The following is a 288358-nucleotide window of genomic DNA, read 5'->3' on the forward strand; positions in this document are numbered from 1 at the left end:
GTGAAGTCTTGGAGGGATACTTAATATAAAATCTGCAAGAATCAAACAAAGTGAGATACATAGGCAACGTCCTAAGAAAAAAGAAAGAAAGGAGAGCATTTTAGGCACAGGAGCACTATTTGCAAAAGCAGAGTCTAGAGAATGTATAGAGAAAGGGCTGACCATGTCTAGAGAATGGTGAGAAGTTCAGTGAAGGAGGAGGAGTCAAGGTTGACATCTAGGTTTCTGGATTAGGAAAACATTTGGTTGGTAAGTGCATTTACTGAGAATAGAAACAAAGGGGGAGGAGCTGTTCCAATATTTTGGGGTTGGAGATGGATGTTGATAAATTCAATTTTGGTTATGTTGAATTGGAGTAGCCTGAAAGATGTTCAAGTGGAGAAATCTAATAGTTTAGAAGGGAAGTCTGGATTGAGGATGAAGTTTGTGGTATATTAACATACAGGAATAAGATCACATGAAGAAGAGAGGGTAAAATGAGAAAAGTTAAGGGCTTAGAGTAGGACATTAAAAAAGACCAATGTTTAAGGGACTTTTGAAGGAAGTAGAGTTCCCACCAAAAAAGACTATGAAGAAGTAGCTAGGAGGAAAAGCGAGATAGTGTCTTTTTTTTTTAACACCTTTATTGGAGTAAAATTGCTTTACAATCGTGTGTTAGTTTCTGCTTTATATCAAAGTGAATCAGTTATACATATACATATGTCCCCATATCTCTTCCCTCTTGCATCTCCCTCCCTACCACCCTCCTTAACCCACCCCTCTAGGTGGTCACAAAGCACCGAGCTGATTTCCCTGTGCTATGTTGTTGCTCCCCACTAGCTATTTTACATCTGGTAGGGTATATATGTCCATGCCACTCTCTAACTTTGTCACAGCTTACACTTCCCCCTCTCCATATCCTCAAGTCCATTCTCTAGTAGGTCTGTGTCTTTATTCCCATCTTGCTCCTAGTTTCTTCATGACATTTTTTCTTTTTTTTCTTAGATTCCATATATAGATAGATATAGATATAGATATAGATATAGATATTTTTTATTAGTCTCTGCTTTACAACAAAGTGAATCAGTCACACATATACATCTGTTCCCACATCCCCTCCCTCCTGCGTCTCCCTCCCTCCCACCCTCCCCATCCCACCCCTCCAAGCAGCCACAAAGCACCGAGCCGATCCCCCCGTGCCACGCAGCCACCCCCCACCATCCATCCACCCCATGCCCGGCAGTGTATACACGTCCATGCCTCTCTCCCGCCCAGTCACAGCCCCCCCCCATATCCCCAAGCCCACCCCCAGTAGGTCTGTGTCTCTATTCCTATTTTACCCCTAAGTTCTTCATGACATTTTTTTTCTTAAATTCCATATATATGTGTTAGCATATGGCATTTGTTTTTCTCTTTCTGACTTACTTCACTCTGTATGACAGACTCTACGTCGATCCACCTCACTACAAATAACTCAATTTCATTTCTTTTTATGGCTGAGTAATATTCCAGTGTATATATGTACCACATCTTCTTTATCCATTCATCAAGCGATGGACACTTAGATTGCTTCCATGTCCTGAATATTGTAAATACAGCTGCAATGAACACTGTGGTACATAATTCCTTTTGAATTATGGTTTTCTCAGGGTATATGCCCAGTAGGGGGATTGCTGGGTCATATGGTAGTTCTAGTTTTGGTTTTTTAAGGAGCCTCCATACTGTTCTCCATAGTGGCTGTATCAATTTACATTCCCACCAGCAGTGCAAGAGTGTTCCCTTTTCTCCACATCCTCTCCAGAATTTATTGTTTGTAGATTTTTGAAGACGGCCATTCTGTACCAGTGTGAGATGGTATATCATTGTAGTTTTGATTTGCATTTCTCTAATGATTAATGATGTTGAGCATTCTTTCATGTGTTTGTTGGCAATCTGTATATCTTCTTGGAAGAAATGTCTATTTATGTCTTCTGCCCATTTTTGGATTGGGTTGTTTGTTTTTTTAAATTTTGAGTTGCATGAGCTGCTTGTAAATTTTGGAGACGAATCCTTTGTCAGTTGCTTCATTTGCAAATATTTTCTCCCATTTTGAGGGTTGTCTTTTCGTCTTGTTTATGGTTTCCTTTGCTGTGCAAAAGCTTTTAAGTTTCATTAGGTCCCATTTGTTTATTTTTGTTTTTATTTCCATTTCTCTAGGAGTTGTGTCAAAAAGGATCTTGCTGTGTTTTATGTCACAGTGTTCTTCCTATGTTTTCCTCTAAGAGTTTGATAGTGTCTGGCCTTACATTTAGTTCTTTAATCCATTTTGAGTTTAATTTTGTGTGTGGTGTTAGGGAGTGTTCTAATTTCATTCTTTTACATGTAGCTATCCAATTTTCCAAGCACCACTTATTGAAGAGGCTGTCTTTTCTCCACTGTATATTATTGCCTCCTTTATCAAAAATAAGTTGACCATATGTGTGTAAGGTTTATCTCTAGGCTTTCTATCCTGTTCCATTGATCTATATTTCTGTTTTTGTGCCAGTACCATACTTTCTTGGTTACTGTAGTTTTGTAGTATAGTCTGAAGTCAGGGAGCCTGATTCCTCCAGCTCCATTTTTCTTTCTCAAGATTGCTTTGGCTATTTGGGGTCTTTTGTGCTTCCATACAAAACTACAGGCCAATATCACTGATGAACATAGATGCTAAAATCCTCAACAAAATACTAGCAAACAGAATCCAACAGCACACTAAAAGGATCATACACCATGATCACGTGGGGTTTATCCCAGGAATGCAAGGATTCTTCAGTATACACAAATCAATCAATGTGATACACCATATTAACAAATTGAAGGAGAAAAAACATATGATCATCTCAGTAGATGCACAGAATGCTTTTGACAAAATTCAACACTGATTTATGATAAAAACCTTCCAGGAAGTAGGCATAGAGGGAACTTTCCTCAACATAATAAAGCCCATGTATTACAAACCCACAGCCAACATCATCCTCAATGGTGAAAAACTGAAACCGTTTCCACTAAGATCAGGAACAAGACAAGGTTGCCCACTCTCACCACTATTATTCAACATAGTTTTGGAAGCTTTAGCCACAGCAATCAGAGGATAAAAAGAAATAAAAGGAATCCAATTTGGAAAAGAAGTAAAGCTGTCACTGTTTGCAGATGGCATGATACTATATATAGAGAATCCTAAAGATGCACCAGAAAACTACTTGAGCTAATGAATGAATTTGGTAAAGTAGCAGGATACAAAATTAATGCACAGAAATCTCTTGCATTCCTATACACTAATGATGAAAAATCTGAAAATGAAATTAAGAAAACACTCCCATTTACCATTGAAACAAAAAGAATAAAATATCTAGGACTAAACCTACCTAAGGAGACAGAAGACCTGTATACAGACAATTATAAGACACTGATGAAGGAAATTAAAGATGATACAAATAGATGGAGAGATATACCATGTTCTTGGATTGGAAGAATCAACATTGTTAAAATGACTGTACTACCCAAAGCATTCTACACATTCAATGCAATCCCTATCAAACTACCCCTGGAATTTTTCACAGAACTAGAACAAGATAGTGTCTTAGAAACCAAAAGGCAATGAGGCATTTTGGTAAAAGAAAGAGGTCAATATAACCATTGGATTTAGTAATAAATTCATCATTGTAGACTGTGGAAATTCCAATGGATCAGAGGAGTGGAAACAGTATTATAGTAAGTTGCAGAGTAAATAAGAGGTGTGGACATTGAAACAGTGAGTGTAGACAACTCTTTAAAGGAACTTGGCTATTATGCAGAAGCAGTAATATTTCAGTAACTAGAACGGGACATCAGATCAAAAGGAGTCATGTTTGTTTGCTTGTTTGTTTTTTGAAATTGAGACTTAAGCATGGTTCAGTGCTGTTGGGAGCTAGCAGAGAGGGAAATATTAATGATATAGGAGAGAAAAAGTGTGAGTTTCGGATGGGGGGCTTGATAGAGTGGCAACCCTGAGATATCAGGAAGCAGTAAGATTAAGAACATATGTTATGTGGCAGAAGTGGATCATCTGGAGAGACTGAGAGCTGAGCCGGTATGTTTATAATTAGTATGGCAGTAAATTTGAGGTGTTCTCATATGATGGTGTTTAATTTCTCTACAATCAGGAGGTTGAGATTGTCTAAAGAGACTACGGGGCAGAGGGATGGTGGTGGTAGGAGAGATGAGAAAATTTGGAATAGCTGCTAAAAGAGAGGGAGATAGGAGGATAACTGGGTAACATTGAAAGCAAGTCGAGAGTAGAGATAAAGAATTGCATTAGGCCAATTTGCAATTTTCTCCAACAACATTCATGAGTTCAATACAGTAGGGCTAGAGACGTGGACATTTGGGTTGATATATATTTTGGAATTTACTGTGTGGATGCTACATTAGGACAGTGAATATGAAAGGTGAGGACACTGGCATACTGAAGTGAGAGATAATGGGATCTAGGCTGGATAGGGCAGGTAACATAAGAATGGTCTCTTGATTAGTATACTTTTCCCCTGATTGTGTTTCCAAGGTGTATGTAGTCCAAGAAAGCAGGTAGACAGTGGAATTACAGTTTCTGGGTTCTTAATTATGTCAAAACATTAGTAATCTTTATTGCCTAGCAGGGCTACTCGATATGTTGTATAGTCTTATCAGAAGAGCAAAGATAAAAATTGAGTCTTGGAAGGGAATAAGTGTTAAATATAAAATACCAATCCTTGTTACTAAGATTTTAGAGGAGAGGCTTGGCAGAGGGAAGTGGTCAATGTATAGTGATTTGGGATAACAGGGTAAGTAGTACAGTGAAAGAATAGGATTTGGATTTAGTGAGATTCTGGAGGCACAATGCAAAATGCTGGTAGTAGCTTTGTATGTCACTCCAGCTGTGGCTTGGGCAGGTGTGTCCAATTGACCTAAAGGCATAAGAACAGTGGGAAAGGAAGAATTTGATAGGAGTTGGTGATTGACGTGATAAAATGGGTAAGGTGATGAATTGTAGATGGAAGAATGTTATGAGAGAGAGAGAGAGAGAGAGAGAGAGAGAGAGAGAGAGAGAGAGAGAGAGAAGGTGGGAGACAGGAAAGGGACATTTATGAGGAAAATATGATGAGTTCTGTTTTGGACTTGAAGAATCTATAGTAATGATTATTAGCCACGTAAACATTTTTAGTAAGATGTGTGAGACTGGATATAGCCCAAAGATCTAGCTTTAGCTGTCATCAACACAGATGTGATAGAATCCATGAAAATGAACAAAATTTCTAAGGTAATGAGTGAAAAAAAAATGGCAGGGACATTAAAAACTAAGTCCACAGAAACATGTAGAAGTAAGAATAACCAGTGAAGTAAATAAAAAATAAATATGTGGGGAGAAAGGAAAAGAATCAGGATAGATACTGTTATGGAGGTCAGAGGAAGAAAGAGTTTCAAGATAGAGGTGATGGGTAACAATGTGCTGTGAAGAGAGAATGTGGATTTTGTTTTTATTTATTTATTTATTTTTGGCTGTGTTGGGTCTTCGTTGCTGTGCATGGGCTTTCTCTAGTTGCAGTCAACAGGGGTTACTTTTCGTTGCAGTGCACAGGCATCTCATTGTGGTGGCTTCTCTTGTTGTGGAGCACGGGCTCTAGGCGCATGAGCTTCAGTAGTTGTGGCACGTGAGCTCAGTAGTTGTGGCTCACGGACTTAGCTGCTCCACGGCATGTAGGATCTTCCTGGACCAGGGCTTGAACCCGTGTCCCCTGATATGGCAGGCGGATTCTTAACCACTCTGACACAAGGGAAGTCCCAGAATGTGGATTTTTTAAGAAAGAGGTTAGTGGTGAACTCTGAGAAAGCAGTTGTCCTAGTGAGGTGGGGCAAAGTAAAAATTGAAGTACTATGTATACGGAGGTTACATAGAAAAAGGAGAAAGTTTATGTACACCATTTGAAAACTTTGACCATGAAAGAAATAAAAAAAGGTAGTAGCTAGAGAGAGCAATAGGATATCATAATAGTTGTTTTCAAGGTTGGGTATACCTATGCTTCCAAAAAGTTGTTAAATATTAAAATATTAAATTATTACATGCATGTTCTGGTTATAAAATCTTCTAGCTATTCTTCAGATCCATCAAGCTGTCATCCAATGTACAGAGCCAATAAAGACCTTTAGTTGATTGCACATTGGTGCTAAAATATTAATGCTACAGTCATGTCAGCTCATGTTTAATCATGTATAATATACCCTGACAATGTTTTCCTTTAATCTGATCTTTGGAATAGAGTCTCAAGAGTTTATGTGTCAGTATAAATGATTAGATTATAAACACAGGCTAAATTTGAAGGCTTGGAATATTAGTGGCATTTAATGCTTAGTAATAACAGTTCTAAGGTTTAATCCTTAGGATTCATTTTTCTGTTCTTTATTTCTAAATCCAGGAAAGAAAACTCTGCATCCATTTTTATAAACATAATTTATTTAGAAATAGTTCAACTCTGTAAAAATATTTTGGAACTGAATAGAGAAGCTATATTGTTTTGTTTTTTTGTTCAGTCAAAATAGAAGATTAGTCGGGAAAAGAATGAGTGGCCACTCTATTGGAAATTAGTTTCTGTTTTTGTGCCTCATTCTTCATTATGTTCTCCCTTTACCAGAGTGGTGAAAGATGGAAAAGGCACAGGCTTTGGGCTCAGGTTTCAATTCCAGTGTGAACTATGCCACTATTTAGCTGTGGGCACTTAACCTCTCTGAACTTTAGTTTTCTTACCTGCAAAATGGGGATATTATCTATTTTAGGATTTTGAGGATTTAAATTGTGTGAAGAATCTAGCTGATTGTCTAGCCAAGATTTTTTTCGTTTCTTCTTGCTTTTTCTTCTTCATATCAACTACAAGGCTTATAGCCAACTATTAATTCAATCCAGGGTCATTAACAGTCATGAATTTGGTGGCCTTGGTAATGGATTCTAACAAATGTGAAGAAATGTTTTCAAAGAGTAATTCTGATGAATGAGGAAAAAGACAATGTCATATAGAAGTCATATCTACCTCTAATGAGGTGAACTCTTTTTTTTTTTAATCACATTGTGTTATTGGAGAGAGTTGAAAAGGAGGGAGATAGGGACACATTAGTTTGATGGAGAAAAATGTTCTATCACCCATCCATTCTTTAGAATAAAGATCTGCTCTTGCAACAATACATTTTGTAATCCTCATCATCACTAAATACTCCCATAAAAAGGATACAGCAATTTCTCAACCTAGTTATTTGGGGATATTTAAGTAAAAATAGAAATGGTGCAAATATACAGAATATTTTTTAAATATTTGAATGAAATACTTCAATAGTAATTGATGATAGCACATCTCCAATTCAATGTCAGCTGCTGCCTCTAATCCTTTTTAGAAGTACGTATAGTATAAGTTATAAATAAATAAAATAAAAATTCAATGTCTGTCAGGCTCCAGCTGTCCTCTGTCCCACATAAATCCAAGTGCTTAAAACTGCAAATTAACTTTACCTACATCTATACTAGGGAAACTGAAATGCCAAGTATCTTTTCAATTAGTACATACTTCAGTCTCCCCAAACGCTTAATACTTCATATTATCTATTTTAAGTTTCAGCACAAACTTACATTGACATAATAATACACTGGTTTATTGTAACTTAATATATATTAAATGTGAATGGCACAGTAGATGCTGTCGATCAGGTTCACAGTCCAAATTAATTACTCATGATGATATTTGTAACATCTAAATGCTGTATAATTAGTGATAATCTAATTATTGATAGAAGAGACATGCCCGTTGGCTGGAGGCCCAAAAGGTCTGAGCTGAGGTGGAAGGGTATATTTATGCCAGGAACTGCCCAGGGATAGAGAAAGTTCTGACATGGGAATGCCGGGAATTTAAGTGAGAAAGAGTAAGTGAAGATCCCAGGAGAAAATAGATGAAAAGGGAATAATTCAGCCTATTTTCTCCTTCCGTGCCTGAGGAATATGTAAAACCCAGGCTTTATGGAGGGCGAAGTCTCATTCAATTTTTCTCCTGCCTTCTCTTCCCCTTGTCAAAGAGAGAGAGTTAACCTAAAGAGTTGCATTATTATTATTATTGTTACAGCAAGCATAAAACTTTCTGCATCCCCAGAGAGTAAGGGTTAAGGTAAGATCACCTATTCTGGAAACTTCTTCCCCCACTCCATCTCCTCTCCCTTCCCATTCATTGAATTGGTGTGTTTTCCAGCTCCACCACTGTTCTCCATCCCAGTCACATGTTTTTTTTTTTTTTTTTTTTTTTTTTTCAGGCTGTACTCCAGGGGGAACACACTTATAGATAGTATCCACTTTGAGGCACAATGAGTTCTAGAAGGACACATCATAGAGTGTCTGGCAATAGGTCCAACTCCAATTTAAGCCTGTGCTGTTTCCTTCCATTCTTCAAACATCTTTGGAGACCTGAGAATCAGGTAAGAACATCTAGAAACAGGGCTTTGGGTTGTGTTTTGTTTTGTTTTGTTTTTAAATAATGCTTTAGCCATCTCTGCTTTTATTTGTATTTTTTATTTATTTGGCTGTGTTGGGTCTTTGTGGCATGTAGGATCTTTCGTTGTGACAAGTGGGCTCTTCGTTGCGGTGCACAGGCTTCTCTCTAGTTTGTGCTGTGCAGGCTCTAAAGCACGCAGGCTCACTAGTTGCAGCATACGGGCTTAGTTGCCCTGCAGCATGCGGGAACTTAGTTCCCTGGCCAGGGATCGAACACACATCCCCGGCATTGGAAGGCAGGTTTGTAACCACTGGACCACCAGGGAACTCCCAAGGCTTTGGGTTTTATTAGGCTGTGACTAAGGGGCAAAATTTTGGGAAATGTTGAGTGTCTTAGTGTCATGACTGTGCAGATCTGCTAAATAGGTTTATCATGCTTGAGAGTTTCTCTAAGGAACTCATACAAGTCCAAAGAATTCTGCCTTTGTGGGTGGGTGTGGGGGATTGAGGAGGTGGGATAAGATTGGGATTCCAAACAATTTTGACAAGCTGAAGTGGGTAAAAAATAAACAAAACAAAGTCTATTAAAGGCAGACTCACTTAGGGAGGAATACCAGATTACAGAAATGAGTACAAGATGGTTCTGGATTGGTTATGTATAAGTATAGGAAATAATTGCCTTAGGACTGTGGGAGTCATGAGTCAAAACGTCAGTAATAAAATGCCATATGGCTGAAAATGGTGAACATTATCTCCTATATAGATATAGAGATAAATTAATAGCATGAAAGGGCTGAGATGTAATGTTCTTTTTGTATTCTGTGTTAGTTAGGTTTTTATCATGTCTTCTATATGACAATATATTTTATAGATAATATATATTCTATAATATATTGCTTAAGTATCTATGGCTTAAATGACATGTGGGGTATTTAAAGAAGGACCAGGGTAAGCTAGCCAAAGTGATTCCTTTGAAAGATTTAGAAAATTTTCTCTGTAAAATAAGCCTAAGAGAACTGAAGGATTAGCTTAACCACGTCTTCAAATAGTTGGAAAGATATCATATGAGGAGTGGAAGGGGTGGATCAGGCAACTGTTCAACTTATCCACTCAAGTCACACCAGAGGAGATAAGCTTTAATTATAGTGGGGCAATCAGAAGTCTGTTTTTATGTAATAACACTTCTCACTCTACAGGAAGGAAAAAGTAGACTTCTTTAATAGTAAAGATAGATTTAAACAATTTCCCTTTTGAGATTTCTTTGAATAGAGCAAACAGCTAACTGTATGAAATGACTTTATTGCAGATTAGCCATATGGCAAAGTGAATCTATTAGTAGATTTTTGGAAAGCCTTTTAAATAATAGAAGTCTGTGAAATAAGGTTCATTTGCGTTGGCATCAACAGTTCAAAGGAGAAAATTGGATTCTTAAACATCTATTTTTTTCTCATTATAATTTTGATAGCATTTGCCCTCAAGGGTGTTGTTAAACAGTTTCATAGACTATAAGATTTCCCAGACCTCTTTTACATTTGTAAATATTTAACAATGACCTTTTTTCTTTTTCAGTTCTTAATGTGCCTACATACTTGTAATTTGTTTATCCTAGGCTGTGTTCCAACAACATAAACATGATATATGTGAAATATTTCTATTTAATCATCACATTTCTGGTTTATCAGATTATTCTAGTTCTTACTTAGTTTTCTCCCTCTAGAATTTTTCTCCAAGTCCAAAGTAGATATTTGTGGCAATTGCTAAAATAAAGTGAGCTACTAAACTGCCCCTCAACTCATTTTTTATTCTGTACTGACATAAATTCTCATAATATAAACTTATTTCAAGAGATAAAATGAGCAATTGAAGAAAAGTAAGAATTTTTAATGTTCTAACTCACTGAATATATATGATTGAGCACTGTGGTAGTTATGCTGAAGGGATGCTTATTTTTCTTTATTCCAATTTCACCACATCTATATCTAAATGCACTAAGGCTGGATAACCAAACAACTGGTAATTTCAGGCAATTAGCAACTTGTTTGGGCTTAAAGATACTCAACACTGGTTTGTGACTATTTTTTTCTTCACTGAAATTTTCAGTGGAAATTTCACTCAATTAGTTGTTTCACTCAAAGTGAAGTGAAGAATTGGAGCAATTATCCACATGATTTAAACAAAAAATGACCTGTTTGACCTCAATTATAGTACCTGAATATTTTAAGCAAAATGTGAGTTTCACTTGAAAACTGGAAAGAATGTTGGTGTTAAACATTTACAAATGTAAAATTTGTTGAGAAACTGCCTAAATCCTCAAATTATTTGTAGGTGTATGTGTGTCTGAACATTAACTAAAATAATGCTAATTAATGTGATGCATAGTATACTTATTCCTGATAAGAAAGACATTGTTTGAAGACAAATAACATTTCTAAACTATCCTTGTGAAAACAAGCTTAGTTAAAAAGGAGAAAAGATAACAGAGATTCTAAGCTGTCTATAGTTACTGGTGTGGTATTGTACCAAAAATGTGTAATAAGGAAAAATAGCCTCTAAAATTAACATTTGAAATGACAGCAAGTCAGATAATACACAGCATACTAACAAGTGGCAACAAACAGTGGTGGCTGAGTAATTGGAGGGTTTTTTTATCTGCTACAAACATGCATCGTAATTTCAGTGAGCTGAAATAGGGCAACAATAGTCATTTATTGCTGAACAGAGCTTTAAAACAATAGAAAATGCAATATAATTAATTTATAATCATTACTTAGCAAATCAAGAAAACAGGAAAGCAAATCAGCCCAGATAACATGATTAAGGAATAAGTTGTAGGGTAAGTGAATTTAGAATTTTGAAATTGAGGGTGTTTGTATAACTACAGAAAAACAGACAACACAATTATATAAATTTTGGCCTAGTGTGATCAATATAAATTAGTAACAGAATGGGCATACATTTGCAATAATTAACCGTTACAATGGCACCTTCCATCCCCAGCTCCCCCTCCTTCCAATTGTTAGTAGACATTTCCATATATTATCTTTTATAATTCTCACAACTGCTCTACAAGATAGCTTCAGTTACATAAATATAAAAATTGAGGAATTGGAAGTTAAGAGAGCTTAAGTAAATTTCCCAATATCACATAGCCAACATGTGGTACAAGCCATAATTTAAATCCAAGTCTGTCAGAAGCTACATCACACTGCTACTTGTTGATAACAGAAAGTCTATATAGAGAAGTAGCCATTAAAACAATTGTTAGTGAATAGATGCCACTGTTTATGAATACATTTATTATGTTACAAGGTTTATTTGGAAGCCAATTTGTAATATTTACTAGCTGTGTGACTTTGGGAAAATCTTTTAATCTGGGCCCAATTTTCCTCATTTATAGAAAAAAAACATGCAAATGTATAAAGCCTTTTCTTGGCACTTATATCTATATCATGTATGTAATTTCATCAAAACCTCTCTGCTTTCAAGATAGTAGAATAATCATGTACACAGGTAAGTGCAATAAGAGAGATATGTACAAAGTAAAGAAGTGACACAAAGGATCAATATTTATTCATCCAAAAATTGTTTATTGAGCATTTACTATGTGCTAGGTGCTGTGCTGGATGATGGAAATATGCAGTGGTGAGAAAAAGCAGATATTGCCTTGCCATCTTATAGTTTACATTTTAGTGGAAGACTCAGACAATAATAAAATGATATCATAATACTTGTATGTATACAGACTATATGTGCTCTGATGGAAAGGTATGTGCTGTTATCAGAACAAAAAGGAGAGGAATTTGACATGATATGTTGAGTTAAGAAGGCTTCAGAGAGGAAGGGTTCCTTGAACTAGGCTACAACAGAAATTTAGGAGTCATTTAAGTAGGTAAGGAGGGGAAGGGAGAAGTACAGAAATGGCTTATACAAAGACACATAAACTTAAGCAACATGACATAGTTAAGGAAATACAAGATGTAAATGGAGAATTGTCAGAAGATGAGGCTGGAGAGGTGTATAGGTACCAGTTCATAGAGGGTCTTATATGCTACTGAGTTTAAATTTAATTCTGAATGCGATGGGCAGTCGGTGAAGGCTTTTTAAGCCAGGAGGTGATGTGATCAGATATATATGTTAGGAAGATCATCTTACCCTTCCTTCAAAGTCCAACTTAAATCTTAAATTCTAAAAAGCCTTCTATTATTTTCTCATCTTGTAAGAATAAATCTTTTCTTTTTCCATAATGACAACATACAATCTGCTTTCTATCAATATTACTGATGTATGAGTCTGTCTCCCACATTAGATTGTAAACTTCTGAAGGTTGGGACATATCTTGATCTCCTACCATATCTTCAGGGGAAAGATGCATGTGAGAAGCCAGAGAGATAAAAAGAAGAGTCTCAGAGGCTTCACAAGTTAGACTCCCAGTTTAGGTGCAGAAAGCAAGTTAAGGAGACTATTTGGAGGCTCTTGAAATAGTCTAGCTGAAAAATGAAGGTGAGGAACAGTAAAAGGAGGAAAGAAGAGGAGAGGACAGATCTAAGAAATTCATTTATACATGCATTTAATTTTTTCACAAGGATTTATTGAGCCCCTTATATGTGTCAAGAACTAACTTGGCTGTTGAAGATACATCATCAAACAAGACAAATATAGTTCTTGTCCCAGTGAAGTTGGATGAAGTACAACATGGTAGTTCAGAGCACTGGCTCTGAAACAGCTGGGAATTGAACCTAGGTTCTCTCAGTTAGTTGTGTGACCTAGGACAAGTTATTTAACCTTTCAAATCCTCCTCATCTATTAAATAGAGATATAAAAATCACCTGTCCTATAGTAAGTTTTCAATAGATATTAGTAAAATTATTATTAATAAGTGATACAAAAGTAAAATAGAGTGGCTTGAAAGTGTTTGGCAGGAGATTCTAATCTAGTGGAAGGGGTGGAGCCAGAAAAAGCTTTCCTAAGGAAAGGAAGGGGGAGGTACATTGGGCACCCATGGACGAGTAGGAGTTAGCTAAGCAAAATCTGAGGTGTGGGGAAGAAGGTGGGGAAAGGGTCAGTGTGACTGGAATTTAGTAGTAAAATTAGGCTGGAGAGATACACAGAGCCTAATAGGCCATTGAAAGGAGTTTGAATTTTATTTTAGGCATATTGAAGATCTGGTGAATGTTTTCAGAAAAAGAGATAGGATGGTTTCATTTGTGGAGAACTGAGTGAAATTGTCAACTGGATGTGGGAAATGAGGAAGGCAGAGAAGTGAAAGATAATTACAATGTTTCTAACATAAATGGTTGTGTGCAAGGTGATAGGGAGAAATAATGAATTTGGTTGGTTACACATTGAATTTTAAATGACTGAGGGATTTCATGTAAAGGTGTTTAGCAGGTGTTCAAAGATTACATTCAGAGTCAGGGAGAGGGTCTGACTGAAGATATTGATTTAGGAGTTATCAGTGTATAATGGTATAATGGGCTGGTTGAAGCTATAGGAGTAGATGATGGATTGGATATGAGAGAGAGAGAGAATGAGAGAGAGAGAGAGAGAGAGAGAGAGAGAGAGAGAAATAAAAGAAAAAGAAAGTCTATATTTTAGAGGTGCTCAGAGAAAGAGGAGTCATCATAGAAGACTGAGGAAAGGTCAGAAACTTATGAGAGAAATTGAAAGATACATCGAGAGAGAAGCTAAAATGAAATATAGTGAAGCCCGAACATATTTTATAATCTTTCAGACACAATCTGAAATGGATCATCCTGTTGAGTGTTTGGTATGAGCACTCTGGCATAAACTTTTATAATATATTGTTCCCTGATGAAATCTGTAATCCCCAGTTGTCTGGAATCTATCAAAAGTCAGTCAAACCCACCTTGCATTAGTTCTATTCTGGGAAATGACCATTCATCGTTGAGGAAATAATATATCTCAGTTGAGTGCTAAATATTGCTAATTTCCATCATTTAACTACTTGGATAATCATATGTAGATGAAATAACAGGGAAAGGTAGAACAAGTGATGTACCAAAAGAAAATGGTCAAATTTCCAGAGTAAATACAATGGACACGAACAGAAGTGACTGCATTGTAAATCCATACTTTTCAGAAACATTATGTATCATGCATGCCAAAACACACATACACATATAAACACAAACTCACATTTTGCTCCAACATAAAGAAATTATATTCAGTCCCCCCAAAGCAACAGGCTTTCTCATGCTTCAGGACTTTTGTATATGCTGTTTCCTTTTGCCTAGAATATCTCTACTAATCTTCCCCTTTCCCTGCTCTCCCTCCTTCCATCTTCAGGACAGACGCAAGCAAATCTCCATTTTCCCTTAAAGACTAATCTCTTGGAAACTCTCCAAACATCTCTCTCACTCAGGCTGTCCCAAATTGCCATAACACTGAGTACTGTCACCTTTCCTGTACTCCTAAATCACATTATACCTATAATTATAAAATTTATCACACAGATATACTTTTATTTATCCATTCTCCAGTATTCTTCTCCCACTAGACCATTTCATTTGTAATAAACTTTTTACTCTAAAACTGTTTTAGATTTACAGAAAAGTTGTGAAGATAGTACAAACAGTTTCCATATATCCCACACCAATTTCCTCTATTGTTAACATTTTACATTAATAGGTACATTTGTCACAACTGATATTGATACATAATTACTAACTAAAGTCCATACTTTATTCAGATTTTCTAAGTTTTTATTTAATGTTATTTTTTTTGTTGTTCTGGGTTTCCATCCAGGATATCACATTACATTTTCTAGACTGTTTATCGACATAAGCTACCATGTTTTGTTCATTTCTCTATCACCACTACCTAGTAGAGTGCCTGTAGATGCTTGGGAAATATTTGTTGGATTAATAGAAGGATGAATGAATACAGAAATTGGTGAATAATATTTTGCAAAATATCATCAGGTATAGAGTGATATTCTCTGTATATATATATATATATATATATATACATATATATATGTATATATATATATACACACATACATATATGTGTATTTATATGTATATAATTGTAGAGAATTTAGAGAAGAGTCAAGAGGTAATATACTCTCTACCAAGGGCAACTTTTATCTCTCCTGACAGTGTTATGATTAGAGAATAGATTTGTGACTTTAACTACACCAAGATAAAAAATACATATTGCAGATTTCATGTTACACTACATATTATTAAATCTCCAATTACAAAATAAGATACTACAAATGACTATGAAAGTCAACTGGAAAAATGATCCATTGAAACAGAAAATTAAATAATTAAACGGCATAATTTCTTGTATTTCTCTAATATTTTATTTGCAGAGCTCTTACACATGTATTATTTTACTTGAGCTTCATAACAATGCTGTGTAGATACCTTAATACTAAACATTTTTAAATGCCATCGCTAAGAACTTTGCTGTGGTGACACAGATTTAATAAAATTTACAACTGTCAGACTAGCACAGCATGACCCAGTAGGAGCTAATGAGTATCAATTATGCTGCCAAGGCTCAGGTGAACAGAGCAGAATCAAGATGGAACTGTTGAGGATTCCTCTACTTATGCAGACTTAGAACATTATGAAAGGAATATATCATAAATTATGTAGCCAAAACAAGGCTTTTGGCAGCTGATTTCTATTTCTGCACAGAATAACTGTGGATGAGACAATCTTGTACCCAGGATGAGGGCTAGGATCTTCCCTTGGAGTTGGTCCTAGGCTGGATCAAGAAAGAGGAGAATGTAAATGAATAATCAAAAGTAGTAGGTTAAACAGAGATTAGGTCTGATAGAGATAGGTCTGGAGGGAACAAATAGTAAAGGAATCTTCTGTAGCAATAAGGTATTATCTGAAGAAATGGGCTGGAATTGAAAGTAAAGGAATGGAGGGTGGGGTTTGGCAGAGATATCCTCTACTGAAGATTTTGCAGAAAGAGTAGCTCATCCTGGACCAAATGCTACAATGGGGGGATTTCCAAATGGATTCGTTGTGCTGAAAAATGTTTGTAGCCAAATATTTCTGTCAACACCGTGGTTACAGCCTTTTCTTGACATACTATGCACAGAGTGAGCTTTTCTGGCTTTAAAGACTCCCAGCCCTTGGGGACAAAAGTCTATGCTTTCTTTAGACTAGGAGTTCCTACCTCCCCCTTGCCCACTGAAAAAATCCGTTTTAGAAAAAAGGCATTCTACACTAGAAGGGAGTTGAAGAAATTGTCACTCTCTGATTTTTCCTTTGGGGTCAAGCCAGCCTCCTTGCAGCCTTGTATTTGACCATGATACTGACAACTCAGGCTCGATGGGGAGAAGTCCTGCAATGTAAAACAAGTTTTATATTGTGATATTTTACTTGTATTTTGTTTTCTATAATTTATCCTTACTTATTTTATTCATTTAGTTCTAGGACAAACTAAAGCAGGGAACAATAATAAATATTTTAGCTATAAAAAGTTTTTCCAATGATTGAAAAAGAAGACCTGCCAGAACATATGTCAGGGATGATACACAGTTCATTTCTATAATGGTTATAAGGTAAGGTTCATTAAATATTTTTGGGCAGCTTGATTTTTATCTCTGAAAACAAGATAGGATTATTTATCATAATGAATAAATATTTCTAAATCAGGATCTTTATTCAAGTAAATGTGACTTACCGTATATAATTGATCTAACTCTAATTTATCCATTAGGCATGTAAATCAAAATGCAGATTATTTTTAGAAGTATAAGTAGAAAAGTGAAAGTAATTTGCTTTAAAATTGCAAGTATATTAGCTTCTATGCTAGGTGGAGGTGATCTAATCTAAGCAGAGCCCTGTGCTTCTGATAAAGGTTTTAGTGCTGGTTCTAATCAAGTTGAGATCAATAGTGCATTGTTCTCTTTCTATAATTCAGATGAAACAAATGGGTTACATTAATTCAGGCCTCAGTAGATGGATAGCCATATCAGAGTAAGACAATTAAGACTGAAAAGTATCCTTAATTGAAGAGCTAACATGGATGCAAGGACTGAATAAATTCTAAAGGCTCCACTCTTCTGTCTAGTCATTCATGTAGAGTTTACCAAAGTAGCAACTGCCTGAAATCTCTGTAGTAGGAGGGAGATTCAGTATGCTAGGAAGAAAAGCATACTATGGGTGGGTAAATGGACTAAGAATGTCCTTTGCCAGTAGCAGATGGTAGCCATGGGTGGGCCATTATGAAGGCCTAATAGTGTGATGACTCCTCCTTACTTGCTGATGTCAGGCTGAAAATTTTTCTGACTACATGTACTATACTGACTCTTTCAGGTAACTGGAGCTCAGTATTGCAAGACAAGTGATTTAATAGAGATTTTATGATAGTCACTACATTTTCAGGAATTTGAAGAGAGTATGGCCCCAAGTTGGAGTTTCTTTTATTAAGACAATTTTTTAAGAGAAGTTTTAGGTTTATAACAATATTGAGAAGGAGGTACGGATTCCCATATATCCCCTGCTCCTACACATGCGTAGCCTTCTCCATTATCAACATCACTCACCAGAATGGTACTTTTTTTTTTTTAACCATGGATAAACCTACAATGACACATCATAATCACCCACAGCCCATAGTTTACTGTAGAGTTCACTCTTAGTGCTGTACATTCCATAGGTTTGGGAAAATGTATAATAACATGTATCCATCATTATAATTCCATACAGATTACTTTTCTCTGCCTGAAAAATCCTCTGTGCCCAAAGTTCTTTCTCCTTTTGCATAAATTATCGATCATCTCTTTTTCACAGCTTACCTACTACCAGTTCTCCACCCCAATGACTAAAGGAGAAATGTATATAGACTTCACAAGTTATCTTTTTAAAAATTTTTATTTATTTATTTATTTATTTATTTATTTATTAAATTTTGGCTGTGTTGGGTCTGCTGCTGTGTGCGGGCTTTCTCTAGTTGTGGTGAGCCGTGGCTACTCTTCATTGCAGTGCACGGGCTTCTCATTGTGGTGGCTTCTCTTGTTCCGGAGCACGGGCTCTAAGTACACGGGCTCAGTAGTTGTGGCACATGGGCTTAGTCGCTCCCTGGCATGTGGGATCTTTCCGGACCAGGGCTTGAACCCATGTCCCCTGCATTGGCAGGCAGATTCTTAACCACTGTACTACCAGGGAAGTCCCACAATGCTATCTTATCCAGGCAATATAAATCATTATCATAGAACATGAGTAGAATTGGAAGGTTTCCATATGCAACTTGATATTACACGTATCACTTCTGTATTGATATCAAGTCTTTTCAAGAGATGTGATACATTTTTTTCAAATTCCTTGTATTAAAAGCCTGCTTGTTGGTCAGCAAGGGAATATTATTTCTACCACCTTAATAAAATTGGAAATTGGATTATGTAACATACAATATGTTCTAAATAATTCTTTACCCATTTTATTAAACATACTCAGATGTTCTAGCATCCATGTTTATATTATATTCTGTTGTAAGAAGAATAGCAATCAGAACATATGATCACCACTGTTTATGTCAGAATGGGAACTCAGAGGAAAGCATGATAGACCATATGCCATGAGAGGCGAGTAACTGGAGTCTAACACGCCCAGTGGGATGGCCACTTTGGAATAAATTTAGTTGCAGATAATAAAAAGACACACTGAAAGGCAGGTGGGAGCATTTAGAAGGCATAGTGGCAGCTAAGAGTTGGTAATCAAAGTAGTAATAGGGAGGTAGTAAATGAGTGTCCCCAAATCAGATGAGGGCCTAAGAGGAGAAGGGAGGGAGGGCAGGAGATCAGGGCAGACATAAGGAATAAGTGTGAAGGTGGCAAAAGTTTAGGGGACTGGGCCTGATGAGAAGGAAATGAGGGAGTAAGGAGAGAATGCAAAGGAGAGAGAAAGGGTGAGTTCTTTTTTTTTTTTTTTTTTTGTGGTATGCGGGCCTCTCACTGTTGTGGCCTCTCCCATTGCAGAGCACAGGCTCCGGACGCGCAGGCTCAGCAGCCACAGCTCACGGGCCTAGCAGCTCCGCAGCATGTGGGATTTTCCCAGACCGGGGCACGAACCCGCGTCCCCTGCATCGGCAGGCGGACTCTCAACCACTGCACCACCAGGGAAGCCCAAGGGTGAGTTCTTGAGGGAAGAACCATGGAACAAGGACGTGGAGAGAGTGCAAAGGGGCTCAGGAAGCCTGAACATGGAATAGGGAGAGAAGCAAGTGGGAAGGCAGAAGCAGGAGGGGGTTGGGAAGGGAGGTTGAAGGAGATGAGGTATTGTGGAGGCAATCAGCTTGTTATTACAGATTTTATGTTTTGCAAGCAAAGAGGATGGATGACATCTACGGATAATTTAATTTCTATTAATTTGAGTCACTTATTTAATTCCTATTTCTTTGCTCCAGTGAGTTTGAACAATGTGGCTCCTCAAATTGTTTTGGGGCATAGGCAGAGTCAATAAATTATATATGTAAACAAAGTATTAATAAATAATGCAACTCTTTCACTACTAATCTACCTTCTAAAAAAGAGGTACAGTTAAGATTAAGCAGTGGGATAATTAACAATGGCATGTAGCCACCTGTTTGGAAGAGATGTTAGTTACTGAGAAGACTGGTATTATAGCTACCTTTTCTTTTCAAAGAAGTTTAAAGTGTTGCTTCTTTTTCCTGAAATACTTCCATCTTGAATTTGTGATACTGTGAGAATGTGCACAAGTTTAAATGGTCATAGAAACTACAAAAGGCAGTGTGCAAGAAGTAGTGTTAGCTTTTACTTTAAGAAAATATTTGCAATATCAGTGTTTATTAAATCTGTACATACAGCATATTCATTTCTCTGATATTGAATATGAATGTTACATTTTAAAGATATTGTCTTTCCCATACATACATTCTTAACTATACATATTTCAAACACTTTCTAAAGGAAATTAAGATCATTCAAATAATGATTTTTATTCCTCTTGTAAAATATGTTAAAAGGTAAGTCATTTCTCTGCCATTTAATAAAGCAATTTATGCTCTACTGTGGCCTCATTTAAAGAAGCATATATAAAATTTAAAATATCTAAATTTGAATGTGCTCCTTTCTGGGGATATCCAACAAAATTTTTTTAGGTAGAACAGTTGATGCTAGGGTGTAGCATATCAGAGCTTTCCCTCTGGGCCTCCCATTTTAGGATGTTGTGCACTATTGTAGGGAATGTGTTGCTCACACTGCACAAATACTCTGGAAGGACAGTGACTCAGTATGTTAGTGGGAGGGAAAAATCAGGTGACAGAACAGGCTATTGCTAAAAAGGATTTGAGGTATTCTTATATAATTAGCACATAAACACCCACACCCATAACCAAGGTAACAAGGCTAGTTTGGTCACAAGGTTTCCTGCCCTTTAAATACTTTCCTTGGGCCTCAAAATGCCCTTTTGCAAAATCCACTCTTTGTATTTCCTTACACACTCCTCAACTCTCTACATTACCCTCTATTATTGTTCACATTTTGTGTGTGTGTGTGTATTTCCTTTATTTTGGTCTGTTTGATGCCTTTTTAAAAGTCAGGTTTATTGAAGAATACTTTTTATACAATAAAACACTATTTTTAGGGTATAGTTCTATGTTTTGATAAACACATAAAGACATACAATCAAAAGTACAGAACTTTTTGGTCACCCACCAAAACATCTGCCTCTTTGAACAAAACCCTTCCTTTCTCCTCCAGCCCCTGGCAACCACTAATCTGTTTACTGCCCCTACAGTTTGCCTTTTCCAAGTTGTTACACAAAAGGTATAAGAGAGTATGAAGCTTTTTGAGGGTATGTTTTTTTTTTACTTAAAATAATGTATTTACAATTCATTCATGTGTTGCAGGTACCAGTGGTTCCTTCATTTTTATTGCTGACTAATATTCCTTTCAATATACCACAGTTTATTTATCCATTTTCCAGTTGAAAGGCGTTTTGGTGGTTTCCAGTTTTTGGAGATTAGGATTAAAGCTGCTATAAACATTCACATGCAAGTTATTATGTGAAAATATATTTTAATTTCCTTGGATAAATCTAGGAGTAAGGTGCTAGGTTATTTGATAATTATATGTTTAACATTACAGGAAACAGCCAAACTGTTTTCCTAAGTGGCTGTAAAATTTTGCATTCCAATTAGCAATCAAAGAGTGTTCCAGTTGCTGTGTGTTCTCTTTAGCTTTTGGTATTGTCAGGTTTTTCTTGTTTGTTTTTTTAGTCATTCTATTAGGTATTGTCTTAGTCCATTTGGGCTGCTACAACAAAATACCATAGATTGAGAGGCTTAAACAACGAGCATTTATTTTTCACATTTCTTGAGGCTGGGAAGTCCAAAACTAAGGTGCTGGCAGATCTGGTGTCTGGAGAGGACCCACCTCCTGGTTCTTAGATGGCTCTCTTCTCATTACATCCTCACACGGCAGAAAAAGGACAAGAGAGCTCTCTTGAGTCCCTTTTATAAGGGCACTAATCCCATTTATGAGGGCTCCACCCTCATGACCCAATTACTTCCCAAAGGCCCCATCTTCTAATACCATCACTTTCGTGTTATTGTTTCAAAATATGAATTTTGGTAGAAAACAAACATTCAGTCCCTAATAGGTGCTCAGTGGCATCATATGGTGGTTTTATGTGGATTTCCCTAATGACTAATTGTGTTTAGCATTTTCTCATATGCTTTTTCTTCATCAGTATATCTTTTTGGTGAGTTGTCTGTTCAAACAATTTGCACTTTAAAAAATTATTTTTCTTTTTATTATTGGGTTTTGAGAGTTCCTTATGTATTCTGGATACAAATCCTTTGTCAGATATATGATTTGCAAACATTTTCTCCTACCCTGTGGCTTGTCTCTTCATTCTCTTAATTATGTCTTACAAGAGCAGACATTTTAAATTTTGATAAGTCCAATTTTTTTCTTTTATGGATAATGCTTTTAGTGCTAAATCTAAGAAACATTTGCCTTAAAAAAGTCACAAGATTTTTCTTCCTTTTTACATTCTTTCTTCTAGGAACTTTATGGTTTTAGGTTTTACATTCATGTTTATGATCCATATTGAGTTACTCTTTGTATATGCTATAAGGAGTGAATCAAAGGTCATTTTTTTCCACAGGGATACCCAATTTTTACAACACCTGTTGTTGAAAAGTCTATTCTTTCTCCACTGAATTGCTTTTCCAACTTTGTAAACAGTTGACTATGCATGTATGGCTCTATTTCTAAGTCTATATTGTGTTCCATTGATCTATATTTAATAATACACTCTCTAGATTACTGTATTTTTATAATAAGTCTTGAAGTCTGATACTGAACATTTTTTAACTCTTGTTTTTGAGTTGTTTTGGCTATTCTAGGTCTTTTGCCTTTCTATATCAATTGTAGAATCAGCTTACAAATTTCTATAAAATTCGTGCTGGGATTCTCATTTGAATTGCATTGAATCAATAGAGCATATTGGAGAAAATTATGTTAATAATATTGAGATTTTGAATCTGAATCCAAATGCAGTCCATCTCTCCATTTACAGAGGTTTTCTTTGATTTCTTTCATCAGTGCTTTGTAGTTTCATCACACAAAGTCTGAAAATATTTTGTTAGGTTTATATCTAAGTGTTCCACATTCTTTTATGCTATTATAAATGGTACAGTTTATTTAATATTACTTTCTAATTCTTTGTTGCTAGCATTTAGACATAAAAATGTTTTTTATATTGATCTTGTAACCTTTGACCTTGATAAACTCACTTACTAGTTCTAGTAGATTTTTAATATATATTTTTGTTTTTTCTATGTAGATACTCATGTTTTCTATGAATAAGGAGTTTTATTTTTTCCTTTCCAATCTATATGCCTTTTAATTATTTTTCATCTCATATTGCATTGGCTGGAAGTACCAGTGTAATGTCAAATAGCAGTGGTGAGAATGGACATTCTTACCTTTCTTCTCCCTGACCTTTTTTTTTTTTAATTTAAGGTAACATTGGTTTATAACATTATATATGTTTCAAGTGTACAACATTATATTTCTACTTCTGTATACACTGCATAGTGCTCACACACACAAAATTTTAGTTTCCGTCCATAACCATCTGGTTGACCACCTTTATGCATTTCACCCTCTTCCCCACCCCTTTCTCTCTGGTAACCACTACTCTGTTTTCAGTATTAACATGTTTGTTTTTGTTTGGCTTCATTTGTTCATTTATTTTGTTTTAATTTTCTGTTGATTTGTTTTTTTCTTACATTCCACATACAAGTGAAATCATATGATATTTGTCTTTCCCCATGTGACTTATTTCACTTAACATAATACCCTCATGTTTCATCCATGTTGTCACAAATGGCAAGATTTCATCTTTATGCCTGAGTAGCATTCCATTGTGTGTGTGTGTGTTTGTGTGTGTCTGTGTGTGTGTATCTTACATCTTCTTTATCCATTCGTCCATTGATGGGCACTTAGGTTGGTTCCATGTATTGGCTATTATAAATAATGCTGATGATCTTGGTCATGATCTTAGGGGGAAAGCATTCGGTATTTTATCATTGAGTATGAAGTTAGCTTTATGTTTTTCATAGATGTCCTTATTCAGGTTGAGGAAGTTTCTTTCTGTTCTTAATTTTCTGAGAGTTTTTATCATGAATGGATGTCAGATTTTGTCAAATGCTTTTTCTGCATCATTGAAATAATGTGATTTTTTTCCTTCAGTCTCTTAATTTGTTGAAGTACACTGATTGTGTTTCCAATATTGGACTAATCTTTCATTCTCATGAGAAATATCTTGTGGCCATAATGACTTTTTTTAATTTATTTGTGGACTCTGCTCATATTTTGGAGAAGATATTTGCTTCTATGTTCCTGAAGTATACTGTATTTTTATTTTCTTGTAATTTCTCTCTGTTTTGGTATCAGGTTAATACTGGAATTAAAAATAACTTGGAAAGTGTTTCCTCCTTTTATTTTCTGGAAGAGCTTGTGTAGAACTGGTATTATTTATTAACTAAATATGTGTTAGAACTCACCTGTTGAGCTATCTGGGCTTAAATTTTCTTTGTTGGAATGTTTTTAACTATGAATTCAATTACTATAATAGATACAGGATTATATCCATGATATCTATTTATTTTTATTGATATATAATTCACATACTATAAAATTCACCCTTTTGAAGTGTAGAATTCAGTATATATATGAGATTGTATCACTGACAGCACTCCATAATTCCAGCACATTTTCATCTCCCCCAAAAGAAACCCACTACCCATTAGTAGTCACTCCTCATTTCCCCCTCCCCCCAGCCCCTGGAAACTAATAATCTACTTTCTATCTTTATGAACTTGCCTATTTTGGACATTTATATAAATGGAATCATAGGGGACTTCCCTGGTGGCACAGTGATTAAGAATCTGCCTGCCAATGCAAGGGACACTGGTTCAATCCCTGGTCTGGGAATATCCCACATGCTGCAGAGCAGCTAAGCCCATGACCACAACTACTGAGCCTGTGCTCTAGAGCCCATGAGCCACAACAAGAGAAGCCACCACAATGAGAAGCCCACACTATGCAACGAAGAGTAGCCCCCTCTCTCCACAACTGGAGAAAAGTCCACACACAGCCAAAAATTTAAAATAAATAAATAAATAAATTGAATCATACAATATGTGGTCCTTTGTGTCTAGCTTCTTTCATTTAGCATAATGTTTTCAAGGTTCATCCATGTTGTAGCATGTTTCAATATTTCATTCCTTTTATAGCTGAATAATATTCCACTGAATCTTGAGTGAGCTTTTGTTGTTTGCTTCTTTCAAGTAACTGGTCATAACTAACACAACATTATAAATCAACTATAAAAAGAAAGAAACTGGTCACTTTTATCTATTGGATTTATTGGCATAAAGTTGTTTTTAGTATATTTTATTATACTTTTCATACATGTAGAATTTTTAGTGATATTTCTTACTTCATTCTTGATATCTGTAGTTTGTGCCTTCTACCTTTTTTCTTGATTGGTGAAGACAGTGGCTTATAAATTTGATTCATCTTTTCAAGAAGTATAAGATTTTAGTTCTATTGATTTTCTATATTATTTTCTGTCTTCAGTTTCATTGATTTTCAGTCTTATTTTTAATATTTCCTTCTTTCTGCTTGCTTTGAGCTCAATTTATTCTTCATTTACTACTTTATTAAGGTAGAACTTTAGGTTATTTATTTGAGAAGTTTCTTCTTTTCTAATATAAACATTTAATACTATTGATTCTAAGTACTAATGTAATATTAGGGGGACAAAAACATTCATACCATAGCAATGTTGAATATTTTATGTTTTAAAAAAATAGACAGTTTAAAGAGCAATTTTAGGTTCACAGCAAAATTGGGAGGAAAATACAGAGATTTCTCATATACTCCCTGCCTGTATATATGAACAGCCTCTCCCACTATCAACATGTCACACCAGATGCATTTGTTAAAATTGATGGACCTACACTGAAACATCATTATCACTAAAGTCCATAGTTTACTTTAGTGTTCACTCTTGGTGTTGTACATTCCATGGGTTTTGACTAATATGTAATGGACTGTATCTACTATTATAGTATCGTACAGAATAGTTTCACTGCCCTAAAAATGCTCTTTGCTCCACCTATTTATCCCTTCCTCCTCACTGACTCCTGATAACCATTGTTCTTTTTATGGTCTCCATAGATTTGCCTTTTCCAGAATGTCATATAATTGAAATCATAACATTTTCAGATTGACTTCTTTCACTTAGTAATATGCATTTAAGGTTCTTCCATATATTTTAATGGCTTGATAGCTTATTTCTTTTTAGCACTGAATAATATATTGTCTGGATATACCACAGTTTATGTATCCACTCACCTACTGAAGGACATCTTGATTGATTCCAGGTTTTGGCAATTATTAATAAACATCCATGTGCAGGGTTTTGTGTAGACATTAGTTCTCAGTTCCTTTGGGTAAATAGCAAGAAGCACAATACCTGGATCATATGTTAAGATCATGTTCAGTTTTTTAAGAAGTTAGCAAACTGTCTTCCAGAGTAGCTTGTACCATTCTCCATTTCCATTAGCAATGAATGGGAGTTCCTGTTGTTCTACATCCTTGCCAGCATTTGATGTTGTCAGTGTCAAATATCTTTTCATGTGCTTATTGGCACATATGTTCTGTCTGGTGGAGTGTTTGTTCCAGTATTTTTCCTATTTTTATATTCGATTTTTTTGGTATTTTTTTTCCTTTTGAGTTTACAGAATTCTTTATATATTCTGGATCAAGGCTTTTGTCAGATATGTAATTTGCAAACTTTTCCCCCAGTCTGTGGCTTATGTTTTCATACTTTTAATAGGATCTTTTGCAGAAAAAAAATAATTAGATGAAGTCTAATTTATCAATTTGTTCTTCTATGGATCATAGCTTTGATGTCATATTTAAGAACTCTTCATCTATGACTTGTGACCCTAAGTCACAAAGATTTTTCTTATGTTTTCTTCTAAAAGTTTTATAATTTTAAATTTTACAATATGATCCATATTAAATTAATTTGCTGTTGCTTTTTATTTGGTACATGCTAGCATAGTGGTAGGACAAGGGGATTTCTCTGTTGTCCCAGTGTAGCCTCAGTCTTAGACAGACTTTGTGTCCCTTGGTTTACCAGAGTGGAGTTTTCTCAGCCGTACTGCCTCTCCTCTGCATGCCAGCTAAATATTGCTGTATATCTCTGGTGGGCCTTTGAAGGAAAGTTTTCTGCCCCTTATCATTGCTAGGAAGCCTCTAACTGTCTGCGTCTGGGACAGCTTTCTGCCCCTCTCCTAAGGAACAGAGGGATTTTTTTTCCTTTTATCCTTCTTTGGAAGCAGTGGGTGTTCACACATTTCCTGAGGGGCAACAGTGTGTGCTGCCACACCTCCCCTTACCAGCCAGTAGTATTTGTGCAGAATTTTTGCCTTTTCTGTAGCAATGGCTTCCCCCCTCTTCCAGACCTGCAATATTCAGAGACGTTTTACCTGGTGTTCTGCCCTGACACCCATCTTTCTCATGATCACCAGGTGTAAATCTGTGGAGAACAGCCTGAGAGTGGATGTAAACTTCCCTGGTCTTTGCAGTTCCAAGTTTTATAATATCATGGTACTCCACATTTGGACTTTAGAAAAATCATTTTAAAATTTAACTCAATTCTCCTTACTGCTTTATGGCATCATATATCTTTTACTCCTGTGTTGTGCTACAGGTGAACCAGTACTAGCATTCCATCTCTCCTTGGAAGGCTTGTCTTTGGATTTTAGGCTACTCTGTTGCCCTGTAACCTCAGCCTTCTGATGGGCTCAAGAAAAGTTATTACTTTGTTGTTTATTTGCCTTTTTTGTTGTTAAGATAGAAATGATGCAGTTTCCATCTTTTCTACATCCTAAGCAGAAGTGTAATTCTGGGTGATATCTTTTAAAAAGTCAATTTGTTTAAATAATGTTTAGGGAGAGGTCATATAGGAGTTTCCTTTGGCACTGTATGTCCTTGTGTATAAGCCTAGTCATCTATTTTAGTTCTAAGATGTATTGCAATGTTAATATTTTATTATTTTTAAAAGGAGGTCAAATCTTCCTTGAGTTAAGGTATAGTATTTATGTTTTTAATGAGATTTTTCTCATTTAAATTCCATTTGATAAACAACAAAGGGTTTCTAAGGTATGAAATTAGATTCATTTTGAATAGCTATTAATTTAAGTAAGGTTTTAACTTAAATTCTTTTCTTGAAAGGGATTAAAATCCAAAAGATAAGAAATGCTATTTCAGGACCTCTGATTAAGGGTCAATTTTACTAAAAATTGAATTACCATATGAACCAGTAATCCCTCTTCAGGGTATATACCCAAAGGAAATGAAATTAGTACTTCAAAGAGATGTCTTGACTCCCATATTCATTTCGTCATTAGTCACAGTAGTCAAGATATGGAAATGACCTAAGTGTCTACTGATGGAAGAGTGGATTAAGAAAATGTGATATATGAAATATTATTCAATCTTAAAAAATAAGGAAATCCTGCCATTTGTAACAATATGGATGAATCTGAAGGACATTATGCCAAGTGAAATAAGTCAGACACAAAAACAAAGTACTGCGTGGTCTCACTTATACGTAAAATCTAAAAAAGTTGAATACATGGAAACTGAGAGGAGAATGGTAGTTACCAAGGGCAAAGAGGTAAAGGAAATGGGGAAATATTGTTCAAAGGGTACAAAGTTGCAGTTATGTAGGATGAATAGGTCTAGAGATTATCTAAAACATGATGACTCTAGTTAATAATACTGTATTGAATCTTGGAAATTTGCTAAGAGAATAGATTACAGGTGCTCTCATCAGACATCAAAAATAGTAAATGTGAGAATATATGTTAATTAGCTTGACTGTAGTAAACCTTTCACTATGTATATCAAATAGTCATACTGAACACCTTAAGCATGTACAATTTTTATTTTAAAAATAGTCCAATTAAATATACTAGATCATACTCAAAGATGTAGAAAGCACAGAAGTTAGGTAGAAACTGTGTTGACTGTAAGAACTTTTCCTGATTATATAGGCTGTATTTTCTAAGAGTGTGCTAAAGAGTTACAAGATTATTTTCTATAACATTCACTTAGAAAATCTCTTGAAACTAGAATTTAGGTCAATTAAATAAATAATTTAGGAGCTAAATGACCTCTGAATCACTAAATGCAGAAATAATATAATAAAAATAATTCTCAGTTTTAGGAAGGAAAGCCAATTATTGCTATTTTTAACATCTTTATTGGAGTATAATTGCTTTACAATGGTGTGTTAGTTTCCGTTTATAACAAAGTGAAACAGTTATACATATACATATGTTCCCAGATCTTTTCCCTCTTGCGTCTCCCTACCTCCCACCCTCACGATCCCACCCCTCTAGGTGGTCACAAACCACCTAGCTGATCTCCCTGTGGTATGTGGCTACTTCCCACTAGCTATCTATTTTATGTTTGGTAGTGTATATATGTCCAGGACACTCTCTCACTTTCTCACAGCTTACCCTTCCCCCTCCCAATATCCTCAAGACCATGCTCTACTAGGTCTGTGTCTTTATTCCCGTCTTACCCTTAGGTTCTTCATGACTTTTTTTTCTTAGATTCCATATATATATATATATATATATATATGTGTGTGTGTGTTAGCATAAGGTATATTTTTTTCTCTTTCTGACTTCCATTATATATATATATAGATATAGATATAGATATAGATAGATATAGATATATGCCACATCTTCTTTATCCATTTATCTGTTGATGGACACTTGGGTTTCTTCCATGTCCTGGCTATTGTAAATAGAGCTGCAATGAACATTTTGGTACATGACTATTTTTGAATTATGGTTTTCTCAAGGTATATGCCCAGTAGTAGGATTGCTTGGTCGTATGGTAGTTCTGTTTGTAGTTACTTAAGGAACCTCCATTCTGTTCTCCATAGTGGCTGTATCAATTTACATTCCCACCAACAGAGCAAGAGTGTTCCCTTTTCTCCACACCCTCTCCAGCACCTATAGTTTCTAGATTTTTTGAAAATGACCATTCTGACTGCTGTGAGATGATACCTCATCGTAGTTTTGATTAGCATTTCTCTAATGATTAATGATGTTGAGCATTCTTTCATATATTTGTTGGCAATCTGTATATCTTCCTTGGAGAAATGTCTAGTTAGGTCTTCTGACCATTATTGGATGAGGTTGTTTGTTTTTTTGTTATTGATTTTGGAAATTTTAGAATATAATATTCCAAAATGTAAATTTTGGAAATTAATCCTTTGTCAGTTGCTTTATTTGCAAATAGTATCTCCCTTTCTGAGGGTTGTCTTTTGGTCTTGTTTATGGTTTCCTTTGCTCTGCAAAAGCTTTTAAGTTTCATTAGGTCCCATTTGTTTACCTTTGTTTTCATTTCCCTTTCTCTAGGAGGTGGGTCAAAAAGGATCTTGCAGGGCTTCCCTGGTGGTGCAGTGGTTGAGAGTCCACCTGCCAATGCAGGGGACACGTGTTCCTGCCCCGGTTCAGGAGGATCCCACGTGCCGCGGAACAGCTGGGCCCATAAGCCAAGACCAATGAGCTTGTGCATCCGGAGCCTGCGCTTCTGGAGCCTGTGCTCCGCAATGGGAGAGGCCACAGCAGTGAGAGGCCCATGTACTGCAAAAAAAAAAGTAATAATAAGTAAAATAAAACAAAAAGTATCTGGCTGTGATTTATGTCATAGAGTGTTCTGCCTATGTTTTCCTCTCACAGTTTGATAGTGTCTGGACTTACATTTAGGTCTTTAATCCAATTTGAGTTTATTTTTGTGTATGGTGTTAAGAAGTGCTCTAATCTCATACTTTTACATGTACCTGTCCAGTTTTCCCAGCACCAATTATTGAAGAGGCTGCCTTTTCTTGAGTGTATATTCTTGCCTCCTTTATCAAAGATAAGGTGACCATATGTGAGTGGGTTTATTTCTGGGCTTTCTATCCTATTCCATTGATCTATATTTCTGTTTTTGTGCCAGTACCATACTGTCGTGATTACTGTAGCTTTGTAGTATAGTCTGAAATCAGGGAGCCTGATTCCTCCAGCTCCATTATGCATTCTCAAGATTGCTTTGGCTATTTGGGGTCTTTTGTGTTTCCATACAAATTGGGAAATGTTTGTTCTAGTTCTGTGAAAAATGCCAGTGGTAGTTTGATAGGGATTGCATTGCATCTGTAAATTGCTTTGGGTAGTAGAGTCATTTTCACAATGTTGATTCTTCCAATCCAAGAACATGGTATATCTGTCCATCTATTTGTATCACTTTTAATTTCTTTATCAGTGTCTTATAATTTTCTGCATACATGTATTTTTTCTCCTTAGGTAAGTTTATTCCTATGTATTTTATTATTTTTGTTGCAATGGTAAATGGGAGTGTTTTCTTAATTTCACTTTCAGATTTTTCATCACTAGTGTATAAGAATGAAAGAGATTTCTGTGCATTAATTTTGTATCCTGCTCCTTTACCAAATTCATTGATTAGCTCTAGTAGTTTTCCGGGAGCATCTTTAGGATTCTCTGTATATAGTATCATTTCATCTGCAAACAGTGACAGCTTTACTTCTTTTCCAATTTGGATTCCTTTATTTCTTATTCTTCTCTGATTGCTGTGGTTAAAATTTCCAAAACTATTTTGAATAAGAGTCGTAAGAGTGGGCAACCATATCGTATTCCTGATCTTAGTGGGAAAGCTTTCAGTTTTTCACCAGTGAGGACGATGTTGGCTGTGGCTCTGTCATATATGGTCTTTATTATGTTGAGGAAAATTCCCTCTATTCCTACTTTCTGCAGGGTTTTTATCATAAATGGGTGATGAATGTTGTCGAAAGCTTTCTCTGCATCTATTGAGATGATCATATGGTTTTTCTCCTTCAGTTTGTTAGTATGGTGTATTATATTGATTGATTTGCATATATTGAAGAATCCTTGCATTCCTGGAATAAACCCAACTTGATCATGGTGTATGATCCTTTTAATGTGCTGTTGGATTCTGTTAGCTAGTATTTTGTTGAGGATTTTTGCATCTATGTTCATCAGTGATATTGGCCTCCAGTCTTCTTTCTTTGTGACCTCTTTGTCTGGTTTTGGTATCAGGGTGATGGTGGCATCGAAGAATGACTTTGGGAGTGTTCCTTGCTCTGCTATATATTGGAAGAATTTGAGAAGGATAGGTGTTAGCTGTTCTCTAAGTATTTGATAGAATTCGCCTGTGAAGCCATCTGGTCCTGGGCTTTTGTTTGTTGGAAGATTTTTAATCACAGTTTCAATTTCAGTGCTTGGTCTGTTCATATTTTCTATTTCTTCCTTGTTCAGTCTCGGCAGGTTGTGCATTTCTAAGAATTTGTCCATTTCTTCCAGGTTGTCCATTTTATTGCCATAGTGTTGCATGTAGTAATCTCTCATGATCCTTTGTATTTCTGCGGTGTCAGTTGTTACTTTTCCTTTTTCATTTCTAATTCTGTTGATTTGAGTCTTCTCCCTTTTGTTATTGATGAGTCTGCCTAATGTTTATCAATTTTGTTTATCTTCTCAAAGAACTAGCTTTTAGTTTTATTGAGCTTTGCTCTCGTTTCCTTCATTTCTTTGTCATTTATTTCTGCTCTGATCTTTATGATTTCTTCTGCTAACTTTGGAGGTTTTTTTTTTTTTTTTCTTCTTTCTCTAATTGCTTTAGGTGCAAGTTTAGGTTGTTTTTTTGAGATGTTTCCTGTTTCTTAAGGTAGGATTGTATTGCTATAAATCTCCCTCTTAGAACTTCTTTTGCTGCATCCCATAGGTTTTGGGTCGTCGTGCCTCCATTGTCATTTGTTTCTAGGTATTTTTTTGATTTCTTCTTTGATTTCTTCAGTGATCACTTCGTTATTAAGTAGTGTATTGTTTAGCCTCCATATGTTTGTATTTTTTACTGATCTTTCCTGTAATTGATATCTAGTTTCATAACGTTGTGGTCAGAAAAGATACCTGATACAATTTCAGTTTTCTTAAATTTACCAAGGCTAGATTTGTGACCCAAGATATGATCTATCCTGGAGAATATTCCATGAGCACTTGAGAAAAATTTGTATTTTGTTATTTTTGGATGGATCATCTTATAAATATCAATTAAGTCCATCTTGTTTAATGTATCATTTAAAGCTTGTGTTTCCTTATTTTTTTTTACTTTGGATGATCTCTCCATTGGTGAGAGTGGGGTGTTAAAGTCTCCTACTATGAATGTGTAACTGTCAATTTCCCTTTTTATGGCTCTTAGTATTTGCCTTATGTATTGAGGTGCTCCTATATTGGATGCATAAATATTTCAACTGTTATAATTTCTTCTTGTATTGATCCCTTGATCATTATGTAGTGTCCTTCTTTTTCTCTTGTAATAGACTTCATTTTAAAGTCTATTTTGTCTGATATGAGAATTGCTAGTCCACCTTTCTTCTGATTTCCTTATGCATGGAATATCTTTTTCCATCCCCCCACTTTCAGTCTGTATGTTTCCCTAGGTCTGAAGTGGGTCTCTTGTAGATAGCATATATACACATCTTGGTTTTTTTTTGTTGTTGTTGTTGTTGTTGTTGCGCCACGTGGGCCTCTCACTGTTTTGGCCTCTCCCATTGTGGAGCACAGGCTTTGGATGCGCAGGCTCAGCAGCCATGTCTCACGGGCCCAGGTGCTCTGCTGCATGTGGGATCTTCCCTGTTCGGGGCACACACTTGTGTCCCCTGCATTGCCAGGCGGACACTCTACCACTGTGCCACCAGGGAAGCCCTGGATCTTGTTTTTTGTATCCATTCAGCCAGTCTCTGTCTTTTGGTGGGAGCATTTTATCCATTTACATTTAAGGTAATTATCGATATGTATGTGCCTATTCCCATTTTCTTAATTGTTTTGGGTTTGCTATTGTAGGTATTTTCCTTCTCTTGTGTTTGTTGCCTAGAGACGTTTCTTTAGCATTTATTGTAAAGTTGGTTTGGTGGTGCTGAACTCTCTCAGCTTTTGCTTTTCCTTAAAGTTTTTAATTTCTCCATCCAATCTGAATGCGATCCTTCCTGGGTAGAGTGATCTTGGTTGTAGGTTTCTTTCCATCATCACTTTAAATATGACCTGCCACTCCCTTCTGGCTTGCAGAGTTTCTGCTGAAAGATCAGCTGTTAACCTTATGGGGATTCCCTTCTGTGTTATTTGTTGTTTTTCCTTTGCTGCTTTTAATATGTTTTCTTTGTATTTAATTTTTGACTGTTTGATTAATATGTGTCTTGGCATGTTTCTCCTTGCATTTATCCTGTATGGAACTCTCTGTGCTTCCTGGAGTTGATTAACTATTTCCTTTCCCATATTAGGGAAGTTTTCAACTATAATCTCTTCAAGTATTTTCTCAGTCCGTTTCTTTTCCTCTTCTTCTTCTGGGACACCTTTAATTCGAATGTTGGTGCATTTAGTGTTTTCCCAGGGGTCTCTGAGACTGTCCTCAGTTCTTTTCATTATTTTTTCTTTATTCTGCTTTGCAGTAGATATTTCCACTATTTTATGTTCCATTTCACTTATCCATTCGTCTGCCTCAGTTATTCTGCTATCGATCCCTTCTAGAGTTCTTTAAATTTCATTTTTTGTGTTGTTTATCATTGCTTGTTTTCTCTTTAGTTCTTCCAGGTCCTCGTTAAATGTTTCTTGCATTTTGTCTATTCTATTTTCAAGATTTTGGATCATCTTTACTATCATTATTCTGAATTTTTTTCAGGTAGACTGCTTATTTCCTCTTCATTTGTTAGGCCTGGTGGGTTTTTACCTTGCTCCTTCATCTGCTGTGTGTTTTTCAGTCTTTTCATTTTGCTTATCTTACTGTGTTTGGGGTCTACTTTTCACAGGCTGCACATTCGTAGTTCCTGTTGTTTTTGGCGTCTGTCAGCAGTGGCTAAGGTTTGTTTAGTTGGTTGTGTAGGTTTCCTTGTGGAGGGGACTAGTGCCTGTGTTCTTGTGGATGAGGCTGTATCTTGATTTTCTGGTGGGCAGGTCAACATCTTTTGCTGTTTTTTGTGGGTGTCTGTGGACTTATTATGACTTTAGGCAGAGTCTCTGCAAATGGATGGGACTGTGTTCCTGTCTTGCTAGATGTTTGGCATAGGGTGTCCAGCACTATAGCTTGATGGTCTTTGAGTGAAGCTTGGTGTTGGTGTTGAGATGGAGATCTCTGAGAAATTTTTGCCGTTTGATTTTACGTGGACCTGGGAGGTCTCTTCTGGACCAGTGTTCTGAAATTGTCTCTCCCACCTCAGTGGCACAGCCCTGTCGCCTGGCTGGAGCACCAAGAGACTGTCCTCCACATGGCTCAAAATAAAATGGAGAGAAAATGAAAGAAAGAAAGAAAGAAAGAAAGAAAGGAAGGAAGAAAGGGGATAAAATAAAATGAAGGAAGATAAAATAATATAAATTTATTAAAATAAAAAGTAAAAAATAATTACTAAGAAAAAAAATTTATTTTCTTTTTATACATTTTTTAACATTTTTATTGGAGTATAATTGCTTTACAATGGTGTGTTAAATTCTGCTTTATAACAAAGTGAATCAGTTATACACATGTTCCCATATCTCTTCCCTCTTGCATCGCCCTCCCTCCCACCCTCCCTATCCCACCCCTCTAAGTGTTCAAAAAGCACCAAGCTGATCTCCCTGTGCCATGCGGCTGCTTCCCACTAGGTATCTGTTTTACATTTGGTAGTGTATATATGTCCAAGCCACTCTCTCACTTTGTCACATCTTACTCTTCCCCCTCCCCATATCCTGAAGTCCATTCTATAGTAGGTCTGTGTCTTTATTCCCTTCTTACCCCTAGCTTCTTCATGACCTCTTTTTTTTCTTAGATTCCATATATATGTGTTAGCATAAGGTATTTGTTTTTCTCTTTCTGACTTACTTCACTCTGTATGACAGACTCAAGTTCCATCCACCTCACTACAAATAACTCAATTTCGTTTCGTTTTATGGCTGAGTAATATTCCATTCTATATATGTGCCACATCTTCTTTATCCATTCATCTGTCGATGGACACTTTTGTTGCTTCCATCTCCTGGCTATTGTAAATAGAGCTGCAGTGAACATTTTGGTACATGACTCTTTTTGAATTATGGTTTTCTCAGGGTATATGCCCAGTAGTGGGATTGCTGGGTTGTATGGTAGTTCTATTTGTAGTTTTTTAAGGAACCTCCATACTGTTTTCCATAGTGGCTGTATCAATTTACATTCCCACCAGCAGTGCAAGAGTGTTCCCTTTTCTCCACACCCTCTCCATCATTTGCTGTTTCTAGATTTTTTGATGATGGCCATTCTGACTGGTGTGAGATGATATCTCATTGTAGTTTTGATTTGCATTTCTCTAATGATTAATGATGTTGAGCATTCTTTCATCTATTTGTTGGAAATCTGTATATCTTTTTTGGAGAAATGTCTATTTAGGTCTTCTGCCTGTTTTTGGATTGGGTTTTTTTTTTGTTGTTGTTGTTATTGAGCTGCATGAGCTGCTTGTAAATTTTGTAAATTAATCCTTTGTCAGTTGCTTCATTTGAAAATATTTCCTCCCATTCTGAGGATTGTTGTTTGGTCTTGTTTATGCTTTCCTTTGCTGTGCAAAAGCTTTTAAGTTTCATTAGGTCCCATTTGTTTGTTTTTGTTTTTATTTCCATTTCTCTAGGAGGTGGATCAAAAAAAAAAAGTAAAAAGTAAAAAACAAAACAAAAAACAAAACAAAATAAAATGGACAGACAGAAACCTAGGACAAGTGTTGGAAGAAAAGCAATACAGACAAAATCTCACACAGAAGCATACACATACACACTCACAAGAAGAGGAAAAGGGGGAAAAATAATCTATCTTGTTCCCAAAGTCCACCTCCTCAATTTGGGATGATTCCTTGTCTATTCAGGTATTCCTCAAATGCAGGGTACATCATGTTGATTGTGGAGCTTTAATCCGGTGCTTCTGACCCTGCTGGGAGAGATTTCCCTTTCTCTTGCTTGTTCACCGAGCTCCGGGGTTTCAGCTTTTGATTTGGCCCCGCCTCTGCATTTCGGTCGCCTGAGGGCGTCTTGTATTCGCTCAGACAGGACGGGGTTAAATCAGACGCTGATTCAGGGGCTCTGGCTAACTCAGGACCGGGGGAGGGACGAGTCCGTATGCAGGGCGAGCCTGAGGCGGCAGAGGCGCCGTGCGTTCTCCGGTGAAGTTGTCCCTGGATCACGGGAACCTGGCAGTGGCGGGCTGCACAGGCTCCCGGGAGGGGAGGTGGGGATAGTGACCTGTGCTCGCACACAGGCTTCTTGGTGGCAGCAGCAGCAGCAGCGGCCTTAGCGTCTCATGCCCGTCTCTGGGGTCATGGCTGATAGCCGCGGATCGCGCCCGTCTCTGGAGCTCTTTAAGCAGCGCTCTTACTCCCCTTTCCTCATGCACCAGGAAACAAAGAGGCAAGAAAAAGTCTCTTGTCTCTTTGGCAGCTCCAGACTTTTCCCGGGTTCCCTCCCAGCTAGCCATGGCGCACTAACCCCTTCAGGCTGTGTTCATGCCGCCAAACCCTGTCCTCTCCCTGGTATCTAAGCTCGGAAGCCTGAGCCTCAGCTCCCAGACCCCACCTGTCCTGGCGGGTGAGCAGACAAGCCTCTCAGGCTGGTGAGTGCCGGTCGGCACCGATCCTCTGTGCGGGAATTCTCCACTTTGCCCTCCGCACCCCTGTTGCTGTGCTCTCCTCTGTAGCTCTGAAGCTCCCCTCCTCTGCCACCCGCCATCTCCACCCATGAAGGGGCTTCTAGTGTGTGGAAACCTTTCCTCCTTCACAGCTCCCTCCCACAGGTGCAGGTCCCGTCCCTATTCTTTGTTTCTGTTTTTTCTTTTTTCTTTTGCCTTACCCAGGTATGTGGTGGAGTTTCTTGCCTTTTGGGAGGTCTGCGGTCTTCTGCCAGCATTCAGTGGGTGTTCTATAGGAGCAGTTCCACGTGTAGATGTACTTCTGTGTATCTTTGGGGAGGAAGGTGACCTCCGAGTCCTACTCTTCCACCATCTTCTGCTGTCTCCAATTATTGGTTTTAAATGTCTTGTTTTGTCTAAATATGTCAGGACCCTGACATAGGCCTACTTGGGATTCTAGATGTCTCCAATTGGGGCTCTGAATGTTACTTGGGAAATTAAAATAATCCTCTGCCCCCTAGTATCCAGGGGCTCCACTTTACATAAATGTGTGGGCTCCTTGAACATTCATAATTCTAACAAGGAGTGAGGTTCTAAATAGAAAATAAAAAGTCTTAGGTGAGGCCAGTCTTAAACTCAAAGCAAATTCTCCTCTAGGGAGCTATCCAGGGTACTACACTACGTTTACCTGAAGTTGTCCTGATCCCCTGGCAAGAGCCCTCTGCCCATATCAATGTCTATGTATCTTCCTAATTTCAACTTGCTTATCTCTGACTTGTTGACCATAAGTAACCTAGAAGCTTTGTCACCTGTCCCGGTCTGTGCCCAATCTGAATCTGAATCTGAATATATACATATATACATACATACATACATACATATATATATATATATATGTATATATATATATATATATATATATAACTTTTTCTTCTGTAGCCACCTCCAAATTTGCCTATTTTCCCAGTTGAACTCCTAATATAGGGCATCAGGAAAAAGGCACTTTTATTACCTTCAACTATATATACTAATAATAAGTTGTTAGCTTGTCAACTGTTTTTATATAAGGAGGTCTTAAAGGGCTTCAGTGGAGTTTGTACCTTTTATAAGGTTTCCTTTGTAGATTTTTTGCAGTTTAAATTCACATTTACTTTTCAATCCCTATAATGTTCGATATGAGTTTAAAAATCTGAAATTTAGGGCCTCCCTGGTGGCGCAGTGGTTGAGAGTCCGCCTGCCGATGCAGGGGATACGGGTTCGTGCCCCGGTCTGGGAGGATCCCATATGCCGCGGAGCGGCTGGGCCCGTGAGCCATGGCCGCTGGGCCTGCGCATCCGGAGCCTGTGCTCCGCAACGGGAGAGGCCACAACAGTGAGAGGCCCGCATACCGCAAAAAGAAAAAAAAAAAAAAAAAAATCTGAAATTTGAATGAATCATATAGGCTTTTTGAACAAAATTACTCTCTAAAATATCTGTCTCTTATTTTGGCTTATTCTAACTTAAAACAGTGGTTCTCAAAGTTTGACTCTAAGACCATCAGCATCAGTAACACCTGGGAAATTGGTAAGAATGCAAACAGTCAGTCCCCAGTCCAGATTTAATGAATCAGAAACACTGGGGCTCAGCAACCTGTGTTTTGACAAAGCCCTGAAGGTGATTCTGATGTGCGCGAATCTTACCAACGACTTAGAGTACAATGTTAATAAGACCATGACCATAAGTCTGAAATTATCTGGTTCAGTTTAACATAATTCCTATTTAGAAACTTTAAATACCAGGGGGAACTAGTAAACATGTATGGTTGGGCCCAGGGAAATCTTTTATCATTACCTCAGTCATGGGAACTCTAATCACATGTTTTATTGTAGGTGACAAGAGTCTTGCAAATTATATGCAAAAGACAGTCTGACACTAGGTAAATTGGTGGATGCACAAATTTACATTTTTTATTGCTTTACAGATTTATGAGTTATGTTTGAAGTCTTAGTAGGGTAACATGGTTACTCTCATATCCTTAATCAAAGAATGGTCCACTTTTATCTCAGAAAGAACACTCCTCAAAAACGTTCTAAGATTTGCAAGGGACCCAATTGAAAAATTGTGAGCTAGGGAAGAGACATTATATAACCAGTCAAATTAATTGGCTCTACTTTGGTTAATAATGCTGTGAAGGATGTGGGCAACCAGATTACCTTCATATCTGGTGCTATTGCTTGGGCTTATAAAAATGTATCTGTTTTGTCAACTATGGCTGGTTATTACATTTATGTATGTCATCCTCGGAATTCATTTCCTGTTTAGTAGATTCAACATTGTAACATTTTGGCAAACCCACTCTTAAGATCAGCTGTCTCTTTTTTTTTTCCAGAAAATGTCATTATAACCAAATATGTTGGCTGGATTTAAAGATATTTAGAAATAAAAAGAAAATAAAATTTTACTTTTTGATAATTTGCTTGTGTATTATACAGAATAAATCCTTTGTAACCTGTGCCATTGTTAAAATGAAATGAGTTGGAGTTCTAGCTAAATCGTAAAATGTAAGTATCTTTCATAAAAATCTTAGGAGTTAGACTACAAACAATGGTTACTACTTTTCCCCCTCTCTAGTATAATTAAGGGATTTTACTCTCTGTGTACTATAAACTTTACTCTCCAAAGAGGAATAACTACTAAACTATGGTCATATCTATTGTCTATTTACTGTTTAATCTCATTCATCTCAACAAAAAGTGAAAACATATTTCACAAGTATGTGTGAAACATATTTCACAAGTATGTGTGACTTGCTCCCCCTTTTGAAGTAGATTTGTAGAGGCACCAAAGTTACTTAGCATTTTTAGAGGACAAAAGTTATCTGACAATCCTAAGGAATGATTTAAATATATGTATTTGCTAAAACAAACATTTCCTGTTTCTGTACATAGATCTCATTTTTATATTTTTCAATCAGAGTATCTCCAAGGTAAAATATTTGAATATTTTTCTAATAGTGCTTTTATGCTCTGTGTTGGCTCATCACTTTCCAGCTATTTGGATTATAAACTTCGGGGAACTAGGCAGAGATCACTGAGCGATTGTGTGGCTCTTTCTATAACTATACCCTAAATATGAATTATTTTGTATATGTCACAATCTTGGAATCAGAACCACAGTGTAGGATATGTGGGTGTTATGTGATCTTCTGATCAACTGTCCTTGGTTCATATTTCACACCCCCTTAGTGGAGCCAAGATGGGTTGTTTTTTATCTCCATATGGGTCAGTTAACTTTTTTCAGCTAAATTGCATGACCACCCACTTTCACACCTGACCCTGATCATCCAGTGTGTGCCATTTGTCACAGGCTAAAGAAGTCAGTGTGGAGCTTTGTGTACCCTTTCCGTAGTCCTGGAAATACTCAGAAAACATGTTCTAATGATGGTAGAGTCCATCTTATCTTTTTTTTTTTTTAGTTTTTGTAGCTGAGCATTATATTCTTAATTTTTTAAATGTATTTTATATTGGAGTATAGTTATTATGAATAATATATTATTTAGAAATTAGTTATAGTACATACCAGTTCCAGAACCACCAAAATATTGCCAAATATTTTGTAAACTTTTAATGCTATGCTACAATAATTGGAAATCCAGAGATACATAGGCATATAGAAAAATTGAGACAAAAATATCCTGAAGACTGAAGGGAAAGCAACAAACTCTGCTGTGTATACTTTGTAGAAGATTTAGAAATTCCAGTCTTCCTTAGTACATGCCTTTGTACTTAAGTAAAGTCATCATATTTTTCACCAACAATTCAAGGGTCTTCTCGGCTAGTAGAAATTAAATCTAATAGTCCCTGGTTACTAATAACTTAAAATCAGATAATACATCTTTTATACAGGGAGGCAACACAGAACAAATGGGCATTAAACTTTGCAGAGTTAAGTACTGTCATACATTTTTATATCAAATCACAGCTTTAATACAGTGTCTGGCTAAAGTAGAGAAGTGTTGTTTGTCCATCCAACATATTTATTGAGCACCAGCCATATGCTGTGAATGCAGAGCTTAATAGGTTAATACAGTAACATAAAACAGCTCAAAGTTCTCTGGTAAAGAATGATAAAGAAGTGCTGGAATTAGTATATGGAAAAGATATTATGGAAGTACAGAGGAATGGGTGACTAATTTATCCCTGGGATGAGTGGAAGGAAGGAATGAAGAGGGGAAATAAAGCTCAGAGAGGTTTCACAGAGCACCAGAGTGGAGTAGAAGGTTTGACACCAGGCAGACCTAGTTTTAATTCTAGATTTTTCATTTAATATCTGTGAGGTCTTGGGGAAATCACTGAACCTTAGGCTCAGGTTCCTCGTCTGTAAAATATAGATAATATAAATTTTCACAAGTTGTTATGTGGGTTAAATGAATTCATGAAGAGCATATGCCTGGAGCATAGTCAGCTCTGAGTAAGTAGTAGTTAATGTTGATTGCTATTAAGAGAAAGTTGTCTATGAATACTAGGATAGGGAGGAGACAATAACATATGCATAAATTTACTGGAATATGAACTGGTAGATGAAGCTAGGAAGATAGTCAGAGACCAGATGGGGAAAACATTTAAACATGTGCATTGAGAGCTAAGGAGATTGGATATTTTACTGGAGATGATAGAAGAATCATTGGAGAATTTTGATCAATGGGCTGCCAAGTGAGAAGGATGGATTGGGGAGACAGTATAAATTTAGAGTCAGAGAGATCAGTTAAGAGGAATCATTGTTATCATAGGTTCAAGTAAATATTTTACAAGGTGAACTGAGTCAATGGCAGTGGGATAGAGCAGACATTGAAAAAAATATTTGAGATAGAAGAAAAAAGACTTGTTAACTGATGGAAGGATTTGAAAAATGGGAGTCTGTTAAAACCACTGAGTTGAGGAAGGGATTTTAATTAATTTTTTTAATGAGAGAGACATATGTATGTTTATATGCTAAGGGGAATGTTGAATGAATGAACATATATGAAGGTTAAATTGTATATAGAAGCAGAGTGATACATTCATAGTAAGGAAGCTTCTTAATATAGTTGATGTGGTGTATTTATCAAATGCATAAAACAAGAGCAAAGGACAAATTCATTCATTCAGAAAATATTTACAGAGCCTCATTATGTTCCAGGCATTATGCTAGGTGCTGGAGGGAATAAATAAATAAATAAATAATATGCCACATGTTGATTGGTGTTATGAAGAAAAGTCAGGGTGAGGCTAGATAGTTATGGGATGGTGTTTTAGAATGGATGGCCATAGAAAGACTCTGAGGTGACATTTGAGCAAAAAACTAGTGGATGGTGGAGGTCATTAATTATTCTGAAGAAGACTATTTGAGGAGCAGGTTGGTTAGGGTCGAATCAAGAATTCAGTTTGAATGGGTTGTTTGAGATCCCTACCAGGTATCCAAATAGAATAGGCAGTTGTATGTACAAGTCTTGATTTCAAGAAAGAGTTTATGATTGGAGGTAAAATTTGAGAGTCCTCAGCATACACATGGGATTTAAAGCCATGGGACAGGATGGGATATGGAATTGCCTAGAATGTTGGGGAAGGTAGAGGTCAAGGACTGAGCCCTGAAGTTCCAACTTTTAGAGATTAGGAAGACAAAGGATGATCCGGCAAAGGACACTGAGAAGAAATGGCCAATGATGGAGGAGGAAAATGAACAATGTTTTGTTCTGGGGGTCAAGTGAAGAAAATGTTTAAAGAGTCATGAACTGCATCAAATGCTAATGAGTGGTCTAGCAAGTTGAAGTCAGTAACAGCATGTTTTTGGTTGATGGGCAATGCCCAGTAGAGGGAGGAAAATAGATGATGTGAAAGGGGCGGGGGATTGCAGAACAAAACCTTTGAGTAGGCAAGAAAAGATGATATCCAAATCTCAAAAGCGTTGGCCTAAGACCTTTGTCAGTTCAGCCAAAGGGGAGTTTATGTGCATGTGCGCACACACTCACATATTTTCACTGTTTATAGCCCCATGCCTCCACTACTTTCAAAACTTTCATTTTCACAGAATCATATTCATAAAGCTCACTTTCTCCCTGGGATTTTAAGCAGAGTAGGTGGGAGTGACCTCCTAGTGATCTTTGTTTGTGATTCAGTGACAATCTCTGTGGTCCCCTTTACTTTGCTAATGCTGGACACTAGATGGTGAAATAAATAGAGGACACAGTTCAACGTTTTCCGTGAGCACAGTACCACAGCCCTAGATGTAGTAGGTGGGAGGGGGTGCTTTATGTCTACCATTAGAAACCTCTCCAAGGTACTGAGCTGGCTTAGTCGCTGTTACAGTTGCTCTTTTAAGTTCTTTGAAGTGTCAAATATGGAATAACTTTTTAACTTTAAGTTCTGAAGTATTTCCGTGAGCAGGATCTTGATCATCTCCCATGTATGAGGCTGTACTTTATCTCAGTTAAATCGCTAGCGCCTAGTACAGCGTGTGGCTTAGAGTAGCAAAGCAGTAAATGTTTGATTTGGAGAAGAGAGAAAAATGATAATTTCTGTCACTATAGGTCCAGTATCCTCAGAGCGGGGTGGAGGTGAGGTTAGCTTCATACATTCTGCCTTTACTGACACAAGTAGAGTCCGATAAGTGGTGGTGTATGGGAATACTGGAAACATTGTGTGTCATCAATAGTATGAAGACAACCAGCGTAAACATCAACACCGTGAGCGGAACAAGTGGGGGGCCGGGAGTTAGGGAGCGCAGGTGTATTGATTTATTTTAAACGGATTTTATTCCTGTCTCCAGCTTCTAGGAGGATAATGTAAAATGGACTAACCGCCCCCCCCGCCCTAGTATTTGTCACTAAGTACCAAAACGGGCGTGGTTCGGTGTATAGGGCACCTGCTTTTGCGAGCCCGGCAAGCAGATATTCCTGGAGTCCTCCCCTGACACTGACCCCTCCAACGCTCAGGAGGGTCCCCGGTTCCCCCAACCTTGTTGGGAATCCTCCCGCCGGCAAGACTGCTCGGTGGACTTGAGAAGGCCTGCTGAGCATGTGTGAACAGCGTCGCGCATGCTCCGTGGAGAGCGCAGGTTTACCGAGGAGCTAGCAGAGGATTTTACTACTCCTCTCCCGCCTCCCCCGCCCAGCACGTCCCCCTCCCCTCTTTCCCACCCCCCCACCACGCGGTCTCCCGCACCCACCCCCGCCCCTCTTTCCCACCCCCCCTTCACCCCAGGCTGGGGAATCTCCATTGACGTTCGGGTGACGCTGCTGTGCCGCCGCGGTGGGGGGTTCCAGGCGCCGCACAGGTAAAGCCGCCGCTGCCGCCATATTGACAGAACTGGGAGCTGGGAGGGGGCCCGAGGAAGCGGGGTGGGCGGGGGGGGGGAGTCACCGCTGAGCGACTGTCGCGGCGGCTGCAGCGGCGGCAGTGGTGAGCACGAGCCGAGCGGCAGCTCTTGGAGAGGCAGCACAGAGTTGTCTTCTCTATGGGGAGCAGCAGCCTGCGGCGGCGGCGACCCCTCGCTCCGAGTCTCTGAGGCACCCCACGGCGAGGGCAGCTGTCGCAGAAGGCAAGGCTGGGGATCCCGGCGGCGGCAGCGGCGGCAGCAGTGGCAGGCAAGCTCCAAAGACGGGATGCGCGGCCGCGCGGGCGGTTGGCAGCTCCTGTTCGAGTGCTCCTGAAGGGGCGATGCTACCGTTCGCTCCTCAAGACGAGCTCTGGGACCAAGAAATGGAGCTGTTCGGAGGCAGCGCAAGCAGCTGCGAGGTTAGTGCGGTGGCCAAGAGGGGCTGGAGCTGCCACCCTCCTCCTCTCAGGACCATTGCCGGGGGCCCGAGAGAGAAGGGGCGTGGGGCTGGCAAGCGAGGTGCCCAGGCCAGCCTCCTTGAGGCTGCGGGGCGGCGGAGCACGCTCTGCCCAAACCGCGCTTTCTCCTGGGAGCCGGCGGGGACTGGGCGGCGGGCTCTCGAGTTGGGAGTGAGTGCAGCCCGGGCCCGGGGTCGGCCTCGGGCGGAGTGACTGCCTCGTGGGCCACACCAGAGTTGCGACTAAGTTTCTTCACTTTGCGACCTGAAGTGGAACTGGGGGATGCTCCAGGTGCCTCGTCTGGCTCCGCGTGTCCCTCTTTCTACGCTGCGCCAAGTTTGCTAGTTGGGAACATTTTGGGGGACAGCTGCTGACTGCAGCTCTCTATTGAACCCCGGGTGCTTTAGGAACCCAGCGCAACAGAAACACAGCAAGGTGACAAACTCTGGGGAGATTTGCACATAGGGATGAGTGCTCCTGACTTTTCTCATTTCTTTGTGGCTTATTGTGGTTCTTTGTAACAACCTAAGTGGAAGTTAACTGGAGGCGAGGTTTCTTTATCTATATTCAGGTGATGTTCTGCAGTCCCCTTTGTGGTCCCCTGAATTCTACTGCCCTCTTCCTCCCTCCCCTTCTCCCTTGCCCAACTGTTGTCCCCGCCCCATTGGTCAGTAAAAGAACACACAAAGTAAACCCCAGCCCTTATGAGACCAATCTTTGGTAAGACAGCGAGGTTCAACCGAAGTATTTTGGTTCGCCTCTCTTCCCGCTCTTCTTACTTTGAAACTATTCTGGTTGGGCTTTGGTCAGCTGTGCAGTGAGAACTTAGATGTGCACAGGTACTTTGCTTTTATTATTGCTGCTTTGTTGTTTTTGTTGTTCTTGTTATTAAAGCAAGAGGCATTTAAACACAAAAACGAGACTTTGGGGATAGAAAGTCAGATCTTTTTCTGATAACCTAATTGTTGACAGCCTAGTAGTACAGTAGAGACCATCACAATCACAGACCTAAAAATATTGAATGCCAAGTTGATTCACAGTAGGATATTTTGATGTAGGACTCGCAAGCCTCCACATCTCTAGGTGCAAATTTGTCTTGAAGTACTTGCTTCATCCTTAAAAATACACGTTGGACTGCTGTCTAACTTGTTCTTTTTTCTTTTCAAATTTCCAACTGAACTGGGTTTAAAGCTACATGCCAGAATAACATTTAACAAGAAATGTAGTGGAAATATGGAAGGAGTCTAAAGTTGAACCCTCTCTACTTATAGGAAATATTTTACTAGTACACTAAGGAATTCCTAAGTACATTTTAATATTCTACATCTCTTAAGAACAGGATAAATGAAGAGGGGTTTATTTATTCTTGGAATGTTTCATAGTTGCAATAATTTTCTAGAAGACTATTCAAGGGGAGAGGAATTTTGTTTTATTTATGTATGTAATCTATTGACTTGTAGTTCCAGGCATCTGGTTTATAAAAACAGTTAAATGCTTGGATATAAGGTTGGGATGGGGTGGGGGGTGGGCTTTCGCATGCTACTCATTATTTTTGTTAACTTTGAATGTAGAAATGTTTTAAATTGTAATTACTGCATATGGTTTTTTTTATTGTTTGCAGTATGTTTTAGGTATTATAGAGATTTAACAATGGGTCTCTCTACCTCAGCAATTTGGAAAAATACTGGAGTGGAAATTGTTAATCCCTATGAAGTAAAACGAAAGGTGAAGGTAATGTGGTAAAGATAGTATGTCTGCCTTCTTTGTCTAAAACAGTTATGATTGGTTAGATTTAACCCTGCAAGTGACTTAATTAAAAATATTCTTGGTGAAAACTAAATGCTACATCTGAATCTGCTTAGACCTGCTTAGTACTTAGAAGAGGGTTTTGTTGTTGTTGTTGTTGTTGTTATTGATGTTTGTTTATAATGGTATTCTTTTGATAAGAAGAAAACAATTTTACTTCCCAGAATTTATATTTATTTTAATTACATGTTTGTTGATGTTGGCTTTAGAAATGTTAACCTTGAGCATGAGCTTTGCAGCCCTCAGTCGTGATAGTTTTTAGGACTAAGGGTGCTTTCATTGTAGAACATATTTTTTTTGAAAATGTGTTGGAGTCCTTAAAGAAAATGTAAGTAAGAATCTGTTAACTTTAATGTCAAAGGAAACTTTAATGTCTATTTCTGTGTGTGTTAAATCTTGGTAAAATTAAAGATTATATACACTATCATATATTGTGGAGTGTTTTTCAAAATGTTTTACCTGTCTTGTTTCATGGGCAGCTGTTAACCTTTGAATTATCATTCAGAAGTGTGAGAGTTGGTTGTTTAGACTCTTAACATGTTTTTTTCACAGGAAAAGATTATTAAGGATAGTTACATTTTTAGACCAGTGCACAATAGCGAGGTATAGTGATGAAGAGTCTAATCATTGTTTGTAAAGTTGTCCTATGGGAAAATGTGTCAGAGGTTTCAAACAAGAATTAGGTTGGCTCCAGTGAGAGGTGAAGAATGGGCCTGAAAAAGGGAAATATGGACTCTATTGACTCCTGAGAAGAGGGTTCTTGGGAGAGGGGAAATAGGATAAGCAAGAAGCTTTGGTTGTGAGAACTCTTACAGGGACTGTCTCAATTAGGTCTACTGGGAATAGGGACTTCAAAGGATATCAACCCTCAGGCAGCCATATTTTACCTGTTGCCTGGATTCTATCAGGATCAGGGAAGAGGTATAATGATGAAGAGCCTAATCACTGTTTGTAAAATTGTCCTGTGGGAAAATGTTTCAGAGGTTTCAAACAAGAATTAGGAGGTGTGATAGGTATTGGTCATTCCTGGACAAGGGTCATTAAGAATAGCCTGTTTTAGTAAAGTGGACTTTTCATGAGGTAGTACCATGTACATGGTTTGTGTGTTTTGTGTTTTGGTGAGGGAGTGCTTGGTTCCTGATGGAGTTTACTATAGAGTTTTCAAATTGTATATTATATCATATCATCATATTATATTAAATTTTAATTGGTACTTATTTCTTTAGCAATACTGCTTTTGTTTAAGGAAGTTAGCTTTGAAAGTAATACACTTCACTGCTAAAAACAGTTTGGAGCTAAAGCCACAGACTCTAAAAAATTAACTAGGATGTCAAATATATGGCAGATTGGGAAAAACTGCTAGTTTTAATTAACTTCATGAGACCCTGTAGTAATAGGGGAAAGAATATGTGCTTTGGAGGCCAGTTTAATTTGGGTTCCAATATCACCTCCAACGTATACTAGCTGTGTGGCCCAATGCAAGTTACCTAACCTCTCTGAGCCTCAATTTCTTCATCTGTAAATGGGAGAAGAACCATCTTCAAGAGTTGTTATGTAAAAACTGAATACTGTACTGTGTTTAATTCACTTGGCAAGGTGCTTTGCACATAGTAGGTCTCCAGTTCCTTCTCTTTCCCCACAGTCATCATCATGCCCCTTGCTGTGCCCCTAAACTCCGAATTATTGTCAACTATATTAAAACCTTGGGATTTAGATAGCCATGGTCATAGCTCCAGCTTTCCCTTTTATGAGCAGTTTTTCTTAAGACCTCCTTCGTAGATCTGATTATTTCATTTAAGTATGGTGAACACATTTGTAATCACAGGATGATTGAGGATGAAATATTAAGTCATATTTAGGACTACTTTGGGGGATAAAGAGAGACAAATAATTTAATTGGTTATAACTGGCCAGTGAGGTGTTTCACTGACATTTATTTTTTCCTATTCTGAACTTTTGTCATGGTAGGAATTGTTTCAATTCGTGAAGTGTTTATTGGGTACAAGGCAGTGCAATACATAGCATTATAATGTGAAGTGTCTAAAGATATACCATCCTGAATCCCATCCCAGCCCCATGGGTTTACATTCACGTGGGCTAGATAGACATGCACAGAAACTGCTATTATACACATCACAAGACCATCAACAATGGGGTGGTTGTGGTGGTGGTTTAGGGATGGATCTAGTAAGGCCTTGTGAAAGAGGTGGAATTCGAGCAGGGCATTGGAGAGTGGATTATATTTTCACAGACAGATTAAAGGAACATATTTCTGGTGGATGGGGACAATATGAGCAAAGGCATGGAGAAGTTCTTGGAGGAAGGAGGAATCTGATATTGCTAGGATATAAGTCTGTGATGTGAGAATGGGGATATAGTGTGAGGTGAGGTATTCATCTAAAGGTAGGCAAGGCCCAGATTGTATGGGGCTTTTAAAGCTAGTTTAAGGGTTTTCAGTGTTGTTCTGTAAATGGGAGCCACTGAAGTTTTTTGAGTTCATGAATGACATGACCAGATCTGTGCTGGCAATAACGGATGCAGTGTATGGGATGGATTGGAGTTGGGGAGAGACTGAGGGTAGGGAATATTAATCAGTGGAAGTAGTAGTGAGATTTTTGAAACTAGGACAGAAGGGGTAAAAGGAGAAGACTGATGGGAGATACCTTGAAGACTTAAAATAGTTTGGCAACTGATTAGATGTTGGGGAGTAAGAGAAATTAGGAGTGTTGTGGTAGGACTTAATTCAACATAACAGATATTTAATGCTTGTCTGCCAATAAAAGGGTCTATGCTAGCCACTGGACTAATATAAATAGATATTTGCAGCATAGGGAGATAGAAAGCTAAAATGACCCCCCCACACACCATAGTGTCTTGACCAAGAACAAGCCACTCTAAAGATTTCTGGTTATGCTTGGCATGCTTAAAATCTTTACTACTAATGGTGAATGCACTTACTACTAGCTAAAATGTTTTTCAGTGCTTTTAAAATGGTGCTCAGGCCTGTAATTTTTGCTTTATCAATATTCATCTTAAAAGCAGCCCCCAGTGCAGAGGGCTGTGCTGAAAATAGTGACTGGTGCTTCTTTCTAGAATGTGGAAAAGAGAACAGGGACATCTGTATTTCTTATATACTTTCACCAGGTTTATTTGGACTATAAAGGGGGCAGTGGCCAACAGGGCCCTGACCCCTCACCACCACTGGTGCCTTCCCAGTTTCTCCAAGACTGTCTTCCTTTGAACCAGTCTGGTCTGGAAATATTCAGGTCAGTTCCTTCAGAGCAGGGCCTCTATATTTCCCTACCTTGATTATTTCTTTGAAAGGTAATCATTACCTCACCATTCCAAAATAAGGCCTGACTTGGTGCCGTTGCTTTCTCAGGCCATATTGTTGTTTCAGTACCACCCCTCTCAGTCTCACTCATCTATAATTTTGAGAGGGAAATATAAGATTTTTTCCCTTCTTGTTATTTCTCTCTTGGTGGATGCTGTCATTATCTTTAGCAGCAGTTCTCAGGATCTGGTAAGTACTTCGAATCTTGAGGTCTTACATTTTAGTACTTTGTCAGAATTTGCTGTATAATATTTACACATTTATGTTATTTCTAAAGATTATTTACTGTTCTTCATGATAGTAGTTTTTTTTTCTTTGTCTGTATTGTTTTCTTTTGTTTGTTTTTAGGTGGGAAGGGAGTTGAATGGGAGAGAGATTTAGAGCTAAGCTTAAACTGGCTTTTATAGGTAATAGAGATGTTTTCTGAATTGCCCTGGAGGCATTCTATGCAACTGATTTTGCTGCTTGATTTTAACTTGTATCTGTACATTTGAAGTAGGTCCTACTGTGTGTGTGTGTGAGTGAGAGAGAGAGAGAGAGAGGGAGTGTGTTTTGCTTATTCCTTGCTTCGTTTCACAAAGTATTTGAGATAGTTTATAGGAAATAAAATCCAATAAAAATAATTTTGATATTCAGGATACAGGAAAACATAAAGTAGAAGGTATATGGAAAGGATGGAGGATGGAGTTGGAGTGTGAATTAGAACACAGGTAAGCAGGTTCTAGAGGTTTGCTACACATTTAAAATATAGTTGAATTGCAAATTTGGCCTCAGGTTTCCTTGGGCTGGTAGTTCTCAGTTCTGACTATAGATCAGATATACCTGGGAATTAAAAATTTTTTTCCATGCTAGTGCCTAACACAGAGATTCATATTTAACTATCTGTTGGGTGCCTGGGCATCATTTCCCAGATGATTATGATGTATAGCCAAGGATAAAGAAACATAGCTCTAGGCCAAAGTAAAAAGAGAAATAGTCATATAGTTCTCATTATTCAACAGGAGAAAAACATATCAGTTCCTAAGCTAGCAATTAGCTCTAACATAAATTTTCTGTGAATTGTAATGTTTTTCTGTATGTTTTATTCTGTTGTTGTTCTAAGATATGACTGGGGCAAAGGAAGTATTTGAACTGTCTTGTATGCTCTTGCTGTGTAGTTTTGAGGAATTTGCTTTTTCATAAGAGAAAAAAAAATATAGTGTCCCAGCTGATTTTTGATACAGTTTATCCTTATAATTTGGAAGCTAAATAATCTGCACACCTTATTCCTGGCTAAGTAAGGGGATAGTGATTCCGTTGTGAATAAAATATCCTATAACATCTCTAACAAAAATTTCAAATGCGACGCATAATTATTCTTACTATAGGACCTGTCTGTCTCTCCTGTAAAGTGGTTGGGGGCAGACTTTAAGAGGAAATAGTAATTTTAATACCCAATGTAAATTTTTTTACCCAAAAAGACATTGGACTCCATTCCATCTTAAATGTATCTCTTAACTTAAGGGAGAAATAAATGATGTTTATTGAGCATGTATTATCTTTTCAGTTTTATTCACTCTTCAAAACAGTTTGGTGAGAAAAGGTGTATCTTTTTGATACATCTCATCTTTTTGACAGATGAGAAAGACATATAAATCAGTGGAAGGCAGAGCTGGAATTTGAACGTAGATCATTTTAAATTCATGCTTTTTCCTCTATACATTGTTGTATCCCTCATAAGGACGATATTGAAGATAAGGAGAAGATACAGACAAGTTGTTGACAACCATGTCAGATCAGTAAATCAGAGCTGCTGATTCAATAGCTATTTTTACTCAAAATGAAGGTCAGTAAAATCCAACAAGGTTTTATGTAGACATAGACAAGTATATTCTAAATTTGATATGTAAAAATACAGGACCTCGAATATCTATAACAATTTTGAAAAAGAAGACTAAAGTGCAAGAAATCACTCTATATGGGATGGTAATGCAGTAACAAGTAATTAAGGCAGTGTGGTATTGGAAGAATAGACACATAGATCAATGGAACAGAATAGGGAACCCAGAAATAGATACACACAAATAGGCTCAACTGATTTCTGAGAAAAGTACAGAAGCAGAGTAAAGGTCTTCAGTTTCCTCATATATAAAATGGAAATTAATGTGTTTATCTCTGATTATTTTAAGAAGTAAATAAAATGTTCTTTATGTATAATATTTGACAAGAATAATAAATTTCTTGTTTTCAACCAAATAACTCTAAGATTTAGGTGTCCTAGACAAAGTGCTTCTTTTAGCCAGATAAATAACTCAATGGACAATTTAAACTTATTTCACATTCCCCAAGGTTATATTTTAATGAAATTTCATGGACCTCATATCTCTAAGAAGTTACTACAGTGAGAAGAATTACTGCTAAAGAATGCTATGTGTGTACACATGTCATGTATATATGTGCATTCATCTGTACTACACACAATACATGTATCCTTTGAAAGTAAAATTTCCAAAGCATATGTTGTAGTTCATATGAGACTGGCCAGATGGCCAGTGCCTTAGCATGGGGAACATTTTGGAGCTATTTAGAACCATTAAAGTCATTAGCTCTGATTTCAACCACACAGAGTAAACATATTCCTGTCTGAACAGTAACCAGGGAAGCTGCTTTACTGTCACTGGACCAAAGTTTTAAAATGTTCCACAGATACCTTCTAATGTATATATAATATTGATATGCTTAGCTCAACTCATAGTAACCTATCATTTGCACAACTACCAGTCCTTATAAAAGCATGATGATACTTAGATTGGTTTTAATTGGTTCTAAATATTATTTTGCATGCATTAATTAAGCAAATGATCATTAAATGCCTACCTGTGTAAGTTATTGTGTTAGTTACTAGATAGGATTCATTTGGTTATTGCTCCAGGTTTCTACTGTGATAATTGAAAACCGATTAACTGTATATCCATCTGTTCTTCATAGTCACAAGGAAATGTCTGAAAGGACAGTATATTATGTCACAAAGACCAACAAATTTAGGCTGACAGAAAACTTTTTAAAATTTTAATTTTTCTGGGGTATTAATGTCTTAATTCCATACTCCCGTGAAATTACTCACAGTTTCACTGATAACCCCTTCCAACTCCTTTGCTTTTTAAAAATATTGATAGTTTTAAAAAATATTAATAGATTTCCTCCTATTCAAATCAGCTATCAAGAGTGGAGCCTCAGTATGTACGGCAATTCTATTTGTCTTATTTTTGCTTTATGTACCTCCACTCCTGGCAGTAGATTATGGCAGTTGAGGAAGATTATTATTTGGGGGCATGTGTCCCTTTTGCTTTTATTTAGTGCTCTTCTACAGTCATTTTTGCTACATGGGAAAGGAAATATATTTTCCTAATGAATTGTCTTTGAATTTGGGTCTCTTAGTTATTGATATAGAAATAATGAAGAGTCTACATGTTGGTTTTCTGAGTTAGCAAGTTACCCTTCAAGTTGCTAGTGATGGTTGTGTTTGATTTTGTATATTTCACCTCCAAGTTTCTGAGGTGTATGCTAAAATATGGCAGAGAACATAAATGGCTATTGTAGCAGTAGTAGTAAAATTTTGAAATCAGGTTTATCCTCATTGTATTCATAATGAGATTATTCAGAAGCTGGGTAGCAAGATAAATAATAGCATATGTGACCAATTTTAACAGATACATGTAAGCAGTCACTGGGAAACATGGGCTTGGCTAGATAACATAGGACTGCCTTAGGCCCTTTTATTTAAACTTTTGGGCTCTGTGTTGCAGAGTTATTATTAAGAGGGCCATGGCATGACTCTTTTTCTAGAAATAACGTCTCTGAAGATACAGAGTGATCCGGAATTAGGGTATTATTTTGAAGACTCATCCCAATTGAATAAATTTAGTAACTTTAGAGTCATTGTCTGTTTTTAATTCGAGAGAAACAGAAATGTCATCATCATTATTTCAGTTTTTACATTTTTAGATTCTTTGTTTTTAAAAAGCAGTGTACTTGACTCTGTTTGTTTTAAATCCTTGTAACACTTAGTATGGCACAATGAAATACTGAAAATGATTTGACTGAATTATGCCAGTTCCAAAAAGTGAACTAAATATTCATTAGTCTCTTATTAAGGTTAACAACTTCTAAAAATCTAACATACTCTTCTTCCTGCCTTAAGGGAGGTGATTGTCACAAGTTTCTGTCAATAAAGTTATTGGTTTCAAAAAGCATGGAAAATAAGAATCCATTCTGCTGGCCTTTTTGTTTTTTTAATTTACAGGTTACAAGGGACATTGGAGTAAAAGTAAATTGAAAATACAGGTTGAGTGGTATGAAACTATGAATATAATCTGGATGAAGCAATATTTGTGTGTACTACAGCAATTATAATCCCATAGAGTAGATAATTTTAGTTTGTTATTTGCTAGGCCAACTTGGTACACTTTTGTGCATTTTTACAAGTAAATTCTTCTAATTACTAAAAAAAATTTATAGTTTAGACCAAGGAGTGGTAAACTTTTTCTGTTAAGAGTCAGATAAATATTTTAGAGTTTGTTTGCCTTTTATAATCTCTATTGCATATGTTTTAAACAATCCTTTAAAAATAAAATAATATAAAAAAATAGCCTATGGGGCCCAATTTAGACAAATGGCTTTAAAATGTGGTTTGCAAAGTTAAGTTTGTACTAATCTGCTGACAAAATTTAGGGTTAGGAACCTTACTGAAAAAAATATGAACCTTTGAAATAACTTCCATGCAATATATGAATTATCAAGAATTTATCCTTTTTTTGAAAAAAAAATATCTTATGAGTGACCAAAGCTATGTGTTTTTAAAATGATTTTGAAGAAGTTCAATTTCTGTTGGCTCTTAGATTTTAAAATTGAGTCAGAAATGATAAGGAAAATGACTACTGGAAATACTTCATGAAATTAAGTTTCAAAGTTGATTTTAAATGTTTCAAGTAAGAAAATTAATAAAAACTAAGGAAAACCTATAGCAGTTACTTATTACTGAAGTTATTTTTACATTTAATTCATTCAGATTACAAATTCAGTCATTCCATTCCACAAATATTTTTCCAGGATCGATTATATTCTAGATAATATGCTAGATATTGGGGTTACAAAGAGTCATAAGGCATGGTCCTTTCCTCAGGGAACTTACAGTGTGATAGAGGAATGGAACAGATACCTAAGTAAGACAGTGTTTATAGATAGAAGTCTGTGTGTGGTAAGGTGGAAGGAAAAAAGAGAAGATGTGACACTGAGTCTTGATAAAGGTGAGTTAACATTCAAAAGCACAGATATTTTGGAGATTAATCCTTTGTTAGTTGCTTTGTTTGCAAATATTTTCTCCCATCCTTAGGGTTGTCTTTTTGTCTTATATATGGTTTCCTTTGCTGTGCAAAAGCTTTTAAATTTAATAGGTCCCATTTGTTTATTTTCGTTTTTATTTTCATTACTCTAGGAGGAGGGTCAAAAAAGACCTTGCTGCAATTTATGTCAAAGAGTGTTGTGCCTATATTTTCCTCTAAGAGTTTTAGAGTGTCTGGCCTTACATTTAGGTCTTTAATCCATTTTGAGTTTATTTTATTTTACTCTTTTTATGATGTTATCTATAGGTTTTTTTAACATCTTTATTGGAGTATAATTGCCTTACAACACTGTGTTAGTTTCTGCTTTATAACAAAGTGAACCAGTTATACATATACATATGTTCCCATATCTCTTCCCTCTTGCGTCTCCATCGCTCCCACCCTCCATATCCCACCCCGCTCGGTGGTCACAAAGCACCAAGCTGATCTCCCTGTGCTATGTGGCTGCTTCCCACTAGCTATCTATTTTATATTTGATAGTGTATATATGTCCATGCCACTCTCTCACTTTTTCACAGCTTACCCTTCCCCCTCCCCATATCCTCAAGTCCATTCTCTAGTAGGACTGTGTTTTTATTCCTTTCTTACCCCTAGGTTCTTCATGACATTTTTTTCTCTTAGATTCCATATATGTGTGTTAGCATACGGTATTTGTCTTTCTCTTTCTGACTTCACTCTGTATGACAGATTCTAGGTCCATCCACCTCACTACAAATAACTCAATTCCGTTTCTTTTTTATGGCTGAGTAATATTCCATTGTATAAATGGGCCACATCTTCTTTATCCATTCATCCAATGATGGACACTTAGATTGCTTCCATCTCCTGGCTATTGTAAATAGAGCTGCAATGAACATTTTGGTACATGACTCTTTTTGAATTATGTGCCCCTCCCTCACCCTGGCCTGAGTGAGCCAGAGCCACTGAATCAGCTGCATCTTTTTTTTTTTTTTTTTTTTTTTTTGCAGGCCTCTCACTGTTCTGGCCTCTCCCATTGCGGAGCACAGGCTCTGGATGCACAGGCTCAGTGGCCATGGCTCACCTGCCCAGCCGCTCCGTAGCATGTGGGATCTTCCTAGACCGGGGCACGAACCCACATCCGCTGCATCGGCAGACGGACCCTCAACCACTGTGCCACTAGGGAAGCCCTCAGCTGCTCCTTTAAGCCCGTCCTTTCTGAGCGAAGAACAGACGCCCTCCCATGACCTACACACTGAGGCGGGGCCAAATCCAAAGCTGAGCCCCGGGAGCTGTGCGAACAAAGAAGAGAAAGGGAAATTACTCCCAGTAACCTCAGGAGCAGCAGATTAAATCTCCACAATCAACTTGATGTACCCTGCATCTGTGGAATACCTGAATAGACAATGAAACATCCCAAATTGTGGAGGTGGACTTTGAGAGCAAGATTTATTATTTTTTCCACTTTTCCTCTTTTTGTGGTGTGTATGTGTATGCTTCTTTCTGAGATTTTGTCTATATAGCTTTGCTTTCACCATTTGTCCTAGGATTCTGTCCATCTGTATTTTTGTTTTTGGTTTTTACTTTTTACTTTTTTTTTCTTCATAATTATTTTTTATTTTTTATCTCAATAAATTTATTTTATTTTATCTTACTTTATTTTATTTCATTTTATCCTTTCTTTCTTCCTTTCTCTCTCTCTTTCCTTCTTTTACTAATTCTTTCTTTCTACTTTTTCTCCATTTTATTCTGAGCTGTGTGGATGAAAGGCTCTTGTTGCTGCAGCCAGGAGTCAGTGCTGTGCCTCTGAGGTGGGAGAGCCAACTTCAGGACATTGGTCCACAAGAGACCTCCCAGCTCCATGTAATATCAAAAGGCAAAAATCTCCCAGAGATCATATCAACACCAGCACCCAGCTTCACTCAACGACCAGCAAGCTACAGTGCTGGACACCCTATGCCAAACAACTAGCAAGACAGGAACACAACCCCACCCATTAGCAGAGAGGCTGCCTAAAATCATAATAAGTCCACAGGCACCCCAAAACACACCCACAGACGTGGACCTGCCCACCAGAAAGACAAGATCCAGCCTCATCCACCAGAACACAGGCACTAGTCCCCTACCCCAGGAAGCTTACACAACCCACTGAACCAACTTTAGTCACTGGTGGCAGACACCAAAAACAACGGGAGCTACAAACCTAGAGCCTGCAAAAAGGAGACCCCAAACACAGTAAGATAAGCAAAATGAGAAGACAGAAAAACACAAAGCAGATGAAGGAGCAAGATAAAAACCCACCAGACCTAACAAATGAAGAGGAAATAGGCAGTCTACCTGAAAAAGAATTCAGAATAATGATAGTAAAGATGATCCAAAATCTTGGAAATAGAATAGAGAAAATGCAAGAAACATTTAACAAGGACCTAGAAGAACTAAAGAGGAAACAAGGAATGGTGAACAACACAATAAATGAAATTAAAAATACTCTAGAAGGGATCAGTTGCAGAATAACTGAGGCAGAAGAATGGATAAGTGACCTGGAAGATAAAATAGTGGAAATAACTACTGCAGAGCAGAATAAAGAAAAAAAGAATGAAAAGAACAGAGGACAGTCTCAGAGACCTCTGGTACAACATTAAATGCACCAACATTCGAATTTTAGGGGTCCCAGAAAAAGAAGAGAAAAAGAAAGGGACTGAGAAAATATTGAAAGAGATTATAGTTGAAAACTTCCCTAATATGTTAAAGGAAACAATTAGTGAAGTCCAGGAAGCACAGAGAGTCCCATACAGGATAAATCCAAGGATAAACATGCCAAGACACATATTAATCAAACTGTCAAAAAACTAAATACAAAGAAAACATAAGAGGGCTTCCCTGGTGGCGCAGTGGTTTAGAGTCCGCCTGCCGATGCAGGGGACACGGGTTCGTGCCCCTATCCCGGAAGATCCCACATGCCGCGGAGCGGCTGGGCCCGCGACCCATGGCCGCAGAGCCTGTGTGTCCGGAGCCTGTGCTCCGCAACGGGAGAGGCCACAGCAGTGAGAGGCCCGCGTACAGCAAAAAAAAAAAAAAAAAAAAAAAAAAAAAAAAAGAAAACATAAGAGCAGCAAGGGAAAAACAACAAATAATACACAAGGGAATCCCCATAAGGTTAACAGCTGATCTTTCAGCAGAAACTCTGCAAGCCAGAAGGGACTGGCAGGACATATTTAAAGTGATGAAGGAGCAAAACCTACAACCAAGATTACTCTACCCAGCAAGGATCTCATTCAGATTTGATGGAGAAATTAAAACCTTTACAGAAAAGCAAAAGCTGAGAGAGTTCAGCACCACCAAACCAGCTTTACAACAAATGGTAAAGGAACTTCTCTAGGCAAGAAACCCAAGAGAAGGGAAATACCTACAATAATAAATCCAAAACAATTAAAAAAATGGGAATAGGAACATTTTGAGTTTATTTTTGTGTATGGTGTTAGGGAGTGTTCTAATTTCATTCTACATTTAGCTGTCCAGTTTTCTCAGCACCACCTAATAAAGAGGCTGTCTTTTCTCCATTGTATTGGGTTGGCCAACAGTTTTGTTCAGTTTTTTCTGTAAGATGGCTCTAGTAGTGCTTAGTTGTCGTTAACTTCATTCGAAACAGTTTTATTAGATTGTATTGTGACAGCTGTCATAGCGTGCATTTAAAAAAATCAAAATTGGTGAATTTTTGTGTAGCCATTTTAATATTGAAGATTAAAGGAAAAAAGCAACATTTTTGGTGTATTATGCTTTATTATTTCAATAAAGGTAAAAGTGCAACTGAAATGCAAAAACAGATTTTTGCTGTGATTGATCAAACATGTCAAAATTGGTTTGCAAAGTTTTGTGCTGGAGATTTCTTGCTGGACGATGCTCCACAGTCTGGTAGACCAGTTGAAGTTGATAGCGATCAAATTGAGACATTAATTGAGAACAATCAACGTTATACCACGCGGGAGATATCCGACATACTCAAAATATCCAAATCAAGTGCTGAAAATCATTCGCACCAGCTTGGTTATGTGAATCACTTTGATGTTTGCGTTCCACGTATGTTAAGCAAAAAAAACCTTCTTGACCGTATTTCCACATGTGATTCTCTACTGAAATGTAACAAAAATGTTCTGTTTTTAAAATAAATTGTGATGGGCCATGGAAAGTTGATACTGTACAATAATGTGGAATGGAAGAGATTGTGGGGCAAGTGAAATGCACCACCACCAACCACACTAAAGGCCAGTCTTCATCCAAAGAAGGTGATGTTGTGTGTATGTTGGGATTGGAAGGGAGTCTTCTATTATGAGCTCCTTCTGGAAAACCAAATCATTAATTCCAACAAATGATGCTCCCAATTAGACCAACTGAAACCAACACTCGACCACAAATGTCCAGAATTAGTCAACAGAAAATGCGTAAACTTCCATTAGAATAACGCAAGACTGCATGTTTCTTTGATGACCAGGCAAAATCTGTTACAGCTTGGCTGGGAAGTTCTGATTCATCTGTCATATTCATCAGACATTGCACCTTCAGATTTCCATTTATTTCAGTCTTTACAAAATCCTCTTAATGGAAAAATATTCAATTCCTTGGAAGACTGTAAAAGGCACCTGGAAGAGTTCTTTGCTCAAAAAGATAAAAAAGTTTTGAGAAGATGGAATTATGAAATTGCCTGAAAAAATGGTAGAAGGTAGTGGAGGAAAATGGTGAATATGTTGTTCAATAAAGTTATTGGTGAAAATGAAAAATGTGTCTTTTATTTTTCCTTTAAAACTGAAGGAACTTTTTGGCCAGCCCAATATATTTTTGCCTCCTTTGTCATAGATAAGGGGACCATAGGTGTGTGAATTTATCTCTGGGCTTTCTATCATGTTCCATTGATCTATATTTCTGTTTGTGTGACAGTACTATGCTGTCTTGATTACTGTAGGTTTGTAGTATACTCTGAAGTCAGGGAGCCTGATTCCTCTGGCTCCATTTTTCTTCCTCAAGATTGCTTTGGCTATTCGGGGTATTTTGTGTTTCCATACAAATGGTAATTTTTTTTCTAGTTCTGTGAAAAATGCCATTGGTAATTTTATAGGGATTGCCTTGAATCTCCAAAATATACAAGCAGCTCATGCAGCTCAATAACAAAAAAACAAACAACTCAATCAAAAAATGGGTAGAAGACCCAAATAGACATTTCTCCAAATAAGACATATAGATGGCCAGCAAACATATGAAAACCTGCTCAACATCACTAATGATTAGAGAAATGCCAATAAAAACTACAGTGAGGTATTACCTCACACTGGTCAGAATGGCCATCATCAAAATCTGCAAACAGTAAATGCTGGAGAGGGTGTGGAGAAAAGAGAACCCTCTTAAACTGTTTGTGGGAATGTAAATTGATACAGCCACTATGGAAAACAGTATGGAGGTTCCTTAAAATACTAAAAATAAAACTACTGTATGACTCAGTAATCCCACTACTGGGCATATACCCTGAGAAAATCATAATTCAAAAAGAGTCGTGTACCCCAATGTTCCTTGCAGCTCTATTTTCAATAGCCAGGACATGGAAGCAACCTAAGTGTCCATTGACAGATGAATGAATAAAGAAGATGTGGCACATATATACAATGGAATATTACTCAGCCATAAAAAGAAACGAAATTGAGTTATTTGTAGTGAGGTGGATGGACCTAGGGACTGTCATACAGAGTGAAGTAAGTCAGAAAGAGAAAAACAAATACTGTATGCTAACACATATATATGGAATCTAAAAAAAGTGATTCTGAAGAACCTAGGGGCAGGACAGGAATAAAGACAGATGTAGAGAATGGACTTGAGGACACGGGGAGGGGGAAGGGTAAGCTGGGATGAAGTGAGCGAATGACATGGACATATATACACTACCAAATGTAAAATAGATAGCTAGTGAGAAGCAGCCACATAGCACAGGGAGATCAGCTCGGTTCTTTTTGTCCACCTAGAGGGGTGGGATAAGGAGTGTGGGAGGGAGATGCAAGAGGGAGGAAATATGGAGATATATGTATATGTATAGCTGATTCACTTTGTTATACAGCAGAAACTAACACACCATTGTAAAGCAATTATACTCTAATAAAGATGTTAAAGAAAAAAAAAGACACATGCACCCCAATGTTCATAGCAACACTATTTACAATAGCCAGGATATGGAAGCAACCTAAATGTCCATCAACAGGGGAATGGATAAATAATATGTGGTACATATATGCAGTGGAATATTACTCAACCATTAAAAGGAACGAAACTGGGTCATTTGTAGAGATGTGGATGGACCTAGAGACTGTCATACAGAGTGAAGTAAGTCAGAAAGAAAAAACAAAAAAACAAATATTGTATATTAACACATATATGTGGAATCTAGACTCAGGTAAAGATGACCTTATTTGCCAGGCAGAAATAGGGACACAGAGGATAAATGCATGGATAGCAAGGGGGAAAGGGATGGAGTGAGAAGAATTGGGATATTGGGATTGACACATATACACTATTGGTACTATATATAAAATAGACAACTGATGGGAACATACTGTATAGCACAGGGAACTCTACTTAATGAACTGTGGTGTCCTAAATGGGAGGGAAATCTAGAAAGGAGGGGATATATGTATATCTATGGCTGATTCATTTTGCTGTGCAGTAGAAATTAACACAACATTGTAAAGCAACTATACTCCAATAAAAATTAATTTAAAAAAACGTTATTGTCAACAATACGCAAGAAAAAAACACAGGTAACCTGAAATGGTAAATACTTCAATGATCCTTCATATTTAAATTTGGACTCTGTTTTTATGCTTTGATTTGAACATGCATGTGTTTTATCAGCTAATTTACTTTATAGCAGAGTCTCATATTTGTTTTTAAATACCTGACTAACAGAATAGCTCAGAGGCGGTTCTCTCTTTCCCAACCCGAGACTCTCTTTTTTTTTTTTTTTTTTTTTTCTTTTTGCGGTATGCGGGCCTCTCACTGTTGTGGCCTCTCCCATTGCGGAGCACAGGCTCCGGATGCGCAGGCCCAGCGGCCATGGCTCACAGGCCCAGCCGCTCCGCGGCATATGGGATTCTCCCAGACCGGGGCACGAACCCGTATCCCCTGCATCGGCAGGCGGACTCTCAACCACTGCGCCACCAGGGAGGCCCCCGAGACTCTCTTTTAAAAAGATAACTTTTTCAGGGGAATTCCTGTGCTGTCCAGTGTGTGACCACCTAGAGTGGTGGGATAGGGAGGGTGGGAGGGAGGGAGATGCAAGAGGGGAGAGATATGGGAACATATGTATATGTATAACTGATTCACTTTGTTATAAAACAGAAACTAACACACCATTGTAAAGTAATTATACTCCAATAAAGATGTTAAAAAAATAGAGTCTGCTCTTGTGGTATAGACATATATACACTACCAAATGTGAAATAGATAGCTAGTAGGAAGCAGCCACATAGCACAGGGAGATCAGCTCGGTGTTTTGTGACCACCTAGAGGGGTGGGATAGGGAGGGTTGGAGGGAGACACAAGAGGGAGGGAATATGGCGATATATGTATACTTATAGCTGATTCGCTTTCTTGTACAGTAGAAACTAACACACCATTGTAAAGCAATTATACTCCAATAAAGATGTTAAAATAAATAAATAAATAAATAAAAAGACTCCACCTTTCTATCCCTGGTCGGGGAACTAAGGTCTCACAAGCCATGTGTTGCAGGCAAAAAACTTCCCCCAAATAATAACTCTTTCAGATTGATTTGAAACACAGTTGCCCTTTCTTAAATCTTCCCTGAAGCAGTGACAGTGGTTAGTTGGGTATGTTTGAAAGGACTAACCTATTGGGGTAAAAACAATAGGAATATTGTATAATTAGAAAGCCATAAAGATCAAATCATTTTAATGAATATTGCAAGTGCTATCAAATTATCTATAAGTAGTCTGTTGACTGTAGAATTCAATCTAAAAGATTAAAAATATAAAAAGTCTACTGGGGAAATGGCCATAATTATTAATAAACCTTTGAAAATATTTAGTAGTTTAAAACTCAGGATGCAAATTAAACCTTCTATGTGGAAAGCAAAACAAAAATACTTATTTTTGGAAATGCCCAACTAAAAGACTGTTAGTGAAATTGATAAAGTGTGTTATGGTAAAAATATACAAAGATACTTTTCACTTCTCTCCAATTTGTGATTCTTAAAGTAAGGCATCTATGCATGAATGTATGTGCCTTTATGGGTTGATTTGGAAGATTGTTTTCAAGTTGACCAAAAATGATTCTATCATTATTTAAGAGTAATGTTCCCACGATAGTATGTCGAAATTAAATCTATTAAATCAGTAGCATATGATGATGTAGCAGTAATTTTTGACTCACAGATATATTATTTTGCACACAGGTAGCATTATGCACCTTTGGTGAATTATTAACTAAAATGTTTCATATACTTTTTTCCTGTATTTTCTTTTTGGCAGGAAAACATTCACACATCAGGTATTTATTGAACACATGTCAGACACTGTGCCAACTGCTTTAAGAACATTATATTAATCCTGAAAACCAAATGGGGGTTATCATGATAATATGTTTTGTTGTTGCACAGTGAGGTAAATGTGGGTGTTTGGAAGCTGGATCTGACATTTTCAGGTAACCTCAGGATTCCCTTGGAACAAATGTTCCTAAGGAACTGTTGGGCATTTGGTCTAGTTCTGTTGACCAAACAGGGAAAGGGAACTGTGGATTTAAGTAGATGGACACAATATGCTAGGGGAATAGATGAATTCTAAACAAGACATGGTGGGGTGATACCAGTAAGGTTGGAGGTAGCTAAGGTAAGGGGATCTCAGTATTCAGTGAGTAGCCTGGGGCACTGATGATACATCCAACAGTCTGTTTGATTTCCTGCAGTGGCTAGACTTTGGGAAATGTGGACTAAGGGATTATTTTCCCAGGCGTAAGGGGTCTGTATGGATATTAAGAGAGACATTATAACAACATAACTCTAGTGAAAGAACGATCCCAAGAAAAGTCAGCTATTTTAATATAAAGGGGAGTAAGGGTGGCTCATTGGCCTTGGTTACTGAAAGAATCCCAAGCTGAACAGATTAATCAGATGGCCAAGAATTGGGGCCAGAGGCTTATTCCCATCAGAGTTAAAGCAAGATCTATGGTTTTCATAGAATTACCACCAACAGAGGATGCCCACTGTATGTAGTAGGGCACAGAACATTAAGAAACCTGTACCCACAAGGAAGAGTCCCAAAAGTTCAGTTCTATAGTCCTTCAAAACTAGGGGACCAAAGGGCCAGGGTCACTTTTTCTGAACTGTCATTCTAGGTGTAAACCCATTCATGAAAATTTTCACTCTTTGAAAATGTGTCTAATATAAGAAGGAGTATAAGGAGAGTGGTAGGTTGATGCATCACCAGATATTACATAATGAAGGAGATATCACAACTCTATGGTGACCACAATTAGAACAAGGGTAATGAGAGAAATTTCATTGCTGGGGATCATGGAGAGTACTGGCCTGGTCCAGAGTCTTGGAAGAGCCATCTATATCAGGTGTCATCTGTTTCACCTCTGGGTCCATTTCAGCTTTAGGTCTCCAACTGTTTCAGAGGCCCACTCAGGAGGAAACACCTTTTTAAAATGTGAAAATTTAATCCAAGATAAAATGTGAAAAATTAATCCAAGAAGCAGTGCTTTTTTTTTTTTTTTTTTTTTTTGTGGTAGGCGGGCCTCTCACTGTTGTGGCCTCTCCCGTTGCAGAGCACAGGCTCTGGATGCGCAGGCTCAGCAGCCATGGCTCACGGGCCCAGCCGCTCCACGGCATGTGGGATCTTCCCAGACCAGGGCACGAACCCGTGTCCCCTGCCTCGGCAGGCGGACTCTCAACCACTGCGCCACCAGGGAAGCTCCAAGAATCAGTGCTTTTAAGTTAGCAGCACAGGGGTTGGTTAAAAATATTATGATAGGGTCCCTTCCACTTGGGCTGTAAGGAGTCCTTTAAAAGATGTATTTTCCGATAAACATAGTCCCCTGGTTATAAATTGTGGTGGTCTATACCTTTGTCCCCTGGGAGCACAGTGTGAAAATATTTTTCAACCAGGTGCTCATTTTTCTTTAGAGCTTTAATGAGACTTTGACAATAATGTAAAAGGTCTCCCTTGACTAGAAGTGGCTCATACAGTCCTGAGTCATGAATCATGGGTCTTCCAGTGATTATTTCAAATGGTGACAGTTTCTGTTTTCCAAAGGTTATAGATCTTCAGTTTAATAGAGCTATGGGTAGCAATTTAAGCCAACGAAGGCTGAAGGCCTTAGAGTGTTTTGCCAGTTGAGTTTTGATAATGCCCTTGGTCTTTCCACTAGACCAGAAGATTGAAGTTGACAGGCACAGTGGAAATGTAATACAGGCCAGATCACAAACAGCATTTAGAATTTGTCCAGTGAAGTGGGCACCTTTATTACTATGTAACTCCAAGGGCATTCTCCAAGTAGGAATGATCCTTTCCAACAGTATTTTGTCTACTGCAAGGGCAGTTGCTCGTTTGTAAGGAAATGCTTCTAACCAATGGGAATACATGCAAACCATCACCAGAACATACCTGTATCTTTGAGAGTGAGGCAGCTGGATAGAATCCAGTTGCCAGACAGCAAAGGAACCAGGAGACAAAGGAAAGTGGCCTTGAGAAGTATGAGTAGGTTTTTCTGCATTGTACTTAGGACAGATCTGACACCTCTGACATATTTCGGTTGCTACTGTGGGCAAAGGTTTCGAAAAGTATTGTTTTCCCCAGGCTTTCATTTTATCAGTTCCCCAATGAGTCATTTCATATGTTAATCTTAACATGGTTTCTTGAGTGACTTCATAAAGAGCAGGGCAACAATTTGGCCCATACCAAAGCCCAGTATGTTGGTCAAATGTGCATCCTTCAGAAATCCTTAGCTGTAGCATGCAATTGCCCATCTCTGATAATGCCCTTTCAATCTTGGTGTCCTTCCAAGTAGTAGGTAACACAGTGTAAATAGAATGACCAACAGGAGGAGGTTCCTTTATGGACCCTGAATCTTGTAATGCTGCCACCTTAGTGGCTCTATCTGCACTATTTGCTCATTAGTCCCCTTTCCTTCCTCATTGTTGTCTTTGGAACATGCTAGGACCATTATTATTGTCATTTGTTGTGAGCAAGATTGCATCCTGTAAGGCCTTAACAAAGGGGCCACTTTAAATTTCATTCCCCCCTGAGGTCAGGAGACCTCTGTGTTTCTAAAGCATTCCAAAGTCATGAGCTACTCCAAAAGCATACCTGCTATCTGTGTAAATGTTAGCATGTTTGCCAGAGCCCAGAGTGCAGGCATGAATGAGTGCTTATAGTTCAGCTTGTTGGGCTGAAGAAGTAAAGGGCCAAGCATTGGATTCTATTAAAGTGAAGGGAATAGTGATAGCATACCCAGTTTTCAGATGCCCATCATCATTTTGTAAGTAGGGGTCATCGGAAAACTAAGAAGCATCGGAGTTGTCTAAAGGTGTTTCTTGTAAATCTGGATGTGGACTAGTCAAAAGATCAGTTGTGGTTATGCAGTCATGTGGGGTCCCATCTGTTGGTGATGGTAAGAGAATAGCAGTATTTAGGGAGTTACAATGAGACAAAGTGACATTTGGAGAGGAAAGCAATAAGATTTCATAAGATGTAAGTCAGCTAGCAGATTGTGTTGTGTATAGTGTGAGTTCCTGAGCGCCTCAACAGAGTGAGAGACAAACACTTGTAAAGAAGACCCTATAACTGTCTGTTCTGTAGTCTGCAGAAGGGCAGCAGTGGCTGCTATTTCTCAAAGGCAAGGTGGAAGTCCTTGAGTTACAGGTTCCAACTGTTGGCTATAATAGCAGATAGGCATGCTTTTGTCTCTGTGCGGCTGAACGAGCACTCCAAGGGTATTTCCATTAACTTCATAGTAGAAAGGGAAGAGAATAATTAGGATTTCCGAAAGCAGGGGCTGTGGCCAACTGAGTTTTTAAAGTTTAAAAAGCTGACTCAGCCTCATGATTCTAAACAAGAGGATGTGTCTCTTGTCCTTTAAAAGGGAATAAAAGGTTTTGCATAAAAGGAGAAATTGGGAACCCCACTCCTATAATAGCCTACTAGCCCGGGAAAGCCTCTCAACTGGCATTTGGTGACAGGAAGGGGAAACTGTGATATGCCTTGGATGTGTGTAGTATCCAGCATTAGCCCTTGAGGAGTAAACAAATGACTCAAGCATCCTACCTTGGTTTTGTTGACTTAAAGAAAAGCACACAACATAAGAGCTGTGAGTTGAAGTTTTATTCAAGGACCTTAATGAACACCTTTTTATATGCGCAGGAGACAGTCTCTCCATAGTTCTGAGGGAACTGCTCCACAGAGGTAGGGAAGAAGCCAGTATATATATGATTTTTTAGCTGGAGAATACGTGCAGGCAAGCATAATGCATCTTCCTAAAAGATTTCTGCTAGTCATGAAGAACAGATATCTCAAGTTATGATTTTAGTGCTTTTCTATGTATGGGAAGATGCAAGAATCTGGGTTCATTAAAATTCTTCCTGAGATATATATCTAACTATGTAAGGGGACTGCTTGTCCAAAGCACAGAGCATCCTGTTATTGTCTTAATTTCCTCTCAGACCGTGCTGTTGGTCAGTGACTGCAGTGGGTTGTGACTTAATCCTTGTAGAACTGGGTGGTGAGCAGAAACACTCTTTGCCCTTCTTTGTTTATATCTTGAACAAATTGGAACTTAGCCCTTGAGACCTTATGTTCTTTATGTGCTAGCTGAGTGAGGAGCTGTAGGCTATCCTTGAGGCTTGCTTTCTCAATGGGGGAGCATAACGAAAGGTCATCACCATATTGCAGTAAAGTAGAGCCTTGGGCAAAATATAAATTGGCCAAGTCTTGTCTCATGATCTGTGAAAAATAAGTAGGGCTTTCTGTGTATCTCTGAGGCATAACGGTCCAAGTAAATTGATGTCCTTCCCACATAAAGGCAAACAGGCACTGGCTATCTGGGTGAACAGGAATGCTGAAGAAAGCACTACATAAATCTCTGACTGTAAAGAACAGTGTGTTTAGAGGGATTAACGAGAATGGTATGAGTGTTGGGGACCACAGGGTGACATGGTATGACTGTATTGTTTATAGCTTGAAGATCTTGAACAAAATGCCAACCTTGACCATGAGGCTTGCATATGGGAGGAATTGGTGTGTTGCAGGGACTGGGGCATGGGCTCATTAGGCCCTTCTGGAGGTGTGCCTCTACAGTGAGATAAATTCCTTCCAGGGCCTCAAGCCTGAGAGGGTATCATCTGAGGTGAGGCAAAGGTTTATTAGGGTCTACCTGGATCTTAATTGGTAGTGCTGAATGAATGCATCCTATGTTATTTAAAGAGGTGGACCATAGATAGGAAGAACAGAATTTAGCAAATCCTTGTGATTGGGAGTTGACAAGACAGGAGCAAGGAGGGGATCTCAATATTAGGACTAGAGTTAGAAGTAGACCTGGAGGAGTCAAGGATTTGTAAGTGTATTTCCCCTTTGGGGGAAGAGGAAATACTAGGTTGTAATTTTTCCAGGAGGTCTCAGCCCAAAAGGTGTACAGAAGGAGCAAGAAGGAACTGGTGAGTTCCCTAAATAGAGCTTATCTTGAAAGACAAGAGGGCCACCATTTGTACTTTTTCTGTACTCTGAAGAAGGGGGGCCTTGAGGCTGGTGGGGTTCAAGACAGACAAAGTTGCTCCTGTGTCCATAAGAACAGTAATAGCCTTGGCTCCTAAAAAAGGTCCAGTTCTCCCAATGGGAGTACTGGGAAGACCCTGAAACTTTCCTCAGAGCATCCCTATTCATGAGTGTACAAAAATGAGGCACTTCTCAAATTTCTCAGAAAGTTCATGAAAAAAGTCAGATCAAGGGGTCTCAGGCTGCTAATAAGACCTTCTTTTTAACTTTAGGCAATTCTTCCAGTGGCCAGTCTACTTACAATAGTGGTAGGCACTTGGCTTCTGGAAGGGGCCCTTATGGGAACTCTGGTCTTTCCATTGAGGTGGCCACTGAGCAGCAGCAGCCAGTTGATGCAGTTGCAAATTCATGATTTTAGTGGTCTTACAGTTTTTTGTACATTTGATTGTTAGATAGCTGATTAGCCAAATTGACTAGATCAGGAGAGACCACTGTTTCCCAATTTGATTGTACCCATTTCATCAGCAGTCCAAGTTCCTCATCTAGTCCCCAACAAAAATTGAATTAAAAAGGGTTGAATATTGTTTACCCCAGCATGTAGTCTAGAGTTTTCCCAGAATACTAACTTTAGGTATGAATGATAATCATGGACAGTTTTATCAGGTTTTTGTGTAGTAGACTGAATTTTCCCCAGTCAGTGGGGTGCAGAAAAGCCTAAGGAATTGCTTCATGAAGGGCTCGGGCCACCTGAGAAGCTGGTGCCATCACACTGATGTTCTTTCTGTGGATATCATCTAAAGGGTAAAGCCAGCTGGCAGTAGTTTGCAGTGTCTGGCTTGATTTTCTCCAACTAAGATTCCTTTTAGTTGATACAAGTCAGAGAAGCCTGGATCATAGGTTTATATCACAAGGTTAAATTCTGCAAAGTGGAGGGTGTCCTCAGTGGCCTTGGAAAATTCCTTGGCTATGGCCCGTAATTCTGCAGGGGATGAAGGCCTGTAGTCTACCAGATAGCAAACGTCATCAGTGTTCAAAGTAGTGACAAAGGGAAAGGTTTTTATGGGAGGGCTAGGAGGTGGAGGTAAGGATTTTGGAGGAGGAATAGGAGAATCAGAAAGATAGAATGGCAGCTCAGCAAATTTAGGATGCGTAGGAGCCAAAGGAGAAAGAGGGGAGGAAGAGGGTTCTTGAGCCTTTTCTGGAGTATTTAGATGAGAGCATAGATCTTTATTTGCAGTGGTGAGTTTGGAAACAGTATCCTGAAGTGAAGCAGTTTTAGATTTGCAAACCTTTTGGGTTTCATGAGCTCACTGAGAGGCTTCAATGTACTAATTGAAATAGGCTTCCCATTCTATTTGTTTAGTTTTAAACCCTTTAGCTTCTAATTGTGCACATAAAAAGACCAATTTTTGAAATTTCAGAAGTTCCCCATTGTAGCCAGATGTTATCTCTGGTATACCGTTGCCATTCATCTAGCTATGCACAAGAGGCAGCACCATACTTTTTGTACAGGAACCCAGCTGGAGTCCCAGATGGGCAAGAATCCTCCCCCCAAACAGTCTTAGACTGTGAACATACCATTATAGTGCACTCACCAAAAGGGAGCAAGCCCTTAAGCAATTGACCAAACAAAAGACACCCAGAATATGGGCCTGATTCTCAACCTAGGAGGGAGGTTTGGGGTTGAGAGGACTAATTACCCAGACCCAATGCCACTGGGGAGGCGACAGAGCACAAGGGGCTCATGTAAGTATCTTGCTCGAATCCACGGTGGCTTTGGAGATGGGAGGAAGACTGCTTTGGATCCCAATTCTGACACCAAAAATGTCAACCAAAAGGACCATGAACTGTAAAGAGGCAAAAAGACAGTTTATTTGGGGTCTTAGAATTGCAATTCGGGGATCACAGATTCTGGAGGAACCCAGAATAGTGTCCCACTGGAAGAAAATGACAGGGTTTTTTATAGGAAAAAGAGGGCAGTTAACATAGGCTTTCATAGGTTGTTTACCAAGAATTGTTCTTTATATACAATTGGGTTTTGAAATGCATCTCATTCATTACTATGGAAAGGTATGTTTTCTTTAGTCTAGAACAAATCCAGTTCTCAGCATTATTCTTTCCTTTTAGCAACACAGGAACTATTCAGCTGTTTTAACTTAGAGCATTCAGAAAAAGTCCAGCATGAACAGCAAACATGGAGGTCCTCAGGTCACATGTTATTCATTCCTGACATACTTCTTCTCACAATTCATACCAACTTTCCCAAAGTAACCTGGATGATATTTGTAAAAGTTGATCCTGTGTTGATGCACGCCACCAGCATTACCCTGGCCTCCTGGGTACTTCTGGTGTTTGCCAGTGCAGTCATGGCTATGGCTCATGTGGCCCTTAAGTGTTTGGGTCTTCCTTAGTCTGGATGGCATGTTGGCAGCCAAGATCTGTGATCAGTGATCTTTGATGTTACAGCTACAATTCACTGAAGGCTCAGATGATGGTTAGAAGTTTTTAGCAATAAACTACTTTTAAATTAAGGTACGTACATTGTTTTTTAAGACACAATGCTATTGTGCACTTAATAGACTACAGTATAGTGTAAACATAACTTTTATATGCATTGGGAAACCAACACATTTGTGTGACTTGCGTTATTGCAATAATCTCTTTATTGTGGTGGTCTGGAACTGAACTTGCAATATTTCTGAGGTATGCCTATATACAGACAAAGACCTTTGTTTTAGGCAGATGTGGACCTACCTCCAAATTTAGATCTGATTTGCTGTAGCTATTTAAATGAAGTGAAAATAATTAAAGAACTCTTGTTTCTAAATCTGTCAGCAGCTAACCTGTAAACATGAAGCTTATTTGAGAGAGAAAATTTTCTTTATGTGTGAACTTCTTAAACATTTTTAACATTAGGTACTATATAAATATAGGACTTTTGTCTACTGGGTGGAATTTGGGGATCCTGGAGACTACTTGAAAGGTTATAATACTATCAAATTTGTTGTGAATACTGGTGTCCTATGTATGTTTTGTTAATAATTTACATCACCCATACTTCTCACTTACCTTGTACCTTGTTCTTCCTTGCTCGTTTATCTCTCTACTTCTTTCTTCAGTATATCTGTCAACACCAAGTCATGAGCTTCCTGAGTTTGACACTGACAAACAGATGTATGCTTAATAGTGTTAGCATGGCCAGATAGCAGTCTTTTTACAAAACTCTGTGCACTTATGTGTGCATTTCCCACACCACCTCCAATTCTAAGGATCTGAAGGGAAAATATTTTTTCTCAGTTTAATTTTCCATGATGAGCTGCTTTTGTCATTAGCAGTAAGAAAATGATAGTTTTGGGGTGACCTATTTGATTTTCTGGGATCAGGTACTTTGACTCAGTTTAGTATTTCTATTTGTCCAGAGTCTTTTAAAGTGATCTATTTAATTATTTTCTGAGAGGATGAAAATAATTTAAAATAATTCTCCACTAGGCTCTGATATGAGAGGGTGTTCACTTGGGTTTGAGTATTTGAGTAAATTATTACTGTCTTTATAATTGTTGATAAGCTTTTCAGAATCTTATGTAGGAAATTTTTTCTTCCCTATTTGGCACTTAATTGGGGGAAACAGCCTATCTGCTTGTTTATTCAAATTATAAATTTTATTTTTGAAATAAAGGCTTATCATCCCAGAGAATTCTGAAAATGTTTTTGTTTTCATGCAGGTAAAAATGACTTAATTTATAGTAAATATCACTGAATACTTAGGTCCTTTATAGGAATGGATATTCTTATGCTTCATGCTAAATTAATCATAAGATGGTATGAATTGGAAGTAACCAGTAACTGAGGTAACAGAGGAAAGCAGTATTACCTTTTTCTATGGATAGTCCTGAGAGCCATTTTGTAGTAAAATTTCAATTATCAGTATTCTGTCTTAATATTGGTTTGTGGACTCTCTTGCTGAATGTGCCTTTTCCTATATGCTAGTGATGAATTCATTACCGTGTGTTTTTTTTTTTCATCCCCCATAGTCTATATGTGCTTTTGAGTTAAGATGATAAATAATGGTGCTGTTTATTGAAATTGGGAACCCTGGAGGAAAGCAGATTTATGTGTGTGTGTGGGGGGGGGAGATCACTAATTTGTTTTTGTATTGGTTATTTTTGAGACATGTGAGATGAGCAAGTGGAAATGTCAAATAGGCAGTTCGTTATATGGATCAGGAGCTCAGAAGAGTAGTGTCTGAGTAAATGTGAGTCATGTCAGTAAATTAGCTATCTGGGGAAAGAATGAGGAGCGAGATGAGAAGGTGAGCCAAGTCCATTTCCTGAGGATCTACAAGGATCTTCAAGGATACTGAAAAGAGCAAAGAAATTGGAGTAAAATAAAATTAAAGTATGGTATCACAAAAACACAAATAGAAGAGAGTGGTTGGTCAACTGTGACATGCTACAGCAAGGTCAAGTAAGATAAGGACATCATTGGTGATGAACCATCATTTATTTGGTTCTTGTTGAGATTTTAGAAGAAAGGTGCTAGTCAAGTAAATAATGCAGGGTAAATTACTCTTTAATAAGTTAATTTTAAAATTTACCTACAGTAAAATTCACTCTTTTTCATGTAAGGTTCTGAGCTTGGACAAATACATAGAGTTGTGTAACCACCACCACAATCAAGGTATAGATTAGTCCCATCATTCCCCCCCACCAACCCCCTCAATTCCCATTGGTGCCTACTCCTGGACCTAACCTCTGACAACTGCTAATCCCTTCTTCATGCCTTATAGTTTTAGCTTTTCCAGAATGTTCTATAAATGGAATCATACAGTATGTAGCCTTTAGAGGCTGTTTTTTCCCATTTACTATATAATGTATTTGAGATTCACCCATGTTGTTGAATATATCAATAGATCATTCCTTTTCATTGCTGGATAGTATTCTCCCTTCCTCTCTCCCATTCCCCTGGAAACTAGTGATATGAATTATTTCCCTATAGCATTTTTCAGTGTCATATACATGTAATCATACAATATTTAGCCTTTTGGGTTTGGCTTCTTTGTCAGCACAATGCATTTAAAATTTATCCATGTTGTTACAAGTATCAATAGTCTTTTCCTTTTTATTGAGTAGTATTCTATTCTTTCTCCACGTTGAAGGACATCTGGAATGTTTCCAAAAACGTTATGAACAAAGCTGCTATACACATTCATGTATAGAGATTTTTTATGTTAACATAAATTTCCATTTATCTCAGGTAAATATTTTCCTACTGGTTTCTGACCTCCATGATTTCTCATAAGAAGTCTGCAGTTATTTAAGTTGATGTCTATGTAATGTGATTTTCTCTCATTACTTTAAAAACTTCTTCCTTTTTTTTCTTTTGATTTAGAGTAGTTTAATTCAGGTATGTCTTGAGGTGGCTTTCTTTAATTTTATACATTTTGGGTTTCACTGAGCTTCTTAAAACTGTAAATTTATAGTTTTCACCAAATTTGGGAAATTCTCAGCCTTTTAAAAAATAGCTTTATTGAAACATAATTCACATACGACATAATTCACCCATTTAAAATGGACAACTTTGTGTATACTTAGTATACAGTATTCACAAATATGTACAACTATCACCACAGTCAATTTTAGAACTTCTTTGTCACATCAAATAGAAAGCTTTTACTATAGTTTTAGCTATCACCCCCATCTCCCCATCCCCCAGCCCTAAGGAGACACTGACTTACCTTCTGTCTCTACAGACTTTCCTCTTAACATTTTATGTGAATTGAATTGCCATTATTTATTTTTTTTTCTGTATTACTGTTTTCTTTTTCTGTGATGATAATGATATAGATTTTAGATCTTCTGATATTGTTCCACATGTCTCTAAGTCTCTGTTCATTTGCTTTTAATAATTTTTACTCTCTTCTTCTTATTGGTTAATTTCTATTGATCTGTCTTCATTTATTATTTCCTCTGCCATCTCCATTCCTTTATTGAGCCCATCCAGTATTTTAAAAATATTTCATACATTGTAATTTTTAGTTTTAAAGTTATTTACATTTGATTTTTTTAATAATTTCTTTTTCTCTGCCTATAACTTTTAATCTTCCCATTCAAGTGTGTATATTTTCACTCCAAAGAGCATAGTTATAATAGCTGCTTAAAGTCCTTGTTAGCTGTTTCAACATTGGAGTTGTCCTGGAATTGATACCTGCTGATTTTGATTGTTTCAGCAGACAGTCTGTGTGGTTAGGTTCAGACTCCCAAGTTTTATCTCTCCCTCTCTGGATGATGGTTCCAATGTGAAATATGTTTTCAGAGTGTTTGGGTCAGCACCCTGCATTTGCCACTTAGTGCCTGTGCTAAGTCAGTGGTTTAGTCTGAGACTTGAGCAGTGATTGATATTGCAGTTGTATTTTCAAAGCCTTTTTTAGACTTCTTTGGTTCTATTCCACACATGTGCAGTTTGCTGTTGAGGCCAGGACTGTGTCTGTTCATACACAGAATTAGGGAATATCCTTTTCCCATTTGATCTCCTCCATTATTTCCTCTACGGATTCTCCAGTTGACATGGACCTTTTATTCTTGTTCCTCTGACCAGAAATTTGAATTTCTCGCATAGTCTTAGCCTTTCATGCTGTTATGTAGCTTTGCACTGTTGGGGCTGCCTGTTGAGGTGAAGTGAAGGGGAGAGTGAAAAAAAACAACAACAGGGATTACCCCCATACTATTCTTATATGAGCCTCTTTTTCTGGTTCCTCTGACCAGAGAGAGAGGTTTTCTCATAAATGAGGCTTGCCTTGGAGCAGGAATGACAGTCAAAAAAGGGAAAAAAAGTGGGAAAGAAAGAAAAATGAGGGTTCTCCTTATGCTCACCAGCTCAAAAGTGTGTCTTTTTCTGGTCCTCTGTTTAGAAAGTGGGATTTCTCTTGGAAATTTTGTTCATACAGGCGTTCCATGACTCAGTCTCTCCTTGGTTCAAAATCAAGAGATAAAGGTGAAAAGTAAACCCAAGAAACTCACCAAAGTAATAGTTACTATTCAAAGTTTGATTTCCCTTCCTAATCTGTTTGCTATTATTTAGTTTTCAGAGTCCTCAGGTAGTTGCTTTTTGTGTTTTGTCCAACATTTTTAGTTAATAAACAGAGGAGAGATAGTCTTATTCCATCTTGGCTGTCGCCAGAAGCTCTATTTAATTTACTTTTTTCTTCTCTCTTTCTTTTTTAATATTTTAAATTTTTCTCTGGACTCATAAACAGACAGTGGTAAAATTTATTTTTAGACCATCTTGCTGTTGCTTAATTTTCAAACATCTTAGATCAGTGGTTGGCAGACTTTTTCTGTAAAGGGCCAGACAGTAAATATTTTAGGCTTTGCAGGCATAGGTTCTCTGTCAACTGTTCAACTCTGCTGTTGAAGTGAGAAAGCAGCCATAGATAACATGGAAACAAATGGATGTGTCTGTGTTCCAGTAAAATATTATTTATAAAAACAGTGGGCCAGATTTGGCTCATGGGCTACAGCTTGCAGACCCTTGATCTAAGTTCTCTATGCTTAGTCCTTCCTGAAGTATTGCTTGAAGAGTATTATTACACACTAAGCTTTGTATTTTGAAATAATTTTGTTTCCATGGCCATTTATATTTTTCTCCTATAGTTTATTATTTCTTCTGTAGAGTAACTCAAATTTTAATTGAACTGATAGAAAGGAAAGGAATTCACAACAGTGCAATTATATGAAACTCTTACCATCCTAATTTGCTTTGAATATATCCTCACAATAAATTTCCTCTGTGGTATTTTTCCTGTCTCATATATATTTGGTTTGGGACAGTCTAGTGAATGTATACAGGTCATATATTTAGTGTATGTTTATTCACCAGAGCAAAGCTCTAAACAATATGAAATGAAATATACAGCTCTGAAATTCAAGGATTTTCAAAGACAATCTGGAAATCATATTAATAATGTTCCTTTTTTAAGTACCTTCTATGTGTCCTTTGTCCTTTTGTGTTTCAGTAAGTGTGGATCTTGTTAAATTGTGAAGCACAGTGCCTAGGGTTATATTTTTCTTAGTTACTACTCTTGTTCTATTACTCTTGAACTTCAGTTTTTGAACAATATTTTTCAGGTGAATGGTCTTAAAATGGTTGATGAGCCAATGGAAGAGGGAGAAGCAGATTCTTGCCAAGTAAGTACTCATGTTAACTTATTAAGCTACATTTTTAGACTATAAGGAAAGATAATAATATGAAAGGAGAAAATCTTCTGTCAATTAAGGAAATGTATTTAGGTATGTTAATAAGCAAATCCAATTATTAATAAAATGGCAACAGTTCAAAATATAGGCCAGATTTTCTTGCCAGAAATTCTTATCCATAAAGGTTTTTTTTTAACAACTTTATTGGGGCATAATTTGCATGCCATGAAATTTACCCATTTTAAGTGTAATGGATGAAATTTTTATTACCAGTATATGAGTAACTGGATTATTTAAATATAGAATCCACTGAATTAAATAAGACTGTATTCAACTTTAGGGTAGAAAGGAGATCTAACGAGAAAATATTTAACAAAAAGGATAAACTGAGGTCATTTAAAATCTATTTCCTGTCTTTCAAAAAGGATTGCATGTAAATTATTTCAGAGATTTCTAACTAGTCTAAAGGACTGCTTAGCTTTTAGGCCATTTTATGCAAGGCCTGTAATCCTAGTCTCTCGTTTTACAAGATCTAGTTATACAGAAGAGAGTTCTTAAGATTTTAGGGAGGGTCTGACTAAAGTAGACATCCCCATCGATGTTGTTATTTTGATTATCATTTCTATAGATATTTTCATAGAATTGTAGATTTTGTTTAAACCTGGAAGAAGCCTCAGAGATAGTATTCTATAATACCTTCATTGTATAGATAAGTCTACTGAGACCTGTAGAGGTTATTATGATTTATACTAGGCCATAAAGCTAACAAGTAGCAGAATCGAGGCTTAATGACCCAGTGTGCCTCATGTTAGGTCAGTTGTGTATTGTGTAGATACAAAGAAGTGGAAAATAAGGAAAGCACTGTTCTTTTCTTATTTAGTTGTGGATAAAATCATCCTTCATGTCTTTATTTTCCCCCTGAAACCGGTTAAAGTGAATTTTTCTCAGATAGGAACCAGCAGAGAGATTAAAATTGGGTTTGTCCAAGACTCTCCTTTGAAATGTCCTATGTAAAAATCAACTTTCTCTGCAGATACTGACGTTGTAACAATAATCTAAGTTCTGATTAACAAGATGGGAGATAAAATGTTGTCATTTTAGCTTTTGTAATTTACATAATAACTTTTATGTTAATTTTGAATGTAATTAAATGTAAACTTCTATCAAAATCATCTAGAGCTTTATCTGCAGATCATATGTGCTAAGGCATAGTGATATTTATGTTGCTAGTTTATAAATGATAGAGTGTAAGGAAATACAAAGGCAATGGGGAAGTGTGTATTTCAGTATTAATAAATTAACAGGGAAATACCATGCCCCACAACACAGGAGGAAAAAAAATGTGTGTGTGTATGTGTACATGTGTAGCCAATGTAAACATATAGACATATACATAGGGTTATTGCTAAATATTTACCTTTCTAACTTTAATAAAACAAATGATGGTACAAATGAACTTATTTACAAAACAGAGTCACAGATGTAGAAAACAAACTTATGTTTACCAAAGGGGAAGGGGGGAGGGATAAATTGGGAGTTTGGGATTGACATATACACACTACTATATATAAAATAGATAACTAATGAGAACCTACTGTATAGCACAGGGAAGTCTACTCAATACTCTGTAATGGCCTATATGGGAAAAGAATCTAAAAAGTAGTACATGTGTGTATATGTATAACTGATTCACTTTGCTGTACAGCAGAAACTAACACAGCATTGTAAATCAACTATATTCCAATAAAAATTAGTCTTAAAAAATGAGCCAAGAAGTACAGTTTTAATGGAAAGACAGTAAAAATATAGTGCTTGATGTTAATGTGATTTTCATTAGGCAGTCAACTTCAGTGGCTAGAAAGGGGAATCTAAAGTTTTTCAGAATAAGGAACCTAGAATCACTTCCAAGGATTTGATTTAATTTGTGGCCTGAGTTATTGGGACTTAAAACATTATGTATTTCTGCTGTGTGAGAGTTCAGATATTCATTGTGTGTCAATTAAATGATATGGGTGATAAGAAACACTAACCATATAAATTTTATTTTTTAAAAAAGTATTTTGCCTTGCCTCGCCTAGATCCTGAGTCTAGCCCGTAACTGATCACAGGGCCATGGGAATACTTGGTGCTGCGTGAAATGGATTTGACAAAAATTCTGGGTAGAGAACAGGGGAAAAGTGGGTTCCCAAAGGAAATTCTGGGAGCTGTTTTACCAGATGAGTGATGCTCCCTACTCTCTCTGAGGGAGGCAACACGGAGAGAGCACTGGATTGAGAGGAGGCCTGGGTTCCCATTCTGGTTCTGCTGTGGACTCACTGTGTGACCTTGAGCAAGTTACTTATTATCTTCTCTGGACCTGGCTGTAAAATGAGGGGGTGAGGTGGGATGCTCTCTAAGGGACCTTCCAGCATCAACAAGCTTACCACTCGGGGGCCTTTCCCATCTGTTTAGTCCATCTGTTTTCCTGTGCCTCTAAATTCTAGTAGTAAGAATCCTTAGAGAACCCGGTGGGTTTTTTGTAGGGAAAGTTTCGGGGAGTAGGGCTAAGTTTGGGAACTGTAGCAGAGCTAGAGAGCTTTAATTTTCCACATGAAGGACTGGGTTCATGGGAGAATTTGGGGCCTGAGCAAATGACCAGGGACTACTAAGATTTAGGGCTTGTTTGCCACTGGGGTTAAACCTCACCCTGTGCCAGGTGTTAGGGCTTAGTGTGTGGTCAGAGTTGGGGTCATTGTGAGCGTTGGGGTCATTTTTTTTCGAATTTTACTTTATTTTTTTATACAGCAGGTCCTTATTACACATCAATTTTATACACGTCAGTGTATACATGTGAATCCCCATTGCCCAATTCATCACATGCCCACACCCACCCCCCTGCCGCTTTCCCCCCTTAGTGTCCATACGTTTGTTCTCTATATCTGTGTCTCAATTTCTGCCTGGAAACAGGTTCATCTGTACCATTTCTCTAGGTTCCACATATATGTGTTAATATACGATATTTGTATTTCTCTTTCTGACTTACTTCACTCTGTATGGCAGTCTCTAGATCCATCCACTTCTCAACAAATCACCGAATTTCGTTCTTTTTTTGGCTGTGTAATGTTCCATTGTATATATGTACCACATCTTCTTTATCCATTTGTCTGTCAGTGGGCATTTAGGTTGCTTCCATGACCTGGCTATTGTAAATAGTGCTGCAATGAACATTGGAGTGCATGTGTCTTTTTGAATTATGGTTTTCTCTGGGTATATGCCCAGTAGTGGGATTGCTGGATCACATGGTAATTCTATTTTTAATTTTTTAAGGAACATCCATACTGTTCTCCATAGTGGCTGTATCAATTTACATTCCCACCAACAGGGCAAGAGAGTTCCCTTTTCTCCACACCCTTTCCAGCATTTACTGTTTGTAGATTTTGATGATGGCCAATCTGACCAGTGTGAGGTGATACCTCATTGTAGTTTTGATTTGCATTTCTCTAATAATCAGTGATGTTGAGCAGCTTTTTCATGTGCTTCTTGGCCATCTATATGTCTTCTTGGGAGAAATATATATTTAGGTCTTCTGCCCATTTTTGGATTGGGTTTTTGTTTTTTTTAATATTGAGCTGCATGAGCTGTTTATATATTTTGGAGATTAACCCTTTGTCCATTCATTCATTTGCAAATATTTTCTCCCATTCTGAGGGTTGTCTTTTCATATTATTTATGGTTTCCTTTTCTGTGCAAAATTTTTGAGGTTCCATTAGGTCTCATTTGTTTATTTTTGTTTTTATTTCCATTACTGTAGGAGGTGGATCAAAAATATCTTGCTGTGATTTATGTCAGAGAGTGTTCTTCCTATGTTTTCCTCTAAGAGTTTTAGAGTGTCTGGTCTTACATTTAGGTCTCTAATCCATTTTGAGTATATTTTTGTGTATGGTGTTAGGGATTGTTCTAATTTCATTCTTTTACATGCAGCTGTCCAGTTTTACCAGCACCACTTACTGAAGAGACTGTCTTTTCTCCATTGTATATCCTTGCCACCTTTGTCATAGATTAATTGACCATAGGTGCGTGAGTTTATCTCTGGGCTTTCTATCTTTTTCCATTGATCTATGTTTATGTTTTTGTGCCAGTACCATCTTGTCTTGATTACTGTAGCTCTGTTGTATAGTCTGAAGTCAGGGAGCCTGACTCCTCCAGCCCCGTTTTTTCCCTCAAGACTGTTTTGGCTATTCGGGGTCTTCTGTGTCTCCATACAAATTTTAAGATATTTTATAATAGTTCCATTAAAAAAATTGTAATTTGGTAGGGATTGCATTGAATCTGTAGTTTGCTTTGGGTAATATAGTCATTATCACAATATTGATTTGTCCAATCCAAGAACGTGGTATATCTCTCAATTTGTTGGTATCATCTTTTATTTCTTTTATCAGTGTCTTATAGTTTCCTGCATACAGGTCTTTTGTCTCCCTAGGTAGGTTTATTCCAAGGTATTTTATTATTTTTGTTGCTATGGTAAATGGGAGGGTTTCCTTAAATTATCTTTCAGATTTTTCATCATTAATATATTGGAATGCAAGAGATTTCTGAGCATTAATTTTGTATTCTGCAACTTTACCAAATTCATTGATTAGCTGTAGTAGTTTCTGGCGTCATCTTTAGGACTCCCTGTGCATAGTATCATGTCATGTGCAAACAGTGACAGTTTTACTTCTTATTTTCCAAATTGTGTTCCTTTTATTTCTTTTTCTTCTCCATTGCCGTGGCTAGGACTTCCAAAACTATGTTGAATAACAGTGGCGAGAGTGGACATCCTTGTCTTGTTCCTGATCTTAGAGGAAATGCTTTCAGTTTTTCACCATTGAGAATGATGTTTGCTGTGGGTTTGTTGTATATGGCCTTTATTATGTTGAGTTAGGTTCCCTCTATGCCACTTTCTGGAGAGTTTTTATCATAAACGTGTGTTGAATTTTGTCAACAGCTTTTTCTGCATCTATTGAGATGATCATATGGTCTTTGTTCTTCAATTTGTTAATATGGTTTATCACCTTGATTGATTTACATATATTGAAAAATCCTTGCATCCCTGGAATGAATCCCACTTGAACATGGTGTATGATCCTTTAATGTGTTGTTGGAATCTGTCTGCTAGTATTTTGTTGAGGATTTTTGCATCTATATTCTTCAGTGATATTGGTCTGTAATTTTCTTTTTTTGTAGTGTCTTTGTCTGGTTTTGGTATCAGGGTGGTGGTGGGCTCATAGAATGAGTATGGGAGTGTTCCTTATTCTGCAATGTTTCGGAAGAGTTTGAGAAGGATGGCTGTTAGCTCTTGTCTAAATGTTTAATAGAATTCACCTTTGAAGCCATCTGGTCCTGGACTTTTGTTTGTTGGAAGATTTTTAATCACAGTTTCAATTTCACTACTTGTGATTCATCTGTTCCTATTTTCTATTTCTTCCTGGTTCAGTCTTGGAAGGTTACACCTTTCTAAGAATTTGTCTGTTTCTTCCAGGTTGTCCATTTTATTGGCATAGAGTTGTTTATAGTAGTCTCTTAGGATGCTTTGTATTTCTGCGGTGTCTGTTGTAACTTCTCCTTTTTCATTTCAAATTTTATTGATTTGAGTCCTCTCCCTCTTTTTCTTGATGAGTCTGGCTAATGGTTTATCAATTTGGTTTAGTTTCTCAAAGAGCAAGCTTTTAGGTTTATTGATCTTTTCTATTATTTTATTTGTTTCCATTTCATTTATTTCTGCTCTGATCTCTATGATTTCTTTCTTTCTGCTAACTTTGGGTTTTGTTTGCTCTTCTTTCTCTAGTTCCTTTAGGTGAAAGTTTAGATTGTTTATTTGAGATTTTTCTTGTTTCTTGGGATAGGCTTGTGTAGCTATAAACTTTCCTCTTAGAACTGCTTTTGCTGCATTCCATAGGTTTTGGATCGTCATGTTTTCATTGTCATTTGTCTCTAGGTGTCTTTTGATTTCCTCTTTGATTTCTTCAGTGAGCTCTTTGTTTTTCAGTAATGTATTGTTTAGCCTCCATATGTTTGTGTTTGTTACGTTTTTTTTCCCTGTAATTGATTTCTAATCTCATAACATTGTGGTCAGAAAAGATGCTTGATATGATTTTAATTTTCTTAACTTTACTGAGGCTTGATTTGTGACCCAAGATGTGATCTATCCTGGAGAATGTTCTGTGCAAACTTGAGAAGAAAGTGTATGTAACCTTCTGTTTTTGGATGGAATGTCCTATAGATATCAATTAAATCTATCTCATCTATTGTGTCATTTAAAGCTTCTGTTTCCTTTTTTATTTTCATTTTGGATGATCTGTCCATTGGTGTAAGGGAGGTGTTAAAGTCCCCCACTATTATTTTGTTACTGACAATTTCCTCTGTATTGCTCTTAGCAGTTGCCTTATGTATTGAGGTGCTCCTATGTTGGTTGCATATATATTTATAATTGTTACATCCTCTTCTTGGATTAATTCCTTGATCATTAGGTAGTGTCCTTCCTTGTCTCTTGTAACGTTCATTTTTAAAAGTCTATTTTATCTTATATGAGTGTTGCTACTCCAGCTTTCCTGTGATTTCCATTTGCATGGAATATCTTTTTCCATCCCCTCCCTTTTAGTCTGTATGTATCTCTAGATCTGGAGTGGGTCTCTTGTAGATAGCATATAGATGGTTCTTGTTTTTCTATCCATTCATCCAGGCTGTGTCTTTTGGTTGGAGAATTTAATCCATTCATATTTAAGGTAATTATTGATATGTATATTCCTATGACAATTTTCTTAATTGTTGCAGGTTTGTTTTTGTAAGTCCTTTTCTTCTCTTGTGTTTCTCACTTAGAGAAGTTCCTTTAGCATTTGTTGTAGAGCTGGTTTGGTGGTGCTGAATTCTCTTAGCTTTTGCTTGTCTGTAAAGGTTTTGATTTCTCCATTGAATCTGAATGAGATGCTTGCCAGGTATAGTAATCTTGGCTGTAGGTTCTTCCCTTTCATCACTTTAAGTATATCATGCCACTCCCCTCTGGCTTGTCTAGTTTCTGCTGAAAAATCAGCTGTTAACATTATGGGAGTTACCTTGTAAGTTATTTGTTGTTTTTCTCCTGCTGCTTTCAATAATTTTTCTTTGTCTTTAATATTTGCCAATTTAAATACTATGTGTCTTGTTGTGTTTCTCCTTGGGTTTATCCCGTATGGGACTCTCTGTGTTGCCTGCACTTCGGTAACTATTTCCTTTCCCATGTTAGGGAAATTTTTGACTATAATCTCTTCAAATATTTTCTCTGGTCCTTTCTGTCTCTCTTCTCCTTCTGGGACCCCTATAATGTGAATGTTGTGTATAATTTTGTCACAGAGGTCTCTTAGGCTGTCTTCATTTCTTTTCATTCATTTTTCTTTATTCTGTTCCACAGCAGTGAATTCCACCCTTCTGTCTTCCAGGTCACTTATCTGTTCTTCTGTCTCAGTAATTCTGCTATTGCTTCCTTCTAGTGTAGTTTTCATTTCAGTTATTGTATTGTTCATCTCTGTTTGTTCTTTAATTCTTCTAAGTCTTTTTTAAACATTTCTTGCATCTTCTCGATCTTTGCCTCCATTGTTTTTCTGAGGTCCTGGATCATCTTCACTATCATTATTCTGAAATCGTTTTCTGGGAGGTTGCCTATCTCTACTTCCTTTAATTGTTTTTCTGGGGTTTTATCTTGTTCCTTCATCTGGTATATAGACCTCTGCCTTTTCATCTTGTCTATCTTTCTTTGAATGCAGTTTTTGTTCCACATGCTGCAAGATTGTAGTTCTTCTTGTTTCTGCTGTCTGCCCTCTGGTGGATGAGGCTATCTAAAAGCCTTGTGAAAATTGCCTGATGGGAGGGACTGGTGGTGGGTAGAGCTGACTGCTGTTCTTGTGGGCAGAGCTCAGTAAACTTTAATCTGCTTGACTGCTGATGTGTGGGTTTGGGTTCCCTCCCTGTTGGTTGTTTGGCCTGAGGCAACCCAGCACTGAAGCCTCCCTGGGCTCTTTGTTGGGACTAATGGCTGACTCTGGGAGGGCTCACACCAAGGAATATTTCCCAGAGCTTCTGCTGCCATTGTCCTTGTCCCCACGGTGAGCCACAACCACCCCCCGCCTCTGCAGGAGACCCTCCATCACTAGCTGTTTGGTGTGCTTCACTGTCCCATGGGATCACTGCTCCTTCCCCTGGGTCCCAATGTGCACACTACTTTGTGTGTGCCTTCCAAGAGTTGAGTCTCTGTTTCCCCCAGTCCTGTCGAAGTCCTGCAGTCAAATCCCAGTAGGCTTCAAAGTCTGATTCTCTACAAATTCCTCCTCCTGTTGCTGGACCTACAGGTTGGGAAGCCTGACATGGGGCTCAGATCATTCAGTCCAGTGGGTGGACTTTTGTGGTATAAGTGTTCTCCATTCTGTGAGTCAGCCACCCACCAGTTATGGGATTTGATTTTACTGTGATTGTGCCCCTCCTACCATCTCATTCTGGCTTCTCCTTTGTCTTTGGATGCGGGGTATCTTTTTTGGTGAGTTCCAGTGTCTTCATGTTGATGATTGTCCAGCAGCTTGTTGTGATTCTTGTGTTTTCACATGAGGGAGTGAGAACACGTTCCTTTACTCTACCATCTTGGTTTCTAATCCCAAGAGTTTCTGAGCCATATAAATTTATCTTCCCCCTTTTTAATGTTTTCATATATAGGATTTGTTTTTATTTATTTATTTCTTGTTGTTGTTGTTGTGGTTGCCTATTCCAATGTGTTGCTGGCAGCTGTGTGGTTTTTTTTGGGTGGCTTTGTTTTTATTTTATTTTTTTACATAATGGTGGATTGTAGAGACTGCTGTATGATGCACAGATTCTTTAAAACAGTATCCTTTAAATTTGAAGTTTACATATTGCCTATCCTGACCTGATGCTGCTTTGTGATTGATTGTTTTAGATAACCAGTCTGCTCCATTGAAATTATTGTCACTTTAGACTTTCATGGCCATTAGTTTTCTTCAATTAAAACAAGCAAAATTAAATAAAATGCTTCCTACAGTCCATATATATAGTGTATGATTAGCAAAGTTGAATTATAGTTAATATGATTTTAATATGTCTAGATTTCTTACGAGGAATTTGTCCATCTCCCTGAAGGCTGAAGACAGCCTTCACATTTGGTAAGCATTCAGTAATAGGTCACTGATAAAACATACCTGATATCATATTTCACCACTTGGTACCATAATTCTCCAAACACTGTCCAGGTTAGAAAAAATAGGTTATGAGTCTTCTCTAGTAGATGACTGAAATGAGTTAATTTTTTTATGTTGTCAGAATAAGAATAAATATCATATTTGGTAGCTTATGACCCATTTATATTTAATTGTGTGTGTGTGTGTGTGTGTGTGTTGCAAAGAGTGGCTATATCTATTTTTTAACAACTTTATTGCAGTATAATTGCTTTACAATGGTGGGTTAGTTTCTGCTTTATAACAAAGTGAATCAGCTGTACATATACATATATCCCCATGTCTCCTCCCTCTTGCATCTCCCTCCCACCCTCACTATCCCAGCCTTCTAGGTGGTCACAAAGCACTGAGCTGATCTCCCTGTGCTATGTAGCTGCTTCCCACTAGCTATCTAGTTTACATTTGATAGTATGTATATATATATATATATATATATATATATATATATATATATATATATCCATGCCACTCTCTCACTTCGTCCCAGCTTACCCTTCCCCCTCCCCATGTCCTCAAGTACATTCACTACATCTGTGTCTTTATTTCTGTCCTGGCTCTAAGTTTTTCAGAACCATTTTTTTTCTTTTTTAGATTCCATATATATGTGTAAACATAAGGTATTTTTTTTTCTCTCTCTGACTTCACTCTTTATGACAGACTCTAGGTCCATCCACCTCACTACAAATGACTCAATTTCATTTCTTTATATGGCTGAGTAATATTCTATTGTATATATGTGCCACATCTTCTTAATCCATTCATCTGTTGATGGACACTTAGGATGCTACCGTGTCCTGGCTATTGTAAATAGAGCTGCAATGAACACTGTGATACATGACTCTTTGAATTATGATTTTCTCAGGGTATATGCCCAGTAGTGGGATTGCTGGGCGTATGGTAGTTCTATTTTTAGTTTTTAAAGGAACTTCCATACTGTTCTCCATAGTGGTTGTATCAATTTACATTCTCACCAACAGTGCCAGATGGTTCCCTTTGCTCCACATCCTCTCCAGCATTTATTATTTGTAGAGTTTTTGATGATGGACATACTGACTGGGCTGAGGTGATACCTCATTGTAGTTTTGATTTGCATTTCTCTACTGATTAGTGATGTAGAGTATCCGTTCATGTGTTTGTTGACAATCTGCATATCTTCTTTAGAGAAATATCTATTTAGGTCTTAATCAGTTTTTGGATTGGGTTGTTTGTTTTCTTGATATTGAGCTACATGTGCTGCTTGTAAATTTTGGAGATTACTCCTTTGTCAGTTGCTTCATTGGCAAATATTTTCTCCCATTCTGGGGGTTGACTTTTTGTCTTGTTTATGATTTCCTTTGCTGTGCAAAGGCTTTTAAGTTTCATTAAGTCCCATTTGTTTACTTTTGTTTTTATTTCCATTTCTCTAACAGTTGGGTCAAAAAGGATCATGGTGTGATTTATGTCATTGTGTGTTCCGCCTGTTTTCCTCTAAGAGTTTTATAGTGTCTGGTCTTACATTTAGATCTTTAATCCATTTTGAGTTTATTTTTGTGTATGGTGTTAGGGAGTGTTCTAATTTCATTCTTTTATATGTATCTGTCCAGTTTTCCGAGCACCACTTATTGAAGAGGCTGTCTATTCTTCATTGGGTATTCTTGCTTTCTTTATCAAAGATAAGGTGACCATTTGTGCGTGGGTTTATCTCTGGGCTTTCTATCCTGTTCCATTGATCTATATTTCTGTTTTTGTGCCAGTAACATACTGTCTTGATTACTGTAGCTTTGTATTATAGTCTGAAGTCTGGGAGCCTGATTCCTCTAGTTCCATTTTTCTTTCTCAAGATTGCTTTGGCTATTTGGGGATTTTTGTGTTTGCATACAAATTGTGTATTTTTTTGTTCTACTTCTGTGAAAAATGCCATTGGTAGTTTGATAGGGATTGCATTGAATCTGTAGATTGCTTTCAGTAGTACAGTCATTTTCACAATATTGATTCTCCTAATCCAAGAACATGGTATATCTCTCCATCTGTTTGTGTCATCTTTAAGTTGTTTCATCAGTGTTTTATAGTTTTCTATATAGAGGTATTTTGTCTCCTTACATACGTTTATTCCTAGCTATTTTTTTCTTTTAGTTGCAATGGTAAATGGGAGTGATTCCTTAATTTCTCTTTCAGGTTTTTCATCATGAATGTATAGGAATTCAAGAGATTTCTGTGCATTAATTTTGTATTCTGCTACTTTACCAAATGCATTGATTAGGCCTAGTAGGTTTCTGGAGCACCTTTAGGATTCTCTATGTATAGTATCATGTCATCTGCAAACAGTGACAGTTTTACTTCTGCTTTTCCGATTTGGATTCCTTTTATTTCTTTTTCTTTTCTGATCACTGTGGCTAAAACTTCCAAAACTTTGTTGATTAATAGTGGTGATAGCGGGCAACCTTGACTTTTTCCTGATCTTAGAGGAAACGGTTTCAGTTTTTGACCATTGAGAATGATGTTGGCTGTGGGTTTGTCATATATGGCCTTTATTATGTTGAGTTAAGTTCCCTCTATGCCTACTTTCTGCAGGGTTCTTATCATAAATGGGTGTTGAATTTTGTCCAAAGCTTTTTTTCCCATCTATTGAGATGATCATATGTTTTTTCTCCTTGAATTTGTTAATATGTTGTATCACATTGATTGATATGAATATGTTGTAGAATCCTTGCATTCCTGGGATACACGCCACTTGATCATGGTGTAGGATCCTTTTAATGTGCTGGTGATTCTGTTTGCTAGTATTTTGCTGAGGATTTTTGCATCTATGTTCATCAGTGTTATTGGCCTGTAGTTTTCTTTCTTTGTGACATATTTTTCTGGTTTTGTTATTAGGGTGATATTGACCTCCTAGAATGTGTTTGGGAGTGTTCCTCCCTCTGGTATATTTTGGAAGATTTTGAGAAGGATAGGTGCTAGCTCTTGTCTAAATGTTTGATAGAATTTGCCTGTGAAGCCATCTGGTCCTGGGTTTTTGTTTGTTGGAAGGTTTTTAATAACACTCTCAATTTCAGTGCTTGTGATTTGTCTGTTCATGTTTTCTATTTCTTCCTGGTTCAGTCTCAGAAGGTTGTGCTTTATAAAAATTTGTCCATTTCTTCCAGGTTGTCCATTTTATTGGCATAGAGTTGCCTGTAGTAATCTCTCATGATCCTTTGTATTTCTGCCATGTCAGTTGTTACTTCTCATTTTTCATTTCTAATTGTATTGATTTGAGTCTTCTCCCTTTTTTTTCTTGATGAGTCTGGCTAATGGTTTATCAATTTTGTTTATCTTCTCAAATAACCAGCATTTAGTTTTATTGATCTTTGCTATTGTTTCCTTCATTTCTTTTTCATTTATTTCTGATCTGATATTTATGATTTCTTTCCTTCTGCTAACTTTTTTTTCTCCTTTCTCTAGTTGCTTTAGTTGTAAGGTTTTGTTGTTTATTTGAGATGTTTCTTGTTTCTTGAGATAGGATTGTATTGCTATAAACTTCCCTCTTAAAACTACTTTTGGTGAATCCCATAGGTTTTGGGTCATTGTGTTTTCATTGTCAGTTGTTTCTAGGTATTTTTTTTTCCACTTTGATTTCTTCAGTGATCACTTCGTTATTTAGTAGTGGATTGTTTGGCCTCCACGCATTTGTAGTTTTTACAGTATTTTTTTTTCCTGCAATTGATCCTAGTCTCATAGTGTTATGGTTGGAAAAAAATACTTGGTAGAAATTCATTTTTTTTAAATTTACCAAGGCTTGATTTGTGACCCAAGATATGATCTGTCTCTGAGAATGTTCCATGAGTATTTGAGAAGAAAGTATATTCTGTTGTTTTTGGATGGAATGTCTTATATATATATCAATTAAGTCCATCTTGTATACTGTATAATTCAAAGCTTGTGTTTCCTTATTTTTTTCATTTTGGATGATTTCTCCATTGGTGAAAGTGTGGTGTTAAAATTCCCTACTATGCTTGTGTTATTTACAATTTCCCCTTTTAAGGCTCTTAGCATTTTTCTTATGTATTGAGGTGCTCCTATGTTGGGTGCATAAATATTTACAATCGTTATATTTTCTTCTTGGATTGATCCCTTGATCATTAGGTAGTGTCCTTCTTTGTGTCTTGTAATAGTCTTTATTTTAAAGTACAGTTTTTCTGATATAAGAATTGCTACCTTAGCTTTCTTTTGGTTTCCATTTGCATGGAATAACTTTTTCCATCCCCTCACTTTTAGTCTGTATATGTCCCTAGATCTAAAGTGGGTCTCTTGTAGACAGCATACATATGGGTCTTGTTTTTTTATCCACTTGTCCAGTTTATGTCTTTTAGTTGGAGCATTTAATCCATTTACGTTTACGGTAGTTATCTATATGTATGTTCCTATTACCATTTTCTTAATTGTTTCAGTTTGTTATTGTCGTTTTTTTTTTTTTTCTTCTGTTGTGTTTCCTGCCTAGAGCAGTTCCTTTAGCAATTGTTGTAAAGCTTTTTTGGTGCTGCTGAATTCTCTTAGCTTTCTGCTGGAAGGTCAGTTGCTAACCTTATGGGGATTCCCTTGTATGATACTTTTTGTTTTTTCTTTGCTGCTTTTAATATTTTTTCTTTTTATTTAATTTTTGATAGTTTGTTTAATATGTGTGTTGGCGTGTTTCTCCTTAGATTTATCCTGTATGGGACTCTCTGCCCTTCTTGGACTTGATTGACTATTTCCTTTCCCATATTAGGGAAGTTTTCAACTATAATCTCTTCAAATATTTTCTCAGTCCCTTTCTTTTTCTCTTCTTCTTCTGGGACCCCTATAATTAGAATGTTGGTGTGTATAATATTGTCCCAGAGGTTTCTGAGACTGTCCTCTATTATTTTTATACTTTTTTTTCTTTTTCTGCTCTGTGGTAGTTACTTCCACTCTTTTATCTTCCAGGTCACTTATCCGTTCTTCTGCCTCAGTTACTCTGCTATCAATTTCTTCTAGAGAATTTTAAATTTCATTTATTGTGTTGCTCATCATTGTTTGTTTGCTCTTTAGTTCTTCTCGGTACTTTTTAAATATTTCTTGTAGCTTCTCCATTCTATTTCTAAGATTTTGGATCATCTTTTCTATCATTACTCACAGTTTTTTTTTTTTTCAGGTAGACTGTCTATTTGCTCTTCATTTGTTTGGTCTGGTGGGTTTTTACGTTGCTCATTCATCTGCTGTGTATTTCTGTGTCTTCTCATCTTGCTTACCTTACTGTGTTTGGGGTCTCCTTTTTGCAGGCTGCAGGTTTGTAGATCCCTTTGTTTTTGGTGTCTGCTCCTAGTGGTTAAGGTTGGTTCAGTGGGTTGTGTAGGCTTCCTGGTGGAGGGGACTGGTGCCTGTGTTACGCTGCATGAGGATGGATCTTGTCTTTCTGATGGGAAAGACCACATTCGGTGGGGTTTTTTTGGGGGTGTCTGTAACCTTATTTTGATTTTAGACAGCCTCTCTGCTAATGGATGTGGTTTTGTTCCTGTCTTGCTAATTGTTTTGTGTAGCTTGTCCAGCACTGTAGCTTGCTGGTCATTGAGTAGAACTGGGTCTTAACGTTGAGATGGAGATCTCTGGGAGAGCTTTTGCCATTTGATATTGCATAGACCTGGGAAGTTTCTGGTGGACCAATGTCCTGCACTCGGCTCTCCACCTCAGACTCACAGGTCTGACACCCGGGTGGATCACCAAGACCCTGTCAGCAACATGGCTCAGAAGAAAATGGAGAAAAAAGAAGGAAAGAAAAATCTACAATACAATACAATACAATACAATAAAGTTATTAAAATAAAAAAATAAAAATTATTAAAATTAAAAGAAAATTAAAACATAATAAAAAAATGGACAGACAGAACCCTTGGACAAATACTTAAAACAAAGGTGTACAGAGAAAATCACACAAAGAAGCATACACATACACCATCACAAAAAGGGAAAAAGGAAAAAATATATATATATATAATTAAAAAGGAAGAGAGAACCAAATCAATAACCAAATCTACCAATGATAATAAACTCTAAATACTAAACTAAGATAAACATAAAACCAAAACCAAATTAGATTCAGAAAGCAAACCCCAAGTCTACAGTTGCTCCCAAAGTCCACTGCCTCAATTTTACGATGATTTGTTGTCTATTCAGGTATATCAAAGATGCAGCGTACATCAAGTTGATTGTGGAGATTTAATCTGCTGCTCCTGAGGCTGCTGGGAGAAATTTCCCTTTCTCTTCTTTGTTCACACAGCTCCTGGGGTTCAGCTTTGGATTTGGCCCTGCCTCTGTGTGTAGGTCCACTGAGGGCGTCTGTTCTTTGCTCAGACAGGACGGGGTTAAAGTACCAGCTGATTAAGGGCTCTGGCTCACACAGGTCGGGGGAAGGGAGGGGTGTGGAATGCGGGGTGAGCCTGTGGCGGCACAGGCTGGAGTAATGTTGCAACAGCCTGAGGTGCGCCGTGTGTTCTCCTGGGGAAGTTTTTCCTGTCTCATGGGATCCTGGCAGTGATGGGCTGCACATGCTCCTGGGAGGTGAGGTGTGGATAGTGACCTGTGCTTGCCCACAGGCTTCTTGGTGGCTGCAGCAGCAGCCTTAGTGTCTCATGCCTGTCTCTGGTGTCCGCGCTGATAGCCATGGCTCACGCCCATCTCTGGAGATTGTTTAGGCAGTACTCTGAATCCCCTCTTCTCTCGCACCCCGAAACAATGGTCTCTTGCCTCTTAGGCAGTTCCAGACATTTTCCCGGTCTCCCTCCTGGCGAGCTGTGGCACAGTAGCCACTTCAGGCTGTGTTCACGCAGCCAACCACAGTCGTCTCCCTGGGATCTGAACTCGGAAGCTGGAGCCTCAGCTCCAAGCCCCCACCCGTCCTGGCAGGTGAGCAGAGAAGCCTCTCAGGCTGGTGAGTACTGGTCGGCACTGATCCTCTGTGCAGGAATCTGTCCACTTTGCCCTCTGCACCCCTGTTGCTACGCTCTCTGCCGTGGCTCTGAAGCTTCACCCAAGTCAACCCCTGTCTCTGCCAGTGAAGGAGCTCCCTATTGTGTGGAAACATTTCCTCCTTCACAGCTCCCTCCCAGAGGTGCAGGTCCTGTCCCTATTCTTTTGTCTCTGTTTTTTTCTTTTGCTCTTCCCAGGTATGTGGGGAGTTTCTTGCCTTTTGGGAAGTCTGAGGTCTTCTGCCAGTGTTCAGTAGGTGTTCTGTAGGAGTTGTTCCACGTGTAGATGTATTTCTGATGTATCTGTGGGGAGGAAGGTAATCTCCACGTCTTACTCCTCCACCATCTTGAAGGTCTCCCCTATATTTACTTTTAAAGTTTTTATGGAATGGTTATTATTCCCTGAAATAAAATACATATTTTTAATGCTACCAGTGTTTTAGAAATTTTAAAAGAAGATTTTGTAGATTTTATTAGCACAAGGTCAGCAATATTTTTAGTCTCTAATTTGATTTATATTTTTACTACCCAGAAATATAAATGTTACTTTTTACTGAAAATATATATTCAAAAAATAAAACTGATTTCCTGACATTTTTAAGCCATGAGTTTCGAATTTTAGAAACCATTCTTGACGTGTATCTCTCATAAGAATCTTTTAAAAAATACTGTCTCACAATGGTGTTTTACTTAAACTTTTGTGTAGCCTTAAGTAGGGAGTATTTTAAATTGGAGGGTCTGCTCCCTATATGGTGTGTTTTTCATTCCACTATTTGTCTTTCCGTTTTGATGGACATTTAGACTTTCTCTGCTTCAGTATTTTTCTTCCCTTTCAAAGTTGATGCTTGCTTCTGCTTTTTATTCACTCACCCTGTTTAGAAAATAATTGGGGAAATTCCCTGGTGGCACAGTGGTTAAGAACACGCCTGCCAATGCAGGAGACATGGGTTCGATCTCTGGTCCAGGAAGATCCCACATACCGTGGAGCATCTAAGCCCGTGTGCCACAACTACTGAATCTACGCTCTAGAGCCTGTAAGCCACAACTACTGAGCCCGTGTGCCACAACTACTGAAGCCCACGCACCTAGATCCCATGATCCTCAACAAGAGAAGCCACCACAATGAGAAGCCTGCGCACCACAACAAAGAGTTGTCCCCGCTCACCACAACTAGAGAAAGCCTGCATGCCGCAATGAAAACCCAATGCAACAATAAATAAATAAATAAATAAATAAATAAATAAATAAATAAATAAATAAATGATTCTTAAAAAATAATAATAATTGGAACCCTTCTACTACAGATTTGCAAAACAATTATTCAATTAAATGTTGTTGGACAGCCACTATAAGGTGGAGTTGTATGCTGCACCACAAGTGATGCAAAGTTAATAGTACAAATAAGTTTAATAGCTTTAATTTTTATAGGTGTTTTGTGGTTTTCAGAATTCTCAGTTGACTCTTATAACCGAGATCTGAAATGCATTGGGTATGTTTTATTCCCATTTTATATATGAGGGAACTAAGGAGCTGACTCTTGTAAGTATTGAATAGAATAAACCAACCACAGTGGGAACTAGTTTGTCACCCTTTTTTGTTTTTCAGACATCACTGCAAATTGATACAATTTTGCAAACCTAAGTATCCTGCAATTACTTTCCAGTGTGTACATCATTTGATGTGTTTAGTTCACTCTAGTGGTGTTTTGACATGTAAATTATTATTACTATTAGCCTTCTTTCAAAGTATGCTGACACTTGGCTTGGTTTTCAATGACCCTGGATTATTCACTGCATGAAAACGGTATGTCAAGATGCTTTTCCAGAACTCTGCATGTATCTTCTAATAAATCTGTAGTTTTAATGCTTCTTGGAATTTCAGAGTGATCAAACTGACCTGTCTCAACACAAATAAAGCAAATGTTTGAACAGGTAGGTGGATGTTGCATTATTACATAAAAAACAAAAATTTAGGCTTTAAAAATTCCTCTTCTTTTATTGTGTTTTCTGTGGGTATCTATGCTGAGTTCCACAGTCCTATGAAACTGTTGTAATAGAGTTATGTAGTATGGCTTCCTAATAGATTGTCATCACAGTATGTTTCTCCAGTGTTATAGCATTGTTGGCTTCCTGAATTTAAAAAGATGATCGCAGATTTTAGAGGTCAGAGCACATTATTTTGGTTGTTGTTGAGCCTTCATAGTTTTTCTGTTTATCAACAATTACTATGAAGTTAAAAAAAATCTAACTCATAGTGATCCTTGCCTCAAATTTGTCATTTGATGTTGGAAAGAATAGTAGTCCCTATTTCAAAGTCATTAAATCTTAATTTTATAGTACCAACTTTTTTTACACAGATAACTATGCTTTGGTATACTGAGTATAAGTTTTCTAGGGCTGCCATAACTAAGTACCACATACTAGGTGACTTAAATAACAAATTTGTTTTCTCACAATTCTAGAGGCTAAAAGTTCAAGATCAATGTGTTGGCAGGGTTTGTTTCTTCTGAGGCTTCTCTGCTTTGCTTGTAGATGGTTGTCTTCTCCTTATGCCTTCACATGCTTTTTCCTCTGTGTGTATCTGTGCCTAATCTCTTCTTCTTATAAGAACACCAGTCATATTGGATTAGAGCCCACCCTATTGACCTAATTTTACCTTAATTGCCTCTTTAAAGGTACTATCTCCAAATACTGTCACATTCTGAGGTACTGTGGGTTAGGACTTCAGCATATGCATTTGAGGGCACATGTTTCATCCCATAACGTATTGTATACCTTTTTGTTTTATTAAGGGACATGATATTTCTGACATTTGCTCTCCTCAAGTCCACATTTTATCTCTGTATCCCCAGTGTGTAGTATAGTGCCTAATACCTAGCATGTGCTTCATGAATGTTGTTGATTTTTTGAGTGAGTGAATATAGAGAAAAGAGTGTATTATGAGAAGAGAAGGTGATATATCATCACAACTTTATTATACCAGGATAGGAAGATTTTTTTGGAAGATGATTCACTCTCAGGAAAACCAAATGGATCACTGATAAGTACATTACTACCTTATTTTGAGCTAGATTGCTGCCACTCTTAAGCTTTCAGAATGGTGCAGAACCAGAAGAAAGCAAGGTGGAGGAAGGAAAGAGGATTGCAGATGAGAAAAAAAAGAATATTTTAATAGTAAGCATCAATAAATATAACCTCAGGAAAGCTGAGAATTTTTAGGCAATAGACAAGAATGGGGCAGGGAGCAGATGAAATAAGAAAGACCAGTATTGGAAGTGATGGAACAGGAGGGTACCAGATAATTTGGCACTACAAAAGAGCTAGTGGCATACAAATACAACAGCACTTCTGTAATAAGTAGCCATTTGTGTGTGTGTGTGTGTATATGTGTGTATATATTTGTGTGCACATCTATCAATCTAACTATATAACTTAGAAGCACCTAAATAGCGCTCCCCAATTCTGACCATTTATTAGAATCGTCTGGGAACATTTTAAAAAATACATATGCCTGAGCCCCTTCATAGTTCCTTTTTTTTTTTTTTGGAGTATAGCCTCTTTACACTGCTGTATCAGTTGATGCTGTACAGCAAAGTGAATCAGCCATACATATACATAATATATCCCCTCTTCTTTGGATTTCCTTCCCATTTAGGTCACCACAGAGCACCAAGTAGAGTTCCCTGTGGTATACAGTAGGTTCTCATTAGTTATCTATTTTATACATAGTAGTGTATATATGTCAAACCCAATCTCCCAGTTCATCCCACCACCAGACTTTCTGCCTTGGTGTGCATACTTTTGTTCTCTACGTCTGTGTCTCTATGTATGCTTTGCAAGTAAGATCATCTATACAATTTTTCTAAATTCCACATATATGGGTTAATATACAATATTTGTTTTTCTCTTTCTGACTTACTTCACTCTGTATGACAGTCTCTAGGTCCATCCACATCTCTACAAATGACCCAATTTTGGTCCTCTGAATGGATGAGTAATACTCCATTGTATACATGTACCATAACATATTTACACATTCCTCTGTTGATAGACATATTGGCTGCTTCCATATCCTGGGTATTTTGTTTATGTATGTATGTATGTATGTATTTATTTTTACATTTTTATTGGTGTATAATTGCTTTACAATGGTGTGCTAGTGTCTGCTTTACAACAAAGTGAATAAGTTATACATATACATATGTTCCCATCTCTCTCCCCTCTTGCGTCTCGCTCCCTCCCACACTCCTTTTCCACCCCTCTAGGTGGTCACAAAGCACTGAACAGATTTCCCTCTGCTATGCAGCTGTTTCCCATCAGCTATCTGTTTTACGTTTGGCAGTGTATATATGTCCAAGCCACTCTCTCACTTTGTCATAACTTACCATTCCCCCTCCCCATATCCTCAAGGCCATTCCCTAGTAAGTCTGTGTCTTTATTCCTGTCTTACTCCTAGGTCCTTCATGACATTTTTTTCTTAAATTCCATATATATGTGTTAGCATATGGTATTTGTCTATCTTTTTCTGACTTACTTCACTCTGTATGATAGACTTTAGGTCCATCCACCTCATTACAAATAGCTCAATTTTGTTTCTTTCTCTGGCTGAGTAATATTCCATTGTATATATGTGCCACATCTTCTTTATCCATTCATCAGATGATGGACACTTAGGTTGTTTCCATCTCCTGGCTATTGTAATTAGAGCTGCAAAGAACATTTTGGTACATGCCTCTTTTTGAATTATGGTTTTGCCAGGGTATATGCTCAGTAGTGGGATTGCTGGTTCAAATGGTAGTTCTATTTGTAGTTTTTTAAGGAACCTCCATACTCTTCTCCATAGCGGATGTAATAATTCACATTCCCACCAGCAGTGCAACAGTGTTCCCTTTTCTCCACACACTATCCAGCATTTATTGTTTCTAGATTTTTGGATGATGGCCATTCTGACTGGTGTGAGATGATACCTCATTGTAGTTTTGATTTGCATTTCTCTAATGATTAATGATGTTGAGCATTCTTTCATGTGTTTATTGGCAGTCTGTATATCTTCTTTGGAGAAATGTCTATTTAGGTCTTCTACCAGTTTTGGATTGGGTTTTTGTTTTTTTGTTATTGATCTGCATGAGCTGCTTGTAAATTTTGGAGATAAATCCTTTGTCAGTTGCTTCATTTGCAAATATTTTCTCCCATTCTGAGGGTGGTCTTTTGGTGGTGTTTATGTTTTCCTTTGCTACGCAAAAGCTTTGAAGTTTCATTAGGTCCCTTTGTTTATTTTTGTTTTTATTTCCATTTCTCTGGGAGGTGGATCAAAAAAGCATCTTGCTGTGATTTATGTCATAGAGTGTTCTGCCTATGTTTTCCTCTAAGAGTTTGATAGTTTCTGGCCTTATATTTAGGTCTTTAATCCATTTTGAACTTATACTTGTGTACGGTGTTAGGGAGTGATCTAATCTCATACTTTTACATGTACCTGTCCAGTTTTCCTAGCACCACTTATTGGAGAGTCTGTACTTTCTCCTCTGTACATTCCTGCCTCCTTTATCAAAGATAAGGTGACCATATGTGCATGGGTTTATCTCTGGGCTTTCTCTCCTGTTCCATTGATCTATATTTCTGTTTTTCTGCCAGTACCATACTGCCTTGATTACTGTAGCTTTGTCATATAGGCAGAAATCAGGGAGCCTGATTCCTCCAGCTCCGTTTTTTGTTCTCAAGATTGCTTTGGCTCTTCGAAGTCTTTTGTGTTTCCATACAAATTGTGATTTTTTTTGCTCTAGTTTTGTGAAAAATGCCAGTGGTAGTTTGAAGGGATTGCATTCAATCTGTAGATTGCTTTGGGTAGAAGAGTCATTTTCGAAATGTTGATTCTTCCAATCCAAGAACATGGTATATCTCTCCATCTATGTGGATCATCTTTAATTTCTTTCATCAGTGTCTTATAATTTTCTACATACAGTTCTTTTGTCCCCTTAGGTAGGTTTATTCCTAAATATTTTATTCTTTTTGTTGCAGTGGTAAATAGGAGTGTTTTTTGATTTCACTTTCAGATTGTTCATCATTAGTGTATGGGAATGCCAGAGATTTCTGTGCATTAATTTTGTTTCCTGCTACTTGACCAAATTCATTGATTAGCTCTAGTAGTTTTCTGGTAGCATCTTTAGGATTTTCTATGTATAGTATCATGTCATCTGCAAACAGTGACAGATTACTTCTTCTTTTCTGATTTGGATTCCTTTTATTTACTTATCTTCTCTGATTGCTGTGGCTAGAACTTCCAAAACTATGTTGAATAAGAGTGGTGAGAGTGGGCAACCTTGTCTTGTTCCTGATCTTAGTGGAAATGCTTTCAGTTTTTCACCATTGAGGACAATGTTGGCTGTGGGGTTGTTATATATGGCCTTTATTATGTGGAGGAAAGTTCCCTCTATGCCTACTTTCTGCAGGGTCCCTCTCATAAATGGATGTTGAATTTTGTCAAAAGCTTTCCCTACATCTATTGAGATGATCATATGGTTTTTCTCCTTCAATTTGTTAATATGGTATATCACGTTGATTGATTTGCATACACTGAAGAATCCTTGCATTCTGGAAATAAACCCCACTTGATCATGGTGTGTTATCCTTTTAATGTGCTGTTGGATTCTGTTTGCTAGTATTTTGTTGAGGATTTTTGCATCTATGTTCATCAGTGATATTGGCCTGTAGTTTTCTTTCTTTGTGACATCCTTGTCTGCTTTTGTTATCAGGGTGATGGTGGCCTCGTAAAATGAGTTTTGGAGTGTTCCTCCCTCTGCTATATTTTGGAAGAGTTTGAGAAGGGTAGATGTTAGCTCCTCTCTAAGTATTTGTTAGAATTCACCTGTGAAGCCATCTGGTCCTGGGCTTTTGTTTGTTTGAAGATTTTTAGTCACAGTTTCAATTTCAGTGCTTATGATTGCTCAGTTCATATTTTCTGTTTCTTCCTGATTCTGTCTTGGCCTGTTGTGCTTTTCTAAGCATTTGTCCTTTTCTTCCAGGTTGTCCATTTTATTGGCATAGAGTTGCTTGTTGTAATCTCTCATGATCTTTTTATTTCTCCAGTGTCCATTGTTACTTTTCCTTTTTCATTTCTAATTCTATTGATTTATATCTTCTCCCGTTTTTTCTTGATGAGTCTGGCTAATGGTTTATCAATTTTGTTTATCTTCTCAAAGAACCAGCTTTTAGTTTTATTGATCTTTGCTATTGTTTCCTTCATTTCTTTTTCATTTACTTCTAATCTGATCTTTATCATTTCTTTCCTTCTGCTAACTTTGGGTTTTTTTTTTTTTGTTGTTGTTCTTCTTTCTCTAATTGCTTTAGGCGCAAGTTTAGGTGTTTTTTCGAGATGTTTCCTGTTTCTTAAGGTAGGATTGTATTGCTATAAACTTCCCTCTTAGAACTGCTTTTGGTGCATCCATAGGCATTGGGTCATTGTGCCTCCATTGTCAACTGTTTCTAGGTGTTTTTTGTCTTCCTCTTTGATATCTTCAGTGATTACTTCGTTGCTAAGCAGTGTATTGTTTAGCCTCCATGTGTTTGTATTTTTTATGGATCTTTTCCTGTAATTGGTATCTAATCTCATAGCGTTGTGGTTGGAAAAGATACTTGATACAATTTTAATTTTCTTAAATTTACCAAGGCTTGATTTGTGACCCAAGATATGATCTATCCTGGAGAATGTTCCATGAGCACTTGAGAAAAATGTGTATTCTGTTGTTTTTGGATGGAATGTCGTATAAATATCAATTAAGTCCATCTTGTTTAATGTATCATTTAATCTTTGTGTTTCTTTATTTATTTTCAATTTGGATAATCTGTCCATTGGTGAAAGTGGGGTTTTAAAGTCCTCTACTCTTAATGTGTTACTGTCGATTTCCCCTTTTATGAATGTTAGTATTTGACTTATGTATTGAGGTGCTCCTATGTTGGGTGCATACATATTTACAATTGTTATATCTTCTTCTTGGTTGATCCCTTCATCATTATGTAGTGTCCTTCTTTGTCTCTTGCTGTAGTCCTTATTTTAAAGTCTATTTTGTCTGATATAAGAATTGCTACTCCCGCTTTCTTTTGTTTTCCATTTGCATGGAATATCTTTTTCCATCCCCTCACTTTCAGTCTGTATGTGTCTCTAGGTCTGAAGTGTGTGTCTTGTAGACAGCATATATATGGGTCTTGTTTTTGTATCCATTCAACCAGTCTTTTTCTTTTGGTGGGAGCATTTATTCCATTTACATTTAAGGTAATTATCAATATGTAGGTTCTTATTCCCATTTTCTTCACTGTTTTGGGTTTGTTATTGTAGGTCTTTTCCTTCTCTTGTGTTTCTTGCCTAGAGAAGGTCTTTCGGCATTTGTTGTAAAGCTGGTTTCGTGGTGCTGAACTCTCTACTGTTGCTTCTCTTTGAAGGTTTTAATTTCTCCATCAAATCTGAATGAGATCCTTGCTGGGTAGAGTAATGTTGGTTATAGGTTTTTCTCCTTCATCACTTTAAATATGACCTGCCAGTCCCTTCTGTCTTGCAGAGTTTCTGCTGAAGATCAGCTGTTAACCTTATGGGGATACCCTTTGTGTTATTTGTTGTTTTTTCCTTGCTGCTTTTAATATGTTTTCTTTGTATTTAATTTTTGACAGTTTGATTAATATGGGTCTTGGTGTGTTGCTCCTTGGATTTATCCTGTATAGGAATCTCTGTGCTTCCTGGGCTTGATTAAACATTTCCTTTCCCATACTAGGGAAGTTTTGAACTATAATCTCTTCAAATATTTTCTCAGTCCCTTTCATTTTGTCTTCTTCTTCTGGAACACCTATAATTTGAATGTTGGTGCATTTAATGTTGTCCCCTAGGTCTCTGAGACTGTCCTCAGTTCTTTTCATTCTTTTTTCTTTATTCTGCTCTGCAGTAGTTATTTCCACTATTTTATCTTCCAGGTCACTTATCCGTTCTTCTGCTTCAGTTATTCTGCTATTGATCCCATCAAGGGTATTTTGAATTTCATTTATTATGTTGTTCATCATTACTTATTTCATCTTTAGTTCTTCTAGGTCCTCGTTAAATGTTTCTTGCATTTTCTCTATTCTATTTTCAAGATTTTGGATCATTTTTACTATCATTATTCTGAATTCTTCTTCATGTAGACTGCCTATTTCCTCTTCATTTGTTAGGTCTGGTGGGTTTTTATCTTGCTCCTTCATCTGCTGTGTGTTTTTCTGTGTTCTCAGTGTGCTTATCTTACTGTGTTTAGTGTCTCCTTTTTGCAGGCTGCAGTTTTGTAGTTCCCATTGTTTTTGGTGTCTGTCCCCAGTGGCTAGTTGTTTCAGTGGGTTGTGTAGGGTTTCTATTGGAGGGGACTAGTGCCTGTGTTCTTGTGGATGAGGCTGGATTTTGTCTTTCTGGTGGGCAGTTCCATGTCTGGTAGTGTGTTTTGGGGTGTCTGTGGACTTATGATTTTAGGCAGTCTCTCTGCTAATGGGTGGGGTTGTGTTCCTGTCTTGCCAGTTGTTTGGCATAGGGTGTCCAGCAGTGTAGCTTGCTGGTCGTTGAGTGAAGCTGGGTTCTGGTGTTGAGATGGAGATCTCTGGGAGATTTTTGACATTTGATATTATGTGGACCTGAGTTGTCTCTGGTGGACCCGTGTCCTGAATTTGGCTCTCCCACCTCAGAGTCACAGCACTGACTCCTGGCTGCAGCACTGAGGACCTTTCATCCACACGGCTCAGAATAAAAGGGGGCAAATATAGAAGGAAGGAAGGAAGGAAGGAAAGAAAGAAAGAAAGAAAGAAAGAAAGAAAGAAAGAAAGAAAGAAAGAAAGAAAGAAAGAAAGAAAGAAAGAAAGAAAGGAAAGAAAGAAAGGAAGGAAGGAGGGAAGGAAAAAAGAAAGAAATGAAAGAGGAAAATGCATAAAATTAAATAATGTAAGATAAAATAGTTATTAAAATAAAAAATAATTATTAAGAAAAAAATTTTTTAAAGAAAAAAAAAAGGAAAAATGGACGGATAGAACCCTAGGATAAATGGTGACAGCAAAGCTATACAGACAAAATCTCACACAGAAGCATACACATACACACTCACAAAAAGAGGAAAAGGGGAAAAAATGTAAATCTTGCTCTCAAAGTCCACCTACTCATTTTAGGATGATTCGTTTTCTATTCATGTATTCCACAGATGCAGGGTACGTCAAGTTGATTGTTGAGCTTTAATTTGCTGCTTCTGAGGCTGCTGGGAGAGATTTCCATTTCTCTTCTTTGTTCCCACAGCTCCCGGGTTTCAGCTTTGGATTTGGCCCTGCCTCTGCATGTAGGTCACTGGAGGGCGTCTGTTTTTCACTCAGACAGGCTGGGGTTAATGGAGCAGCTTATTCGGGGATTCTTGCTCACTCAGGCCGGGGGGAGGGAGGGGTGTGGATGCATGGCAAGCCTGTGGCGGCAGAGGATACTGAGACATTGCACCAGCTTGTGGCATGCCGAGCGTTTTCCTGGGGAAGGTGTCCCTGGATCCCGGGACCCTGGTAGTGGCGTGCTGCCCAGGCTCCCTGGAAAGGAGGTGTGGAGAGTGACCTCTGCTCACACACAGGCTTCTTGGTGGCGGGAGCAGCAGCCTTAGCATCTCATGCCCGTCTCTGTGGTCTGCACTGTTAGCCGTGGCTTGCACCCGTCTGTGGAGCTCCTTTAAGCAGCACTCTTAATCCCCTCTCCTCACACACCAGGAAACAAAGAGGGAAGAAAAAGTCTCTTGCCTCTTCGGCACGTCCAGACTTTTCCCCGGACTCCGTCCCGGCCAGCTGTGGTGCACTAGCCCCCTTCAGGCTGTGTTCACGCCGCCTGCCCCAGTCCTCTCCCTTTGCTCTGACCAAAGCCTGAGACTGTGCTCCCAGCCCCCCTGCCCCGGCGGTTGAGTAAAGAAGCCTCTCCAGCTGGTGAGTGCTGGTCAGCACCGATCCTCTGTGTGGGAATCTCTCCGCTTTGCCCTCCGCACCCCTGTTGCTGTGCTCTCCTCCACGGCTCCGAAGCTCCCCATGTCTGCCACCAGCAGTCTCCACCCGCTAAGGGGCTTCCTAATGTGTGGAAACCTTTCCTCCTTCACATCTCCCTCCCACTGGTGCAGGTCCCGTCCCTATTCTTTTTTCTGTGTTTTTTGTTTTTTCTTTTGCCCCACCCAGGTACTTGAGGATTTTCTTGCCTTTTGGGAGGTCTGAGGTCTTCTGCCAGCGTTCAGTAGGTGTTCTGTAGGAGTTGTTCCACGTGTAGATGTATTTCTGGTGTATCTGTGGGGAGGAAGGTGATCTCCGCGTCTTACTCTTCTGCCATCTTCAACTCTCCTGGCTATTTTAAATAGTGCTGCAGTTAGCAATTGTGGTGCGTGTATCTATTTTTTCTTTTTTCTTTTTTTTTTTTTTTGCGATACATGGGCCGCTCACTGCTGTGGCCTCTCCTGTTGCAGAGCACAGGCTCTGCACACGCAGGCTCAGCAGCCATATCTCATGGGCCCAGCTGCTTCACGGCATGTGGGACCTTCCTGGACCGGGGCACGAACCCGTGTCCCCTGCATTGGCAAGCAGACTCTAAACTACTGCGCCACCAGGGAACCATGTATCTTTTGGAATTATGGTTCTTTCTGGGTTTATGCCCAGTAGTGGGCTTGCGGGGTCATATGGTAGTTCTATTTTTAGTTTTTTAAGGAACCTCCATACTGTTCCCCTTGGTGGCTGTATCAATTTACATTCCCACCAGCAGTGCAAGAGGGTTCCCTTTTCTCCATACGCACTCCAGTATTTATTGTTTGTAGATTTTTGATGATGGCCATTCTGACCAGTGTGAGGTGATACCTCATTGTATATTTGATATGCATTTCTCTACTAATAGTGATGTTGAGTGTCTTTTCATGTGTTTGTTGGACATCTGTATGTCTTCTTGGGAGAAATGTCTATTTAGGTTTTCTGCCCAGTTTTTGATTGGATTTTTTTTTTGATATTGAGTTGCATGAGCTGTTTGTATATTTTGGAGATTAATCCTTGTCAGTTGTTTCATTGGTAAATATTTTCCCCCATTCTGATTGTTATCTTTTCATCTTGTTTATCGTTTCCTTTACTGTGCAAAAGCTTTTAAGTTTATTTAGGTCCCTTTTGTTTATTTTTGTTTTCATTCTCATTACTCTAGAAGGTGGCTTATAAAAAGATCTTCCGGGCCTCCCTGGTGGCGCAGTGGTTGAGAGTCCGCCTGCCGATGCAGGGGATACGGGTTCGTGCCCCGGTCCGGGAGGATCCCATATGCTGCGGAGCGGCTGGGCCCGTGAGCCGTGGCCGCTGAGCCTGCGCATCCGGAGCCTGTGCTCCGCAAGGGGAGAGGCCACAACAGTGAGAGGCCCGCGTACCGCAAAATAAAAAAAAAAAAAAAAAAAGATCTTCCTGCGATTTATGTCAAAGAGTGTTCTGCTATGTTTCCTCTAAGAGTTTGATAGTATCTGCCTTACATTTAGCTCTTTAATCCATTTTGAGTTTATTTTTGTATATGTTGTTAGGGGGTATACTAATTTCATTCTTTTACATGTAGCTGTCCAGTTTTTCCAGCACCACTTATTAAAGAGGCTGTCTTTTCTTCATTGTATATTCTTGCACCCTTTGTCATAAATTAGGTTACTGTAGGTGTGTGTGTTTATCTCTGCACTTTCTGTCTTTTCCATTGATCTATATTTCTCTTTTTGTGTCAGTACCATAATGTCTTGATTACTGTAGCTTTATAGTGTAGTCTGAAGTCAGGGAGCCTGATGCCTCCAGCTCAGGTTTCCTTTCTCAAGATTGCTTTGGCTATTCAGAGTCTTTTGTGATTCCATACAAATTGTCAATTTTTTTGTTTTAATTCTGTGAAAAATGCCGTTGGTAATTTGATAGGGATTGCACTGAATCTGTAGACTGCTTTGGGTAGTGTATTCATTTTCACAATATTGACTCTTCCAACCAAAAACATGGTATATCTCTCCATCTGTTTGTGTCATCTTCATTTCTTTTATCAGTATATTACAGTTTTGTGCTTACAGGTCTTTTGCTTCCTTACATAGGTTTAATCCTAGGTATTTTATTATTTTCGTTGCAGTGGTAAATGGGATTGTTTCCTTAATTTCTCTTTCTGATCTTTTGTTCTTAGTGTATAGGAATGCAGGAGATATGTGTGTATTAATTTTGTATCCTGTGACTTTACTAAATTCATTGATTAGCTCTAGTAGATTTCTGGTGGCATCTTTAGGATTTTCTGTGTATAGTATCATGTCATCTGTAAACAGTGTCACTTTTACTTCTTCTTTTCCAATTTGGATTACTTTTATTTCTTTTTCTTCTCTGATAGCCGTGGCTGGGACTTGCAAAACTATGTTGAGTAATAGTGGTGACATTGGGTATCCTCGTCTTGTTCCTGATATTAGAGGAAATGATTTGTGATTTTCACCATTGAGAATGATTTTTGCTGTGGGTTTGTCATATATGGCGTTTATTATGTTGAAGTAGGTTCCCTCTATGCTCACTTTCTTTAGAGTTTTTATCATAAATTGGTATTGAATTTTGTCAAAACTTTTTCTGCATCTCTTGAAATGGTCATATAGTTTTTATTCTTCAATTTGTTAATATGGTGTATCACATTGATTACTTTGCATATGTTGAAGAATCCTTGCATCCTGAGGATAAATCCCACTTGATCATGGTGTATAATCCTTTTAATGTGTTGTTGGATTTGGTTTGCTAGTATTTTATTGAGGATTTTTTCATATATATTCATCAGTGATATTGGCCTGTAATTTTCTTTTTTGTGATATCTTTTTCTGGTTTTATTATCAGGGTGATAGCGGCCTTGTAGAATGAGCTTGGGAGTGTTCCTCCCTCTGCAATTTTTTGGAAGAGTTTGAGAAAGATAGGTGTTAGCTCTTTTCTCAGTGTTTGACAAAATTCACCTGTGAAGCCATCTGGTCCTGGACTTTCTTATGTTGGAAGATTTTTAACCACAGTTTCAGTTTCATTACTTGTGATTGGTCTGTTTTTGTTTTCTATTTCTTCCTGGTTCAGTCTTGGAAGGTTGTGCTTTTCTAAAAATTTGTCCATTTCTTCCAGGTTGTCCATTTTATTGGCATACACTCACTTGTACTGGTCTCTTATGATCCTTTGTATTTCTCCAGTGTCAATTATAACTGCTCCTTTTTCATTTATAATTTTATTGATTTGAGTCCTCTCCCTTTTTTTCTTGATGAGTTAGCTAAAGGTTTATTAATTTTGTCTACGTTCTCAAAGAACCAGCTTTTGGTTTTATTGATCTTTGCTATTGTTTTCTTCATTTCTATTTCATTTATTTTTGCTTGTTTTTTGAGGTAGGATTGCATGCTATAAACTTTCCTGTTAGAACTGTTTTGCTGCATCCCATAGGGTTTTGGTTGTTGTGTTTTCCTTATCATTTGTTTCTAGGTTTTTTTTTTTGTGTGTGTGTTACATGGGCCTCTCGTTGTAGCCTCTCCCATTGCGGAGCACAGGCTCCGGATGCGCAGGCTCAGTGGCCATGGCCCACATGCCTAGCTGCTCCTTGGCATGTGGGATCCTCCTGGACTAGGGCACGAACCTGCGTCCCCTGCATCGGCAGGCGGACTCTCAACCACTACGCTGCCAGGGATGCCCTCTAGGTATTTTGTGATGTCCTCTTTGATTTCTTCAGTGATCTCTTGGTTTTTTAGTAACGTATTTAACCTCCATGTGCTTTTGTATTTTACAGTTTTATTCTTGTAATTGAATTCTAATCTCATAGTGCTATGGTTGAAAAAGACGCTTGATATGATATCAGTTTTCTGAAATTTACTGAGGCTTGGTTTGTGACCCAAGATATGATCTGTCCTGCAGAATGTTCCATGATCACTTGAGAAGGAAGTGTATTCTGCTGTTTTCAGATGTAATGTCCCATAAATATCACTTAAGTCTATCTGGTCTAATGTGTCATATAAGGCTTGTGTTTCCTTATTAAATTTCTGTCTGGATGATATAGCCATTGGTGTAAGGGAAGTGTTAAAAGTCCCCCACTATTCTTGTGTTATTGTCAGTTTCCCCTTTTATGGCTGTTAGCATTTGCCTTATATATTGAGGTGCTCCTATGTTGGGTGCATAAATATTTACAATTGTTATATCTTCTTCTTGGATGGATCCCTTGGTCATTATGTAGTGTCCTTCCTTGTCTCTTGTAATAGTATTTATTTTAAAGTCTATTTTTTCTGATATGAGAATTGCTACTCCAGCTTTCTTTTGATTTCCATTTGCATGGCATATCTTTTTGCATCCCATCACTTTCAGTCTTTATGTGTCCCTAGGTCTGAGTTGGGTCTCTTGTAGACAGCATATATACATGTCTTGTTTTTCTATCCATTCGGCCAGTCTGTATCTTTGGTTGGCATTTAATCCATTTACATTTAAGGTAATTATCGATATGTATGTTCCTATTATCATTTTCTCAATTACTTTAGGTTTGTTTTGGTAGGTCATTTTCTTCTCTTGTATTTCCCACCTAGAGAAGTTCCTTTAGCATTTGTTGTAAAGTTGGATTCGTTGTGTTGAATTTTCTTAGCTTGTGCTTGTCTGTAAAGCTTTTGATTTCTCCGTTGAATGTGAATGAGATCCTTCCTGGGTAGAGTAATCTTGGTTATAGTTTTTTCCCCTTTTATCACGTTAAATATATCCTTCCACTCACTTCTGGCTGCATAGTTCTTGCTGAAAAATCAGCTGATATCCTTATGGGGATTTCTATGTGTGTTATTTGTTGCTTTTCCCTCGCTGCTTTTTTTTTTTTTTTTTTTTCAGTTCGTGGGCCTCTCACTGCTGTGGCCTCTCCCATTGCGGAGCACAGGCTCCAGACATGCAGGCTCAGCGGCCATGGCTCACGGGCCTAGCTGCACCATGGCATGTGGGATCCTCCTGGACTGGGGCACAAACCCATGTCCCCTGCACCGGCAGGCAGACTCTCAACCACTGTACCACCAGGGAAGCCCTCCCTTGCTGCTTTTAATATTTTTTCTGTGTATTTAATTTTGTTAGTTTGATTCATATGTGTTGGCGTGTTTCTCCTGTATGGGAATCTCTGTGTTTCCTGGACCTGGGTGACTATTTCCTTTCCCATTTCAGGGAAGTTTTTGACTATAATCTCTTCAAATATTTTCTCAGACCCTTTCTCTTTCTCTTCTTCTTCTGAGACCCCTATAATTCAGATGTTTGTGCGTTCAGTGTTGTCTCTGAGACGTTCCTCATTTCTTTTCTTTCTTTTTTCTTTATTCTGCTCCATGGCAGTTATTTCCACCATTCTGTCTTCCAGTTCACTTATCCGTTCTTCTGCATTAGTTATTCTGCTGTTTATTCCTTCTAGTGTATTTTTCATTTCTTTTATTGTGTTGCTGATCACTGACTGTTTGTTCTTACTTCTCTAGGTCCTTGTTAAACATTTCTTGTATCTTCTCGATCCATACCTCCATTTTATTTTCATGATCTTGGATCATCTTTACTATCATTACTCTGAATTCTTTGTCAAGTTGATTGCCTCTTTCCTCTTCATTATTTGGTCTTGTGGGATTTTACCTTGCTTCTTTCTCTGCAACATATTTCTCTGTCATTTTGTCTAACTTACTGTGTTCATGGTCTACTTTCCTCAGGCTCCAGGGTCGTAGTTCCTTTTGCTTCTGTTATCTGGCCCCTGATGGGTGAGGTTGTGCAGGGGCTTGTGTAGGTTTCCTTGTGGGAGGGACTGGTGCCTGCACTTTGGTGGGTGTAGCTGAGTCTTTTCTCTCTGATAGGCCGGGGCCCATCAGTTAGTGTGTTTTGCAGTGTCTGTGAGCTTAGTACGACTTTAAGATCCTGTCTGCTGATGGGTTTGGCTGTGTTCCTCTGTTGCTGGTTGTTTGGCGTGAGGTGTTAAGCAGTGAAGCCTGCAGGCAGTTGGGCGGAACCAGGACTTGGTGTCAAGATGGATACCTCCAGGAGAGCACACACCAATTAATATTCCCTGGGCTTGGGAATCCTGTAGTGATCTAGCATCCTGGTCTCAGTACTCCCACCCAGGAGGGCCAGTTCTGACCCTTGGCCAGGGAATGAAGAGCCCCCAAGCAGTGCAGTGTGGCCAGAGGAAAAAAAAAGGGAAAAAAAATGAACAGACAGACAAAACCCAATGCAAATAGCAGAAACAAAACCCAACAAACTGCAGCAACAACAACACAGGAAAAGAAAGAAAACAAAAATACAAACCAAACCCAAGACAAATGATTAAAACAAAACCAAACAAACAGAAACAAAGAAACACACAAAACATCCACGAAAACAGAAAACAAGAGAACAAACAAAAGAACTCATAATGAAAGCAGTCAATAAAGGCTAAACTAAGAAAAACAAAATATGTAAAGCAAAACAAGAACAGAAAGCAAACAACAAAAAAGCAAAGAAACATAAAACAAACACATAAAAATGATAAAAAAGGAAAAAAAGGACCAAATACAAGAAAAAAACACAAGACAACAAAAAATCAAAGTAAAAATAAAAAATATATATATTTTAAAAATTAAAAAGAATAATTAAAAAAATAATAAAAACAACAACAAGAACTTCACCTTCCTGCCAGGGTCACTGGTCCCTTTTATGAGTACTCTTTTCTTTTTTTCTTTCTTTCATCCTACCCCATTGCAAGTGGATTTTTCTTGTCCATTTAGGTGTCTGAAGTCTTGCACTAATATTTATCCGGTGCTTTATGAGAATTGTTCCATTTGTGGATGTATTCTTTATGCACTTGTCAGGAGAGATGAATTCTGTCTCCTCCTATTCTGCCATCTTGACTCCTTCCCCCAACCCCATCCTAATTCTAATGACCCATAATCTCTGAGGGTGGGAGCCAAACATGCATATTGAATAAATATTTTATAAGTGATTTTTCGAAACTAGAGCATTGTAAACAACTGTACTTAAAGGCAAACTATCTATAATTTAGTAATATACATACAGTTGTTTGTCTAGGAACATATATCTATAGCAGGCAGATGACCAGTCAGTAAGTTAATATCAGCATTTTTTTTAAAGTGCAGATTCTGGGGTCATTATACCCTTCATTTGTGTTGAGTACAACACAGTGTAATCAAAATACTGATCATGACGAATTCCCTGGTGGTCCAGTCGTTAGGAGTCTGTGCTTCCACTGCAGGGAGTATGGGTTCAATCCCTGGTTGTGTAACTAAGATCCCGCATGTCATGTGGCATGGCCAAATCATGAATTATCTGGAAAAATATTTATTTATATTCCTCATATCTAAGGAAAAATGCTTATATTATTAAATTTAGATATTGTCATCACAAAATCAGTTATATTCAAAATTGACATAATTCCATTATTCAGAATGAATCTCCTGTTTCCCTATTACCTTTATATGTTTAAAAATAAATTATTCATACATATTTGTCTGTTTTTTAGAAAGCTATTAAAACTAATTTTGAAGTTTCTTATTGATTAATTTTACTTTTACAAATCTTTCTTTAAGAAAATAAGTTTATCTTCATTCCCTTTTTATGAAATTGGTTGGATTTTTTGGGCTGTCTCCTCCCATAAGGTCAAACAAATGTTGTGCTAAGCATTATGAATGCAGACATGAATGTGATATTACCTGATTATAGGTTGCTTACCTGTCTAGTGGGAAAGAAAGACAAGGTAATAAGTTGTTAAGACACAGTGTAACAATATTCTTTGCTGGCTGTCTACTGGGAAGAGTTGTCTTTTCTTATCTAATAGCATTTTCATGTTTGAAATTTTATAGTGTAATGCTGCTGAAAATCAAAAGAGATATTGCATTTTTAAAGGATGGTCATATGTGGATTTTAATTAGAAGAGGCATTGAGCAACATTTCAATTTAAAAACTTGCTTAGGTTTGGGGAAACTAAGTAGGATAGAGTACAGTTGTTTCCTAGCTCTGAACGTTTTAAAAAAAACGATGTCATGACCCATGTTTATAATGATGATATTAAATGTGGCAGAAACTGAAGTGCCTTCTTAAACATAAAAAGTATTATGTTGTGTTCAATATAATATCACAGACTTGAAGGGGACTTTAAAGAACAGTCTAACATAATCTGTTTGTTATGTGAGAACACTGAAGTAGACTGGTTTGTGATTTGGCCAAGGCTGCTTAGCTTATGCATGGGAGAACTAGGAGGAAAACTTAGGCTGTGACTCTTCCATCAGTGTTCTTTACACTGGAGAAAACTTCCAGTATGTTTTTGTTATATACCATTCTTTGAAGATTATTACTACATTCATAATATGTGGTATAAAATCAGTTAAAAATAATAAGACTATACAATTTGATGTTGCTTTTGGTGTACATGTATTGCAAAAGTGCACAAAGATATGCCATACTTTAATATAATTCCAAAATGTCAGATACAGAACATATGTACTTGCATTAAAAAAAGGTCCTTGAGGGTCTTCCCTGGTGGCACAGTGGTTGAGAGTCCGCATGACAATGCAGGGGACATGGGTTCATGCCCCAGTCCGGGAAGATCCCACATGCCACGGTGCCGCTGGGTCTGTGAGCCATGGCTGCTGAGCCTGCATGTCTGGAGCCTGTGCTCCACAATGCGAGAGGCCACAACAGTGAGGGGCCCACGTACTGCCAAAAAAAAAAAAAAAGTCCTCGACTTTTTACAAAAAAGACCCCTTGAAAATGGGAAACTCACTCTCATTGCTACTTAAAAGAGTCCAGTGAAACCCTCAGAATGGGAGAAAATATTTGCAAGTGAAGCAAATAACAAATGATTAATCTCCAAAATTTACAAGCATCTCATGCAGCTCAATAACATAGAAACAAGCAACCCAATCCAAAAATGGGCAGAAGACCTAAATAGACAATTCTCCAAACAACATATACAGATTGCCAACAAACACATGAAAGAATGCTCAACATCATTAGAGAAATGCAAATCAAAACTACAATGAGATATCATTTCACAGTGGTCAGAATGACCATCATCAAAAAAGTTAGAAACAATAAATGCTGGAGAGGGTGTGGAGAAAAGGGAACACTCTTGCACTGCAGGTGGGAATGTAAATTGATACAGCCACTATGGAGAACAGTATGGAGGTTCCTTAAAATCTACAAATAGAACTACCATACGACCCAGCAATCCCACTACTGGGCATAAACCCTGAGAAAACCATAATTCAGAAAGAGTTATGTACCAAAATGTTCATTGCAGCTCTATTTACAATAGCCAGGAGATGGAAACAACCTAAGTGTCCATCATCGGATGAATGGATAAAGAAGTTGTGGCACATATATACAGTGGAATATTACTCAGCCATAAAAAAGAAATTGAGTTATTTGTAGTGAGGTGGATGGACCTAGAGTCTGTCATACAGAGTGAAGTATGTCAGAAAGAGAAAAACAAATACCATATGCTAACACATATATATGGAATCTAAGAAAAAAAAATGTCATGAAGAACCTAGGGGTAAGACGGGAATAAAGACACAGACCTAGTAGAGCATGGACTTGAGGATATGGGGAGGGGGAAGGATAAGCTGTGACAAAGTGAGAGGGTGTCATGGACATATATTCAGTACCTAACATAAAATAGATAGCTAGTGGGAAACAGCCACATAGCACAGGGAGATCATCTCGGTGCTTTGTGACCATCTAGAGGGGTGGGATAGGGAGGGTGGGAAGGAGGGAGATGCAAGAGGGAAGATATATGGGAACATATGTATATGTATAACTGATTCACTTTGTTATAAAGCAGAAACTAACACACCATTGTAAAGCAGTTATACTCCAATAAAGATGTTAAATTAAAAAAAATAAGAGTCCAGTGAAATACTATTTTGTTGTATAAGAAACGTCCATGGACATATTTTCAGAACAGATACTTCATTTCTGACTGATTAGTGGTTCTTAATACCTAAAGCTACAACTCCTCTGCTGGATACCCTTCTTTGAGAGTAAATGTCTGACTACTTCTGTAACATGGCAGTTATTTTAGCTGCCATGAAGCCAGCTTACTTGGGACCATGCGCTTGCCCAATTTTGACCACAGTCACCATTGATTAATCAGTTAATTAAAGGGTGAATGGATTGGGAACATTCTTGCCATCCAGACCAGAATTGATATGATATGATAGAAAACTACCAAGGCTTCTAGACATCATGATTAACTAGTCACATGAACTTAATCTCTGTGGGTCTCAGTTTTCTCCCCTATAGAGTCAGAAGGTTGGATAATATATCTCAGGTTTTGTTGTTTTGTGATATATAATACATTTGAGGGTTTTTTTTTTCATCCTAGCTACTGTGGTAGGGACTAGAATTACAGTTCACCTGAGTGTAGTCTTGATATAGAGTCCTATATGAAGGAGCAGAAACACTTCCAAGGTGACTTCCTTCTGCCTGACCCAGGTGGTAGGAAATCTGGCATATAATTTATATATAAAGTTTCAATAAAAGTAGGCTCATGGCCTGGAAACATATGTTTGGGCTTTGTAGATTTTGTCTATGCTAGTTTCTTTTTCATTGATATGGCTAGCTGGACATTTAAATATTCATATATTACTGACTACTTAAAATGGTATAGTGAACTACTATTTAAAAGAACTCTTGACGTTCACATTTTTTGTCATGTCCCACAATTTACAAGGTTTTATTTATCTCTTGACTTTCTCTGCATCTACCTCATAAGTCATACTCCATTGAGGGCCTTAAGACTCTTTTAGTTGTTGATGTTTTTCTTCTGTCTCTACCTATTTAGAACAGAAGCTGAAGCATAGATTTTACATGCTTCTGTTTACATGAACTTATATAATAAGGGTGGTGGTGATGGTCTATCTCTATGTGTTAGAAAACCCAGGAAATGGGGATGCTAGTAGCCCATAAAACTCTGTGCTAGATTGAAGGAGTTACATATTAAATTATTTCTGTTGTGATTTCTGGTTCTAAATGGAGCTAATCATAAGATGTTGTAAGTATATTTGAGTATTGCTTGGATTTCTTTTTTCAGGATGAAGGAGTTGTTAAAGAAATCCCTATTACTTATCACGTTAAGGAAGGATATGAGAAAGCAGATCCTGCACAATTTGAGTTGCTCAAAGTTCTTGGTCAGGGATCCTTTGGAAAGGTAACGAATGCCTTTTTCCCCATTTGTTTTTCTTCTAAATATTTAGCAAAAAAGTGTACACATAGGTAGAAATCTGATAAATGTGCTGTTTCTAAATTGTCAAAGGATACACACAAAGGCGGCTCTAATTTTACTCCTTTTTATTTCTGTTGTATTTTTAGTTCAATTTCATTATACTTCTCTGTAATAATAAAGGTTTTCTAATCCCCTGGGATCACTGATATCTCTAGGACAAAATATAGTGTGCTATCTATTAGCTGCCTTAATCAAGAAGGTTTGAATTTTGTAAAAGGGATCTTGTTTCTCTGTTCACATGCTGGCATGACCTTAGCTTTCTTTCTTGGTGATTACATCTGTATTCCTTAGCTCTATCACAGAAGTCAGAATGTATGTATCAATTAATGTACTGAATGCATGAATTAATCTATCATCTTTTAAAGCAAATATGTGTGTAAAGTACAGCTATGGTAAGTACTGGGTGATATATGGATTATGTGAAACTCCTGCCTTCAAAGGGCTTAAATTTCAAGGGAAAAAGCAAAATTGAGGAAGATAAACTCTGACACTCATTATTAAAATTGGTTATTAAGGGCTTAATGGTATATGATTCTTGGAAAAGAAGTATGTAGGTTTGGTTCCTGACTTTTGTATACCTAACATGTAAGACATGAAGAGTATTACATACACATATTAAGAAACAGCCTTTAGAAAACAGCAACAGTGACAATTTAAGGGGAGGAAGTTAATGAGAAACTACTAATTTCAGGGTGGCTGAGATTTAGTTTCAAAGGGGAAAGTAAGGAAGTTGAGCATTGCTTATTTATTATGCTCTGAAACATTTTAAAAGAAAGACATTTATTGAACACCTGGTTTGTGTATAACACTTTAAAAAACAGCATTGGTTAATATAAAGTAGACCTAATTGTCTTAAAGTAATCTGATACCTGTGTGGTATAGAATACAACATGTAAAATATAGAGAAACATTTTCGGGACACAAAAAGGACAAACTAAGGTGGATTATGGTTTGGCAGTGAATCGGTACAGGAGGTATATGATGACAACGAGATAGGACTTGAATAGTTGTGCTAGGGAGAGTAAAACTAGAAGGAGCTTTCAATAGATTGTATGTGTTGGGGGGTGTATTTATAGAACTGACCTGTAGGGTAGGCATGTGCATTTTGAACACATTTATTTTTTTAAAGTTACTAAAAGTACAGTATTTTAAAAAATATTTTACATTATATTTTATGATGTTAATTTTAGAGATGAAGTTCTTTTACATCCCCGATATATAAATACTTACATAGTGACTTCAATAAAATATCACCAGGCAATCATTTCAAGCCATTAAAAGTATTTGTTGTGTCATTTGATATATATATATATGAATTTATTCATATGTGTATTTATTTATATCCAGCTTTGTTCCAGAAAGGATTTAAGGCTTTCATAGATGAATACTAAATAAAATAAAATATAAAATAAGTGGGGAAGATGATGGAAGCAGAAAAATTAGAGCAGGAATGATGAGATGAAGCCAGGAATAAACTCTGTTGTTCACAGATGCATGGTATAAGGGCCTAGAAATGGAGCAAAAGTGAAGACAAATATTTTGGCTGCCATTATAAAGAGGCTGAAACATTTAATTGTATGATTATTGACAGTATCTTTAAGAAACAGATCAAGCAGACCAGAGAAATTTTTCTTATGGGGCTTCATGAAGAAAATACAGTATAACATAATAAAATGTCTTCAGTAACATCTTCACATTAATTATAGCAACACGCTGACAAGTTGTCAACGCAGCCCTTAAAAAATTCAGGGAACACTCAGCTTTGTACAGGAACTTTGGTTTAACAAGGATATCATAGAAGCCTTTTAAAAATTCCTAATACTAAAATACATAATAATGATCCTTGTGCAGTTCATCAACCAAAGAAATATTAAGGAGGTGGCTTATTTTTTTCTTCCTAGGATGTGAACATACTTGCTTGTCAGTATTATGTCATTTGCATAGGCATTGTGTGGGTGGGACTTGTTATATGCTGAACCTATTCAGGAATTTGGCCAAGGCTGTGAATCAGATAAGTGTAGGAGCAATTCCAAGAAAGTTTGGGCTGCAGTCTTATTTATAAGTTTTTCTGTGAAAGTCCCATTGTTAAAATGCAATAAATGGAATTTTAACCTACATAATGCTTTGTGACATTGAACATCTATATAGTCTATTTAATCGGGAAAAAAATCCTACGAAAATCAGTTGTAAAATTGTACTTTAAAGAAGCATGCATTATCATAGAAGATGCATATAAAATTCTGTACTAAGCACATCAAGTAATGTGTGAATTGAAATGAAGTATACCAAACAACTTACATTACTTACTTTAAAACACAATAAAATAAAACTCTTGAAAACCTGTTTGACATTGTCAGACTAGCCTTTCATATATTTCACATGTCAAATCATATTTACACAAAGCATACATACATTTTAACATTCATGCTTCATATTGTTTTTGCTTTTGTGATAGTAAAGCCTTTAAATATAGGACTTAAAAATGAATTTTTGAAAATATCAAACCATTGCCCTCCTTAGTAATTGATTAGCTATCAAGAGATAGTTTTAAAAATATATGTTTACAACTTAAAATTTCTTGCAAATGGTCCTTTCTCTTCAATCAGTGTTAAAGCTGTGCAGTTCTGCAGTTCACTTCAGCAAACACTTCTTAACAGAAAATATAAAAGTCCATATGACAGAGAGAAAAGTATATTGGAATAATTCACTCATTCATTTCTCTTCTGAACAATTTCTGAGAATTGGATTAGGGTGACTGAAAATAAACCTCTCTGATCAGGAGAGAGATGTTTTTAGAAACAGTAGTTTGAAGTCATGCAGCTTCTTCTGAAGTTGATCATGGGAAGAGAGCAGAGTGAGATGATGTTTTCTTATGCTAGGAAAGTTCACTCATTAGACCTGAAAAGAACAAATCAGGTAATGAACAAATAAACAGTTACCTCTCTAGACTGTGAATGATGGCTTCTATTAGATGCCATATTGAGATACTAGTGAGTATTTTAAGAGATAGGGGAAAAGTGGCTGCTTTGTGTGTCTTTTTTAAAGCCTAGACTTTTTCTTTCTTCTTTAATTGCCTCTTTTTACCCTCTGTATTCCATTCTTTTCAACTCCACTAAAGGCTGTGTTCTAGAACAGTGATTCTCAAAGTGTGGTCTTACTACCCCTGGATATCCACAGGACACTTTCAGGGGGTTCTCAAGGTCAAGACTGTTTTATAATACTAAGATATTATTTGTAAAACTTTTGGCACTTTGGCACAGTCAAGGAAGTGATTTTAAACTACATCAGTAATCATATTCTTCACTGTCACCCACTTACAGTTAAAAAAAATGTGTTTTACTTAAGAATGTCCTCGATGGGGTTTTAACAGTGATTAAGTTTATCAAGTATCAACCCTTGAGTACACATCTTTTTAATATTGTGTGATGAAACTAAGAAGTAAACAAGTACTTTAGCTGCATACCAAAAGAGTATGATTGTCTCAAGACTGAGCACTTCTGCAATTTTTTGAGTTGTGAGCTAAATTAGACACTTTTTTCATGGAAAACCATTTTTACTTGAAAGAATGATCGACAAACTATGGTTACTTAAACTTGGGTATTTGATAGATGTTTTCTCAAAAATGAATGGAGCGAACCTGTTATTTCATGGAAAACAACTGATAATAATTTTGTCAATGATAAAATTTGAGCTTTGAAGTAAAAAATTAGAATTTTGGAAAATTTTTATTTGCCACTGTGGGCTTAACTCTTCTCAACACTCAAAATACTTTCCTGATGAGATTGCTACTGTCAACATTTGGAAGATCTGCATAACTCAGTGAACCAGTGTTTTTGAGTTGACCAAACACATGAAGTTATCAAATAAGGCATCAGTACAAAATCCATTCAAAGTGTCAGGTAGACCATGGATAATTATGTAAAAGAATATGGACAGTTAATTGATGTGGTTTCAGATTTTTCATTGCAGCTAATCTTTAAGAAACTGCCACTTGTCAAATTCTTGTGTCATATCAAAGAAGAATAACCACAATTATATGGAAAGGCTATTAAAATAGTACTCTCTTTTCCAAATATATATCTGCATGAGGCCTGATTTTCTTCTTATAATTTAAGCAAAACAACTTAATTGCAACAGATTGAACGTAGAAGCAGATTTGGGAATCCAACTCTCTTCTGTTCAGCCAGATATTAGAGACTTGCAAAAATGTAGATCAGTGTCAATCTTATCATTGATTTTTTTTGTTTTGGAAAAAATATAGTTATCTTTATAAAATATATTCACATATAACAGGTATTTATTATTTTTAATGAATCAATACATAGTTAATTTTTTTCTGTTTTAATTTCTAATATAGTAAATATCAATAGATATAACCCACAAAAACAAAAGTACTTTAGAGTCATCAGTAATTTTTAGGATTGTAAAAGAATTTTTTTATTATGTTTATCATCTTTAAGGTTTTTATTTTTATTTTTTAAATATTTATTGGAGTATAGCTGCTTTACAATGTTATGTTAGTTTCTACTGTTCAGCAAAGTAAAAGAATTCTTGAGAACAAAAATATGAGAATTGCTTTCTTGGAAGAGACTGAGAAAAATAGTTCTCCTACTTGCAGTGTAGTCAACACTCACGAAATGACTTGACTCCTTTGTTGGCAACATCTTGGTCACATGATATTGATTAGGAAAGAGGAAACTGTTTATCTACCTTTATTTGCCCATGTCAGTAAAACTGAATGAAAACTTTAAGTCTGGTGCTTAGGGTTAATGTCATTTGTTTAGCTTTGAAGCGTGTGTGTGTGTGTGTGTGTGTGTGTGTTATGACAATTAATTTAACCTGCCGTTTAAAAAACTGATATAGACTGAAATCAGCTATACAAATACGTACAAGTCCACTTGTTTGCCAACAGTGGAAAACTTGAAAAATGCAGATAAGAAAATGTGCATCTGGTGTCATAGCTTCTTTAGCTCACTCAATAAGTTTTATATGACATTTAGAACTCCATGGTAATCTAGTTTGTGTATGTATTCTCTCTAAACCAGATTGAATATATTCTCCTGTGATTAAAAAGCCTGATTTAACACTGTTCATTTATAAAATACTAATTTTATTTTCTAGTGAATCTTCGTTATAAAGAAGACAGAGGGTAGGCTATATGTGTGTTAAATTTGACATTCTGTTCCATTGCTTACTATTTTCATCAGTGAAAAATCATGGATTTTTAGGACTATCCTCTCCAATTTTAAATGCACTTAAAATAACTCCATGGAATGAAGTTACTGAAATCTTTTGTGGCAATACACACTTCCTTGGGGTTCTACATTGTTTGGAGAGATCTTGTTGGAGTTCAGAGTAGATATTAGACAAGAGAGTAACATAGGGTAGTAGCTTTGTTAGTTCTTTCAGTACAGAAATGTTTATGGTGATATGCAAAATTTATGATTTGGTTCAAGCCCTGAACTTTTCTTTTCTCCAAAGATAGTTTTATGTTGCAAAATCCAGCCATCTGTTAATATGTGAATTCTCTTGATTAGTCTACTCCAAGTGTGGTATGAACTGTTACTGGCTTACTGTAAGACATGTTCAAAAACTGAGAGTAAGCATTTAGCAACTTTTACAGAAATTTGACAAAGTAATTTTATGTGTAGAATCAATTAGTATAAAAAGGGATTGTATTTTATGACAATTAAATTTCAATTTTCTAAATAATTCATTCTGATTATATTTTATAGAAGTATGGTCTGCAATGGACTTGGAGAAAAGGGGGAAAAAAAGACTGGTTGGTCTACACAGAAAGTGTGAGGAGCACTACACTAGATGAATATGAAAACAGTAAACATGAAATGGTCCTTGAATTTAGGTCTGATATAAAGAATAGGAGAAGCAGAGATTAAATGAAGTAAAGATTCCACCCCCTCACCTGCCCAGTTGGCTGATACATAATTATCACATAAAATATTTGGATTAAAGGGTTTTAAGCTCTACCTTAGGAAAGAGGCGATACAAAAAATTACTTAAAAGCTCTCCCATCTGCAGTTTTGTTTGAACAAGTTAGTTACTTGACCACATTTTAAAGTTAAGCAACACTTGAATAGAACTTGTTAGAGTTGAGGATGGCAGGTAAGGCAGTGAACACGTTTTACTAAATAATTAAAAAAATTGAAACAAACCTTTATTAATAAATAACTAATAAAACTGTAATATACTCATATTTATCTTCATAAGTGAGGCTTTTTAAAACATAGCTTTTAATGAGTCATAATCCTGGTTTGAAAATATGAGATATTATTACTTAAGCTTACTTGGTAACTTTAAATAATCTAACTTTCATTTCTTTATTGAAATATTTGCCATCTTGATTATTTTTCTTGGCAGACAGATAAGAATTGCCTCTGATTTCTTATTAGAAAATAAAATACCTGGTAACTTCTAAAATCGACCAATAGGGAAGTAGAAATGAAGGTATCAAATTAATGGTCATCACATTTGTTTGCTCCTTATTAAGGTAACAAAAAGGAGCTTGGGTCTTATAAGGAGCTCCCTTAGCTCAAATTGTCTTTCGTTGTATTATTTATCTCTTACATTAGAAACTTCTCAAATGTTCTTTAAAATTTTCTTTTCCACAATAGGATGTATGGGAGTGTGATTCACTAAGTGACTGAAAGTGAGAAAATATTAACCAAGTATAATTTATAGGGAAAGGTATATATTTATAAAATTAGAGAAAATGCAAGGCCGTATGTATGTGCTAATGTATATGTTTAACAGGAATGGCTTGGGATGTGAATTTCACTGTTTTAATTTTAATTCTCCTATTAGGTTTTTCTTGTTAGAAAGAAGACTGGTCCTGATGCTGGACAGCTCTATGCAATGAAGGTGTTAAAAAAAGCTTCTTTAAAAGGTAGAAAATTAGAAAGCTTATTAAAATAGAATTTGGTAAATCTTGTTTTAAGAAATATGCTGTGTACTGCTTATATAAGATGAGTAGATTTAGTTTCCTTTTAACATTAGTAATTGTTACAGATTTCTAGTGGTAAGTGATATTTCTAGGTTTGATATTGGCATATATCCTAAATTAGTGAGTGTACCCTGCTAAAAAAGTAATGGGATAAAGAGTGACATGTTTTATTTAAAGTGAACTTATTTTATTAAACTATATTCTTTTATTTCAAGATTCTTATTTTTTCTGTCTATCTGTTTTGGTATTGCATATTGAGAAAGCACAGCTACCTGCATACACTTATATATACTGTCTTCCAGGCTGTGATAACAATAACACTGTGCTCAGTTTTAGTCAATAAACTCATTTGAACAATTTGGAGACTAATATATAATAAATTCTTATTTACCAAATAACTTTGTGTCTCCTTAACCCATCTCTAGATCTAAACTGAATTTGTTAGCTTTCTGAGAATATGGTAATTACTGTCTAGGAATATAGACTGCAAATTTGGTCACTTATAAAGTTATGTTTTATATTTCCATGTTTTTGTTTGGTGAATTACTGATGGGATCTCTACTGAAATTATATACGAGAGCAATATATTCTACCCTTCTATAATTTTTAGTTCGAGACAGAGTTCGGACAAAGATGGAGAGGGATATACTGGTGGAAGTAAATCATCCATTTATTGTCAAATTGCACTATGGTATGTAATCTTTTTTTAAAAAAAAATATGGAATTAGAGAACTAAGATTTCCTTTCAGACAGTAATATAACAGGATATAAATACTTCAAACGGGAAATTAATATGGAATAATTTAATACGCTGAACTATGTAAAATGTATTTATCTGAAATATGAATTAATATCTAGCTTTTAGTTGTATTTCCTGTTTTTTGTTTGTTTGTTTGTTTGTTTTGCGGTACATGGCCCTCTCAATGTTGTGGCCTCTCCCGTTGCGGAGCACAGGCTCTGAACGCACAGGCTCAGTGGCCATGACTCACGGGCCTAGCTGCTCCATGGCATGTGGGATCTTCCTGGACCAGGGCACAAACCCGTGTCCCATGAATCAGCAGGCGTACTCTCAACCACTGCACCACCAGGGAAGCCCCAGTGTTTCTTGTATTTGTTGGTTAACTTGTCTGAGGTAACAAGATAGTGTCTTCTGATTACTTGTCTAGTAGTATATCTGTACTAGGCTATACCTCCAGGGATTTTAGGCTACAAACTACTGTGATAATTTCTTCAAAACATTTTTGTGTTTGCAAGGGCTCCTCTTACATGTTCATAATGAGCATATTAATCTTACTTCCTCATTCTGTTGAAGAGGACCATATGGGATATTAGTCTATTTGAGTTATTTTTTCTTACGTTTGGCAGGAGAAGAATACCAGTGAGAAGCAATAGGTACAATGGAAAGAACATGAATTTGGAGTCAGACAAGTTCTGAGGTTTTTTTTTTTTTTTTTAATTGCGATATAGTTGACTTACAGTATTATATAAGTTTCAGGTGTACAATATAGTGATTCACAATTTTAAGGTTATAGCCCATTTATATTTACTATAAAATATTGGCTATAAACCTTGTACTGTACGATATATCTTTGTAGCTTATTTATTTTATACATAGTAGTTTGTACCTCTTAATCCCCTACCCCTGTCTGGCCCCTTCCCCCCATCTCCCCATTGGTAACGACTAGTTTGTTCTCTATATCTATGAGTCTGTGTCTTTTTTGTTATATTCACTAGTGTGTTATATTTTTTAGGTTCCACACAGAAGTGGTATCATACAATATTTGTCTTTGATTTTCATTAAGCATAATATTCTCTATATCCTTCCATGTTGTTGAAATGGCAATATATCATTCTTTTTTATGTCTGATTAATAACCTTCTGTGTGTGTGTATGTGTGTGTGTGTGTGTGTACACCACATCTTTTTTAATTTTTTTCTCTTTTTTTAATTGGAGTATAATTGCTTTACAATGGTGTGTTAGTTTCTGCTTTATAACAAAGTGAATCAGTTATACATATACATATGTTCCCATATCTCCTCTCTCCTGCGTTGCCACCCCTCCCAACCTCCCTATCCCACCCATCCAGGTGGTCACAAAGCACAGAGCTGATCTCCACGTGCTATGCAGCTGCTTCCCACTAGCTATCTGCTTTATGTTTGGTAGTGTATATATGTCTATGCCACTCTCTCACTTTGTCAAAGCTTACCCTTCCCCCTCCCCAGATCCTCAAGTCAATCCTCTAGTAGGTCTGTGTCTTTATTCCCATCTTACCCTTAGGTACTTCATGACATTTTTTTTTCTTATATCCCATATACATGTGTTAGCATACAGTATTTGTCTTTCTCTTTCTGACTTACATCACTCTGTATGACAGACTCTAGGTCCATCCACCTCACTACAAATAACTCAATTTTGTTTCTTTTTATGGCAGAGTAATATTCCATTCTATATATGTGCCACATCTTCTTTCTGCATTCATCCGATGATGGACACTTAGGTTGTTTCCATTTCCTGGCTATTTTAAATAGAGCTGCAATGAACATTTTGGTACATGACTCTTTTTGAATTATGGTTTTCTCAGGGCATATGCCCAGTAGTGGGATTGCTGGGACATATGGTAGTTCTATTTGTAGTTTTTTAAGGAACCTCCATAGTGGCTGTACCAATTCACATTCCCACCAGCAGTGCAACAATGTTCCCTTTTCTCCACACCATCTCCAGCATTTATTATTTCTAGATTTTTTGATGATGGCCATTCTGACCGCTGTGAGATGATATCTCATGGTAGTTTTGACTTGCATTTCTTTAATGATTAATGATGTTGAGCATTCTTTCATGTGTTTGTTGGCAATCTGTATATATTCTTTGGAGAAATGTCTATTTAGATCTTCTGCCCATTTTAGGATTGGGTTGTTTGTTTTATTTGTTATTGAGCTGCTTATAAATTTTGGAGATTAATCCTTTGTCAGTTGCTTCAATTGCAAATATTTTCTCCCATTCTGAGGGTTGTCTTTTGGTCTTGTTTATGGTTTCCTTTGCTGTGCAAAAGCTTTGAAGATTCATTAGATAACAATTGTTTATTTTTGTTTTTACTTCCATTTCTCTAGGAGGTGGGTCAAAAAGTATCCTGCTGTGATTTATTTCATAAAGTGTTCTGCCTATGTTTTCCTCTAAGAATTTGATAGTTTCTGGAATTACATTTAAGTATTTAATCCATTTTGAGCTTATTTTTTTGTATGGTGTTTCGGAGTGATCTAATCTCATACTTTTACATGTATATGTCCAGTATTCCCAGCACCACTTATTGAAGAGGCTGTCCTTTCTCCACTGTACATTCCTGCTTCCATTATCAAAGATAAGGTGACCATACATGTATGGGTTTATCTCTACGCTTTCTATCTGTTCCGTTGATCTATTTTTCGGTTTTTGTGTCAGTACCATACTGTATTGATTACTGTAGCTTTGTAGTATAGTCTGAAGTCAGGGAGCCTGATTCCTCCAGCTCCGTTTTTCGTTCTCAAGATTGCTTGGATATATGGGGTCTTTTGTGTTTCCATACAAATTGTGAAATTTTTTGTTCTAGTTCTGTGAAAAATGCCAGTGGTAGTTTGATAGGGATTGCATTGAATCTGTAGATTGCTTTGGGTATTAGAGTGATTTTCACAATGTTGATTCTTCCAATCCAAGAACATGGTATATCTCTCCATCTATTTGTATCATCTTTAATTTCTTTCATCAGTGTCTGTGTACAGGTATTTTTCTGCATACAGGTATTTTGTCTCCTTAGGTAGGTTTATTCCTAGATATTTTATTCTTTTTGTTGCAATGGTAAATTGGAGTGGATTTTTTATTTCACTTTCAGATTTTTCATCATTAGTGTATAGAAATGCAAGGGATTTGTGTGCATTAATTTTGTTTCCTGCTACTTTACCAAATTCATTGATTAGCTCTAGTAGTTTTCTGGAAGCATCTTTAGGATTCCCTATGTATAGTATCACGTCATCTGCAAACAGTGACAGCTTTACTTCTTCTTTTCCAATTTGGATTCCTTTTATTTCCTTTTCTTCTCTGATTGCTGTGGCTAAAACTTCCAAAACTATGTTGAATAAGAGTGGTGAGAGTGGGCAACCTCGTCTTTTTCCTGATCTTAGTGTAAATGGTTTCAGTTTTTGACCATTGAGGACGATGTTGGTTGTGGGTTTGTCATATATGGCCTTTATTATGTAGAGGAAAGTTCCCTCTATGCCTACTTTCTGCAGGGTTTTTATCATAAATGGGTGTTGAATTTTGTCAAAAGCTTTCTCTTCATCTATTGAGATAATCATACATTTTTTTCTCCTTCAATTTGTTAATATGGTGTATCACATTGATTGATTTGCATATATTCAAGAATCCTTGCATTCCTGGAATAAACCCCACTTGATCATGGTGTATGATCCTTTTAATGTGCTGTTGGATTCTGTTTGCTAGTATTTTGTTGAGGATTTTTGCATCTCTGTTTATCAGTGATATTGACTTGTAGTTTTCTTTCTTTGTGACATCCTTGTCTGGTTTTGGTATCAGGGTGATGGTGGCCTCGTAGAATGAGTTTGGGAGTGTTCCTCCCTCTGCTATATTTTGGAAGAGTTTGAGAAGGATAGGTGTTAGCTCTTCTCTAAATATTTTATAGAATTCACCTGTGAAGCCATCTGGTCCTGGGCTTTTGTTTGTTGGAAGATTTTTTTTTTTTTTTTTTTTTTTTTTTTTGCGGTACGCGGGCCTCTCACTGTTGTGGCCTCTCCCGTTGCGGGGCACAGGCTCCGGATGCGCAGGCTCAGCGGCCATGGCTCACGGGCCCAGCCGCTCCGCGGCATATGGGATCCTCCCAGACCGGGGCACGAACCCGTATCCCCTGCATCGGCAGGCGGACTCTCAACCACTGCGCCACCAGGGAGGCCCTGTTGGAAGATTTTTAATCACAGTTTCAATTTCAGTGCTTATGATTTCTCAGTTCATATTTCCTATTACTTCCTGATTCAGTCTTGGCAGGTTGTGCTTTTCTAAGCATTTGTCCACTTCTTCCAGGTTGTCCATTTTATTGGCATAGAGTTGCTTGTAGTAATCTCTCATGATCTTTTTTTTATTTCTGCAGTGTCAGTTGTTACTTCTCCTTTTTCATTTCTAATTCTATTGATTTGATTCTCCTCCGTTTTTTTATTGATGAGTCTGGCTAATGGTTTTTCAATTTTGTTTATCTTCTCATAGAAGCAGATTTTAGTTTTATTGATCTTTCCTATCATTTCCTTCATTTCTTTTTAATTTATTTCTGATCTGATCTTTATTGCTTATTTCCTTCTGCTAACTTTGGGGTTTTTTTTTGTTGTTGTTGTTCTTCTTTCTCTAATTGCTTTAGATGCAAGGTTAGGTTGTTTATCGAGATGTTGCCTGTTTTTTATGGTAAGATTGTATTGCTATAATCTTCGATCTTAGGAGTGCTATTTCTGCATCCCATAGATTTTGGGTCATCGTGTCTCCATTGTCATTTGTTTCTAGGTATTTTTTGATTTCCTCTTTGATCTCTTCAGTGATCACTTCGTTATTAAATAGTGTATTGATTCGCCTCCATGTGTTTGTATTTTTTACAGATCTTTGCCTGTTATTGATATCTTGTCTCATAACGTTGCGGATGGAAAACATACTTGATACAATTTCAATTTTCTTAAATTTACCAAGTCTTGATTTGTGACCTGAGGTATGATCTATCCTGGAGAATATTCCAGGAGCACTTGAGAAAAATGTGTATTCTGTTGTTTTTGGATGGAATGTCCTATAAATATCAATTAAGCCAATCTTGTTTAATGTATCATTTAAAGCTTGTGTTTCCTAATTTATTTTCCTCTTGGATGATCTGTCCATTGGTGAAAATGGGGTGTTAAAGTCCCCTACTATGAATGTGTTACTGTCGATTTCCCCTTTTGTGGCCATTAGTATTTGCCTTATGTATTGAGGTGCTCCTATTTTGGTTGCATAAATATTCACAATTGTTATATTTTCTTCTTGCATCAATCCCTTGATCATTATGTAGTATCCTTCTTTGTCTCTTGCAATAGTCTCTATTTTAAAGTCTATTTTGTCTGATATGAGAATCACTACTCCAGCTTTCTTTTGATTTCCATTTGCATGGAATATCTTTTTCCATCCCCTGACCTTTAGTCTGTATGTGTCACTAGGTGTGAAGTGTGTGTCTTGTACACAGCATATATTTGAGTCTTGTTTTTGTATCCGTACAGCCAGTCTGTGTCTTTTGCTGGGAGCATTTAGTCCATTTACATTTAAGGTAATTATCAATATATATGTTCCTATTCCCTTTTTCTTAATTGTTTTCAGTTTGTTATTGTAGTTCTTTTCCTTCTCTTGTGTTTCTTGCCTAGAGAATATCTTTTAGCATTTGTTGTAAAGCTGGTTTGGTGGTGCTGAACACTCTCAGCTTTTGCTTGTCTGTAAGGTTTTAATTTCTCCATCAAATCGGCATGAGATCCTTGCTGGGTAGAGTAATCTTGGTTGTATGTTTTTCTCCTTCATCACTTTAAATATATCCTGACACTCCCTTCTGCCTTGTAGATTTTCTGCTGAAAGATCATCTGTTATCCTTATGGGGATTCCCTTGTGTGTTATTTGTGGTTTTTCCCTTGGTGCTTTTAATATGTTTTCTTTGTAGTTAGTTTTTGATAGTTTGCTTAATACATGTCTTGGTGTGTTTCTCCTTGGATTTATCCTGTATGGGACTCTCTGTTCTTCCTGGACTTGATTAAATATTTCCTTTCCCATATTAGGGAATTTTCAACTATAATCTTTTCAAATAGTTTCTCAGTCCCTTGCTTTTTCTCTTCTTCTTCTGGAACCCCTATAATTCGAATGTTGGTGCTTTTAATGTTGTCCTGGAAGTCTCTGAGACTGTCCTCAGTTCTTTTCATTCTTTTTTCTTTATTCTGCTCTGCAGTAGTTTTTTCCACTATTTTATCTTCCACATCACTTATGCATTCTTCTGCCTCAGTTATTCTGCTATTGATCCCATCTAGAGTATTTTGAATTTCATTTATTATGTTGTTCATCATTGCTTGTTTCCTCTTTAATTCTTCTAGGTCCTTGTTAAATGTTTCTTTCATTTTCTCTATTTTATTTCCAAGGTCTTGGATCATCTTTACTATCATTATTCTGAATTCTTTTTTCAGGTAGACAGCCTATTTCCTCTTCATTTGTTAGGTCTGATGCATTTTTATATTGCTACTTCATCTGCTGTATGTTTTTCTGTCTTCTCATTTTGCTTATCTTACTGTGTTTGGGGTCTCCATTTTGCAGGCTGTAGGTTCGTAGTTCCCGTTGTTTTTGGTGTCTGTCCCCAGGGGCTAACGTTGTTTCAGTGGGTTGTGTAGGCTTCCTGGTGGAGGTGACTAGTGCCTGTGCTCTGGTGGATGAGGCTGGATCTTGTCTTTCTGGTTGGCAGGTCCACGTCTGTTGGTGTGTTTTGGAGTGTCTGTGGATTTATTATGATTTTAGGTAGGCTCTCTGCTAATGTGCGGCATTGTGTTCCTTTCTTGCTTGTTGTTTGGCATAGTGTGTCCATCACTGTAGCTTGCTGGTCGTTGAGTGCAGCTGAGTGCTGGTGTTGAGATGCAGATCTCTGTGAGATTTTTGCTGCTTGATATTATGTGGAGCTAGGAGGTCTCTTGCGGACCAGTGTCCTGAATTTCGCTCTCCCACATCCAAGGCACAGCGCTGACTCCTGGCTGCAGCACCAAGAGCCTTTCATCCACACGGCTCAGAATAAAAGGGATAAAAAGTAGAAAGAAATAGAAAGAAAGAAAGAAAGAAAGAAAAGGGGTAAAATAAAATAAAATAAAGGAAGATAAAATAAAATAGTTATTAAAATAAAAAAATTATTAAGAAAAATACTTAAAAAGCAAAAAGAAAAATGGACGGATAGAACCCTAGGACAAATGATGAAGAAAGCTGTACAGACAAAATCTCACACAGAAGCATACACTTACGTACTCACAATAGAAGGAAAAGTGGAAAAAATAATAAATCTTGCCATCAAAGTCCACCTCCTCAATTTGGGATGATTCGTTATCTATTCATGTATTCTACAGTTGCAGGGTACAACAAGTTGATTGTGGAGCTTTAATCCAGTGCTTCTGAGGCGGCTGGGAAAGATTTCCATTTCTCTTCTTTGCTCACACAGCTCCCGCATCTCAGCTTTTGATTTGGCCCCGCCTCTGCGTGTAGGTCACTGGAGGGCGTCTGTTCTTCACTCAGACAGGACAGGGTTAAAGGAGAAGCTGCTTTGGAGACTCTGGCTCACTCAGGCCGGGGAAGGAAGGGGTGCAGATGCAGGGCGAGCCTGCGGTGGCAGAGGCTGTTGGGACGTTGCACCAGCCTGAGGCACGCCGTGCATTCTCCCAGGGAATTTGTCCCTGGATCCTAGGACCCTCGCAGTGGCAGGCTGTACAGGCACCCTGGAAGGAAGGTGTGGATAGTGACCTGTTCTCACACACAGACTTCTAGGTGGTGGCAGCAGCAACCTTAGCATCTAATGCCCATCTGTGAGGTCGGCACTGTTAGCCACGGCTCATGCCCATATCTGGAGCTCCTTTAAGCAGAGCTTGTAATCCCCTCTCCTTGCACACCAGGAAGCACAGATGGAAGAAAAAGTCTCTTTCCTCTTTGGCAGGTCTAGACTTTTCCCCGACTCCCTCCCAGCTAGCCGTGGTGCACTAACCACCTGCAGGCTGTGTTCACACCGCCTACCCAAGTCATCTCCCTGCACTCTGACCGAAGCCCGAGCCTCAGCTCCCAGCCCCTCCTGCCCCGGCGGGTGAGCAGAGAAACCTCTCGCGGCTGGTGAGTGCTGGTCGGCACTGATTCTCTGTGCAGGAATCTCTCTGCTTTGCCCTCCGCTCCCTTGTTGCTGTGCTCTCCTCCCTGGCTCTGAAGCTTCCCCCCTCCACCACCCGCAGTGTCCACATGTGATGGAGCTTCCTAGTGTGTGGAAAATTTTCCTCCTTCACAGCTCCCTCATACTGGTTCAGGTCCCGTCCCTATTCTTTTGTCTCTGTTTATTCTTTTTTCTTTTGCTGTACCCAGGTACGTGGGGTGTTTCTTGCCTTTTGGGAGGTCTGAGGTCTTCTGCCAGCATTCAGTAGGTGTTCTGTAGGAGTTGTTTCACATGTAGATGTATTTCTGGTGTATCTTTGGGGAGGAAGGTGATCTCTGAGTCTTACTCTTCCGCCATCTTCCCGATTCCTCCCACCACATCTTTTTTATCCATTCACCTGTTGATGGACACATAGGTTGCTTCCCTGTCTTGACTATTGTAAAAAATGCTGCTGTGAACATTGGGGTCCATATATTTTTTGTGGTAATATATTCATTTTCTTCAGATATATACCCAGGAGTGGAATTGCTGGATCGTATCATAGTTATATTTTTATTTTTTTGATGAACCTCCATACTATTTTCCACAGTGGCTGCACCAATTTACATTCCTTCTGACAGTGTATGAGAGCTCCCTTTTCTCTACATCTTCTCCAACATTTGTTATTTGTAGACTTTTTGATGATAGCCATTCTGACAGGTGTGAGTTGATACGTCATCATTGTTTTGATATGGGGTTTTGATACTCTGATGATTAGCGATGTTGTGCATCTTTTCTTGTGCCAGTTAGCTATCTGTATATCTTCTTTGAAAAAATGTCTATTCAGGTGTTCTGCACACTTTTTAATTGGGTTGTTTGTTTTTCTGATGATGAGATATATGAGCTATTTATATATTTTGGATATTAATTCCTTATTGGTCATATCATTTGCAAATATTTTCTCCCATTCCGTAGATTTGTTCATTTCATTGATGTTTCCTTTGCTGTGCACATGCTTTTAATTTTAATTAGGTGCCATTTGCTTATTTTTGCTTTTGTTTTCTTTGCCTGAGGAGACAGATTGAAAAAAATCATGCTATGATTTATGTCAAAGTGTATTCTGCCTGTGTTCTCTTCTAGGAGTTTTATGGTTTAGGTCTTTAATTCATTTTGAGTTTATTTTTGTATGTGGTATTAGAGAATGTTCCAGTTTCATTCTTTTACATGCAGCTGTCCAGTTTTCCCAGCACCACTTCTTGAAGAGACTGTTTTTTCTCCATTGCCTCCTTTGTCATAGATTAGTTGACCATAAGTGCGTGGGTTTATTTCTGTGCTCTCTATTCTGTTCCATTGATCTGTATGGCTCTTTTTGTGTCAGTGCCATACTGTTTTGATTTTTGTAGCTTTCAGCATGGTCTAAAAGTCAGGGAATGTGATGCCTCTAGCTTTGTTCTTCTTTTCCAGTATTGTTTTGGCTATTTGGGGTCTTTTGTGTTTCCATACAAATTTTACAATTATTTGTGCTATTTCTGTGAAAAATGTCATTGGTATTTTGATAGTGATTGCATTGAATCTGTAGATTTCTTTGGGTCACCAATATTAATTCTTCCAATCCATGCAGTTCTGAGTTTTAATCATGGCTCCATTGCTAGTTTAATATATGCATGAGATTGTGGCATTTGGCTTCCCTGGAGAATTCAAAGGCATATACATTATTAAATCACTGATCCAATCTACTATGTCACTCTCAATTTTTGAAATTTAAAAATATAGCAGCTATTGACTTTATTCTTAGGTAATTTTGACAAATAATGCATTATAGTATGTACCCAAATCTCTTTGTAAAAATCCCTCTAGAATTTTCCACCCATTATTCTTTTATTCCCCATTATCCTAATGGAATGAGAGTAGTAGTATCATCTAAAGATCTCCTTCCTTGAATCTCTAGGATTTCATTAGATTAATCACTAAACACCAGTTGTGTTCAAAACATTCTATTCAATTCAGTGGGCTGTAGAGGTGAAATAATCTCTGATCTCAAGAAATGTATAATCTAATGGGAACACAGACATGTAAGACCAATTAATTGTATAAATCAAAATGGAGTAAGTACCATAAGAGAGACATAAATAAAGTGCAATGTGATCTCAAGAGTAGTAAGAAGTAATTCGGATGGGGAAGAGGTTAAGGATGCTATTAGGGAAATGTGAAAAGAGGGAAATCCTTAATAGAAGAAAGCTAAATAGAGGGGGTGGCATTTTTGTTGAGCTTGCCAGAATTAGTAGATTTTCAGTAGGTGGAGAAGTAGAGTTCAGGCAATTGCAGTAGAACATGGTGCTCCATAAATCAGGAAAACGATGGTGGTACAAATTTCTGTGTAAAGCTACATCCAAGGTTGATTATGTTCTGGGAAGGGGTTTATAGCTTTTTCAACACTAGTTTTAATTTTGAGATGATGTTATCCAATCATGGACCATGTGAGTAAATGCTTAATTGTTTTATAATGTTCAGTAATAAAATTCTAAACATATAAGTTAATTAAAAACTATGCTAAGCTTTGTAAGCCTTAAAAATATTATTACTACATTCTAATTTCTAATTAGCCTTTCAGACTGAAGGGAAGCTGTATTTAATACTGGATTTTCTCAGGGGAGGAGATGTCTTCACAAGATTATCCAAAGAGGTGAGTATTTGTAAATTTTGGCTGTATTTTATTAAAACAAAACTAAGAATAATTGTTTTTTTTTCTTTTGCTAATTACTTTTTTTCCTACAGAAATTTTAAATAATAATTATTTTTTGTTACATAGTATTTAGTGAATGTGCCAGTTAATGGCATTTTCTGTCTGCCTCTCATTTAGATCATCTCAATGTGTTACTCATTTTTCCCTTAGGCACAAGATCAGTATAAATAACTGGATGAAGTAGCTAGGGGCAAGCCTAGGACTTTGGCTACTCAAGCTACCAAAATGCCTCTGGGAGTAGTGTTTAATTTATTCATGTTTAAAATAGCTTTATGGAGGTACAGTTGACATACACTAAACTGTACATATTAAAGTACATGCTTTGATAAATTTTGACATTTGTATAAACTTGTGAAACCATCAACACAATCAAAATAATTAGTTTATTCATCATCCCCAACAGTTCTCTTATGCCCTTTTTTAATGCTTCCTTCCTGCCCGTCCCCTACTGAATCTGCTTTCTGTCACTGTTTGGTTTGCATGTTCTAGGACTTTATATAAATGGAATCATATAGTATGTATTCTTTTTTTTTTTTGGTCTGGCTTTTAAACTCAGCATAATTATTTTGAGATTCATCCAAGTGGTTGTGTATATCAGTAGTTCATTTTTATTGCTGAGTGGTATTCCACTGTATGGATATACAATGATTTGTTTATTCATTCACTTGTTGATGGATATGTGTGTTTTTTGCAATTTTTGGATATTACTAACTAAAGCTGCTACAAACTTTCATGTACAAGTGATTGTATGGACATGTGTTCATTTTTCATGGTTAAATACCTAAGAATATAATGACTGGGTTATATAGTAGGTCTATATTTTGACATTTTAAAGACACTGTCAAACTGTTTTCCAAAGAAAACTGTTATATAATTTGTTATATAATTTTTACATTCCCACCAGCAGTATATGAGAGTTTCAGTTGCTCCATATCCTTCCCAAATTTGGTATGGTCAGTCTTGTTTTAATTTTGAACATCTGTTAAGTGTGCAGTGATACCATATTGTGGTTTTGAATTGCATTACCTTAATGACTAATGATGTTAGGCATTTCTTCATGTGCTTATTTGACATATATCTTTTTTGATGAAATGTTTGTTTAAATCTTTGGTCCGTTTTTTATTGGGTAGTTTTCTTACTGAATTTTGAGTCTTTATATAGTTTGGATGGTAAGTCCTTTATCATGTATGTTTGAAAATATTTTCTTCTGGTTTATGACTTGTCTTTTTGTACTCTTTACAGGGTCTTTCAAAAAGCAGAAGTTCTTAATTTTTATGAAGTCTGATTTATAATTTTTTTTTCCTTTTATGAATTGTGTTGTTTGGTGTCCTGATAAGGAATATTCGCCTAATCCACAAAGATTTTCTCTTATGTTTTCTAGAAGTTTTGTAGTTTTTGGTTTTACATTTATGTTTATAATCAATTTTGAGTTCATTTTCATATATGGTGATAAATATGTGTTGAAGTCCTTTTTTTCATGTATAGATATCTCATTGTTTTAGCATCATCATTGGAGAATACTGTGCTTTCTCCACTCAGTTACCTTGCATTTTTTGTTGAAAATCAATTGACCATATATGTGAAGATCTATTTGTAGACACTGTTCTGTTCCGTTGATCTGTTTGTCTGTCTTTATGTCAATACAACACTTTCTTGATTACTGTACTTTTATAATATGTCTTAAAGTCAGGTAGTGCAAATCCTTGAGCTTTGCTCTTCTTTTTCAAAGTTGTTTTGCCTCTTCTAGGTCCTTTGCATTTCCATATCAATTTAAAAATCAGCTTTTCACTTTCTACAAAAAAAAAGCCTGCTGAGATTTTGATTGGGTTTGTATTGAATCTGTAGTTCAATTTGCAGATAATTGACATTTTCACAGTATTGAGTCTTCCAATACATGAACATAGTGTATCTCTCCATTTATTTAAGTCTTCTGTAATTTGTCTCAGCAATGTCTTGTCATTTTCAGTGTACAGGTCTTGCATGTCTTTTGTCAGATTTATCTCTAAGTATTTTCTTTTTAAAAAATGTCACTGTAACTGGAATTACTTTCTTAATTTTATTTTCAATTTGGATGGAAATATGATTACTATTTTTGTATATTGTACTTTGTATCCCACAGTGTAATTAAACTTACTGATTTTATCTAGCAACATTTTGGTAGACTGCAAATAGAACTTTCTATTGGTAATCTGCACATAAGGAGTTTTACTTCTTCTTTTCCATTATGGACATCATTTATTTGTCTTTGTTACACTGGCTTGATCCTCCAGATCAGTGTTGAAAAGTATTGGTAAGAGCAGAGATTCTTGCCTTATTTCTGATTTTAGGGGGGGAAGCATATTTTCACCATAAATTACAAAGTTAAGTATAGGTATTTTTGCATGTTCTTTATCAGGTTGAGAAAGTTCCCTTCTATTACTAGTTTGTTGGGTTTTTATCAGGAATATATGTTAGATTTTGTCAAATGCTTTTTTTTTTCAGTTATTGAGATGATGATCATGTTTTTTTTCTTCTTTAATCTTTTAATATGGTGAATTACATTGATTGATTGTCAAATGTTGAAGCAGCCTTGCATCTGTGGATGAACCCCATGTAGTCATGATGTATTATCCTTTTTGCATATTATTGGACGTTATTTACTAAAAGTTTGTTAAGAATTTTTGCATCTATTTTCATGAGAGATATTTGACTGTAGTTTTCTTTATTGTTTATATCTAATTTTGGTGTCAGCAATTCTGGTTTCATAGAATGAGTTGGGTAGAATTTTCTCCTCTTCAGTTTTCTGGAAAGTTCAATGTTAAATTGTCATTAAATGATTGATAGTATTCACTAGTGAAGCCCTATGGGCCTGAAGTGTTTTTTTTAATGGTACATTGTTTAACTATAAATTCAATTAATTTAATATACTTGGGGCTATTCAGTTCATCTTTCTTTTTGAATGAGCTTTAGTATCTTGTGTCTTTTAATGAATTTGTCCATTTCATCAGTTATCAAATTCATTGGCATAAAGTTTTCATAATATCCCTTTATGACTTTTATAGGTGTAGAATTGTTAGTAATGTTGATATCATCATTCCTGATGTTGGTATTTTGTGTCTTCTTTTTTCATCTCACTTAGCCTTGCTAGAGGTTTATCAATTTTATTGTTCTTCTTAGAGAATCAGCCAGCTTTTGGTTTCACTGATTCTCTCTATTGTATTTCTGTTTTCTATTTCATTGTTTTCCACTTTAATCTTTATTACTTCATTTTTCTCTGCTTAATTTTGTGTTTCACTAGCTTTTCTGGTTTTTAAGATGGAAGCAGAAGTTATTGATTTGAGACTTTTTCTTCTTTTCTAATATAAGCATATAGTGTTACAAGTTTCCCCCTAAATACTGCTTTAGCATCATCTCACAAATTTTGATATGTGATGTTTTTATTTTCTTTTAGTTCGTGTTTTCTAATTTCCTTTTATTTCTTCTTTGTTTCATGTGTTACTTAGAAGTATGCTAATTAATTTAAAAATATTTAGGCAGTTTTCAGATAAATTTCTATTATTGATTTCTAATTTAATTTTATTGTAGTCATAAAGCACACTTTGTATGACTTGAATTCTCTTAAATTCACTTAAATTATTTTATGCTTCAGTATATGGTATATCTTGGTAAATGTTCCATGTGTACTTGAGAAGACTTTGTATTCTGCTTTTGGGTAGTAGAAGGTTCTGTAAATGTCGATTAGATTAATTTGGTTGATAGTGGTATTGTCTACTATATTCTTCCTAATTTTTTCTCTACATGTTCTAACATTTTTTTTGAGAGACAGGGATTGAAACCTTTTACTATAATTATGGATTTATCTATTTCTTCTTGAATTTCTGTCAGATTTTGTTTCATGTATTTCAAAGTTCTGTTATTAAGTGCATAAACATTTAGGGTTATCATTCCCTCTTGGTGAATTGACCCTTTGTCATTATGAGATTACTTATTTTATCCCTGCTAATGTTCTTTGCTTTGAAATCTACATCAATGTTAATACAGTCACTCCAGGTTTTTAAAAAAATTAGTGTTAGTTTAGTATATTGTCTTCCATATTTTTATTTAATATATTTGTCCTTATATTTAATGTGTAGTACTTAAGGCAGCATATAATTGTCCTTGTTTTTTATACAGTCTGAAAATCTATGCTTTTTAATGGGTGTGTCAGACTTGTTACATTTAATCTGACCATTGATACGGTTGGGTTTGAATCTCCATCTTTCTATTCATGTTTTTTTGTTGTTGTCCCTTCTGTTCTTTGTTCTTTTATTCCTCTTTTGCTGCCTTTTTTTTTTTTTTTTTTGTGGTACGCGGACCCCACACTGTTGTGGCCTCTCCCGTTGCAGAGCACAGGCTCCAGACATGCAGGCTCAGCGGCCATGGCTCACGGGCCTAGCCACTCTGCGGCATGTGGGATCTTCCCAGACTGGGGCACGAACCCATGTCCCCTGCATCGGCAGGCGGACTCTCAAACACTGTGCCACCAGGGAAGCCCTGCTGTCTTATTTTTAATTAATTATTTTTCATGATTTTATTTTTATACCTTTGGTTGGCTTTTTATCAAAATAACATTTTGTTGTTGTGTATTTTAGTAGTTGCTTTAGTGTTTGTAGTATAAATTTTTAATTCAGGAGTCAGGAATCTATAGTCACAGGCCAAATATGACCTGTTGATTTTTTTGTAAATTAAGTTTTATTGGGACACAACCACACCCATTTGTTTAGGTATTGTCTATGGTTGTTTTTGTGCTTCAGTGGCAGCATAATTGTATGGTCATTTTTTATTGGATGGTAGGTGTTATGAATTTAATTTTCTTGTACTCTAGATACTTGTGTTTTCTTATAAGTAGTATTTACCTTTGTTCTGGGATGCAGTTAACCTGTTGAGTCTTGCTTTTAACCTTTTTTATGTGGTACCAAAACAGAATTTAGGATTAATTTTTCCCAATACTGAAACATGACCCTTCTTAGTACTCTAACCAGCCTATCAATTATGAGATTTTTCACTCTCACTGTTTGGTACAGGACTTATCCTGGTCCTTTGTGAGTTCTGTGAATTCCTTTTAAAAAATCTTTTAGGGTTGTTCTTTTCCTAGGCTCAAGTAGTTTCTTTAGATCCATGATTGGGAATTCTTCATTGGATGACAGACATCCTGAAATTCACCTTGTTAGGTGATGGATATTTTTGTATTCCTATAATTATTATTGAACTTTGTTCTGGAATTTGTGTGGAACTAGTTTATTTCAGATTGTTAAACTGGACCAGAACAGTGTCTAATCGGGATGATTTTACACCACTGTGAAGCATCTGATTACTCTGTCCAGTGCCCTGTGAATTATGAGGTTTTCTCTTCTGTGTGGAGGTAATAGGAACTATTCCTGGCCCTGTGTGAGTTCCATGGATTAGTCCCTCTAATACTTCCATTGGTTATTATTCTGGCTCAGGTTTCCTCACTCACATGTGCTGAGCATTTCTCTGCTGAGTACTTGAGACAGACCATCTACATAACTCTACAGTTCTCTCTCTGTAATTCTCCCTTCTGTACTCTATCTTGTGAATTCTGTCCTTCTGGTCTCCCCACTCTCTCAGCTCCATCTCATCAACTCAGGAGCCTTCCAGGCTGTGGCCTGACTTTGCCCTCCTTGCATTGGTGCTTAAGAACTCTTTCCAGGTAGTGAGCTAGGACAGTTGTAGGGCTGTTTCCATCTCTCAATATTCACTGTCCTTTGTTGCCTGATGTCCAGTGTCTTGAAAAGTGTCATTTCATATATTTTGTCCTGTGTTTTAGTTGTTTCAGATGGGAAATTAAATCCTGTCTTTGTCTACCTCATTTTGTCTTGAAGCGGTAGTCTGGTAGTAGAATTTTAATTGGGTGATAGTGGTTCAACATTTCACTTCCAGAATTAAAATATGGGAAAACTACTCTTGATTCTCAGAATTCTAGAATTTGCTGTGAGAAAGGAGCATTGTGATTCTGGGATGCTAGCTAGTGCTTAAGTGGCTAAGACCTGTCTCCCTGTCTACCTCTACCTGTCTACCTCCAGTATAGAACATTCCATGCATGAACATAGACTGTGACCTTGGTATATTCTTTACTCTAGAACAGAGTTCAGTATGTGATAGGGTCTGTCTAGGACCCCCTTCCCAGAGTGTCTTTAAGGGACCTTATTAAAAGCTGGTTCCAAGACACAGAGGGACAATAGTATAACAAGTATTCATGATTTCTTGTGTTAGATTGTAGAAGTGTGAAGAATATGTTTGAGAAATTCTTACTTGTAGTTATTTCTAATTTTCTTTTAAACTCTTCAGACCTCCATTCTTGATGTGGGACTATCTAAACCCATACTAGCACAGAGATGCAGTCAGTAAGTTTTGATTCCTAAGTCTGGAATATTAGGTAAGAACAAGCATTTTAAATGCATTTCCCCAAAGACAATAAATTCATATATTCATTGAACAGGCTGCTAAGAAATGATTTAATGGTTACTTCTATAGACAGCTTATTAATAAGTTTTTATTGGTTATACTTCATGTGTATGTACAAAAAACTGCTATATCATCAAAAATGAGAACTTACTCTTTATGCCTTAGAAAAAGACTTTTAAAAATACATTTTTGTATTTGTTAAAGAAATTTATAATGTATGTCATATATATTTTAAAGGGAATGGCACCTCCCCAAATTTCTCTCCTCACAAACACACACACACACCTCTTAGATCATACCATATTTTGCTAATGTCAAGAAAATACAATGAGATGAATGGCTGAGAATTATAAAGCTTCCAGTTCTTCCAGAATTAATTTGTAGACTTAACAAAATTTCAAACAAAGTCCCAATAGGAATTCTTGTTTGAAATTGACAGATGATTTTATCAGCGTGCTTGGAAAAGTAAATAAGTGAAAAGAACTAAGACATTTTGAAAATAAAGATCACCATTTCCTTGCCCTACCTCTTGTTTAAAACTTTATAAAGCTACTGCTATAAGCAAACCATCACAGTCTCAACACAAGATTAGAAACATACTGTATAGTCCAGGAATATTCTGGTATATATGACTTACCATATATTATTATAATAGAGGAAGAATCACAAGTTAATGGCAAAGAGATTGATTGTTCAGTAAACCATATATGAGAAATTGGTTAGAAATTTCAGAAAGAAAAAAAAACATTTTAAATTGTTACCACTAACACATACAAAGATAAATCTTACTTACATTAAAGAACTAAATCTTGAAAACTTCTCATCCTAAAAGAAAATGCAACTGAATGTGTAGTTGACTATTGAATGGGGGTCTCCTAAATCATTAAAGTAATGAAGTAAAATCATACAGAAATTATATATAAATTTGACTACATAAAATTAAGAATTACTGAACATCAAAAACCAGCACAAAGTGGGGAAAATATTTACAAGTAATATGATGGAGGACTGACATTTTTAATATTTAAAGGGCCTGTACCAATTGAAAAAACAGTAAGTAAATAATGGAAGATAGGAAAAAACATTGCTGATAATTCACTAAAAAAATAGAAAGTCCACTAGACATGGAAAATTATATAGCCTAAGAATCAGAACAATTGATTACAGTTTTGTATATCAAATTAGAAAATATATTTTAAAAGGGTATACTCAATGCTATCATGGATGTGGTAAGACAAATGCTTTCATAAGCTGCTGATGGGAGTGTAAGTTATTGTAACCCTTTGACAAATAATTTTGTTCCGTATGTCGAGAGTCTTGGACTATTTATTCTCCTTGACTGCCTCGTATTTGCTTTCTTATTTCTCAGAAATCCATTTTAGGGAAATAACCATAAATATCAAAAATATATATGCATATTACAGAGTTATTTATAATAGTGAAAACTGGAAATAACCTAAATGAGCATTAGATAAATTATAGTAAATTAGTATGTTGAGATTGTACAGCTATTGACAACTCTTTATTAATAAGTTAAAGATATAGACGAATGCCTATAATATAATATTAAGTGGGGGAAAAGGAGGCCACTAAATAGTTTATGTAGTGTGATCTCAAATATGTTAAAACACACCTTCATACATACATACGTGAACGACTTGAAGAGCAGACAGAAAGACTAGCAGTCCTTACCTCACGGTGCTGGGGTTTTAGATGATTTTTATTTAGGGGGAGACTCAGGATAATTAGTGAATAGAAAAGCATTAATGGTAGTGAACCTGAAACTTAAAAAGTTGTAACATAACATATGGCAGAAGTGGCTTCTGGGGAAGAGGTAGTTCTTAGGGATAATTCTTTCTGAGTTCAAATCCTGCCTGCTTCTTACTGTGTTTTTCTAGGCAAGTTACTTTATCACTCTGAGTCTCCATATGTAAGGTGGTGATAATACCTACCTCATAGGGTTGTTTAGAAGATTGTAATAACATAATGAAAAGTGGCTGGCACGTGATAGTTACTTAATAAGTTTCTTATTTGTGTCCATCATGAAGCTTTCCTCAGAGACAATTTCATGACAAGTTAATATGCTTGTCATAAACTGTAAATTAAGCAGTTTTCTTCTTTTAGCGTTTGAAAGATTTTTGTTTAGGGTTTTCTTTTGTGTTAAGTTTCCATGAACGTTTTGATTAGCCTTCCTCAGAAGTGAAATAGGTAACATCTGTTTTTCTTCTTAATAAAATGCCAAGTGAAAATGATGTTCTTATACTTTTACCATTATAATATTCAAATGAATTCTTCTGAAACTTAGATAATGAACAATCGTTGTTTTTCTATAGATCATTTTAAAAAGTGGATGTAATATCAAAATTTATCTTTCATTGCTCATTCTCAGAAATTTTACTAGTACCTGAGTCTGCATAATATAATTCAGTGGCCATAATTCTAAGTGGGTAAGCCAGTTTTACGATTTTATGATATTTCATTAAAATTTTGAGGTTTCCTAATAATCTAGATATTTCTTTAATGAAAATAACCAATTTCTAGACAAGTTATTTGTTTTGCCAATTGGAAGCCCTTGATAAATCTTAACAATTACATCTAATGGTTGAGTAATGCCCAATTTTGTGTGTAAATTAACACTTACTTTTGAATGAATATAGACATAAACCTATAACAATAATACCTCATGGTTACACACATAGGATTTTACAATTTACAAAGTTTTTTTTTCCCACATAAACTAAGCTGACTCTTAAAACAACCTTGTTAAGTAGATGTAGCAGATACTATTATCCTTATTTTACAGATTTGGAAACTGAAGCCCCGAGGGCTAAGTGAAATGTCAAACATTACACTGCTAATTCTAATTCCAAGTCCAGTGTACTTTTCACTTCATCATAGCACCTGTGTTCCCAGGCAGAAAAAGATTGAGGAATTCAGTGCCTTTAAGTTCATGTATTCTACTAGCAGAAGAGTCCTGGAGCTACCCCTTAGGCCAGAGATTGGGTTTAGAACCGTGTTTAATATGAGTTACTAATTCTACAACTTATGTTGGTATAACTGAAGCTTTTAGGTTAGTAGAGCTGCTGAAAGCAAAATTCCTGAGAAGTGATAGTAGACAGTGAAAGAGAAAATAGTAGAAATAGTGGAATTACCAATGCTAAAACAAAATATCTAATATACTGCAAAGATCCTGAGAGCATCCCTATATAGTAGTGTACTAAATATAATAACCGAATTATGACATTAAGTTATTTTTAAAAAGGTAAATCCTGTGCAGTACATTCAGGGTAAAAAGATATGCAAGCTGCATAATATGTTTTAGGAATATCTACATTAAAATGGTTAATGTTGAAGAGAAGGATTTTTTTTTAAGTTTTCAGTATATTATTTATTTATTTATTTATTTTAATTAATTTATTTACTTTTATTTTTTGGCTGCGTTGGGTCTTCGTTGCTGCATGCAGGCTTTCTCATAGTTGCAGCGAGCGAGGGCTACTCTTCGCTGCGGTGCACAGACTTCTCATTATGGTGGCTTCTCTTGTTGCAGAGCATGAGCTTTAGGCACGCGGGCTTCAGGCACGTGGGCTTCAGTAGCTGCCGCACATGGGCTCAGTAGTTGTGGCTTGCGGGCTTTAGAGCGCAGGCACAGTGGTTGTGGCACACTGGCTTAGTTGCTCCATGGCATGTAGGATCTTCCCTGACCAGGGCTCCAACCTGTTTCCCCTGCATTGGCAGGCGGGTTCTTAACCACTGTGCCACCAGGGAAGTCTGAGTAGGATTCTTAAATAGTTTAGTTCCATCTATATACTTCTTTTATTTTCTTGTTTGCCTAGATTTGTCTGTTTACTGGTTTTTAAAGAAGAAAATTTAAATAAATACAACATTAAAAAAAACAAAATGGTAAATTATTATTTTATTCTAGGTTCTGTTTACAGAGGAAGATGTGAAATTCTACCTTGCAGAACTGGCCCTTGCTTTGGATCATCTGCACCGATTAGGAATTGTATATAGAGACCTGAAGCCAGAAAAGTAAAGCTATATTCTCTTTATGTATCCCTGTTACCAGTATTTCTATAACTACTTTTTTCTCCATTAAGTCTTTTACTTTAAAGATTATATGAAAATATACGTGAATTATACAGTTATATGAAACTTACTTTAAAAAGTAATCTTCATAAGATACCCATTGATTTTAAATTAGTCATTTCAAAATTTTCCAGTATATCAAATAGATATTGACCTCTTTTATGATGATTTTTATGTAAATGTTTTATGTAAAAATATTTTATCCCACGTTTTTGAATGTGAATTTTGATTTACAGCATTTTGCTTGATGAAATAGGACATATCAAGTTAACAGGTATGCAAATTTTCTTATTCTACCCTAAGCCTGTTTTATATTTTTTGTTATTTTAATATATATATTTGTCTAAGCCTGTTTTTTTCCCTCTTTCTTGATTTAATTTGCAGTTTGTTTATTTCTTTGGTGAACTAAAATTCATTTCAAGGGTAAATAAGATAACTCACAACATGCTCTAATTGTAATACCAAGAAATTATATGGTAGAGTCACTGTCCTCATTAAGAAATGACATTTGGTTTTCTAGGTAAAATCACATCATTTTTATTTCAGTCTAGGCTGAAAGATTTATCATAAGTAGTTATCACATTTGAAATATAGTGAATTATAAATTTCTGAACCAAGTGTTTCATAATAAGAGGTTCATTTTATTCTTTCTTTTGTAAAAACACATTTTATTTTACTTTATTTTGAATGTTGAGTGTTTACTGTATGTGAAACACTGCTAATTTTCACAGGACTCTTATGCATAAAATATCCTTATTATACCATTATAAAAGCCCTTTAATTTTCAAATAATTATAGACTCACAATAAGTTGCAAAATTAGTACCAAGAGGTCCTGTGCACCATCACCCAGCTTTCCCCAATGGTGACATTTTACAAAATTACAGTGCATTATCAAACCCAGGAAATTGATAGGTACAGTTACAACTAACTAGACTATATACTTTACTTGGCTTTCACCAGTTTTTGCACTTATTCATTTTTTTGTTTGTCTTTGTGTATATTTCCATGACATTTTATTCACATATGTAGAGTCAAATACCATCACCACAATCAATAAGCAAAACTGATCTACAACCACAAAAGAACTCTCCTGTGTTGCCCATTTATAGTCACCCTTCCCACCTTCCCTAAGTCCTGGCAACCACTTATCTGTTCTATATCTCTAAGTTTGTTATTTTAAGAATATGATATAATTGAACTGTACAGTAGTCACATACCTGGACATTTATCCTAGAGAAATACTTACATGCACACAAAATACCTAAACATGAATTTTCATAGCAGCTCTGCTTGTAATAGCCCAAGGCTGGAAATGTCCCAAATGTCCTTCAGAGAGTGAATGGATAAACAAACTGTGATACATCTATGCAATGGAATACTACCCAGCAATAAAAAGGAAATAACTCTTGATATATGCAGCAACTTGGATGGACTCAAGGGCATTGTGTTGAGTGAGCCAATCTCAAAAGGTTATTTATGTTTTATATAGATAGTAAATTCTGTATTTAATTATCAGAATGTTAAAACAGAGATTAAATGAAGATGTGGTCTTTACAGAGAATTTTGGACCAGTACACTTTAAAGGTAAGTTGCTTTAAATTCCTAAGTATACTACTTCAATGTAAAAATAAAATATGAAGTTGTTAACTTGAAAGCTCAAGTAAATGTGACAAAGTTCAAGTAAAGTTTAGTAAATATTTTTTGATTCATAGCCTGATCCTCTTTCTAATATATGAAAGAAGCAAAGCAGATTTAAAGAGATTCAAAGAGGACAAGCAAGAGAAATATGAAGAGAAGATTAGAGTTTTGAAATTTTATATAATACATAATTTTTATTTTACAACAATCAATCTTTAGTTGCAAAGCTAATTAGAGTTTAATTCTTTTCATTTTTCTTAATAAGTTATGCCTGTTTTGTCATGGGTGGGGAAAAAGTAGAATAAATTCTACCTATATCTCTCTTCTACATTAAGGTTAATTGGGTGAATAATGATGTCAACTTGTTTTATATTTAGCCTTATAATATGAATTCTGCTTTTACACCTTTTGGGCTTAAACTGGATGAGGAGTAAAGAGTAGTTAGAATCAATGTTAATTTATAAACAAGGTACACAAGGCCTGTGACAGGAAGAAACTGTGATTTATATATATTTTTAAACAATTTAATCTATTTTCCTTTAAAGTGACACCAATATTTCTTTAAAGAAAGTACACAATGATAAATATTAGATAATTTACAGTTTCATGATTATAACAGAATTCAAAGTCTTGTAATGAATAATAAATTTATGGATTTAACCTCACAACATTCCAGTAAGATTGGTTAAAGTGTGACCATTCATAGCAAGTGTTTTAAGACATTTCATTTTTTTTATTCTTCAATTTATTTTTCTTTTTATTCTTCCTTTCTTTTTCTTTTTCTTCCTTTCTTACCTGCTATGCCTTTTTCCTCCTTCCTTCCCTTCCTTTTTTCCCTCCTTCTCTTCCTATCTCCTTCCTTCCATTTTGAATACTATCATCGAGTACTATTTGCTCGATGAACTAAGGTTATTCTTTTGGTTTATTTGGTGAACTATGTTATTCATTTCTATCACAGCCTGTGGAATTTGTAGAGGAAGCACAGGTCACGTTGGCATCTTCTTAGAAGCAGACAGGAAGGTTCCACAGCTGTCTCTTCCTGAATTCAGTTTTCCTTGTTCAAGTTTGCATGCTTTGGCCAGTCTGGTAAATGTGCTGAGTCACGTGTAGTACTTCCTGTGAGCCCTTCAGGTTCTCATTTTAGGCAAAGGATCTAATTTCTCTGAGACATTAACTCAATTAACAACACAGTCCTGTAAATGAAAAGGCAGGAGAGGCCAGAACTGGGAATATAGTGTGAGGAGAGGGTGCTATTGATGTGGAGGGTCAGGGCATTTGGACAAGGATGGGTGTAAGAGTATCACAAACCTGGGTGGGAAAGGGAATCTGGAGTTGCCAGAATCACTTCTGAGGGACATAATTCAGAAGTAATTTTTATAAAGAGAGGGAAGATAAAATATACAGTGTCAGAAATTAAATCACACAGTACTTGAGCTGAATATTTAAGAAAAAATGTATACATAAGAAAATAGTTTTAAGTAATTTTTATGGCTCTCTGAAAATTAGTCACTGGAATTACTTTTACATGTAGTAGATACTCATAAAAGTGTTGTGTTTTGTACATGCTTTTAAAATTTAGAGTCTTTAAAAGAGTCATTTAAGGAAACAAAGGTATATCTCACTCCCCCGCCAAAAACCCTTTATATAGCTGATTTCTACATTTTCTTTTCAAATTAGTGGTTTGGAAAAACCACTGATTAACATATGTCTTATTTAATCTTGTAACTAACTCTTATTATTGTAACAATTTTTGTCAGTTGATTGCTGAGCAAATTCTAGTGTAAAATGTCAGTTTTGTCAGAAATAGTACAGCAAAGGACCTTTATGGAGTGGTGTAAATCTCTGAAAGGTAACAGAGGATAAGAAAATTCTCTTCCCTTCTTCCTTCTCTGTGGAATGGCCAAAGAAGCCAGTGTTCTTCTCTACAAGGTATGTTGTTATATTCAGCTGAACTGACCTCAGAGACTAGGCTTCATTAAATTTAATTTTGAAATGGAATTGCAGAGTTTAAAAGCCTTAGAATGTGGAGAAAGAGCATAGTACATTGAAAAGAATTTTAAAAATTATGTTGAAAATCAATGCCTTCAGTTATTATACAAGAATAAGTAATTTTAAAATGAAAATATTGAGTATGGTTAGAAAATCAGTTTCAAGGGGCCCTAAAATTAAGTATTAATATTGTATTTTATTTTAAAAGAGAAGTATAAGGCTTATAATTGTTTCATTTATAGAATTAAGGTATAATTTACATAGAGTAAAACTCATTGTTCAGATTCTCGTGATAATGGAACTAATTTGTATCTTGACTGCATCATTGTCATTATTGTGGTTGTGATGTTGTAATATAGCTTTGTAAGGTAATACCATGGGGGAGACTGGCTAAAGGGTAAATAGGATCTCTGTAGTATTTCACATAATTGCGTGTGAGTCTGCAGTTGCCTCAAAATACAAAAGTTTATTTTTTTAAGTTACTTTTTTGTGTATAGTTCTGCAAACTTTGACAAATGCATACAGTCAGCATCAAGATATAAAAAAGGTCCCTCACCCCCCAGAATTTCCCCATTATAAGTCAATTCTCCCTTTACCCCTTGAAAACCACCAATCTGCTTTCTGGCCCTATAGTTTTGCCTTTTCCACAAAATAATATAAATAGGAAGACAGTATATAGTCTTTTGAATCTGGCTTTATTTATTTAGTATAGTGCATTTGAGATTCATCTATATTGTTGTGTGTATCAGTAATTTCTTTTTTTATTGCTGAGTAGTATTCCATTTTATGGTGGTAACATGGTTTGTTTATCCAATCCCCAATTAAAGGACATTTGGGTTGTTTCCTGTTTTTGACAGTGACAAATAAAGCAACTAGAAATATTTTTGTACAGGTTTTATGTGAACATAAATTTTTATTTCACATCAGTAAATACCAAAGTGGTGGGATTGGTTGATCATATGGGAAGTGTGTATTTAACTTAATGAGAAACCTCCAAACTGTTTTCCAAAGTGCTTTTACCATTTTGCATACCCATCAGTGATGTATGAGAGTTCCAGTTGCTCTGCATCCATGCCATTACTTGGTATTGTCAGTATTTTTTTTTTAATTTTAGCTCTAGTTAATGGCATAGAGTAGTATCTCGCTGTGATTTTATTTTGCATTTCCCTAACAAATGATGACATTGAGCATCTTTTCATGTATTTCTTTGGAGAAGTGTCTGTTCAGGTTTTTTATCCATTAAAAAAATTGAATTGTTTGTTTTCTTATTACTAAATTTGAGTTTTTAAAAATATACTCTGAATACAAGTCCTTTATCTGATATGTGATTTTCAAATATTTTTTCCCAGTCTGTAGCTTCTTTTTAATTTTCTGAACAGTATATTTTGAAGAGCACTTTTTTTTTTTTTTTTTTTTTTTTTTTTTTTTTTTTTTTTGCTGTACGCGGGCCTCTCACTGCTGTGGCCTCTCCCGTTGCGGAGCACAGGCTCCGGACACACAGGCTCCACGGCCATGGCTCGCGGGCCCAGCCGCTGCGCGGCATGTGGGATCTTCCGGGATAGGGGCACGAACCCGTGTCCCCTGCATCGGCAGGCGGACTCTCAACCACTGCGCCACCAGGGAAGCCCTGAAGAGCACTTTTTGACTTTGATAAAATCCAGTTATCAACTTTTTTTATTTTATGGATTATACTTTTAAAATATATATATATATATATATATATATATATATATATATATAATTTATTTATTTATTTTTGTCTGCATTCGGTCTTTGTTGCTGCATGTGGGCTTTCTCTAGTTGTGGCAAGCGGGGGCTACTCTTCGTTGCAGTGCATGGGCTTCCACTGCAGTGGCTACTCTTGTTGCAGAGCATGGGCTCTAGGCGCACGGGCTTCAGTAGTTGTAGCATGTGGGCTTCAGTAGTTGTGGTTCACGGGTTCTAGAGCGCAGGCTCTGTAGTTGTGGTTCACAGGCTTAGTTGCTCCGCGGCATGTGGGATCTTACCAGACCAGGGCTCAAACTCATGTCCCCTGCATTGGCAGGGGGATTCTTAACCATTGCACCACCAAGAAAGCCCTGGATTATACTTTTGATGTTGTATCTAAGAAATCCTTGCCTCACCCAAGCTCACAAAGATTTTCTCCTATATTTCTTTTGGAAAGTTTGCAGTTTCTGGTTTTACACTTAGTTCTATGATTCATTTTGAATTAATGTTTATGAGGTATGGTATGAGGATGGATTTTTGTATATCAATATTCTATTATTCTGGCACCATTTGTTGAAAAGACTGACCTTTTCTCCATGGAATTGCTTTTACATCTTTGTCAGAAATCAGTTGGCTATATAAAGCCAGTTCTGTTATAATGCAAAACATATGATCTTAAAAATCACTGTACTATGCATAATTGCATAGTAAAAATATGACTTATGGAGAAAATGGAGTTAGTGGTTTAACACTAAAATATATAACCAGTGACAAATTAAAGAAAGATAGGAAGCTGTTAAAAATGATGGCATTGTTTTATATGTTCTACCTGATTAAGAATAGATAAATACTACAATAAATATGATACCTTACCTTGACAAAATCCTGAAATTTGCTTGTACAGTCGGCATCAGAAAGGTTGCAGTTTGTAAGTTATTGTGAAGTAGTGGGAGGTAAATTATCCAGAATTGGGAGTTCTAATACTACATGTGAACAGAAGTAGCTTGTAACACACATGATATGCTGAAATAGCTGGTAGATATTTGAGGTGTGTGCATGTATGTGTTTCTGCTTGGCTCAGTTCAACTAGGTGCAGTTTTCTAGTGTTTCACCTATTATTTCTTGTGGGCAAAATTGCACATAAACCAAGCTGAAATTTGAAATTCATGTTATATTTGCCAAGAAAACTCTAGTGTTAAATGTCAGTTTTGACAGAAATAGTATAGCAAAGGACGTTTGTGGAGTGGTATAAATCTCTGAAAGGTAAGAGTTAGGTATCAATTGCATTGGAACAAATTTGCAGTTTTAAAACAAGCATAGCAGAGCCGACTATATATGTCAGTCTATTCTTGGACACTGTTTTGTTGCATTCATATATGTATGTGTGTGTGTAGCCTTTCTTCAGTACAACACTGTCTTGATTACTATAGCTTTATAGTAAGTATTGCAGTCAGGTAGTGTGAGTCCTTGAATTTTCCTTTTTTATTCAAAATTGCTTTGGCTATTCTATTTCCTTTGTCTTTTTATATAAATTTTAAATTCAGCTTGTTAATTTTTACAGAAGAAATCTTGCTGGGATTTTTATTAATGTTTCATTGACTCTGTAGATCAGTTTAGGGAGAATTGACACCTTTAACAACATTGAATCTTCCAAATCATGACCAGTATCTCTCTCCATTTACTTAGATCTACTCTGATTCCTTTCATTGATGTTTATAGTTTTCAACATGCAGGTCTTGTATATACATACTTTGTATATTTATACCTGTGGATTTCATGAGGGATTTTTGGTGGTGTTATAAATAGTACTTTTAAAATTTCACCTTTCAATTTTTTATTGCTAGTATATAGAAATAAGATTGATTTTTATATATCAGTACCTTTAGCTCTTTGAAGACCATAAACAAATGGAAGTTCACCAAAATCAAAACAAAACTTGCTTTTTTAATATTTTAAAAAGTGCAAATTACTATCTTTTTTTGTCTTAGTCTGTTTTAAAAATTAGATCACTATGACAGTGTTGATTTAATTGTTGTCCTTTCAAAATTGTTGACCTTTCAAAATTGTTGAATCATATTCCTGTATAGACATGAAAACATGTATTTTGAGGATGAGGTTTAACTGAGCAATTTTAAATGCTCCAAAAGAGTATTATAAAATACAGGTTGCTTTCTATTACTGGTCTCTTAATGGTAAGGAGCTTTCTTAATGGTAATTGTAGGCCATCATGAGTAGGTTTAATTCATAGTTTAGTTTCTTTTCGTATTTTCTATTTTCTGAAGATCTTCAGATATGTTTTTGTGTAATATTGTTATTATAGATTTTGGACTCAGCAAGGAATCAGTAGATCAGGAAAAGAAGGCTTACTCATTTTGTGGTACAGTGGAGTATATGGCTCCTGAAGTAGTAAATAGAAGAGGTCATACCCAGAGTGCTGATTGGTGGTCATATGGTGTACTTATGGTAAGTAGTGTTTTTTTTTTAATTATGCCAATATACAATCAGTATTGTTTAGAATTTTAATCTGAGTGTTGGGATGTGTTAGGTGAGAATAGGGTTCTCAAGTTCATGACTGTTAAAAAACTTGATTGGCTAGCTGTTATACAATAAAAATTAGGGTTTTGGTGTTCTGATTTCTTTTAGTTGCTAGATTAAAAGGTAAATGGCAGCATTCTTTTATAAGTTATTCAAATTTAAAACTTAGATAAAGGCCTACCATATTTTATATTTCAGAATACTGTGTTTAGTAGTTACATGGTATTTTAACTAGGTATCACAGAATTTAGCACCTTATGGTATATTATCTTATTGTCACATTTTTTCAAGCATGTCCCTAGAAAGATTGTAAACCTCTTAAGGAGAGCAATCCTGTCTTCTACTACTTATAATCTCCCACAGTATCTAGCATAATGAGCATATGGACTGACTGATTTGGTATAAGATTAAGCATAGAATTTGTAGTATTAAGTAGGGTGATAAATGAATAGCTACTGAATCAGATACAGTTTTCTTTAGAAGCCTGATAATCCATTTTTGCCTATTTATCACTGAATTACCGTATGATGTATCAATATATTAAGTGGCTATTATAAGCCTGGGATTTGGTAAGGGCAGCAGGGTGGGAACAGACTAGAAGTACAATATTTGGCATTTTCCATGACCTAAGAAAGCATGCTATCTGGTTGGGGAAACAAATGGAATAGCTAAATAAACTGCCTGGAAATACCTTAGGAGTTCAGGCAAGAATTCATATAAGTTGATGTAAGAAAAGTGGAGGAGATAGAATTAAATTAAGCCCTAAAGGATGGTAAATTTCAAATAGCTGTGTGTCAAGAAGAATAGTATTGTGATAGTATTAGGAAAGACCTGGAGAACCAGTTTGACTAGAGTAGTAGTGGAGAATGAGGGTGAAGGTGGAGGAAATGAGGCTATAAGCCTATAAGGATTTGCACGCAATTCTCTGGGTGGTAGGAAACTTTTGTAGATTCTTGAACACGATGGTAATTAGAGAAAAAATGTATTTTAGGAAAATTAGCCTTGGTAGCATTATATAAATGGATTGCAAATGGAGGAAAGTAAAAGTAGGGAGACCAAGAATTTCTCCTTAGAAGACAGTTGTAAGATTACAGAATGAAAAAAAAAAAAGGAAATCTTAAAGACATTTCAAGGTAAGAAGTGGTTGACCTTAGTAACAGATTAAATGCCATAGATGAAGCAGAGGGGAAGGGTCAAAGATAGAGATACCTCTAAAACTTCAGGGGATCAAAAGAAAGGTAGTTCAATAGAAAATAGATAGCTGGGAAGGACAGCTGATTTTGAAAGTGGGGAAATAGTTTATTTTTAACACGTTGCATAGGTTACTGTGGGTTAGTTTTTAACCCCTTGATAGTAAGGAATTAGGAGAGGTCAGTGGAGAGAGCATCAGAATCATCTGAAGACCTTAAAAAACAACAACAACAGCAACAACAAAAAACTACTCTGCCAGCCAGCATATAGTTTATTTGAGGGGAAGGTGTGATTCCAATGTACTATCCTTCTCTTTTTCTTTTTGCTCTTGCCTTTCTACCTCTTAATACTCCAGTCCCCAGGAGAGAACCATTACTTTAGGTTTTGGGGGCAGGGGACTGGAGCTTGAGAGGGATGACCCCATACACCATACTTCCCTTTGTCTTCATTCCCTTTCTATGACTCCTACCCCTATCTCTTCAGGCTCCAGTTGAAAACCATTACTTTAGATTTGGAAGGGAAAACTGGGGATTGAGAAAGATTGAAACTGGAATCAATTTGAGAGTCATCAGTCATCAGGAGAGAGTTGAATGTATAAGCTAACTAAGGTTGTAAGTTCAAATAAATGAACAGAGGACTGAGGACAAAGCCATTATTGAATCTAAACTTAAGATTTAAATATTAGGGATATAAAAAACGTTTCTCTCTAGTGAGCTATAATGGTCTTCATTTTCAGATCTACTTTTTCTTTTAATACGATTATTTAATGTTCTAGTTATCCACATTTCAATTAACTCTCTTAGAGAAAAAGTTTTCATTATGCTGTGTACAACTGTCTCAAATTAAAATACATATATCAGTGTGTGGTGTGTGTATCTGTGTGTATAGCTTCTTGTTTGGTTTCTTTTTTTTTTTTCAAGGAGAGCAAAGGGAATGACAATGATTATCTTTCTTGAGCATATATGAATTTGAAATGGCTCAGTACTTATTTTTGCTTTCCTTTCATTGTTAAATGTTTGTTTTAAAAGCTTATCTTTGTTTTACAAGAAAATGCCTTGTGTCTATTTCCACATTACTTTGGTTTGGGGAATTTAGGATTGAAAACATGGTTTGTTACATTTGCTACAAATCACCTCTCATTTGGCCCATATACTATGGGGTACCAGAGGTGTATTTCCTTAAGCAACCTAGTTTTCTGGTCCTGTTTTGGCCTACTGTCATGTAGATCCTGCATGATTTGAAGATCATGTATTACAAGTCTGATTTTTTTCCTGAAGAATTTTATTGTAAATTCTAAGTTGTACTAAGTTGACTCGTGGTATTTTTTGTTTGTTTTAGTTTGAAATGCTTACTGGTACTCTGCCATTTCAAGGTAAAGACAGAAATGAGACCATGAATATGATATTAAAGTAAGTGTAAACATTTTTTTTTCTTTTGGGAAAAATTCCTTGCTTTCAGTTTTGAGAAACTTGTTATGGTTTTCATTTGACACAAAAGAACATTTTTCACACTGTCTCATTCCCTTCCACCATATAGGGGACATTATTTGCCATTGTGAAAGCATTCTTTAAAATTATTTTTGGGATTTATCAATTTAGAAGTATGGTTAGATTTAAATGAAATTTTCTGAAATCCTCTTTTCCAGAGCAAAACTTGGAATGCCTCAGTTTCTTAGTGCTGAAGCACAAAGTCTTCTAAGGATGTTATTCAAACGGAATCCAGCAAATAGATTGGGTATTGTTTATTTGCTTAGCTTTTATAACAATATACTACATGCTTTGGGAGGATAATTATAACTTTATGTTTTCTGGCCTAAGTTCATTTACTGCTGCTATGTGTTTATATGTAGAATTCTATGTTTTATGTATGCAAAAATTCCAGGAAACTCTGTTATATCCATCATTAAAAATGGAGTGGTCTAGTTATTCAGAAATTATTTCTAATATATATCATTATATCATATGAATGTCTCTTTTGACATAATTCACAGAATTCTCCCTTCTATAGGTAATCCTTTTAGATATTTGAAGATAATTATTTGGTTCCTTCCAATATTCATCAAGATAAATGTTATGTTTCCATAACTGCTCATTATTTGGCTACTTTCTAGTAACCTTTCCCTGGATCCAAATGTGATCGTATTATCCTGTTTATGTCCATGTGTTAAAATTTCGATGTCACTTTATTCATTGCATTTTTAATTTGGCCTATAGATATGAGATCATAAATTGAATTATGAAGAAAATGAAGGGACTTCCCTGGTGGCACAGTGGTTGAGAGTCCCCCTGCTGATGCAGGGGACACGGGTTCATGCCCCGGTCCAAGAAGGTCCCACATGCCACGGAGTGGCTGGGCCCTTGAGCCATGGCCACTGAGCCTGCGTGTCTGGAGCCTGTGCTCCACAACGGGAGAGATCACAACAGTGAGAGGTCCATGTACCGCAAAAAAAAAAAAAAAAAAAGAAAAAAAAAAGAAAATTGCTTAAATTTTAATGCTATGTTAGACATGATTTTTATTTGATTCAGAAGGCATTTTAGTATTTCATGATACCCTATGTGCTTCAGCATGAACGTCAGCTTTTTTTTATTACATTAAATTCAGAGGGCCAATTAATAAAACATCAGATAAGAAATTGTAAACTTTTCACTTCAGGGAATCTATGAAATGTGTGTACTCCTATTTAGATAATAGCCTGGAAGCCAGGTAAGCAGATTAAAAAAAATCAGACTGGTAAAAACATTCTTTCCATTTTTATAGGTTCAGAAGGAGTTGATGAAATCAAAAGACACCTTTTTTTTTCAAATATTGACTGGAATGTAAGTTCAGTAGAAAGTTCGTTACTGAGTACCTTTAATAAAGCAAAATCTCAAGAGTAAATGGTAATATATGGACTTTGCTCATAAACTTAATCCATTTGTTTTATGTTTAGTATGAGATTTTATTTACAGGTGTAGCATTTCATGCAATTACCTTGAACCTGTAGGTGTGTGGATGATATGTAGTAAAATTTGTTGCTAATTTGTCTTACCTGTTAAATATGGTTAATATTCTCCCCTATTCTAGGTTGGGGAATGTGGGGGAAAGAAGAGAAAGGAGAAGGGGGATGAATCATCGGACAGATTCTTATAGAAAAATGAATTCTAAAGAATCTAAGATGTTACTTAATTTCAAATGGTTCTTTGTCATGTATTAGAACAAATTAAATTTGTTAAGAAGTGAAAATCTTTGTATATAGGTATTTTACTAAATTTTGAGAGAACATGAAAACAGAAACATTGTGAAGTTCTGCAAAGTCATGTATTAGTTTTTTTTAAGTTGCAACTCCCAGACTAATGAGCTTTTCTTAGAAAATCTCACTTTTTCTTGTTGTTTACAACACAGCTTTATGTATTTTATGTACTATTAATCATCATAGGTAAGTGTTTTTGATTATTTAGTTCTGGCACTGGTATTGAAAATTATCCCAAAATAAAAAGTGTCTCTTTTGATTTCTAAGGCAGAGGTAGAGAGCCACTATTCACTGACCAAATTATTATTTCTTCTGGCTTGTAGAACAGGTTTCAGAAGTTAGCATTTGATTTATTTTTTATAGTTGTAAAACTGCAACACATTAATAGTATTAATAACCTGTAAGGCCACACAGTGAACATACTACATGGGAGTCTGCCCTTTGTCATATCTGTGTGCATCCCTCTTTCAGTGTCCTTGCATTCCCTTGTCATTTTTTTTTTCTAATGCTTCTCTGCTCTTCCTTTTTCTTTAACTAGAAAAAACTAGAAATTATTTTTCCATTATTTTATATCTAAACAGTTTGTTTATTCCTCTTAAATAATAAAAGAGTGGAATGTGTACATATTTAAATAAATGAAAATTACTTTAAAGTAATCCTCTATTAATTTTCCCTCACTGTGAGCTTTTAAAAAAGTAGATTTCCAAAAAACAGTTATGTTGTAAGATATTTTATATGTCTTTCAAAAACATAAATTTTAGGAAGTTAGATTGTTAGACAAGTTTAAATTTTTGAATTCCATAAAAAGAGCTCTAAACAGTGCATCTAATGCATATTTTTATGTGAAAACAAAATAGGTATAATACATATTTTTTGGAGATAGACTAATAATTTTGATATCCTAGAATGTTATTAGTTATTTCTTCATGGTAACATTGTGATATGTTCTGTATGGTTATTTTACCAGTGAGAATTCAAGTCAGTTTTTGAAATCCAAAACTGAACAGAATTATTCCTCGTGAATGTGACCTGTGGCATTGCTGCTGTGTTTCTTGGTCTCATTTGGTTCTGTACATTATCTCTCAAGTTTAGATGATACACAGAATTTGGTTAACAGGTTAGAATTTAGAATTTGGTTAACAGGTATCTGAAGCCTTCTGAAATTTCATTTATGAAATTTTGAGTCTTCTGTTAAGGACTGTGAATATCATGTTCTGCTTTAATAATTTTTCAAGTATTAATACGTTTCTGTGTTATTCTGTTATTTCTTCTAGAAATTATATAAGAGAGAAGTTCAGCCTCCTTTCAAACCGGCTTCTGGAAAACCAGATGATACTTTTTGTTTTGATCCTGAATTTACTGCAAAAACACCTAAAGGTAATGCATGTTTATGTGTAACATCTGGGCTTTTATTCAGTTAGATGGTTAAAAAAGTAAACTAGATTCTTAGGTAAAAACTAAAAGAATTGTAAGTTTGCAGAGGGTGGTTTGCCCTGTGTGTAAGTGTGGATCCTATATACAGCAATGCTTGGACACTTTTCAAGTAGAGGCTTTACACGGGAAATATTTACTAGGGAAGCAGAGACTAGAGCAAAGGGTGAACGTTTTCCTTTTTTCTTACTTTAAAAGTTTTTTGGCATGCTAATGCATTAGAGGATGGGAGTAAGAGGTAAGATATGAAATATATCACTCTGACTCTTATAGTTTAGAATTTAATGAGGTTTACTTTTATTGGCATCTGTTTCATACATTCATTCAACAAATATTGAATACCTACTATGTACTAAGCAGTGACGGTGCAGAAGTGAACAGAGCAGATAAAAATTATAATCTACATGGAGCTTGCATAATAGTATGGGGAAACAGATAATATAAAATAAATCAAATACCTAATATAGTATGTCTGATGATAACATTTAATGGTTTCCTTTATATTCAAAGAAATGTTGACATTTCATATCATAAAATTCTGTGTAGTTCTAATTAAACATAATTATTTGGACATTAGATTCTCCTGGTTTGCCAGCTAGTGCTAATGCTCATCAACTCTTCAAAGGATTCAGCTTTGTTGCAACTTCTATTGCAGAAGAATATAAAATCACTCCGATAACAAGTGCAAATGTATTACCAATTGTTCAGGTAAATTCCACTTAGATTATTCAGATTAGGGATAATTATTTCTTTCAGTTATTGCTAATGGATTTAGTGATTTTTAAATGATTTTAACTGCTTCATTTATCTCTGTATAATGAATTAAAGATGTCTCCATATGTTTTGGAAAAAAAACAGACAGTAATAACCTTTAATTATATTTATGTATTTATGTGATCTCTTTTGGCAAGAAAATGTAATGGGTGGTGTATTAGCTAGTTGATTTAATTATTGTATTGGCTTTGGGGATCTAGAAAGTCTACAATTTAGGGTCAGTTCAGAATCTGTGTAAACCATTTATAAATACTGATAAAACTTCTCTAGAATTATTCTTGATTTTAAAAGATTTAAGAAGAATGTATACTTAGGAGAGAAGATAAAAAATGTGAAACCATATCATTTTCTTTTGTATTTTACTTTTTAACACAAACAGATAAATGGAAATGCTGCACAATTTGGTGAAGCATATGAATTGAAAGAGGATATTGGTGTTGGCTCCTATTCTGTTTGCAAACGATGCATACATACTGCTACCAACATGGAATTTGCAGTGAAGGTATTGTCTCTGAGGCTAACTTTTTTGTTGTTTGTTCTATATGTGTAAGTTAAATTGCAGGTTAACTGACCGATAGTTTTTCAGTGGAGCAAGTGGAGAAAGCAAAGATAAAATGAGGAAAACCTCTTAAGACTTAATATTTTCATTTTGAATTTCTTTCCAAGACTTTATTTTGTTCAATAAAAAAAGACTTTATTTTGGAGGAACAGTGTGTTTCATGAATGTCTTGCTTTTTTTTTTTTTTTCTTTTTGTGGTATGCGGGCCTCTCACTGTTGTGGCCTCTCCCGTTGCGGAGCACAGGCTCCGGACGCGCAGGCCCAGCGGCCACGGCTCACGGGCCCAGCCGCTCCGCGGCATATGGGATCCTCCCAGACCGGGGCACGAACCCGTATCCCCTGCATCGGCAGGCGGACTCTCAACCACTGCGCCACCAGGGAGGCCCGAATGTCTTGCTTTTGAATAATTTTATTTTAATGTAGTATATTAAGATTGAGCAATTGTGACAATTACTGTCACATTTGGATCAAATTATCAGTATAATTTTAGTTAGATGGAATATAATGTTGAAGAAAGTGCTCTGCTTTTTATTATTTCAGTTATAGGAAAATTTTAAATATTAAAATAATGTGAGACACACATTACTCTTGAGTTTTATTATTTGCTTGAAAATATAACCAAATTGAAATTATGTCGTTCATTTTTAGACAAATAAAATATTTTTCCTCTGAGATTTTTCTTGTCTTATTTCTTAGATCATTGACAAAAGTAAAAGAGACCCCTCAGAAGAAATTGAAATTTTGATGCGCTATGGACAACACCCTAACATTATCACTTTAAAGGATGTAAGTATCTAAAATCTCTGTATCAGCTAAGTTAATGAAGTTATGACTTAGCACTTTATTTTCTTATTGAAACTTTTCATGTCCATGGTATGTTTACTTTCATGCCACAAAATCTTAAGACTCTTAAATTTGCCACTTCAGTTCTTTTTTCCCCTATGATTTTACACTACTACCCTTCTTATAAAACATCAGAAAGGAACTATGATGGTTGGTAAATGAGAGTGTCCTGATTACTTGAATGTATTCTAGATGTTAGCTACTTAACATTATCACCAGCAACATTTATTATTCTCTAGTACTACAAGTATAGAAGATACAGGAGATTGGTAATCTGCCAAATTTTAGGATATTTTACTTTCTTGATTGTACAGCAATTGGCTGTAGCACTGTGGAGTGTTGCTTGGCTGAAATAGTATTAGTCTACTTTTTTTAAAGTGAACATATGACTCATATTAATAGATGTTACTAAATGCTGACTTTTTATGTAAAGAAAATAATGCTCTTTCCTCTGTAGAAAAGGCAGACAAATAAACCATCACCTTGATCAGTTTGCTTCAGATAATATGATATGCATTTTGATTTATAATCCTTAAATAGTATTTTATATATATGTAAATGTATGTATGTGTGTGGATAGATAGATATATGTCTACACATATGTGTTTGTATGTGTAGATGTAGATATCACATGCTCTGAATAAAAGGGTGTACATATTTTTAATATATTCTCCTTGATACGGTATTTGAAGTCAACAAATATTGAAGACACCAAGTCAGATAAAAGACTATGGGGAAGATATTTAAAAAAAAACAAATAATATATTTACTTCCAGAAGGAAGCTTACTATCATTAAGGAAGGAAAGTGCCTATAATACAGTAACAAAATGAGACAGATGCCATTTGAGAGGCACAAAGTTCTATTTTTCCATTTATATTATTTGATGAAGTATAACAGAAAACTTCAAAAGTTAATATAATTATATGTTTAACATGGTCTCACAGAATGGTGTAAGAGTCCATTTAGCCAGTTTAACCTTCAGTAGAGCCTGCACTATATTAATACTAAAGGAATAATATATATTTTTTAACACTAGAGGCTCATTAGAAAAGCAAAGTAAATATAATTTAAAACATTTCAGAATTATAACTATAAATAATATCATTTAAAAATGTGTTCTTTTTTAGGTTTATGATGATGGTAGATATGTTTACCTTGTTACGGATTTGATGAAAGGAGGAGAGCTACTTGACCGTATTCTCAAACAAAAATGTTTTTCAGAACGGGAAGCTAGAGATGTACTGTTTATAATAACTAACACAGTTGACTATCTTCATTGTCAAGGAGTAAGTTGTAATTATATTCTACCTTTTAATTCTGGGGCTTATATCTTCACAAAATAATATATAGGATATGACACCTAAAATGAATTACTTTTTCTATCATGTATTTTTATACAGAATAGCATAATAAAATTCATAATGTAGTGAAGGTTATAGAATTAGGAAATTGGATAATACCTTATTAATTTTCTTCACTCTACTTGTTAGCCCTAATTTAATAGCATATTAGTTTTAAAAGTGGTTTGAATTATATAAATATATCTAACCTTGACTTTTAAATTATTAAACCTAATCAAACTTAAAAGTGAAACATAAAAAAGTTATCCAAGGACATGTTGTGAATATTATTCAAATTATACTATGCCTAACATATAAAGTTCTGGCAAGACTGCATATCTTGATTGTTACCAGCCCCTCCCCCAATACAGTAAGAAATTTGGATTCTAAACATTTGAAGTATTACTATATTGAAATTTCTAGTGGAGGTGCAGGCCTGTTATTTTGCTTCCTATCTCTTCATAAAGAAAGCAAATGAACTGAGTTATCAAAACAAGGTCACTTTTATTATATATATAGCTAAACAAGAAAACAAAGTCACAAATAATTTAAAAATGTAAGTTTGTATAGTTGTAGTAGTAGATATGTACCCACTTACGTATAAACAATAAAACAATGAACGACTCAGAAATGACATAATGAAAATTCTACAGGAACCAGAACTCATTTTTGAGTGTGGTTTTATAGAGTACATTTTCAGCATTTTGAAATGTAAATTGTATAATGCTAAAGGAGTAGTTCTATAATAATTTACTTCCTTGATTGTCTTTATCAACACACTCTAAAATAAAGGATGGCCAGAATTTTTGAGAAGAAGAAAATGATAAACATCTTTTCTTTTGTTTATTATTTTATAAACTAAACAATACATCAATTAAGTAAATTAATGACAGACATGTGTTGAGCATTTCTACATGCCAGACATTGTAAAAGGTATTGCAGATTCAACCATGGGTTTTAGTCGTGATCCTTGTCTTGAAAGACCTTTTAATGTAGTAAACTACTGATTAAAAATAGGACTAGATTGAATGAAGTGGATAGTGTATCAGAAAGAAAATCATCACATAGAGAATTTCAGAATATTTTCTATTTCTAGCATTTCATTTGGTTCTTACTGTTTCTGTTTTTCTGCCGAGTTTTCATGCATTGAAAGCATTTTGTTTTACTTCACTGAAGATAGATATAATAGCTATTTTATTTTTTTTATTTATCTTATATTTATTTAGTCTTGTGAATTTTGAACAAAGGCATTTTGATGAGCTATAATTGACATATAACATTGTGTACATTTAAGGTATACATGTTGATTTGGGACATTTATATACTACAGTATGATTACCACCATAGCATTACCTAGCGCATCTATCATATCACAATAATAGCCACTTTAAAATGCTTTCTGTTAGGTCCAACATGGTTTATATTGGAGATGGAATTGATTTTCTTTTTTCTTGAAACTGTGTTCCATTTTTTGGGGGGAGGGGTTATTTGTATATCAGATAATTTTGGATTGTGTACTGCACATTTGTGTATTAACTTATGGAGATTTATTATATTCTGTTACTTTTCTCCAGTGATTATTTTGTTTTGTTTTGTTTTGTTTTGTTTTGTTTTGTTTTCTGTGGGTAATTTTCTTAGAAGGGTTTGTGCTGAAAACACTGCTTTTTGAGCAGCAGCTGTGGTCTCTGTCTATATCTTTTGTCTTTATGAATTACTTTGAGCCTCCTCTACACATTTTTGATTCAAAGGTCAGTTTTGGCTCTTTCCCTTACTGTATTCCTCCAAGCAGCATTCACGGCTTCCCAGCATTTCTTTTCTGGTCCTCCAGGTCAGAAAGACAGTGGCCTTTTCTTCATGTCTTTACTACCACAGTGTGCCCTAGGGGCTGTACTAAGCTCTAGGCTGAAAGCCACTGATATGGGAAACTACTCATGCAGCTTCCTCCTTCAACCAAGTATGTACTCCCCACCAGAGTCTTGTCTCCTTTTGCTCATTCTCCAGTACCTTCAAGGTGGTTGATTTTTCTACTCAGGTTTTATAGTTGTTTACCGTGGGGAGGGGGTATTGAGTAGGGTCTTAGTCCATTATATCTACAAGTGGAACTGATAATTGAGTTTTGAGATTAGAAGTGGTTAACAAAACTGGTGGCTTGATAAAAACTGGCACATCTGTCTGATAGAGATAATTTTGTCTGTGTACTTCAGGTTGTCAGGGCCATCATGGTTTGAGAAAGTATCATTTTCAAAATGTTATTATTGAGGCATTTCCTTTTCCTGGAAATATATTAACTTACAATGTTTTATTCCACAGATATTTAGTTAGCTATAGAAATATAAAGCTTTTTTTTAATGTTCAAGGTTGTTCATCGTGATCTTAAACCCAGTAATATTTTATACATGGATGAATCAGCCAACGCAGACTCCATTAGAATCTGTGATTTTGGGTTTGCAAAACAACTTCGAGGAGAAAATGGACTTCTCTTAACTCCATGCTACACTGCAAACTTTGTGGCACCTGAGGTATTCTTTAAAACTTCAGTATTTGCCTTTCATTCTTTTCCTTTAGTTAAATGTATTTGATATCATGTATATGTTATGGTAGGTAGGTAAAAACTGAGTTATCTTATCCTTTCCCAGCTATAAAGCTCTTTAAGTCATTGAATTCTGATAACTCCCCATATAAATATTCAGACCAATAACTAGCATCTGAAACCAACCTGAATGTAATAATCAGATTATTCTATTCTGTTGGGTTACATAGTGGTTTCAGAATCATATCTTTTTAGAGCAGGGCAGAGAGTGAAGATAACCTCACCTTAAACATATTAAATATTCTAAAGGAGGAAACTGAGGTTCAAAGTACATAATATCAGCATTCACTGAGTAACAAAGCCAGGATAGATTTTCAGATATTTTGGTTTGTGCTGAACATGAGATGATTTATATTGTTTAGCATTATACATAACACGGGCAATGTCATCCCTGATTATCTTTAAGATCTTCTAATTCATGGAGAAAGCAGATTCACAAGGTTTTTTATAAGCAGTAGGGTTTTTCTTGGCAAATAACATTCATATGTAGATCTTAGAGAGAAGAGACAGGAAAGGTGATGATGTGGAAGTCAAGGGGTGCACGTTTCACATTTGGCAAGCTCCAGCAGTCTGTCCGTTCTGGTAATGGGGATGGGAGCTTTGACAGTAGCAACTCCCACAGCAGTGAAAGTATGGGTGATGAAAAATGAATCAGGGATGGCATTGGTCATATAGATTCTTTATAAGTTTTCTTTGTAAAAGTCAAGAACTCTTCTTATATGTTATGAATAATGCTAAGTCATATGAATTATCAGATGTTTAACACAAATCAAAATACACAGATATCCTCAAGTTAGAAAAATTGAATTTTCTAAGTCAGAAGAAGAATAAAATAATTTAAGGATGAATTCCTATCTCATGTGCATTTTTTTTTATTTTTTTGCATTAAATACTAGTCCTTTATGGATAATATTGCACATCAGATATAATACAAGATACAGCATATTTCTTGTGTTGAAATATCAACAAATCTGTATTTTAATGTAGCTATTAGAAAAAAAATATTTCTAGTGATGAAAATAGAAACATAGAATAGGAAAATAACTTTGTATTAGTGAAAAGTTCCCATGTTAAAATTTATTAAATCTTCCTTTAAGATGTTAATGTTGAGGAAGAAGTATAACACCTGCTTTACAGGGTTTTTATGATAAGATTTGCCCTGTAAAAATTATGTATGTATGCAGAGAATGTGCTTTAATCTATATTTTAATTATATTCATAGAATAATTAATGTACACATTTTTATCACATTAAAATATATAGAAACTGTATTTCCCACAACAAAAATTGGGATGCATGCATGATCCAAGAAGGGGTTATTGTACTGCCCCCAGGTGTAAGAGATATCTTAGACATTAAAAAAAAAAAAAAAAAAAAAAAAGCTTTTCTAGGGCATTTTAATGGTTTTATAGAATAGGAAGAGAGAAGTTTGAGATTAAGCCTCTTCTGTTAAATATAGGGTTACTGTATATTTCTCATTTCATTAAAATGAAAAATATACAGTATGTCTGTGTTTAGATTAATGGTTAGGTAAACATTTTTAGATTATTGTCTAGGTAAATATTTTCAAATGAGTACAAATCTGCAGAGTAGAATACAGCCCATTGATGCTTTTTATCCTAACAGACTTCCATTGTAGTAAGACACTCTCACCATTGTAGTAGTGAAGGTTTTCAGGTGGGCACGTGGAGACCACTTGTCTGTAACTAATGCCTCTAGTGTCTGAACTACGTTTGGCTAGGTTAGTATTTGTATTTTCAAAATGCTTTGAAAAGTTTTATTATCAAGAGCTGAAGCCTCTGCTAGCAATCAATGCATATTTGTAAATTGTTATAAAGGAAAAACAGGTTTGGGGTAAGATTTGTTTCTAAAATTTCAGTCCCCTTCAAAAAATATTAGTGAAGTGTATGAAATGCATTATCTTTTAAACTAGAATCAGAAAGATTCAAGTATCCATGCAGATATTTGAATAAATAATAGCATTTATGAGTATAAATTCATTATTTCATCACAGTTCATTAAGAGCCCTTATTTGCGAAAAAAGAAACTAATTAGTAGTACAATTTCAGCTGAACTATAAGGAATATTCATTCACTTTTTTGATATGCATCAATTCAGTCAACCTCTTAAGGCTAGTTTACTTAAAAGATGTATTTTGTACTATACCTATGTCACAAAAATTAATGTATCTCAAAAAATATTTATTCTTTTATAAAAGCAAATCTATCATATTATTCAACTGACATTTAATGTCTACTGAGGTCTAAGAATGATCCTGAAGTAAAGGAATTTACAATATATTGGATGGATGCTATGCCTGAAACTCTTTTAAAAAAGTAAATGTGAAATTACCCTGCTTTGCTCTGGCTTTAGGCTGTCATATGTTTTGCTCCAAATATGAATTTATCTGAATGAGAGTCTCTGTCTATGTTACATTTTGAGGATTTGGGAAGCCAAATGAGAGAGAAAGTAAAGTCATTAACTACTTTAATTCTGACTTCTATCTTCTTTGTATTTAACTTGATGCAAGTAAGAAGGTATGAAAGACGTTACTTTCTACATTGTACTCTTTCATTCATCCCGCTACCTTGCCTTTTTTTTTTATGGCTGTATGTTCTTACTATTAATAGGACATTGAGACCTATTCTAGAACAAAAGTAGACTGCCTCTTCTTTACACATACAAAATGGGTTTAAGTGTGTGGTAAAGCTAAACCAAGTTTTTCATGGTTGACCCTAATTAGATTAAGCAATATGATCCCTCCAGTGCATTTCTTCTCATTAACTCTGAAGGTTTTGGGAGTATGAAATACCTATAGCTGACTCACTGATTAACCCTTGCCTGTCCAACTAGTTCACTAAGCAGTCCCTCAGCCTTGGCTTTGCATTGGATCATCTGGGAACCTTTAAACATATTGTCCTAAGGGAACCAGGGAAAACATGGTGATGCCCAGAACTACAAGGAATGATGAGAGGGCTTCCCTGGTGGCACAGTGGCTAAGAATCCTCCTGCCGATGCAGGGGACATGGGTTCGAGCCCTGGTCCGGGAAGATCCAACATGCCGCGGAGCAACTAAGCCTGTGCACCACAACTACTGAACCTGCGCTCTAGAGCCTGTGATCCACAACTACTGAAGCCCACAAGCCACAACTACTGAAGCCCACGTGCCTAGAGCCCATACTCCACAACAAGCAAAGCCACTGCAATGAGAAGCCCGTGCACCACAACGAAGAGTAGCCCCCACTCGCCGCAACTAGAGAAAGCCCGCACAAAGCAACAAAGACCCAATGCAGCCAAGAATAATAAATAAATTAAATAAATAAATTTATTTTTTAAAAAAGGAAGTTATGAGAAAAGGAAAGAGATAAGAGAAAATAGCAGGAGAAGTTTATGGTTCACTAGAGGATGCCAGGTTAGGCTTATCGTGATGTGAATTGTTTAGCTCTACCTCATTATTTATTAGGGCCTTTGTAGTCTCCACTTGTGTTATTTACATAAGCCAGTTAAATAGGTATTTTGATAGCCTATTCAGCTTCCTAAGTTTGAAGATACGTGTGTTCTTATAAATACACTTTGGCTATGAAAAAAAACATTATATCTTGAATTTTAAGTTAGTTAGATACTTATTATTCAAGTCTGGCCATTGTCAAAGCTAAACATTAATATGTTTAGCCTTTTATAAATGAAATGCCCATTCTGGTGGTTATACAATCCCCAGTGTTAATGTATTAATAATGTTTCTATTTTTTTCCTATGTCTAAAGGCTTTAGCAGTGGACTTGTTTTTCTAAATGTAAAAAAAGGCCTCATTTCACCTCAAACTAGCTATTAACTTCACAGAGAATATTCACATGAATATATAATAAATATGTTATTTTATTTTTATTAATACTAGTCTCAAAAGAAAAAAAACTACCTAAATTATTATATGAAAAATTAACGAAACCATTCAGAATTTATCAAATGTGTGTTTGTGATCCAGAAATATACTGATTTTTTTAAGACATGAGCCTTGTATGTAAAATATAAATTAATCTTGCTTTCATAAGATTATATATTATCTTACCACCTCTTGTGTAGTAAGGAGCCAATTATCATAGATATGAAAATCACAGACACTAGAGTAAGAATGCCTGCTCCACCACTCACTAGTTTTGTGATATTGGGCAAATTACTTAACATTTACATCAGTTTCCTCTTCTTCAAAATGGAAGTAATATCTATCTCATAGAGTCAGTGTCAGGGTTAAAAGACAGTACTCTGTGTAGAATATATTAAGCTCTCTGTACCTATTATTTTAAATTTTGATGTATCTGGATTTCCTGAGAGGAGGAGTGAAAGCTCATTGAGGTCAGGGATCATATCTTAAAAGGTTGTTTTTTTGTATCACTCATGTTGCTTAATCACGTTAATAGCCACTTATTGAATGCTTGTTAATTGCAGAAGACTTTCCCTTTAACATTGTGAATCTATTTTTGAAAAGATTAAAATGAGCTAAATTGTGAACATTTGTGAGATTATTAGAAGCACAACTTTCTTTTAGATGAGAAAACTGAGTTTATACTGAGTAGTACCAAATGAGTATTTCTTTCTCAGGTTCTTATGCAACAAGGCTATGATGCTGCTTGTGATATTTGGAGTCTGGGAGTCCTTTTTTACACAATGTTGGCTGGGTAAGAAATTTATATACTCAAATTAATTCACATCATTATTTGAATTTCACCTGTATATTTTCATCTAGAAAGAGCACAGATGAAAATAACCTTAAGGAAAATGCTATCAACATTTCAAAATATTATATATTATGTACTTATAAAATTAAAAAACATAAGGTAAGGTGTTTAAGGAGGCATTATTTAGATATATAATTAAAGGATTGTTCAATTAGAACTAAAACTTCTAAAATAAAGCATATATTTTTATTTTGATATTTTACATTTGAGTGCATTACTTTTTGAAAATGTTTACTTGAGCATAAAATAATTTCATGGTTCAGCAGGTGCTTACCCAATGAACTTGCTGATGTTAATTTTTTTTAAGTACTTGAATTTTGATTCTCTTGGCAATAGAGATTTAGTAAGATTGAGCTTTATAACAAAGCTAAATAAAGTACTAACAATACTAAACTACAGAAGCACGCACAGCTGCCTTCTGTTAAAAGGATAAAAAATACTAAAAAATGTAACTATTGGATTGTGTTAATATTGTTAATTTATAAATAATACAAGTGCTGTTTTACTCTTAATAATGAGTAGCACTTTTATTTAGGAGTAAAAATGTGTAGCTGTAGATAAAGGCTAGGTTTAGCAAAGTCTAATGTGTAGAATGGAATTTGAAGAATTATAATATAATTACAATGTACTTAGGTGTGAGTTTTTAAAGAAGCCATTTAGTATAATTAAATATGCTTGACATAGCAGGAGCTTTATAAAGATAAGTTATGAAAATGGTGACTCTAAATTATTTATTGGCTTGGTGATAATCACATGTCAGTATATTCCACATACTTTTAGATATATGCAAAATACTTATAGACCACAGCAAGTGCTAAAATTAAGGTTAGCTCAAGTTTGCTTGTGAACAGCAATCAGCAGTATTGGTTTCAAACCATGGGATATGATTTCTGGATAGCTGTTTTCAAATATTTACTTTATGATTAAACAAAACATTTTGTGTGTGTGCATATGTATGTGTGTTTATCTCAACTTAATGGTTACATGAGGGAATTAACACATTATCATATTAAGACATCTACTTCAAACTTTTTAACCATAAGTCTTTCTGTTCCCAAATTTGAATACCATTTTTAGTTCCATTTGTTACAATGGTATAAAACTGATCACTTTTTGTCACTCTATAATTATTTTTTAAGCTATTTTAACTTCATACAATGTATTTTGTCTTCCTGTCTGTAAATATTGATCCATGTAATAATTTTAATGGCTATAGAGGATTTTTCTGTTACATTGATATAAATATTTAACCAGTTTTTCATAAACATTAATTAAAACTATTGTTAACTTGTTTTCACTGATAATATTGATAAAATGCTAATGAATAAATTTGAGCCAATTCAATAACTATATTATGAATATATAAAATTAACAATTTCTTCATAGTAGGTATATTTGGTTTGCTAACTTATGCCTGTGAGAATATAAAATTTGCATGTTTCATTCTGGTCTGATTTTCAGAATGTAGAGCTACATAAAAAGCTACCTTTATTTTATTTTACATTGATTAACTGATCAAAGGCAAAAAAGAAGATTAATGTAGGCAAGACTCTTCATTTTATTAAATAATTCATTAGGATTAAGTTTATTGTTTGAAATGTAAAATTTGATATGAACAGTAAAGGGAAATTTTAGGTGGTATTCTTAATTTGCTATAGTAAATATATTCTTGTAGTTCTATACTCATCACTTTCAATTAATTTAATGTATATGTTAGGCCCTTATGTATACTTAAATCTTTTTTATTAATAGCTACACTCCATTTGCTAATGGCCCCAATGATACTCCTGAAGAGATACTGCTGCATATAGGCAATGGAAAGTTCTCTTTGAGTGGTGGAGACTGGGACAGTATTTCAGATGGAGCAAAGGTATAAATTATAAATGTTTTGTTTTGTTGAATTACTGTTAATTCCTGAAATCTTTAAGTTATAGCCTAGTCTGCATTTGCAGAGTATCTGATGGTGTTTTATGTCATTATTTGTTTTTAAACCACAGTATTTGTTTTTAAGTCAACTCACATATATGTGTGGATTGAAGAAGACAAAGGCTGAATTTTTTTTTTTTTTTGCCATGCTTCTGGGACACATTTCTCTCTTATCAGCTCATATGTGATCAGGGAATATAAACCACTTCCAGTATTAACCAAAACCAAAAATGTAAATCTACTGAGGAAAAATACATAAAGCCAACTAAAATTGATTTCTGCATTTAGTATGTTTTTACACATCATATCTTCTTTATTACAGACATTGACTAGTGATTATGTAGGTGATTTTTATAATGTTAACTTATTCTTAGAGAATATACAAACTTTTTATCAGTTGTACCTAAATATTTACGATTGATGGCTAAGAGCTGTTCAATAGAAATGTTCAATATGCAAGCCACGTATGTAATTTTAAAATTTCTAGTAGTCACATTAAAAACAAAAAGAAACAGGCAAAATTAATATTAATAATATATTTTATTTAAACTGGTATATCCAAAATATTTTAACATCTAATCAATATTTTAAAAATTAGTGACATTTTACATTCTTTTTTCATACTAATTTTTCAAATTCTGGTGTGTATTTTATACTTATAGCCTGTCTGAATTTGGGCATACCTACATTTTAAAAGTGTTTAATAGCCACAGGTGGCTAGTGGCTGTCATTATTAGTGAAGTTTCAAAGTAACTGGCCTTACTTAGTTTAGGGAAAAAATAATAGGTCAAGGCTTGAATACTAATTCTTACATTTATGGTCTAAAAATTTTAAGTTTTAAAACAACAACCCAAAGTTGTCAGCATGTGGTTTATAGGGCCCTAAAGCTTTTAAGCTACATTTTGCAGTAGAAAACATTTTAAGACAAAAGGATTTCCTTGTATTTAATATCTGCTAATGACAAAACCTTATTGTCTCATGGACATTAGCTAATCTGTAGGATACATTATGGAGTAAAACTTGTATCCTGATCACTGTAGAATAAAACAATCAGGGATTTGATTATCATTACCTTTTAAACATTAGAAACACAAGGAGGGGATTGTGTTTGGATCTTAGTCATAACACAAGTGTGCTGTGTGGTGTAGTAAAAGGAACACCTGATTGGAAGCCAAGAGAACTGAGTGCTAGTTTTTGATCTACTAACTAGCTGCTTCAGTTTGCTCATCTGTAAAATTTGGGGATTAAGTTCTCCCTTTGGTTCCTTCCAATTCCAGAATTCCATTTCTATGCATTTTGGTTTATTTATAATTTGTCAGATTTCCCTTTATAAAGTGATTGAAACTACTAATCTTATTCATTAAATATATGTGTTTTCTAGTCAGCCAGGCCATGCGTCAAATGGGAACATATGTATATGTATAACTGATTCACTTTGTTATAAAGCAGAAACTAACACACCATTGTAAAGCAATTATACTCCAATAAAGATGTAAAAAAAAAAGTACATTTTCCCAAGGAACATTTCCAATGTTTAAAGCTATACACATGATACTCTTGTGTTCCTCTAAAAAATAATAATAATAACCAGCAACAGTGAATCTAATGCTGAAATAGAGATTTATATGCCACTTGTGCTTAGATTTTTGGTTTTCCATGTTCTGTGTGTTTTATGTTTGTGTCTGTGTAGTGCTTAAGGAATAATAGATATCAAAATTCAGTTTTATTCTTGCCTCATTTAGTCTGATATTCTGGAGAAATTAACAGAAAAAGATATTGGGGGATGTTGAAATATTTCACAAGGTCTTTCATGTATTCCCTTTTTATGGATTAAATTACTTTAGTTCTGTCTATGGAATTTTTCGGAAAATGGTGACAGATTACTGAGCAAATGAGCTATATGAAGTTAAAAAAATCTGTACATTTTAACAACTCGATAATTTCTTGTCTGTTTTAAATTAGTAATGAAGGTAAACTATTGTTCAGTTACCCATAACCCCTTATACTAGTTCCCTTTAGTTGGGAGAACTGTAACATTTACTGTCACCTCATGACAATTGTTTTACTCAATTATAGTTCCTTATAAGTTGTTTTTCCCTTTCCAGTGCTTTTCTTGACATTGGTGAGTGTCACTATCAGAAGCATATAGAAAATGATTCTGTTTGCCTCCTGTCCATGCACAGTTCCTAGAATTTGTTCATTCAGTTAAATGGGGTGGGGGTGGGGGTGATAGTGGAAGTCATGTTAGCTTTGTGTGTCTTATTGCTACAATAGTTTCAGCATTGAGAACATTGACATTGCTGCTTCCCTTTTGTTAAACACTGGGGAAAAGGAGAAGAATCTGATAAAACAAAAGTAGAAGAGGCAAGAGAGTAATGAAATTTTCATGGTGTCACAATATATTAAAAATAAACACAGTAATACTTGATTAATTAGAAGGCATTTCTATCTAAATTTTACAATAATTTAAGTAAGTAAAATGTCACTTATTTCAGCGACATGCACCCTTGACCAAAAAAAGAATTGTGCAGTAGAAGTTTTTATAGGACAGTTATTTGTGGCTTCCTCCCTTGCCTTCTTTAAAAAGAGCAACTTGTGCTTTTCCTCAACTGCATTCCTATTACTGCTTTGTATGTACTTTTATCAGAATATTAGTACTTAATCACTTTCTCCCTGGTTATATATTCATTTGTACGCATTTTTATTTTTCCCACTCAGGGAGCTTTAAATGTCATATTCACTTTTGCATTTCCTATCATTCCTAGCATAATAAATACTTAATTGAATACTCTTTTCACAAGCTATTTAATCTTTTCAAGTATACCTTGCATTGTTAATTTACACTCTAAGCTTTTTTTTTGTCCAATATAGAGATATAAATATTTTCCTATTGTGAATGGCTATAAATTTGAAATAAGTGGTCAGGTTTTTGGGGTTTTTTTTGATTAATCAATATAATGCCAATTTATAATAACACCAAGTTCTCATTATATGTGGGTCATTTCTTGAGCACTCTGAACTATTACATTGACATACAGTACCTGCCCACTCCCATGCCAACATTACACTAGTTTTATTTTAAAAGTCACGTTATTGCATAAATAAGTCTCCACACCTTATCACTACCACATCTTCTTCTTCCTCTTCAAAATTGTCTTGGCTGTTTTGGTTCTTTTTTTTTTTCTTTTTATACATCAGGTTCTTATTAGTCATCAATTTTATACACATCAGTGTATACATATCAATCCCAATCGCCCAATTAATCACACCACCCCCCCAGCCCCCTGCAACTTTCCCCCTTTGGTGTCCATACGTTTGTTCTCTACATCTGTGTCTCAACTTCTTCCCTGTAAACCGGTTCATCTGTATCATTTCTCTAGGTTCTACATATCTGCGTTAATATACAATATTTGTTCTCTTTCTGACTTACTTCACTCTGTATGACAGTTTCTAAATCCATCCACGTCTCACAAATGACCCAATTTCATTCCTTTTTATGGCTGAGTAATATTCCATTGTATATATGTACCACTGTGAAATTTGAAATAAGTGGTCAGGTTTTATGTAAATATTTATTTTCCATTTTGGCTTGAAGTTGCTTTTAAGTGAAGTCTTTTGTTCATGTATTTAAAAGTCATAGATTTCTAGAGCTAGGTGGGATCTGGTCCATCATTTTGCAGATAGATAAACCAAGGTGTGCAGAATTTATTTTGTCCATTGTCATACACTGAGTGGCATAGCTGGAACTGATTTTCAGTCCAGTACTCTTTTCAGTCTACCACATGTTAGGGGAGACTTTCTGGAGGAAGAAAGGCTTGATTAGCTTGGATTATATGGATGGAATGGGGAAGAAAGAGGTCTATAACCCTTTAAGGCTCAGAGGAAAGGTGTTATCATTCATCTACTTCTTTCTTATAATATGGAAATTAAGTATACCAAAGCTTTTTACTTGTTACTTAATCTATATTGAACAGCAGCTTTACAGTTAAAACACTATATTGAAATGTAAGAGTGGACACTATAAAACTCTTAGAGGAAAACATAAGCAGAACACTCTTTGACATAAATTTCAGCAAGATCTTTTTTGATCCACCTCCTAGAGTAATGAAACTAAAAACAAAAATAAACAAGTGGGATCTAATTAAACTTAAAAGCTTTTGCACAGCAAAGGAAACCATAAACAAAGCAAAAAGACAGCCTTCAGAATGGGAAAAAATATTGGCAAATGGAGCAGCCAACAAGGGATTAATCTCCAAAATATATGAACAGCTCATGCAGCTCAATTTCAAAAAAATATACAACCCAATCAAAAAGTGGGTGGAAGATCTAAATTGACATTTCTACAAAGAAGACATGCAGGTGGCAAAAAAAGCCCATAAAATGATGCTCAACATCACAGATTATTAGAGAAGTGCAAATCAAAACTGCAATGAGGTATCACCTCACACCAGTCAGAATGGCCATCATTAAAAAATCTACAAACAATAAATGCTGGAGAGGGTGTGGAGAAAAGGGAACCCTCCTACACTGTTGGTGGGAATGTAAATTGGTACAGCCACTATGGAGAACAGTATGGAGATTCTTTAAAAAAGTAGAAATAGAGCTACCATATGACCCAGCAATCCCCACTCCTGGGCATATACCCAGACAAAACCATAATTCAAAATGATAGATGCACCCCCAGTGTTCATTGCAGCACTATTTACAATAACCAGGACATGGTAGCAAACTAAATGTCCATCAACAGAGGGATGGATAAAGAATATGTGTACATATATGCAACGGAATATTACTCAGCCATAAAAAAGAACAAAATAATGCCAACTGCAGCAACAGGGATGGACCTAGAGATTATCATACTGAGTGAAGTAAGTCAGAGAAAGACAAATATCATATGATATAACTTATATGTGGAATCTAAAACAAAGGGTACAAATAAACTTATTTACAAAATAGAAGTAGAGTCACAGATGTAGAAAACAAACTTATGGTTACCAGGGATAAGGGGTGGAGGGGATGACCTGGGAGATTGGGATTGACATATACACACTACTATATGTAAAATAGATAACGAATAAGAGCCTGCTGTATAACACAAGGAATTCTACTCAATACTCTGTAATGACCTATATGGGAAAAGAATGTAAAAGAAAAAAAGATTGGATATATGATGGATGTATAACTGAGTCACTTTGCTGTACACCTGAAACTAACACAACATTGTAAATCAACTATACTCCAATACAAATTTAAAACAAAACCAAAAGCACTGTACTGAAATACTTCTAGAACTTCTAGTACTATAACTTTCAAACACCTTGTGCCAAATAATACTAGAAAAAGACTACAATGTCTAAACAAAGCTAGGGAAATGCACTAGCAAATTAAATAATTAGAATTATATTCTTATTTAATTGTGAGAGATAATTTGTTGTTACCTGTAATCAGGGCAGAAAGTGTTACTTATGTATGGAACTCAGTCTTTTATACTGAGGAAGTATGAATTGTAATACATTTGACCAAATTAAAATGCTTGCAGTATAATTAGTAATAACTGCAGTGAAAATAATGGTTTTTCTCAGTCACGTGATTAAATTTGAAATAGAAGTGATGAATTATTAATCAGTAGTTTCCAAGCTTTAATGAATTTGCCATCTGAGTACTGTGAGAAGAATAGGAAAATTGTTATTCTCCCGTATTAGTGTTTGTTCAAAGAATTTGGAGTTTTTCTGACTTTTACTTAAAATGGATATTAAAAAAATAGGAAATATTTAAGTCTAGATTAGATTAAGTTAATTGTTTTAATTAGTAATGGCTTTCTTCCAACTAGATTATCTAACTAAATACCCAGTGATTGTATATGTGATCATTCTTGTCATAGCTCAGTATCTTTCTTAAAACTGGCCAACACTACTATATCTACTTTGAAAAAAGTGGAAAATTATTCATACTGTAGGGACAGATTTTTGTGCACTGTGGGTGAGCTCATTTTCCTCTTAGCTATCAAGAAAATTCAGTGAATATTACCTAAGATAATGACACATTTGCTTTTTCATCTGTCATCCATCCTCTCGTCATTCTGTCAAGGAGATTTTACTGCTTATTTTTCAAGGAGGTTAAAAAGAAGTAAGATAGATTGAGCCCTATTAAAACTACTTCAAGTTCTTTAAAAGAAAGTAGCAAAATGTTGATACTGTGCTATGAAGCTATTTGATATTGTAAACTAAGTAGCATTCTGTTCATCTTTCCAAGGAAACAATAATTAAAATGTTTTATAAACATTTAGGATATGGCCATGTTTACTGCATTTTCATTTTCATTTAAGGAGAATCCACTTTACTTTTGGAAATCAGTCTTTGTCTCCAAATATAAATTGACAATCTCAGTCTTATATACTTTAGCTGAATTTTATCCCAGAAATAATTATATCATTTTTGTTTTAACAGGGTTCAGCATATATCAGTTTGTTTGGAACAGTCCTGGTTTATGCCTTTGGCTCTCAACTTTCCCATTTTGGATAACAAATTGTATGGCCATCTTAGCTTTAACTGTCCTTAATTTCAGTTAAATTTTTTTCAGTGAATATATAATAAAGCAATATTGTTGAACTTTATTATGAAAAACTGATTTTTTTTCTGAAACAAATTTTGATATTTTTCATGAATGATTACTTAGTGCTATAACATTGAGCACTTATTGTGTGTATTTGACAGTTATTACTTTAGAAAGAAAGCAGCAATTAATTATGTAAAGTTCAGACATCAATATTGAGTTTAATAGGGAAGATTGAGAGGTAGTATAGTTTAGTACTTATGATCCAGACTCTGACTGACTGCCTGGATGCCTATCCTTACGTGCTAGTTATGTGTTACATACTTAAAAGCTATGTGACCTAGGGAATGGTGCTTAACCTCTTTGTGCCTTAGTTTTCACATCTGTAAAGTGAAGAGAGTTAATAGTACCTACCTCAGGGTTGTTATGAAGATAAAACAGGTTAATAAATGCAGCACATAGTCATAATAAGTGTTCAGTTAGTGTTAGCTAATATCATTAAGAATGTATAAAGCACTTTGATGATCAAATGTTAATCTTTGAAATTCTCATTAGCAATAAAAACCCTCATGAGTGAAATTAAAGCCATAGTAGTATATTTCAATATTTGTATAGGCCCATCTAACAAAATTATTTTTCATTCTCTAACCATCACTACCTGTACCTTTCAGTAAACCCTCAGAATCCACAGGAAAGTACAAAAGCTCAAATAAGGTTTAATGAGGAGCAGAGTAGTGCTAAATTTTAGTATGTATGGTTAATTTATATGTTGAAACATACTTTGGTGAGTGGGAGTAGAGGAACCTATTCTTTTGGGCTAGACCATTGATTTAAAAAAAAAAACTTTACTGAGGTGTGCTACACAACAAAATGAATATATAATTTAATGTCATGACATATTTACACACCAATGAAACCATCACCAAATCAAGATAATAAACATATGCATCACCCCTAAAAGTTTCCTCATGTTCCTTTATAATCCTTCCCTCCTGCCTCACATCCTGAACTCACAATCCCCCGCCCCTCACTCCCTGGCAACCAAGGACCTACTGTCTGATGCTACGGGTTAGTTTACATTTTCTTGAAATGATTATAAATGGAATCATATAGTGTATACTCTTTTTTGTCTCTTTCTCTCATAATTATTTTGAGATTCATCCATGTTGTTGGAGTGTATCAATAGTTTGTTACTTTACATCACTGAATAATATCCGTTGTATGGATACACAACAGTTTGTCCATTTACCTGTTGATGGACATTTGGGTTGTTGGCAGTTTTGTGATATTCCAGTAAAGCTGCAGTGAGTATCCATTTGAAAGTGTTTACATGGATGCATGCCTTTCATTTTTGTATAAATACTCAGGAGTAGAATGATTGGATCATATATTTAACTTTTTAAGAAACCACCAAACTGTTTTTCAGTTCCTGTACCATTTTACATTCCCACCAGCAGTGTATGAGAGTTTTAGTTCTTCCATATCCTTGCCAATAATTGATTTGTTTTTTGTTTGTTTGTTTGTTTTCTTCTTTGGCCATGCGGCATGTAGGATCTTAGTTCCCCAACCATGGTTTGAACATGAGCCCACTGCATTGGAAGTGCAGATTCTTAACCACTGGACCACCAGGGAAGTCCCCACCAACACTTGATAATGATCATTCTTTTTTTAATTTTAGCTATTTAAAAATGTATGTAATGGTATCTCATATTATTTTAATTTGCACTTCCCTAGTAACTAACAATGTTGAGCATTTTTCATGTGCTTACTTGCCATCCATTTATCTTCTTTGAATTGCCCATTGACATCTTTTACCCCCATTTTTTATTTTGGTCACTTTTTTATTATTGAGTTTTGAGAGTTCCTAATATAGTCTAGATATAAGTCCTTTATCAGAGCTATGCCTTGCAAATATTTTCCCTCAGTCTATAAATTGTCATTTAATTCTCTTAATTGTTTCTAATGTTGATAAAGACAGTATATCATTTTTATTTTCTTCTCTGCAGCATGTTTTTGGTGTTATAACTAAGAAATCTTTGCCTTGCCCCAAATTTCAAGTGTTTTCCCCTGTGTTTTCTTTTAGAAGTTTTATAGTTTTAGGTTTTTTCTTTAGATCTATGATACATTTTGATTCAGTATTTGTTTTTGGTGCAATATATGGTTCAAAACTAATTTTTCTATACAGACACCTGATTATTCCAGCAACATTTGTTGAAAATACTATCAATTCTCTGCGGAATTACATTTCTATCTTGATCAAAAATCAGCTGCCTAAATATGCCTGGTTCTATTTATATAATGTAAGTCCCCTACATACGAACGAGTTCTGTTCCATGAGCACGTTCATAAGTCCAGTTTGTTCGTAAGTCCAACAAAGTTAGCATAGGTACCCAACTATCACAATTGGCTATATAGTACTGTACTGTAATAGCTTTATAATATTTTCACACAAATGATACATAAAAAATGAACAAACAAAAAATAAAACATTTTTAATTGTACAGTACCTTGAAAAGTACAGTAGTACAGTACAACAGCTGGCATACAGGGCATTGGCATTCAGTGAAGAGGCAAGAAAGTTTACTGACTGGAGGAAGGAGAGGAGGTGGAAGATGGTAGAGCTGAAGGATCATCAGCAGTAGGAGACGGAGGGAAAGCTGCAATTTCACTCATGCCTGACGTTGATGGCACAGGTTCTGGTTCCTTGCTGGATTCAATTTTATCTACCCTCTAGAAAAAATGATCCAGTGATGTCTTGGTAGTAGCGCTTTTTTTCTCGTCATAAATGACACAGCACTGGATTGCATTCTCAACGGCTGTTGCAACTTTCGTGTACCATTCTACATTCAGATCCTGTGCCTCAGAAACTAACAGTGCCTCCTCAAATAAAGAAAATCCCCTTGTTATTTCCTGTGTCGTGAATCTCTTTGATTCTTCAGTTACTTCTTCTTTCTATTATCTCTCTTTATCCTTTCTCTGGGCTTTCAATTCCTGGCGCTTCTTAGCAGTACCAGCTACATCACCACTGCTTTTACGCTTACTTCCAGACATCCTGGGCTTGAAATAAAGATACTGTACTACTGTACTCTATAGAGTACTGTACAGTAAAGTACACAAAAGCACAGCCACTTGTACATGGTTGGACATGCAAATGCATGTTCGCATCTTTGAAAGTTCGCAACTTAAAGGTTTGTATGTGGGGGGCTTACTGTACTTTCTATTCTGTTCCATTAACCTGTTTGTCTGTCTTTACTCCATTACCACACTGCCTTCATTACTGTTTCTTTATAATTAAGTTTTGAAATTATATACTGCTAGTCATCCAACCTTTTTCTACTTATTCAGAGTTGTTTTGAACTGGGTCCTTTGCATTTCTTTATGAATTTTAGAGTCAGCTTTTCAGTTTCCACCAAAAAAGAGTACTAGGATTTTGACTGAGATGGGGTTGGATCTGTAAGTCAATTGGGGGATAATTGACATTTTAACAACACTGAGTCTTCTGATCCATGAACATGGTATCTCTTTCCAATTCGTTAAACCTTCTTTAATTTCATCAATGTTCTATCGTTGTCAGTGTACAGATCTTACACATCTTTCATTGTGTATTTCACCTGTTTCCTATTTTTCATGCTATCGTAAATGGCATTGTTTATAATTTCATGTTCCAATTTTTTTTTGCTGCTAGTATGTAGAAATACAATTGTTTTTTATATTGAACTTGTATACTACCACTTTGATAAAATGATATTCTAGTAGCTTTTTGTAGATTTCATCAGTTTTTCAACATAGACAATCATGTCATTCATGAATAAAGAGTTTTAATTATTTCTCATATGGATGTATTTTATTTATTTTCAATGGCTAGAACTTGCAGTATAGTGTTACAGAAGTGAAAAGGATGGACAACCTTATTTTGTTCCTGGTCTTGAGGGAAATCTTTCATTTTTTTTACTGTTAAGTATGATGTTGGCTGTGATTTTACATAGATGCTTTTAATTAGGTTGAGGAAGTTCCATTCTGTTCCCAGTGTGATGAACATTTTTCTTAGGGATGTATGTTGGATTTTTTCAAATGCTGTTTGTATATCTGTTGAGGTAAACCACATGTTTTTTGTTTTGTTTTGTTTTTTATTATAACATTTATAATTACATTGATTTTCAATTGTTAAACTAACCTTGTATCCCCAGGATAAACACTTCATCATGATATGTTATCCTTTTTATATGTGCATATAACTGAATTTGATTTGCTAAATTTTTGTTCACAAGTTTTATATTATGTTGATGAGGGATTTTGGTTTGTGGATTTCTTGTACTATCTTTCTGGTTTTGGTATTAGGGTAAAAATGACCTCATTAAATGAGTTGGGAAACATTACCTCTTCTTCAGTTTTCTGGAAGAATTATTTAGAATTGGAATTGCTTTTTAAATATTTGTTATATTGACCTTAAAAAACAAACAAACAAACAAACACAGAAGAGCCAGTTATTTTACCAGGAAAATGAGTTTATTTGGGGAAAATCAGAGAATTGAAATTCAGGACAAGCAAACTAGGGCAACCTATAGGCAAGACTCCATTTTAAATGAGGTTTCCTTTATTTATTTTACAGTTATAATTCACCAGTGAATTCATCTGGGCTTGGGGTTTTCTTTATTTCTCCTTGAGTGAGCATTGGTATTCTTTTTCTTTCAAAGAAATTTTTCATTTTTGAATATGATGTCATAAAGTTTTTCATAAAATCTCCTTACTAATCTATTCATGTCTGTAGACACTGTTGTGATGTCTACTTTCATATTTCAACCATAATTATGGATTGGTCTTTTTCTCTTTGCAGATATATCACTTTTTGCTTCATGTATTTTGAAGCTCTGTTTTTAGGTGCATAAATCGTTTATAAATTTGACCTCTTGATTAGTTTTCCCCTTTATCATTATGAAATGACCTTCTTAATCCCTGGTAATTTTCTCCATTATTATTGAAAGATATATTCACTCAGTATAAAATTCTAGGTTTTCATTTATTTATGTTTTTTTTTAATTTCCAGTTTTTTGAGATATAATTGACATACAGCAGTGTATAAGATTAAGGTGTGCAACATAATGATTTAACTTATGTACATCATGAAATATTTGTCACAGTAAGTTTAGTGAACATACAGCATCTCATATAGATACAAAATTAAATAAATAAAACCCAATTTTTTACTTGTAATGAGAACTCTTAGAATTTACTCTAACAACTTTCATATAAAATATACAGCTTTTTAATTATATTTATCATGTTGTATATTACATCCTTAGTACTTACTTATCTTGTAACTAGAAGTTTGTACTTTTTAGCTACTTCACCCAATTCTATTGCCCCCACACCCTGCCTCTGGTAACCACAAATCTGATCTCTTTTTCTATGAATTTGCTTGTTTGTTTTTGAAATATAATTGACCTACAACACAATGTTAAGTTCCTGTTACACAACATAGTGATTCAATATTTCTATACATTTCAAATTGGTCGCCACAATCAGTCTAGTTACAATATGTCACCAAAGATTGACTATTTCCCACACTGTACATTTCATACACATGACTCATTTATTGCACAACCAGAAGTCTGTACCTCTTAATCTCCCTTACCTATTTCTTTTTTCACTGTACTCCCCTCCTTTCATACAAACACCTGCTTGTTCTTTGTATCTATAACACTGTTTATGTTTTGTTATGTGTGTTCATTTATTTTGTTTTTTTAGATTCCACATATAAGTGAGATCATGTGGTATTTGTCTTTCTCTATTTCACTTCTCATAGTACCTTCTAGATCCACTCATGTTCTTACAAATGGCAAGATTTCATTTTTAGTGGTTTACTAAAATTCCATTGAATGTGTGTGTATGTATACACACATATATATACACATATATATGCATTTGTTATTGATGGACATGTAGGTTGATTCCATATCTTGGCTATTGTAAAAATTGCCACAATGAACATTGGACTGCATATAACTTTTTGGATTAGTGTTTTTGTTTTCTTCAGGTAAATACCTAGATGAAGTTGCTGGATCATATGGCAGTTCTATTTTTAATTTGTTGAGGAACCTCAATACTGTTTTCCTTTGTGGCTGCACCAATTTACAGTCCTACCAACAACAGTGCATGAGGGTTCCCTCTTCTCCACATTCTCTCCAACACTTCTTCACATTCTCGCCAACACTTGTTTTTTGTTGTCTTTTTGATAATAGCCATTCTGACAGATGTGAGGTGGTATCTCAGGGTGGTTTTGATTTTCATTTCCTTGATAATTAGTGATTTGAGCATCTTTTCATTAGTCTGCTGGCCATCTGTAGGCCTTTGGAAAAATGTTGATTTAGGTCTCCTGTCCATTTTTAATCAGGTTATTTGTTCTTTTGCTGTTGAGTATATGAGTTACTTGTGCATTTTGGATGTTAAATCCTTATCAGTAATATTATTTACAAATATCTTCTTCCATTCAGTAGGCAGCCTTTTTGTTTTCTTGATAGTTTCCTTTGCTGTGCAAAAGTTTTTTTAGTTTGATGTCCCATTTCTTTATTTTTGGTTTTGTTTCCTTTGCCTGAGGACACATGCTCAAAAAATATTGGTAAGTCTGATGTCAAAGAGTGTACTGTTTATGTTTTCTTCTAGGAGTTTTATGGCTTCAGGTCTTAATTCCTTAATCCATTTTTAGTTTATAATTGTATATGGTGTGAGAAAGTAGTCCAGTTTGATTATTTTGCATATAGTTATTCAGTTTTCTCAACACCTTTTATTGAAGAAACTGTCTTTTTCCCACTGTATTGTTCTGCCTCCTTTGTTGGAGATTAATTGGCCATATATTCATCAATTTGTTTCTGGGCCTTGTTTTTTTCCATTGATCTATGTGTCTGTTTTTGTGCCAGTACCATAATGTTTAGATTACTGTAGGTTTGTAGTATAATTTGACATCAGGAAGCATGATATCTACAGCTTTGTTATTTTTTCTCAAGATTGCTTTGGCAATTTGGGGTCTTTTATGGTTCCATATAAATTTTAAGATCATTTGTTCTAGTTCTCTGAGAAATGTCATGGGTATTTTGATAGGGATTGCATTAAATATGTAGATTGCTTTGGGTAGTATGGACATTTTAACAATATTAATTCTTTCAATACAAGAACAAAGTATATCTTTCATTTCTTTTTATTGTCTTCAGTTTCCTACATCAATTTTTTTTTTTTTTTACTTTTCAGAGGATAGTCTTTCAATTCCCAGGTTAAGTTTATCCCTAAGTATTTTATTCTTTTTAATGTGATTTTAAATGGGATTGTTTTCTTGCTTTTTCTTTCTGATAGGTTATTATTTGTGTATAGAAAAGCAGTAGATTTCTGAATATTAATCTTGTATCCTTCAACTTTACTTAATTTATTTGTTTTGGTGGAGACATGACTTTTCTCTATATAACACCATGTCATCTGCAAACAGTGACAGTTTCACTCCTTCCCTTGCAAGCTGATGTATTTTATTTATTTTTTTAAATTGAAGTATAGTTGATTTACAATGTTGTGATAGTTTCAGGTGAACAGCAATGTGATTCAGATGTACATATACATATACATGTATATATTCTATTTCAGATTATTTTCCCATATAGGTTATTACAAAATATTCAGTTTAGTTCCCTGTTCTATACAGTAGGTCCTTGTTATTTATCTATTTTATATATATTAATGTGTATATGTTATTCCCAAACCTACATTTTTTCCCTCCCGCACCAACGTTTCCCTTTAGTAACCATAAGTTTGTTTTCTACATCTGTAAGTCTGTTACTGTTTTGTAAATATGCTAATTTTGTATCACTTTTTTTTACATAACACATATAAATGATATGATATTTGTCTTTCTCTATCTGGTTTACTTCACTTAGTACGATAATCGCTAGGTCCATCCATGTTGCTGCAATTGGCATTATTTCATTCTTCTTCATGGCTGAGTATTATTACATTGTGTATATATAAAACATCTTTCTCATTTCATCTGTTGATGGACATTTAGGTTGTTTCCAAGTCTTGGCTATTGTAAATAGTGCTGCAATGAACATTGGGATGCATATATCTTTTCGGATTATGGTTTTCTCCAGATATATGCCCAGGAGTAAGATTGCAGGATCGTATGGTAACAATATTTAATTTTTTTTTTTTAGGAACCTCCATACTGCTCTCCATAGTGGATGCACCAATTTACATTTCTACCAACAATGTGGGAGGGTTTCCTTTTCTCCACACCCTCTCCAGCATTTATTGTTTGTAGACATTTTAATGATGTCCATCCTGACCAGTGTGATGAGATACCTCATTGTAGTTTTGATTTGTATTTCTCTAATAATTAGCAATGTTAAACATCTTTTCATGTGCCTGTTGGCCATCTGTATGTCTTCTTTGGAGAAATGTCTATTTAGATTTTCTGCCTATTTATTGATTGGGTTGTTTTGTTTTCTGATATTGAGCTACCTGGGCTGTTTGTATATTTCAGAGATTAATCCCTTAATTAGTCCATATGTTGTCTTTTCATTTTGTTTGCAGTTTCCTTTTCTGTACAAAAGGTTTTAAGTTTAATTAGGTCCCATTTCTTTATTTTTGTTTTGCTTTTTTTTGTTTGTTGGTTTTGTTTTCATTACTCTAGGAGAAAGATCCAAAAAGATATTGCTGCAATTTATGTCAAAGAGTGTTCTGCCTATGTTTTCCTCAAGGAGTTTTATGGTGTCTGGTCTTACATTTAGGTCTTTTTTTAAAATTTATTTAATTTATTTTTGAATGTGTTGGGTCTTTGTTGCTGCGCGCAGGCCTTCTGTAGTTGTGGGAGAGGGGGCTACTGTTCGTTGAGGTGCACGGGCTTCTCATTGAGGTGGCTTCTCTTGTTGTGGAGCACAGGCTGTAGGCTCGTGGGCTCTAAAGTGCAGGCACAGTAGTTGTGGCATACCGGCTTAGTTACTCCATTGCATGTGGGATCTTCCAGGACCCGGGCTTGAACCCGTGTTCGTGGATGGCAGGTGGATTCTTAACCACTGTGCCACCAGGGAAGCCCCAATTTAGGTCTTTAATCCATTTTGAGTTTATTTTTGTGTATGGTGTTCGAGAATGTTCTAATTTCGTTCTTTTACTTGTAGCTATCCAGTTTTCCCAGCACCACTTATGAAACAAACTGTCTTTTCCCCATTCTATCTTCTTGCCTCCCTTGGTGTAGATTAATTGACCAAAGATGTGTCTGTTTATTTCTGGGCTCTCTATCTTATTCCATTGATATATATTTCTATTTTTGTACCAGTACCATACTGTTTTGATTACTGTAGCTTTGTAGTATAGTCTGAAGACACAGAGTGTGATTCCTCCAGCTGTTCTTCTTTCTATAGTTTGTTTGGGCTATTCAGGTTCTTTTGTGTTTCCATAAAAATTTTAACTATTTTTGTTCTAGTTCTGTGAAAAAAGCCATTGGTAATTTGATAGGGTTTTCATTGAATCAGTGGATTGCCTTTGGTAGTATATTCATTTTCACAGTACTGATTCTTCCAATCCAAGAACCTGGTATATCTCTCCATCTGTTTGTGTCATCTTCCATTTCTTTCATCATTTTATTATAGTTTTCAGAGTAAAGGTTTTTGCCTCCTTAGGTACGTTCATTCCTATGCATTTTATTCTTTTTTTCTTAACATCTTTATTGGAGTATAATTGATTTATAATGGTGTGTTAGCTTCTGCTTTAAAACAAAGTGAATCAGTTATACATATATATATATATATATATATATATATATATATATATATATATATATGTTCCCATATCTCTTCCCACTTGCATCTCCCTCCCTCCCACACTCCCTATCCAACCAGTATAGGTGGTCACAAAGCACCGAGCAGATCTCCCTGTGCTCTGCAGCTACTTCCCACTAGCTATCTATTTTACGCCTGGAAGTGTATATATGTCCATGCCACTCTCTCACTTTATCACATCTTATCCTTCCCCCTCCCCATATCCTCAAGTCCATTCTCAAGTAGGTCTGTACCTTTATTCCACTCTTGCCCCTAGGTTCTTCATGACCGTTTTATTTATTTTTCTTAGATTCCATATATATGTGTTAGCGTACAGTTTTTGCATTTCTTTTTCTGACTTACCTCACTCTGTATGACAGACTCTAGGTCCATCCACCTCACTACAAATAACTCAAATTTGTTTCTTTATATGGCTCAGTAATATTCCATTGTATATATTCGCCTCATCTTCTTTATCCATTCATCTGTTGATGGACACTGATGCTGCTTCCATGTCCTGTGTATTGTAAATAGAGCTGCAATGAACATTTTGGTACATGACCCTTTTTTGTTTGTTTGTTTGTTTGTGGTACGCGGGCCTCTCACTGTTGTGGCCTCTCCCGTTGCGGAGCACAGGCTCCGGACGCACAGGCTCAGCAGCCATGGCTCACGGGCCTAGCCGCTCCGCGGCATGTGGGATCTGCCCGGACTGGGGCACGAACCCATGTCCCCTGCATTGGCAGGCGGACTCTCAACCACTGCACCACCAGGGAAGCCCTGTACATGACCCTTTTTGAATTATGGTTTTCTCAGGATACATGCCCAGTAGTGGGATTGCTGGGTCATATGGTAGTTCTATTTTTAGTTTTTTAAGGAACCTCCATACTGTTCTCCATAGTGGCTGTACCAATACACATTCCCACCAGCAGTGCAAGAGTGTTCCCCTTTCTCCAATCCTTTCCAGCAATTATTGTTTCTAGATTTTTGGATGAAGGCCATTCTGACTGGTGTGAGACGATATCTCTTTGTAGTTTTGACTTGCATTTCTCTAATGATTAAAGATGTTGAGCATTATTTCATGAGTTTGTTGGTAATCTGTATATCTTCTTTGGAGAAATGTCTATTTAGGTCTTCTGCCCATTTTTGGATTGGGTTTTTTGTTTTTTTGTTATTGAGTTGCATGAGCTGCTTGTAAATTTTGGAGATTAATCCTTTGTCAGTTGCTTCATTTGTAAATATTTTCTCCCATTCTGAGGGCTGTCCTTTGGTCTTGTTTATAGTTTCCTTTGCTGTGCAAAAGTTTTGAAGTTTCATTAGGTCCCATTTGTTTATTTCTGTTTTTATTTCCATTTCTCTCGGAGGTGGGTCAAAAAGGATCTTGCTGTGATTTATGTCATAGATTGTTCTGCCTATGTTTTCCCCTAAGAATTTGACAGTATCTGGCTTTACATTTAGGTATTTAATCTATTTTGAGTTTATTTTCATGTACAATTTTAGGGAGTGTTCTAATTTCATACTTTTACATACACCTGTCCAGTTTTCCCAGCACCACTTATTGATGAGACTGTCTTTTCTCCACTGTATATTCTTCACTTCTTTATCAAAGATAAGGTGACCATTTGTGTGTGGGTTTATCTCTGGGCTTTCTATCCTGTTCCACTGATCTATATTTCCATTTTTGTGCCAGTACCATACTGCCTTGATTACTGTAGCGTTGTAGTATAGTCTGAAGTCAGGGAGCCTGATTCCTCCAGCTCCATTTTTCGTTCTCAAGATTGCTTTGCCTATTCGGGGTCTTTTTTGTTTCCATACAAATTGTGAAATGTTTTGTTCTAGTTCTGTGAAAAATTCCAGTGGTAGTTTGATAGGGATTGCACTAAATCTATGGATTGCTTTGGGTAGTAGAGTCATTTTCAAAATGTTGATTCTTCCAAGAACATGGTATATCTTTCCATATATTTGTATCATCTTTAATTTCTTTCATCAGTGTCTTATAATTTTCTGCATACAGCTCTTTTGTCTCCTAAGGTAGGTTTATTCCTTTATATTTTATTCTTTGTGTTGCAATGGTAAATGGGAGTGTTTGCTTAATTTCACTTTAAGATTTTTCATCATTAATGTATAAGAATGGCAGAGATTTCTGTGCATTTATTTTGTATCGTGCTAATTTACCAGATTCATTGATTAGCTCCAGTAGGTTTTTGGTATCATCCTTAGGATGCTCTATGTATAGTATCATGTCATCTGCAAACAGTGACAGCTTTAGTTCTTCTTTTCCAATTTGGATTCCTTTTATTTCTTTTTCTTCTCTGATTGCTGTGGCTAAAACTTCCAAAAGTATGTTGAATAATAGTGGTGAAAGTGGGCAACCTTGCCTTCTTCCTGATCTTAGTGGAAATGGCTTCAAGTTTTCACCATTGAGGACGATGTTGGCTGTGTGTTTGTCATATATGACTTTTATTATGTTGAGGAAAGTTCCCTCTATGCCTACTTTCTGCAGGGTTTTTCTCATACCTGGGTGTTGAATTTTGTCAAAAGCTTTTTCTGCATTGATTGAGATGATCATATGGCTTTTCTCCTTCAATTTGTTAATATGGAGTATCACATTGATTGATTGCATATATTGAAGAATCCTTGCTTTCCTGGAGTAAACCCCACTTGATCATAGTGTATGATCCTGTTAATGTGCTGTTGGATTCTGTTTGCTTGTTGTTGAGTATTCTTGCATCTATTTTCATCAGTGATATTGGCCTATAGTTTTCTTTCCTTGTGACATCTTTGTCTGGTTTTGGTATCAGGGTGATGGTGGCCTCGTAGAATGACTTTGGGAGTGTTCCTTCCTCTATTGTATTTTGGAAGAGTTTGAGAAAGATAGATGTTAGCTCTTCTCTAAATGTGTGATAGAATTCGCCTGTGAAGCCAGCTGGTCCTGGGCTTTTGTTTGTTGGAAGATTTTTAATCACACTCTCAATTTCAGTGCTTGTGATTGGTCTCTTCATCTTTTCTGTATCTTCCTGGTTCAGTCTCGGATGGTTGTGCATTTCTATGAATTTGCCCATTACTTCCAGGTTGTCCATTTTATTGGTTAGATTTTTCTGTAGTAATCTCTCATGATCCTTTGTATTTCTGCAGTGTCAGTTGTTTCTACTTTTCATTTCTAATTCTATTGATTTAAGTCTTCTCCCTTTTTTTTCTTGATGAGTCTGGCTAATGGTTTATCAATTTTTTTTATCTTCTCAAAGAACCAGCTTTTAGATTTATTGATATTTGCTATTGTTTCCTTCACTTTTATTCCTTTATTTCTGACCTGATATTTACGATTTCTTTCCTCTTGCTAACTTTGGGGTTCTTTTTGTTTTTCTTTCTCTAATTGCTTTATGTGCAAAGTTAGGTTGTTATTTGAGATGTTTACTGTTTCTTAAGGTAGGATTGTATTGCTATAAACTTCCCCCTTAGAACTGCTTTTGCTACATCCCATAGGTTTTGGGTCATCGTGTCTCCATTGTATTTGTTTCTAGGTATTTTTTTTTTACTTCCTCTTTGATTTCTTCAGTGATCACTTCGTTATTAAGCAGTGTATTGTTTAGCTTATATGTGTTTGCATATTTTACATATCTTTTCCTGTAATTGATATCATCTGATAGCATTGTGGTCAGAAAAGAAACTTGATACAATATCAATTTCCTTAAATTTAACAAGGCTTGATTTGTGACCCAAGATATGATCTATCCCAAAGAATGTTCCATGATCACTTGAGGAGAATGTGTATTCTGAGTTTGTTTTGGATGGAATGCCCGATAAATATCAATTAGGTCCATCTTGTTTAATGTATCATTTAGCACTATTGTTTCCTTTTTTATTTTCATTTTGGATGATCTGTCCATTGGAGAAAGTGGGGTATTAAAGTCCCCTACTATTATTGTGTTACTGTTGATTTCCCCTTTTATGGCTGTTAGTATTTGCCTTATTTATTGAAGTGCTCCTATGTTGGGTGCATACATATTTTCAATTTTTATATCTTCTTCTTGGATCGGTCCCTTGATCATTATGTAGTGTCCTTCTTTGTCTCCTGTAATAATCTTTATTTTAAAGTCTCTTTTGTCTGATATGAGAATTGTTACTCCAGCTTTCTATTGATTTCCATTTACATGGAATAACTTCTTCCATCCCCTCACTTTCAGTCTGTATTTGTACCTAGGTCTGAAGTGGGTCTCTTGTTGACAGTGTATATATGGGTCTTGTTTTTGTATCCATTCATCCAGTCTGTGTCTTTTGGTGGGGGCATTTACTCCATTTATATTTAAGGTAATTATCAATATGTATGTTCCTATTCCCATTTTCTTAATTGTTTTGTGTTTGTTATTGTAGGTCGTTTTCTTCTCTTGTTTTTACTACCTAGAAAAGTTCCTTTAGCATTTGTTGTAAAGCTCGTTTGGTGGTCGTGAACACTCGCAGCTTTTGCTTCTCTGTAAAGGTTTTAATTTCTCCATTAAATCTGAATGAGATCCTTGCTGGATAGGGTAATCCTGGTTGTAGGTGTTTCTCCTTCATCACTTTAAATATATCCTACCACTCCTTTCTGGATTGCAGATTTTCTGCTGAAAGATCAGCAGTTAACCATATGGGCATTCCCTTGTGTGTTGTTTGTTGTTTTTCCCTTGCTGCTTTTAATATGTTTTCTTTCTATTTAATATTTGATAGTTTGATTAATATGTGTCTTGGCGTGTTTCTCCTTGGATTTATCCTTTATGGGTCTCTCTGTCTTTTCTGGACTTGATTAACTATTTCCTTTCCCATATTAGGGACGTTTTCAACTATAATCTGTTCTAATATTTTCTCAGTCCCTTTCTTTTTCTCTTCTTCTTGTGAGACCCCTGTAATTCAGTGTTGTTGTGTTTAATGTTGTCCCAGAGGTCTCTGAGACTGTCATCAGTTCTTTTCATTCTTTTTCTTTATTATGCTCTGCAGTAGTTATTTCCACTATTTTATCTTCCAGGTAACTTATCCATTCTTCTGCCTCAGTTATTCTGCTATTGATCACTTCTAGAGAATTTTTAATTTCATTTATTTTGTTGTTCATCATTGTTTGTTAGCTCTTTAATTCTTCTATTTCCTTGCTAAAAGTTTCTTGTATTTTCTCCATTCTATTTCCCAGATTTTGGATCATCTTTACTCTCATTATTCTGAATTCTTTTTTAGGTAGACTGCCTATTTCCTCTTCTCTTATTTGTTCTGGTGGGTTTTTACCTTGCTCCTTCATCTGCTGTGTGTTTTTCTGTCTTCTCATTTTGTTGAACATACTGTGTTTGGGGTCTCCTTTTCACAGGCTGCAGGTTCATAGTTCCCATTGTTTTTGGTCCCTATTGGCTAAGTTTGGTTCAGTTGTTTGTGTAGTCCTCCTGGTGGAGGGGACTTGTGCCTGTGTTCTGGTGGATGAGGCTGGATTTTGTCCTTCTGGTGGGCATGTCCATGTCCGGTGTTGTGTTTTGGGGTGTCTGTGGCCTTATTATGATTTTAGGCAGCCTGTCTGCTAATGGTTGGTGCTGTGTTCCTGTCTTGCTAGTTGTTTGCACAGTGTGTCCAGCACTGTAACTTGCTGGTCATTGAGTGAAGTTGGGTCTTGGCATTTAGATGGAGGTCTCTGGGAGTTTTTGCCATTTGATATTTCCTGGAGCTGGGAGGTATCTTGTGGACCAGTGTCCTGAAGTTGGCTCTCCCACCTCAGAAGTAAAGCACTGACTCCTTGCTGGAACACCAAGAGACGTTCATTCACATGGCTCAGAACAAAGGGGAGAAAAAAGAGAAAGACTGAAATAAAGAGGATAAAATAAAATATAGTAAAATATACTTATTAAAATACAAAATAGAAATAACTATTAAGAAAAAACTTTTAGAAAGTTAAAAAAAACAAAAAAACAAACAGACGGACAGAACTCTAGGACAAATGGTGAACGCAAATTTATGTAGGCAAAATCACACACAGAAGCATACACATACACATTCACAAAAAGAGAAACGGACATAAATAATATATCTTTACTTTCAAATTCCACCTCTTCAATTTGGGATGATTCATTGTCTATTCAGGTATTCCACAAATGCAGGGTACTTCAAGTTGATTGTGGAGATTTAATCTGCTGCTCCTGAGGCTTCTGGAAGATATTTTTCTTTCTGTTCTTTGTTCGCACAGTTTCAGGTGTTCAGCATTGGATTTGGAACCACCTCTTCATGTAGGTCCCCTGAGGCCATCTGTTCCCCCTCAGACAGGACGGGGTTAATGGAGCAGCTTATTCAGAAGCTCTGGATCAGTCTGGGGGAAGGGAGGGGTGCGGATGCCGGGCGAGCCTGTTGTGGCAGGGGCTGGCGTGAAGTTGCACCAGCCTGAGGCATGCCGTGCGTTCTCCCAGGGAAGTTGTCTCTGGATCCCAGGACCCTGGCAGTGGTGGTCTCTACTGGCTCCTAGGAGGGGAGGTATGGATAGTGACCTGTGCTCACACACAGGCTTCTTGGTGGGTGCAGCAGCAGCCTTAGCATCTCATGCCCATCTCTGGAGTCCGCACTGTTAGCCACGGCTTGCGCTCTTCTCTGGAGCTCCTCTAATTGGTGCTCTTAATCCACTCTGCTCTCACACCAGGAAACAAAGAGGGGAGAAAAAGTATCTTGCTTCTTCGGCAGGTCCAGGCTTTTCCGCATACTCCCTCCCAGCTAGCCATGTGCACTAGCCCCCTTCAGACTGTGTTCACACAACCAACCCCAGTCCTCTCCCTGGGATCCAACCTCTGAAGCCTGAACCTCAGCTCCCAGCCTCCACCCTCCCTAGTGGGTGAACAGACAAGCCTCTCGGGCTGGAGAGTGCTGGTCAGCACCAATCATCTGTGCTGGAATCTCTCCACTTTGCCCTCCGTACCCCTGTTGCTGCACTCTCCTCCATGGCTCTGAAGCTTCCCCCCTCCACCATCCGCACTCTCCACCCACGAAGAGGCTTCTAGTGTGTGGAAACCTTTCCTCCTTCACAGCTCCCTCCCACAGATCCAGGTCCTGTCCCTATTCTTTTTTCTTTTTTTCTTTTTTCTTTTGCCCTACCCAGGTACGTGGGGAGTTTCTTGCATTTTGGGAGGTCTGAGGTCTTCTGCCAGCATTCAGTAGGTGTTCTATAGGAGTAGTTCTACATGTATATGTATTTGTGATGTATCTGTGGGGAGGAAGGTGATCTCCTCATCTTACTCTTCCACCATCTTGAAGCTCCTATTATTTTTGATACAGTGGTAAATGGGAATATTTCCTTAATTTCTCTTTCTGATCTTTCATTGTTAATGTATAGGAATGCAAGAGATTTCTGTGCATTAATTTTGTATCCTGAAACTTTACCAAATTCATGGATAAGCTCTAGTAGTTTTCTGGTAGCATCTTTAGGATTTTCTATATATAGTGTCATGTCATCAGCAGACAGTGACCGTTTTACTTCTTTTCCAATTTGAATTCCTTTTATTTCTTTTTCTTCTCTGATAGCCGTGGATGGGACTTCCAACACTATGTTGAATAAAAGTAGCAAAAATGCACATCTGTGGCTTTTTCCTGATCTTAGTGGAAATGCTTTCAGCTTTTCACTGTTGGGTATGATGTTAGCTGTGGGTTTTTCACATATGGATTTTATTATGTTGAGGTAGTTTCCCTCTTTGCCACTTTTTGGAGAGGTTTTATCATAAATCGATGTTGAATTTTGTCAAAAGCTTTTTCTGCATCTGTTGAGATGATCATATGGTTTTTATTCTTCAACTTGTCAGTGTGGTGTATCACACTGTTTGGTTTGCAGATATTGAAAAATCCTTATATCCCTAGGAAGAATTCCATTTGGTCATGTTGTATGATCGTTTTAATGTATTGTTGGATTCAGTTTGCTAGTATTTTGTTGAAAAATTTTGTATCTTTTGTTCATTGGTGATATTGGCATGTAATTTTCTTTTTTTTATGATATCTTTGTCTGGCTTTAGTGTCAGGGTTATGGTGGCCTCACAGAATACATTTGGAAGTGTTCCTTCCTCTGCAATTTTTTAGACTAGGTTCAGAAGTATAGGTGCTAACTGTGCTCTCAATGTTTGGTAGAATTCGCCTGTACAGCCATCTGGTCCAGGACTTTTATTTGTTGGGAGTGTATTTTTTGTAATTTTATTCAAGTATAGTTGATTCACAATGTTGTGTTTAATTTCTGCTGTACAGCAAAGTGATTCAGTTATACATATATATATATATATATATATATATATATATATATATATATATATATATATATATATATATTCTTTTTCATACTATTTTCCATTATGTTTTATCACAGGGTATTGAATATGGTTCCCTGTGCTATAGAGTAGGACCGTGTTGTTTATCCATTCTATATATAATAGTTTTCATCTGCTAATCCAGAATTCCCAATCCTTCCCTCTCCCACCCTCCCCACCTTGGCAGCCACAAGTCTCTTCTCTATATTTGTTAGTCAGTTTTTGTTTCGTAGATATGTTCATTTGCATTATATTTTCTATTCCACATAAAAGTGATATCATATGGTATTTGTCTTTCTCTTTATGACTTACTTCACTTAACATGATAATCTCCAGGTCCATCCATGTTGCTGCAAATGGCATTATTTCATTATGTTTTTAAGTCTGAGTAATATTCCATTCTATGTATGTACCACAAATTCTTTATCCGTTCATCTCTCGATGGACACTTAACAACGGTTGCTTCCATGTCTTGGCTATTGTACATAGTGCTGCTATCAACATAGAGGTGAATATAACTTTTCGAATTATAGTATTGCCTGGGTATATGCCCAGGAGTAGGATTGCTGGATCATATGGCACCTTTAGTTTTAGTTTTTTGAGAACCTCTGTACTGTTTTCCATTATGGCTGCAACAATTTACATTCCCATCAACAGCATAAGAGACTTCCCTTTTCTCCACACCCTCTCTAGCATTTATTATTTGTAGACATTTTAATAATGACCATTTTGCCTGGTTTGAGATGATACCTCATTGTAATGTTGATTTGCATTTCTCTAATAATTAGTGATGATGAGCATCTTTTCATGTGCCTTTCGGCCATCTGTATGTCTTCTTTGGAGGAATGTCTACTTAGGTGTTTTGCCCATTTTTCATTTGAGTTATTTGTGGGTTTTTTTGTTATTGAATTGTAGGAGCTATTTTTATATTTTGGAAATTAAACCCTTGTTGGTTACATGATTTGCAAATATTTTCTTCCAGTCCATATGTTTTCTCTTCGTTTTGTTTATGGTTTCCTTTACTGTGCAAAAGCTTACATGTTTTATTAGGTCCTATTTATTTTTGCTTTTATTTCTGTTGCCATGGGAGACTGACCTAAGAAAACATTAGTACAATGTATGTCAGAGAATGTTTTGCCTGTGTTCTTGTTACCGAATCCATGCTTGCTCTGCTTGCCGCATGACTGGCCAATAAATTGGGAGATGAGGTGTTGAGGCACGGAATATGACTTTTTTTGGGAAGCTGGCAGACTGAGAAGATGGCAGATTAATGTCTCCAAAAAAATCTTATTGGGGTCTGGATGCCAGTTTGTTTTATTGAATAGAAAGGGGGAGGAGGTGAGGAAGTAAAATAAAAAGGTTATGTCTTGCAAATATCTCCTGGAATGGCCAGCCTTGGGGAGGGGATTTGTTAATTTCTTCTTTCTTGCAGCCATTCACAGGTGGAAGTGTTCAGGATGTTTCCCTGAACAAAGGCACTTTGGTTTAACATTAATGCAGAGGGGCAGTATTCCGCAAGGCAGGCCATTATGTATAGACAGTATCCTGTCAGTGAACAAAATCAACAAGAAGCAAAGGTTAAAGTAAAGAAACAGATCCAACATGGAGTCAGGATTGGCTCTTCCCTTTACACTCTCTTCTAGGAGTTTTATAGTATCTTGTGTTATATTTAAATCTTTAAGCCATTTTGAGTTTATTTTTGTGTATGGTGTGAGAGAGTGTCTTCTAGCTTCATTGATTTACATGTGACTGTCCAGCTTTCCCAGCATCACTTGCTATAGAGACTGTCTTTTCCACATTGTATATTCTTGCCTCTTTTGTCAACGATTAATTGCACATAGGTATATGGGTTTATTTCTGGGCTCTCTACTCTGTTCCATTGATCTGTCTGTCTCATTTTGTGCCAGTACCACACTGTTTTGTTTACTGTAGCTTCATAGTGTTGTCTGAAGTCTGGGAGGGTTGGTTATGCCTCCTGCTTTGTTCTTTTTCCTCAGGATTGCTTTGGCAATTCTGGGTCTTTTATGGTTCCATATAAATTTTAAGATTATTTGTTCTAGTTCTTTGAATAATGTCATAAGTATTTTGTTTAGAGCTTTAAATCACAGATTCAATTTCAGTACATGTAATTGGTCTATTCATATTTTCTATGTATTCCTGATTAAGTCTTGGGAGATTGTACCTTTCTAAGAGTTTGTCCATTTCTTCTAGGTTGTCAATTTTATTGGCATATAGTTGCTTGTAGTAATCTCTAATGATCCATTGTATTTCTGTGCTGTTCATTGTAACTTCTCCTTTTTCATTTTTCATTTTCTTAATTTGGGTCCTTTCCCTTATTTTCTTGATGAGTCTGGCTAAAGGTTTATCAATTTTGTTTATCTTTTCAAAGAAACAGCTTTTAGTTTCATTAATCTTTTCTATTGTTTTCTTAGTGTCTATTTAATATATTTCTGCTCTGATCTTTATGTTTCTTTCTACTACCTTTGGGTTTTGTTTGTTCTTCTGTCTCCAGTTCCTTTAGGTGTAAGGTTAGCTTCCTTATTTGAGATTTGTCTTGTTTCCTGAGGTAAGCTTGTATTGCTATAAACTTCCATCTTAGAACTGCTTTTGCTGCATCCCATATCTTTTGGATCTTCATGTTTTCATTTTCATTTGTCTCTAGGTATTTTTTTATTTCTTCTTTGATTTCTTCAGTGATCCATTGGTTGATTAGGAGCATATTGTTTAGCCTACATGTGCTTCTGTGTTTTTTTGTAGTTTCTTCCTTGTAGTTGATTTCTAATCTCATAGAATCATGGTTAGAAAAGATGCTAGATATGATTTCAATTTTCTTAAATTTACCAAGGCTTGCTTTGTTGCCTAGCATGTGATCTATCCTGGAGACTGTTCCGTGTGCACTTGAAAATAATGTGTATTCTGCTCCTTTTGGATGGAACACTCTATAGATATCAGTTAAGTCCATCTGGTCTAATGTGTCATTTAAGGATTGTGTTCCTTATTGATTTTATTTCTTTTCCTTGTCTGATTCCTTTGGTGAGGACTTCCAATACTATATTAAATACAAATGGTGAGAGTGGATGTCTTTATCTTGTTCCTGATTTTAGAGGAAAAGCTTTTAGATTTCATCATTGATTATGATGTTAGCTGTGGGTTTGTCATATATAGCCTTTATTATGTTGAAGTATATTACCTCTATACCAACTATGTTTAGAGTTTTTTATCATAAATCAATGTTTAATTTTGTCAAATGCATTTGCAGCATCTATTGAAATAATCATATAATTTTTCTTCTTCAATTTGTTAATGTGGTGTATCACAGTGATTGATTTGAAGACACTGAAGCATCCTTTACATCTCTGGGATAAATCCTACTTTATCATTTTGTGTTCCTCTTAATAGGTTGTTCAATTTAGTTTGCTAATATTTTTATTGAGGGTTTTTGTACCTATGTTCATCAGTGATATTACTTGTAATTTTTCTTTTTTTGGTGGTATCTTTGATTTTGGTATCAGATTTATGCTTGCCTTATAAAATGAGTTCAAAAGTATTCTTTTTTTGTTTAATTTTCTAGGAATTCTTTGAGAAGGATGTGTGCTAACTCTTACTTAAATGTTTTTAGAATTCATCAGTGAAGCCATTTGTCCTGGACTTTTATTTGTTGGGAATTGTTTTTATTACTGATTCAGTTTTATTACTGGTAATTGGTTTGTTCACATTTTCTAGTTCTTCCTGGTTGAATCTTGGAAGATTGTATGTTTCTAGGAATTTATCCATTTTTTTTCTAGATTGTCCATTTTTTGGAGTATAACTGTTTGTAGTAATCTCTTATAATCCTTTTTTATTTATGTGCTATTAGTTATTTCTCCTCTTTCCCTTCTGATTTTATTGATTTGGGCCCTTTCTCTTTTTTTCTTGATGAGTCTGGCTAGAAGATTTTAATCTCTGTTTCATTTGTTTCTTCTCTGATATTTATTATTTCTTTCCTTCTACTAACTTTGAGTTTTGTTTCTTTCTTCTTTTTCTAGTTCCTTTAAGTATAAGGTTAGATTGTTTGGCATTTTTCTTGCTTTCTGATATAGGCATGGATCACTATCCACTTCCCTCTAATAACTGCTTTTGCTGTGGCCCATAGATTGTAGATCATTGTGTTTTTGTTTTCATTTGTCTCTAATTATTTTTTGATTTCCTCTTTGATTTCTACAGTGATCCATTGGTTGTCTAGTGCATGTTGTTTAGACTCCACATGTGTGGGTTTTTTTAGTTTTTTTGTTGTTGTTCTTGATTTTTAGTCTCATACTATTGTTGGAAAATATGTTTGATATGATTTTAGTCTTCTTAAATTTATTGAGGCTTGTTTTGCAGCCCAGCATGTGAACTGTCTTTGGAGCATCTTCCATGTGCCCTTGAAAAAAATGTGTGCTTTGTTGTTTTTGGATCAAGAGTTCTGTATATTTTTTACTATTTCCATCTAGTCTAACATGTCATTTAAGACCAGTGTTTCCTTATTGATTTTCTGTCTGGTGATCTCTCCATTGATGTAAGTGTGATATTGACGTCAACTACTATTACTGTGTTACTGTCAATTTGTCCTTTAATGTCAGTATTTGCATTATGTATTTAGGTATTCCAACTTTGGTTTCATATATATTTACAATTGATATACATCTTTCTGGATTGACCCCTTCATCATTATGTAATGTCCTTCTTTGTCTCTTGTTACAGTCTTTGTTTTAAAGTCTATTCATCTAATATAAGTATTGCTACCCCAGCTTTCTTTTCATTTCCATTTGGATGGAATACCTTTTTTATCATGTCAAATTCAGTTTTTGTGTGTGTTTACATCTGAAATGAGTCTCTTGTTGGTAGCATATAGATGGTCCTGTTTTTTTTTAGTCATTCAGCCACTTTCTATGTATTTTGATTGGAACATTTAATTTATTTACATTTTAAATAATTATCAGTAGGTATGTATCAATACTTATTACTATTTTGTTAATTTTTTCTAGTTGTTTTTGTCTTTTTTATCTTTCTTCACCTTTTGCTCTCTTCCCTTGTGATTTGATGATTATCACTAGTGTTATGTTTGGATTCCTTTCTTTCTCTCTCTCTCTCTCTCTCTCTCTCTGTCTCTCATGTGTGTGTGTGCGTGTGTGTGTGTGTGTATGTGTGTCTGTTTCAGGGTTTTGCTTTGTGGTTACCATGAGGTTCGTATTTCACAATATATATGATTATTTTCAGTTGATGATCTCTTAAGTTTGAACTCATCTAAAAACCCTGCATTTTTATACCCATCTTATGTTTAATGTTTTAACATCATATTTTGCATGTTTTTTTGTGTGTATTTCTTAACTACTTTATGTGTATTTATAGGTGATTTTACCACTCTTGTCTTTTAACCTTCCTAGTAGTTTTATAAGTGGTTGACCTTTATTGTGTCTTTGACTTTACCAGTGAGATTTTGCCTTTTGTAATTTTTATATTTCTAGTTTTGGTCTTGTCTTTGCTACTTAGAGAAGTCCCTTTAGCATTTCTTGGAGAGCCGTTGGTTTAGTGATACTTATCTCTTTTAGTGCTTGCTTCTCTGTAAAACATTCTCTCTCCTTCAAATCTGAAGATAGCCTTGCTGGGTAGAGTAGTCTTGGTTGTATGTTTTGTCCTTTCATCACTTTGAATACATCACTTTGGCACTCCCTTCTGGCTTGCAGGTTCTGCTGAAAAGTCAACTGAAAGTCTTATGGGAATTCCTTTGTATGTAACTAGTTGCTTTTCTCTTGCCGCTTTTAAGATTCCCTATCTATAATTTTTGCCATTTTCGTTTTAGTGTGCCTTGGTGTAGATCTCTTTTCATTTAGCTTGTTTTGGACTCATTTGCTTCCTGGACCTGGATGTCCATTTCCTTTCCCAGGTAGGGGAAGTTTCCAGTTAATATTTCTTCAGATGAATTGTGTCCCTTTCTCTCTTCTCCTTTGGGACCCCTACAATGTGAATATTAGTACTCTTGGTATTTTTTCCAGAAATCTTTTAAAGGCTATCCTCATTTCTTAAATTATTTTTTTCCCTTTTTCTGTTCAGCTTGGGTGATTTACATTATTCTGTCTTTCAGTTCACTGATGTGTTTCTCTGTATCATGTCATGTACTCTTGATTCCTTCTTAGTATTTTTTTTATTTCAACTATTGTATTCTTCAGCTCTGTTTTATGGTTCTTTATACTTTGTAACTCTTTGTTACACTTCTCACTGTGTTCATCCATTACTCTCCCAAGTTCATTGAGCATTTTTATGATCATTACCTTGAAATCTTTATTGGGTAGGTTGCTCTCTTCCACTTTGTTTAGTTCTTCTTCTGAGATTTTGTCTTGTTCCTTTGTTTGGAACATATTCCTCTGTCTCCTCATTTTGCCCAGTTCTCTGTGTTTATTTCTATTTATTAAGTAGGTCAGTCATGTTTCCTGATCTTGGAGAAGTGGCCTTATGTAGGAGATATCCTATGGGGCCAATCAGCATACTCCACTCTGGTCACCAGAACTATATGTCCTAGGGGTGCCCCATGTGTGTGCTGCGTGGGTTCTTCTGCTGTGGTGGGGCAACTACTCTGGGTGTGCTAGCAGGCAGGGCTGGCTCCCAGCCCAGTTGGTTGCCAAGCCCTGTGTTGTGGTGGCTTCCAACCCACTGTTGGGCAAGACTGGGTCCTGTCATGACTGGCTGTTCAGCCCCAGTGGTCCCAGGGCTGGTGCTGGCTTGCTAGTGGGTGGGACCAGGGGCCTAGGTGACTGTCTGCAGGGTCTTGGGGGACCTAGGGCTGGTACCTCACCACTGGTGGGTGAGGTTGTCCCAGGGCAGCTTAATGTATGTGCCTATGGGGCTTTTATTTTTATCTTTGTTTCATCATATGTAACATGTCTTTTTTTCTTTTCTCAGTTACTTTTAAAGTTTTCTCTGTCTTGGGTTTTCAGCAATTTGGTTTGATGTCCCTTGCTGTAATTTTCTTTATTTCTTTTACATGGGGTTCACTGACCTTCTTAGATATGTGGGTTCATAGTTTCCATACAATCTGGAAATTTTAGAGGCATTATTTCTTCAAATATTGTTTTCTTCCCTCTTACTTTCTGGGACTCTAATTGCAGTTGTGTGCTTTGTCAGTTGAAGTTGTCCCAGAGCTCATTGATGCTCTGCTGTTTTGCTTCTTTGTTTTGCACTTTTTTTTTCTTTTTTATAGTGTCTATTGTCATGTCTTCACCAGTCTTCTTACCTGCCATCTTAAATTTGCCATTAATCCTATTTGGTTCTTTTTTTTTTGTCTCACAATTTAGTTTTCATTTCTGTTTTATTTGTTTCTTTTTATATGTTCTATGTGTCTCTACTTAACTTTTGAACATATATTTCAGTTGTGGGTCAATTTTGATTGATTGATTTTTTTCTTTTCATATTGCATTGTATTTTCCTTCTCTTTTGTATGCCTTGTAATTTTGGATAAGAAGCTTGACATAGTGAATTTTACCTTGGTGAGTGCTGGATGCTTTTGTATTCCCATTCTTGAGCTACTTTCTGAGTTAAGTTAGGGAAAAGAATTGATACTTTTGTGCCTTCCTTTTAAGATATTTTTAGGCAGGACCAGAGTAGTGTTTAATCTAGGGATACTCACTACTCAGGCAGGTTTCTTTCAAGTTCTCTACCAAATACTCCATGAATATGAAATTTTCCAGTCTGACTGGTGGGAACAGGTGATATTCTTCACCCTGCATGATCTCCCATTTCCTTCTAATCCTTTCATACAGTTCTTCCCATGACCTTTGTTATTTTGTTCACCACATATGGGTTTGTGGTGAAGACACTTGAAAGAGACCCCCTACAGGGTTCTCTCTCTTCTCCTCTTACCTCTTCATTAATCTTTCTTGCTCTCTCTGCCCTGGTCTTCCCTGACTCTCAGTTCTGCCTCGTCACCACAGGGGATCTTCCAGGCTCTGCCTGAGTTTTCTTTACCTACCCAGCATCCTGAAAACTCTTTCAAGGTTCTAAGCTAGAGCAATCATAGGGCTTACTTGATTTGTTTCCCATCTTTTAGGGGTTACTTTCCTTCATTGCCTAATATCTGTTCTCTTGAAAACTGTTGCTTCCTATATTTTATGGGTATTTTTTTTTGTTTGGAGGGGCTGGGTTTCAACCAGGTGAGTGAATCCAGTTCCTGGTTTTACATCTTGGCCAGAGGCACAGAAGTCCTGGGAACTTTAATCATTTTTATGGTTATCATTTATGTCTGTTTTATTGATGTAATTCACTGTTATGTTCTTTATAATTTTTTTTTCATTTCTGCACATATGTTCTTTTTCCAATAGAATTTTTTATTGGTTGTTCTACTCCTCTACATAGTTTCAACCAATTACATTATTCTTCAAATTCTGACATTACAGTGTAGTCTTTGGTTTCTCACTGCTTCTGCTAGTGATAAAAAGTTCACAAATGCTTTTGTTTCTATATTAGAAGATGTTTGTTAAGGAGAGTTTAATTCTCCTTTCTATAAAAGATGCTTCATAGAGAGTTTATTTTAAATTGTTACATCATTTAATAGATTTAAAATTGTGTTTTACTCTGAGGTTATATTACATTTAAACGTTTTTATTACAACATAGAGAAAATAAGCATATTCACATTTACTCCGATGAAAAAATATATGATATTCTGACCACTACAATGCTAGCAGTCAGCTGCTAACCTTGAATTTATGTTTTGCTTTCTTTAGTATTTTATACAGTAAACCACCAGTTACTGAGCATATTAACAACATGGGACCCTACCTTCTATGATGTTGTATCTGTATACAGATACCCTTATACTTTGGGGCCCAGATTACCAACAAAGATCTATAGTTCCTTTCTCCTCCTGACCATTTAGCACATTCCACCATAGTTCCTGCTACTTTACATTTTTCTCCTCCCTCACTAACCACATTCCAGTTACACAGAATTGGTATCCCCTGATTTTAGAATGGTAAATAAGGATATACTGTATTTTGAAAAATCTGTTTTAAGATTCTCTTCTGACAGTTAACTATGCAGTATATGGGTTTTGTTTTCCCTAATGATAGGTCAAATAAAACAGATTGCAAAGCTATTAATGCTTTCATAATTTGAGAAAATGTGAAATGATATATTTTACTAAAACCTTTAATATGTAGTTTCATGTATGTATATATATATATATATTTTTCATTTTAATTTAGGATTTGCTTTCCCATATGCTGCATATGGACCCACAGCAGCGGTACACTACAGAACAAGTATTAAAACACTCATGGATAACCCACAGAGATCAGTTGCCAAATGATCAGCCAAGTAAAAATGATACATCACATGTTGTTAAGGTAAAACAAACGTTTTTAAGCACCTTCTAAATGCTTGATACCTAATAATGCCATTGCATGCCATCCACTGATGACACATATAATTACTTTAAAGTATATTTTTTAAAGCTATATTTATAGATTTTTTGTGTTTTTTTTTTGCTTTTTTAAGTAACAAACTTCTTTACCTACTGCCTTACTGATGATAAATAAAGATTTCTTGATTGTATTTGATTTGCTTTTAAGAGACAATGGGGCTAGGAGCAGACTAAATTCAAGTATTGTATGGAAACAAAAGATGGCTAGTGGTTCCTAAATAAATAACCATTGGTTTCCATATTTATAGACATTGAACCTAGATTTTAAAGTTTAGTGTCTTATCCATTAATCTGTTGATGGACACTAGGGTGTTTCCATATCTTGACCATTGTGATATTGCTGGAATGAACATGGGAGTGCAGATAATCTCTGAGGGTAAAGAAATTGTGATGTGTGTGTATGGAATATATTATATATAATAGAATATTATTCAGCTTTTTAAAAGATCTTGCCATTTGCAACAACATAGATGAACCCATAAGACATTATTGCTAAGTGAAATGATGTAGACACAGAAAGAAAAATAGTACATGATCTCTCTTATATGTGGAATATAAAAAAGTCAAATATGTAGAAACAGAGAGTAGAACAGTGGTTACCAGGGGCATGGAGGTGGTGTAAATGGGGAGATATTGGTTAAGGCATACAAAGTTACAGTTATGTAGGATGAATAAGTCTAGAGATCTAATGTGAAGCCTGATGACTATAGTTAATAATACTGTATTGAGTACTGGAAATTTTCTAAGATTTCAGGTGCTCTCATCACACAAAATGTGATAACTGTGTGAAGATAAAATATGTTGATTAACTTGACTGTAGTAATCATTTTACTATAGATATCTAAATAACATGGTATATGCCTTAAATATATAAAATTCCTATAAAAATAAGATTAAAAAGATATTTAAAAGCAAATTCAAAGAGTTTTGAAAGACTAATAAAAATAATACATTTTAGTGTTTTAAAAATTTGTAAGAAGCATAGTTATTGAAGTAAAAAATATACAAGCAATCAAGTGTTAATTAATCAAGGGAACATCAATGCACAGATTAAGGATTCTCAATTATTTTCCTGGGGGGAAAAGTTGTATTCTAGTTAAATTTCTCATGATATAATGTGGAAGTTTTCTTACTTCCAGAGATTGTTACTCATTTTGTGATATTTCTCATTATTTTAGGGAGCAGTGGTTGGCACATATTCTGCTCTGACTCACAGGACCTTTCAACCAGTCCTAGAGCCTGTTGCTGCTTCAAGCTTAGCTCAACGACGGAGCATGAAAAAGCGAACATCAACTGGCCTGTAAGATTTTTAGTGTTCCTCAGCCAAACTGGAGGAATAAAAATTTAAATGTGTGGCTTTTTGTCTAATCTTATATCAAAGGCATTGTTTTCTACTACATTACTTGAATATTCTGTTTAAGCTTCCTTTTTATAAGGGGGAGTGAGATAAAAAAAAAAACATGTACAGGTCCACAATGTTCGTACTGCTTTGTTTTTCAGTAGTGTCCAAGTGTTTATTTAAGTATAAAATTGGTGTCTACAAGGTCCTACCAACTTCTCTGCATACTAACTTCTAAAGTTCCTTTCAAATAAAGTTACTTTAATAGTTTTTCTGGTTGTGTAAAATAATGGTTTGGGGAATCATTACCAACTATTAAGATGGAAGTATAATAGTATAATGCCAAGCAATGTCAGTATTTTTTAACATTAGATCCTGAAAGGGTAGGCTTCTTTTTTTTTAAGAAAAACAAACAAAAAATGTATTGTAGAAGCATATTGTGTGTAACCAAAGGACTCCATCCATTTGACTCTCTGTAGTTACTAAAATGTAAACATAGTAGTTTGGTGCCAGATTAAAAAATCATTTGTGCTGATATGTGAACTCCTAATATGGTTGGATGCCAAATTTTACAGAAGAATTAAATCACAGATAATGTGTGCCGACAGACCTGTGTATTATCCATAAATGGCCTCATCTAGAAATAAAAGTTTTCATAAGGCTTCTGTAAATTTTACATCTAATGGAATTGTAGTACAAGTGAAGAAAGTTTTAGGCAAAGGCTTTATATTGGTGTTGTAATCTACTAAATAGGTCATAGTTAAGCCTTTGAAAATAAAGTACATGGTGTTGGCACTACCTTGGTGTTATGTAAGCTGACTTTCAAGTTAACCAATTGGATTTAATTATCATCTGTCCCTTTATAATGCACTACACTGTTGTTTTTTGGACTTCCATGTGCTTTGAATTACAGTGTAGCATATTAATCTATCTTTAAGCCTATGGTCATATAGTTGAAACTTTACTCTAGTGGACTTGTGAGCTTAGCACACATGATATAGTTATAATGCACTTCAGTAAACTTTAGATAATGCTTCATAATAGTTTACTTCAAAAAGATAAACAGTATTTTAAAATAGGAAGTAATGTTAATGATCTGCATAAAATTTGAACACATTTTAAAATCATATTTATAATAAAAAGGTCTGGCCAAATTTGTCCTATTATTAAATTTTATGATTCAGAACCACTGGGTAGTATGTATTGTTTTCTCTAAATGATGGAATTTGAAAGAATCTTTTTGTGTTGTTCAAGAAAATACCATTACTACTACTTTAAATACCATTAGTACTACTACTACTGCTGCTACTGCTACTGCTACTGACAGAAGGAACTCATGAATGTAAACTGGAGGATATTACACTTTTCTTTAGTAAATATAAGTGATCTACTTGTGCATGCTTTGTATACTGTTTGCTGTGTATTTTATTTTGCTTAGTTCAGAGAGAGGTGATTACTGAGTGCTAAAGTATACAATTTAGTCTAGGAGACTTGTAACTTCAGTATTTAATAAAAGAAACTATACATAATTCTCTTTATAATGTAAGTGATGTATATTCCATTCACAAAGGTCTATTTCTCGTGGGTGATATATAAAATTATGTATCCTTATTTTGAGGTGTCTTTTTGCAATAATGGAAAGACATTAAAGAGCATCTAGCGTTACATATAAAACTACTTAGAAACATACTGGGATCATATCTTGTAGATTTTTATGACCCAGTTTGGCTTTTTCTTTCCTCATTTTGCTTTATTACTAGAAGTACTTGTGTGTGCCAATTTGTGTTCTTATATTCTGGCTTATTTTCCTCTTGTCATTATCTTGTTTGTGATGTTATATCTTCTTATCAGAATTGATATGACAAACTCAGAGGTATGATTTTGGTGTTCAGCTTTTCAGGACAGAGATGCTCTTTCCGTGTATGCTTTTGTAGTAGTAGAAATAGGGTAAGTTAAGTTGGAAAATGAAAAATGACCATAAAATAACTTTCAGTCTTTCCATAATCAGTAGTTTTTGAAAGTAGATGATCTTAATTTTTCAATGAGTTTGCTCAGAAAGGTCATGTCATACAGTCCCTTCGTGAAAGGAATGTGATCAGAAATAAGCAATGAACAGCATGTTTCCTTATCACTCAGTGAGGATTGACAGTGTATAAAAGATGCAGATGTGCTAGTGGATTTTCTCAATAATTGTGAGAGCTTTCTTCTGGAAAATTCGAACATGGTAGCTTAACAACAGTAGTAGGGGGCAACCTTATTATAAGGGAAAACTTCAAATTACACCCTCATTCTGTAGAAGGAACCCAGGTAGGGATGCCTAATCATGTCTATTTTGGCTAGAACTCTAGAGCAACAAGAGCAGATATGAATGGGACATTTTTTGATGGGATTATTACAAATACTTAACCAGTATATACAAATCCTTTCTTTGAGACTTTAGAATACTTTGGTTTCTAATGGATTTGTGAACACTATTTTGCATTGCTTTTCTTTCTAGTTGATGGTTCTTGGTAGTATTTAATCATAGCACAGTTTGGAGTTTTTATTGTTGTTCTGGAAAGGAGAGGATATTGTATTGTTTTTCTCAAAGGGAAAAACCAGATTTGCCCAGATAGACTTTACCATCTATTGTCCTAAAGCACATATTATTATGAATAAACTCAGGAAACCATTTGTATGAAAATTAAAATGTAGTGCTGGTATTGGTGATTTTGTGGAAAAAAAAAAAACAATGGTTTTAGTTCTTTCATGAAAATCAACCTTTAGCCTATTTTCTTAGATCCGTGAATGCCTAAACTTTGATTTTTGTAATTTATTGCCATTGGTAATTAAACATAGCAAAGCATTTTGCTAGCACCTCTGGTTAGCCCAAAGGGATTTTATATGTATAGGCAACTTGAAACCTTAAGAATAGATGCTTGGTGTTTATAACAGGGGTCCCCAACCCCCCGGGCCGCAGACCCATACCGGTCTGCAGCCTGTTAGGAACCAGGCCACACAGCAGGAGGTGAGTGGTGGGTGGGCAAGCGAGTGAAGCTTCATCTGCCACTCCCCATCGCTCCCCATCACTTGCATTACCGCCTGAAACACACCCCTACCCCGATCCATGGAAAAATTGTCTTCCATGAAACCAGTCCCTGGTGCTAAAAAGGTTGGGGACTTCTGGTATATAATGTCTCCTCTTTGAAACATCATGTTAAAATAGTACTTCCCACAGAAACTTATTCATAGTGATTGAGTAGCATCTTCCTGACAGTAAGAGGCCCTTCATATATGAAGACGGAAAAGAGACACTTACCTTGGCTTTAAGATCAACTAGAAAACTTAGGCTTTAAACTTGGCAAAGTATGTCTTTGGCATTCTCTACATTCTCTTCCTCCTGACTTTCCAGCTCCCGCATGCTATCCTACTTGAGTACCTCACAGAGGACTCCAATGATTAAAGCTTAGTCCAGAAGGATTCTGAGCTCCAAAAGGAACTCTACCCTTCCCCTTCCCTGAATCAGAACTTCCATTCTCACAGAGCAGCCATTTTCAGCTAAAAAGGTGAAAGGAAATCTATTTTATTAAATTAATTCACATTTTTCTGTAAGTGGCTAATAGATAATTTGACATTTTTCAAGGAAGATGCCCATTAATCAAACGAGTTTCTAGTTGCTGGATTTTCAGGAAGTCTAGCCAGATGAGAATCATTTTAAAATCAGTTATTATCAGGGAAGATATTTTGGGGCAAGAACTTACACAACGTGCCCCTAGTATCAGATTATCCAAAAAAAACTGTCTTTTTTGTGGGGTTTTTTTTTTGTTTTTTGTTTTTTGTTTTGCACAGCTCCTTCCTTACTACTTCTCAATCTACATTTTCTCTTAAAAACTTCCAAGCTCTTTCATCACAATGAACTTCACAATGAACTTCTATGACAGAATGGTGTGGAGGGAGGCAGTTGTTGTTAAGCCCATATTTATCTGTATTCTTGTTTCTCATATTACATTGTCCATATAACATAAGTAGTCTCCCCCCTAGTCCCATACTCTATTCCTATTTTATTGATAGAGCAACAAGAGCACAGAAAGATTGAATGCAAACTGTCAGTGCAGTCAAAGTCTCCAGATCCTTTGACTAGATTTCAGGACACAGAGAACCTATTTATCACAATGTTATTCCTCAAAAAGAATGCAAGCCATATTAAGTATAGATTGGTCAACTACACTTAAACACCTTTAGAACAGTTTCTTACATTTCAAAGCTTATTCAAGTATTTTTGGCATGTATCTCAAAATGAATGATTGCTGAAATTAACAGAATAATTCAGTAGTGTGCTACCTGCCTTCCTATGCAAGAGTGTAGTGTCATTGATAGTAATTATTATCAAATACATTATTATCAATGCATTATGCTCATGGATGCACTGTTCCTGGTTTTAGTTGTACAATATAGTGAAGTCCATCATATAATTTGAATGAAATGATAAAGCTTGATCATCTAAAATTCATTTTGATTGCTAATACTTGAAGGTATAGTAAGCTCTAAATTATAGGCATAAGCTTCTTTGAAATATGAAGGAAAATAATTTTTATAATATAGAAATTCAAGATTGCTTAGTTAGTTAATATTCCACAAATTATGTACCTTTTAGTTTATTGACTAGCAAAAAATCTTAGCTGAATGCTTAGGAATATAGACATATATATATATGTATATATACATATATATATGATGGACACATTAGAATTTGTTTTATATTCACATTTCTAAACCGTGTACAATAGAACTTCTTTGGATGACTTTTGCTTTCATTCTGTTTGTGTAATAACATGAACTAATTTACTCTTCAAAAATGTCTTATTAAGCATCTAATTTTATGTGGGACAGTCCTAGAGAATGTACAATGTGCAATTAATTTCTTAATAAATTGTCAGAATGTGACCAATTAGATTTATTTGCTTGTTTTCTTTCCTATCAACTAATATTTATCAGGTCACATTTGAGCTCTCCTTTCAAATTCTCTCCCTCTGAAATTGATACCACTTATAGCAAAAATGTTTGTTTTTTAGTATGATAAAATCATTTTTAACATCATGGAAGCAGTCTATCAAGAAACAACCATTTTAAAAGTTATACAAGGGAACTTCCCTGGTGGTGCAGTGGTTAAGAATCCGCCTGCCAATGCAGGGGACATGGGTTCGAGCCCTGGTCCTGGAAGATCCCACATGCCGTGGAGCAACTAAGCCCATGCGCCATAACTACTGAGCCTGTGTTCTAGAGCCCCTGAGCCACAACTACTGAGCCCACATGCTGTAACTACTGAAGCCCGTGCACCTAGAGCCCATGCTCCACAACAAGAGAAGCCGCTGCAATAAGAAGCCCGCACACTGCAATGAAGAGTGGCTCCAACTCGCTGCAGCTAGAGAAAACCCGCTCATAGCAACGAAGACCGAAAACAGCCAAAAATAAATAAATAAATATTTTAAAAATAAATAAATAAATGTTATACAAGAAACTTTGACTAAATATCCAAACGCAAGCATAGTTTGGAAATTAGAATTTATTTTGCATTAAATTCTATAGTACAAGAAAAGGAGAAAGTGGTTTTCCTGTGTTTGAATTTTTTTAATAGTAAATAGTGTTGGTAGTTGTGAGCTACATAGAATTTATGCAGAAAGAGCATAGTTTGCTATAGCCACAGTGGGAAAAAAAAATTGTCCTGCCAACACTTCCCAAGCACTTTGGGATTCATCGGCTTATTTTCTGATGTAAGAAATATGATATTTACTGAATTTTTTGCACTTCTCAAGACAGAAATGGCATTAAGTAGAAGTTGTGTGTATATTTGATTCACGTGTACTTAAAAACTTAAAAGCTGAAATTGAAAGAAAAGGTCCTCAGTAGTCAGATTTTTTAGTATTTTCTTTTTCTGCCTGTATTATGGAGTTTATACCATAATATATTTTTAAATGTTTTCTTTAAAATACTGTTCCTTTTGACATTAAAGTTTTTGTTGTATTACATTTTTTTTATGTTAAGACCAAATCCAGTACTTCATTTTACAGTGTTTTTCCCCCTCATAGTGCTGCTAAAGAAATAGCTATCATTTTGAATTTACAGCATGCCAAACATGACATAGAAATTTTATTTATTTTTATTCTTGTTAAAACTCTGTGAGCAACATTTATCAAGATATGTTAAATTACTGGCATTCTCTGGGTACTAAATAAAAAGGCTGCAACTTTCTAACATTTTACATTAGACCTTGCTTGATCATTTATGGATATAAAATTGTGTCAGCTTTTATACACACGTATATCTTCTTGCATATTTCATTGAAAATTGCTATACATTGTTCAGGAGCCAGTTGTAAAAATGGCATATCAAGATATCATTTGTTTATGCATATAACCTTGATATTTGAACTGTAATATTTTCCCACTTTAGGATTACTCTTCTAATGTTATTAAAAGGAATGGGAATTCAAGAAAATAAAGATGAAAACTTACAGTATTTTTAGGACTTATCAGGAGAATGCATCTGTCTGTAAGTTAAGGTGACAACTTAATCTTTTCTGCAGTAAGGACAAATGAAAATCTTAGTCTCTAAGTATTGGAAAATGTATTTTAACGTTGAAATCAAGTAGAATAACAGAAATTCTATCCCCTAACATTTGTAGGCCATGTTAGGTTTTAGCAGCTATGCATACACATATAGAAACGTAATTTCATGTGAGGTTCAGAAATGCATCTAGAGCCTGGCAATCAGAATCTCCATATACCTCTTCTGTTTTTCTCAACTTCCTAAAAGTAAATAGATAGACCCTAGTGCAACTTTGGGAAGTCTTCAAAAATTGCTTTCTCATTGGCCACATCTTTTTCATCACTGTTATGCTTTTGCTTCTTTCATGCCTCCCATCTCCCCCATCCCTTAATAAAATATCTGATCACTGCTTATACATCATAATACTTTAAGCAACTTCCTCCCACTCAAGTATACTTCATTCTGCATTTGTCTTTTAAACATTAGCTACCAGGATAAAGAATGCATTTTTGTTGACTGGTGCCCTGAAATAACTTAGTCCTACCAGGCTCAACTTGATTTAATCTTCTTAGGTTGACTTGGAGGGTAGGGTGAGGGGTAGAAGAAGCAGACCACAGTTTGTTTCTCCCATGATTCCCCGAGTGCCCTCCTATTTACTTCGAGAGATAGATTGAAAGTGTTGGGGACCTATTTGTGAAGGTAGGGTTTATGTTCTTTTACCACTGGCTTTTTCTAGAATTAGAACCTGCTGTATTCAAGCCTACAACAGCCTCTGTTTCTTTATCTCTTTCCCTCATCCCCATGCCCCATCTCCCTGCCTAAGCACAGGTTAGGAGTCAAGCCTTGCCTTTCTCTCTCCTTTTGCTTCAAGACTCTCAGATACATTTGTTATATTTTATGAACATAGGTATTTTAGATTTTCTTTTAGTATTGTAAAGCCACTGTATTTTACTTCCTCTGATTATTCAGATTCTGACAAAAATACATTCTCTTTATTAATAGATGCAATTTTTACTTAACAGATGTATGTTGTGTTTTTTTGCCAGACACTATTACTGATTTTATTCTTCATTCTTCTAAAAGAGATTCAAGGTTACTTATAGTAATAAATATGTATGCAATAAGGCTGTTAAAATTGAAACACAAAAACAAAACAGTGAAAAATGATAAGAAAAGTGTGCTGAGAGCCAGGGCTAACAGGTAATTTAATTGAACATTAAATTGAGCTCTGAGCTTCCTGACAGGGAAGGCAAGAATAGAAACTCAGCAGATTATATAACAATTATGTGACAAGAAGCATGCCAGTTCTGCAAGACATACTTTTTGCTGACGCTGAAGTTTTAAAAGTATTTAACATAGTATAACCTTATATAAGGGGCGCTGAACTAAATAATATCTTTAACCATGGTTTTGTAGCAAATCCATTAGGATCTTTTTAGTTGCAAGTGTAACACCTAACTCAAACTGAGTTAAACAAGCAAAGGGGGCTTGTTGACTGGATTCATGTCTTAGGTAGTATCATGAGGACATTTTTTCTCCATCCTTCAGATCTATTTTCAATGCTGACCAATTCTCAGGCTCTACATGATGGCAAGATGGCAGTAACAGTTCCAAACCTTACATTCTCTCTCATGTTTAGCTCTTGGGGCTAGAGTCAACTCCGTAAGAAATACTTGAATAGAAAATGGGAAGAGGAGTGATCCTTCAGATGGAAATTGACGTAGCCATAATAAGGGCAAGTTGATGCAGCATAACAAATCATGTCTGCTATTCGCCTATTGGCTACCCAGTATCCTTCCCCTATATACACTTTTTTAAATGCCTATGTCTACATAAAATTCACATACCACTCTTCCCCAAACAGAATACTTAAAGTCTCTTCCACTTAAACAATGTACTTTCAGGACCATGAACTCTAGGTGACATGCAGTTTCCTCAGTCAGGTAGGGACGCTGGATGACTTATGACTAAGTTTGTTGTTGTTTCTCTTTAGTGTGGTTATGTTTTCATTTGATGTTCATTTGGGTTTATTTAATTTCATTTGAATTTTAGACCCCCCCTTTCTATTCTTATTGGTTTAATTTAATTTGAGATATAATTGACATATAACCTTGTATTAGTTTTAGGTGTACAACTTAATGGTTTGATATATGTATATATTGCAAAATGATTACCAGAATAAGTTTAGTTTAATATCCATCACCACACAAGTTATAATTTATTTTATTGTGATGAGAACTTTTAAGATCTAGTTTCTTAACAACTTTCAAATATACAATACAGTATTAACTATGGTCACCATGCTGTATATTACATCCTCATGACTTATTTATCTTATAGCTAGACATTTGTACCTTTTGATGATCTTCACCTATTGTATTAATTTTATTTTTAAGAATATGTAGAATTTCAGTGTTTTCAAAAGTCCAAACTGTACAGAAAGATATACTCAGAGAACTATCACTCCCTTCAGTATCCTCTCTACCCCATTTTCCCACACCCCTTATAGGTAGCCAACTTCATTGTTTTCTGGTTCATCCTTTCAGTGTTTCTTTATGTAAAGATAAACAGATACATGCATGCTTTATTACTTTCCCTTCTTTTCTTGCATAAAAGATCGAATACTCTGTGTTCTCTTGCACTTTGCTTTTACACTTAATATATTTTGGAAATTCATATAGGTTTATACATATCCTCCACATTCCTTTTTACGGTTATTTATGGCAGCCTAGTTTGTTATTGTAAAATATTGGAAACGACATAAATGTGAAAGCATAGGAGTATATAAGTTTTCTTATTTTTGAAGTTGTATGGTAAGAGTAAATTTCTAAAAGTGAGATTGCTCGATTGAAGGGTAAGTAAATATGTAGTTTTATTACATACTGCCAAAATTCCCTGCAAAGATATAAAGCTATTTTGCATTCTCCCTAGCATGTGTGAGATAACCTGTTGTTCCTAGCCTCATCGGGTGAGTATATTGAAGGGCTTTGGTACTTTCTTTTAATTTTTATTGTGTATTGGAGTATAGTTGATTAACAGTGTTGTGTTAGTTTCAGGCATACAGGAAAGTGATTCAGTTGTACATATACATGTATCCTTTTTCAAGTCATTTTCCAATTTTTATTGGAGATTACAGATTTTTACAGATTTTTTTACACTGTTGTATTATTTTTTTTAATTTTCATTTTATATTGGAACATACTTGATTAACAGTGCTGTGTTAGTTTCAGGTGTACCGCAAAGTGATTTAATTATACATATACATGTATATGTTCTTTTTAAAACTTTTTTCCCATTTAGGTTATTAGAGAATATTGAGTAGAGTTCCCTGTGCTATCCAGTAGGTCCTTGTTGGTTATCTATTTTAAATAGAGTTGTGTGTATAGCAATCCCAAAGTCCCACTCTATTCCTCCTCCGCACCCTTCCCCACAAGTTCAGTCTCTGAGTCTGCTTCTGTTTTGTAAATAAGTTCATTTGTATTATTATTTTTTTAATTCTGCATGTAAGCAATATCATATGATATTGTCTTTCTTTGTGTGACTTACTACACTTAGTACGATAATCTCCAGGTCCATCCATGTAGCTGCAAATGACATTATTTCATTCTTTTTATTATTATTTATTATTATTATTATTATTTTGTGGTACCCGGGCCTCTCACTGTTGTGGCCTCTCTCGTTGCAGAGCACGGGCTCCGGACGTGCAGGCTCAGCGGCCATGGCTCATGGGCCCAGCCACTCCACGGCATGTGGGATATTCCCGGACTGGGGCACAAACCCGTGTCCCCTGCATCGGCAGGTGGACTCTCAACCACTGCGCCAGCAGGGAAGCCCTATTTCATTCTTTTTAATGAATGAGTTATATTCCATTGTATATATGTACCACATCTTCTTTATCCATTCATCTGATGATGGACATTTAGGTTGCTTCCATCTTGGCTATTGTAAACAGAGCTGCAATGATCATTGAGGTGCATGCATTATTTTGAGCCATGATTTTCCTCAGATATATGCCCAGGAGTGAGATGGTGGCATCATATGGTCGATCTGGTTTTAGATATTTAAGGAACCTCCATACTGTTCTCCACAGTGGCTGTACCAATTTCCATTCCCACTAACAGTGTAGGAGGATTCCGTTTTCTCCACACCCTCTCCAACATTTATTGTTTTTAGTCTTTTTGATGATAGCCATTCTGACTGGTGTGAGGTGATACCTCATTGTAGTTTTGATGTGCATTTCTCTAATAATTAGTGATGATGAGAATATTTTCATGTGCCTGTTGGCCATCTGTATATCTTCTTTGGAGAAATATCTGTTGTGGTCTTCTGCCCATTTTTCTGATTAGGTTGTTTGCTTCTTTGATATTGAGCTGCATGAACTTTTTGTAAATTTTGGAGATTAATCCCTTGTCAGTCACACTGTTTGCATATATTTTCTCCCATTCTGTGTGTTTTCCTTTTCTTTTGTTTATGGTTTCCTTTGCTGTGCAGAAGCTTTTGAGTTTAATTAGGTCCCATTTGTTTATTTCTGTTTTTATTTCCATTACTCAAAGAGACAGATCCAAAAAGATCTTGCTGTAATTTATGGCAAAGAGTGTTCTCCCTGTTTTCCTCTAAGAGTTTTAGAGTGTCAGGCTTTATATTTAGGTCTCTAATACATTTTGAGTTTATTTTTGTGTATGGTGTTAAAGAATGTTCTAATTCCATTTTTTTCCATGTAGCTGTCCAGTTTTCCCAGCACCACTTATTGGAGAGACTGTCTTTTCTGCATCATATAGTCTTGCCTCCTTTGTTGTAGATTCATTAACGATAGGTGTGTGGGTTTATTTCTGGGCTTTCTAACCTATAGCATTGCTCTATGTTTCTGTTTTTCTGCCAGTGCCATACTGTTTTGATTATTGTAGCTTTGTAGTATAGTCTGAAATCAGAGAGCCTGATTCCTCCAGCTCCATTTTTCTTTCACAAGATTGCTTTGGCTATTTGGGGTCTTTTCTGTTTCCCTACAAATTTTAAAATGTTTTGTTCTATTTCTGTGAAAAATGCTATTGGTAATTTGGTAAGGATTGTCTTGAATCTGTAGATTGCTTTGGATTGGATAGTCATTTTGAAAATATTGATTCTTCTACTCCCAGAACATGGTCTATCTTTCCATCCGGTTGTGTCATCTTCCATTTCTTTCATCAGCGTCTTACACTTTTTGGAGTACAGGTCTTTTGCCTCGTTAGTTAGGTTTATCCTTAGGTATTTTATTCTTTTTGAGGCTATGGTAAATGGGAATTTTTTATTTAATTTCTCTTTCCGATTTTTCATTCTTAGTGTATAGGAATGCAATAGATTTCTGTGTATTAATTTTGTTTCCTGCAAATTTACCAAATTCATTGATGAGCTGTGGTAGTTTTCTGGTAGCATCTTTAGAATTTTCTATGTATATTATCATTTCATCTGCAAACAGTAACAGTTTTACTTCTTTTCTAATTTGGATTCCTTTTATTTATTTTTCTTCTCTGATTGCCATGGCTAGGACTTCCAAAACTATGTTGAATAATAGTGGCAAGAGTGGACATCCTTGTCTTGTATCTGATCTTAAAAGAAATGCTTTTGGCTTTTCACTGATAGTATGATGTTAGCTGTGGGTTGTCATATATGGCCTTTATTATATTGAGTTATGTTCCCTCTATGCTCACTTTCTGGAGAGTTTTTAATCATAAATATGTGTTGAATTTCGTCAAAAGCTTTTTCTGTATCGAGATGATCATATAGTTTTTATTTTTCAGTTTGTTGATGCAGTGTATCATGTTGATTGATCTGAAGATATTGAAAAATACTTGCATCCCTATGGTAAATCCCACTTAATAATGGCACATGATCCTTTTAATTTATTGTTGGATTTGGTTTGCCAGTATTTTGTTGAGGTATTTTGTTTCTATGTTAATCAGTGATATTGGCCTGTAATTTTGTTTCTTTATGGTATCTTTGTCTGTTTTTGGTATCAGGGTGATGGTGGCCTCATAGAATGAGATTGGGTGGCTTACTTGCCCTGCAATTTCCTGGAATAGTTTCAGAAGTGTAGGTATTAATTCTTCTCTAAATGTTTGTTAGAATTCGCCTATGAAGACATCTGGTGCTGGACTTTTGTTTGTTGGGAGTTTTCAATCACAGTTTCAATTTTAGTACTTGTGATTGGTCTGTTCATATTTTCTATTTCTTCTTGGTTCAGTCTTGGGAAATTGTACCTTTCTAAGAATTTGTCCATTTCTTCTAGGTTGTCCATTTTATTGGTGTATAGTTGCTTGTAGTAATGTCTTATGATCCTTTGTATTTATGTGGTAACTTCCCCTTTTACATTTCTAATTTTACTAATTTGAGCCCTCTCCCTTTTTTTCTTGATGAGTCTAAGCTAAAGATTTATCTATTTTGTTTATCTTTTCAAAGAACCAGATTTTAGTTTCATTGATATTTTGTAATGTTTTCTTTGTCTCTATTTCATTTATTTCTTCTGTGATCTTTATAATTTCTTTCCTTCTATCAACTTCGGGTTTTGCTTGTTCTTCTTGCTCTAGTTGTTTTAGGTATAAGATAAGGTTGTTTATTTGGTATTTTTCTTGTTTCCTGATGTAAGATAGTATTGCTATTAACTTCCCTCTTAGGACTGCTTTTGCTGCATCCCATAGGTTTTGTATCATCATGTTTTCTTCTTCCATTGTCTCTAGATACTTTTTGATTTCCTCTTTGATTTCTTCAGTGATCCACTGTTTGTTGAGTAGCATATTGTTTAGCCTCCACGTGTTTGTGCTTTTTACATTTTTTTGTGTGTAGTTGATTTCTAGTCTCATTGTGTTTTTGTCATAAAAGATGCTTGCTATGATTTCAATTTTCTTAAATTTACCGAGGCTCACTTTGTGACCCAGCATGTGATCAATCCTGGAGAATGTTCCATGTGCACTTGAGAAGAATGTGTTTTCTTCTGCTTTGGGATGGAATGCTCTATAAATATCAATTAAGTCCATCTGCTCTAATGTGTCACTTAAGACCTTTGTTACCTTATTGATTTTCTGTCTGGATAATCTGTCCACTGATATAAGTGGAGTGTTAAAGTCCCCCACTATTACTGTGTTACTGTTGATTTCTCCTTTGATGACTGTTAGTATTTGCCTTATATATTTAGGTCTCCCTATGTTGGGTGCATATATGCTTACAGTTGTTTTATCTTCTTCTTGGATTGATCCCTTGATCATTATGTAGTATCCTTCTTTGTCTCTTGTAACAGTCTTTATTTTAAAGTCTATTTTGTTTTATATGAGTATTGCTACTCCAGGTTTCTTTTGATTTCCTGTTGCATGGAATACCTTTTTCCATCCCCTCATTTTCATTCTTTTTGTGTCCCTAAATCAGAAACAGATCTTTTGTAGACAGCATATATATGAGTCTTGTTTTTATATCCATTCAGCCAGTCTCTGTGTTTTGGTTGGAGCATTTAGTCCATTTACATTTAAGATAATTACCTATATTTATGTTATTATTGCCATTTTCTTGTTTTTGATTTGTTTCTGTAGGTGTTTTTTCTTCCCTCACTCTTTTGTTTTCTTCTCTTGTTGTCTGATGACTTACTTTAGTGCTGTGTTTGGATTCCTTTTTCTTTTTTATGTGTGCAGCTATTGTAGATTTTCAGTCTGCAGTTACCATGAGGTTTTGTTTTAGCTGTCTGTGTGTGTGTGTGTGTGTGTGTGTGTGTGTATGATTGTTTTAATTGTTTTAATTTGCTCGGCTTTTAATTTCAGATGATTTTCTATATTCTTAATTTGTACTCTCCTCACAATTGCTGGTTTTGAAATCATTGTTGTGTGTGGATGATTTCCTACTTTTACTGTATGTTTGCCTTTACTGGTGAACTTTGCCATTCGTAATTCTCTTGGTTCTAGTTGTAGCCTTTTGTTTTCAGCCCAGAGAAGTTCCTTTAGCATTTGTTTCAAATGTGGTGTGGTGGTGCTGAATTCTCTTAGCTTTTGCTTGTCTGTAAAGCTTTTGATTTCTCCATTGAATCTAAATGAGACCCTTGCTGGATAGAGCATTTTTGGCTGTAAGTTCTTCCTTTCATCACTTTAATATATCATGGCACTTTCTTTTGGACTGCAGAGTTTCTGCTGAAGTATCAGCTGTTAACCTTATGGGAATTCCTTTGTATATTATTTGTTGCTTTTCCCTTGTTGCTTTTATTATTTTTTCTTTGTCTTTAATTTTGTCATTTTTTTTTTTTTATTGCGTCTTTTGTCATGTTCCTCCTTGTGTTTGTCCTCCCTGGGACTCTCTGTGCTTCCTGGGCTTGGATATTTCCTTTCCCATGTTCGGTATGTTTTCAGCTATTATCTCTTCAAATATTTTCTCAAATCCTTTATCTCTCTCTTCTCCTTCTGAGACCCCTGTAATGTGAATGTTTGTTCATTTAATGCTGTCCCCAAGATATCTTAGACTGTCATTTCTTTTCATTCTTTTTTTCTTTATTCTGTTCCATGTCAGTGTTTTGCACCATTCTGTCTTCCATCTCACTTATTCATTCTTCTGCTACAGTTATTCTGCTATTGACTCCTTCTAGTGTATTTTTCATTTCAGTTATTGTATTGTTCATCTCTGTTTGTTTGTTCTTTAGTTCTTCTAGGTCTTTGTTAAACATTTCTTGTATCTTCACAATCTGTGCCTCCATTCTTTTTCAGAGATCTTGGATCATCATTACTATCATTATAGATTTGCTTGTCTCTACTTCACTTAGTTGTTCTTCTGGGGTTTTATCTTGTTCCTTCATATGGGACATATTTCTCTGCCATCTCATTTTACCTAACTTTCTGTAATTGCGGTTTCTGTTCCGCAGGCTACAAGGTTGTCGTCCTTCTTGCTTCTGCTGTATGCCCTCTGGGGGGTGAGATGTCTAAGAGGCTTGTGCAGGCTTTCTGGTCGTAGGGATTGTTTCCTGCCCACTGGTGGGTGGAGCTTGGTCTTGTAACTCTGGTGGACCAGGCCATGTAAAGGGGTGTTTTTAGGAGGCAGCTGTATGCTCAGGAAAACTGTAAGCAACCTGTCTGCTGATGGGTGGGGCTGTGTTCCCACACTCTTGGCTGTTTGTCTTAACACATCCCAGCACTGGAGCCTATAGGCTGTATGGTGGGTCCAGGTTTTGGTGAGAAAATGACAGGCTCCAAGATGGCTCACACCAATGAGTACTCAGGAAAAGAACTGCTGCCAGTGTCTTTGTCCCTGCAGTGAGCCACAACCGACCCCCAACTTGGGAGGAGACACTCCAATACTGGCAGGTAGTTGTTCCTGTCTGCTATGAAGTCACTGCTTTTTCCCTGGGTCTTGGTGCACACAAGTCCTTGTGTGCACCATCCAAGGGTGGAGTTTCTATTTCCCCAATCCTGTAGAATTTCTGCTATCAAAACCTGCTTGCCATCAAAGCCAGATTCTCTGGGGGCTTCTCCACCCATTGCCAGACCCCCAGACTGGGGAGCCTGACGTGGGGCTTGGAACTTTCATTCCTATAGTAGAACTTCATTGGTATAAGTATTTTTCAGTTTATAGATCACCCACCCAGCAGGTATGGGATTTGATTTTATCACACTTGCATACCTACTACCTTCTTGATATGGCTTCTTCTTTGGCTTTTGATGTAGGATATCTTTTTTCGTAAGCTCCAGCTTTTATTCATCGATGATGGTTCAGCAGCTAATTCTTATTTTGGTGTTTTCCTAAGAAGAGGTGAGCTCACATCCTTGTACTCTACCATCTTGTCTCCATCTCCCTATATCTTTTTCTCTGAATACCTCTGGTTCTGAGCATCTGATGACCTCATGAGTCAGAGAATATAGTTCAGGGCTTTTTTATTTTTGACAAGCTGAGGAGTGAGAAATGATACCTCAGTAGAGTTTTAGTTTGCATTTCTCTCAATATGAGTGAAGTCAAATATATTTTCATAAGTTTGTGTCTGTAGGGTTTTGGTCTTTATTCCTCAACTTAAAAAAAATTTTTTTATATAATTTAGGGCTGTTAACACTTTATCTATGATCTATTATTGCAAATATTTTTCCCTATTTTGTCATATTTTATAACATCTTTTTTCGAGTATAATTGCTTTAAAATGTTGTGTTAGTTTCTGCTATATAACAAAGTGAATCAGCTATATGTATACACATATCCCCATATCCCCTCTCGCATCTCCCTCCCACACTCCCTATCCCACCCTTCTAGGTGGTCAAAGAGGACTGAGCTGATCTCCCTGTGCTATGCAGCTGCTTCCCACAAGCTAACTATTTTATATTTGATAGTGTATATATGTAAATGCTACTCTATCACTTCATCTCAGCATACTCTTCCCCCACCCATGTCCGCAAGTCCATTCTCTATCTCTGAGACTTAGTCCTGTCCTGCCCTTAGGTTCTTCAGAACGATTTTTTATTTTATTTTATTTTATTTTTAGATTCCATATATATGTGTTAACATACAGTATTTGTTTTTCTCTTTCTGGCTTACTTCACTCTGTATAACAGACTCTAGGCCCATCCACCTCACTATAAATAAACCAATTTTGATTCTTTTTATGGCTGAGTAATAGTTTCTATATATGTGCCACATCTTCTTTATCCATTCACCTGTTGATGAACACTTAGGTTGCATCCATGTCCTGGCTATTGTAAATATTGCTGCAGGGAACAGTGTGGTATATGACCCTTTTTGAATTATAGTTTTCTCAGGTTATATGCCCAGTAGTAGGATTGCTGGGTTGTATAGTAGTTCTATTTTTAGATTTTTAAGGAACCTCCATACTGCTCTCCATAGTGGCTGTATCAACTTACATTCCCACCAAAAGTGCAAGAGGGTTCCCTCTTCTCCACACCCTCTCCAGCATTTATTGTTTGTAGATATTTTGATGATGGCCTTTCTGACTGGTATGAGGTGATACCTCACTGTGGTTTGGATTTGGATTCCTCTAATGATTAGTGATGTTGAACATACTTTCATGTGTTTGCTGGCAATCTGTATATCTTTGGAGAAATGTCTATTTAGATCTTCTACCCATTTTTGGATTCGATCGTTCATTTTTTGGATATTGAGCTGCATGAGCTGCTTGTATATATAGGAGATTAATACTGTTTCACTTGCTTCATTAGCAAATATTATATTTTCCCATTCTGAAGTTTGTCTTTTCATCTTATTTATGGTTTCCTTTGCTGTGCAAAAGCTTTCAAGTTTCATTAGGTCCCATTTGTTTATTTTTGTTTTTATTTCCATTTTTCTAGGAGGTGGGTCAAAAAGGATCTTGCTGTGATTTATTTCATAGAGTGTTTTGCCTATGTTTTCCTCTAAGAGTTCTAGAGTGTCTGGCCTTACGTTTAGGTCTTTAATCCATTTTCAGTTTATTCTTGTGTATGGTGTTAGGAAGTGTTCTAATTTCATTCTTTTACATGTAGCTGTCCAGTTTTCCAAGCACCACTTATTGAAGAGACAGTCTTCATTACATATTCTTGCCACCATTGTCAAAGATAAGATGACCATATGTGGGTGGGTTTATCTCTGGGCATTCTATCCTTTCCCATTGATCTATATTTCTGTTTTTGTGCCAGTACCATACTGTCTTGATTACTGTAGCTTTGTAATATAGTCTGAAGTCAGGGAGCCTGATTCATCCAGATCCGTTTTTCTTTCTCAAGGTTGCTTTGACTATTTGGGGTCTTTTGTGTTTCCATACAAATTCTGAAATATTTTTTTCTAGTTCTATAAAAAATGCCACTGGTAATTTGATAGGGATTGCATTGAATCTGTAGATTTCTTTGGATAGTATTGTCATTTTCACAATACTGATTCTCCCAACCAAGAACATGGTATATCTCTCCATCTGTTTGTATCATCTTTATTTTTTTCATCAGTGTCTTATAGTTTTCTGCATACAGATCGTTTGTCTCCTTAGGTAAGATTATTCCTAGTTTTTTTATTATTTTTGTTGCAGTGTTAAATGGGATTGTTTCCTTAATTTCTCTTTCAGAGATTTTGTCATTAGTGTACAGGAATGCAAGAGATTTCTGTGCATTCATTTTTTATCCTGTTACTTTACCAAATTCATTGATTAGCTCTAGTAGCTTTCTGGTAGCATCTTTAGGATTCTCTATTTATAATATCATGTCATCTGTAAACAGTAGCAATTTTACATGTTTTCCAATTTGGATTCATTTTATTTCTTTTTCTTCTCTGATTGCTGTGGCTAAAACTTCCAAAACTATGTTGAGTAATAGTGGTGAGAGTGGGAAACCTTGTCTTCTTCCTGATCTTAGTGGAAATGGTTTCAGTTATTCACCATTGAGAATGATTATAACTGTGGATTTGTTATGCATAGCCTTTATTTTGTTGAGGTAAGTTCCCTCTATCCCTAATTTTTTGAGTGTTTTGATCATAATTGGGTGTTACATTTTGTCAAAAGCTTTTACTGCATCTATTGAGATTATCATATGGTTTTTATCCTTCAATTTGTTAATATGGTGTGTCAATTGATTGATTTGTATATATTAAAGAAGTCTTGCATTCCTGGGATTCCACTTTATCATGGTGTATGACCCTTTTAATGTGCTGTTGAATTTTTTTTGCCAGTATTTTGTTGAGGAATTTTTTCATCTATGTTCATCAGTTATATTGGCCTGTACTTTTATTTTTTGTGACATCTTTTTCTGGTTTTGATATCAGGGTGATGTTGGCCTCATAGAATGAGTTTTGGAGTGTTCCTCCTTCTGCTATATTTTGGAAGAGTTTGAGAAGGATAGGTGTTAGCTCTTCTGTAAATGTTTCATAGACTTTGCCTGTGAAGCCGTCTGGTCCTGGGCTTTTTTTTTGTTGGAAGATTTTTAGTCACAGTTTCAATTTCAGTGCTTGTGATTGGTCTGTTTTTATTTTCTATTCTTCCTGGTTCAGTCTCGGAAGGCTCTGCTTTTCTACGAATTTGTCCGTTTCTTCCAGGTTGTCCATTTTATTGGCATAGAGTTGCTTGTAATAATCCCTCATGATCATTTATATTACTGCAGTGTCAGTTGTTAACTCTCCTTTTTCATTTCTAATTCTGTTGATTGAGTCTTCTCTCTTTTTTTCTTGATGAGTCTGGCTAATGGTTTATCAATTTTGTTTATCTTCTCAAAGAACCAGCTTTTAGTTTTATTGATATTTTCAATCATTTCCTTCATTTCTTTTTCATTTATTTCTGATCTGACCATTATGATTTCTTTCCTTCAGCTAACTTTGGGTTTTTGTTTGTTTGTTTGTTTGTTTGTTTTGTTCTTCTTCCTCTAATTAGTTTAGGTGTAAGGTTAGGTTGTTCATTTGAGATGTTTCTTTTTGCTTGACGATGGTTGTATTGCTATAAACTTCTCTCTTAGAACTGCTTTTTCTGTGTCCCATAGATTTTGGATCATCGTGTTTTCACTGTCATTTGTCTCTAGGTAATTTTTTTTTATTTCCTCTTTGATTTCTTAAGTGATCTCTTGGTTCCTTACTAACGTATTGTTTAGCCTCCATGTGTTTGTGTTTTTTACGTTTTTTCCCTGTAATTCATTTCTAATCTCATAGCATTGTGGTCAGAAAAGATGCTTGATATGATTTCAATTTTCTTAAATTTACTGATCCTTGATTTGTGACCCAAGATGTGATCTGTCCTGGAGAATGTTCCGTGTACACTTAAGAAGAAAGTGCAGTCTTCTGTTTTGGATGGAATGTCCTATAGGTAACAATTAAATCTATCTGGTCTATTGTGTCTTTTAAACTTCTGTTTCCATACTTATTTTCATTTTGGATATCTGTCCATTGGTGTAAGTGAGATGATAATGTCCCCCACTATTATTCTGTTACTGTCTATTTCCTCTTTTATACATATTAGCAGTTGCCTTATGTATTGAGGTGCTCCTATGTTGGGTGCATATATATATATTTATAATTGTTATAGCTTCTTCTTGGATTGGTCCCTTGATCATTATGTAGTGTGCTTCCTTATCTCTTGTAACAGTCTTTATTTTAAAATCTATTTTGTCTGATATGAGTACTGTTACTCCAGGTTTCTTTTGATTTCCATTTGTACAGAATATATTTTTCCATCCCCATACTTTCAGTCCATATGTGTCCCTTGCTCTGAAATTGGTCTTTTGTAGACAGAATATATATGATTCTTGTTTTTGTATCCATTCAGCCACTCTATGTCTTTTGGTTGGAGCTTTTAATTCATTGATATTTAAGGTAACTATCAATATGTATGTTGTTACTGCCGTTTTGTTAGTTGTTTTGGTTGTTTTCTTGTAGGTCATTTTTCTTCCTTTCCTCTTTTGTTTTCTTGAAATTTGATGACAAATATTAGTGTTGTCTTTGTATTCCTTTTTCTTTTTGTGTGGTATCTATTTTACATTTTTGTTTTGCATTTATCATGAGGTTTTGATATAGCATTCTATGTATAAATAAGACTGTTTTAAGTTGCTGGTCATTTAATTTCAAATTCATTTCCAACATCCTGTATTTGTATTCTCCTCACCATTGTTGGTTTTGATATCATATTTGTATGCAGATGGTTTCCTACATTTACTGTATGTTTGTCTTTACTGGTGAGCTTTTCCATTCACAATTTTCGTATTTCTAGTTTTGACCTTTTTATTTTCCACCTAGAGAATTACTTTAGCATTCATTGCAAAGCTGGTCTGGTGGTACTGAATTTTCTTAGCTTTTGGTTTTCTGTAAATTTTTTGATTTCTTCATCAAATCTTAATGACAGCTTTGTTAAGTAAGGTATTTTTGCTTGTAGATTCTTCCCTTTCATCACTAAATATATCATACCACTCGCTTCTTGTCTGCAGAATTTCTGCTGAGAAATCAGCTGATAACCTTATCGGTGTTCCCTTGTATGTTATGTGTTGCTTTTCCCTTGTTGCTTTTAATATTTCTTTTGTCTTTTATTTTTGACTATTTGATTATTGAGTGTCTCGGCCTGTTCCTCCTTCAGTTTATCTTGCCTGGGACTCTCTGTGCTTCCTGGATTTAGATGACTCTTTCCTTTCCCATGTTAGGGAAGTTTTCAGCTATTATCTCTTCAAATATTCTCTCAGGTCTTTTCTCATTTCTTTTTCTCTTTTACTCCTGGGAACCCCTATAATGTAAATATTGGTGTGTTTAATGTTGCCCCAGAGGTCTCTTAGACTGTCCTCATTTTTCCATTATTTTTTCTTTATTTTGTTCCAAGGCAGTGATTTCCACCATCCTGTCTGGCAGGCCACTTACCCGTTCTTCTGCCTCAGTTATTCTACTATTGATTCCTTCTAGTTTATTTTTCATTTCATTTATTGTATTGTTCGTTTCTGTCTGTTTCTTCTTTAGTTCTTCTAGGTCTTTCTTAAACATTTCTTGAATCTTCTCGATCAGTGCCTTCATTTTTTTCCCAAGATCCTGAATCATCTTTACTCTCATTACTCTGAATTCTTTTTCAGGTAGATTGTATATCTCCACTTCACCTAGTTGTTCTTCTGAGATTTTATCTTTTTCCTTCTTCTGGAACATATTCCTCTGCTGTCTCATTTGTCCAACTTTCTGTGATTGCAGTTTCGTTTCTGCATGCCGAAGGTTTGTAGTTCTTCTGTCTTCTTATGTCTGCCCCCAGTGGTTGAGGCTAAGAAGCTTGTGCAGGATTCCTGGTGCAAAGGACTGTTTCTCACCCACTGGCAGGTTGATCTGGGTCTTATCCCTCTGGTTGTCAGGGCTGTGTCTGGGGATTTGTTTATTATCAAGCAGCTGTTTATTCAGGAAGACTTTAAGCAGCCTTTCTGCTGATTGTTGGGGCTGTGTTCCCAACCTGTTGGTTGTCTGCCATGAGGCGTCCCAGCACTGGAGCATGCAGGGTGTTGGGTGGGGCCAGGTCTTGGTGAGAAAATGGCAGCCTTCTAGAGGACCCATATTAATGAGCACTCACCAGAGCTGCCATTGCCAGTGTCCCTTTCCCCACAGTGAGCCACAACCACCCCCTATCTCTGCAGGGGTCCCTCCACTACTAGAAGGTAAGTCCACCTCAGTCTCTTATGAGATCACCACTTTCTCCCCTGGGTCCTGGTGTGCACAAGATCTTGTGTGTGCCCTTCAAGAGTAGAGTTTCTATTTCCCCCAGTCCTGTGTATTTCCTGTGGTCCATCCCTGCTGGCCTTCAATGCTAGACTCTCTGGTGGCTCCCCCTCCCATTGCCAGACCCCCAGACGTGGAGCCTCATGTGGGGCTCAGTCAGAACTTCCACTCCTATGGGTGAACTTCTGTGGTATAATTATTTTCCAGTATGTGGGTTGCCCAGCTGGCATGTGTGGGATTTGATTTTATCATGATTGCCCCCCTCCTACCATTTTGTAGTGACATCTTCTTTGTCTTTGGATGTAGGGTTGAATCTACAATTTTAAAAATTGGGGTCATAGTGTTATGGAAATATACACCTTATAGAAACAATATTAGAAATTACTTTTAGAAGTGTCATGATCCTTGGAGAGTTATTATTGGATACACTGTCCTTTGAGAACTTTCTTATAAAATTCTAGGTAAGTAGTTTGTAGCAATTTACAAAGCAAGAAAAAAATGCCAGTAAGCCTCTAAGATTATATGTCAGAATGCCTCCTATGTGACTAGGGTGCTGTGGCCACAGATTAGTTTAACATAATTGATGATTAAAAATGACCCTGATATTTCCACCTAATAAACAATACTCCTACAGTTCACTAAGAATACCCAATGGTCAGTGCAGAGGAAAATTTATGGCTATAGTCCTGTTTTTTTCTCTTTTATTTGACTTTGAAATTAAGAAAAGAGAAGAAATGGACATGACAAAAAAAATTGAGCCTCTTCTTGAGCTTTAAATTTGTGTGGGTGGAGTACATTCAATTCTGGTTAAGAAGCCAAATTCATTCTTATGCACCAGTGAAATGAGGAGGCCTTGCAAAGTGGAGACTGACTCAGGACACAGAGTTTTAGAGGGCTAGAAATCTCTCATCAGCCTAATTAGGAAGACAGTAGCCTGTGTGGGAGAAGAAAGGAATTTTTTTTCCTTACTCCTTTCTCTGAAGAATTAAACTACTAAGCAGAGCTTCCTTTTAATTAGTTGGTACACTTTACTATTTTGAGAAAAGACTCTGTTTCAGAAACAGTCCCCTGTAGCTTGTTTTTATACTTGTGAAATAAATCATAATGTCAATGGTAACTCAAGTAGAATTAAACCTTTCTTAGCTTATCCAACTTGATTTAACTTTGTCTGGCACTGAAACATAGGCTGGGTGAGGTTTGGGGGAGAGAGTGCAGCAGTGTGTGTGAAAGCTCTGTACACACCAAGGAAGTGAGTTCTGCCAGTTATTTCTGAAGTGTATTCTTTAGCTCTCCAAACCCAAACAGCAGAATATTTGGCATCCCTTGAGTTTCTTCCTATTTTTCACCATAGTATGCTTTCCATATTTCCTTCCCCCTCCTCAGGACCTTTTCTCCAAAACCTTGCCTTGGGCTCTTCTGTCATACAGAAGAGGTGGTTGAATTGTTACCTTTTTTTCTAAAGAAGATTAGTTTAACTCCATTGTAGGAGAATTTTAGGAGTGTTTTTAAAAAGAAGCTTAATATCAGATCAAAGTAAGAGCTCTTCAATGTAAATTATAGGTATTGAAATAAGATAAACTTTGTAAGATAAATTCCATTTGTACCAGCAGAAAAGGGTATTGTATGGCTTTAAAAGTTATCTTCAGTCACCCCAACTTTGTTTCCCATAACTTTTATAGACAATGAGGGATATAGAGTGTCTATACCTTTCATTTCAGTGTACAGAACAATGTGTAGTTCTTGATGTAAAATGTGAAAATCTTGTATTATTATTATTTTTTAATGAAAGGATGTATGCTTACTTTAACAAGTTCAAATATTACTGAACTGTTTTAGTAAGAAGTGAAATCCCACCCCACCCACCTGTTTTGTCTCCATTCCACCCCTCAAAGTAACCTGCATTAATATTTTAGAGTGTATCTTTCCAAATACTTTCTTATGTATGTAAAAATAATTTTGTACACATTTTTCTTTACTGTACATCTTTTATACCTGATTTTTTCAAACATACTGAGATTTTATTAAATTAACACTATTTCTTTCCATGACAATACATACCTCATTTTGTTCAATGTCTACCTAATGTTCCATTTTGTGGATGTGCAATAATGCATTTAGTCTGTTATTGATAGTATTTTGAAACACATCCAATTTTCCCATGTTATAAACAATACTAGAAAGAATAACCATGAGAATTTATATCAGTATTCACACATGATAGATTCTTATAAGTGGGGTATTTAGGTCATAGTGTCATCAAGGATATACATTTAAAAATTGAAAGGTATTGCCAATTTGTCCTCCAGGAAGTTATCACTTTTCATTCCCACTAAGTATGTATGTGTGAGTGCCAATTCTTCAATGTTGAAAAACTTGAAAAGTATATTTTAAATATCAATAGCTATCATATTGAATTTCTAAGAATGTGGGGCCTTATGTGCGTTTTCCCTCTAGCTCGGGACTTCTAAGATGCTCTACAGCCTAGGGACGAGAGTGACAAATGTGGTTCCTTGGATTTACCCAGGATCAAAAAGTAATAAATTTAGCTTGCTGTTGAATACACTACTGAAATGGTATTCTTTGACATCTAGGCTGGATAGGAGGAAGATCCCAAATTAGTCCCCTAATTTTCCATCTTAAGACACTAGAGCAAGCAGAGCAAACAACTAACTAACTCCAAAGCAAGCAGAAAGAGGAACTTATAAAGATGAGAGCAGAAATAAGTGAAATAGATAATTTTTTAAGTAATAAGGAAATATCAAAGAAACAAAAAATTATTACTTGGAAAAGTTCAATAAAATAAGCAAAACTTTGCTACACTGACTAAGAAAAAAATTCAAGTTACTAATATCAGGAATGAAAAAGAATATGTTATTTCTTATCTTACCAATATAAAAAGGATAATAAGGGAATACCATGAACATGTTGGTAAATAGACAACATAGATAAAATGAACAATTCTTTGAAAAACACACTACTAAAACTGGCTCAAGAAAAAAATAGAAAAAATCTGAACAGAACTACAGTAAGTATAAATATTGAATTAGTAATATAAACAACTACCCACAAAGAAAAGTACAGGCTCAGAGGGCTTCCCTAGAGAATTCTGCCAAACATTTAAAAATAATTAATATTGGAGTGATGTCACCAACCTGGCAACATAGGTTGTTCCTGACTTCATTTCCCCTCACAAGAAGAAAAACTAATAACTATTCATCAAAAAGACACCACTGAGAAAATTCTAGAACATAGAAGTGAGGCTGAAGCACCCTCACGCACTACGGAGACCAAGACAGACTGAATTAAAATGATAAGAAGAGTGGCTACATGCAAACTGCATTGCTTCTCCTCCAGATGCTTGTAATGCTGCACTGAGAAGGCCCCCCTGAGCCTATAGTTCCTCCAGTGGGTTAAAAGAGCCCAGGCGGACATCCATTTCCTCCAGCCTTTTGTGTCACTTCTAGGGAGCCCCCACTCTGATCTTGCCCTATGCGGAGTATGGCAGAATATGCAGGATTTGACCACTAGGAATCTGATTGTGATGGAGAAGGTGGGAAGGGCTTGAAACAACCAGCATTCACATCTTAGCAAACCAAGTTCTTTCCTGCAGCACCCAAGTAGTAGTTCCAACAAGCAGCTTTGCTCATCTTCAGAGTCAAATGGTGGCACAGTCTGATCAGGGAATTTGGCAAAGTTCAGGTCTGCTTGATTTGGGTCTTCAGAAGAAGAACATTATCAACACTGGAATCTGGTTGGCCCCCACCAAGGCAGGGGAGCTGAGTCATAACCTTGCCAACTGCTGAGTGTAGCTCCAAGACCCACCTGATCCAGAAAGGCTGGCTAGAATACCTGGAAGTTATGTAGCCCAACAACGTTCAAGCAGAGAGTACAAAAGGCAGAACTGATCATCCACAGAGCAAAGCCAGTACCCTGTTCAGCCAGGGAATGTGGGGATCAGGCTGGCTTGATTCAAGATCCCAAGCAAAGAGTCTTGCTGGACTTCGAGTCAGTTCACTTGCTCTTCCCAGGAAAGGGAACTAAGTCACAACCCCACGTACTGCTGAGTGTAGTTCCTGGGCCCCTCCTGACGAGAAAGTCTGATCTGGAACACTGGGAGCCTGCTTAAAGTGGGCCCTCCCATGCCACCAATGCAGGGGAGCTAATTCATATCCCTGCCACTGCTGAGTATATCTCCTGGCCCCTCCTGACCAAAAAGCCTGATCTGGAATAGCTGGTAGGTTGCTTGGAACTAGCTTTCCTATCCCATCCAGGCAGGGAGCCTGAGTCATATCCTGGTCAACTACTGAGTGTAACTTACAGCTGTGCAAGATCAAAAAGGCTGGTCAGGACAACTGGAAGCTGTGTAGCTTAGTGACACATGAACAAAGTTGAGCAGGCAGAGCTGATCATCTGCAGAGCAAGGCCAGTATCCCTGTTTGGCCATACTACTTGGGACACAGGTTGGCTTGAGTCAAGACAACATAAAAGAACCTTGTAAGCCTTAGAGCTGGTTCTCCTCCTCCACCCAGGCAGGGAAACTAAATCATAGCTTCTCCCATTGCTGAATACAGTCTTTGGCCTTCCTGATCAGAGAAATAGCCAAAGCTGTAAAGCCCAACCAACAACACTATATACAATGGCACTTGAACATAGAGCACAACCTGTGGCTTTCCTCATCTGCAGAGCAAAACTGGTGTCCCTGTCTGGCTGTGGAATTCAATGAAGAGTCTTGCCTAATTCTGTTCTCCAAACAGCAAGATGTGCAGGCCCTGGGGTCTGTCCTGCTGCCCTGCCATATTAGGAAAGACAATTCATAGCCTTGCCTACTTCTGAGTGTAGTACCCAGTTCTGACAGTACAGAAAACCTGATGAAAGAACCCAGTCAACCATGGAGCCCATCTTTCAACCTCACTTGGGCAGAGAACCAAGCCAGCAGTCCTATCCAACTGTTTTCAGTCAGCAGCATTCCCTCCCCCAGACATCAGAGCTTGGTCAGTGACCTCACCCCTAAATAGTCCTTTATATCAAGTCTCACCTGCAGAAGGACATTACCAGCAGACATGTCCAGACACTCAAATTGAGCTGAGTGCTGAAGAACTGTCTCTGCCAAAGCAAACCTGTAAAGTCTGAAAGAGGAGACCACTTACTCAAATTCACAGATACCAATTTAAGAAATCAAGGATTGTGAAAAATAAGATAAACATGGCAACACAAAAGGAAATAAATAAAACTCCAGTAACTGACCCTAAATAAATGGAAACCTATAAACTGTCAGACAAAGAATTCAGATGAATTCTCTTAAAGTAGTTTAGTAAACTACAAGAATACACAGGCAGTTAAATGAAATTAGGAAAAAACATAAATGAGCAAAATGAGAAATTCAATAAGGAAATAGAAACAATAAAAAATTAAACAGAGATTCCAGAGCTGAAAAATACAATGACTTGAGTGAAGAATCAATAGAGGGCTTCAAAAGTGGACTTGACCATACAGAAGAAAGAATCAGTGACCTAGAACACAGGAGATTTGAAATTAGAGGAACAAAAAGGAAAAAGAATGAAAAAGAGTGAAGAAAGCCTGTGGGACTTATAGGAGACAAACAAAAGAAACAATATCGTCATTATGGGAATACCAAAAGGAGAAGAGAAAAAGAACAGGACAGAAAGTATATTTAAAGCAATAGTGGCCGAAAACTTCCCAAACTTGGGAAGACATTCAGATCCATGAAGCCCAAAAGATGCCAAATAGGCTGAACCTGAATAAGTTTACACTGTAACACATTATAATTACATTGTCAGAATTCAAAGATAAAGAAATAATTTTGAAAGCAACAAGAGAAAAGAGATAAGTACATACAAAGGAACACCCCATAAGACTATCAGTGGTTTTTTTCACAGAAATGTTTCAGGTCAGGAGAAAATGAGAGTATATATTCAAAATATTGGAAAAGAAGTCAATCAAGTATTCTATGCCTGTCAAAGCTGTCCTTCAGAAATAGAGATAGAGGTTTTTCTGAACAAACAAAAACCAAAGGAGTTCATCACCACTAGATCTGCCATACTCCCTTTAAGACCTATCTTGCTAAAGGGACTTCTTTGAGTGGCAGTAAAAGAATGATAATCAACATCATAAAAACATAAGAAGGTAACATAAAACTCAGTGGTAATGGTAAATATATTGTTAAAGTTAGATTCTGCAATATGGTGATGGTGGTGTGTAATTCACTTTCAACACTAGTTTAAAAGTTAAGAAAAAAACATAGTAAAAATAACCATGTCTACAATAATCTGTTATTGGTTACACAATATAAAACATAATCTGTAGCATCAATAACCTAAAATGTGAAGTAGAGGAGAAGTAAAAGTGTAAAACTCATGAATACTACAGATGTTAAGTTGTTATTAGTTTAAAACTGAGTGTTATCATTTTAAAGATTTTCTTGTAAGCCTCATGGAAACCAAAAAGGAAAAACCTGAAGCAGTTACACAAAAGAACATGATAAAGAAGTCAAAGCATACTGATACCAAAAGATATCAAAAACACAGAAAAAAGACAGCAAGTTAAGAAGCAAGGAACAAAGGATCTACAAAACAAAAAGAAAACAACAAAGTGGCAATAGTAATTCCTTACCTATCAATAATTACTTTAAATGTAAATAGATTAAATTCTCCAATTAAAAGACAAAGAATGGTTGAATGCATAAATAAAATCCAACACAATTCTGCCCACAAGAGACTCACTTTAGCCTTAAAGACACACATAGACTAAGAGTGAGGGGATGGAAAAAGATATTTCAAGCAAATGATAACCAAAAAAGGCAGCAGTAGCTATTCTTATATCAGTAAAAAAAGACAAAGAAAGGCATATAATGATGAAGGGACAATACATCAAGAAGATATAAAAATTTTAAATGTTTATGCGCCAAATTGGGCACAAAAATATATAATGCAGAAGCAAACAGAGCTAAAAGGAGAAATAAACAGTAATACAGTAGTAGCTGGGGACTTCAGTACTCCACTCTCAACAATGGATATACCATCCAGACAGATAATCAATAAGGAAACAGCAAATTTGAAAAACACTATAGATCAAATAACACTAACAGACATATACAGAACAATCCAATGAATCAGAGAACAGCAGAATACACATTCTTCTCAAGGGCATATAGAACATTTTCTAGGATAGACCACATGTTAAGCCATAAAACAATTCTTAGCAAATTCATGAAGATTGAAATCATACCAAATATCTTCCTGACCATAGTATGTCATTAGAAATTAATAACAAGAAGATTAATACCAAATTTTCACAGAGTCTTCCAAAAAATAGAAGAGGATGGAATGCTACTCAACTCATTCTATAAGGCCAGTATTAGTCTGATATTAAAACCAGACAAGAAAATAAAATTATAGACCAATTTTGCTTATGAATATAGACACAGAAATCATTAACAAAATACTAAAAATACAAATCCAACAACATATAAAAAGGATTATATATCATGACCAAGTGGGATTTATCCCTGGATAGCATGGTTGGTTCAACCTGTGAAAATCAAATAATGTACTATACCATATTATTATACTAATAGATAAAAGCCATATGTTCATTTCAATAGACACAGAAAAAGCATTTGTTAAAATACAGCACCTTTTAATGGTAAAAGCCCTCAACAGAACAGGAATGTAAAGGAACTTCCTAAACATTATAGAGTGCATGTACACAAAACCCACAGCTAACTTAATATTTCATGGTAAAGACTAGATGTTTTCCCCATAAGATCAGAAATAAGATAAGAATGAGCACACTCACTTTTATTCAACATTGTACTAGAGATTCTAACTAGGGCAATTAAGAAGAATGAAATAAAAGTAATCCATGATTGGAGAGGAAGAAATAAAACTGCCTCTATTTGAAGATGACATGATCTTCTATATAGAAAACATCATAAGGATTAACTAAAAAACTATTAGAGTTAACAAATGAGTTCATCAAGGTTGCAAGATATGAAATCAATATACAAAACTCAATTATATTCTATACACTGGGAATAAACAATTCAAATATGAAATTAAGAAAATAATTACATTTACTGTAACTTAAAAATAATAAAATATATAAGGATAAATTAGACAAAATAACTTCAAGAGATGTATGCAGAAACTTGAAAATGGCAGCATTATTAATTTAGATTCATCTCCTAGAGTAATGGAAACAAAAGCAAAACTAAACAAATAGGAACTAATTAAACTTAAAACCTTTTGCATAGGGGCTACCCTGGTGGTGCAGTGGTTGAGAGTCCGCCTGCTGATGCAGGGGACATGGATTCATGCCCCGGTATGGGAAGATCCAACATGCCGTGGAGCAGCAAGGCCCATGAGCCATGGCCGATGAGCCTGCGCGTCCAGAGCCTATGCTCCACAATGGGAGAGGCCACAAAAGTGAGAGGCCCATGTACTGCAAAAAAAAAAAAAAAAAAAAAAAAAAAAAAAAAAAAACCTTTTGCACAGCAAAGGGAACCATAAACAAAACTAAAAGACTACCTACAGAATTGGAAAAAACATTTGCAAATGATGCAACTGACAAGGAATTAATTTCCAAAATATACAAACAACTTATATAGCTAAATATCAAAGAAACAAACAACCCAATCAAAAAATGGGCAGATGACCTACATAAATATTTCTCCAAAAAAGACATACAGGTGGTTAACAAACACATGAAAATATGCTCAACTTCATTAATTATTAGAGAAATGCAAATCAAAACTACAATGCAGTATCACCTCATACCAGTCAGAATGGCCATCATCAAAAAATCTACAAACAATAAATTCTGGAGAGGGTGTGGAGAAAAGGGAACCCTCTTGCACTGCTGGTGGGAAAGTAAATTGATACAACCACCATGGAGAACAGTATGGAGGTTCCTTAAAAAACTAAAAATAGAACTACCATGTGACCCAACAATCCCATTCCTGGGCATATACCTAGAGGAAACCATAACTCCAAAAGATACAAGTGGGAGACTGGGGTAAGATGGCAAAAAAGTAAGACGTGGAGATCACCTTCCTCCCCACAGATATACCAGAAATTCATCTACACGTGGAACAACTCCTCCAGAACACCTACTGAATGCTGGCAGAAGACCTCAGACCCCACAAAAGGCAAGAAACTCCCCACGTACCTGGGTAGGGCAAAAGAAAAAAGAATAAACAGAGACAAAAGGATAGGGACAGGACCTGCAGCAGTGGGAGGGAGCCGTGAAGGAGGAAAGGTTTCCACAAACTAGGAAACCCCTTCGTGGGCGGAGACTGCAGGTGGTGGAGGGGGAAGCTTCGGAGTAGCAGAGGAGAACACAGCAAGAGGGGAGCAGAGGGCAAAGTGGAGAGATTTCCACACAGAGGATCAGTGCCGACTGGCACTCACCAGCCAGAGAGAATTGTCTGCATGGCCGCCGGGGCAGGCGGGACTGGGAGCTGAGGCTCGGGTTTTGGGTTTTGGTTGGAGTGCAGGGAGAGGACTGGGGTTGGCAGCGTGAACACAGCCTGAAGGGGTTGGTGCACCATGGCTTGCCAGGAGGGAGTCCGGGAAAATGTCTGTACCTGACGAAGAGGCAAGAGACTTTTTCTTCCCTCTTTATTTCCTGGTGCACAAGGAGAGGGGATTAAGAGCGCTGCTTAAAGGAGCTCCAGTGACGGGCTCGAGCCATGGCTAAAAGTGCAGACCCCAGAGACGGGTGTGGGACGCTGTGGCTGCCACTGCCAAGAATCCTGTGTGCGAGCGCAGGTCACTGTCCACGCCCCCTTTCTGGGTAGCCTGTGCAGCCTGCCACTGCCAGGATCCCGGGGTACAGGGACGGATTCCCCAGAAGAGTGCATGGCGCGCCTCGGGCTTGTGCAACGTCACACAAGCCTCTGCCCCCACATGCTAGCCCCACACTCTGTACCCCACCCTCACCCTGGCCTGAGTGATCCAGAGTCCCCGAAGCAACTGCTCCTTTAACCCCATCTTGTCTGAGCGAAGAACAGTCACGAACAGATGCCCTTGGGTGACCGACCCGCAAAGGCAGGGCCAAATCCAAAGCTGAGACCCGGGAGCTGTGAGAATAAAGAAGAGAAAGGGAAATCTCTCCCAGCAGTCTCAGAAGCAGCAGATTAAAGCTAAACCATCAACGTGATGTACCCTGCATCTGTGGAATACATGAATAGACAACGAATTATTCCCAATTTGAGGAGGTGGACTTTGAGAGCAAGATTTATGATTATTTCCCCTTTTCCTCTTTTTGTGAATGTGTATGTGTATGCTTCTGTGTGAGATTTTGTCTGTATAGCTCTGCTTCCACCTTCTGTCCCAGGGTTCTCTCTGTCCTTTTTTTAAAAAAAAATAAATAATTATATTTTTATTTTAATAACTCTATTATATTTTATCATACTTTATTCTATTTTACTTTATCATCTCTCTCTTTCTCCTCCCTTCCCTCCTTCCTCCCTCCCTCTTCCTTCCTTCCTTCCTTCCTTTCTTTCTTACTTTCTTTGTTTCTTTTTTTCTTTCTTTCTACTAATTCTTTCTTTCTACTTTTTCTCACTTTTATTCTGAGCCGTGTGGATGAAAGGCTTTTGGTGCTGCAGCCAGGAGTCAGTGCTGTGCCTCTGAGGTGGAAGAGCCAACTTCAGGACACAGGTCCACAAGAGACCTCCCAGCTCCACATAATATCAAATGGTGAAAATCTCCCAGCGATCTCCATCTCAACGCCAGCACTCAGCTTCACTCAATGACCAGCAAGCTACACTGCTGAAGACCCTATGCCAAACAACTAGCAAGACAGGAACACAATCTCACCAAATAGCAGAGAGGCTGCCTAAAATAATAATAAGACTGCAGACACACCAAAACACACCACCAGATGTGGACCTGTCCACCAGAAAGACAAGATCAAGCCTCATCCACCAGAACAGAGGCACCAGTCCCCTCAAACAGGAAGCCTACAGAACCCACTGAAACTCCCGTAGTCACTGGGGACAGACACCAAAAACAACGGGAACTATGAACCTACAGCCTGCAAAAAGGAGACACCAAACACAGTAAGATAAGCAAAATGAGAAAACAGAAAAACACACAGAAGTTGAAGGAGCAAGATAAAAACCCACCAGACCTAACAAATGAAGAGGAAATAGGCAGTCTACCTGAAAAAGAATTCAGAATAATGATAGTAAAAATGAGCCAAAATCTTGGAAATAGAATACACAAAATGCAAGAAACAGTTAACAAGGACCTAGAGGAACTAAAGATGAATCAAGAAATGATGAGCAACACAATAAATGAAATTAAAAATACTCTAGATGGGATCAATAGCAGAATAACTGAGGCAGAAGAACAGATAAGTGATGTGGAAGATAAAATAGTGGAAATAACTGCTGCAGAGCAGAATAAAGAAAAAAGAATGACAAGAACTGAGGACAGTCTCAGAGACCTATGGGACAATATTAAACACACCAACATTCGAATTAAAGGGGTTCCAGAAGAAGAGGGGAAAAGGAAAGAAACTGAGAAAATATTTGAAGAGATTATAGTTGAAAACTTCCCTAATATGGGAAAGGAAATAGTTAATCAACTGCAGGAGGCACAGAGAGTCCCATAGAGAATAAATCCAAGGAGAACTACAGCAAGACACATATTAAACAAATTGTCAAAAATTAAACACAAAGAAAACATATTAAAAGAAGCAAGGGAAAACAACAAATAACACACAAGGGAATCCCCATCAGATTAACAGCTGATCTTTCAGCAGAAATTCTACAAGCCAGAAGGGAGTGGCAGGACATACTTAAAGTGATGAAGGAGCAAAACCTGAAACCAATATTACACTACCCAGCAAGGATCTCAATCAGCTTTGATGGAGAAATTAAAACATTTACCGACAAGCAAAAGCTGAGAGAGTTCAGCAACACCAAACCAGCATTACAACAAATGCTAAAGGAACTTCTCTAGGCAAGAAACACAAAAGAAGGAAAATACCTGCAATAACAAACCCAACACAATTAAAATTTGGGAATAGGAACATACATATCGATAATTACCTTAAATGTAAATGGACTAAATGCTCCCACCAAAAGACACAGATTGGCTGAATGGATACAAAAATAAGACCCATATATATGCTGTCTACAAGAGACCCACTTCAGACCTAGAGACACATACAGACTGAAAGTAAGGGGATGGAAAAATATATTCCATGCAAATGGAAATCAAAAGAAAGCTGGAATAGCAATTCTCCTATCAGAAAAAATAGACTTCAAAATACAGACTATTAGAAGTGAAAAAGAAGGACACTACATAATGATCAAGGGATTGATCCAAGAAGAAGTTATAACAATTGTAAATATTTATGTACCCAACATAGGAGCACCTCAATACATAAGGCAAATACTAACAGCCGTAAAAGGGGAAATTGACAGTGATACACTCATAGTAGGGGACTTCAACATCCCACTTTCACCCATGGACAGAGCATCCAAAATGAAAATAAATAAGGAAACACAAGCTTTAAATGATACATTAAACAAGATGGACTTAATTGATATTTATAGGACATTCCATCCAAAAACAACAGAATACACATTTTTCTCAAGTGCTCATGGAACATTCTCCAGGATAGATCATATCTTGGGTCACAAATCAAGCCTTGGTAAATTTAAGAAAATTGAAATTGTATCAAGTATCTTTTCCAAAGACAGTGCTATGAGACTAGATATCAAAAACAGGAAAAGATCTGTAAAAATAAAAACACACTGAGTCTAAACAATACACTACTTAATAACGAAGTGATCACTGAAGAAATCAAAGAGGAAAGAAAAAAAAATACCTAGAAATCAATGACAATGGAGACACAACGAACAAAAACCTATGGGATGCAGCAAAAGCAGTTCTAAGGGGGAAGTTTATAGCAATACAATCCCACCTTAAGAAACAGGAAATATCTCGAGTAAACAACCTGACCTGGCATATAAACCAATTAGAGAAAGAGGAAAAAAAAATCCCAAAGTTAGCAGAAGGAAAGAAATCATAAAGATCAGCTGAGAAGTAAAAGAAAAAGAAATGAAGGAAACAATAGCTAAGATCAATAAAACTTAAAGCTGGTTCTTTGAGAAGATAAAGAAAATTGATAAATGATTAGCCAGACTCATCAAGAAAAAAAAAAAAGGGAGAAGACTCAAATTAATAGAATTAGAAATGAAAAACGAGAAATAACAACTGACACTGCAGAATTACAAAAGATCAAGAGAGATCACTACAAACAACTTGATGCCAATAAAATGGACAACCTGGAAGAAATAGACATATTCTTAGAAATGAACAACCTGCAAAAACTGAATCAGGAAGAATTAGAAAATATGAACAGACCAATCAAAAGCACTGAAATTGAAAATGTGATTAAAAATCTTCCAACAAACAAAAGCCCAGGACCTGATGGCTTCACAGGAAAATTCTATCAAACATTTAGAGAAGAGCTAACACCTATCCTTTTCAAACTCTTCCAAAATATAACAGAGGGAGGAATACTCCCAAACTCATTCTATGAGGCCACGATCACCTTGCCACCAAAACCAGACAAGGAGATCACAAAGAAAGAAAACTACAGGCCAATATCACTGATGAGGATAGTTGCAAAAATCCTCAACAAAATACTAGCAAACAGAATCCAACAGCACATTAAAAGGATCATACACCATGATCAAGTGGGGTTTATTCCAGGAATGCAAGGATTCTTCAATATATGCAAATCAATCAATGTGATACACCATATTAACAAATTGAAGGAGAAAAACCGTATGATCATCTCAATAGATGCAGAGAAAGCTTTCGACAAAATTCAACACCCATTTATGATAAAAACCCTGCAGAAAGTAGGCATAGTGGGAACTTTCATCAACATAATAAAGGTCATATATTACAAACCCACAGCCAACATCGTCCTCAATGGTGAAAAACAGAAACCATTTCCACTAAGATCAGGAACAAGACCAGGCTGCCCACTCTCACCACTGTTATTCAACATAGTTTTGGAAGTTTTAGCCACAGCAATCAGAGAAGAAAAGGAAATAAAAGGAATCCAAATCAGAAAAGAAGAAGGAAAGCTGTCACTGTTTGCAGATGACATGATACTATACATAGAGAATCCTGAAGATGCTACTGGAAAATTACTAGAGCTAATCAATGAATTTGGTAAAGTAGCAAGACACAAAATTAATGCACAGAAATCTCTGGCATTCCTGTACACTAATGATGAAAAATCTGAAAGTGAAATCAAGAACACACTCCCATTTACCATGGCAACAAAATGAATAAAATATCTAGGAATAAACCTACCTAAGGAGACAAAAGTCCTATATGCAGTAAATTATAAGACACTGATGAAAAAAATTAAATATGATACAAATAGTTGGAGAGTTATACCTTGTTCCTGGATTGGAAGAATCAACATTGTGAAAATGACTGTACTACCCAAAGCAATCAACAGCTTCAATGCAATCCCTGTCAAACTATCACTGGCATTTTTCACAGAGCTAGAACAAAAAACTTCACAATTTGTATGGAACCACAAAAGACCCCGAAGAGCCAAAGCAATCTTGAGAACAAAAGACAGAGAAGGAGAAGTCAGGTGCCCAGATTTCAGAATATACTACAAAGCTACAGTAATCAAGACAGTATGGCACTGGCACATAAACAGAAAGATAGATCAATGGAACAAGATAGAAAGCCCAGAGCTAATCCCATGTACATATGGTCACCTTATCTTTGATAAAGGAGGCAGGAATGTACAGTGGAGAAAGGACAGCCTCTTTAATAAATGGTGCTGGGAAAACTGGACAAGTACATGTAAAAGTAAGAGAGTACATCACTCCCTAACATTATACAGAAAAATAAGATCAAAATGGATTAAGGACCTAAATGTAAGGCCAGAAACTACCAAATTCTTACAGGAAAATATAGTCAGAATCCTCTATGACATAAATCACAGCAAGATCCTTTTTGACCCACGTCCTAGAGAAATGGAAATAAAAACAAAAATAAACAAATGGGACCTAATTAAACTTCAAAGCTTTTGCATAGCAAAGGAAACCATAAACAAGACCAAAATACAACCCTTAGAATGGGAGAAAATATTTACAAATGGAGCAACTGACAAAGGATTAATCTCCAAAATTTATAAGCAGCTCATGTAGCTCAATACCAAAAAAAACAAACAACCCAATCCAAAAATGGGCAGAAGACTTAAATAAACATTTCTCTGAAGAAGATATACAGATTGTCAACAAACACATGAAAGAATGCTCAACATCATTAATCATTAGAGACATGCAAATCAAAACTACAATGAGATATCATATCACTCCAGTCAGAATGACCATCATCAAAAAATCTAGAAACAATAAATGCTGGAGAGGGTGTGGAGAAAAGGGAACCCTCTTGCACTGCTGGTGGGAATGTGAATTGGTACAGCCACTATGGAGAACGGTATGGAGGTTCCTTAAAAAACTACAAATAGAACTGCCATATGACCCAGCAATCCCACTACTGGGCAAATACCCTGAGAAAACCATAATTCAAAACCAGTCATGTACCAAAATGTTCATTGCAGCTCTATTTACAATAGCCCAGAGATGGAAACAACCTAAGTGTCCATCATTGGTCGAATGGATAAAGAAGATGTGGCACATATATACAATGGAATTTTACTCAGCCATAAAAGAAATGAAATTGAACTATTTGTAATGAGGTGGATAGACCTAGCGTCTGTCATACAGAGTGAAGTAAGTCAGAAAGAGAAAGACAAATACCATATGCTAACACATATATATGGAATTTATGAAAAATAATGTCATGAAGAACCTAGGTGTAAAACAGGAATAAAGACACAGACCTACTTGAGAATGGACTTGAGGAATGGGGAGGGTGAAGGGTAAGGTGTGATAAAGCGAGAGAGGGGCATGGACATATGTACACGACCAAACGTAAGGTAGATAGCTAGTTGGAAGCAGCAGCATAGCACAGGGAGATCAGCTCGGTGCTTTGTGACTGTCTGGAGGGGTGAGATAGGGAGTGTGTGAGGAAGGGAGATGCAAGAGGGAAGGGATATGGGAACAGATGTATATGTATAACTGGTTCACTTTGTTATAAAGCAGAAACTAATACACCATTGTGAAGAAATTATACTCCAATAAAGTTGTAAAAGAAAAAATACATACACCCCAATGTTCCTTGTGGCAGTATTTACAATAGCCAGGACATGGAAGCAATCTAAATGTCCATCAACAGATGAATGGAAAAAGAAGATTGGTACATGTATACAATGGAATATTACTTAGCCATAAAAAGGAAGAAAACTGTGTCATTCCCAGAGATGTGGATGGACCTAGGGTCTGTCATACAGAGTGAAGTAAGTCAGAAAGAGAAAAACAAATATCATGTATTAACTCATATGTGTGGAATCTAGAGAAATAGTAAAGATGATCTTATTTGCAAAGCAGAAATAGAGACACAGACCTAGAGAACAAATATATCAATACCAAGGGGGGAATGGGGGTGAGGGTGGGATGAATTGGGAGATTGGGATTGACATATATACACTATTATGTGTAAAATAGTTAACTAATGAGAACCTGCTGTATAGCACAGGGAACTCTACTCAGTGCTCTGTGGTGACCTAAATGGGAAGGAAATCCAAAAAGATGGAATATATGTATATACATGGCTGTATCACTTTGCTGTACAGCAGAAAGTAATACAGCAGTGTAAAGCAACTATACTCCAATAAAAATAGAGTCTACAAATAATAAATGCTGGAGGGGGTGGGGAGGAAAAGGAGCTCTTGTACTTTGTTGGTGGGAATATAGATTGGTGCAGCCACTATAGAGAATAATATGGAGGTTCCTTAAAAAACTAAAAATAGAGCTACCATAAGATCCAGCTATTCCACTCCTTGGCATATATCTGGAAAAGATGAAAACTCTAATTCAAAAAGATACATGCACCCCAAGGTTCATAGGAGCACTATCTATAATAGCCAAGAATGGAAGCAACCTAAATGTCTGTTGATGAACGGAAAAAGAAGATGTGGTATATATAGATATAGATATAGATATAGATATAGATATAGATATATAGATATAGATATAGATATATACCACACATGTATATATATGTGTTACATATATATATATTACATATATGTATATATGCACATACATACATATGAATGGAATATTACTCAGCCATGAAGAAGAATGAAATAATGTCATTTGAAGCAACATGAATGGACCTAGAGATTATCATACTAAGTGAAGTTAGTGAGACAGAGAAAGACAAATATCATATTCTATCACTTATATGTGGAATCTAAAAAAATATAAAATCAAGTTATTTACAAAACAGAAATAGACTCACAGACATAGAAAACAAACTTATGGTTACCAAAAAAGAAAAGGGGAAGGGGTAAATCAGGAATTTGAGATGAACATATACACAGTACTACATATAAAATAGATAAACAAGGACCTACTGTACAGCCCAGGGAAGTATATTGAATATCTTGTAATAACCTGTAATGGAAAAGAATCTGAAAAAATATTATATATATACCTGAATTACTTTGCTGTACACCTGAAACATTGTAAATCAACTATACTTCAATACAAAGGGAAAAAATAAGTTCAAATAGTGTTGAAGTAAATTAAAGACCTACTTAAAGGGAAAAAAATATCATGTATATGGAAATGTAAGGTACCCAGAAGAGCCAAAACAATCTTGAAAAATAAGAGTAAAATTGGAGGACTCATACTTCCCGGTCTCAAAACTTGCTACAAAGTTACAGTAATAAATACATTGTGGTACTGGCATAAGAATAGATATATAGATTAATGGAATAGAATTTAGAGTCCAGAAATAATATGATGTATTCGTGGTTAATTTGTTTTCAACCAGGATGCCTAAATAATTCAATGGAGAAAAGAATAGTCTTTAAGCAACTGGTGTTGAGGCAAGTGAATATAAAGCGCTAGTACATGGTACAATGAGGATGAACCTTGAAAACATGTTAAGTGTACGTAGCCAGACACAAGAAGTCACTTACTTTATGTTTTCATTTATATGAAATTTCAAGAATAATCAATTCCAAATAGACAGAAAGTAGATCGGTGGTTGCCAGGGGCTGTGGGAAAAGAAGAATGGGTAGTGACTGCTAATGGGTATGGGGTTTCTTTTAGGGGAAGATAAAAATGTTCTCAAGTTAAACAGTGGTGATGGTTGCACAACATTGTGAATATACTAAAATCCACTGAATTTTATACTTTAAATGAGTGAAATATATGATATTAGAATTATATCTCAATTTAAAAAGTATTTTGGGCAGCTATTCCATGCCAGACACTATAGTAAGCAGTATCTATAATGATTGTGTAACTGGATTGTGTATCACAATTGTCTAGTTTATTGACATGCAGATTATCAAGCATATATATATATATATATATATATGTACATACATATATATTCATATACATATTTATATAGTCGTAATGCTTATATATGCTAAAAACATACTTCTAGGAGGGTATTCAACAAATGGGTAACAGTGGTTGTGTCTGGGTAGGAGAGCAGTGTACAACCAGGGATATACGAAGGTTTATTTTTCATTGTATACTCTTTTGAACTGTTTGAATTTTTTACCATGTTTGCATATTTTATAAAGTTTTTCTAATAAATTTATTTGAGACAGTCATTATTGTTACAGAATCATCTGGGGAGCCTGTTAAAAATGTAGTTCGGCAGCACCACTGCGAGATGTTCTAATTCAATGGGTCTTGGGTGGGGCCTCTGACACCGCATTTTTAACATGCTCTTAGATTACTTTGATGCAGGTGGTTCTAAAACCACACTTTGACAAGGGCTTTTGTAAGGAATATCCAGAGTGTAAGAGAGTCCTTGCCTGTGAGCATAGGACAGAATGACAAGGCAAAAATATTCCTGAATGGCTGTTAATTTTAGGGAAATCTGTTTTCTATTCAGCTGTGTATTGTTCTCTCCTTTTGATTTTATTTCTACCTTCACAATGGAGAGAAACACTTAGAAAAAGCATCAAAATGCCAAAAAGTTAACAGTGGATGTGCTAGGGCAATGGGTTATTTTATTCTTTTCTTTAGTTTGCATAATTTCTTCTGCAATAAGATATATATTTTAAGAAAAAGAAACACACGTACTGGAAAAAACAAATCTAATTAGTTTATTCTGAGCCTTAGAGGAAAAAAAAGTGGCCTGAAATTCAAACTTCCAAGAAATGAGGTGTTTAAAACAGTAGATTGATATATGAAACCCCCAACTCCTCAATCACCCATTCACACACGCACACAAGCACACACACGCACACGGCGGGTGATATTTTCATTCAGCTATAAGAACATTTTAATTAGCAACAGAAGCAGGTTTGACTCATTCTATTAGAAAATAAATTTAGGAGGAAGGAAGGTTGAAAATAAATTTAGGAGACCGGCAATAACCAGATTATCTTCCTCATGATAATAGAAGTGCTGCTGAGCATACTAATGAGAACACCTTACATTTCCATTGCATTATGGTTTTGCAAAATACTTTTATATTCTCATCCATTTTGCTCTGGAGCACTTTCAACAAGTTTGTAAATAAGGTAAGAAAACTGAGGCCTGGAAAGTTTGTATGACTTGACCAGAGTCACATAACTAGTTGATATCTTCTGAGTCCTAAATGCTGTGTTCTTTGCATCTCATGAAAAGGGCAGAAGGAAAAGAGCTTGTATTTGTTGGGTACATAAACTCTCTTCCATGCACTTTATATTTATAATTTCATTGAATTTTCAAAATAATTCTATGAGGCAGGTGTGATTTCCATCTCCATTCTGCACAATGGGAGAAGGGAAATCAATTAATTACGCACAGCCACAGAGTTAGTATGTGACAGATCCAGGATTCAAATCTTCATCAATCCAATTCCAACACCAGATCTGTCTTCTTCATGCTGTGTTCTAGAAGCAAAGGGCTTAAGGAATGGAGACCATCTATCCCAATGATTTGAGAAGGAGCAGACAGGTGTAACTTGAATGTTTAGTTGCCTTTGTGATGAGATACTGGTGCCCACCAAATGGTGGTCTGTGGTCAGCCTATTAGTTCCATTAGCTTGATCTGGCTTGCTTTCTCCCTTTATCCTGAATCTTTTGCCATTTATGGCTGATTATAGCTGTGAGTGTTTTGCTGTTTGTGCACATGGGCTGCATGTGCTGTTTCAAAAATTCCTCAAAGCACTTGATACATTGTCACCTAGAAGCTGTGCCACAAGTGCTGTTGACTGGCTCATAAGTTATAAAACCCCTAGAAATGAAACACCTTCTTTAGATAGGAATTATTTGTATAAGAAGTTATTTGGCAGCTGATTATAATTAATCAAACTCTCAGATGTACAGAAAAACTGGTCAGCTAGGCTTTTATAATAAAAAGGCATCCTTGACTGTGTCAGAAACACTGGCAATAAAGCAAAAGCTGTGTAGTATATGGTACTGTATTTTTCCTACCAACTCCCATTTTAAAATTGGGAAAACCATATTCAGAGAAAGAATGGACAACACATATAATGAATTCAAATTTAAGAATGAAAACAACAACAAAGAGAAGTAAAATCCCCAAATGCCACCCTGAACCCTTTTTGCACCAGTTGGAGAAAAACTGACAAGAAAATATGCAGTCAAAGGATCACAAATGCCATAAATTCCACAAATGTCAGAGATGCTCCTCACGGATTCTGGAGCTGCCAGTGAACTGAATAGCAGCAGGAAGAAACTTTATAATTTGCTTCACTCTGTGAGTTAACTCCAGCCCAATGATCCCTGTTTCTCTTGATCTCCCAGAACACACACTCTTTATGCTGTCTGGCTAGTATAATTGTTATTTATGTAGCTACCTCTGCTCCCAGACTGTGAGCTCCCTTTTCTCCCCTACAGGCCAAGCACAGTTCTCCACATAATAGTCACTCAGTAAAGGTTTGTTGAATAGAACAAATGAATGAATAAAATATGAATGAGTGATTCAGGCTAGGCTGCCAGGGTAGGAAGAAGGGCGAAATTCTGTGGTTTTCTTGTATTTGAGCATCTCAATCAAGTTTTTGTTTTGTGTTTGTTTTACTCCCTCTAACTCTAATGCATCTTTATAAAACTTTTGGCAAGTTTTTTTTTTAACCCATTCTTGCCTGCACACTTTCTCTGCCTCCCTTTCTCTCCTGCCTGGCAAATGAGTTGAAACATATTAGTCTGAGAAGCTTTAAGCTTTTAGGACCAAAGACTATGCTTACAACAGAATCACCTTACATATACCCAGTAGGTTCTCCATAAACCTTTTTTTATCAAATAAATACATTTCTAAGAATATTCACAGTAATATTTTCATCTTCTTCCTAGAATGTATTCAACAGTCCCCTACTTTTCACCAAAGCAACTTAGTATTGGAATTCTGAGAAACAAGCCCAGGAATTAGTCTTCTTTTTGGTATTTCAGTTATAATTACTAGTTTTTCAATTTAACAAGTTGATGTTGAGCACTTATTGGGTATTTAGCACTGGAAGATAAAGGAGACAAAGTCCCTGCCTTAAGCAGCTTATCGTTCCATGGAGGATAACACAAGTATGCAAAGTACTGCAATTTGGCTTCAGAGGAGGCACTAAGCACATCTTTTCATCAAGGGGACAAGAAACCTTACTTGGAACAGATGGCATTTGAGTCAGACTTGCATGAATTTTGCTAGATATACATGGAATAAAAGGCATTTCAAGCAAAAAGATTAGCATGAGTAAGTGTCTTAGTCAGGTTGTTTTGCCATAACAAATACCATAGGCTTGGGTGGCTTGAATAACAGACATTTATTTCTATAGTTCTGAAGTTTAGGAAGTCCAAGATTAAGGTACCAGTCAGTTTTGGTTCTTGGTTAGAGCTTTTCCATGGTTTGCAGATGGCTGTATCCTCACATGGCGGACAGATAGGAAGCTCTGGTGTATCTCCCTCTTCTCATAAGGACATTGAAACCATCATGGGGGTTCTACCCTCATTACTTCATTAAACTTAATTACTTCCGCAAAGTCCCACCTCTTAATACCATTGTGCTGGGGGTTGGGTCTTAAACCTATGAATTTTAGGAGCACACAAATGCTCAGTCCATAACAGTAAGTGTGTGGAGAAGTGAAAGTGATGATTCAGAGAACAGCAAGGGGTCCAATTTGAGGAAGAGGCATTGATGTAGAGGAGGCTGTAAAGGTAATTTGAAATCAGAAAGTGGAAAGATTTAAAATGCTAAACTAAGTTTGTACTTAATTTAGTAAGTAATGGGGAGACATTCTAGGTTTTTGAGCAGAGAGAGATAAATATCGTGAGCAAAGCTGTCCTTTGTAAGACTAGTCTAGAAGTAGTATGGAAAAAGGAATAGGGATGGAAAGTGATTTTGAAACAAAAGGAGGATCACAGTCTTGGTGAGACGTGGAAATAACTAACACTGATTGAGCCATTACTGTACTATATATCTGGAAGTTTAAAAAGTGATTTGTAAGTATAGGTCATTTAATCTTTAGCAAAAGCTTTTGAGGTAGACATTTTTGCTATCTTCATGATATAGATGACATAATGGAGGGACAGAGAAGTTAATTACCTCCCTCAAGTTCACAAATTTAGTGATAGAATCAGAATTCAAACAAGATCTATTTGTCTCAAAATTCTAAGGTTTGTTTGCTTGTTTTATCTTCTTTTTTTAACACAGAATGTATACAAATTAATAAGAGAATCTCTAAGACTCAGAATGTGTATATATAAACAGGATCAAGTGAATTCAGCATATAACAATGAGATACTATACTGGTAAATTTAGTCTTTTAATATAGAATTTTAAAAACTAATAATAGCTAGAGTTAACATTTATTGAGTGCTTATTATATGGCAGGCAATATTTAAGGATCAGTGTATTAACCTTTACAACAAACCTAAGAGGTCAACAATTGCTTTAGCTCCACTTTACAGATGAGAAAACTGAGACTTACAGAGGTCAAGTAACTTGCCCAAGCTCACAAAACTACTAAGAAACAAAGGAAAAATGCACAACCAGGTAGCTTGGCTTGAAAGTACACTTTTAGCCATTAAAGTACATTATGGCGAAGAGAGGTGAGATAGCCACCATCTAATAGATTGTTGATGAGATTTTGTTTATTCATTTACTTTTTAAAAACATGTATAAGCCATCTAATATGTTCCAGGCATTGTCTTACGAGATGAGAATATAGTTGTATGATAAGGAAGACAGACATGATGCCTGCCTGCATAACTTTTACAAGCTCATAAAGTGATACAAACTTTCTAATGAGATATTCAGCAATTTATATCAACAGCCTTGTAATGTTCATATCCTCTAACTTAGTAATTCCACTCTTAAGAATCTATGCAAAAGATATATTAAGAAAAGACAGATATAGATTTATTATTCGAGTTTTTTGCTGTAGCGTTATTTATAATAGCTTGAATTGAAGCGTTATGAAGACTACACACACACACACACACACACACACACCTGCTATATTCCTAGTGACATACACAGTGCCTGACATATGGCAAACACTTATTAAATATTTGTCAAATGAATCAAAGGCAAATATAAAGAATAAAACTGAATGTTAAACAAGATGTCTTAAGTGTATTGCAGTATATTCACATAATAAAGATGACTATTAAAATAACTATTGAGAGGGGGATCAAGACAGCAGAATAGGAGGATGTGGAGCTCACCTTCCCCTACAAATACATCAAAAATACATCTACATGTGGAACAATTCTCATGGAAAACTAACTGGAAAGTGACAGGAGAACTCCTATAATACCAAAGCTGCAAGAAAGATCTCCATGTAACTGGGTAGGACAAGTAAATAAAGGCATCATGTCAGGACATGTGCCCCTGGGAGGGATCTGTAAGGAGGAGAAGATCCACACAGGTGGACCCTCACACTGGGTTGTGAGTAGGTCAACTCACAATCTGGGAAACCTAGTCCTGAGGTCCAGCACAGAGGAGACAAGCCCCCTTGCCTCCTGGGAAATCTACGGAGACAGATAGAAGGGCTGGAGAAACCTAGTCTCTATTCATGAAGAGTGTGAACATGTTGGCTTGCTAAAAATCAGGGAAGAGAGAGCCTTGCACTGGCTGCTGCCACCTCACTATACTTCCCAATCTGAAGGGGTGAACATCCCAGCTCTGCTCATTCCACATCACAGCCTAGCACAAGATCAAGGCAAAGATTCAGTCTAGCTACAAAGAGACAGACCCAGGTACCTGGGGTGTGATCTAGGCAGAGCCATGGACACCATTCAGTTCATGCACTGGTGTGGGTGGCAAGCCTGTGTAGACATTGTCAGCTTGTGCACAAGGAGGTGAAACTAGATGGGCAAACCCTGTCAGTGTACACAGTGGTCGGCACCACAAGAATATGCTAACACTGAATCTTGGTCAGACAGGCCCTGGGCAGGAATATGCAGTGTTTCCTTTCCCAGCAAAAGCATCCTGGCTCCACCCACTACATGCCGTAACTTAGCCCTAGATCTGGAGCAAACAGTTCCTGGAAGAAGTCTGCCACAGAGGCAGCCCAGATCTCAGGAAGCACAAAGGCCACCTCAATTCCTGCAGCCACAACCCTCAATCCCAAACCCCAGCCTACTCCACATCAAAGCCTTGCACTAGATCTGGGACAAACACAGTCGAGAAAGGAGTCGACCTTGGGCTGCTTCTGAGCAGAACCATGGACACATACATGGGCAATGCATAAGTTTGCTGAGACCTCATTGTCCTCACATGCTTCAGCAATCACTTCCTTTAAGGTAAGGAATTCACTCAAGGGCAATGGAGCTTAAAGGGCTCCAACCCTCAGGGCTTCTACCCTAACAATTGTGGAGCAGACACCATGCCACGCAGATTACAGGTACAGAGATAGCCATGAAGCAAAGAGGAAGACCTGCCTCACATCCAGCACAGTCTCTGGACACCACAACACCAACCACACCCCTTATCAAGGGGATAACAGTCAGCACATTCTGAGGAAAGACGTGGCTGCCATCCATACCAAAACCAGCCCCTGCACCAAAAATGTTGGACACACAGTCTACAAAGGGATGTTCCCAAATTAAAACACCCCTTCAAGGCCACAGTAGTTAACTGTTTCTCCTAAATTTATATATAGAGAGGAAGTGAGGTAAAATGAAAATGCAGAGGAACTACTCCCAATTTAAACAATAAGAGAAATCCCCTAAAAGAACAAAAAAAGGAAACAGACCTCACCAATCTACTACACTGCAAGTTCAAAAAGAGGGTAATTACAATGCTAAAGGAATTAAGAAAGGTTATCAATAGAAACGCACATCACTGTAATGAGGAACTAGAAACTTTAAAGATGAACCAATCAAAATAGACAAGTCAACTGTTGATATAAAAACCCATCTAGAAGTGATGTTATTGTACATTAAATAATGCAGGAAAACAAATAAGTGATCTGGAAGATAGAATAATGGAAATCATCCAATCAGGACAGCAGACAGAAAGACAAATGAAAAAAAAAAAAAGTAAAAGGAACATATGAGACCTACGGATTAATATAAATTATGGCACCCTATGCATAATAGGGGTTCCAGAAGGAGAAGGGGGGGATCAAAAATGTATTTGAAGAAATTATGGCTGAAAAGTGTCCAAACCTAAAGAAAGAAATAAGTATCCAGTTATAGGAAACACAGTGGGTCCCAAACAAGACAAACTCAAACCGTTTCAAACCAAGATATATTGTAATTAAAAAGGTGAAATTTAAAGAGAGGATTGTAAAGGCAGCTGGAGAAAAACAAAGAGTCAGTTACAAAGGAACCCCCATGAGGCTATCAGCTGATTTCTCTGCAGAAATTTGGAGGCCAGAGTGTCATGATATATTCAGTCTTCAAACAGAAAAGCCTGCAATGTAGGATACACTACCCAGCAAGATTATCATTTAGAATAGAAGGAGAGATAAATAATTTATCAGACAAGAAAAAACTAAAAGAACTCGGAACTACTGAACCTACAATAAAATAAATATTGATGGGTCTTCTCTAAATAGAAAAGAAGAAAGAATCTATAGGAAAGGGAAAATAACAACAAGGAAGCTAAATATATAAAAGGATTGAAGATCACTTAAATAAACCAGTACATAGATTAAAAAACAAACAATTGTAAAAGCAATTATAACTACAATTAATAGTAAAAGGGTAAGTATGAAGATGTAAAATAGGATATCAAAATCACAAAATGTGGGAGAGGGGAGTATAAAAATGTAGATCTTTTAGAATGAGTTTGAACTTGAATGACTATCAGTTTAAAGCAGATATGTATAGTTATGGGTCAGCATACTTGTACTACATGATAGCCACAAATCGAAAACATACAGTAGAATCACAGAGAATAAGAAGAAGGGAATTCAAGCATACTACAAAAGGAAATCATCAAACAACAGAAGGAAAAACAAAAAGAAGGAGAAATGAACAAAGAAGAATTACAAAAACAACTGGAAAACAAGGATTAAAATGTCTGTAATTACATACTTATCAATAATTACTTTAAATGTTAATGGATTAAATGTGCTGATCAAAAGACACAGAGTTAGAGAGTGTATAAAACAAACCAAGAACCTACATTATGCTGCCTATGACAGACTCACTTTAGGGTGAAAGACACACAAAGATTGAAAGTGAAAGAACAGGAGTTTTGGGAAGACGGCAGAGGAGTAAGATGTGGAGCTTACCTTCTTCCCCACATATACATCAAAAATACATCTATATGTGGAACAACTCATACAGAACAACTACTGAACACTGGCAGAAGAACTCAGACTTACAAAAAGACAAGAAAATCTCCACATAATTGAGTAAGGCAACAGAAATCAGGAGAAAAAAAAAGTGACAAAGGAATTAGGACAGGACCTGCACCTCTGGGAGGGAGATGTGAAGGAGTAAAAGTTTCCACACACTAGGTAGCCCCCTGACTGGCAGGGACATGAGAGAGCTTCAGAGCCTCAGAGGAGAGAGCAGCAACAAGGGTGCAGAGGACAAAGTGGAGAGAATCCCACACAGAGGTTCGGTGCCAACCAGCACTCTGCAGCCTGAGACGCTTGCTTGCCTGCCAGGGTGGGTGGGGACTGGGTGCTGAGGCTTGGGCAGAGGTCAGACTCCAGGGAGAGAACTGCAGTTTTCTGCATGAAGACAGCCTGAGGGGGCTAGTGTGCCAGAGCTGAGGGTGTCCGGGAAGAAACCTGGGCCTTCCACAGAGGCAAGGGATCATTGTTGTGTATGCATGAGGAGAGGGGTGCGCCCGCCATAGGAGCTTCTTTCTCCGTGTGCTCACAGAGAGCAGGGCACCACCTACATGACCTCTAGGGCTGGGCACAAGTGCAGCTGCTATCTAGGACACCAGAGGTGGGCACGATGTCTACCTACCACAGCAGCCACTGCCACCAAGGTTCCTGTGAGCAAGCGCAGGTCACCGGCCAAATCTTCATGGGAGTCTGTACAACCCACCACTGCTAAGGGTCCTATGAGCTGGGGCCAACATCCCCAGGAGAGCAAATGGCACAACTCAGGCTGCTGCAACTTCTGGCTGGCCTCTGCTGTTGAAGATAGTCCCTGAATATTCTAATTGTGACTGTCGTATCCCTCCTTCTTCCTGGACTGAGTGAGCAAGTGAGCCCTAATCAGCCACTGCTTTTGCCCCCTCTTGCCTGGGCAGGGAATAGACGCCTGAGGGTGACCCAGTGCAGAGACACGGCCAAAACCAAACTCCAGAGGTAGTGAGATCAAAGAAGGGAAAGGGAAATCTCTCTGTGCAGTTGCAGGAACAGCAGATTAAATCCCTGCAATCAGCCTGGTAAACCCTGCATCTGTAGAATATCTGAATAGATAAGGAGTGTTCCCACAATTGAGCCTGTGGACTTTGGGGGAAAGTACATGGAGGAGTAAGGCCAGGTCAGAGTCTGAGCTGGCCCCACTGTGCCCACAGCAGGTCCAGAGACCTACCTAGAGTTTGCTTTCTGCTTTTATTTTGTTTTGGGTTTTATGCATTTGTTATTTACTTTCAGTGTTTGTTTTCACTTTTGTGTTCGTTTATTTGTTTGGTTGCTCTCTTCTTTTTTGTTTTCTCTCCTTTGTGTGTGTGTGTGTGTGTGTGTGTTTCATTCTGTATGTCTGTTTTCTTTTTTTTCCCCTTTTCTTTCACACCATATGGCTTGTGGGGTCATGGTGCTCTGGACAGGGGTGAGACCTGAGCCTCTGAGGTGGGAGAGATGAGTACAGGACATTGGACTGCCAAAGAATTCCCAGCCTCAGGGAATATTAATCGGCAAGAGCTCTCCCAGATGTCTCCATCTCAACACAAAGACCTGACTCCCCCTAATGGCTAGCAGGGATCATGAGAGATTTCTACAAGCAACAATATGCCAATAAAATGGACAACCTGGAAGAAATGGACAAATTCTTAGAAAATCACAACCATCCTAGACTGAACCAGGAAGAAATAGAAAATATAAACAGACCAGTCAAAAGCACTGAAATTGAAACAGTGATTAAAAATCTTGCAACAAACAAAATCCCAGGACCAGATGGCTTCACAGGCAAATTCTATCGAACATTTAGAGAAGACTTAACACCTATACTTCTCAAACTCTTCCAAAATATAGCAGAGGGAGGAACACTCCTAAACTCATTCTATGAGGCCACCATCACCCTGAAACTAAAACCAGACAAAGATGTCACAAAGAAAGAAAACTACAGGCCAATATCACTGCTGAACAGAGATGCAAAAATCCTCAACAAAATACTAGCAAACAGAATCTAACAGCACATTAAAAGGATCATACACCATGATCAAGTGGAGTTTATCCCAGGAATGCAAGGATTCTTCAATATATGCAAATCAATCAATGTGATACATCATATTAACAAATTGAAGGATAAAAACCATATGATCATCAAAATAGATGTAGAAAAACCTTTTGACAAAATTCAACACCCATTTATGATTAAAAAAAAAAACCTCCAGAAAGTGTGCAGACAGGGAACTTACCTTAACAAAATAAAGGCCATATATGGCAAACCCACAGCAAACATCATTTTCAATGGTGAAAAACAAAATATTTCCATTAAGATCATGAAAAGGACAAGGTTGCCCACTCTAACCAGTATTATTCAGCATAGTTTTGGAAGTTTTAACCACAGCAATCAGAGAAGAAAAAGAAATAAAAGGAATCCAAATCAGGAAAGAAGTAAACCTGTCAATGTTTGCAGATGACATGATACAATATATAGAGCATCCTAAAGATGCTACCAGAAAACTACTAGAGCTAATCAATGAATTTGGTAAAGTAGCAGGATACAAAATTAATGCACAGAAGTCTCTTGCATTCCTATACACCAATGATGAAAAAATCTGAAAGAGAAATTAAGGAAACATTGCCATTTACCACTACAACAAAAATAATAAAATACCTAGGAATAAAACTGCCTAAGGAGACAAAAGACCTGTATGCAGAAAACTATAAGACACTGATAAAAGAAATTAAAGATAATACAAACAGATGGAGAGATATACCAAGTTCTTGGATTGGAAGAATCAACATTGTGAAAATGACTCTACTACCTAAAGCATTCTACAGATTCAATGCAATCCCTATCAAACTACCAATGGCATTTTTCACAGAACTAGAACAAAAAAAAATCACAATTTTTATAAAACACAAAAGACCCCAAATAGTCAAAGCAATCTTGAGAAAGAAATATGAAGCTGGAGGAATTGGGTTCCCTGACTTCAGACTATACTACAAATCTACAGTAATCAAGACAGTATGGTACTGGCACAAAAACAGAAATATAGATCAATGGAACAGGATAGAAACCTAGAGACAAACCCACGGACATATGGTCACCTTACTTTTGATAAAGGAGTCCAGAATATATGATGGAGAAAAGACAGCATCTTCAATAAGTGTTGCTGGGAAAACTGGACAGCTACATGTTAAAGAATGAAAATAGAACACTCCTTAACACCATACACGAAAATAAACTCAAAATGGATTAAAGACCTAAATGTAACGCCAGAGACTATAAAACTCTTAGAGGAAAACATAGGCAGAACACTTAATGGCATAAATCACAGCAAGATCCTTTTGGACCCACCTCCAAGAGAAATGGAAATAAAACCAAAAATAAACCAATGGGACCTAATGGAACTTAAAAGCTTTTGCACAGCAAAGGAAACCATAAACAAGACGAAAAGACAACCTCCAGAATGGGAGAAAATAGTTGCAAATGAAGGAACGGGTAAAGGGCTAATTTCCAAAATTTCCAAGCAGCTCATGCAGCTCAATATGCACAAAACTAACAACCCAATCCAAAAATGGGCAGAAGACCCAATTAGACATTTCTCCAAAGAAGATATACAGATTGCCAACAAACACATGAAAGAATGCTAAACATCACTAATCATTAGAGACATGCAAATCAAAACTACAATAAGGTATCACTTCACACCAGTCAGAATGGCCATCATCAAAAAATCTCCAAACAATAAATGCTGTAGAGTGTGTGGAGAAAAGGGAACCCTTTTGCACTGTTGGTGGGAATGGAAATTGATATAGCCACTATGAAGAACAGTATGGAGGTTCCTTAAAAATCTAAATAATAGAACTACCATACGACCCAGTAATCCTACTACTAGGCATATACCCTGAGAAAAACATAATTCAAAAATAGACATGTACCACAATGTTCATTTCAGCTCTATTTACAATAGCCAGGATATGGAACAACCTAAGTGTCCATAGACAGATGAATGGATATAGGAGATGTGGCACATATATACAATGGAATCTTACTCTGCCATAATAAGAAACAAATTTGAGTTATTTGTAGTGAGGTGGATGGAACTAGAGTCTGTCATACCTAGTGAAGTAAGTCAGAAAGTGAAAAACAAATACCATATGCTAGCTTATATATATGGAATATTTCAAAAAATGGTTGTGAGGATCCCAGGGGCAGGACAGGTATAATGATGTAGATGTAGACAAGGGACTTGAGGAGATGGGTAGGGGAAGGTTAAGCTTGACCAAAGTGAGAGATTGGTATTGAATAATATGTGCTACCAAATGTAAAGTAGATAGCTAGTGGAAGGCAGCCACATAGCACATGGAGATCAGCTTGATGCTTTGTGACCATCTAGAGAGGTGGGATAGGGAGGGTGGGAGGCAGACACAAGAGGCAGGAGATATGGGGATATATGTGTATGTATAGCTGATTCACTTTGTTATAATGCAGAAAATAACACACCATTGTAAAGCAATTATACTCCAATAATGATGTTTTAAAAATAATGAATGCCATAAAGAAAGACAGGTATTATATAATGATAAAGGGATCAGTAAAAGAAGAGGATATTACACTCATTAACATATATACACCCAATATTGGAGCACCTACATATAGAAAATATTAACAGATATAAAGGGAAATCTGGGCAATAATACAATAATAGTAGGAGATTTTAACACCCCACTGACATCAATGGATTGATTATCCAGACAGAAAATCAATAAGGCAACCGATTGAAGAATAAAAATCATGGAATTATCTCAATATATGTAGAAAAAGCTTTTGACAAAATTCAGCAACGATTTATGATAAAAACTCTCTGGGAAGTGGACATAGAGGGAACATACCTCAACATAATAAAGGCCATTTATGACAAACCTACCGCAACGTCATACTCACTGGTGAAATCTAAAAACATTTCCTCTAAAATCAGGAAAAGACAAGGATGCCCACTCTCACCACTTCTATTTAACATAATATTAGAAGTCCTAGGCACAGGAATCAAACAAGGAAAAACAATAACAGGCATGCAGTTTGGAAGGAAAGAAATAAAACTGTCACTATTCGCAGATGACATGATACTATATGTAGAAAACCCAAAAGTCTCTCCAAAAAGCACTACAAAGTTATTAGAACTAAAAAACTGATTTCAGTACTGTTGCAGGATACAAGATTAGTATACAGAAATGTGTTGCTTTTCGATTCAATATTAATGACCAATGAGAAAGAGAAAGGATGACAATCCCATTTAAATTCACATTAAAAAAGAATAAAATTCCTAGGGCTAAACTTAACCAAGGAGGTGAAAGTCCTATGCTCTGAAAACTATAAAACATTGAGGAATGAATGTGCAGATGATATAAAGAAATGGAAATGTATCCTATGTTCTTGGATTGGAAGAATTAATATTATTAAAATGTCCACAGTATTCAAAGCAATCTACTGATTTAATGCAATCCCCATCAAATGCTCATGACATTTTTCACAGAACTAGACAAATAATCTGAAATTTTTTTATGGAACCATAAAATACCCCAATTGCCAAAGCAATCCTGAGAAAAAAAGAAAGAGCTGGAGGTATCATGATCCCTGATTTCAGACTATACTAGAATGCTACAGTAGTCAAAACAGAATTGTACTGTCACGAAAATACACACATAGGTTAATGAAACAAAATAGGGAGCCCAGTAATAAACCCACCCACTTATGGTTAATTAATCTACAACAAAGAAGGAAGGAATATACAATGGAAAAAGACATTCTCTTCAATAAGTGAAAACTGAACAACTACATGGAAAAAATGAGATTAGAACAATTTCTCATACCATATACATAAACAAAATAAAATAGATTAAAGACTTAACTGTAAGGCCAGAAACCATAAAAGTCCTCGAAGCAAACATAAATAGAATACTCTTTGACATAAATCATAGCAATATTTTTTGGATCTATCTCCTAAGACAAAAGAAATAAAAGTAAAAATAAATAAATGCAACATAATCAAATATAAAAACTTTTGCACAGCAAAGGGAACCATCGACAAAATGAAAGACAACTTACTGAGTTGGAGAAAATATTTGCAAATGTTATGACTGATAAAGGGTTAATATCCAAAATATATAAATATCTCAGAAAGTTCAATAGCAAAAAACCCCAAACAACTCCATTAAAAACGGGCAGAAGAACTGAATATTCATTTTCCCAAAGAGGACATACAAATGGGCAAAAGGCACATGAAAAAGATGCTCATCATTAATTTTCAGATAAATGCAAATCAAAACCACAGTGAGATATCACCTCACACCTGTCAGAATGGCTATCATCAAAACGATGACAAATAACAAATGTTGGCAAGGATGTTGAGAACAGCGAACCCTTTTACACAGTTGGTGAGAATGTAAATTGGTGCAGCCACTGTGAAAAACAGTTTGGAGGTTTCTCAGAAACTAAAAGTAGAACTACCATATGACCCAGCAATTCTACTCCTGGGTATATACCTGAAGAAAATGAGAATACTAATTAGAAAAGATACTTTCACCTCAATGTTCATAGCAGCATTATTTATAATAACCAAAATATGGAGGCAGCCTAAATGTCCATCACTAGATGAATGGATAAAGAAGATTTGGTATATATATATATATATATATATATATATATATATATATATATATATATATATATATACATACATACATACAATGGAATATTACTCAGCCATAAAAACTGAAATTTGCAACTATGTGAATGGATTTAGAGAGTATTATGCTTAGTGAAATGATTCAGATAGTGACAAATATTCTATGTAATCACTTATACATTGATCCTAAATAAAGAAAACAAATGAGATTATATAGCAAAACAGAAACAGACTCACAGATAGAGAGAAAAACTAGTGGTTACCAGAAGGGAGGAGGAATGGGAGAGGGGTGAGATAAGGGTATGGGTTCAAGAGATACAAACTACTATCTATAAAATTTATAAGCAGCAAGGATATGTTGTAGAACACAGAGAAATATAGCAATTATTTGCTAATAAGTTTTTTTTTTTTTTTTTTTTGCGGTACGTGGGCCTCTCACTGTGGTGGCCTCTCCCGTTGTGGAGCACAGGCTCTGGACGCGCAGGCTCAGTGGCCATGGCTCACGGGCCCAGCTGCTCCACGGCATGTGGGATCTTCCCGACTGGGGCACAAACCCACGTCCCCTGCATCGGCAGGTGGACTCTCAACCACTGAGCCACCAGGGAAGCCCTCTAATAACTTTAAATGGAGTACAATCTATAAAAATATTGAATCAAAATATTGTACACCTGAAACTAATATTATTTTGTAAATCAACTATACTTCAGTTTAAAAACATGCACCAGAGGACTTGACACCAGATATTTTGTATTTTGTACAGTAACAGAAAGTTACTGTAAACATATACCATTCTCATCTCTCTTATTAATGAAACACAGATTGTTAAGTAATAAAGAGGGCAGAATATATTGTTTTATTTGACAGAGACATCATTCATAAAATCCTCTCTCTATCCAAATCAGGCTTGAAGCAAAATCAGACTGTATGAGAAACATTATATCCTGATTTTTACCCCTATTATTATTACATGGGGATTTCTTATATTATCTCAAAATTTTCCCAAACATAATACTATTCACCAATATTAAGCACTTGAGTTTATCAGAATTCATATAATTAATTCATCCTACTTTTGTATGTTGTTATAGACCGAGAGATTGTGTCCAAAATCATAAGTTAAATAACTTATACTGTGGTTGTATTTGGAGTTGGGCCCTTTTGGAAATTATTACTTCATTAAGGTGGATACCTCATGAATGGGATTAATGCACTTACAAGAGACCCCAGAGAGCTCACGTGACTCTTCTGCCATGTTAGGATACAGCAAAAAGATGGCTGTCTATGAACCAGAAAGTGGACCCTCAGCAGACAGGAAATCTGCTGGCACCTTGATCTTGGACTTCCAAGCCTCTGGAAGTGTGAAAAATAAATGTTTGTTGTTCCACTCAGTCTGTGGTATTCTGTAATAGCAGCCCAAATCGACCAAGTTAGAAATTTAGTTAAGTTTGAAATTTGTAGAGTTATTTCAAGTGATGAGATAAAAATGTGTTAATTGTCTATGTTCATTGGTTTATAAGCTCCCTGAAGTCAGGAAAATTACTAATTGTCTTTGTATTCTCTATTCCTTGCACAATATATATATGGGATGTAGAATTCACTCCACAAACCTTCTCAATTACTTGAATTCTTCTTGATCTATTGGAATTAGAATATTTATTGATAACTTTTGATTAACTCTTTCTATGTTAAATCTACATATTTGCTACAAATATTTACTCTTCTTTGGCATTTGCTATGAATATATTATTTATGTTATTATTATGGGTATTTTTATACAAAAATTTTACATATTAATATGCTTTTACTTTTTGATATTTTCTGTCACATTGCTCTTGGAAAATTCCATTTCTTTCCACAGATTTTTATAAATTTTAGCCTTGCATTTTTTAATAAATTTTCAAAACACTTTATTTTTTAACCCATCTAGAATTTATTTTTGTTTGTGATGAGGAAATATCTAAGCCTATATACCCCAAACAGTTGAAATAACCTGGCAACATTATTAAGTAATATTTTGAAATTTTTCTATTTAATATGTCTGGTTATACACCACCTAGAAGGTTCAATTTTGGTGCCATTTCTCTTCCTTTTTCTCCTCCTCTTTCCCCTCTGCCCCCTCCTCCATCTACTTTGATATATTCTCCTACAACTAACATATTTCAATAGTCAAGGATTTCTAATGTGTACTTATACCTGGTAGAGATAACCTTCACTAATTACTCACGTTTTTCAAATGCTTCCTGCCGTTTCTAAATATTCATTTTTCATGATAAACTTTAGAGTCATTTTGTAAAGTTTGAAAACTTCCCATAAAATATATTTATTTATTTTTAACTATGTTTAAAATTGAAGTATAGTTAATTTACAATGTTGTGTTAGTTTCAGGTGTACAGCAAAGTGATTCACTTCTACATATATATATATATATATATATATATATATATATATATATATACACACACATATACGTGTGACCATATATATGCATATATATATATATATATATATATATATATTCTTTTTCAGATTATTTTCCATTATATGTTATCACAAGGTATTGAATATAGTTCCATGTGCTATAGTTCCATGTCCTTGTTGTTTATCTATTTTATATATAGTAGTGTGTATATGTCAATCCCAAACCCCTAATTTATCACTGTCCCCACACCCTGCAATATGCTTTGGTAACAATAAGTTTGTATTCTAGATCTGGGAGACTATTTCTGTTTTGTAAATAAGTTTATTTATATCATATTTTTAGATTCCACATATTAGTGATATATTATATTTGTCTTTCTCTGCCTGACTTACTTTACTTAATATGATAATCTCTAGGTCCATCCATGTTGCTGTAAATGACATTATTTTATTCTTTTTTTTCTATTTTTTAACATCTTTATTGGAGTATAATTGATTTACAATGTTGTGTTAGTTTCTGCTGTGTAACGAAGTGAATCAGCTATATGTATACATATATATCCCCATATCCTCTCCCTCTTGCATCTCCCTCCCACCCTCCCTATCCCACCCCTCTAGGTGGTCACAAAGCACTGAGCTGATCTCCCTGTGCAATGCAGTTGCTTTCAACTAGCTATCTATTTTACATGTGATAGTGGATCTATGTCAATGCTACCCTCTCACTTCATCCCAGCTTATCCTTCCCCCTCCCCGTGTCCTCAAGTCTATTTTCTACATCTGTGTCTTTATTCCTATCCTGCCCCTAGGTTCGTCAGAACCTCTTTTTTTTGTTTTTGTTTTTTTTTTGATTCCATATATATGTGTTAGCATATGGTATTTGTTTTTCTCTTTCTGACTTACTTCACACTGTATGACAGATTCTATGTCCATCTACCTCACTACAAATAACTCAGTTTCCTTTTTATTTTTTTATGGCTGAGTAATATTCCATTGTATATATGTGCCACATCTTCTTTTTCCATTCATCTGTTGATGGACATTTAGGTTGCTTCCATGCCTTGTCTATTGTAAAGAGAGCTGCTATGAATATTGGGATGAATGTATCTTTTCAAATTAGAGTTTTTTTCTGGATACATGCCCAGGAGTGGGATTGCAGGATCATATGGTAACTCTATTTTTAGTTTTTTAAGGAACCTCTATACTGTTCTCCATAGTGGCTGTACCAATTTACATTCCCACCAATAGTGTAGGAGGCTTTCTTTTTCTCCACACCCTCTCCAGCATTTATTATTTGTAGATTTTTTAGTTATGGCCATTCTGACTGATGTAAGGTGATACCTCATTGTAGTTTTGATATGCATTTCTCTAATAATTAGTGATACTGAGAATCTTTTCATGTGTCTGTTGGCCATCTGTATGTCTTATTTGGAGACATGTTTATTTAGGTCTTCTGCCCATTTTTGAATGGGTTGTTTGTTTCTTTGTTATTAAGGTGTATGAGCTGTTTGTAATTTTTTTGAAATTAATTGTAGCTTCATTTGCAAATATTTTCTCCCAGTCTGTGGTTGTATTTTTTTTTTGTTTATAATTTCCTTTGCTGTGCAAAAGATTTTAAGTTTAATTAGGTCCCATTTGTTTATTTTTGTTTTTATTTCCATTACTTTAGGAGATAGAGCCAAAATATTATTGCTGCTGTTTATATCAAAGAGTGTTCTGCCTATGTTTTCCTCTAGGAATTTTATAGTATCCAGTGTTACATTTAGGTCTTTAATCTATTTGAGCTTATTTTTGCATATGGTGTTAGAGAATGCTCTAATCTCATTCTTTTACATGTAGCTCTCCAGTTTTCCCAGTACCACTTATTGAGGGGACTGCCTTTTCTGCTTTGTATATTCTTGCCGCCTTTGTTGTAGATTAATTGGCCATAGGTGTATGGGTTTATTTCTTGGCTTTTGATCCTTTTCTTTTGATCTATATGTCTGTTTTTGTGCCAGTACCATACTGTTTTGATTATTGTTTCTTTGTAGTATTGTCTGAAGTCAGGGAGTGTGATTCCTCCATCTCTGTTCTTCTTTCTCAAGATTGTTTTGGCTACTCTGTTTTTTTGTGTGTGTGTTTCCATACAAATAGTAAACATTTTTGTTCTATTTCTGTGAAAAATGCCATTGCTAATTTGATAGGGATTGCATTGAATCTGTAGATTGCCTTAGGTAGTATGGTATTTTTAACAATATTGATTCTTCCAATCCAAGAACACAGTATATCTTTCCATGTCTTTGTGCCACTTTTGATTTCTTTCATCAGCAAAACTATATATATTTAATATGTCAAAACTCTGCATATTTATTTTGTGGAAAATTTCATGCTTTGATATCTTGTTTTCCCAAACAGAATAAGACACATATTGTGAAACATTGATTGATGTCTCAATAAAAATTTGTAACCATCTCCATAGACTGTACATAAGTCTTGCCTTTTGGTTCTCTTATTTAAAAAGAGGATTCTCTTATTTACATTTGATTCACATTTTCAGTGAGCTGGTCAGAAAAGGCTTAGTGTCTTTTGCTGGGATGAATTACCACACAGTTCTCAAAACCATGGGGATATGTCTGTATCCAAGCATTCATAGGCCTGTATTCACCAATACACATGTGAGATATCCCAACACACACTCAGATCTGTATGCAACCTCATGTGGATATATGACTTCATGTATGTACATATTCAGTGATATGTTAGTCTGTATCCAATTGCACATATGTGTCTATATGTGAGCACAGGCCTGTGTCTGATAACACATGGATCAATAAATATCTGACTACCTATATTAATGCATTTGTATATGTATATGTATTTTCACATGATCATATACAGGTCTATATCTGTCTACACACAGGGATGTATCTTGCTATACACAGGTCTATGTTTGATGATACACAATCCTGTATCTGTCCACATACAGGGTTATATCTCACCATACACTCTTCTGTATCTGACTGTATATTAATTTATGCAGAACTTGACTGAATAATTCTTCTATTCCATGTGGCATGGACTGAGGTCATTCTCTGCTATTCAGCTGACTGTTGGGCTTTTAATGTGGGTCTAAGATGACTTCACTCATATGAATGGTGTCTTGTCAGGAATGGCTGAAAAACCAGGCTCTTCTGTTTCTCTCTCCTTCTCCATGTAGATACAGGGCCATGTAGACAATGTCTGTCCAGTGAGGTTGTCAGACTTGTAAAATGGCAGCTCAGGGTTCCCAGAGGGAGGAAGCAAAAGCTGTTAGGCCAGTTAAGTCTCATTCCATCATGACATCAGCTTGAAATCCACGACCTCAAGTTCTAAATCCAGATAGCTTCTGCACATCAAAGGAAACAATCAAAAAAATTAATAGGTAACCTATGAAATGAGAGAAAATATTTGCAAATCATATATCTCATAAGGAGCTACTATCTGAAATATATAAGGAACTTCTAGAACTCAATAACCAAAAAAACAAATAACCCAATATGAAAATAGGCAGGTTCTTTGGAATATTATTCAGCCATATAAAAGAAGGGAAGACTGCCATTTGTGAAAATATGGAAAGACTTTGAGGGCCTTATGCTAAGTGAAAAAAACAGAAAAAGAAAGACAAATACTGTGTGATCTCACTTATATGTGGAATTAAAAATAAACCCTCAGAAGTAGAGAATAGAATGCTGATTGCCAGGGCATGGAGGGTGGGGAAATGGGGAGATGCTGGACAAAGTGTACAAACTTCCTGTTTTAAGATGAACATGTTCTGGGGAGCTAATCCAGCATGGTGACAATAGTTAACAGTCTTGTAATATATACTGAAAGTTGCCAAGACTTAAATGTTTTCACCACACACACACAAATTGTAATTATGTGAGGTGATGGATGTGTTAAATAACTTTATTGTCGTAATCATTTCAAAATATATACGTATATCAAATCATCATTGCTGTACTCCTTAAACTTACACAAAGTTATCTGTAAATTGTATCTCAATAAAGCTGGAAAAATATTTAAAACAATAAAATTATATTTTATGAATTAAAAATATAATCCAACACAATGAAATATCACCTCACATCTGTTACAATGGCTATCATCAAAAAGACAAGAGATAGAAAGTGTTGGCTAGGATGTGGAGAAAAGAGAACCCTTGTGCACTCTTGGTGGCAATGTAAGTTGGTGCAGTCACTATGGAAAACTGTATGGAGATTCCTCAAAAATTAAAAATAAAACTACCACATGAACCAGCAATTCCACTTCTGGGTATATATTCAAAGGAAATGAAATCACTATTAAGAAAGAGACATCTGCAACTTCAGGTTCACTGTAGCAATATTCACAATGGCCAAGACATGGAAACTATTTTTTTTTAATATTATTATTTTTTATTAGTTTCTGCTTTATAACAAAGTGAAACAGTCATACATATACATCTGTTCCAACGTCCCTTCCCTCATGCATCTCCCTCCCTCACACCCTCCCCATCCCACCCCTACAGGCGGTCACAAAGCACCGAGCTGATCTCCCTGTGCTCTGCGGCTGCTTCCCACTATCTATCTACCTTACGTTTGGTAGTGTATATATGTCCATGCCTCTCTTTCGCTTTGTCACAGCTTACCCTTCCCCCTCCCCATATCCTCAAGTCCATTCTCAAGTAGGTCTGTGTCTTTATTCCAGTTTTACCCCTAGGTTCTTCATGACATTTTTTTTTTAAATTCCGTATATATGTGTTAGCATACGGTATTTGTCTTTCTCTTTCTGACTTACTTCACTCTGTATGACAGACTCTAGGTCTATCCATCTCATTACAAATAGCTCAGTTTCGTTTCTTTTTATGGCTGAGTAATATTCCATTGTATATATGTGCCACATCTTCTTCATCCATTCATCTGATGATGGACACTTAGGTTGTTTCCAGCTACGGGCTATTGTGAATAGAGCTGCAATGAACATTTTGGTACATGTCTCTATTGGAATTATGGTTTTCTCAGGGTATATGCCTAGTAGTGGGATTGCTGGGTCATATGGTAGTTCTATTTTTAGTTTTTTAAGGAACCTCCATACTGTTCTCCATAGTGGCTGTACCAGTTCACATTCCCACCAGCAGTGCAAGAGGGTTCCCTTTTCTCCACACCCTCTCCAGCATTTATTGTTTCTAGATTTCTTGATGATGGCCATTCTGACTGGTGTGAGATGATATCTCATTGTAGTTTTGATTTGCATTTCTCTAATGATTAATGATGTTGAGCATTCTTTCATGTGTTTGTTGGCAGGCTGTATATCTTCTTTGGAGAAATGCCTATTTAAGTCGTCTGCCCATTTTTGGATTGGGTTGTTTGTTTTTTTGCTATTGAGCTGCATGAGCTGTTTATAAATTTTGGAGATTAATCCTTTGTCAGTTGCTTCATTTGCAAATATTTTCTCCCATTCTGAGGGCGGTCTTTTGGTCCTGTTTATGGTTTCCTTTGCTGTGCAAAAGCTTTGAAGCTTCATTAGGTCCCATGTGTTTATCTTTGTTTTTATTTCCATTTCTCTAGGAAGTGGGTCCAAAAGGATCTTGCTGTGATTTATGTCATAGAGTGTTCTACCTATGTTTTCCTCTAAGATTTTGATAGTTTCTGGCCTTACATTTAAGTCTTTAATCCATTTTGAGCTTATTTTTGTGTATGGTGTTAGGGAATGATCTAATCTCAAACTTTTACATGTCCCTGTCCAGTTTTCCCAGCACCACTTATTGAAGAGACTGTCCTTTCTCCACTGTACATTCCTGCCTCCTTTATCAAAGATAAGTTGGCCATATGTGCGTGGGTTTATCTCTGGGCTTTCTATCCTGATCCACTGATCTATCTTTCTGTTTTTATGCCAGTACCACACTGTCTTGATTACTGTAGCTTTGTAGTATAGTCTGAAGTCAGGAAGCCTGATTCCTCCAGCTCCGTTTTTCGTTCTCAAGATTGCTTTGACTATTCGGGGTCTTTTGTTTTTCCAAACAAATTTTGAAATTTTTTGTTCTAGTTCTGTGAAAAATGCCAGTGGTAGTTTGATAGGGATTGCATAGAATCTGTAGATTGCTTTGGGTAGTAGAGTCATTTTCACAATATTGATTCTTCCAATCCAGGAGCATGGTATATCTCTCCATCTATTTGTATCATCTTTAATTTCTTTCATCAGTGTCTTATAATTTTCTGCATACAGGTCTTTGGTCTCCTTAGGTAGGTTTATTCCTAGATATTTTATTCTTTTTGTTGCAATGGTAAATGGGAGTGTTTTCTTGATTTCATTTTCAGATTTTTCATCATTAGTGTACAGGAATGCCAGAGATTTCTGTACATTAGTTTTGTATCCTGCTACTTTACCAAATTCATTGATTAGCTCTAGTAGTTTTTCGGTAGCATCTTTTGGATTCTCTATGTATAGTATCATGTCATCTGCAAACAGTGACAGCTTTACTTCTTCTTTTCCAATTTGGATTCCTTTTATTTCCTTTTCTTCTCTGATTGCTGTGGCTAAAACTTCCAAAACTATGTTGAATAAGAGTGGTGAGAGTGGGCAGCCTTGTCTTGTTCCTGATCTTAGTGGAAATGGTTTCAGTTTTTCACCATTGAGGACAATGTTGGCTGTGGGTTTGTCATATATGGCCTTTATTATGTTGAGGAAAGTTCCCTCTATGCCTACTTTCTGCAGGGTTTTTATCATAAATGGATGTTGAATTTTGTCAAAAGCTTTCTCTGCATCTATTGAGATGATCATATGGTTTTTCTCCTTCAACTTGTTAATATGGTGTATCACATTGATTGATTTGCGTATATTGAAGAATCCTTGCATTCCTGGAATAAACCCCACTTGATCATGGTGTATGATCCTTTTAATGTGCTGTTGGATTCTGTTTGCTAGTATTTTGTTGAGGATTTTTGCATCTATGTTCATCAGTGATATTGGCCTGTAGTTTTCTTTCTTTGTGACATCCTTACCTGGTTTTGGTATCAAGGTGATGGTGGCCTCATAGAATGAGTTTGGGAGTGTTCCTTCGTCTGATATTGTTTGGAAGAGTTTGAGAAGGATGGGTGTTAGCTCTTCCCTAAATGTTTGATAGAATTCACCTGTGAAGCCTTCTGGTCCAGGGCTTTTGTTTGATGGAAGATTTTTAATCACAGTTTCAATTTCAGTGCTTGTGATAGGTCTATTCATATTTTCTATTTCTTCCTGAGTCACTCTTGGCAGGTTGTGCATTTCTAAGAATTTGTCCATCTCTTCCAGGTTGTCCATTTTATGGGCATAGAGTTGCTTATAGTAATCTCTCATGATCTTTTGTATTTCTGCAGTGTCAGTTGTTACTTCTCCTTTTTCATTTCTAATTCTATTGATTTGAGTCTTCTCCCTTCTTTTCTTGATGAGTCTGGCTAATGGTTTATCAATTTTGTTTATCTTCTCAAAGAACCAGCTTTTAGTTTTATTGATCTTTGCTATCGTTTCCTTCATTTCTTTTTCATTTATTTCTGATCTGATTTTTATGATTTCTTTCCTTCTGCTAACTTTGGGATGTTTTTGTTCTTCTTTCTCTAATTGCTTTAGTTGCAAGGTTAGGTTGTTTATTCGAGATGTTTCCTGTTTCTTAAGGTGGGATTGTATTGCTATAAACTTCCCTCTTAGAACTGCTTTTGCTGCATCCCATAGGTTTTGGGTCGTCGTGTCTCCATTGTCATTTGTTTCTAGGTATTTTTTAATTTCCTCTTTGATTTCTTCAGTTATCACTTCGTTATTAAGTAGTGTATTGCTTAGCCTCCATGTGTTTGTATTTTTTACCGCTCTTTTCCTGTAATTGATATCTAGTCTCATAGCATTGTGGTCAGAAAAGATACTTGATAAAATTTCAATTTTCTTAAGTTTACCAAGGCTTGATTTGTTACCCAAGATATGATCTATCCTGGAGAATGTTCCATGAGCACTTGAGAAAAATGTGTATTCTGTTGTTTTTGGATGGAATGTCCTATAAATATCAATTAAGTCCATCTTGTTTAATGTATCATTTAAAGCTTGTGTTTCCTTATTTATTTTCATTTTGGAAGATCTGTCCATTGGTGAAAGTGGGGTGTTAAAGTCCCCTACTATGATTGTGTTACTGTCGATTTCTCCTTTTATGGCTGTTAGTATTTGCCTTATGTATTGAGGTGCTCCTATGTTGGGTGCATAAATATTTACAATTGTTATATCTTCTTCTTGGATCGATCCCTTGATCATTATGTAGTGTCCTTCTTTGTCTCTTCTAGTAGTCTTTATTTTAAAGTCTATTTTGTCTGATATGAGAATTGCTACTCCAGCTTTCTTTTGGTTTCCATTTGCATGGAATATCTTTTTCCATCCCCTTACTTTCAGTCTGTATGTGTCTCTAGGTCTGAAGTGGGTCTCTTGTAGACAGCATATATATGGGGCTTGTTTTTGTATCCATTCAGCCAAGCTGTGTCTTTTGGTGGGAGCATTTAGTCCATTTACATTTAAGGTAATTATCGATATGTATGTTCCTATTCCCATTTTCTTAACTGTTTTGGGTTCGTTATTGTAGGTCTTTTCCTTCGTTGTGTTTCTTGCCTAGAGAAGTTCCTTTAGCATTTGTTGTAAAGCTGGTTTGGTGGTGCTGAACTCTCTCAGCTTTTGCTTGTCTGTAAACGTTTTAATTTCTCCATCAAATCTGAATGAGATCCTTGCTGGGTAGAGTAATCTTGGTTGCAGGTTTTTCTCTTTCATCACTTTAATTATGTCCTGCCACTCCCTTCTGGCTTGTAGAGTTTCTGCTGAGAGATCAGCTGTTATCCTGATGGGGATTCCCTTGTGTGTTATTTGTTGTTTTTGCCTTGCTGCTTTTAATATGATTTCTTTGTGTTTAATTTTTGACAGTTTGATTAATATGTGTCTTGGCGTATTTCTCCTTGGATTTATTCTGTATGGGACTCTCTGTGCCTCCTGGACTTGATTAACTATTTCCTTTCCCATATTAGGGAAGTTTTCAACTATAATCTCTTCAAATATTTTCTCAGTCCCTTTCTTTTTCTCTTCTTCTTCTGGAACCCCTATAATTCGAATGTTGGTGCGTTTAATGTTGTCCCAGAGGTCTCTGAGACTGTCCTCTGTTCTTTTCATTCTTTTTTCTTTATTTTGCTCTGCAGCAGTCATTTCCACTATTTTATCTTCCACCTCACTTATCCGTTCTTCTGCCTCAGTTATTCTGCTATTGATCCCATCTAGAATATTTTTTATTTCATTTATTGTGTTTTTAATCGATGCTTGATTCATCTTTAGTTCTTCTAGGTCCTTGTTAACTGTTTCTTGCATTTTGTCTATTCTATTTCCAAGATTTTGGATCTGGGAAATAGAATCTTGGATCATCTTTACCATCATTATTCTGAATTCTTTTTCAGGTAGACTGCCTATTTCCTCTTCATTTGTTAGGTCTGGTGGGTTTTTATCTTGCTCCTTCTCCTGCTGTGTGTTTTTCTGTCTTCTCATTTTGCTTATGTTACTGTGTTTGGGGTCTCCTTTTTGCAGGCTGCAGGTTCGTAGTTCCCGTTGTTTTTGGTGTCTGTCCCCAGTGGCTAAGGTTGGTTTAGTGGGTTGTGTAGGCTTCCTGGTGGAGGGGACTAGTGCCTGTGTTCTGGTGGATGAGGCTGGATCTTGTCTTTCTGGTGGGCAGGTCCACGTCTGGTGGTGTGTTTTGGGGTGTCTGTGGACTTTTTATGATTTTAGGCCGCCTCTCTGCTAATGGGTGGCGTTGTGTTCCTGTCTTGCTAGTTGTTTGGCATAGGGTGTCCAGCACTGTAGCTTGCTGGTCGTTGAGTGAAGCTGGGTGCTGGTGTTGAGATGGAGATCTCTGGAAGATTTTCGCCATTTGATATTATGTGGAGCTGGGAGGTCTCTTGTGGACCAGTGTCCTGAAGTTGGCTCTCCCACCTCAGAGGCACAGCACTGACTCCTGACTCCTCAATTTGGGATGATTTGTTGTCTATTCATGTATTCCATAGATGCAGGGTACATCAAGTTGATTGTGGAGCTTTAATCCGCTGCTTCTGAGGCTGCTGGGAGAGGTTTCCCTTTCTCTTCTTTGTTCTCACAGCTCCTGGTTCTCAGCTTTGGATTTGGCCCCGCCTCTGCGTGTAGGTCGCTGGAGGGCGTCTGTTCTTCGCTCAGACAGGACAGGGTTAAAGGAGCAGCCGCTTCGGGTACTCTTGCTCACTCAGGCCGGGCGGGAGGGAGGGGCACGGAGTGCGGGGCGAGCCTGCAGCGGCAGAAGTCGGCGTGACGTTGCACCAGCCCAAGGCGCGCCGTGCGTTCTCCCAGGGAAGCCGCCCCTGGATCCCGGGACCCCGGCAGTGGCGGGCTGCACAGGCTCCCGGATGGCCGGTGTGGACAGTGACCTGCGCTGGCACACAGGCTTCTTGGCGGCGGCAGCAGCAGCCCCAGCGTCCCACGCCCGTCACTGGGCTCCGCGCTTTCAGTCGTGACTCGCGCCCGTCTGTGGAGCCCCTTTAAGCAGCGCTCTTAATCCCCTCTCCTCCCGCACCAGGAAACCAAGAGGGAAGAAAAAGTCTCTTGCCTCTTCGGCAGCTCCAGAGTTTTCCTGGACTCCCTGCCGGCTAGGTGTGGCACATTAGCCCCCTTCAGGCTGAGTTCTCGCCGCCAGCCCCAGTCCTCTCCCTGCGCTCTGACCGTAGCCCGAGCCTCAGCTTCCAGCGCCGCCCGCCCTGGTGGGCGAGCAGACAAGCCTCTCGGGCTGGTGAGTGCCGCTCGGCACCGATCCTCTGTGCGGGAATCTCTCCGCTTTGCCCTACCCAGGTATGTGGGGAGTTTCTTGCCTTTTGGGAGGTCTGGGGTCTTCTGCCAGCATTCAGTAGGTGTTCTGTAGGAGTTGTTCCACGTGTAGCTGTATTTCTGACATGGAAACTTAAATGTTTATTAGCTAATATGTGGATAAAGAAAATGTGATATATATATATATATATATATATATATATATATATATATATATATATATATATATATATATAATTGTGTTGTACACCTTAAGCTAATACAATGCTATATGTCAGTTATATAACAATAGAACTGGAAAAAAATAAAATTCACCCTTTAAAATGGTATGATTCAGTGATTTTTAGTGTATTCACAAAGTTGTGCTACCATCACAACTAATTTCATAACATTTTCATCATACCCCCAAAAGAAATCCCATACTCATTAGCATTTTCTCCCCATTCCCCCCTCTCCACTACCCCGGGCAACCACTAATCTGCATTCTGTCCCTATGGATTTACTTGTTTTGGACATTTCATATAAATGGAATCATACAATATGTAGCTGTTTCTGCTTTTTTCACTTAGCATAAAGTTTTTTAGGTTCATCCATGTTATAATGTGTATCAGTACTTCATTTTTATTGCTGAATATTATTTCTTTGTATAGAATAACACCTTTAGTTTACCCATTCATTAATTGTTCAACAATTGGGTTCTTTAAAATTTTTAGCCATTATAAATAATGCTGCAATGTACATTGGTGTATATATGTTCCTGTGTGGACATACGTTTTTATTGTTCTTGGGTCATGCCTAGGTGTGAAATTACTGGTTCTTATGGTAACTCTCTAATATTATGAGGAACTGTCAAACTCTTTGCCATAGTGTCTGCACCATTTTACATTCCCAGCAGCAATATACAAGGATTCCAATTTCTCCACATTTTTGCAGTTGGAATTTAGATAGGGATAGCTTGAATCTATAGATTGATTTTGGGGATTATGGCCATTCTAATAATATTAAGTCTTCCAATAAATAAACACAGAGTGTCTTTTTATTTATGAAGTTCTTCTTTAATTTCTTTCAACAATGTTTTGTAGTTTTCAGTGTACAAGTGTACTTCTTTTGTTAAATTTATTCCTCAGTATTTTATTCTTTTTGATACTATAGTAAATGGAATTTTTTTCTTAATTTTGTTTTTGAATTTACATTCCTAATGTATAGAAGTAGAACTGATTTTTGTAAACTGATCTTGTATCTTGCAACTTTGCTGAACTTGCTTACTATATGTAATATTTTTGTGCAGAGTCCTTAGAATTGCCTCTATATAAGATCATGTCATCTTCAAATAGGGATAGTTTTACTTCTTCCTCACCTAACTGGATGCCTTTTATATCAGTTTCTTGTTTAATTGCCTTGAGTTGAACTTCCAATACAATTTCAAATAGAAATGTTGAGACAAAAATCTTTGTCTTGTTACAAAATTTAGAGGGAAAACATTCAGTCTTTCACCAGCAAGTACATTGGTAGCTGTAGGTTTTTCATAGACGCCCTTTATCAGTTTGAGAAAGTTGTCCTATATTTCGAATTTGTTCAGTGTTTTTTTGTCATGAAAAGGTGTTGAATTTTGTCATTTTTCTGGTATTTGTCCTTTATCTTATTAATATGGTGTATTATATTAATTGATTTTTTTGTGTGTTGAGCCAATTTCCAATATAGGGATAAATCATGCTTGGTGATGGTGTATAATCATTTTTATAAATTCCTGGATTCTATTTGTTATTATGTTGAGGATTTGAGGGTCTACGTTCATATCAGATATTGGTCTGTAGTTTTACTTTCTTGTTATATATTTGTCTGGTATTGGTATCAAGGTAATACTGTCCTCATAGAATGAAAGTGTTATCTTTTATTTTTTGGATACATTTCTAAAGAATTGGTGTTAATCTTTATTTAAATGTTAGGTAGAAATTACCAGTTAAGCCATCTGGTGAACAATTGTTTGTTGGTAGATTTTATTTTTTAAATAAGTTTTTCCTTACAGTTTTATTACAATATAATTGGCATACAGCACTGTATAAGTTTAAGTTGTACAGCATAATGATTTGACTTATATACATCATGAAATGATTAACACAGTAAGTTTAGTGAACATCCATCATCTCATATAGATACAAAATTAAAGAAATAGAAAAACATATTTTCCTTGTTATGAGATCTCTTAGTATTACTCTCTAAGCAACTTTAATATATAACATACAGCAGTGTTATATGTTTATCATGTTGTATATTATATCCCTCATACAGCAGTGTTATATGCTTATCATGTTGTATATTATATCCCTAGTACTTGTTTATCTTATAACTGGAAACTTGTACCTTTTGACCACCTTCATCTAATTCCCTTTCTCTGAACCCCCACCTCTGATAACTGAAAATCTGATCATTGTTTCTATGAGTTTGTTTGTTTGTTGTTTGTTTGTTTTGGCCACACCACGTGGCCTGTGGGATCCTAGTTCCCCAACCAGGGATTGAACCTGCATCCCCTGCATTGCAAGCATGGAGTCTTAACCACTGGACTCCCAGGGAAGACCCATTTGTTTGGTTTCTTTTGAAGAATAATTGACCTAAACACAATATTATTTCCTGGTATACATTATAGTGATTCCACTGTGTGTGTGTGTGTGTGTGTCTGTGTATATAGATATAGATATAGATATATAGATATATACATACATATATATCACATCTTCTTTATCCATTCATCTATTGATGGGCACTTAAGTTGTTTCCATATCTTGGCTATTGTAAATAATACTTCAGTGAACATAGGGGTGCATATGTCTATTCAAATTAGTGTTTTCATTTCCATCAGATAAATATACAGGAGTGGAATTTCTGGATCATGTGGTACTTCTATGTTATTTTTTAGAGGAATATTCATACTGTTTTCCCTATTGGCTGCCAGCACCTATTTACATTCCCACCAACAGTGTACGATGGTTCCCTTTTCTCTACATCCTTGCCAACAATTGTTATTTGTTGCCTCTTTGATGATAAACATTCTGACAGGTGTGAGGTGATTAGTTTTGATTAGTGATATTGAGCCTCTTTACATGTGCCTGTTGGCCATCTGTATGTATTCTTTGGGAAAATGTCTATTAAAGTCTGCTGCCCATTTTTTAATTAGGTTGTTTGTTTTTTGATGTTGAGGTGTATGAGTTCTTTGTATGTTTTGGATCTTAATCCCTTCTCAAATACATCCTTTGCAAATATCTTCTCTCATTCAGTAGGCCGTTTTTTCGTTTTGTTCATAGTTTGTTTTTTTTTTTTGCTTTGCAAAACCGTTTCAATTTAATGTAGTCTAATTAGTTTATTTTTGCCTTTGTTTCCTTTGCCTGAGGAGACATATCCAAAAAAATATTGCTAAGACTTATGTCAAATAATGTACTGTGTATGTTTTCTTGTAGAAGTTGTATGATTTCAGGTCTTACACTTAAGTCTTTATACATTTTAAGTTCATTTCTGTATATTGTTTGAGAAAGTAGTCCAATTTGATTTTTTTTGCATGTAGTTGTCCAGTTTTCACAGCATAATTTATTAAAGAGACTGTCTTATCCTCATTGTATATTCTTGCCTCCTTTATCATACACTAATTGCCCACATAAGTATTGGTTTATCTCTGGGCCCTCTATTCTTTTCCATTGATCTATGTGTCTGCTTTTGTACATGTACTATACTGGTTTCATAAATGTAGCTTTGTAGTATCATTTGAAATCAGTAGTCTGATATCCCTAGTTTTGTTCTTATATCATCATTGTTTTGGCTGTTCAGGTCCTTTGTGTCTTACATACAAACTTTAGAATTACTTGTTCTAGTTCTCTGTAAAATGCCATTGGTATTTTGATAGGGATTGCTTTAAATCTAGATTGCCTTGGGTAGTATGATCATTTTAACATTATTAACTCTTCCAATCTATGAATACAGTATATCTTTCCATTTGTTAATGCTGTCTTTAATTTCTTTCATCCATGTCTTATTTTCAGAGCACAGGTGTTTTACCTCCATTATATTTATTTCTAGTTATTTTATTCTTTTGGTGTAATTATAAATGAAATTGTTTTCTCAATTTCTCTTTCTGATCTTTCATTGTTAGTATCTAGAAACACAACCGATTTCTGTATATTAATTTTGAATCCTGCAACTTTACCAAATTCATTAGTGGGTTCTAATAATTTCTTGGCGGCCTCTTTAGGATTTTCTATATATAGTATTATGGCATCTACAAACAGTGACTATTTTACTTATTTCTTCCCAATTGGGATTCCTTTTATTTCTTTTTCTTATCTGATTGCTGTGGGTAGGACTTCCAATACTAAAGTGAATCAAAGTGGTAAGAGTGGGCTTCATCGTCTTCTTCCTGATCTTAGAGGAAATGTTTCAGCTTTTCACCATTGAGTATGATGTTAGCTGTGGGCTTGTCATATATGGCCCTTATTATGTTGATGTTTAATCCCTCTATACACACTTTCTTGAGAGTTTTTAACATAAGTGGATGTTGAGTTTTGTCAAAAGATTTTTCTGCATCTATTGAGATGACCATATGGTTTTTATTCTTCAACTTGTTAATGTGGTGTGTCACATTAATTGTTTTTCAGATATTGAACCATCCTTTACATCTTTGGGATAAATCCCACTTGATCATGTAATTTCATCCTTTTAACATGTTGTTGATTTTGGTTTGCTAATAATTTGTTTAGGATTTTTGCATTTATGTTTATCAGTGATATTGGCCTATAATTTTTCTTTTCTTGTGTGATATATTTTTCTGGTTTTTGTATCAGTGAGATGCAGGTCTCAGAATGAATTTGGAGGCATTCTTTCCTCTGCAATTTCTTGGAATAGTTTGAGAAGAATGGGTGTTAACTCATCTTTAAATGTCTGATATAATTCACCTGGGAAGCCATCTACCTTGGACTTTTGTTTATTGTTAGGTATTTTTTATTAGTGATTCAATTTTATTACTGATAATTGATCTGTTCATATTTTCTATTTCTTTCTCATTCTGTCTTGAGAGATTTTGCATTACTAGAAATTTTTCCATTTCTTCTAGCTTGTCCATTTTACTGGCATATAGTTTTTCATAGTAATCTCTTTTTGCTCTTTTGTATTTATGTGGTATTGGTTGTAACTTCTCTTTTTCATTTTGGACTTTTATTTATTTGGGCCCCCTCATTTTTCTTCATGAGTCTGGCTAAATGTTTATTATTTTATCTTTTCGAAGAATCAGCTCTAAGTTTCACTGATCTTTTCTACTTTTTTTTAGTCTCTATTTCATTTATTTCTGCTCTGTCTTTATTATTTCTTTCCATCTAATAACTTTGGGTTTTGTGTATCCCTTAACTCCCTTAAGTCCACTCCCACATTTACTGTTTTTGACATCATATTTTACATCTTTTGGTTTTGTGTCTCCCTTAACTACTTATTGTGGATATAGATGATTTTACTTCATTTGCCTTTTAACCTTCTTACTAGCTTTATAAATGTTTGATCTACTACCTTTATTGTATACTTGCCTTTACCAATGAGATTTTTCCTTTTTTTAATTTTCAAATTTTTGTTGTGGCCTTTTTTTTTCACTTAGAGAAATCCCTTTAACATTTCTCATAGAGCTGGCTTAGTGGTGCTGAACTCTTTGCGCTTTTGTTTGTCTGTAAAACTCTTTATCTTTCCTTCAAACCTGAATGATAGCCCTTCCAGGTAGAGTATTCTTGATTGTGGTTTTTCTCCTTCCATCACTTTAAGTATATCATGTGACTTCCTTCTGGTCTGCAGTTTCTGCTGAAAAGGCCACTGATAGCCTAATGGGAGTTCCCTTGTAGACAACTTGTAGTTTTTATCTATAATGTCTTCTAATATGTTCTTTCCCTTTCTCTCTCTTCTCTTTCTGAGACTTCTATTTTGTTAATGTTAGTAGTCTTGGTGTTGTTTCAAAGGTTTCTTAAACTGTCCTAGATTTTATTTTATTTTATTTTTTCTGTTCAGCTTGATTGATTTCCACTATTCTTTTTTCCAAATTGCTGATCCATTTCTCTATATTATCTAATCTACTGTATATTATGTCCATGTATTTTTTATTTCAATTATTGTATTCTTCAGTTCTGTTTAGTTCTCCTTTATATATTTTAACTCTTTGTTAAACTTCTCACAGTGTTCATCCATTCTTCTCCCAAGTTCATTGATCATCTTTATCATCATTATCTTGAACTCTTTTTTGGGTAGACCACTTATCTCCTCTTCACTTAGATCTTCTTCTAGGGTTCTATTTTATTCATTTCCAAAACATTCCTCTTTTGTCTTGTTTTGTCCGATTCTCTGTTTTTTATGTATTAAGTAAGTCAGTTACATGTCTGCATCTCTGAGAAGTAGTCTTATGTAGGAGATGTTCTGTGGTATCCAGCAGAACACCCCCCTCTGTTCACAGGAACTATATTCTCTAGGGTGTCCCTTATATGGGCTTCATGGACCCTTCTGTTGTAGTGGGGCTGATTACCATGGGGATGCTGGTAAGCATGACTGACTCCTGGCCCAGTTGATTACCAGGACTTACCTAGGACAGAGGCTGCTAGCTGCTGGTGGGCAGTGCTGCATCACAGGTGGCTGGCTTCAGGGGTGAGTGGCCCCAGGGCTGATGCCAGCTCGTTGGTAAGCAGAGCCAGGACTTGGGATGACTGGCTATGTAGCCCTAGGGTTTACTGGTACTAGTGCTGGTCCACTGGTGTACAGAAACATATCCTTGGGTGGCTGGCATTGTGCCAGGAGTCCACCTGCTCATACATAGGACCAGGTCATTGGGGCTAGTGCCAGCCCACTGATGGTTGGGGCTACTGGTTGAGGTGTGCAACATGTCTGGGAGCTGGTTTCTGCTCCTGGTGTGTGGTGCCAGGGCCCAGGTAGTCAAGAGACTGGTGCCTGCCCACAGTTGGGTGAGGATGTGTCCTAGGCCTAGTGCCGGCCCACTGATGGATGGGATTGTATTCCAGGGTCTCAGGCTGAGGGTCCTGGAGCTGGTATTGGTTCTCTGGTAGGGTGTACCAGATCCTGGGTCCTCTGGTAGGCAGGGCTAAGTACTGGGATGGCTGGAGTCTCAGAGAGACCCACAACAGCTGTCAGCCTCCTGGTGGAAAGACGTGTCCCTGCAAGGCTAGTTGTTTTGCCTGGGAACCACAGGACTGGTGCTGATTGGCTTGTGGGCAGGTTGGACCCCAGTACTTATAAGCTAGATGAAGGAATCCAAAATGGCACTTGCCAGCACCAGTACCCTCATGGTAGAATTAGCTTCCTAAAATGGGTGCTGCCAGCTCTCTTTCTCCAGGGTGAGTCCCAATTTCCTCTTGCTTCTCAAGGAGGTTCTCCAAGATTAGCAAGTAGGTCTGACCCAGGTTCCTTTAAAATTACTGCTTTTGCCCTGGGTCTCAAAGTATGTGATATTGTGTATGCACCTTTTAAAAGCAGAGTCACTATTTCCTACAGTCCTCTCACTCTCCCAAAAGCAATCCCCACTAGCCTTCAAATCCAAATATTCTGGGATTTCTTCCTGATGCAGGACCCTTGAGCTGTGGAGCCTAATATAGAGACCAGATCCCTCATTCCTTAGGAAGAATCTCTACAATTGTGGTTATCCCCACATTTATGGGTCACCTATCCTGGGGTGTAAGTCTTGACTATACCATGTTTCTGTCCTTCCTACCCATCTTCTTGTGGTTCCTTTTTTTACATCTGTAGTTTTAGAAGATCTTTTCTATTAGTTGTTAGGTTGTTCACATCAGTAGTCTGTAAATAGTTGTGATTTTGGAGTGTCACTGGGATGAGGTGAGCTCAGGGTCTTCCTCTGACATCTTGGTCACACCTTATTGGTAGATTTTAAATTACTAATTAAATATCTTTACTTTTGTAGGTTTATTCAGATTTCCCATTTCTTTTGATTCAGTTTTTTATATTTTATTATTATTATTATTATTATTATTATTATTATTAGTGTGTGTGTGTGTGTGTGTGTGTGGTACGCAGGCATCTCACTGCTGTGGCCTCTCCCATTGTGGAGCACAAGCTCCAGACATGCAGGCTCAGTGGCCATGGCTCATGGGCCCAACTGTTCCACAGCATGTGTGATCTTCCTGGACCAGGGCATGAACCCATGTCCCCTGCATCGGCAGGCAGACTCTCAACCACTGAGCCACCAGGGAAACTTTGATTCAGTTTTGATATTTTCTCTCTTCCTAGGAATTTTTTCTTTTTCTAAGTTATGTAATTTGTTTACATAAGATTTTTTTGCTGTATTACCTTATAATCCTTTTTATTTCTGTAATGTGAATGTTCTTTGTTTCATTATTGATTTTAGTAATTTCAGTCATCTTTTTTTTCCGCTCTCTTTATTTTTCCTAAATAAAGGCTTTTTAATTTCTTTTTAATATTTTCAAGGAATCAACTTTTGGTTTGTTGGTTTTCTAACCCTCATTTCATTTTTCCCACTATAATCTTTATTATTTTTCTTTCTTTCTGCTTGCTTATGGTTTAGTTTACTCTTCTTTTAATAATTCCTTAAGGCAGAAAATTGAGTTACTGATTAAAATCTTTCTTTTATTAGATATAGAATTTTTGGTTGGCAGTATTTTTCTTTTATCACTTTGAAAATGTCATTCCAGTGGTTTTTGGACTCCATGGTTTCTGATGAGAAACCCACTCTACTGAGAATCATCTGCATGTAATGAGTCAACTTCTCCCTGGCTACTTTCAAGATCTTCTTTATGTCTTTAGACATATTGGTAATAACATGTCTAGGTATGATCTCTTTGAGATTATCTTAGAATTTGTTGAGATTTTGAATTCATATATTAATGTTTTCATCAAATTTTGAAGTTTTTTGGGTTATTTTTACATATAGTCTTTCTTTCACCTCCTCTCTCTCCTTTCCATCTGGACTCCTAGTATGTGTATTTTAATAGTTTGATAGTATCCATAGGTCCCTGAAGCTCTGTTCATTTTTCTTCATCCTTTTTTCTTTTTGTTCCTCAGACTTGGTAATATCAATTGACCCATCTTCAAGTTCATGGATTATTTCTTTTGTCTGCTTAAACTGTTGTTGACCGCTTGTGGTGAGGAGTTATTTAAGTAATTATACTTTTCAACTCCAGAATTTCTATTTAGTTATTGTTTTCTAAAAGAAATAATTTCTACCTCTTTATTGATATTCCCTTTGCTGAAAAGTCATTCTCATATTTTTCTTTAGTTCTATAAATATAGTTTTCTTACTTCTTCAAAATATTTTAAATAACTTATTTAAAGTCATTACAAAAAAATAAACACTCCGGGCCTCCCTGGTGGCGCAGTGGTTGAGAGTCCGCCTGCCGATGCAGGGGATACGGGTTCGTGCCCCGGTCTGGGAGGATCCCATATGCCGCGGAGTGGCTGGGCCCGTGAGCCATGGCCGCTGGGCCTGCGCATCCGGAGCCTGTGCTCCACAACGGGAGAGGCCACAACAGTGAGAGGCCCGCATACCGCAAAAAGAAAAAAAAAAAAAAAAAAAAAGAAAAAAAAAAAACACTCCTCATATTGCTACAAGCCTCTGGTTAATTTTTAGAATTCTAAAAAAGTGGTTTCTGGGCTTTCCTGGTGGCACAGTGGTTGAGAGTCCGCCTGCCAGTGCAGGAGACATGGGTTTGTGCCCCGGTCTGGGAGGATCCCACATGCTGCGGAGCAGCTAGGCCCGTGAGCCATGACCACTGAGCCTGCATGTCCGGAGCCTGTGCTCTGCAACGGGAGAGGCCACAACATTGAGAGGCCCACATACTGCAAAAAAAAAAAAAAAAAAAAAAAGTGGTTTCTGACTTTTTTTTACTGGCTTTGTCACTGCTTTTATGGAGGAGAGGAATTCTGGAGACTCTTACTCCATTAATTTCTATGATATCTGTACTATAATGACATTACAGACTATACTATAATGAATAATTTTATAGATCTATCATTTATGAAATGTGTCAGTATATCTGTAGGATAAAATTTTAGAAGTTAAATTGGTCAAAGGGCAGTTAATTTGTAATTATGTTAAAACTGTCAATTTTATGTTGAACATTGTTTTCCCTTGAAGTTTGATACATAAACTTTTCACAAATCTTTTAAATTGTTTCTACTTCTTGGATTGGGTTATTTCCTAGTTTCCTATAGATAAAATTGAAGACTGACAGGTAGTAGACTGTGCATATCTATTGTCCAGCATAGTGTTTGATGCTTAATATGTGTTCATATGAATACATGAGTGAATGAATGAATAAATGAAGTACCTGTGTCCTCTTCTATAACATAGTTTATCAGCTATGTGGAGTGGAGAATTGGACTTACACCTTCAATCTCCTAAACAAGGTCTTTGAAAATTAAGATATATGTTGAGCTCCAGGCTCAAGTCACTATACTTGGTCAGTTTATGAAGCTGAAAGACATCATATATAAACCAGACTGTACTTTCCAGGGATGAAGGTGACCAAACACAAATTGGGCTATCTTGTTCAGTGTGTTCACCAGAGTCAAGATAGTTTCAAGGCAGTGATAGAGTTAAGATCAGTAATCAATCATATCCTCTGTCACTTGCTAGCTCTGTGACCTTAGTTAAATTATTAAAGATCACTGAATCTTAGTCGTTTCATTTATGAGGTGGAGATAATAACAGGACCTTTCATTGGGTCATTTCTGAGGATTAAAGTAGATAATGGATATAAAACATGAATATATTATCTATTGATTCCAGACTGGTGGTCTACATTCTGAAAACTGCTTTCACACGTTTAGTTTGACCCACACATGTTTGTTTTGTTTTTTTAATAATCACCCATATTTAAATATTGGAAAATTTCAAAACATTCAGATTTTTTCAAGCTTCTTTTGGAAAAAACTGTCACTATATGATATCATCTAAGTTCCAGGGGTTGAATTTGATATGTAGAAGGAATCTGCTTCTTCCTGGAGCTCCATGCTTCAAAGGTGGCTTTCCCTATGTTTTGTCTCCCAAATCAGTTGGTTCTTTTTTCTGGGATCAATGTGGTGAAATAAGTTCAAAGGTATCTTACACTGATTATAGGTTCCTCCTTAAACCAACAATTTCATTATGTCACCAGTGATTCCAATGTATATTATTAATAGATATTGTAATTCAGTGTTCATGTAAGCTTCATAGCACAGTGGTTAGAAGAGTAGACTTTGAAATTTATCTGACACACACTACCTTTATGACCTTAAGCACATTACTAAAATTTACTGAATCTAAGTTTCTTCATTTATGAAACATATAATAACAACACAATTCATTGGGTTTTGAGGATTAGATGAGATCATCCATGTAAAGCATAACACATAAAATTTGGTGCATCGAAAATGTTCAGTGAAGGTTAGTTATTATTGTAGCAAATTTTACAGAGTGAAGATCATCTTCAATATTTAAAATACCTCACCCATAACTAAATC

General features: G+C 36.2%; 1 protein-coding gene across 3 annotated transcripts; it reads left to right on the top strand.

Annotated features, from left to right (window-relative positions):
* Positions 1–45394: 45394 nt before the first annotated feature.
* RPS6KA6 (ribosomal protein S6 kinase A6) lies at positions 45395–207337 on the top strand (the record flags this gene model as incomplete). Of its 3 annotated transcripts, none has more annotated exons than XM_081221584.1 (22): positions 45395–45481; positions 77877–77936; positions 116170–116286; positions 123184–123265; positions 123933–124013; positions 134819–134898; positions 145325–145431; positions 145725–145762; positions 153145–153287; positions 155889–155959; positions 156196–156284; positions 157308–157366; positions 159054–159156; positions 159788–159918; positions 160364–160486; positions 161240–161329; positions 162516–162674; positions 165086–165247; positions 169914–169990; positions 171803–171920; positions 205816–205956; positions 207212–207337. In XM_081221584.1, 22 exons carry the CDS (start codon positions 45395–45397, stop codon positions 207335–207337), a joined length of 2244 nt encoding a protein of 747 aa, XP_081077710.1. The 3 variants fall into 3 exon arrangements, with proteins under 3 accessions (XP_081077710.1, XP_081077712.1, XP_081077711.1); XM_081221586.1 differs by having other exon boundaries at positions 45395–45472; XM_081221585.1 differs by lacking the exon at positions 45395–45481 and adding an exon at positions 47162–47242.
* Between the last annotated feature and the right edge of the window lie 81021 nt (positions 207338–288358).

Source organism: Mesoplodon bidens (assembly GCF_964165515.1).
Source record: "Mesoplodon bidens genome assembly, chromosome: X".
NCBI classification, from domain to species: Eukaryota; Metazoa; Chordata; class Mammalia; order Artiodactyla; family Ziphiidae; genus Mesoplodon; species Mesoplodon bidens.